At 51.1% G+C, this 274560-nt stretch overlaps 13 protein-coding genes across 38 annotated transcripts in view; 8 read left to right on the top strand and 5 right to left on the bottom strand.

Annotated features, from left to right (window-relative positions):
* Positions 1 to 9891: 9891 nt before the first annotated feature.
* On the bottom strand, positions 9892 to 24996 carry PEX6 (peroxisomal biogenesis factor 6). Of its 2 annotated transcripts, XM_047858885.1 has the most exons (18): positions 24072 to 24996; positions 22431 to 22594; positions 21866 to 21949; positions 18636 to 18738; positions 18418 to 18551; positions 17657 to 17768; positions 17094 to 17302; positions 16468 to 16663; positions 16202 to 16278; positions 15908 to 16040; positions 15621 to 15826; positions 15433 to 15494; positions 15077 to 15185; positions 14675 to 14791; positions 14475 to 14552; positions 14178 to 14317; positions 13818 to 13995; positions 9892 to 12480 (listed from the first exon to the last, which is right to left on the bottom strand). In XM_047858885.1, the coding sequence occupies exons 1-17, from the start codon at positions 24951 to 24953 to the stop codon at positions 13859 to 13861; spliced, it is 2943 nt and encodes a 980-aa protein (XP_047714841.1). In that variant the 5' UTR covers positions 24954 to 24996; the 3' UTR covers positions 9892 to 12480; positions 13818 to 13858. The 2 variants fall into 2 exon arrangements, with proteins under 2 accessions (XP_047714841.1, XP_047714842.1); XM_047858886.1 differs by lacking the exons at positions 9892 to 12480; positions 14475 to 14552 and having other exon boundaries at positions 13540 to 13995.
* Positions 10626 to 13390, top strand: GNMT (glycine N-methyltransferase). The gene is made up of 6 exons (XM_047858887.1): positions 10626 to 10831; positions 11685 to 11812; positions 12235 to 12351; positions 12563 to 12705; positions 12824 to 12945; positions 13028 to 13390. Exons 1-6 carry the CDS (start codon positions 10626 to 10628, stop codon positions 13197 to 13199), a joined length of 888 nt encoding a protein of 295 aa, XP_047714843.1. The 3' UTR covers positions 13200 to 13390.
* Positions 24997 to 29355: 4359 nt separating the features above from the next.
* On the top strand, positions 29356 to 50764 carry PPP2R5D (protein phosphatase 2 regulatory subunit B'delta). The gene is made up of 16 exons (XM_047858683.1): positions 29356 to 29533; positions 34159 to 34236; positions 45228 to 45444; positions 45694 to 45893; positions 45981 to 46091; positions 46213 to 46305; positions 46742 to 46872; positions 47006 to 47065; positions 47170 to 47278; positions 47493 to 47546; positions 47835 to 48005; positions 48111 to 48238; positions 48893 to 48994; positions 49090 to 49162; positions 49292 to 49408; positions 49560 to 50764. Exons 1-16 carry the CDS (start codon positions 29507 to 29509, stop codon positions 49695 to 49697), a joined length of 1809 nt encoding a protein of 602 aa, XP_047714639.1. The 5' UTR covers positions 29356 to 29506; the 3' UTR covers positions 49698 to 50764.
* MEA1 (male-enhanced antigen 1) lies at positions 50648 to 52466 on the bottom strand. 3 transcript variants are annotated; one of them, XM_047858694.1, is made up of 4 exons: positions 52336 to 52466; positions 51542 to 51822; positions 51352 to 51454; positions 50648 to 51046 (listed from the first exon to the last, which is right to left on the bottom strand). In XM_047858694.1, the coding sequence occupies exons 1-4, from the start codon at positions 52397 to 52399 to the stop codon at positions 50892 to 50894; spliced, it is 603 nt and encodes a 200-aa protein (XP_047714650.1). In that variant the 5' UTR covers positions 52400 to 52466; the 3' UTR covers positions 50648 to 50891. The 3 variants fall into 3 exon arrangements, with proteins under 3 accessions (XP_047714650.1, XP_047714652.1, XP_047714651.1); XM_047858696.1 differs by having other exon boundaries at positions 52307 to 52438; XM_047858695.1 differs by lacking the exon at positions 52336 to 52466 and adding an exon at positions 52196 to 52325.
* Positions 52467 to 52558: 92 nt separating this feature from the next.
* On the top strand, positions 52559 to 64440 carry KLHDC3 (kelch domain containing 3). 9 transcript variants are annotated; one of them, XM_047858693.1, is made up of 16 exons: positions 52559 to 52786; positions 53616 to 53689; positions 54540 to 55132; positions 55310 to 55486; positions 55634 to 55749; positions 55928 to 55999; positions 56129 to 56342; positions 56423 to 56509; positions 56910 to 57018; positions 57141 to 57214; positions 61105 to 61252; positions 61971 to 62037; positions 62117 to 62221; positions 62582 to 62656; positions 62767 to 62884; positions 63331 to 64440. In XM_047858693.1, exons 3-16 carry the CDS (start codon positions 54979 to 54981, stop codon positions 63465 to 63467), a joined length of 1653 nt encoding a protein of 550 aa, XP_047714649.1. In that variant the 5' UTR covers positions 52559 to 52786; positions 53616 to 53689; positions 54540 to 54978; the 3' UTR covers positions 63468 to 64440. The 9 variants fall into 9 exon arrangements, with proteins under 9 accessions (XP_047714649.1, XP_047714643.1, XP_047714641.1 ...); XM_047858687.1 differs by lacking the exons at positions 56423 to 56509; positions 56910 to 57018; positions 57141 to 57214 and adding an exon at positions 60613 to 60617 and having other exon boundaries at positions 54540 to 54722; positions 54920 to 55132; positions 56129 to 56352; XM_047858685.1 differs by lacking the exons at positions 56423 to 56509; positions 56910 to 57018; positions 57141 to 57214 and adding an exon at positions 60613 to 60617 and having other exon boundaries at positions 54920 to 55132; positions 56129 to 56352.
* A 3674-nt stretch (positions 64441 to 68114) lies between these two features.
* Positions 68115 to 82789, bottom strand: CUL7 (cullin 7). 2 transcript variants are annotated; one of them, XM_047860850.1, is made up of 26 exons: positions 82356 to 82782; positions 80963 to 81550; positions 80269 to 80420; positions 79629 to 80129; positions 78963 to 79101; positions 78668 to 78870; positions 78156 to 78375; positions 77236 to 77473; positions 77047 to 77152; positions 75845 to 76072; positions 75460 to 75550; positions 75190 to 75361; positions 74901 to 75006; positions 74514 to 74609; positions 74150 to 74325; positions 73693 to 73826; positions 73212 to 73394; positions 72888 to 72994; positions 72616 to 72798; positions 70960 to 71120; positions 70589 to 70805; positions 70200 to 70482; positions 69302 to 69447; positions 69028 to 69154; positions 68745 to 68950; positions 68115 to 68492 (listed from the first exon to the last, which is right to left on the bottom strand). In XM_047860850.1, exons 2-26 carry the CDS (start codon positions 81540 to 81542, stop codon positions 68169 to 68171), a joined length of 5079 nt encoding a protein of 1692 aa, XP_047716806.1. In that variant the 5' UTR covers positions 81543 to 81550; positions 82356 to 82782; the 3' UTR covers positions 68115 to 68168. The 2 variants fall into 2 exon arrangements, 1 of the variants encoding a protein (XP_047716806.1); XR_007152543.1 differs by lacking the exons at positions 68115 to 68492; positions 68745 to 68950; positions 69028 to 69154 and having other exon boundaries at positions 69309 to 69447; positions 70200 to 70343; positions 82356 to 82789.
* Positions 82790 to 83095: 306 nt separating this feature from the next.
* On the bottom strand, positions 83096 to 87130 carry MRPL2 (mitochondrial ribosomal protein L2). Its single transcript, XM_047860856.1, has 7 exons — positions 86893 to 87130; positions 85456 to 85624; positions 84490 to 84631; positions 84262 to 84377; positions 84075 to 84185; positions 83699 to 83772; positions 83096 to 83345 (listed from the first exon to the last, which is right to left on the bottom strand). Exons 1-7 carry the CDS (start codon positions 86986 to 86988, stop codon positions 83133 to 83135), a joined length of 921 nt encoding a protein of 306 aa, XP_047716812.1. The 5' UTR covers positions 86989 to 87130; the 3' UTR covers positions 83096 to 83132.
* Positions 87131 to 87229: 99 nt separating this feature from the next.
* Positions 87230 to 101093, top strand: KLC4 (kinesin light chain 4). 3 transcript variants are annotated; one of them, XM_047860853.1, is made up of 16 exons: positions 87230 to 87314; positions 87408 to 89209; positions 90605 to 90835; positions 92715 to 92796; positions 93399 to 93609; positions 94087 to 94174; positions 95777 to 95878; positions 96103 to 96276; positions 96583 to 96682; positions 96894 to 96946; positions 97153 to 97223; positions 97420 to 97528; positions 98734 to 98874; positions 99162 to 99277; positions 99643 to 99706; positions 100623 to 101093. In XM_047860853.1, the coding sequence occupies exons 2-16, from the start codon at positions 88952 to 88954 to the stop codon at positions 100671 to 100673; spliced, it is 1851 nt and encodes a 616-aa protein (XP_047716809.1). In that variant the 5' UTR covers positions 87230 to 87314; positions 87408 to 88951; the 3' UTR covers positions 100674 to 101093. The 3 variants fall into 3 exon arrangements, with proteins under 3 accessions (XP_047716809.1, XP_047716810.1, XP_047716811.1); XM_047860854.1 differs by having other exon boundaries at positions 87244 to 88226; positions 88927 to 89209; XM_047860855.1 differs by having other exon boundaries at positions 87272 to 87314; positions 88927 to 89209.
* Positions 101094 to 102257: 1164 nt separating this feature from the next.
* PTK7 (protein tyrosine kinase 7 (inactive)) lies at positions 102258 to 165670 on the top strand. The gene is made up of 20 exons (XM_047860851.1): positions 102258 to 102570; positions 139673 to 139960; positions 140433 to 140535; positions 140907 to 141097; positions 141191 to 141341; positions 142369 to 142517; positions 142766 to 143032; positions 145216 to 145349; positions 145484 to 145619; positions 145780 to 145899; positions 147425 to 147574; positions 147690 to 147840; positions 147939 to 148066; positions 149287 to 149490; positions 150241 to 150396; positions 151019 to 151251; positions 152207 to 152287; positions 162817 to 162968; positions 164018 to 164196; positions 164692 to 165670. Exons 1-20 carry the CDS (start codon positions 102492 to 102494, stop codon positions 164850 to 164852), a joined length of 3213 nt encoding a protein of 1070 aa, XP_047716807.1. The 5' UTR covers positions 102258 to 102491; the 3' UTR covers positions 164853 to 165670.
* A 5978-nt stretch (positions 165671 to 171648) lies between these two features.
* On the top strand, positions 171649 to 179958 carry SRF (serum response factor). Of its 2 annotated transcripts, XM_047858217.1 has the most exons (7): positions 171656 to 172547; positions 174193 to 174459; positions 176264 to 176525; positions 177088 to 177207; positions 178225 to 178416; positions 178807 to 178883; positions 179094 to 179958. In XM_047858217.1, exons 1-7 carry the CDS (start codon positions 172017 to 172019, stop codon positions 179187 to 179189), a joined length of 1545 nt encoding a protein of 514 aa, XP_047714173.1. In that variant the 5' UTR covers positions 171656 to 172016; the 3' UTR covers positions 179190 to 179958. The 2 variants fall into 2 exon arrangements, with proteins under 2 accessions (XP_047714174.1, XP_047714173.1); XM_047858218.1 differs by lacking the exon at positions 177088 to 177207 and having other exon boundaries at positions 171649 to 172547.
* Positions 179959 to 182186: 2228 nt separating this feature from the next.
* Positions 182187 to 219417, top strand: CUL9 (cullin 9). Of its 11 annotated transcripts, XM_047858207.1 has the most exons (42): positions 182187 to 182248; positions 183917 to 184520; positions 185081 to 185235; positions 185552 to 186061; positions 186545 to 186680; positions 186829 to 187022; positions 187290 to 187695; positions 188107 to 188299; positions 191180 to 191387; positions 193221 to 193417; positions 193798 to 194015; positions 195175 to 195424; positions 195511 to 195616; positions 196169 to 196396; positions 196688 to 196778; positions 196870 to 197041; positions 198506 to 198611; positions 198850 to 198945; positions 199204 to 199379; positions 199665 to 199798; positions 200156 to 200335; positions 200522 to 200631; positions 200727 to 200909; positions 201041 to 201201; positions 201406 to 201634; positions 201729 to 201918; positions 208657 to 208802; positions 208934 to 209063; positions 209205 to 209404; positions 209889 to 210139; positions 211171 to 211516; positions 214917 to 215057; positions 215219 to 215383; positions 215615 to 215778; positions 216551 to 216644; positions 217062 to 217136; positions 217291 to 217401; positions 217559 to 217676; positions 218084 to 218217; positions 218596 to 218736; positions 218912 to 218985; positions 219071 to 219417. In XM_047858207.1, the coding sequence occupies exons 2-42, from the start codon at positions 183926 to 183928 to the stop codon at positions 219273 to 219275; spliced, it is 7719 nt and encodes a 2572-aa protein (XP_047714163.1). In that variant the 5' UTR covers positions 182187 to 182248; positions 183917 to 183925; the 3' UTR covers positions 219276 to 219417. The 11 variants fall into 11 exon arrangements, 10 of the variants coding, with proteins under 10 accessions (XP_047714163.1, XP_047714166.1, XP_047714164.1 ...); XM_047858210.1 differs by lacking the exon at positions 182187 to 182248 and having other exon boundaries at positions 218596 to 218610; XM_047858208.1 differs by lacking the exon at positions 182187 to 182248 and having other exon boundaries at positions 195178 to 195424.
* Positions 219418 to 219875: 458 nt separating this feature from the next.
* Positions 219876 to 222372, bottom strand: DNPH1 (2'-deoxynucleoside 5'-phosphate N-hydrolase 1). The gene is made up of 4 exons (XM_047858219.1): positions 222155 to 222372; positions 220576 to 220644; positions 220293 to 220403; positions 219876 to 220112 (listed from the first exon to the last, which is right to left on the bottom strand). The coding sequence occupies exons 1-4, from the start codon at positions 222345 to 222347 to the stop codon at positions 219976 to 219978; spliced, it is 510 nt and encodes a 169-aa protein (XP_047714175.1). The 5' UTR covers positions 222348 to 222372; the 3' UTR covers positions 219876 to 219975.
* A 19667-nt stretch (positions 222373 to 242039) lies between these two features.
* Positions 242040 to 274560, top strand: part of TTBK1 (tau tubulin kinase 1) — a 34637-nt gene continuing 2116 nt past the window's right edge. The window contains exons 1-13 of the mRNA XM_047857903.1: positions 242040 to 242147; positions 246726 to 246873; positions 247112 to 247185; positions 247355 to 247495; positions 248713 to 248817; positions 249239 to 249304; positions 249726 to 249818; positions 249904 to 250029; positions 251629 to 251783; positions 252713 to 252944; positions 253197 to 253375; positions 256079 to 256640; positions 273886 to 274560. The exon at positions 273886 to 274560 is cut by the window's right edge and continues 908 nt beyond it. Of these exons, the coding sequence (XP_047713859.1) occupies positions 242040 to 242147; positions 246726 to 246873; positions 247112 to 247185; positions 247355 to 247495; positions 248713 to 248817; positions 249239 to 249304; positions 249726 to 249818; positions 249904 to 250029; positions 251629 to 251783; positions 252713 to 252944; positions 253197 to 253375; positions 256079 to 256640; positions 273886 to 274560 (2664 nt within the window). The remainder of the gene's footprint in view (positions 242148 to 246725; positions 246874 to 247111; positions 247186 to 247354; positions 247496 to 248712; positions 248818 to 249238; positions 249305 to 249725; positions 249819 to 249903; positions 250030 to 251628; positions 251784 to 252712; positions 252945 to 253196; positions 253376 to 256078; positions 256641 to 273885) is intronic.

Below are 274560 nucleotides of genomic sequence, written 5' to 3' on the forward strand. Positions count from 1 at the left end.
GTGAGGACAGCGGCACGCACTCCCAGGGCTTTAACTTGAACCCTAACAACTCTTGGGGGTGGGTGCCATTAGCCTCATTTTGTAGAAGGTAAAACTGAGGCTCAAATTAAGTGACGTGCCCAAGGTCCTGCCGTTAGTAAGTGTGCAGCTGGCACGACTCTGGGTCCATTGTATTTCCCCTACCCTGAAGCTGCCAGCTCCTTCACCCAACACCCGGCACTGGCAGTGTGATCCACACTGAACTGGTTTGGTTTCTTAGCCAGAACTCCACCCTTACCAGCATGCCTCTTTTCAAGGAAAGGAGGAGGCTTCTTAGGAGGAGATGATGGCAGAATGTCCTGCCAGCGTGGCACCCCCACCAGGTGCCCTGTGGGTACCCGCACAGACTCTGTGCTTCTGGCCTGGGCCTGCTGGGCCGGGGGAGATGCACTGCCGAAGTGCCGCAGACTCTGGCTCTGGTGAAATGTTCCAGGGCCTGAACTGGGGGTGTGGGGCCCCTCGTAGCCTGGGCTCAGGCCCACTTCTCCCCTGAGTTGGGGCAGCCAAGGTCATAGAGGGTGGAGGAAACGGAAAAATTTTCTTCCGGCTGGTGAGGCTTCCAACAGGTCCTTGGAGGATGATGCTTTTTTGGGTCAGCCCCTCTGCCCCCACCCATCTCCAGGACCGGTACTGCCCCCTGTTGAAGGGGCTGTGGGCAGTGAGAGTCCAGTCGAGACTCAGGTCCCACCCGGGACTTTGTTCAAGGGCTGGAGCCCAGGGCTGGGGAACCGTTTGCAGCCCCCCTGGACTGTCCAGGATTTCATGGCTAGTCTCTGGTTCCCCCATTATGTCACTGACCCACAGCACCTCCGTGCCTGCCTTACATCAGTCCCTAGAGCTTCATTGGTCCTTAAAGTAGGATGAGACAAGACCTGTCCCCTTACTGGGGTGTTGACCCAGTGGCCCAATCCAGACCCAGTCCCAGACCAGAGGGCAGACAGTGCTGTGACTGCTTTGCTCTTTGACCTGTGGCTGCTGCATGAATAGCACCTTGTTCCTCCCCCACCACCACCCACAAGGCCAAGCAGGTTGCACACACTAGCTCTCCACCCACCCACCCCAGTAAGCAGCCTCTTCCTCCACCCCGCCCCCAGCCTGGAAGAGCCAGAGGCAAGATCCAGCTTTCCAGGTTTTTCTTTTTCTCTCCCCACCATGCCTTCCACTCTCCCACACCCCTTCTCTCCATAAGATGAAGGGACTGGCTGAGCTGGAGTTAATCTGATTTTAGTCCCTTAATTAGAAATCCTGTTAAAACAGGGTTTCCTAAACTCACCTGAACATGAAAAGTCACATGGAATGGTGGTTAAACATACAGATGTCTGGGCCCACCTGATTTGCTGGGTTGGAGACCTAGAAGTCTGCATCATGGTTCTCAAGATGAGGCCAGCTGGACCCCACTATACCAGGAGAAACAGGGTGTCTTGCTAAGAGGGGAGAGGGCCTCAATGAAATCACAAGGTCAGTGTCTTGCCCTCAGAAACACAACTTGTCGGAACCCCAGAAAGGATCTGTCTCTCAGCCATCATCCAGAACCACAAAGGCCGATGGGCAAACCAGAAAGCATTTCTTTCACTTCCATGATTAAAAGAACCACAGGCCCTGGTAGTGGAGTCTCAGGGGTTGGGGCTCTGTAGTCTCAGGGGCGGCTGCACAAGGACTCTATTTATTCTAGAGGACAATCGCTAGGAAGTTTCTTCAACTTCTCAGTTCCTGGGTGGTATTTCCATGCAGCATCTTTTTGCAGGTTAGAAAATGGTGCTCTTCACACCTTTGACTTCCGTCTGTCAGAAAGTTGTCTTAATGTCAGTTTTGTTAGAGTAAGAGACTGACTACCAGGATCCCGCCAGAAAATAATAAATTTACAAACCCATGAATGGCAGTCCCTTAAGTATGGAACCTTTGTGTGGTATCCAACTGCCCCGCATCATTTCTGTTCACAAGTGTGAGCAAATGCCTCTTCTTTTTTTTTTTAATCTCAATTTTTTAATCATATTATTTTAGAGAGAGAGAATCTTAAGCAGTCTCCACACTCAGCACCGGAGCCCAATGCAGGGCCCGATCCCCCGACCCTGGGATCATGAGTTAAGCTGAAACCGAGTCTGATGCTCAACCAACTGAGCCACCCAGGAGCCCGATTATTATTATTATTTTTTAATCTTAAGGCATGCTTTTTGCTACAGATGCATGGTCCAAACCTAAGTGGTTTATAGGAGGGCTCTGTGTACTAATCCTAGCAGCAGAGCCAGTTGAATCTCTCTTAAACATCCTCTGATGGCTTAGTTTGCTCTAGTAAGGAGTTTCACTGGAATAATAGTAACCACTATTTTTTGAGTGCTTACTATGTGACAAACACAGTTGTACATGCTTTAAATAATTATTTAACACTACTATGATCTCAAGGCCATGGATTTCTAAAAACTCAAAGTACAGAAAAGTGTTTACAGCTCAATGAGTTTTTACAAACTGAAAACCCAAGTCATCTGCACCCAGCTCATGAAACGTTATTACCATTGCCCCCTACACACACACACACACACACACACACACACAGGGAATGTCATCTATTTTGTTTACTGTTGTATCCCCAGCACTTAGTATAGTGGATGGCACAGAATAGCTGCTTAATAAATACCCATTGAATGAAAGGTTAAATAACTTGCCCAAGGTCACACACGAGTGGCCCTAGCAGGTTATGAGCACAGGCGGAATGGCTTCAGTGTCCTGAGGCAGAGCCATGAGGCCACAGTACCCTGGAACTATGGGTTGGCTTAGGGCACCATCCGCCTCTTACATGGCTCTCTTCTAGAAGGCAGCCCAGCTATGCAGTCTGCTAGTCTATGTCTTCCAAGTTCAACATGGGGAATGCAATTAGGAGCAAGACAACTTTCAAGTCTCTCCCTTTTCAGAGTTTACTGTTGCATATAGGTGAAAGCCAGCTTGACCCTTATGCTGCCCTCAAGGGCTGGATTTTTTTTTTTTTTTTCAGTAATCTCTACACCTAACATGGAGTTCAAACTCACAACCCCAAAATCGAGAATCACATGTTCCACCCATTGAGCCAGCCATGCACCCCTCAAGGGCTGGCTCCTGTTTATAATTTCTTTCTTTTTTTTTTTTCAAAAATTTTAATGTTTTTTTAAATTTTTTTTTTTTTTTTTTACGTTTATTTATTTTTGAAACAGAGAGAGACAGAGCATGAACAGGGGAGGGTCAGAGAGAGGGAGACACAGAATCTGAAGCAGGCCCCGGGCTCTGAGCTGTCAGCACAGAGCCCGACACGGGGCTCGAACTCACGGACTGTGAGATCATGACCCGAGCTAAAGTTGGACGCTCAACCGACTGAGCCACCCAGGCGCCCCCAAAAAATTTTTAATGTTTTATTTATTTTTGAGAGAGAGAGAGACAGAGTATGAACGGGGAGGGGCAGAGAGAGAGGGAGACACAGAATCCGAAGCAGGCTCCAGGCTCTGAGCCGTCAGCACAGAGCCAGACGCGGGGTTTCGACTTGTGAACCACAAGATCATGACCTGAGTTGAAGTCAGACACTTAACCGACTGAGCAGCCCAGGGGCCCCCGCTGTTTACAATTTCTTGAAGAGGAATCCAACGTTACTCATTCTTCCTTTAAAATTGTGCTCTCCATCTACTAAGGTCGTACAGGCCAAGAGAACTTAAGCTTCCTTTAACACGATCGTGACTGTTTGTAAGGAAGTGTTGCCCATTGAGAGGAGAGAGAAGCAGGCTGACTCCGTCACCAGTTCCAAGGGCAGCAACACCTCCTCCCACCACCAATCACCCCAAAAGATAAAAGGTTCTCAGCCCAAAAGGGGGAAGAAAACAAAAAGACACTCAAAAAGCTAGATTTTTATCTTGTTCAGAATTACGCACCAAAGTGTCTTGGTGTTTTACCGTTGTCTCATCCAGACATGATGGCATGTGTAAATCGCCTGTCTGAGCAGTGCTTAGTTAGCATGTTGCCAGGGCTCAAATAGTATATCATTTTCCTGTGGAAGAGTACAGCTCAGTGAGCAGATTGGTATACACAGAAGAGATCTTATTGGGCATGAGCACACCTTACAACGGCTTTTTTTTTTTTTAATTTTTTTTTCAACGTTTATTTTTGGGACAGAGAGAGACAGAGCATGAACGGGGGAGGGGCAGAGAGAGAGGGAGACACAGAATCGGAAACAGGCTCCAGGCTCTGAGCCATCAGCCCAGAGCCCGACGTGGGGCTCGAACTCACAGACCTCGAGATCGTGACCTGGCTGAAGTCGGACGCTTAACCGACTGCGCCACCCAGGCGCCCCTACAACGGCTTTTAATAGTGTGAAATGATCAAAGGAAGCCTCTCTTCTTACACATTGGTGGAATTCTTACACCATTAGTTAGTGCTGCAATCCACTGACGTAGGGACCAATTCTACACTCACTTAACAGGACTTTTTTTTTTTTATGTACTTAAAGCATTTTTTTAATTTTTAAAAAGACTGTGGTAAACTACCCATAAATATAAAATTTACCGTATTAATCTGTCTTAGTGTAGAATCCAGTAGCATGAAGCACAGTCACATTGCTGTGCAACCATTCTCCAGACTCTTCATATCTTACAAAACAGATACTCTGTACCCACTGAAAACTCCTCCTTCTCCCCTCCTCCAGGCTCTCCTCACCACTGTCCCACTTTCTGTCTCCATGACTTTGACTACCCCAGATATCTCATACAAGTGGAATCATACAGTACTTACCTTTTTTATTAATGGCTTATTTCACGCGGCACAATGTCTTCAAGGTTTATTCATGTTGTTTTTGTTTTGTTCTGTTTTGTTTAATTTACATTCAAGTTAACATATAATGCAATAATGATTTCAGGAATAGAATCCAATGATTCAGCACCTATGTTTAACACCCAGTGCTTATCCCAACAAGTGCCCTCCTCAATGCCTCTTGCCCATTTAGCCCATCCCCCCACCCACCCCAAACCCTCTGCAGTAACCCTCAGCTTGTTCTCTGTATTTAAGTCTCTTATGTTTTGTCCCCCTCCCTGTTTTTATATTATATTTGCTTCCCTTCCCTTATGTTCCCCTGTTTTGTATCTTAAATGCCACATGAGTGAAGTCATATATGTCTTTCTCTAATTTCGCTTGGCATACATAATACCCTCTGGTTCCATCCACATTGTTGCAAATAGCAAGATTTCGTTCTTTTTGATTGCCGAGTAATATTCCATTGTGTATATATACCACATCCTCTTTATCTTTTCACCAGCTGATGGGCATTTAGGCTCTTTCCATATGTTGGTTATTGTTGATAGTGCGGCTATAAATATTGGGGTGCATGTGCCCCTTCGAAACAGCACTCCTATATCCTTTGGATAAATACCTAGTAGTACAATTGCTGGGTCATAGGATAGTTCTATTTTAAATTTTTTGAGGAACTTCCATACTGTTTTCCAGAGTGGCTGCACTAGTTTGCGTTCCCACTGGCAGTGCAAAAGGGTTCCTCTTTCTCTGCATCCTCGCCAACATCTGTCATTGCCTGAGTTTTAACAGGACTTTATTAAACCAGATTAAGTCTTGGGGCGCCTGGGTGGCTCAGTCGGTTAAGCAGCTGACTTCGGCTCGGGTCATGATCTCGTGGTCTGTGAGTTCAAGCCCCGTGTCGGGCTCTGTGCTGACAGCTCAGAGCCTGGAGCCTGTTTCAGATTCTGTGTCTCCCTCTCTCTGACCCTCCCCTGTTCATGCTCTATCTCTCTCTGTCTCAAAAATAAATAAACGTTAAAAAAAATTTTAAAAAAGCAGATTAAGTCTTATATGGTATATTAAAGAGTCCAAAAAGGGATCCATTGTGATATATCTGCTAACAGAGTCCATGTGGGTGGGTGGCTTCCCTCCTCTCCCCCCAACATTCCAGTGTTCCATCTGGGTAGACGTGGTCAGCAGACGAGAGAGAGAGAGAGAGAGAGAGAGCGAGTGCACTGGCACATGTGCGTATGTGCACACACGTGCAAGCAGGGGAGGGGCAGAGAGAGAAAGGGAGAGAGAGAATCGCAAGCAGGCTCTGCACTGTCTGCACTGAGTCTGACAAGAGGCTCAAATTCATGCACCATGAGTTTGTGACCTGAGCTGAGATCAAGAGTCAGACTGAGCCACGCAGGTGCCCCATAGACAAGAGTTTTTTTCAGCACCTTGGACTGGAGTTTGGAAATTAGCGTCCATCATCTGAAAAATTAATTTTACCTGTTCTGAATCAAAACAAAAACAGGATGTCCTCTATTTGTAGTTACTGTACATGCATAGTTCACCATTCTAGAATTTTAATGTGTCCTCAAATTGGAATAGCTTGGGAGTTTGTCTGGTTGCAGCCATATTCCCAAGCTAAAGTCTTTTTGCAAACATCACACATTTGGGGATGAAGAATTTACTCTTTTCAGCTAATGTCAAATAAGCACCACATATTAAAAATATCACAGGCACCTGGGTGGCTCAGTCAGTTGAGCGTCCAAATTTGGCTCAGGTTATGATCTCACAGTTTGTGAGTTCGAGCCCCACATTGGGCTTGCTGCTGTCAGCACAGAGCCCACTTCAGATCCCTGTCCCCCTTTCTCTGCCCCTCCCCCACTTGCACGCGCACGCGCTCTCTCTCTCTCTCTCTCTCTCAAAAATAAACATTTAAAAATAAAAATATCCTCTATTCTTGTTTTCAGTTAAGTCAAACTGTAAATTGATTCATATTCTGGGATCTTCTCTTGCATGGCCCAGGGCCTCACATCTGTTTCTCTAAAACTCACCAGAACTAACAAGTAAAACAAAAGGCAGTTTCAATATATTTCGGTGGGTAGAGGACGTGGACAGTTTAGAGATGAAGGAGTGAAACTACTTGGTACATTTTGGTGGCAAATAAAGAAGACTACAACAATTAGATAGAATTTTCTAACTAGTAAAATATCAAGGAATAACATCTTCGCGTAGAGAAGAATTGAAACAAGTATTTGTTTTGGGTGACAATATCAATTAATAGAAAAAGTCCATTTGGGATATGATTTGATCATAATTATCCAACTGTTCACTCTGTTGAAAAATTGTGAGAGCATTTTAAACACTCAGAACTTGGGGAATGATTAAACAAGTCATAACACATCTATTCAATGTAGCCATTGAAAGCATGCTTAATGCCAAGTAATTTAAGGTCAAGAGAAGAAAACAAGATTGTGATAGTTAAAAGTTTAAAAAAAAATAAAAGAAAGAGAAGAAGTAAAAAGGTCCATGAAATTTCATGTGCTTTATGATGTTGACATTTTTTTAAATGCCTCTGGATGAGAAAGAAATCAAATCATTATTAACTTCACACCAAAAATCTTGTTTTCAAATGGAAAGTACATCTATAAGTGACTCACAACCTATACTTTTTTAATCCAAAGTTACTACCAGTATTCATATTATTTTTAAAAAATCGTATTATAGGTCTTTGGGTAAAAGGCTATGTTTCTCAAAAATCGTAAGTATCAGTATGTAAATAAAAACCAAATATTTAAATAAAATTCCTTATCAGTATGGAGAGTGCAGCTTTTAGCCTCCAAAGGCTGCAAACCCATCACAAAAATGTTATACAAACAAGAATGCTGTACAAGAAAAAGTTCCTGGGGAAGAGGGAGTGGGGGATCATGTAACACTAAAACAAAAGGAAAGATTCTTTTTATTATTATTAAAAAATTTTAAGTTTATTTTCAGAGAGAGAGAGAGAGTGCGTGCACTAGTGGGGGAGGGGCAGAGAGAGAGAGAGAGAGAATACCAAGCAGGCTCTAGGCTGCCAGTGCTGAGCCCGATGCCAGGCTCAAACCCACAAAACTGTGAGATCATAACCTGAGCTGAAACCAAGAGTTGGGCACTTAACTGACTGAGCCACCCAGGTGCCCCAAAAAGCAAGATTCTTAAATAGTTGTTCTAGGTAATTTTTTTTTTCCCTTTTTTTCCTCCTAGGTAAGAACAAAATCAAAATGCTGTTTTTGGGGACTAGTTTTATGGAATGACTCTGGAATCAGTGTCTTTATGGCAGTTTCTAAATGAAAGGGTGTGCAAAGATGTCTAAATTTACAAATCAATGCCCTTCATTCAGGATGTACTATTATTTATGTAAATATCAGGAGAAGAAAGTATTCCAAATCACAAGAATACTTGTCTTTAAATATTGAGACCCAAAGAGTTGGGTAAACCTTGTGATCTATTGAAATGATTATCCTGGTCTTTCTAAAGTCCAATGTGGGGCTTGAATTCACTACCCTGAGATCAAGACCTGAGCCGAGATCAAACCTGAGCTGGGAACAAGAGTCAAAAGCTTAACCTCTGAGCCACCCAGTCGTCCCTAAAGGGGACATTTCCCAGCAGCATTTTGAGCCCTGAGAAAATCCCAGGCTTACCTCAGATGTATTCAGAGAGGGTTAAGAGGCAAAAAGTAAATGGAAAAGAGGACATCTGGGTGGCTCAGTGGGTTAAGCGTCCAACTTCGGTTCAGGTCATGATCTCACAGTTCATGGGTTCGAGCCCTGCATCCAACTCTGTGCTGACAGCTCACGGCCTGGAGGCTGCTTCAGATTCTGTGTCTCCCTCTCTCTCTGCTCCTCCCAGGCACACGCTCTGTGTCTCTCAATTAAAAATAAACGTTAAAAAAAATAACTAAAAAAAAAGTAAATGGAAAAGAAATCAATAGTAAGGGAAAAAATAATAAACTGCCTTAGGCCACTTATCTAAGTATTTATAACTCCCAGTTCTGTGCCCTTCTAAGCCTGTTGCCAAAAACCTGTCTGTAGGGTCAACATGAGCACAAGACTCTATTACTTGGGCAGGACAGGCTCATTTGAGGCAATCTGTGTGCTACAAATAGGAAGCTGAGAATGATTATATGGGGGCATCTACCTGGCTCAGTCGGAGGAGCATGTGACTGTTGATCTCAGGGTAATGAGTTTGAGCCCCATGTCAGGTGTAGCAATTACTTAAATAAATAAAACTTTAAAAAAATGGGGGCACTTGGGTGGCTCAGTCAAGCATCCAACTCTTGATTTCGGCTCAGCTCACAGTCCTGAGGTTTGTTCATAAGATTCAGGATGGAGTCGGGCTCTGCACTGACACCATGGAGGCTGCTTGGGATTCTCTTTCTCCTTCACTCTGTGCTCCTGCCCCTGCCTCTCTCAAAAATATATATATAAACTTTTGAAAAAAGATCATATGGTCTTTGGGGTTCCTCCAGCTCCCAGATTCTACAGCTAATAAAAGGGGGAGGGGGAGGAGAGCCTCCTTCATTCTAAACTCTATACATAGCTCTTTCTGAAGCCAGACAAACCAAGATAGATAGGGAAGGCTGTTCTCCCTGTCTTGACCTTCACTGGGTGGTATCATCTTGCTGAATCCATCTCAGTCCAGGGTGGTGTCCTAGGAAAAGACCTTCTGCTTTGGGGAGGAAGGGTGGATGTATAACCAAACCAAAGGGCAAATTTATGAAGTGACAGTGAACAATATAACAGCAAGGGCACCAAGCACTTCCACCCTTAACCCTTGACTTCCTACCCTGTGGGCACCTCCATGGAAAGCACATAGTGTTTAAAAAAGTAAAAATTTTAGGGGCACCTAGGTGGCTCAGTTGAGAAAGCACGTGACTTTTTTTTTTTTTTTTAAGATTTATTTTTCTTTCTTTCTTTTTTCTTTTTTCTTTTTTTTTTCTCTCCACCCAACTGGGGCTCGAACTCACAACCGGGAGGTCAAGAGTAGCATACTCCAGGGACTGAGCCAGCCGGGCGCCTCTAGAGTATGTGACTCTTGATCACGGGTTGTGACTTAGAACCCACTGTTGGGTGTAGAGATTACTTAAAAACAAAATCTTAATTTGTGTGTGTGTGTGTGTGTGTGTGTGTGTGTGTGGAGACGCTGGAGATCGAACAGGGCCTCAAACAGCAGATAGCGCTTTAGAAGCGTGTCAGTCGGTGAAGAATTGGGAGGAAAGGCCGGACTCCGCCTCACGCGGCTCAGGGAAAAGCTTGATGTGTCACCTCCAGGACAGAGGAGCACCTGCCCCCGGGTAGGCAGACGATCCCCTGAGCCAGAACTGCTCCTGGACTTGGGTGGCCAGACTTGCATTATCCCCAGATATTCGCTATTCATCCCTTTCCTGGCCGACCAGGCCCTCTTTCAGCTAGACGATCCTCCTTTAGATATGCTAATACTTTCCTCCTCTAGGGACGGTCCAGTCCTAGGCGCTGATCTCTGTGTGGACTGGGGAGTTTCCTTTTTTCCCAGCTTGGGTAGGGGTGGAGTGGGCGATCTCACAGTTGCCACCTCTTCTGACCCCTCCCCAGTCCTCCTGATACCTGGCTTAAGAGGGTAGGGGGCTGGGAGGGCCCTTTCCCGCCACGGGGTCGCCCAGAGGGCTGGATCTTCCCGCCGGCGAGAAGGGCTGGTGCAAAACGCCGGGCAGCGCCCTCCCTGAGGCTGGGAGCCCAGCAGGGGCGTGTCCCCGCGCTCACCTGCCATTGGACAGGTGGGGCGGCCGGGCCGTACTATAAATACGGAGCGGCCCGCCGCGGAGCCAGGCGCGCTGCACGATGGTGGACAGTGTGTACCGCACCCGCTCCCTAGGGGTGGCGGCCGAAGGGCTCCCGGACCAGTACGCGGACGGAGAGGCGGCACGCGTGTGGCAGCTCTACATCGGGGACACCCGCAGCCGCACGGCCGAGTACAAGGCCTGGCTGCTCGGGCTGCTGCGCCAGCACGGCTGCCAGCGGGTGCTCGACGTGGCCTGCGGCACCGGGTGAGCCGGGGCGGGGGCCAGGGAGCTGCTGGCTCGGCGTGGGGGGGGGGGGGGTGTGGGGGACCTTGGCCTGGTTGGTCCGGCAGCCTCCACCTGCGAGCCGCAGCCGGCCCGGGGCGGGACGAGGGGGGGCAGAGCGGTTGGGAGGAGGGGCTGAAGACACCCGGGGGCAGAGGGGGCGTGTAAGCACCGCAGGGTGGGGCCTGCCGGTTCGCCGGGGAGGGCGGCGGCCGTGCTTTGGCGCCAGACCGACGTAAGCTCCGGTCCTGGCTGCAGCACTGGTCCCGAAGTGATGGCCTTGGGCAGTGTTAACAGTTAACATTTGTTCAATATTTGACCGTGCCGCCACGCGCGGTGCCAGGAGCTTTTGGCACATCCGTTTTTAAGATCCTCACATAACCTCATGAGGTAAGGAGTGATACCCCACTTACAGTTGTGGAAATCCCGCCTCAGAGGAGCGAAAGCCCTCTACCTAGTGGAGAGGACATTCAGACAAAACACCATGCTGCACTACCTCCCCTGCACAGGTTCCTAAATTCCAGGAGCCTCAGTTTGCCCCGTCCCTCAAGTGGGGGTAACACTGTCTACCTCACAGGGTTGCCATGAGGATGAATGCACATTTATAGAGCGCCCGGCTCTGAAGAGGTGCTAAAAAACCAAACCCAGAATTTGCTACCTGGTGATAAACCGATTTGCCAGGTCATTTGAGGTCAGTGGAGAAGGTCTAAGGAGAGGAAGCAGAGGAATGGTCTCAAGAGTGGAGGAGACAGAAGTGCCCAGCACAGGGCCTCCTCCTTGCCTTCCCAGGCCCCCTGACTGCCCCTCTTGGCCTCTCATCTCTGACCCTGCGCAGGGTGGACTCCATCATGCTGGTGGAAGAGGGCTTCACCGTGACCAGTGTGGATGCCAGTGACAAGATGCTGAAATACGCGCTTAAAGAGCGCTGGAACCGGCGGCACGAACCGGCCTTTGACAAGTGGGGTATGCGGGTCCAGTCAGGCCCTCCCCACCCAGCCGCCAGGGACTCGGTACTCTCTGCCCTGGGCTCCTTCAGCTCCTGTGCTGGTGTGCTTTGTTTTCCTTAAGGGGGACAGCAAAATTACTTTCATTTCCCTGGAAAGGGAAGCTTACGCACCAGAATGAGGTATCTGGTGAGGAGTCTTCTCCCTCCTCCCAAATAAAAACACAGAAGCACGGAGCCATGCTTCCCATCCCTGGTTTCCTCCTCCCTTGACCCCTTCTCCCCTTCCCCCTCCATGTCCATGGTGAGCTCCTCCTTCTAACCGGATGGGGAATCCCTGTGTGTCTCGAAGGGGAAACTGAGGCAGGGTTGCACTTGGTGGAGGTGAGTGCTGCTGGTGCCATGGTGCCACCCTGATCCCTCTTCCCCTTCCTGGTCCCAGTCATTGAAGAAGCCAACTGGATGACTCTGGACAAAGATGTGCCCCAGCCACCAGGGGGCGGCTTCGATGCGGTCATCTGCCTTGGCAATAGTTTTGCCCACTTGCCAGACTGCAGAGGTGAGAGACGGCGTGGCCTTGAGCATGGCCCCTGCTTTGAGCTGTACCTCTTTCCACAGACCCCTGGGTGCCTGCTCTCCTGACAGAGCAGACTGTTTTCTGCTCCTCTGTGCCTTGGCATCTGTATCCCTGGGGAGGACAAAGATGGGAGGGAGATTGGTGCTCGGAGCCCTGAGCAGATGGAGCCTCTCTGCCCCTGCCCGGAGCTCAGGAGACCAGAGTGAGCACCGGCTGGCACTGAGGAACATCGCGAGCATGGTGCGGTCTGGGGGCCTTTTGGTCATCGATCATCGCAACTACGACCACATCCTCAGCACAGGCTGTGCACCCCCAGGAAAGAACATCTACTATAAGGTGGGGCCCCTGGTGGTGGTGGGGGGGAGGCCCAGAGTAGGGGATGGGGGACGCGATCCTGCGGTCCAGGCCCTACAATGGTTGCAGAGGCTAATGCAGCCTGCACCACCACCTACAGAGTGACTTGACCAAGGATATCACGACATCAGTGCTGACAGTGAACAACAAGGCCCACATGGTGACCCTGGACTACACAGTGCAGGTGCCGGGCGCTGGCCAGGATGGTTCTCCTGGTTTGAGGTACCCACTCGGCTAGGTAGGGGTGAGGAGGGGTGGTGCTGAGGCCACCAGCCCTCATGGTTGGTTGGGGGCTCTGTTTCAGTAAGTTCCGGCTCTCCTACTACCCGCACCGTTTGGCTTCCTTCACGGAGTTGCTCCGAGCAGCCTTCGGGGGCAAGTGCCAGCACAGCGTCCTGGGGGACTTCAAGCCTTACAAGCCTGGCCAGGCCTACATCCCTTGCTATTTCATCCATGTGCTCAAGAGGACGGACTGAGTGCTGAGCGTGGCCTCAGCTCCTACGACCCTCGGCCCAGGCACTGCCAGATCCGTCTGGGGAGGTGGGGACTGGCAGCCCCATACCAAGCCTAACCCCTGGTGCAGACCCTTGGGGTGTGGAGAGGGGCAGACTGCTGCTGGGGGTACGGGGATTTGGGTTCAGGCAAATGGAAGTGTGAGCAATATAGTCTGTGCCTTTTTCAGTTCCTGCACGCTTGGTGTTTATATCAGAAGGATCAGGCTCCTGTGGTGCCCGCCTTGCCCTCCCCTGTGGCTCACTCCTTCCACAATCTTGCTCTTTCCCCCTGCACCCTTTCAGACCACAACCAGCAGGGGGCAGCATACATTTTATTTTCAGCCAAGACTGGACTCCCTCAGCACCCCACCCCAGAACTCCAGGCCCAAGCCCCTCCTTCTGAGCAGAGGGTCTTTAGTGTTGGAGCTGGAGCTGGCCTGGGAGGATGAACAGGTAGGCAGGGGATGATGCCTCTGAGCTCTTGTGGGGCTACTCGGCACCTCGGGGTTCTCGGGAAGGTAGGCCGACTTTGGGTGCAATAGCAGCACGCTGAGAAAGGGCCCCTTGCTCTCTCAGGTCTCTGTGGGGACACCTGAGTACCTTTAGCCACTGTGGGCAGGGTCCCGGCTTGCAGGAGGCTCCTAGCAGGCGGCAAACTTGCGCTGGATGCGCTTGTACCGGAGAAGCTCCTGCTCACTGACCGAGGGCTGCAGCCGGGCAGCGGCCTGCAGCAGGTCCTCCATGGTGAGCAGCAGTGCTGAGCTTCCGGGCTCTAGCCCTGGGAGGGGGTGACAGGGGGCAACAGAGGCTGTGGTCTATGTCCGAGGAGGGCAGAGCCCTGGGTAGGCATTTTCTTGCCCAGAGTCCCCCAAAGGTCAACAGTCCCTCCTCTGAAATCTAGGACCAGGCCTGGTTCCCATTAGCTTTTTGGTTGACCTCTGGGGCTGGCAAGTGACTCACCTTCCTCCAGGTCCTGAACCCTGCGTTTGAGGGCAGCTGTCATGGCATCAGAGCAGAGGGAGTAGAGGTCTGCCCCCGTCAGCTGGGGAGGGCAGCGGTCCAGCACGTTCACCAAGCTCACGGAGGGCTCTAGCTTGAATCTGTTGTGCAGATACAGGAAAGGAGAGAAACAGTTTTACCTGGCATCCCCTACTTTGTCAAGAGGCATCCCTGACCAGCTTATTCTGCATGTTGCATTTATCCCCGGACCATCCCAAGGCCCAAGCCCTTTGGGAGTCTCCCCCTAACAGGGCATACTTGCGCGTGATGGCGCTCAGAACGCGTAGCTGGGAGGCGCGGTCCTCGCTCACCCCCACAAACACCAGCTTGTCAAATCTTTAGGGAAATAGGCGGGCATAAGGGTCAGGGAGCCCAGCATGAGTGGAGGAGGCATAGGATGGGGGTCAGGGGAGAGGCCCCAGTGGGCCTGGTAGAGGTGAGAGGTACGGGGTGCACACCTGCCAGGCCGCAGAAGGGCAGGGTCCAGGAGGTCTGGTCTGTTGGTGGCCCCAATCACAAACACATCTCGAGTGCTGTGAAGCCCATCCAGCTCGGCCAGGAGCTGAGACACCACCCTACAAATCAGGACATGAAGGCAAGAGAGTCCTTGGCCCTTCCTCGGCCCCTGCCCTACCAGCAGTGCCTGTCCTTACAGGTCTTCTCCACAGGGCCACCTGCTCTGCTGTGCCCTGTACACCCCTCCAGGCAGGCCCCCCATTCCCTTCAACGTCCCCCACCCAACTCCAAGGCCCCTATTTCAGAACTGGAATGACAGGTACTCTGGGTGCTGAACACTGTTGCAACCTGTCTCCCATCCCTCCGTCTTGGACCCCAGACTCCATTCTGGCTCAGACCCCCACCTGTCCATCACACCTCCAGAGTCTCCACTTCGCCCCCGGCTTGGAGCCAGGGAGTCCAGTTCATCAAAGAAGATAATGCATGGAGCCGCAGCCCTGGCCCTGGCAAACACTAAGGAGAGAAAGGGACACACAGGAGGGGGAAGCTCAGGGGGGGTCTAAAGTCAGGAGATAGGGAAGGAAGAGCCAGGTGTGACAACTCATCCCTCCAGGTACTAGGCCACCCTGGGCAGGTCCTTTGTGGAAAGGACTGTGAGACCTTAGAAAGACCAGGAGCAGCCTGGGGGTGTTGGTAGGCAGCACAAGGGCCATCGGGGTTTGGGAAGGGCTAGAACCTGGGCCCCTCCTCACCCACTCACCTTCCCGCACATTCTCCTCACTTTGGCCCACATACATGTTGATAAGCTCGGGCCCCTTCACGCTGAAGGAGAGGATGAGATTTGTCAGATGCATAAACACACAAGTGACCTCTCAGCCAGCCCCTCCTGCTCCCCAGCCTGTTGCGGCCCCCAATTTGCCCACCATCCCTTCCACACCCCCTCGCCACCTGAGGAAGGTAAGGCTGCATTCAGTGGCTACTGCCTTGGCCAGGAGGGTCTTGCCAGTGCCAGGGGGACCATGGAGCAGAAGGCCCGAGCGCCTCAGGCCCAGGCTCAGAAGCTCTGGGTGCTCTAGAGGGAGCTGAATGGTCTCCAGAATCTCCTTCTTCACCTCCTGCAGCCCGCCCACATCATGCCAGGACACCGAGGGGATCTAGGAGATGGAAAGTGCATGGTTGGGGATATGGTGGTGAAGAGAGCTGCAGTCCTACCTCCAAGGACCTGGAGTCTCTACCTTGGGGGCTCCAATGGCCCGAGAGTGAGCTGTCTGCAGCTGCTCCAGTGCCTGCCCGAAATCCTCAGCCAGGAGGGGAAAGCCAGCAGCACACAGCTCCCCCTCATCCTCCTCACTCAAGCCGCCTGCCAAACTGCAAAGAGAAACCCAGGAAGGCCTCTGGAGGACCTGACGTACATACCCTGACGTACATCAGGGTCCTGGTTTCTCCTCCCCGCCCCCCCCAGCCCTCACCCATCCACCCACCCACAATTCCTCTTGCCTCCTTTTCCCTCCTGTGCCCAGTTTCCTTACCCCAAGTTCTTGATCCTGGCACAGGCTGCCCGGCTGCTGTGGGTCAAAAGGGCATAGAGATCCCCTACCACAAAGCCCTGGGAACCACAGGAAAGGACACATGAGCAGGGCACAGTTGGCAAGAGCCCTCAGGAGGCTAGTCCCCCAGCTGGCGCAGAGGCCCCAGTGTTGAAGCCTCGGGGTTTTCTACCCTCACTCGCAGGGCAGCTGGATCGTACCACCGCGGCTCAGAATGCGGGGAGGCCTGTGCCCGCCTCAGTACTCACTGCGCACCGCCGTGCCAGCTGTGGCAGCTTCACCTCTTGGCCCAGCGGGAGATGGGCAGTGAGGGCCCGCAGGACACTGAGCCGCTGCCCCTCTGACAGCACGGGCACCTCCAGCTGGTGAGGAAATGCTGTCTGGACGTCGGCAGGCAGGTCCTGGGCCTTGCTTGTGGTGGCCACAGCGATCAGCGGCGGGCAGCTGCAGACACGGAGTGGGCACTGAGGGCGAGAATGTGGCTGGCAGCCCCTGAGCCCTGTCCTGTCAGGAGGCTGGTGCCGTAGGGCAGGGAGGTGGGTGGGTGCTGGGATGGGAGAGGAGGTGAGCACCCCACAGCTTCCTGGATGGGGCTCCATGGGCATACCTTGAGAGGGGGACCTATGCTTTCCCCCTCACACAGAGAGCTCCCTGAGGGTAGAGCCTGTGGTTTTTCTCTAGTGCTCCCCACAAAACACGAGGGAGCACATCCTCCTCCCTCTGAATACCCCAAGCTCCTCTGCTCAGGGCCGTCTGGAGAACGGCCAAATGGGCAGGATGTCTGAGAAGCCATTGAGGAAGAGAGGGCAAAAGGCTGAAGAGAGATGAGGGTGGCTTGGCCCTGCCCCTTTACAGACCCAGCTCTGTATAATACCTGGTGAGGGGGTCCTCATCGAGGAGGAGGTGACGCAGCGTGGCCACCACACGGGCGTCCTCACCGAGCCCATCACGGTCCCGACCCAGAAGGTCCACGGCTGTCAGCAATAGAACCACAGGCCGGCAGCGCCGGGCCCGGGAGAAGATGGCCTGCAGTTTTGTCTCCACAGCTCCGCTACTGTCTGCACAGAGGTTGGAGCAGGGCACCTGGGGAGGAGACCCCGATGGTCTGTGAGCAAGGGGCAGGTGTGACTGAGGCAGGAATGGCGGGGAGAGGAGCCAGAAGATGCCAGCCATCTTCTTTTTAGAGAGCAGGGATAGGGGAGAAGGTAACACTGGCCAAGTCCTACCTCTTCTTTAACTTCATTCCCTGGACTGTCCAACAAAATCTTTAAACCCCTTCCTTTTTTAAAGTTTCTCTTAGTAGCTGAGAATCATGGGAATCTGCCTGACCAACTGGCCCACTGGGCCGAGGCATTAGGGCCAGGCCAGGGAGGAGGGGAGAAGGAGAATCTGGGCTGGGGAAATGTGGTTGGGGTTCTACTCTTCAGGTACCCTCACCTTCAGTAGGTGGAGGCCAAGGCGGCCGCAGGCTGCAGTGACAGCTGTGGTCTTCCCACTGCCTGGGGGACCATGGAGAAGGACACTGCTGGTTCCTGTCAAGAGGGCACCTCTGCAACCAGAAAACAGACACTTGTCTCCTCCATTCTCTCAAAGTTAAGAGCCCTCAGTAACAGGGGTCCTTGGATCTAGAAAGCAGACAGCCTGTTTCTCTTTTCTTGAGGCATCCCCCTTCCTCCAGGGCTGTTTCCATATGGTGAGGCTGTATTTCCCATACCACCCGTGGTGCTCTGGCGGGGGCATGGAGTATATCCATCAGCCAGGACAACTCCCTTGTCGTCACTGCCTTCAGTAAAGCCTTGACTGTTATGTCTGGTCTGGAATCACGAGGAATTAGGGAAGGGTCTGTGTCTACACTTAGGCCCGTGGTATGAGGAACTGCATCTTTTGGGGCCAGGGTGGTGAAGGACAGAATGGCTAGTGGGCTCCCCAAGGGGAAGGACAGTCTCAGGGACAGCTGTCTCTGGTAGAGATTCTTCCTCCCCAGCTGACCCTGGAGGATGGAGATTATCCCCAGAAAGGAGCCTAGGAATTTGCTTACAGAAAGGACATGGGCGAGTGGCCTGGGCATACTAGTTTGAGGGAGGTCCACCCAATCCCACTCCGGCCAGCGCATTAGGAACTACTTGTCCAGCCCCCTGCCCCTCCAGAGATGTTCTGAGCAGGCTTTCCTCACACCCTGAGGCCACGGCCTCACTCACCCTGGCTGGAGGCGAGGCTTCAGGGCAGCACAGAGCTCGGTCACTAAGGCCTCCAGGCCCGGAGGAGACAAGCTGTTCCAGGGAGTGGATTCTCCTGAAGTGAGACTTGGAACAGGGCTCAGGGTAGAACCCACCTGTGAAAGGTGGCAGGAAGCTTTAGTGTCTGGGAGTTGTTTCTGCTTCTTTCTCCAGGTCTACTCCCATTCCCAGGGCCTCACCAAGTACAAGGAGGTATGGGCGGTGTCTGCCAAGAAGGCGCTCGTTGGCTCATCCGGAGCTTCCCCAAGGGTTTTCTTCACTTTAAAAAACATCTCCCGCCACCTGAAGGAAAGAAGCCCCATGAATCCCAGACCCAGAGCCCACATACACCCCTCCCTGAGGACAAGGCGGCTGTCTCAATCACAGAGGTCCCCAGCAGGGACAAACTCAAGAGCAGCATGAGTAACGGACATGAGAGTTATGGCATGGTGGGGGGTGGGGAAGGGGAGAGGAGTAGGTGTAGAAGACAGCGAATGGTCTTCCTCATCTCCCAGGCTGGCCCATGTACATTTTTGAGGGCAGGAGCTCTAACTGTCCTCCACATCCCTCATGACAACCATCAGGGAGCCATGGGGGCGTGATTCTCCGGGTGAATGGCCTACCCACCCACTCCGATGGCAGAAGACACAGCTGCACTAAGCAATGATCACCTGGCCATTTTCACTGGCTTCAGACTACTGTCTTCCCCTCAAATTCATACCTCCCAAGGCCTTCCAAAGCCTCAGCAGGAAGGGCTCCTTGGTTCTTATTAAACAATCCACAAAATCAAATTGCAGATACCTTACTAAAGACAATTAATGATTAATGATTCTCTATTTTGGCTGCACATTAGAATGATCTGTAAAACTTCTGAAAATCAGTATCTGCCACATGTTGTATGATTCCATTCAGCAGACGGTAATTGCTGGGGGCTGAGGGATGGAGGGAGTACAGCGTGACTGTTAATGCATAGGGTTTTGGGGTGATGAAAATATTCTGCAATTAGATAGTGGTGTTGGTTGCATAGCCTTGTGAATCTACTAAAAGCCACTGAATTGTACACCTCAAACGTGGATTTCATGGCATATGAATTATATCTCAATTTTTTTTTAAGTGATCTCTAAACCCATGTGGGGCTTGAACTCATGACTCCGAGATTAAGAATTGCATGTTCTACAGACTGAGCCAGGCAGGTGCCCCATCTCAGCCTTTTAAGTTAGCATTTTTCTCTCCTTTGGAAAAAGTTAAAAGATTTCACAGGCCCCAGCTTCACCTTGATTCTGCTCCAATAGGTCTGAGGGGGCTCAGGCATCTGTATTTTTCAAAAGCTCCCCCAGCCATAACCAAGGCTGTGCAAGTCACTGCTAGTGTCAGAGTGAATTAGGGCTCTTCAGCGTCCTAAGGGTGCAGAGTGGGGGAGCGGGTAGTAGTTACTAGCCCAATTTTCCAGATAAAAATGATGAACCACTCTCCTCTTTAATCCTCAGGTAGAAAGGCAATGACTTGGCCCAGACTTGGGCCTCTCGAAGTTCCAATCGGTGCAAACTGCTGTTCAGCGTGTCTCGCAGTCATAAAACTGTTTACTCCGACAACAAAGTGGATTGGTGGGAATAACTCAAGGCACAGGGGAGAGGCATACCAGACTGGTATTGTGAACTCTTGCAACTATTAGGGTGGGCAGTTATTGTGGTTAAAAACTAGAACATAAGGAAGACTGTGTCTTACTACTATTCAGTATACATGAACAGTGGGTGGGTCTATAACCTGGAATCTCAATCCTGAGTCACAGTGCACATGGTAAGCAGTGGAATCCAAGGAGGAACAGCACTGTGGAGGGTTAGGGGGAAACTCCCCTTCCATGACACCGGTAGGACCATCTCAGTGAGTGCAAGGAGCAGACTTCTAGAACACATCTGGGTATTTCTGGGGAATGCTGTGTGTTATTAAAAGCCAGACGGGAGACAGTGCAGCTGGATCCTGCTGGCCTGCTTTGGGGAGGTGGAACCGTGGAAGAGCCTGAAGAAGCTACACTACCAACACTGGAATTCTGTTCCAGGGATCTCAGGAGCCTCCTAGCAGGGTTTTCCTTACCAGGTCTGGGGAGGAGGGCTAAAGCACTCATCTCTATCTGTCCTTAGGCCAACCTGCTGACCCCAACCCTGCTTTCCAGGACCTACTCAGGGGAAGAACTGTGTGCTCAGCAGCCAGAGAGAGGCAGGCCACTAAAGGGCCAGAACAGCAGACATCCAGGAACAGAACAGGCTTGCTGGTCTATCTCAGAAGGGTCCAGTGCCTACTTTCCTCTGAAGGTACAAAGGGTGGGCATTCTGTAGGTTTCCTACAGAAAGCTAGCTCATAGATGTTTTCTATATTTAAGATGGGAGACAGAAGTGACTAATACAGGCCTGGCACTTTCTACGAGGCCCCAGTTGTAGATTTGATTTGGGAAAGCTCAAAGAGGCGCCGTGAGCATCAAGTGGGGTTACAACATGCACTACCAGGAGCTTCATCTGAGTACCACAACTCTGAGTGAACCAAGCTCTGAATGTTGACCAAGGATGAATCAGGCGCTCCAGACAAGGCATCTGCCTTGGCAGAGGACCCAAGCTGACTAGGCCAGAGACCTTGGGCATGCCAACTCTTAAACCTCAGTTCCTTCAGGCTGGTCCCATCACCTCACTGAAATCCCCTGAACATTGGCTTAGCGTGTCAATCAGCTGTGTTCTCCTTCTAGGACATCACTATAGGAAATCAGTCCTGGGGTATCAGGCTACACATTCTCCCCTTTCACAAAGCAGTCTCTGAATTCTCTGCCTCACCATTTTACACGGAACCCCTGTGATCAGAGTCGACAGGGTGGCAAAAGGATGGACTCCCTGTCTTGGGTGCTTGGCTCAGTCATGCTTATATTTCTCTTTATTGAGGATAAAGACAAAGAGAAGGCCCCTTAATAACAGCAGCAATCTCTCTTTCCCCCATTTTGGGAGATAGGATCGAAAAGCTCCATGTGCACACACTATCGATTAGGGCAGAAATCGAAGCTTGGGTCTCTTTATGTTGAGTATATGGGAAGTGTGGCCCGAAACCTGGTGCAAACAACACTGTGGTTGAGAATGAAAAGCAAGGAGTCTCATGTTGGTCTAGGCTCTTAAACTTCTTAATGCTTTACATTACCTATGACCACCCAACAAGGTGAGGATAAAACACCTCCCACAGGCAGTAGGCAGTGGTTCTTCATCTTTTTTCAGTCCTGCACCCATGTGAGAACCCGAAGAAAGCATGTACCTTTTCTCTAGAAAAATGTACATGACAAAAACAGCAGTATTTCCTTATATACAAAATTATTCCACACAACTTGCAGGGAGGGGATCGTAGAACTCTTGCACCCAGGTTAAGAATCCCAACTGTAGGACAGGAGGCAGCTGCATACCTGGGCAGTTTCTCTGGGCTTCCTTCCAGGACCTCTACTTGCCCAACTGTTGGCACACACAGAATATCCCCTTCCTGGACTGCCCTGCAACACAGCAGTGGCCCTGGTCAGCTCACAATGAGAGTCAAGAACATGGGCCTGACATATCCCCACATGTCCACTCCCAACCTGCAGACCATAGGGACCTACTGCCCACCCAGAGATCCCAAGCAGTTGTTCAGAGAACAAGTCTGACCTAGAATGAAGCGGGGGGGGGGGGGGGGGGGGAGATGGCAGAGAGGCTAGAAAGGAGGATCAGAGAGCAGTGAGGGGGTGAAGCTGAGTCCTGGCTCTTTGGGGGCCCTCTCAATTCATAGGTTCCTCAGTTTAGAATGTCCAGATTCACCTCACGGTGAATTTCTCTTCTATGGACCACCTGCTACACCAAGAGGCATCTAGCCGCAATACTGCTTAAAACGTGGCTTTGTAAAGTCAAAGGCTCTGTGGGACCTGAATCTAAGGCATGGGATAGGAGGAGAGCAACAAGGGTGAGATGCTATCTTCTTGAAAGGGGGAAGCAGCTAACCTGGGTGTCTGAAAGTGCCGGTAAAGAACATGGTCATAATTTCCATTCGTGCTGTAGTGGGGAGAGGACACAATTTCGATGTGTAACTCTTTGGCAAACAGAGGCCCAGGCAGCACTGAGCAGCTTCCTTTGTCTTCAGGGATGCTGGAGCCTTCCAAGTACCTCTATTAGAGAAATAACCACCACCTTATAACCTTCTTCCAAGGAGTCAGGCTCTGCCCTACCTTAACTTTAGCAGCCCATATTTCTATTTGCATCCTCTATCCACAAGGCCCGTGGGAGGGGAGGCCTAAGGCAGCAGAACTGAATACCTGTATCTCTTCCCTGGAAACAGAAACCTCTCCTCCTAATGGGCACCAGGAAGAGATTTCTGACTCTGGCTCCAAACAGTTCCCCAGTAAAAATAATCTTTCTGTGATACCTTTAAGTTGGCCCTGAGTCAGTAAAGTGGTAAAGACACTTCATTCCCACAAGCCCTTTGAGTAGCCACCAGGCAAAAACTGGGATTGATATTAATTGGACATCAGTGGGGACACTCTGAATTCAGGCTGTGAGAAATGGATATGATCTCAGGAAAGCTGACAGGATTGGTTCAGCTGAATGAGCTCCAGTCTGAGGACTCCAGAGTTTCTCCTCCATTCAAAAGGAAACCCACACCAGACTCCTATTCATGCATATCTTATATCCTTCTTGACATCTCATAGCTCTAATTGGCTATGCCAGCATGATCTAACAGAACTTTCTACAGTGCTAGAGATGTTATCTACATGTGCTATCGAGCACTTGAGATGAGACTAAAGCAACCAAAGAACTGAGTTTTAAATTTTATTTAGTCTTATTAATTGAAAAAGCCACAATGTGGCTAGTGGCTTCCATATGGGACAGTGCAGGCCTAAACCACACATCTAGGTGCCTCATTAAATATTAGACTATATTTGCTCCCCCAAATACAACAATCTTCTTGAAGTAATCTAAACCAAAAACTTCTCTTAGGTACATTTTTAAAAAATATTAAAATCCAACCCCAGGCACTAAAGATAATAAAGAGCCCTCCCCTTCAAGGAATTTACAATATACAACTGAGAATTAGAGTACATAATCATAACAGGGCAGAAAATAAATACCCTAAGGAAGATACAAAATGCTACAGGAGGAAGAATTCATGTTAAATATGTGGTAAGATTATCTAAGGCTTTGAGAAGGTGGCATCTTTAGATGGGCTTTAAAAGGAAAGGATGGTAGGATTTTAACAGACGAGGCTACAAGAACAGGAAGGAACTTGAAGTCAAGGATAAGCATGAGCAAAAACAATGAGGTATCATCCTTCGTATTATTCAGTACAATTCTGGATACACTGCAGCAATTCAACAAATAATTGAGTAGATTAACATACTGTAAACACGTAGTAATTTGACTATGCCTCTCTTCTTTCCCCTGAATAGAGGAAATCCCTTCCCATGCACCACCACACCATGGAGAGTTATATTTTGATTACAGAGAACAGATAAATGAGACTAAGAGACATTAGGATCTAAGGAGTAAGGGACCTAAATTCCACAGCTCTTTTCTTCCAATTCAGTTGAGGTAAGGAAGAGGGAATAAGGGGGTGGAAACATTCCTGACCTCAGTCCTGTATCCTACCTGAATTCTGAGCTCTCCCACTTCCAGGGGATCACAGCCGAGATTAAAAGCCAGAGTGGCAGGCACCAGGGCCAGTCCGTCAGCGAGGGGCTCTCCTGGCTGCCCAGAGCCAGGTCCCAGCCTTTCAGAGAGATCCCAGCGAGGCTCTAGGACCTGCACCTTGGCCAAGTGTGGCTGGGAAGTGTTCGACGACTCCCCGGCCCGGGTCACCCAAACCCATTCGCCCTGGAAGAGGCCCAGGCTACGGAGGCAGCTCCGGCTTACACCCAGTGAATCCCCAGTCCCTCCCAGAACTCCCCGGAGTTGCCGGACTGTGCGGTTAACCGCGAAGGAGGACACCACGGGCGGAGGTGGGGGCGGGCTGCTGTCTCCAGTCTCCGGACCCAGTTTGGCCCGCCCACGGAGCTCAGTGACAGCTAGCCGCGTCCCTGGGCCCAGCAGTCCTTGCAACGCCGGCCGAGTCTCCAGCACCCGAGGTCCGGGGACTGGAAGGACCTCTCCGCGCCGCACCAGCAGCGGCCCGACTCGCGGTCCGAGCCCGGGCCCCGGCGAGGTGCCAAGCAGCGCCCAGCCCAGGGCCGGAGGCCGCCGCACGGGCCGTGCCCGCACCCACGCCCCAGGGCCCAGAGCAAGGAGCCGCAGCAGCGAGAGGCTAACCAGCAGCTCCGGGGGCCCGGGACCCTGCTCCTCGGTCCCTGCGCCCGGCCCCTCCAGGGCCGCCACTAGCAGCGCCGGCCCTGCAGGGCTCTCCCCTGCAGGCCGCAGGGCCAGCACCAGTCCCAGTCCCGCTGCTGGCCACGGGCCCCCGGGGGGCAGCAGCACCGCCAACGGGGGTGTCTCGGTCGGGAAGGGCTCCAGGACCCGCAAGACTGCCAGCGCCATGGTGACAGACCAACGAGGAAGCCGTTGGAGCGCGGCTTCCGGGCCAGCGCCGCACGCGGTTTCCGCTTCCGTCCGGGGAGGCGCGAGAAGAGTAGGAGGGGCGGCGGGTTCCTGGAGCGTCCTCCTGGAGGGTGAGCCCCGGCTGGGATTGACGGGTTGGTGCCTCTGTGGCAGTAACACATTCACTGCCGTTGCGTAGTCCTTTGAGACCGTGTTTGCAGGGATCTGCCTGCCGCGCCTGCTAGTGATTAACGTGCTCTTCTGCCACGCACTTAGCAGTTAATTGAATGATCAGCGAACTTCCTGCGTGCCCAGGACCAACTTGGCCCAGTGCTAGGGGCTATGGGTGGAGTGTTTAGGAAGGATTCCACTACCCTGTGGAACTCCTACACTTTCCAGTGTGGAACTGTAGGCACTGGGATTTGGGTATTGTGGGGAAGGTTACAGGAGGGAGTGGTAGGATAAAACGGTCTCACAGTGCTTATGGGTATGTAGTGGCTGCTGGCTGGATTACTACATGTGATTCATGTAGCCCTGGAGTACTTGGTGCTGCCACATCTGTTTCAACACATCCTACACAAAACCCACGTTCCGGTGTTTCTTGTCCTGTTCCTTCTACTCCCAACAAACTTGAAGTGAAGACAAAGCAACTTTGCTTTTTCATTCCTCCAAAACCGGTTGCTCTCCCTTCTGCTCCTCACCCCCACTCCCAATCAGTCCTTGCAGACTGGAGGCCCATGTCCTGTTTCTACCCTGGAGGGATGGGAAGCAGAGCAGGAGGAAGAGAGGTGTTTAAGGCTTCAGTCATGAACACCCAACCAACAGCTTGCTTCCCAACAAGATTCCATCCTTGTCTCCACCTCCACTGCTCTGTGCAAGTCACTTGGACACTAGTAGGCCACACTTCAAGTTATCAACAATCTATTTGCACTTAGAATCAATGGATTGGTTGGTGGTAATCTGCTTTTTAAAAATTATTATTGTTATTTTTTAATGTTTATTTTTGAGAGAAAGAGAGTGTGAGCAAGGGAGGTATGGAGAGAAGGGGTGGGGTGGGGACAGGATCCGAAGCAGGATCCTTGCTGACAGCATAGAGCCCGAGCCCCAGATCAGGGCAGAGAGAGAGGAAGAGAGAGAATACCAAGCAAGCTCCTCACCACCAGTGCAGAGCCCAATGTGGGGCTCAAACTCACCAACCGTGAGATTATGACCTGAGCCAAAGTCGGATGCTCAACCAACTGAGCCACCCAGAGCCTAGGTGGTAATTTACTCTTTCTGGACCTTGTATTCTCCTCCAACCACTGCACAACTTACTTCTTTCCTTCACAGATGAAGAGCTTGAGGCAGCCCTCTACTTTGTACATTAGGCATTCCTGAAAATCTGAGAGTTGAATATTAGGTTTATATGTTATAAGGTATTTCTATTCCTAGCGAGACAAAATATTATTTATTTATTTTTTAATGTTTTTATTTATTTTTGAGACAGAGACAGAGCATGCGCAGGGGAGGGGCAGAGAGAGAGGGAGACACAGAATCTGAAACAGGCTCCAGGCTCTGAGCTGTCAGCACAGAGCCCGACGCGGGGCTCGAATTCACAGACTGTGAGATCATGACCTGAGCCGAAGTCGGATGCTCAACCAACTGAGCCACCCAGGCACCCCAACAAAATATTTTTTAAATGATTATAGTTCCTGGAGGTACTTCTAGTCTTAAACTTGAAATTGCCCAGTTCCACAATTTTTTTTTTTTTAAGTAATCTGCCCAACATGAGTCTTGAACTCATGATCTCAAGATCAAGAGTCATTGGGGCATCTGGGTGGCTCAGTTGGTTAAGTGTCTGACTTCGCCTCAGGTCATGATCGCACGGTTCATGAGTTCAAGCCCCACATTGGGCTCTGCACTGGTGGTGCAGGGAGCCTGCTTGGTATTCTCTCTCTCCCTTTGTCTCCGCCTCTTCCCCACTTGTGCTCGCTTGCTCTCTCTCTCTCTCTCTCTCTCTCAATAAATAAATAAATAAGCTTTATTATTTTTTTATTAAAAATTTGTTTAGTGTTCATTTAAACATCCCTCTGGGCGGGGCAGGGGCAGAGAGAGAGGGAGAGAGAGAATTCCAAGCAAGCTCTGTGGTGTCAGTGAAGAGCCAGATGTGGCACTCAATCTCATGAACTGTGAGATCATGACTTGAGCCGCAATCAAGAGTCAGATGCTTAACTGACTGAACCACTCGTTGCCCCACATTTTTTTTTTTGGAGGTGCTCCTCCAATTCCACATTTTTTAAAGTTTTTTTTTAAGTTATTTATTTTTGAGAGAGAGAAAGAGAGAGCAAGCAGGGGAGGGGCAGAGAGAGGGAGAGAGAGAATCCCAAGCAGTCTCTGCACCATCAGCACAGAGTCCGATGTGGGGCTCAAACTCACAAACAGTGAGCTCATGACCTCAGCCGAAATCAAGAGTCAGATGCTTAGAATCAGATGAGCCATGCAGGTGCCCCCAATTCCACATCTTAAAGGAACATGCAAGAATATACTAGGGACCTGGGGTGCCATGCTGGCTCAGTTAGTTAAGAGTCCGACTTCAGCTTAGGTCATGATCTCGCGGTTGGTGAGTTTGAGCCCCGTGTTGGGCTCTGTGCTGACAGCTAGGAACCTGGAACCAGCTTCAGATTCCATGTCTCCCATTCTTTCTGCCTCTCCCCAGCTAGTACTCTGTCTCTCTTTCTCTTTCTCAAAAATAAACATTAAAAAAAAAAAAAAAAAAAAAAAAAGAATGTACTAAGGACCTGAATTGAAATGGATGGAAGTTCCCATTTGGTAGTTCTGAATTATATTATGTGGCTCTGTCCCCTCAGTTTCCAGAGGGTCTAAGGACTGGGACGATGGTGGGGTGGGTCCAAAGAATATATGCCTACTTTATATAGGCAAGCCCTAGGCCTCAGGACTACAGTGCTCCTCGAGGCCTTGGGAATGGGTAAATAAGTCTGATATCCTGCCTGCTTCAGCAGCCACACAGACACAAATATCCATCCACAAATAAATATCCTTTCTTCCTGGGCTTTTCCTCTATCAAATAATGGTTGGTGGGCATTGCTTTGTATTACCTTGAAATTGTCATTAATCATTGGGAGCCAAATACTACTTCCATAAGATGGGAGTCTACATTTGTTGCCTTTATTTCCATACCTCTTGCTCACTCGACCCATTATAACCTTCCTTCCACTTCTCTAAAACTTTCCTGCAAAGATCACCCACAGCTAGAGAATCAAGGTGGTGTTGTTTGAGCTTATCTTAATCATTCCCTAGAATCTGACACTATTGACCAATCCTCTTTTACTTCCTTTGCCACTATGACACCAGTTTTCCTTCTACATTTCTGACGGCTCCAGAACTCATCTTCAACTCCTCCCTTTCCCTTACCATCTTCCCCACATTCCAATGAATCATCAAGTCCTGTTGATTGTACACATTTCCCAATTCTGTCCTTTCTTCTCCATGCCCATGGTCTTTGTCTTGTAAGGTTGCTCTCCTGGTCAAGGGTCACAGGCTTTTGTTCTCAAGAGCCTTCTCCAATTTCTTCACAAAGTAAATCGTCTACTGGAGTCAACTTTCTGAAACATACTCTTCCAGCCACCTCTAGGTTTGTGTAATTTATTACATTGTATCTTAAGCATCTGTTTATACAAGTCTGTGAACTTCACCAGTGAACTCCTTGAGGGCAGGAAATGATCTTATCCATTAGGACATTGGCTTGGGCAGGGTGGGAGTAAGATGCATTTCCTGAGACACTCAACAAACAACGAGGTAGCTTTTCCTCTGTATTCCCAAGGGTTCCTATCTAGCTGGTTCCCCAATCCCAGAGCACTTGCAGTAGCAACGGGGACCCTCTTTCCAAAACTGTAACAAACTCAGGATTCTCATCTCATCTCACCAAGGTCCCAGTCACCCAGCCTTCCCCTTTGATTCTCTGCATGCCTCGTTTAGGAAACGGATGCCCTGGAGGACTCTTGGGAGCTCTCTCCGCTAATTTTGCATATGCAATTAGTGGTAATTGCCCAGATGAAGAAAGGTGCCCTTCATTTTAGGGCTTCTTTCCTTCCATTCGTACTGGGCGAAGGAGCAGAGCGGGGAAAGTGAGAACCACTTTAGAAGGGAACCAAAAGGGAATGGCAGAGGCCGACGCACACCAGACGCCCGAGTGCGGTACTCGGTGCTAGGCTAGGGCTTCCCCTTTTCCCCACCTCCTTCGTTAAGCTCGACCCACTTTAGGGCGGGACCTCCCACTCAGCCAATTCTGGGAGACGAACCCTGGCGGTTTGTACTCTTCCTTTCCAATGAGAAAAAAAGGAAGCAGCTTGGCCCCAATAACCAATCCAAGGAGGCGGCGCCTGGTTGTCAGGCAGGTTTGTAAGAGTTTGGGCCAATTGGAGGCGCAGACACCGCTCGACCCGGGCGCAGCGCGCAGGCGGTGGCGAAGAGACGCCGAGCGGGCCGAGTGCGGCCGAGCAAAGCCGGAGCCGGAGCGGGGCCGCAGGAGCCGGGCTGGGTCCGGACGGGCCGAGATGCCCTATAAACTGAAGAAGGAGAAGGTGAGCGTGGCCCTTTTCTTCGCGCCTCCGCCTTGGGGCCTGCGCGGAGCACTGGGAGAGGCCGAGCCAGGCCCGGGACAGCCCCAGACTGACCCTCCCGTCCGGCCCCCGCAGGACTCCCGAGGCCAGCCCTCCGCCCCCGCCGCTAGCCGCACCCCCAGCCTGTGCCGCAGCTGGAAAAGCTCCCTCACCTTGCCTGGGATAGAGTCCCCCGCGTACACCTCCCTCCTTTCCTCCCCTCACCTACCCCCGGCCCAGGGTAACCACCTCCCTCCAGATCTGCTCCACTCCCAGGTCACTCCCCTGCTTTTTCTTCCCGCCCCCACCCCACTCTCCCCACTCCCCACCCGGTTACCCGTTTGGGACAGCCCCTCATCTGAGACCGCACCTCCTTCCAGCCCACCTCCCCCCGCCCCCCATTGCGCGTAGCCCCTTCCCTTTTCTTACGCGCCGGGCCTGGGCCTGGGCCGTCCTTCTCTACCGTCCCCTACAGCCCCTTCTCCCTCCCCGCCAAGCACCTTGACCTAGAACTGCTCTGCTTTCTCTCTCCTCCACCAAATCTGGCCTAGGCCCCTCCCTCTAGTTCTTCCTTCACACACAAACTTGTAAGCCAGGACTGAGCCCTTCCTTCTGTTGATGGAACCTCAGAACGTCAGTGTTGGAAGGGACCACTGAGCGCATTCAGCGTAATCCTTAGTGATACAGATGAGGAGACTGAGGCCCCGACAGGGGAAGGGACTTGGCCAAGGTCACACAGCCTGTTTGGAGGCCCAGCTGCAATATCAGGTCTCTTGACTTAAAGGCCTCCTTCGTACCAAAGCCCCCCTAACAGGCATCAACCGACTTGCAGGTTCATCCTAAATCAGTTACCTTTCCTAATCTGAGCAAGGTCCTCTCCTTTTCCTAATCTTAGGGTAACCTTTGCATTTTTCCAGTTTTGCAGTGCTGGATTCCTGCCTTTCCTGGGCTACACTATCCTCAAATTGGGAATCTGCCCTTACTATCAGATTAATTTTCCTTCTTACCCCAAAGGCCAGCCAACCCCTGGGCACCCTTGACTTTGTCATGGTGTCCTGATACAGGCTTGTTTCTTGATGTTGCCTTCTTTCACCTTCCTCTTCTATTTCCATATTGCCTTCTTGCCCCTGTTCTTCATCCCTGCCTTTCTCTACCTTCTATTTCCTGCTGTTGCTGAGGTCTGACTCAGAGGTGTGGTTCCTTTGAGGTACAGATTCACACAGAGGATGCTAGGATACCAGTTCCAGCCTCCCCCAGCTTCTCCTTTCCTGGGGCTGGCCCCTCGTGGTGGGGCTGGCTCTGGCCTGGTGCTCTGCTCAGCCACTTTATGACCCCAGAGGTGTCTTACTTTCATTTGCCCTCTGATTGGCTGGTTGCTGGGCTGCCATCTCTGACCTTATCAATTCAACTCTTTATCCTGGGGCTTTTGGAGATTTCCCAGGCAGCTCTGATTCTGGGTTGTCTCCATAACTTCACAGGGCCAGAGGTTCTGAGTGTAGGGTTGGTGATGGTGTACTAGGCACTGAACCTCCTGGGGTCCTGGGTTGGCAGGTTCGTGTTCCCCACCCAGGCCCTGTGTCCTTGGGGAGTGGGTCTGCTGAAGTGGTTTGGGCAGCTTAGCTGTGAATGATGCACACACAATTCAGCCACACCAGAGGCTAAGGGTGTTCCTTCAAGGAGCGTGGAGGGGCATGAAATTCAGGGGAAGCTGGTGAAGTCCCCACCCATCTGTAGCTTTTAGTCTGATACTAAAATGGGACAGACACTGTCCCATCTACAGTAAGCCTTCCTCTTCTAGGTGATTGAGAAGAAAAATTCTTAGACTTGCTGGAACCATAGATATTTGACCATAGTATTTGGCTGGGAAACAACATTGGAAGAATTGGGTTGCACAGAACCAGGCATCTCTGATTCCTTTCAAGGTTTAACTTTCTGCTTTTGATTTCCAGTTGCATTTGGCCTCCTTCAATGGTTAACAAGCCCTGAGGGAGAGGGAGGTGACAGTGTGACTGAGCTTTGCCCAGATGGGGTGGGGACAGAGAGGAGGATCTTTATTGCACATCCATCACCTCTCTCCTTTCTCCTTCATCTCTGCTGGTCCCAGTCTTGGCCATCCTTCACAACCTTCTCCCTGAAGCATTTCCTGAACCCTCACTTCCCAGTGAGCTCTCCCCTCCTCGGGATTTGTGGAACACTTGATAGGTCACGCATGGTCCTTTTTGCTCCCTTGGACTGGAATTAATTGTGGATAAATCTTTTCTTCCCCCTTGAGATAATAACTCCATTTTGGTTTGGCCTCTTCCTTGCACACAGTAGGCCCTCAATAGATGGGTGCTGAGTCAGTTCCTTGGGGGATTTGCTTCCCTCCTCTTCCCTCATGTTCTGATCTAGGACTGAATCTCTTTTAGGTTCCCAGGTGGCATGCCCCTGCTCCTTTCCACTTTCTTCTTGTTTTTAATAATAGTAATAACGGGCTAACATTGGGATTTTCATGTGCTGGACACTGTGCTAAAGGGAATTAGGTAGTGTGATTGTTGTCACTTAAAAGAGGAGGACTGAGGCTCAGAGAGGCTAGTTAACCTGCCTACAATTCCAGAGCTAGTAAGAGTTGGGCCCCAAACACAGTGTGGGCTCCCAACCCTGGTTCCAGGCCGCAAGTGACGGTTGGGCTGCACCGTGTTGTGTGCACTTGACCTGTTCTGCAGGAGCCGGGGAGCAAGGGTGGTGGGCGTGGTTTCCCCATGCCCCCACACACGCCCACGTAACCAGGCAGCTGGGATTCTCACGGCACACTCCCTGTTAGGTATGCTTAAGTGCTGTAGGGCTGGCGGAGAAGGAGCTTGTGGTCAAGTAGAGAGATGTGACATGTATAAAGGTGGGTCAGCTTTGTCCATGAGGCCCACGTCCGAGGTATGTGCGGTCACCTCAGTGACTCCTGCCTGCGCCCTCATCCTTTGCCTCTACACGCCATGCTCTGAGCCACACTCCCTGGCCCTTTGGCAAGGGGTCGGTATGCTTGCCAGCCTGGTCAGTGGACAGCTGGGAGAGTGCTCAGCCCAAAGGAGCGCCTTCCTGCTGGCTGACACCTGGAGCTGCTCCCCACCTGGGAAAGGCTCTCATCCTCCCTGCCCCCTCCTCCAGCCCACGCAGAGCTCTGTTCTCCCAGAAATCCTTGTGCCCCCATAGTCAGTGTGACTTAACACTTGTCACTGAAGGGGCGCAGTTGCCATCAAGTGTCAGAATCTCAGAGCCGAAAGTGACTTCCAAGGTCCTCTGACAGTCTTCATTTAGGGCTCAAACCCCTCCTGCCCGTGCATTAGAAGAGTCACGAATGCTCCTTTGCTTGAATGCTCTCAGGACTGGGGAGCTTGCACACAGCCGGTTTCTGTGCAGCTGCTTCAGGAGAAGATCCTTCCTATTCGGAGCCTCAGCCTGTCTTCCTGCCACTTCAGCCCATGCCTCTTGGGCTCCTGGATCCACACAGAGCAAGTTGCATCTTTAGTCCACATGGCAGCCCTTCATTTATTCGTAAAACCCCCTCGTGCTCGCCTACCGCTGGGACTCCTCCCCTCCATCATTAGCCATCCAGCCTTGCAGCTGTTGCTCTCAGGACAGGCTTTTGAATCTACTCCCAGTATGGGTTGTATTTCGCCAGAAGAAAACCTAGGATTTGTCTTTGTCCCTCCCAAAGTCGGATGCTCACGACGGAACCAGATCCTCCTGAACAGCTCCATCAAGTGCCAAGGACAGGGGCACTTCCATGTCCCCTCCCCATGCCAAGAGCTCTGCACTCCGTTTGCTAACTGGACAGAAGGTCATGGGGTGCTGGGGCAACCCTGGCACATGAAGGATTTGTGTGGAGCTTGCAATCAGACCTAAATGCCCAAGTCTTTTTCACATTTTCCCCATCCTGTCCCTGTGCAGTTGCTTTTTTTGGCCCGAGGCAGAGGAAGAGACGCCAGGCAGGCCAGGGCTCTGAGCCAGCGGCCCGGTTCCCGAGGGAGACTTCGGACTAGCGCTCCTCCTTGTAGCAGTTCAGGGTCTTACCCCCAACCCTGTCCCCGTGCTTGTCCACCAAGGCACTCTTAGGGATAATTCCTATACCTGATCATGCCAATAGCACCCTCTAGTCTGGATGTTATTTGTAATTTCCAAAAAAAGGCCTCCAGGTCTTTGCAGATGGCCTTGGGGGAGAGTGGTGACTCTCTCTCCTCCAGCATGAGAACCTTAGGCACCCCCCCTGCCCGCACTAGCCAGAAGCCAGACAGAATAACTTGTTCCTTAAAGCTCCACACCCTGGTTCTTCCTTGACAGAGGCTCTCCGGGGCCCTTACTCATACAGCAGCCATGTGAGGGGACAGATCATTAGTATCATGCTTCATTACCATGTCTTAGCAATGTTTTCCTCACCACATTCCAAACTCTTTGGAGGGACTCCCTTTGTGTACCCCAAGTCCTTCTCCCCTGGGCTAGGTACAGGGTAGATGCTCAGTGGTTCTGATTACTTCCGTTGGACAGAGGATAATTACAACACAGACCTAAGCAGTCCAGATGAGGCCTCTCCCTTCTCCTGGCATCTGCTGACTACCTCCATCTTCCCCCTTCAGGAGACCCCCAAGCTTGCCAAAGGCACGACCAAGCCCAGCAGCTCGGGCAAGGATGGTGGAGGCGAGAGCGCCGAGGAGGTAATGAACGTGGGCACGGCTCTGGTTACGGTGCAGGCACCAGCTCGAACTGCTCGACGGCTAGTGGGGTGAGGGATCCCAGGGGGCCAGATGTGATCCAGGCAGAAGGGAAGGGGCCTTCCACAGCCTGGGAGGAGCTTGGACAGCCCGGCCAGGTAGCTGCCTTCAGTCAGGCAGCCTGCCCCTTCGGCTGGTATAGAGCAACTACGCTCTGCAGTTCTTCAGACTCCCCAGCAATTCTTGTGAAAGTTATTTCTCTGTCTGCCAACCTTGCGTGGTAAGAATTCCTTTTTCCTTAGAATGAAAAGCTAGGGGTAGCAGGTGCTGGGGGGGAAGGGAAAAAGTACAAGGGTGCTCAGTGGGGAATGAGTGGCTTTGGCATGGCTTGGGGTGGGGAAGGGGTGGGAGTGGCTGGTGTCCTTGAGCCGGCCAGGGCTGGGCCCACTGCCCTTGGTTCTGATCCAATGGGAACCTGCTAAAGGACAGTGATGAGCAGAGGTCAGCACAGCTTGGAAGTCTAGGGCTGTAAAGCAATAAATGGCAAGCAGAGAGAGCACTGGAGGGTGGAGAGACTTAAGTCCAGAGTATGTCCAGGAGAGTTTGGGAGTGTGCTCAGTGCGATGCTCAAGATGGTGGCCGGTCCTGTGAACATGTTGAGCAAGTAAGTACCCATCTTACTCAGAAACTGGTGATCCTTGGTTTCTCTGCTTTTTTGTTTGTTTGTTTGTTTGTTTATTTTGAGAGGGAGAGAGCGTGAGCGTGTGAGTGAGCGGGGGAGGGGCAGAGAGAGAGAGAGAGATGGGGAGAGAGAATCCCAAGCAGGCTCCATGCGGTCAATGTGGAGGGGCTCAGTCTCATGAACCGTGAGATCATGACCTGAGCTGAAATCAAGAGTCAGACACTTAACTGGCTGAGCCACCTAGGCGCCCCTCTGCTTCTTCTCTCCTGTTCTCAACTGTTTAGAGCCATAGAGGACAACAGGAAACATCTCTGTGATTATGGGCAGGGCTTGTGGATTTGGGGGGGAGAAGAAATCGATTAGCAAGTATTGGAGTTAATCCTGGATTTAGACTTTTCTATGTACTTCTGGTCCCTGTCACCTCTAAAGAGATCTAAGCACTTCCCACACCCCTGACCTTCATTTTAGGCCTCATTTGAGTAATCAGAAGAAGCAGGGCACGTGTTCCCCATTTTACAGACATGGGAGTTGAGGACCACAGAAGATGAATTCCTCCTTCCTTTGCCCTTAAACAGTAATTTGAACATGTCTCCAGGATAGACCTTATCACTTTTTGTTGTAACTATTTTTCCAACGTGGGTTTCTCTCCACCAGACTGTGGACTCTGAGGGAGGGGAGCTGGGTATGCTGCTTGAAAGCAGCTGGCACCTTGTTTCTTCCCCACGTCTGTATGCTCATGTGTTTTGTTCTTTGGGTGGGGGGGGGGGAGGGCAGGGCGGGCATTTTTATTTTATTTTTTATTTTTTTAAGTAATCTCTATGCCCAGCGTGGGGCTTGAACTCACAACCCTCAGGTCAAGAGTCACCTGCTTCACCAACTGAGCCAGCCAGGTGCCCCTTATGCACTTGGTTCTTAATAACTCATCAGTCAGCGCTCCTGGGAAACACTCCCTCTGGGCCCAGTCTCCCCTTTAGGAATGGTGACATCTGTGGGACCCACAGGGAAGGTGGCTGGGAGCTGGCAACTGACATTCAAAGCAGCAAGAGAGACATAGAAACGGGATTTAAAGGGACAGAAAAGAATAGTTAGGGGACTGTTCTCATCTTTTGCCTAACTCCTACTTGTTCAGTTACTAGATAGAGTGGATGTCTTGTCCTAAAAGCAGCCTTCCTTGACTGCCTCCCCCTCCCTCCCCACCAGGACATGGTCAGGGCTCCGGCTATTTGCTCTACTAGCTCCAGTACCGCCCCACAGCAGCATTTACACGGCTGTAATTAAACAATTTGGTGCGAATTCATTGTTTATCCATTTTAACTTTTGTGTTATTAGCACGTGAGTGAGCTCCTTGAGGTTTCCCTTTGCTTCCCTTTGAGCCGCCCAAGGGCTTGGCACATTACAGGTGCCAGGATTTGAATGCATTAGTGGCTAAATAAGTAAACCTAAGTGTTGGAAGTAACCTTGGAGTCTAACCCTCTCCTTTCCCACATAGGAAAATGAAAGCTCAAACAAGTTAGGAAATAGGCTGAGACCAACTGCTAGGATTTCTCCACTGTCTTTCTGGACACATCTATTTGAAAAAGGAGAGTGTTGAGTTCACCTGGGGCTCTGTTTTGTGAAATGGTGCTCAGGGCTTACCTGTACAAGGCAGATGCAGAAATGCTGCATGATTTTCCAGACATGTACCCATGTGGCCCCAGGCAGAGGGACGGTGGAAAAGTTGGGGGCCAGGCTGTGAGGCTCAGGTCATCCAAAGCTGTTTGGCACAGTCCTTCCCTTGCTGTTTTTCTAGTCCAGAATTTGGGGCTCTTCTAGCCAAATTTACCCTGTGTCATGCATTTGCCAGAGCCTTTCCAATTGATGTAATAATTCCGGCAGCCACCATTTAGTTTATTGAGCAGTTACTTGTGTGTTAGGTTCCTAGGGCAGCCATAACAAATGACCACAAACTAGGTGGCTTAAAATAACAGAGATTTATTCTCTTACAGTCCTGGAGGCCAGAAATCTGAAATCGAGGCATCAGTAGGCCATGTCCCTCTGAGGTTCTAGGGAAGAATCTCTTCTGTACCTCTCCCTAGATTCTGGTGGTTTTTAACAGTCCTCAGTGTTCCTTGGCTTATGGATGCATCACTCCAGTCTCCTCCTCCACCTTCACCTTCACATGGGGTTCTGCCCTGAGTGTCTCTGTGTTCACATTTTCTTCCTTCCTCTTTTTTTGCTTTTGTTTAATTTATTTTTGAGAGAGAGAGACAGAGGATGAGCGGGGGAGGGGCAGAGAGAAAGGGAGACAGAATCCGAAACAGGCTCCAGGTTCCGAGCTGTGAGCTGTCAGCTCAGAGCCGGACATGGGGCTTGAACTCGTGAACCCTGAGATCATGACCTGAGCCGAAGTCAGATGCTTAACTCACTGAGCCGCCCAGGCGCCCCGTGTCCACATTTTCTTCTTATGAAGACACTAGTCACAATGGATTTAGGGCCCACCCCAACTTGTTTATGTCTACAAAGACCCTATTTCCAAGTTACGTCACGTTCACAGATGTTGGGTTGACACTGTTCAACTTCCCAGGTGCTGTCTTAAGACCTTTGCTTGCATTTAACCTTTTAATCTCATTTAATCTTCACAACACTCCCCTGAGGTCATTCTGTTATCAGTCATCATCCCCATTTTACAGATGAAACTGAGGCTTAGTGACGTTAAATAGCTCTTACTCAGCTGGTAAACAGCAGAGCTGGAATTCAACCCAGTGTGCTGTGGCTCACGAGCCGATTCTGTGTGTTTTTGTTTTTGTTTTTTGTTTAGACTTCATTATTTATTTTTAAAGTAGACTTCACACCCAGCGTGGAGCCCAGTGTGGCCTTGAACTCACAACCCTGACTGACATCAAGACCTGAGCTGAGATCAAGAGTTGGGAGCTTAACAGACTGAACCACCCAGGCACCCCTCCTGTGTTCTTAATGACGTGATACCCTGTGTCTAAGATTCTGGAAGAGTCTTAGAACGGAAAGGAGCCTTGAGAGATTGGATAAGACTCACTGTTGACCTATCGCTGCAGGCAAGGGTCTTTCCTGCTCTGTCTCTGGAGACAGCAGTTCACTGCCCTGGACTCCACTCGGTGGTGTGCCCTGTCCTGAGTTCTGGGAGCAGGGACAGAGGGAGGAAGAAATTATCTCAGTCCCTCCATGTCAGCCTGTCCTCCCAGTAGCCAAAATTGTTGCCCTAAAAACATTCTTCTGTCTTATCAGTCCTCTACTTAAAAAGCTCTGTTGGTTTGGGGCGCCTGGGTGGCTCAGTCCATTAAGTGTCCGACTCCGGCTTAGGTCATGATCTCATGTTTCGTGAGTTTGAGCCCTGCATCCGGCTCTGTGCTGACAGCTGAGAGCCTGAAGCCTGCTTCGGGTTCTGTGTCTCCCTCTCTCTGCCCCTCCCCCACTCATGCTCTGTCTCTCTCAAAAATAAGTAAAACGTTAAAAAAAATAAAAAGAAAAAGCTCTGTTGGCATCTCATTGCCTTTTTTTTTTTTTAATTTTTTTAATGTTTATTTATTTTTGAGAGAGAGACAGAGCATGAACGGGGGAGGGTCAGAGAGAGGGAGACACAGAATCCGAAACAGGCTCCAGGCTCTGAGCCGTCAGCACAGAGCCTGACGCGGGGCTCGAACTCACGGACCTCGAGATCGTGACCTGAGCCAAAGTCGGCCGCTTAACCGACTGAGCCACCCAGGCGCCCCAGCATCTCATTGCTTTTAAGTTAAAATTCAAATTCACACTCTGGACCCCTCTGAGGGGGCCCTGCCTTATTTTTCTAGCACCCATCCTGGTTTCTCGCTCTGCTGGACTTCCCATTTCCTGATACAAGCCCTTTTATAACTCTGGGTCCTTATTGATGAGATTCCATTGGCATGGACTACTTTATTTTTCTGCTTTGTTCCTTTTTTTTTTTTTTTTAAATGTTTATTTTTGAGAGAGAGACAGAGCGTGAGCGGGGGAAAGGCAGAGAGAGAGGGAGACACAGAATCCGAAGCAGGCTGCAGGCTCTGAGCTGTCAGCACAGAGCCCGATGCGGGGCTCAAATCCACGAACTGTAAGATCATGACCTGAGCCGAAGTAGGAGGCTCAACCCACTGAGCCACCCTGGAGCCCCCCCCGCCCCCCGCTGCTTTGTTCTTTTGCCCGCTGAGCTCATGTTTGTCCTTTGAGAGCAAATCAAAAGTCACCTCTTCAGGAACAGCTTCACTCATTCTTCTGGCAGAGTTTGTGTTCCCGTATCCTTGGTGGCACTCTGTTTTTTCATTTCCCTGGTACCAAGAGCTGCCCGTGTGTTGGTCTCACCCACTGGACTGTGAGCTCTTTGAGGGCAGGGGCTACCCTTTAATCTCTAAGGCTTAGCATGATGGTCATTGAATAAATGAAGGAAGGAAATAATTTAGTTCAGCTAGATAGAGCTCTAGGTGTCAGGATAGGAGAGAATGCCTCTGCGATTTTTTGGGGTTTTAAACTAAAATGATCTTTATTTGACTAGGTGATTGATTATGCAAAAGCTGTGACATTGTGAGTTTTTCACTGTTTTACCTTTCATCTTTTTCTGACAACACTTTTTAAAAATTAAAAAAAAAATGTTTATTTATTTAGAGAGGGAAATAGAAAGTGCATGTGCGAGCAGGGGAGGGGCAGAGAGATAAGGGAGAGAGAGGATCCCAAGCAGGCTGCACGCTGCCAGCGCAGAGCCCGACATGGGGCTTGAACCCATGAATGTGAGATCATGACCTGAGCTGAAAACAAGAGTTGGACGCTTAACTGACCCAGGTGCCCCAATACGTCTCTCTGTCTTTCTTTTCCTTTCTTTCCTTTCCTTTTCTTTTCTTTTCTTTTCTTTTCTTTTCTTTTCTTTTCTTTTCTTTTCTTTTCTTTCTCTCTTTCTCTTTCTCACTCGCTCTCTTTCTTTCTTTCAAGTTAGCTCTACACCCAATGTGGGACTTCAACTCAGGACCCTGAGATCAAGAGTCTCATGCTCTACCAACCGAACTAGCCAGGTGCCCCTTTACAATACTTTCTATAGTACTTAATTTATATTTCTTTTTTTTTCTTTAATTTAATTTTTAAAAACATGTCTTGAGAGAGAGCTGGTGTGAGCGGGAGGAAGGGTGGAGAGGGAGAATTCCAAGTAACAATAACAGTGCAGGGCTCAATCCCATGAACCGTGAGATCATGACCTGAGCCCAAATCAAGAGTTGGATGCCCATCTGAGCCTCTCAGTCGCCCCCTTAATTTATATTTCTATCTCTTATTTTAGGTTTAAATATTTGGGTTTGATTATTAATGGTGATTGTGTTAGGATCAAATTGGACTAGGGTTGGTTCAGAGTGGGCAAGTTTAGTTGCAGTCTCTTGAGTGCGAGTGTGGTGCATAAATTCCAAGTACCACTTGACTGCTGGAGGCCCAAATCTAGGAAGGCTTCTTGGAGGTGGGAGGAGAAGGCCCTTCAGGCAGAGGAAATGGCCAGGTTGGCTGGGTTGCCTTCGGTCAGCGTTCACCAGTGATGGTGATAGTTTCGGGAGGTTCCCCAGGGGACTCACCTGCCTCCCACCTGCAGCCCAGGTCAGTAGAAAAGTTAAAAGCTGAAGCTTTTACTGGGTGCCTGGCTGGCTCAGTCGGGGGAGCATGTGACTCTCGATCTCGAGATTATAAATTCGAGCCCAAAGTTGGGTGTAGAGATTACTAAAAGATAAAATCTTTTAAAAAAATGATTAAAAAAAAAAAGGCTGAAGTTTTTAGAGGAAAGAGTTGGACATGAAGTGAGTCACTGGCATAGCCCCATGCCTCATGCTGACAAGCATGTTTCCTATTGAAGAGTGAATAGACCAGGGGATGCCTCATTGAGGCTTGGCAGCCAGGCGCTTTGCTGACTGGACCAGCTGTCTCTCAGATGCTTCTTGTGTGTGGGGCCTGGGAGCCAATGGTCCTTATAAAACCAGGTGGCCCAGTGGGGTGAGGTGGGACAAGCTAAGCTCAGCAGCTCTCCAGCCACCCCTGCCTTCAATGATGCATTCCTAGTGGAGAAGGGACCTCAGGCATCAACCTATTGGTTTTTATTTTTATTTTATTTTTTAATTTTTTTTAGAGAGAGCATGAGCAGGGGAGGAGCAGAAGGAGAGGGGGAGAGGGAATCCCAAGCAGGCTCCACGCCCAATACGGACTTGACATGGGGCTCGATCTCAGGACCGAGAGATCATGACCTGAGTCGAAATCCAGCCCAGCCACCCAGGTGCCCCTCTACTGGTTTTTAAACTTTGCTTTTTAGCCATGTGACCCTCTGTTCTCTTAACCTTACTTGGAGAATAGATGGGAAACCACAGATTTGCCCATTTCTCTGTTAGCAGAGAAAATCGAGGCCTGGCTTCTCTCCTTCTGGGGCGAATGCCTCTTTCCCTAGACATCCCCTCGGCGTGCGGTTTGTGGAGGTGCAAAGTGTCTTTCTTATCTGGGACGATGGAGAAGGAGATGCTCTTCCTCAGAGTTTTGTTCGTTAGCTGCCACTGAGCCCCTTGCCCTGGTATAACTAATGTTTCTCCCTCCTACTCTGCTCCTGACACCATACAGTGCTCTGTTCTGATGGTTCCGGGCTTGGGACAGGAAAGGTCTGGCCCCCTGTCAATCAACCAATCAAACCTTCATTGAATGCCTGTTAGGTGCCAGTGCTTGAGGGGACCCAGAACAGTACAAACCAGGGTCCTGGCTTTCAGGGGACTTGCTATCTAGTTGGACATGTGAACACACCGAGCCAAGAGGCATCACTGGGGATGATCACAGAGCCAGTGAAACAGACAAAGAAGAGGGTGGGGCTTAAACTGGATCTTGAAAGATGAAATGCTTTCTTGGGTTCCCCCATTTTAGACCAAGGAAGATAATGGACCCATGGGAACATTTGAGGCATGCTAATTTCAGGAATTTCCAGGTTGCATTTTTAAAGTCTAGGGATGGGAAATAACCGTGATAACAGTAGAAGACACTTCTTACAAAGCACTTCTGTCAGCTATATAACGTTCACTTAAATCGTTATTACAACCTTATGAGCTAGGTACTATTGTCATCCCCACTTTACAGATGAGGAAATGGAGGTAGACAGACTAGTTGACTTTCTGGAGGTTACTTGGCTAATAAATGGCAGAGCAGGAGTCAAACCCAGGCAGTCTAGTGGGAGTCTGTGCTCGTGACCACCAAGCTCCACAGATAAGGATTTGGTTTTTCCTGCAACCGGGAAATGAAGGCACAGGGCAGGGGTGGGTCTGGTTCCCCACGCTTCTGCCTCTCTCTCCTATCCCTCACCAAGGTATGAGCCATCTGCCATGTGCAGGAAGAGAGACCCCAGGACACCTTGTACAGTCTAACCAGAATCACACCGGCTGAGTGCTGGTCATGGCAGGAGAGGTGTATGGCGGCTAATCTTGCCCCATTTCCTTGTGCTCCCTTAGGTTAGTGTCTGGGGTGATCATTTCAGGTGGGGGAGAGGGCCAGATGGCCAAGAAGGTAATGAGCTACACTGGACCCACAGGCCAGCCCCAGGCTGGATGCAGCGTGTCTCTCCTCTCCTCTGATCCCCAGATAGGTCACAAGCTTGACATAGTTGTTTCTATAAAAAATTCAGAGCCTACAAAGCATAACATTTCTGTCTTCCTCCCTTCCCCCATCCCAGATGATTTCATATTCTCCCATTCTTTTTTTCTTTTTTTAATTTAATTATTTTGAGAGAGAGAGAGCACAAGCCGGGGAGGAGCAGAGAGAAAGGGAGAGAGAGAATCCCAAACAGACTCTGTGCCATCAGCACAGAGCCCGATGTGGGGCTTAAACTCACGAACTGTGAGATCATGACCTGAGCTGAAGTTAGCCACTTAACCCACTGAGCCACCCAGTCTCCTGTGGTGTGGGTACCCAGCTGGACATGGCCTCCGTCCTCTGATCCTGCTGCAGTCTCTGGGGGCAAGGGTTGTCCTGTGGCCCAGCTTCTCCCCTCTACCAGCAGGTGGTTACCTGACAGTACCTGTGTGTGGACAGCATTGCAAACACCTGTGTGTATACTTCTGACAGTGACCTTCGTGGGGCCCCAACACCCGTGTCTGGGATGGAGTAAAGAGATAGCTTTAAAAAAATTAGCTGTGTTTCTCCCATTATATAAATGTGTCAGCTTGTAGAAAATCGAGAAAAGTAGAGAAAAGTCATCTGTCATTCTGCTACAATGGGAGACAGTCATAAAAACAGTGGTGGCTTGCTGTTGTTTTTTCCTTCTCTTCACTGGGCTTTGGGTTCTGTGCACGTGTTGTAATGTGGGTGAGCTCATTTTGCATGTACAGTTTTGTGTTATCCTTATTTAACTTTGCATAGGAAGCAATTTTCTGTCATTACATAGTTTTAGGCTTTGTTTTATTTTGAAATTTATCAACATGACAACATGTACATTGTTCAGAAAGTCAGACAGTAAGTACCCTTGGCCTTGTAATGAAAGGAGCAGCTCCCGCCTAGCCCCCTATTCTGTTGCTTTGTGGTGACCGCTTTCAACCCACCTTTCCTTGGAAATTGACTTCTGTGCTTCCAAATAAGAGTCTTTTTTTTTTTTTTTAAATTTTTAATGTTTATTTATTTTTGAGAGAGACAGAGACAGAGTGTGAGTGGGTTAGGGGCAGAGGGAGAGGGAGACACAGAACCCGAAGCAGGCTTCAGGCTCCCGAGCTGTCAGCACCAGAGCCCGACGCGGGGCTCGAACTCTGAGATCATGACCTGAGCTGAAGTCAGACACTCAACCGACTGAGCCACCCAGGCGCCCCAAGTCTTTTTTCTTTTTAATGTTAATTTATTTACTTTAGAGAGAGAGCACAAACAGGGAAAAGGCAGAGAGAGAGGGAGACAGAATCCGAGGCAGGCTTTAGGTTCTGAGCTGTCCGCATAGAGGCTGATGCGGGGCTGGAACCCATGAACACGAGATCATGACCTGAGCCGAAGTCAGACACTTAACCAACTGAGCCACCCAGGCGCCCCAATTAAGAGTCTTTTGCTGCTTTTTAAAAAATTCTTTTGTCAAAAAAATTTTTTTTAATGTTTATTTATTTTTGAGAGAGGGAGAGAGAGAGTGCAAACTAGGAAGGGGCAGAGAGAGAGAGGGAGACACAGAATCCGAAGCACGCTCCAGGCTCCGAGCTGTCAGCACAGAGCCCGACGTGGGGCTCAAACTCGTGAACCATGAGATCATGACCTGAGCCCGAGTTGGACACTCAACCGACTGAGCCACCCAGGCGCCTCTAAAATTCTTTCATTTTTGAGCATTAGATATAATCTATTGACTTCCTACTATGGAAAAGTAAGGTCTTAGCATCTTATATCCAATATAGACCTTTCCCATCCTCCCAAAGTACTTATCACCAATTTTGGGTAAATTACTATGGCTGTGTAAATATTTTCTACAGTCGAACCATGTATGATTGCATGTAGTACATAGTTTTCATGAACATAATTTTAACTCCATGATTGATTGATTATTTATTTATTTGCTGTTATAAATAGGGCACAAAGCCCTATATATATATTTATACATATATGTATATATGTATAAATATATATAAAGTGTGCACAAAGCCTTTTGTATGTAGTATGGAGAATCCCAAGCAGGCTCCACGTTCAGAGCAGATCCTGGTTGAGGGACTCCATCTCATGACTGTGAGATCATGACCTGATTGGAAATCAAGAGTTGCATGCTTAACGTACTGAGCCACCCAGGCGCCCCTCTTTTAACTTTTGACCAAGAATGTGATGCATTCAGTGAAGTGGGAAAGTACGATAATCTCAAGTATGCTACCTAATGAATTTTTTTTTCTGCTTAATGAATTTTTACATATGTTTATGCTTCGAACCACCTGCCAGATCCAGTCAAGATATAGAACATATCCATTACTCAGAAGATTCCTCAGATCCCTTCTCAATCAATCCCACACCCCTGCCAGCCCTGGCAAGATAGCCACTTATTCTGACATCCATCACCATCAATCCATCAATTAGATTTGCCTGTTCGTGAACTAGAACAAACATTTTGAACGCTCTCGATGCACAGGCAGTGGGCACCATTTTGGGAGACACGGCTTCTTGACCACCCCCTTCTGGGGATAATAAACCTTAGTCATCTCTGACCCTGACTGGAGGTGCTCCAGGGTAGGAGATGGCTGCTTGGCTGCCCAGGCCTGTGCAGGCATGGATGGACTGCAGGATGGGCCGCGGCCCAGGGTGGGAGCTGTACCTTGGGGAGCAGACTTCAACAAATCACTTATTTGACTAGGCCCAGCCCCAGCCTCAGCCCCAGCCCCAGCCGCAGCCGCAGCCCCAGCCCCCATCGTCCAACAAGCGTCCCAGCAACAGCACACCGCCCCCAACGCAGCTCAGCAAAATCAAGTACTCTGGAGGGCCCCAGATTGTCAAGAAGGAGCGACGGCAAAGCTCCTCCCGCTTCAATCTCAGCAAGAACCGGGAGTTGCAGAAGCTTCCTGCCCTGAAAGGTACTTGGAAAAGGTCATGGGGGCTGGTGCACCAGGCCTAGGGGGTCACTGGGCATTGGCTGTATGGAGGTTTGGGAGTATTTGAGGGGGATGGAAGTTCCAGACAATGTGAGAGGGAGGTCCACCAGGGCTGGGGTGCCAGGGGAGCAGGATGGCAGCAGGATGGGGTAGGGGAAGGCCCTGTGAGGCAAGTAGCGCATGGCAGTGAAGGGCTAGGGAGGAGAGACTGACTGTTGCCTCCCCCTACAGATTCGCCAACCCAGGAGCGGGAGGAGCTTTTTATCCAGAAGCTGCGCCAGTGCTGTGTCCTCTTTGACTTTGTATCAGATCCACTCAGTGACCTCAAATTCAAGGAGGTGAAGCGGGCAGGACTCAACGAAATGGTGGAGTACATCACCCATAGCCGTGATGTTGTCACTGAGGCCATTTACCCCGAGGCTGTCACCATGGTGGGCACAGGGAAAAGGGGAAAGCAGGCAGGGACGGGGGCTGTGGAGAAGCCTGCATGGAGCTCTCACCTGGGTCCTCCCCCTCAGTTTTCAGTGAACCTCTTCCGGACGCTGCCACCTTCATCGAACCCCACCGGGGCCGAGTTTGACCCAGAAGAGGATGAGCCCACCCTGGAAGCTGCCTGGCCACATCTCCAGGTACCACAGTGAGGGGGCATGCTGGCCCTGGCTTCAGGGAATGGGGCACTCTGAGACAGCAAGGGGTATGTCTCAGTCCTTGGGGAATACCCCCTAAGTGGATGCTCATTGCTCCCGACAGCTCGTGTATGAGTTTTTCTTACGTTTCCTCGAGTCTCCTGATTTCCAGCCAAACATAGCCAAGAAGTATATCGACCAGAAGTTTGTCCTTGCTGTGAGTCCCTGAAGTTCCTGTCCTTTCCTCCTTCCAGCCCATGAACTCTAGCCCCACAGCTCCTCAGTGAGGTCCCCACCCTTTCTCCATCTGTTGAATATATGGGCTTTCAACTGTGTCTGGTGCAAAGGACTGGTGGTGGGGGAGGGATAAGCAAATCCCTCTGCTCTTAACAAGCTCCTAGCATAATTGAAGGAAATTAGCAGGAGTTACCTCTTCCCCATCAGTGGGGCATGCAGACACGCATACCCAGACATCACACTGGGGAAAGCTATGTAAAGGAATCACTCTGCTCTCCGGAGACTTGCCCCCATACCCCCCCCCCCCAATCCAGAGAACCTCTGGGTGTCCCCTGGCTAGGAATCCATGTCACCCCAGCCCTGACCTTCCCAAGCTCCTGCCTCATTCACCACCTTTTCCTCCCACCTGCTCCCAGCTCCTGGACCTGTTTGACAGTGAGGATCCTCGAGAGCGGGACTTCCTCAAGACCATCTTGCATCGCATCTATGGCAAGTTTTTGGGGCTCCGGGCTTATATCCGTAGGCAGATCAACCACATCTTCTACAGGTGAGGCCGGGAGCCAGCTTAGGAGCATAGCAAGCCCTGCTAAGTTGGGATGGGAGAAGGGAGGTAGGGGGACTCTGCAGAGTGCTGGAGGAACATTGGGGATTGTCACGAGAGCCTTTCTTTCCTCCCTCAGGTTCATCTATGAGACAGAACATCACAATGGGATTGCTGAGCTCTTAGAGATCCTCGGCAGGTAAGCGGTGGGGTGGGGGCACACGTGCCTGCAGAAGGTTGGAGGGACGGGAGCACTGAGCTTGGATGGCCCTTTGGTCCTAACAAACCTCCTATAACTCCTAGCATCATCAACGGCTTTGCCTTGCCCCTTAAGGAAGAGCACAAGATGTTCCTCATCCGTGTCCTGCTTCCCCTTCACAAGGTCAAGTCCCTGAGTGTCTACCACCCGCAGGTGAGCTGCCTTCCTCCTGATGATCCCTGACACCGGCAGCAGAGAAAAGAGAGGGAGGGGAAGATATTCCATCTGGGATGGGGGTGGCAGAAGGAGTGGGTGGGATAATTCCTCTTTACACCTCTTCTTCCATTCTGGGTTCTTGCTTCTGTCCCTGATCCCTCTGAGACCCGGACCCTACGCCTCACCTCCTTTCTACCTCAACCTTTTGCAGCTGGCTTACTGTGTGGTACAGTTCCTGGAGAAGGAGAGCAGTCTCACAGAGCCGGTAATTCCCCTTCCCAGCCCCAGGACACCTCTTCCTGTCAATTAAACTTCCCAGTCTGCCTATTGAATAATGCCATAAGCAGGTGCTCAGGAGGGATGTGGCCCAACAGGTGACATGGATTCCTCTCTGAAGGAAAAGTAAAACCTATATATAGGAAACAGAATCAGGCCAGTTAGCGGAGGCCACCCGAGCTGTGCCCATCAGGGTGGGGAGAGAGGCCAGGAAGGCTTCCTGTGGAAGCAGGCAGGTGTTGAGTGAGAATTTTATCCCCGTGTCCTCTTCTCACAGGTGATTGTAGGACTTCTCAAGTTCTGGCCCAAAACCCACAGCCCCAAGGAGGTCATGTTCCTGAATGAGCTAGAGGAGATTCTAGATGTCATTGAACCTTCAGAGTTCAGCAAAGTGATGGAACCACTCTTCCGCCAGCTTGCCAAGTGTGTCTCCAGCCCTCATTTCCAGGTGAGACTCAGACCAGCATATCCCATCCCCAGGCCTCCTAGAAACTGAGGAGGGTTTTCAGCAGAGTGAACCATACCCCTGCTGAGTCCCACCTGTCCCCACCAGGTGGCAGAGCGTGCTCTCTATTACTGGAACAATGAGTACATCATGAGCCTGATCAGTGACAATGCTGCCCGAGTCCTTCCCATCATGTTCCCTGCACTCTACAGGAACTCCAAGAGCCACTGGAACAAGTAGGCAGCTGGGGTAGGGCTGGGTGGTGGGGCTCTGGTTTGGGAACCTGTGAGGGGGTGGAAGAACTGAAGAGCCAGCTGTCTCATCGGGTCACTGAGCACAGGGGCTAGTGCCCACTGCACACTGACAGGCCCTTGAGGAACTGACCAGGGAGAAGACAGCGATGTGAGAGATGTCTGCAATACCTATAGCAGAGTGTGGCTTGTATCCTATCTTCTCCCCGTCAGAGATAGTCTGCAGCTTTGGAGACTTCATTCTGTGCTGTGAGAAGCTGATGTGATCTTTTTTAGCATTTGCTGCATCCCACTGTCGTAAAGAGACTTTCCGGCCAAAAGCAAGTGCACTGTGGTGCAGGTGCTGTCCGTTAAGCTGCTGGGAGGCCATTAGGATAGGCCAGGGCATAGAAGTAGCGTGAAGAAGGTAGGTCTTAGAGCACGGGGTGAGGCAAAGGAGGGACAAACAGACCAAGGCCTATAAAGAACCTGAAATGCCAATCTCAAGTCACGTGATTTGGCTAGAACGATAACCTTACACTGCAGGGGTCTATGAAAGCTCTTAGCAGAGACCCCTCCTGGGAGAGAGCAAATTGGGGTCCTGGCACTGCCCTTATATAAGTAAGGCCTCCTGTACCTGATCCTTCTTCCCGGTGGCAGGACAATCCATGGACTGATCTACAATGCCCTAAAGCTGTTTATGGAGATGAATCAGAAGCTGTTTGATGACTGCACACAACAGTACAAGGCAGAGAAACAGAAGTGAGTATCTCTCGACTTGGGGGCTTCCATCTTCACCCCAGGTTCCCTCTGCTTCTCTTTCAAGCCCACCGCCTATCCCATCTTTGCTCCCTCAGGGGCCGGTTCCGAATGAAGGAAAGAGAAGAGATGTGGCAAAAGATCGAGGAGCTGGCCCGACTCAACCCCCAGGTGAGCTTTTCCTGCCGCTGCCCCGACCTGAGGGGCCCAGTTTGGCCTGGGGGAGGGTTTGTTTCAAGACAGGTCCACAGACTTCTGAAGCGGCTCTCACCACCTGCCCGTGCCTCCTGTCCTTCTCAGTATCCCATGTTCCGAGCTCCTCCACCACTGCCTCCTGTGTACTCGATGGAGACAGAGACCCCCACGGCAGAGGACATCCAACTTCTGAAGAGGACGGTGGAGACAGAGGCTGTGCAGGTGGGAAGGCATAGAGGGAATGGGGAGCAGAAATGAAAGCTCTGAAAGGGAGAGGAGACAGGAGCGGCAGATCCGAGGAATAAGGGGAGGAAGCCATAAAATTTATTGGGAATCGGTTACCATTCCTCGCCTTCTCCATACCTACACGTAGATGCTAAAGGACATCAAGAAGGAGAAGGTACTGCTTCGGCGGAAGTCCGAGCTGCCCCAGGACGTGTATACCATCAAGGCGCTGGAGGCACACAAGCGGGCGGAAGAATTCCTAACTGCCAGCCAGGAGGCTCTCTGACCCCCTCACCGTCCTACCACAGGGCCACAGCCCACTCAGCCCTGGGACGCTGCCCTAGCCCTCCACCCTCTGCTCCCCACTGGCTGACTTGGGGCAAGGCAGTGCCTCTCTAGCTACTCTAGGGAGGGGATGTGACACTTGAAGCAGGGGACCCCCCCCCCCCCAGAGTGGTCCCTCTTCTTCCCAAAATGTGTTCATGCCTCCCTGTGGCTAGTACAGACAGGCTGAGCACTGAGATCCTCAGTGCCCAGACAACTTGGGGATGCCTGTCCCCCTCCTCTCCTAACCCCACAGCTACCTGAGGCTGCTCTGAGAAATACACACAGGAATACATATGCTCCTCTCCCCTTCCCTTAATCCTCATTTCAACTCCAGGTGTCTTTCCTTCTCTCCCTCCCCTGCAGAAGCATATAGGGAGCAGCAGGAGATTATTCTCACCAAAGTTATGTCAAGCCCCATTGGCCCCTGGAGTGAGTAGCTGGAGGGGAGCCAACCCCCAACAGGCACAATTAGGCCCCCAGCCCCAGCAGTGTGCAGGCTGATGGGGTTGAATTATTTTCTCTTATCCCCTGCCTGACCAAGACAACATGGGGAGGTCAAAAGGAGAAAAGCATACGCTATGGACCATAGGTGATGGAATATAGGGCCCAGATGGACCAAGAGAAGGGGGTGAACAAACACCCTACCCTGTGCCCCCTCTTTGGTGAGCAGCAGCCCTGGGATCACAGACATGGAAGGGACCACCCTGGGGCTGACTGCTTTCCTATGTTGTTGGTTCCCAAAGCTAGGAGGAAGCAGGGAGCAGTGCCCTAAGCATGGCTCCCCCGACACCTATTTATTTCCTTTGTGCTGATGCTGGGCAGGCCCCCACTTGTCCCTTTCAGACACCCTGAAGGGGCAAGGGGCTGAAGAGGGCCAGACCCAGGTTCCAGGGGCACAGGCAGTGCAGCTTTTGGCTGTGTACATAGGGTGCTTTATTCTCCACAGTGATACATGCTAAGATGGGTTGGGCTTGGGCCAATGTCCCCATATGTACAGAACTGAATAAAGTGGGTCTCTGAGAAGAAGTCTGATTTGCCTTGATGTGGAAAGGGAGATGGAGAATATGAAGATGGACATTACAACCAGGGATGTGTTCAGTCCTATGCTGGTTCTGGCCTGGAATGCAGGGAGATAAGGCAGCTCTCAGGGTAGTCACTTCCAGGATGGGGTCGTCCCCTGCCGGGCTTGGAGGGCCTTCTGTACCACATCTTCCCACTGGGCATCTGATATCTCCCGAGCCCAGGCAGGAACCCCTGGCGCAGGCAGGCTTACTCCAGCCATTGTCCTTTTCACCAACTCCACATGTTCTGAAATCACAAAAAACAGGATAACAGAAACGATGGGACCAGCTCCACTCCCCATTCTTTGAATTAACCCATAACCCTTGGGCTACCAGGGAGGCCAAATCCATCTTGTTATTTCCAGGCAAGCCCACCTACAACCCAAGTCTAACACAATAGACTTTCACCTGGATTCTGAAATCTGTAAAATCTTAGATGACAAACTGTTGTTTTAGGAACGGGGTGTTCCTCTATGACTTCCCTTTCTTTACTGGTTCTGACCAGTCCCTTTCCTCCAACATTATTCCAAAATGAAAGCATGCTCCCTTTACCCGGGTCCATGGGAATAGAGCTGTGGTTGCTCAATCCTGTGGCTCCTTCCTCCTCTTCATCCTCGCTCTCTAATGGCGGGTCTGGCAAATGAAGCCCCAGGGCCTAAAGAGCCAGAGAGAAGACAGTTCAGGTCCAGCACTTCAGGAATCCCAGCTTCACCTGGCCAGAACAGTGCCGCCTCCACCATACCTGGATCCGATCCTGAATATCAGCAACTACATCTTCTCCATCCCCCACCGGTGCCAGCTCCACCTCCTCTGGTTCAGGATCTTGGTTCAGGGGTTGGTAGGAGTAGCCAGCTGGGCCTGCCCCCGTTTCCTCCTGCTCTTCCTCAGGCTCCTCGCTGCTCCAATCCCCAGTGCCTTCCGTAGGGCCCTGGTGCGGCCCTAATTCCTCAGTCTGATTGGGGAAGATACGCTCGGGGCCCATGGTGTCTCTCCCTAGAACTACTGCTGCCATCCGGGCAGGGGCTGCAAGAACAGGGAGGGCGGGAGGGTAGGGATCGGATGAAATCAGGTCCACCTATAGCCACTCATCCAGTTCCTTGTGGTCTCCTGCGTCCGCAAACCATTTAACCGCTTCCAAGCTTCCTGCATCCCACCCTCTCCTGGGCACTCCACCATTTAAACCGACTCGTATCTTGAACCGAGGCCCACCGAACTTGCTCTGCCAATTCTTAAATAACAGCCCAACCCGAGACCATACCACCTCCCAAAAGACACTCCGTCCAGAACCCCGCCCGCCCCTACTCCCCTACTTGGGAACTCCGGATCGCCAAACGAGCTCCCCTAGACAGGGCGTACCCGCCCCCTTCTTCCCTCTCCAAAGGGTTCCCCTCTGTACCGCCTGACAAATGCCCTTCAGGCCCCAGGGGCTCCCCTCAAATGGCCCCAGCAGCGGCGTCTGCCACCCGCCCCCGCCGATTCTCGGCGCCGGTGTTTCCGCGCGCCTCACCCGCTCAGAGCCCGCGGCTGAACCCGCACCTCCACTTCCGGCGGAGCAGGACGTACCGGGGCGCCTGGTCCTCCAGCCCCTCCCCGTGCTCATGATTGACGCGAACGAGAGACAAGCCGTACGCCTCTTGCCCCGCCTCCGCCATCTCCTGCTCCGACAACAAAGGACTACATTACCCAGTGATGCCCAGGGTTTTTTTGGGGGGGGGGGGTTGACACATATATGCACAGGCGCACAACCTCCCTCGCCTCCTGGCCACTCCTCAGCCCCTCACGTCCCTCTGGAAACCCGTGGACTACAAGTCCCGGTAGGCTTCGGGCACTTAGCTCTGACTGCACGTGCGCACACGGCTGCCCGCCGGAAGGACCGAGTCTGGCTGTGTTTATCTCGTTGGGGAGCTAGCCGTCGGTTGGCGCGCAACGGGTTCTAGACTGCAGGCAGCGCGAGGATCCGCGGCCCCGCCCCGGCCCGGCCTGGCAGGTAGCCCGGGATGGGTTGAAGAACAAGGAAAATTGGAGGGGCTGGGGTCGCCCATACCTGGAGCTGGCGTCGTGGGGGAGGGGCCTGAGAGTGATGAGGTGGGGGTGGGGAGGGAACTAGGGGGATGATGGGAAAGGAGAGTGTTAATGGGGAAAGGAGGACTGGGGGAGGATGGTGAGGAAATGAGTGGGGGGGACCTGGTGGCTGGCAGAGGCACTGAAGGGAATTGGAAGGAAGACCGGGCTATGAGGAGAACGGGGAAGCTGAGGATAATGTAAAAAAAGGAGGGGAGGGTCTGGCATTGTGGGGGAGGGGAGTGTTGGGATGACTGGAAGAAGACAGGGATAGCGTCATAGGCAGGGAGGAATATCCCTGGCCGAAAGGGGTCAGTGAATATTCGCCTTTTTCCCCTTAGTGGAAGAGGGAAAATGGAGGGCTGTCGGGGTGGAGCTTGGTGCGGTGGGAGAAGGAAAAAGGAGAAAACTGCAAAGCTCACAGATCAAGAAGGGCCAGAAATGGGGAGTGGACATTGCAAGAGACCAGGGAGGGGGATAGGTACATGAAGGGTATGCAGGAAGCTTGAGAATGCAGCAATGATCCAGGAGACCCAGAGACAAATGGGGCCCCTGAGACAGTAGGGGCTTATCTCCATGAGTTTGAGTTATCATTGTGAAGCAGCTAAGAATCTGTCCACTTTTGGATGGAATTGCTTCTGTCTTCCCCTGTGAATTTTTTACCTTGACATAGCTGAAGGGGGGAGTAGAAGTTATGAGGGAAGACAAAAGACTCACATTCTTAAACTGTTCAACCTCCTATCTGTCCCCACAAGTCCAGATCCAAGATCTTTTGGATTGAGAACAGGAGTAATGAAGTGAGAGTGGTTTCCTGCCGGGGCTATTTCAGGTTTGGCAGGCTGGCTATTTAAAGCATGGGATGGGGGGTTGAGGGAGGTTGAAGGGGGAGGGGGGCTGGCAAGCCAGCTGAAAACCGTGTCTCTTTCTTATGAGGGGCCTCCCTTACTTGCTTTCTCTATGCCTGAGGTTCTGCCAGGTTCTTCGCTCTGCCAGGGCTTCTTGAGCAGGGAGCAGATGATCCACTCAAACCCAGCAGGTGCCTGCCAACGAAGGCAATACCCATTGGAGGAACATTTGTCTGACAGAGCCTTCAAATGTACCCATTATCACTAGGTTGGCAGGTCATGCTTGAGTCTATTTCTTGTCCTGCCCAAGGGCTCCCCCACACCCTGCCCCTTCCTCTCTCTTTTCTAACACACACCCCTACCCCATTCCCCTTTCAGGGATCTAAGTGGGAGAAGAGCTGCTGAAACAGCTTGTTCTTTATTACAATAGCAGGGTTGGAGAAGTAGCAGGAGGGGAAAATTCCTCCTCTCCACCCCCACCCCCTCAGTCCCCAGCAGACACATACCTTTCTGGCTTAAGTTCCTAGTCTTGGCAGTATACCAGGCACAGCTGTTAAAGGAACTCCTCGTGCCTGTGAGGGGCCCTGGATGACCCTGATGACAACAGCTTAGTTTGACGAGAGCTCCCTTTGAGGGGCTTACCATCCGTGGAGCCCCCTGTCCTGGATCATTCCTACCCTATCCACCCTGCCCTGGATGGGGGGACTGTTTCACTCCAAGAGCCAAAAGCTTTTCTCCTTTGAAGCACCCATGCCAGCTTTCAATGGACCGATTGGGGTTGGCTGCACTATTAATAGCCCTGAGTATTTTGAGATCCCTTTCCCCACCTTAAAGAGCACAGATTCTTAGAGAGGTGGCAGTAAGCGGAGCAGAGCCAGAGAGACAAGAGAATGCACTGCCCTGGGAAGGGCAGGCGGTGCTTGCAGCTTGTGCCAGGCCAGCGACACGGTGAAGCCTCCATGAGTAAGGGATGACCATGCTGAACCTTTGATCAGCAAATTCTGAGCTGTCAATCAGGTCAGAGCCGCCCCGCCCTTCACTGTGGGAGAACACAGGACCAGGGCTAGCTCCCTGACCTCTACCTGAGCTTTGGAAAGGTGGTGTGGGAGGGCCACCAGGGTGACACTTGGAGGCAAGGGCTGGTCCTGGGCAGAGTCCTGGTGAGCCAGATAAAGACCTTGCCTGAGGAGCCCATGGCCATAACTTGTGTGCAGGTAGCAGAGGCAGCAGGCCGTGCCGGGGGGGCATGTTGCTGTAACCAGTGACCCAGGGGATGTTACGGTGGACAGTGCACCTGGAGGGCGGGCCCCGCAGGGTGAACCATGCTGCAGTGGCTGTTGGGCACCGGGTATACTCCTTCGGGGGTTACTGCTCTGGTGAAGACTATGAAACACTGCGGCAGATTGATGTACACATTTTCAATGCAGGTAAGCTAATGCTGGGACCATCCCTGGGTACCCATGTCAGGGAGGGGAACGGGCAGCTGAATGAGGTTTGGTGGCAGTCCCCATGGCCAAAGGGGATGGGGGAATGAATGTCTGGTTTGGGAAAAGGTGAACAGCCTGGAAGGAGGTTTCCAGGGCTGAGCAGAACTGTGCCCACAGTGTCCTTGCGTTGGACAAAGCTGCCCCCAGTGAGGCCTGCCATCCGTGGGCAGGCTCCTGTGGTACCCTACATGCGGTATGGACACTCGACCGTCCTCATCGATGACATGGTCTTCCTTTGGGGCGGGCGGAATGACACCGAAGGAGCCTGCAATGTACTTTATGCCTTTGACGTCAGTGAGTATGGATCTCAGAGAGGCTCTGTTCTGCCAAATGATGCCTCCGGGGAATGGGCTGGGAAAGGTGTGGGCTGAGGGCATTCTAGAGTCTAGGAGGGAGTGGTGTCAGAGGTTGCTTACCGACCCAGCTTCTCCTCTCTTTCAGATACTCACAAGTGGTCCACACCGCGAGTGTCAGGAACAGTTCCTGGGGCCCGGGATGGACATTCAGCTTGTGTCCTGGGCAAAACCATGTACATTTTCGGGGGCTACGAGCAGCTGGTATGTCTGGGAGCAAACTAGAGCTTTAGGGTGAGAATAAGAAAAAGGGAAATTAAGGGTGGTGGAATGGGAGGCTTTGGCTTGTTTGCGGGTTTTGATGGGAGAGGCCAAGAGTCAGAGGGTCACCACGGATCCCCTCTTTGATTCCTTTCTTCACTTCCTTTCTCTTCCCACTCAGGCGGACTGCTTTTCCAATGACATTCACAAGCTGGATACCAGTACCATGACATGGACCCTTATTTGTACAAAGGTCTGCCTTTTCTTCTTCCTCCCAGATCCTTACTTTCAATTGAAGAAATCATAGGAAGCTCAGTGAGAGCAGATCCCCTCCTAGCCTCCGTGCTGACTCCCACTCTTTTATCTCTCTGCTCCTGCCCAGGGCAACCCTGCACGCTGGAGGGACTTTCACTCAGCTACAATGCTGGGCAGTCACATGTATGTCTTTGGGGGCCGTGCCGACCGCTTTGGGCCGTTCCATTCCAACAATGAGATTTACTGCAACCGCATCCGTGTCTTTGACACCAGGACTGAGGCCTGGCTGGACTGTCCACCCACTCCAGTGCTGCCTGAGGGCCGCCGGAGCCACTCAGCCTGTGAGTGTCTGTGGGTCTCTGTGGGGGTCCCCTTTCCCACCTGTTGCCCTCACACTCTTCACGTTTCTCTTTCCTTCCAGTTGGTTATAATGGGGAGCTGTATATCTTTGGTGGCTATAATGCAAGGCTGAACCGGCATTTCCATGACCTCTGGAAGTTTAACCCTGGTACAGAGCGCTGCCTTTAAATTTTTTTTTTTAATGTTTACTTATTTTTGAGAGAGAGAGAGAGAGAGAGAGAGACAGACAGACAGACAGAGTGTGAACTAGGGAGGGGCAGAGAGAGAGGGAGACCCAGAATCCGAAGCAGGCTCCAGGCTCTGAGCTGTCAGCACAGACCCCGACGTGGGGCTAGAACTCACAAACCAAGAGATCGTGACCTGAGCTGAAGTCAGATGCTTAACCGACTGAGCCACCCAGGCGCCCCCAGAGCACTGCCTTTAAGGGGAGAACAAGGAGCAATTGGGGGAGGGGAAAAAATAATCCTAAATAGGTGAGGGTGAGCATGGGGGTAGGGAGGATGTCTGGACTGGGCAGGTATTAAACCTCCATATAAACTTCTCTTCAGTGTCCTTTACCTGGAAAAAGATTGAACCGAAGGGGAAGGGGCCATGTCCCCGCCGGCGCCAGTGCTGCTGTATTGTTGGTGACAAGATTGTTCTCTTTGGGGGTACCAGGTTAGGAGGAAAGTGGGAGGGCTTGGGGAAGGGCCCAATCTGACTGCATGGGAGGCATTTGAGGAGGAGGGTCTCATGGGTAGTCTTTCCTCCTTCCTTAATCTCTTTTTTGATCCCTATAGTCCATCTCCTGAGGAAGGCCTGGGAGATGAATTTGACCTCATAGATCATTCTGATTTACACATTTTGGACTTTAGTAAGTACACATATTTCCAGATATGTGTCCCTGTCTTTGGGTGGTGACATTGAGGAGTGGACCCTTTCCTTGGTTCTGAGCGTATTCCTCTCTCTGACTTCTCCTTCAAAGGCCCTAGTCTGAAGACTCTGTGTAAACTGGCCGTGATTCAGTATAACCTGGACCAGTCGTGTTTGCCCCATGACATCAGGTACAGTGAGTGGTTGGAGAGGAGGGATTGGTTGAGAGTGTGTGATCAGATGAACTTGTTTCTCAGTATAGAGGGGACAGAAGTTTTTGTTCTGCTGGAGATGTAATGTACTTGAGAGTGAGAGCAAAGGAGATACAGGATTATCAGCTGGGTAAATCATATGAAGAAAAAAAAATCCGGTGTTTCAAACCAAGCTCAGAAGCATCACTTCCTGAGACCCGAGCCTGTATGGTTGTTTTTAACATGCTGAGAAAGTTCAATTAAATCTTTGAAGTTAGCTGCAAAGTAAAGACAAGTATAGGAATCTTTGGATCATATTAGTTCCAGAGTTAAGGGAGGTCCTTCCTAGCTACTTCCCTTTGAATTCCATTCTTAGGTCCAAATCAAGCACCAAAAGTTATTTGGTGTATACTTGTGTCCTTCAGGGTCATTATGGACACTTCCCTCTCCTGTATCAGTTCAGTTTAACTCTTACTTGCCTGGGGGAGAGGGGTGGTGGTGTTCAGTATTTGGTGACACGAAGTATACAAGGCTGAACTGATGGCTCATGGGCTTGCTCAGGATTGACACATGTGCAAGTATTTCATACCAAGTAGACTGTAGTGAGGGTCTTGGCATAAAGGGGGTACTTGGTAAATCTTTGTAGGATGACAGAATTGTCAAAAAGAAAGGGAGAAAAAAGGGATTTAATTTTAATGTGGTGGGAGGGCTGGGGAAGTCTGTACAAGCCTAGGAGAGGGGAGTCAGGGCCTTTAAAGGGTTGGGAGTTGAGAGTAAAAACAGGCATTCCTGGTTGGATCTGAGCAGAGGGGGAAAGGTAGGGTGGGAAGTTTACTGAGGTGTGTATACAGATGGTTTTTTCCAGGAGTTGGGCATAAGCACACATATATAAACATAGATAGGAAGTCTACATGAGCTGGCAGGTGGATTAGTGGGTGATAACCAGATTTGGTGGTGGGTGGGGCCATGATTGTTAACAATCATGTCAAACAGTAAGGCTATAAGAAAGAGGTGGCTGTGGGTGGTTGAGCTTTAGGATGTTGAAGGGACTGGTGTGTTCATAGCTTTGTTTGAGCAATTCTGGGCTTGAGGGTGGAGGCTCCACTCTTGTGCCCTTTCTGCCTGTCATTGTTGGCCTTCCAGGTGGGAGCTGAATGCCATGACCACCAACAGCAATATCAGTCGCCCCATCGTCTCCTCCCATGGGTAGGAGAAAGTTGCTGCCGCCTCCCTTCCTGAGCCTGCTATTATCTTCACTGCCCTTCCCCATCCCTCACCTGCCTGCCCCTTTGGTCCCTGGACTCGGTATACCTCTGCGTGGAGTTGTTGGACTAGAGGTGTTTCCTGTGCTGTGAACTCGGTGGGGAGCTGTAGGGGGGAGGGCTAGTTCCCTACCCCCTTGGGCCGAGGGCCCCTTCCCCTTGGTGCTCTGTCCCATACACCTCCTTCCAACTGCTCCTGGGCCTCTGCTCTGCCCCAGGCCAGCCAAGCTCTGTTGGGAAGTGAAGGGAATGGGGATTAGGGAGAAGCAAGCAGTGCCTGAGCCTCAGGAGCTTCCCCCACCCTTGTTTCCACCCCCTCCCCCTGCTTGAGTCAAGAGCATTGATTGGGAGCTGAGAGGAATTGCAACTGTTGCCATGAAACCCTCATTCTCCCTGACCTGGGGAGGCGAGGACCAGCAGATAATCCCACCCTTCCCTGAGCTGTTGCTGTTCCCTGACGCTCCCAGCCAGCTCAGATTTTATAAAAATGGATTAAAAATCTCCAAACGTGTGATCTGTTTTTGTGGAATACGATGGGGGTGGATGGCAGAAGCTTGCGAAAGGACAGGGTGCTTCTCTGCCAGGTTCTGGCTTTTCTGCCAAGAGCAAAAGGAAACCAAATACCACCAAGGCCTGGCCCTGGCTTTTCTAGAGCGCGGGGTCCAGCGCCATGTGACCAAAAGGTGGCGACGGCATACCGAGTGCGTGCATCCCGCCGGAGTGTCCTGGCCACCACCGACTTGCGCAGACGCGTCTCCCGGAGAAGCCGGAAGAGGCGGGGCGGGAGGCACAAGGGCGGAAGTGGCGCCATTCGCTCCCGGCGCGTCCCACAAGCCAATGCCGAGAGAGAGTTCTCGTGTCGCGGCGGCCCTCGGGTCTCCCCGCAGGGCCAGTAGAGTCGAGGAGGATGGCGAGGGCATGGGGCCCGGGGTCCTGCGGAAGGGTGAGGGCCTCGTGCCGGGCCGAGGGGCAGCGCGGGGCGGGGGGAAGGGTAGGTGGCGGCGCAGTGACCGTGAAACTGCCTAGTTCTCTGTAAGAGGCCACCGCGGGGAGCGCCGCCGACGAAATGGGACAGTGGGGTGTGAGGAGGCGCTTCCTGGGTTAGGACAGCCTGCAGTTTCTGAAAGGGAGGATGAGAGTTTTGCGCAGAGAGAAAACGCGTGTGTAAAAGTACAGTCTGGGGAGGCATTGGTTGCTGGGGGTTAGTAGGTCAGGATTGAACACATTTCGCAAATCTTCGTTGAGCATCTATCGTGTGCGGGCTGTTCTAGATGCCATTCTAGATGCTGTAGATACAGTAGTGAATAGAAGCCGTCAAAAACTCCTGTTCTGGGGTGACTGGCTGGCTCAGTCAGTAGAGCATGTGACTCTTGATCTGGGAGGTGTGGGTTCAAGCTCACATTGGGTGTATAGATAAGTTAGACATAAAATCTTAAAAATCGTGTTCTCATGGAACTTATCTTTCAGAAAGGATGACTAAAAAAAAGTAAATTAATACAGTAAAAGGTAAAGCAGAGGAATGTGTATTTTTAAGGGTGAATTTTGACATGTGAATTATACCTCAGTTTTTCAAAAAGATTATAAGGGCTATGGAGAGAAAGCAAGGGAGGGGTTGCAATTTTAGGTAGTTACAGAAGGCCTCACTGAGTAGGTGACATTTGAGCAACCGTTTGAAGGAGGTGAGGAAACAGTAAATACATCTGGATAAAGATTCCAAGCAGAGGCAACATCGAATGCAAAGGAACTGAGGCAGGATCATAGATCTTCTTGCTCAGTAAGTGCTAGACTAGTTGAGAGGAGTGGGAAAGAGATTATAGGACTCAAGATTAGAGACCAGGGGTGAGGTCACATGGGGGGTTTCAAACCACTATAAGGCCTGTAGCTTTTACTCTGATCAAGATGAAGCTATTAGGGAGTTTTGAGTTCTGAAGTGATGTGATCTGAAGCATATGTGTATGGAAAAGGGGTAGGAATGATGAGATCAGCTTTGCATTTTAGATGCCCCTGTCCAGCCTGTCCAGCATCACTTTGGGAGGAGATGGCGGTTGGAAGACCAGTTAGGAGGCTAGAGCACTGGCTGAGGTGAGAGGTGCTGAGAGTATGAAGGAGAGCACTGGCAGTGGTAACTGAGCAAGGAAGACATGCCCTGTGGGGAAGACCGTGAAGGCAGGATTCAAAAGAAAATGAAAAAGAATGGACTGTGGCTTGGCCTACCCCCAACCGTACATTTGTATACCTTCCTTAGCAGGTGGTGGGAATGGTTGGGAAGTTAGGTGTCAGTGTAGCACTCTTGCAACCTGCGCTGCCTAAAGCCTGTCGTGATTGGCCTGATGGGGATCTTGGAAAGGGTCAGTTACTTAAGGAATGAGGGTGGGATGATGTCTCTGTAACGCTGGGAGATGCTGTGCTGAGTTGTGTCCCCATCCCTCCTTCCACAGACACATCTGACATGTCATTTGAAGAGCTGTTGGAATTGCAGAACAAAGTGGGGACTAAGACATACAAACAGTTGGTAGCTGGAAACAATACTAAGAAGCCAAGTTCTAGACCACCTGTCCAAAATGCATGTGTTGCAGATAAGCACAGGTGAGGAGCAAGGCCTGCCCCAGGAATTTGAGAATACCTGGGACTTTGGGTGGGTGTCTGCATTCCTAGATGGGAGGCCTTTGATCAAGACTGGAGAGCCAGGGAGGGCGCCTGGGTGGCCCTTTCAGTTAAGGGGCCGACTTTGGCTCAGGTCATGATCTTGCAGTTTGTGAGTTCAAGCCCCACGTCAGGCTCTGTGCTGACAGGTTGGAACCTGGAGCCTGCTTCAGATTCTGTGTCTCCCTCTCTCTCTGCCCAACTCCCACTGGCACTCTGTCTCTCTCAAAAATAAACGTTAAAAACCAAACAACAACAAAAAACAACACTGGAGAGCCAGGGCATCTGACTGGCTCAGCCAGTGGAGTGTGCACCTCTTTTTTTTTTTTTTTTTTTAATGTGTTTATTTTTGAGAGAGAGAGACTGAGCACTCACAATTGGGGGAAGGGCAGAGAGAGAGAGAGAGAGGGATGGAGGATCCCAGGCAGGCTCCAGGCTGACAGCAGAGAGCCCAATGTGGGGCTGAGACTCCTGAACCGTGAGATCATGACCTGAGCTGAAGTCAGACATTCAACTGACTGAGCCACCCAGGTGCCCCTCTTGATCTTGGGGTTGTGAGTTTCAGCCCCACGTTGGGTATAAAGATTACTTAAAAATAAAATCTTTAAAAAAAACAAAAAAGGACTGGAGACCCTGGACATGTCTTTTAATTTCTCCGTAGGCCTCTGGAAATGTCAGCCAAGGTTCGGGTGCCATTTTTGCGTCAAGTTGTTCCAGTCAGTAAGAAGGTGAGGAGGAAGCAGGAAGGGCTGTCTCAGTGAAGGGAGATTGAACAGTTCATTTATAGTCTCTCTGTTCTTTCCAAAGGTAGCCCGGGACCCCCGCTTTGACGATCTGTCAGGGGAATATAATCCTGAGGTGTTTGACAAAACGTATCAATTCCTGAATGACATCCGAGCCAAAGAGAAAGAGGTTTGGAACATTAGACTAGCTCATGGGGATTCCAGGGGTGGGAAACTCGGGTACAGGTTATTGAGTTGGGCAGAGGGGAACAGGGAACATAGTGGTGGGCAGATTTATTTCTGCTTAATTGATTTAACTCTTCCCAAATGTGCTTCTGTTCAAATCCTGGCTCATTAGTTTACCAGCCATGTGACCATTGGCAGGTTCCTTAACTTCTCACTTTTCTAATCATAAAGAGATAATAAAATAATTCATATCTCTTAGTGTTACTGCATTAACAAACGTGAACCTCTTAGTATAATGCTTGGCACAACATTTTGGTTGACGTTTGCAGACTGCTAACCGTCATATTCATTTTATAATGTGGAGCTTGTGAAAAAGCAGTTGAAGAAGCACCGTTCAGGGCAGGAGCACGAGAAACTGCAGCAGCTGCTCCAGAGAATGGTGAGTGGGTCAGAATCGCAGGTGGGCGGGGAGAACAGTTCAGGGCACGCGGGAGGTGGTTCACAGTCCCTCCTACTCACCCATCCACCCACCTCATCTTTGCTTCTCAGGAGCAGCAAGAACTGGCACAGCAGGAACGCAAGCGGCAGCAGGAGCTGCGCCTGGCCCTGAAGCAGGAGAGGCGGGCTCGGGCCCAGCAGGGCCATCGGCCATACTTCCTGAAGAAATGTAAGTGGGGCACAGCTGTCACAGGCTGGTTACAGGGACAGGCTTGGGCGGCCATAGAGGCAGCATGCTGTGTTGGGGGTCCGTGAGCTCCCTAACGAAGTCATGAAGGCTGGATCCCATGGGAAGTTGGAGGAAAATAGAAATGGTAGGGAGGAGTTAATTTGTAACTATTCTTGTATCCCTAATTATAGATTATGGGCAAGGAGTGTTGCTTTTATCTCTCCCGCCTCCCCTACATATGCTGGGCCAGGCACATAGAAGGAGCTCATAGTTGGTTTAATGGAGAAAGCAGGGAATGGTAGAAAAAATCTGCTTGCTGCACACACCAGTGAACTCCAACCAAGTCATGTATCCCAGCATCGAGGTTGAGAAGTACAGACCTGGGGAAAGGAAAAGAGGAGTGCCTCCTCCCTTGCTTACCTGCTTTCTTTCTCTTTGTTCTCTAGCTGAGCAGCGCCAGTTGGTCCTAGCTGAGAAGTTCAAGGAGTTGAAACGTAGTAAGAAGTTAGAGAGCTTCTTGAGTCGAAAGAGGCGCCGAAATGCAGGCAAGGACCGGAGACATCTCCCTTTGAACAAAGAGTAATGAGGAACGGTTCTCAGCTCTGCCACTGCCCCAGTGAGAAACGGATCTATGGGGACAGACTTGGGCTTGGCCTCTTCTAGTTGTTTTTCATGAAAGGGCAAGGATCATAGCTGCCCTTGAGCTAGATTGGCTCAAAGATGACCAGAGGGCTCTTGGACAAGAAGATCAGCCCAGCCTTCTGTCCTGGCACACTTTGTCTGCTTGGATCTGGTTCATCATGTCCTCATGTTCTCCCATCCTTGCTTTAAACCAGTGATCGTGGTGTAGAAGAAAAAGGGCCAGTGAGTGAGTGAGTGATCTTGAGGCTAGTGAAGGCTGTAAAGCTCCTAGTGCTGGGACTTTATGTAAGAGCCAAATTGTAAACATTCCTGTTATTCTTCTTTTTATTATTTTTTGGTGGGTTTTTCGAGCGGCCTAGAACTACTGTTTCAGTGGGCCATCTGTGGGGGCTGGCAGCAAACTTAAGGCTCCCATAAAGTGGGAAATCAGACCAGAGACCCCTCCTACTTAAACCTCAAAGAAGACACGATCATTGAAAGGGTAAACCACTCTCACAGCTCACCTATGTAGTTTTGGTTTTGGATACAGAGGGAGAGAGGAGGTGAGGACAGAAAGTTTCCCCAGTAATGTAGAATCACGGCTGGTTGTCGGTACTGTTTGGGTCTACAGTTCCTACTCCCGTGTGGACTAGAGAATCCTCAAGCTAATTAATGATTCAGTTTGAAGTGGTCTCGGGTTGGTAGTGCTTCCAGGCACCTGGCAGAAGCAAATGTAATCTTCACTTGGAGGGTTGTACTTGAAACTCAAGCCTCAAGGAGTTCCTTTAGATAAAATTTGAAGGAATGTGAGCTTTCAGTGAAAATATGAAGCACACAAGGGAAGAAATCACCATGAGCAAGAGTCATCAGGGACAATAGAAAACAGACTCAGACCAGCAAAGACAGATGTTAGAAATATAAAATACAAAACAAAATATCTTGCTTATATTTAAAGAGAAACTATGACTAAAGAAAAGAATATCTAAAAGGACCAAACTGGTTTGATAAAAAGTAGAGCTTTTAAAAATGAACAATATACTATTTGAAGTTAGAAACTTTAAGGTTGGGGTGCCTGGCTTGCTCAGTTGGTGGAGTGTGCGACCCTTGGTCTTGGGGTTGTGAATTTGAGCCCCACGTTGGGTGTAGAGATTACTTAAAAATCTTTAAAAAAAAAGAAAGAAAGAAAGAAAGAAAGAAAGAAAGAAAGAAAGAAAAACTTTATGGGGCACCTGGGTGACTCGGTTAAGCCTCTGACTCTTGACTTCGGCTCAGGTCATGATCTCATGGTTCGTGGAATGGAGCCCCATGTTGGACTCTATGCTGACAGTGCGGAGCCTACTTGGGATTCTCTCTCTCTCTCTCTCTCTCTCTCTCTCTCTCTCTCATGGTTCGTGGGATTGAGCCCCACTTTGGGCTTTATGCTGACAGTGCGGAGCCTGCTTAGGATTCTCTCTCTCTCTCTCTCTCTCTCTCTCTCTCTCTCTCTCTCATGAGCGTGCACTCTCCCTATCTTGCTGTCTCTCAAAATAAATAAACATTTAAAAAAGAAAGAAACTTTATGGTTAAGCAACAGATTAGACACATCTAAAAGGAGAATGAACCAGAAGTAGATTTGAAGTTACAAAGATGGAACACAGGGATACAGAGAAATGGAAACTGAGGAAAGGATTAAAATACATAGGAAGAACAAAACATGGAAGATAGATTAAGAAGGTATAATACATATAATCTGAAATCCAGAGAAGAGAATATTTTAAAGAGGCTGAGAATTTTCTAGAATTGAAATTTATAAGCAGTAAGATTCAGAAAGCCCTATTAATTCCAAGCAGGAAACAAATTGATGGCTGGCTCAGTCAGTAGAGCATGCAACTCTTGATCTTGCCCCACCTTGGGCATAGTTTTTTGTTTTTTAATGTGATAAATCATGAAATTACTACGTTTTAAAGACTAACATCTAAAAAACAGTCATAAGGAAAAGGAAGAGAGGTAGAATTAGAAGCTAGGATATCTAATGCTTTATGCTTCTGGAATGGAGGAGTAGATGTAATTCTGATGACTGAACTATGAAATGAGCATAAAGTGTTTGTCCCCCAAGTGATTGTAAGCTGAGGGCTAAAGCTACCAGGATATTTTATCTTGCCCAGAGGGATCCAGTGCTCCAGGGTCCCTGATGCCACATAGATCAATCCTAAGAACAGATTCTGACAGGTAAAAGAAAAAGACTATTGAACTATTGGGCTCAAAAAACACTAAGAAGGTAATAGAAAAGCTCAAAAAAAAAAAAAAATCTGGTTGGCAGCTAAGTCTGAGCAGTTAAAAAAGCACTCTAAATGCTATCTTGGAATGAGAGTGTTGTGAAGATGCCCCTGTTGCCACCAGTGGTATTCCACTTTCCTTCTTGTTTTGCTCTAGATTCAGAAATTCCTGGCAGAGGCATTTGATTAGCTAAACCTTGGTTATATGGCTGCAAGGGGAATGCTGGGAAAGCAAGTATCTGGTCTTTTATATGGTGAGGGGTGGGCTTTATCTTCAACTTCAATTTGTGTGAGGTTTCCAAGCATAAGAAGGGGGTTTAGGGGTGCCTGGGGGGCTCACTTGGTTAAGTGTCTGACTTTGGCTCAAGTTACAATCTCGTGGTTCATGAGTTCCAGCCCCGCAGCATTGGGCTCTCTGCTGTCCTTGCAGAGCCTGCTTCAGATCTTCTGTCTCCCCACTCTCTCTGTGCCCCTCCCCTGCTCACTCTCTCTCAAAAATAAATATTAAAAAAAAAAAGGGGGGGGGTTCAGATGAAGGGTAGTCAAGAACATACCTGCATGTCCATCACAAGGCTGTATTGGCCCCACCACGCCTTCAGCCTGCTACTCTTCCCCTTTATCAAGGGCCCACAGGAGACATTGGAGAGCTCTGAGCTTCAGCGATGGGTTAGTCGGTCTACTTGCTTTTTGATTTTTATTGGGAATATATTGAGTTGAGATATAATTGATATTACACACTTGACTTCCTCCACCCATTTAACTTGTACAATGTGATGGTTTTTAGTATTTTCGGAGTTGTGTAACCATCCCAATTTTGTAACATTTTTGACACCCCAAAAAGAAACCCCATATCCTCTAGCAGACACTCCCCCATTTCTTCCCAGTCTCCCCAGCTCTAGGCAGCCACTAAACCACTTTCTGGCTCTAGATTTGCCTGTTTTGGAGCATTTCACATAAGTGGAATTAATATGTGATCCTTTATGTGCAAACCAGATCTGGGATAAAGAAATAGAGGCTATGAGAATGGTCTCACAAAAGGGTCAGGGTAGCAAACTTCTGTCCCAAGTCACGCAGGAAGTGTGTGCCTTGTAGGGATTGAAAGTCCTGAGGGCAGGGGAAGAGGCTTAGGTCTTTACTGGCCCAGTGCCTGTTGCCTGTCTTCTGCCTCATAGAAGAACATGGACCAACCAGGTGGTTCTGCTCTGAGAACCACCAACAGCATCATGGGGCCACCATACTGCAAAGTAAAGCAATCATGGGCCTTCTGTGGCTACCCTGTTTGCCCTCTGTTTTGCTGTCTTGTCCTGGGCATCCTGACTCTCCTGAGCCCTGGCCTGTTTCCCTTACAGATTCTATTCCAAATCTCAGTCCTGGGTGGCACACAGTTCCCTGTCTGGCCTCTGTGCCCTCTCTTACCACCTGACTCTTCCTCACTCCTCCCCACCTCCTTTCTTCTGTAGCCTTCTCCCTTATCTCTTGGCTACAATAACCTTGGACTCAGGATGCCTGGGTCACTCCTTCCTCACTCCCTTAATCACCCCTGCCAGGATGCAGAACTTCACCCCTGGCACTGGGTTCCCTGGCCTGACCTGCCCTCCTCGTGTGGGTGGGGCTAGGGGAGTCCATTCTAGCAGCACAGAGCAAACCTCCATGACAGTGGCCTGTGGCCTGTTGCTGCTACTAGTGGGAGTCTGGCTTTGGCGACCGTATGGCTCTGCATGACCAGAAGCTTGTGGGAGCTGCAGTTCCTCCTAGTTCTGCTTCCAGCCCAGATCCTGAAGCTTAGAGACAGAATACACTCTCAGGCTCCTGGGTACCTACAGTAGCCACAAGCGTCCTTTATGTCACTTTCACCCTGTCAGCCTTACCTAGGGAAGATGCCCTGCATTATCCTAACTGCTGGGTGTGGGAGCCAAGAGAGGGCCTCATTAGCATGTCAAATGCTCCCATACCTGGTGCTCATCAGAACCCAGAGTGACTCTGGTCCAATTCTACAAATGAAAGAATATGGAGCCATGCTTAACAGTCTGCCCAAGTTACAAGCCATCCAGTGCATGGCAAGGGGAACTCGGGTCTCCAACCTGCCAGGTGAAAACACTTCTGGCCACATACTGAGAAGGGGTTGGGGGTGGGGGGGTGTCTATCCCTGTTCACTTAATTCCCCTCCTGAGAGGGACTGCTAAGTCACACCTGACTCCCTCCACCTTTCTCCCCAGGCTGCCATCCTCACCCTAATAGTGACTCCTGGCATGGGATGACAGTGTCAGAGCCAGAGGGCTGGCTCCTTTCCCCTTTTAGCCAGGAAAGTCCCTGCTGCCCCTGTCAGATCCTTGGCAGTCACCACGCCGGCCATGTAACCAAACTCCTGCATTTTATTTCTGTAGAAAGCCCTGATCCCATCTCCAGGACTACCGGAAGGTAGAGAAGCTCTGGGTGCCTGTGCAGGAGGCATAGGGCACGCCCCGGGAGCGAATCTGCAGGGTATGGAAGGTGAGGGGTGGGTTGGGGCCCGAGGAGCCTGGGTTCAGGGACTCGGTGTGAGGCTCCATCACAGTCACAGGGACTGCATAGGACAGCGTCTGGGGCCGGTCATCATGGCGTCTCACTGTGCCCTTGCTCAGGAGGTGCAGGATGCAGGAGAGGACATCGGTACTGTTGCAGGCAGATCCCCTACCGAGGCTGCTGACCAAATCCCTGGGAGGACATGGGCCCTTCTGCCAAGCGTCCAGGACCTGGGAAGGAGAGGGAAGGGCGAACAGCAGGTTGGAGAGACCCAGCTCACTCCACCTCTAGCTTCCACTCCAGGCACAAGCCTCAGCCAGCGAGCTCTAAGGACATCAGGCACGCCCCAACCCCACCCCTTACACACGTACAGGCTCCCAGGCTCCGTAGTGAACCAGAGGCTTCAAACGTGGACCCACCTCCCCCTGCTCCCGCCCACCCCCACCCGAAAGTTCCTTCCCCCACTGCCCAGCCCCACCTACCCGGCAGACAAGCTGGTCAATATGCAGCCCCTCATCCCCATGGGCCTTGAGGATCCGGACAATGAGGCAATTCAAAAGGTTCCGCCTCTTCTCCAAGTTCCGGCCCTCTTCATCCTCTGCTTTCAGGTATGTCTGAGGTGGGATGAGCCACACATTGCCCCTCCTTGGCCTGGGCTCCTCGCTGCCATCTCGAATCTTGAGCACCCCTGAAATAAGCACTGGTCTTCAGTGGGGGGCCCACAAGGAGGCTGAGAGCAGAGGCCCCTCTGCCCCAGGTACACACCTCCTGGGACATCCTTTTGCTCTTGAAGGTCCAGGGGGCCTCTTGAAGAGGTAAGAGGCCCAATCGCCTGATTGAGCATGTCTGGAGAGAGCCCGGAGAGTGCCAGCAGACTCTCCACAGAGACAGCCTTAAAGAAGAGGAGGGAAACATTCTAGTCTTCCCTAAGGGGTGGAGCAGAGAAGGTACAGGGAGGGAGGATAGGGAGTCAAGGTTTAGGGAGGAAGGGTGAGGGACAAGGTACAGAGAGCACAGATGCATAGAGGAGCAGGGCCACCTTCAGGTCATTGAGATACAGCAGCAGCCACATCTGCACGGTGGACACATGCAGGGTCTGGTCCCCAAACTGCAGCTCAGCCCGACCCAGCCATGTCCACTGCAGTCGCCTCTGAGGGCCCTGCTCCAGGGCAGGGTAACTCTGGCCTGAGAAGGATCAGGGAAAAAAGGAGTCAGGGCTGGTGAGGGGGTACTGTGGGTTGAGCTCTGCCCCTGCTAATGTCTGCAGAGCGTGTGTCCCAGTGTTTATGGATACCATGGTTCCTGGTCTGAACTTCTAGAGCTTAGCCTTCCCCGTATCTGCCTCCTGGGTAAGCCTCAGGAATCCGGGAGCCCACTCTGTGCCTAGCCTTGTGCAAGGGGACTCTGATCAGTGACTTCCAGGAGTTCCCCATTTTTTTAAGGGAGACCAAAACCACAAAATGAGGAAGGACTGGGGCTCTCATCAAACTGGAATATCCACGAGAAATGAGTTCTCCCTGGTTAGTCTGGGAGCCGCCTGAGGGCAGTGTCTGAGTCTCTTCCCCCTCCTGTGTTGCTGCCCAGGCCAGGATCAGCCCCCAATGGGAAGCTTAGGTTATGGTGACTGACCAGGAGCCAGAGCCCTGCCACTGAGGGAGGTCCCTTCTGGTGACCTCAGGTGCGCTTGACTCCATCCTCCCCACCTCCCACTCTCTAAAGAGAGTCCTATGTCTGTTTTAAGCATGGAAAAGGCAACAGTCTGGGGATCTGGTGCTTGACAACCCCACCCCCTCACCCCAAACCTAAGCTCCTCACTTTCTTCACTGAGGCTCCTACCCCGGGGCCCAGCCCCACCCACAGGCCCTTTCCCTGAATCCCATCCTCTTCCAGCCATTCCCCCCCACCGGCCCCCGCCCGCCCTCTGCCCAGCTCCTCACTCTTGTTGTAGAAGTTGGAATATCGGTTCAAAGTGCCCCTGAGATAGGCCGGCAGGCAGGTTCTGGGGGTCAGCGTGTGGCAGATGGAGGCAGTGGGCCAGCAGCGTGGTGACAGGACCAGCACGGACACTTCTGGCATCGCCCCTTCATAGTAGAGATCCTCATCTTCCTCCTCGTCCTCCTCCTCTTCCCCTGCCACATCTGTGGCCACTGCTGCCCCCGCTCCTTCTGCCTCCTCTGCCTTCTCTCTCTTGTGCTCCCTGTCACTGGCCTCGTGGCCCCCCTGCAGAAGAGACGGGGTTCCCGACAGCCGGTGGGCCTCCTCTGGTCTACTCCTCTCCTCTCTTCCTCCTACCTCCCCACGTGCTAATCCCTTTACCGCCACCCACCTGTATCTTCTTCTCAGTGTCCTCCAGCTTCAGGAGCTCCTGATCCAGCCGTTGGAGCTGGTAGACGTGGAACTGGCGCTGCAGCTCCTCGGACATGCTCAGGCTCCGCAGCATCTGCTGGGGGAGGCGGTTGGGGAAGCAGGGACCGATCTGCTCCAGCACGGCCCCCTCCAGCCAGCTCGAGCCCACGCCCAGGAGACGGTCTGCCATGTAGTGCCTGCGGTGTCACACACAGGCCAGGCCGAGCCTCAGTGTGGGCACTCGGCCTGGCCCAGCTGCCTGCACCAGGACTCCAGCCTGCCCCAACCCCAGACTCCCAGGTGCTCGCCCGGCACCTGCCCCTGTCATCCGCTCCCCAGGTCCATACTCACTGGTAGTAATGCTCGAAGGTGGTGGCTATCTCCAGGCCAGAGAAAATTAGGACTGTCTCCAGGCATCGCTGCAGCTGCACTAGCATCTCCATCCCCCGGGCTCCGCCAATCCGACTGCCCTGGATCCGCTGGTCAATGTGCCGGGCAAACTGCTCACTCACCTGGGCAATGGGGAGGGCACAGGAAAACCCTGAACGCGTGACTGGAGGAGGTGAGTGGGAGCAGAGAGGAAGGTCTGAGGAAGTAGATATGAACAGCTAAGCTGCCTCATAAGTTGGTCAACACTTTTGCTAAACTTAAAAAAAAAATTTTTTTTTAATGTTTTATTTATATTTGAGAGAGAGAGAGACAGAGCATGAGCAGGGGAGGGGCAGAGAGAGAGTGAGACACAGAATCCGAAGCAGGCTCCAGGCTCTGAGCTGTCAGCACAGATCTCAACGTGGGGCTCGAACTCATGAACTGCAAGATCATGACCTGAGCTGAAGTCGGACGCTTAATCGACCAAGCCACCCAGACGCCCCACTTACCAAACTTTTATAAAATGGTTAACAGTTGTGCAAATTAATTAGGAAGTGTTTTTGCACACCGAACATGTCTAAAAATTAAACTAATGACAGTAATTTAATGGGAGTTAATAATTTATGTGGACAAAGATGGTCACACTGCAGTGTTACTGATACAACAGAATGACCAGGAGCACCTCAAGGAGCCACTGCTTCAGCTCCCCCTGCACTACTGTCGGCTTGCCAGGGTGCTTAGCCTGTCTTAGTGTGTCATCTGCTTAAGTGTGCACCTTCCCGAGAAGACAATAAACTTTGAGGACAGGAAACTTGCTCTTCTCACAGTGCCTGACACATTTTAAGCACTTACTAAATATTTAAGGAATGCTGGAGTAAATTATAGTACATCCATTAGATGGAATTTATACAAAAATAAAAAATCATGATCTCATGGCTCGTAAGTTTGAGCCCCGTGTCGGGCTCTGTGCTGGCAGCCTGGAGCCTGCTTTCAGATTCTGTCTCTGTCTCTGTCTCTGTCTCTCTGCCCCTCCCCCGCTCACACTCTGTCTCTCTCTCAAAAATGAATAAATGTCAAAAAAAAATTTTTTTAATAAAAAATAAGGACAAATAGCAACTCTGAAATAAGGCTTTTAAGGTAACGGTCAAAAAACAACAGGCTAAATAAAGCATTTTAGCTACTCGTGAGTAAACTGTTAAATCATGCACGCAGACTGAAGAAAGTACATCAAGATATATTAGCACAGCATGCTTCAGGTCACTATGTGTTTCTTTCACTTTTTATTTAAATTTTTTAAATGTTTATTTTTGAGAGAGAGCGAGCAAGCAGGCGTGAGTGGGGGAGGGGCAGAGAGAAAGGGAGACATGGAATCTAAAGCAGGCTCCAGGCTCTGAGCTTTCAGCACAGAGCTGGACGCAGGGCTCGAACTCACAAACCCAAAGATCATGACCTGAGCCGAAGTCGGACACTCAACCGACTGAGCCACCCAGGCGCCCCTCTCTGAATCTTTAAAACATGGTTATATACCCATACATGTTCCTTGCTGAATGGGAACGGAAGGGTGGTCGTTTTGAGAAGGTGGGGAAGGGGGGGTTTTCAGGGAGAGGTCCAGGGCAGAGGCAAGGGCGGGAGGCTTACGTGGGCAGCTTTGAGAAATGAGAGCTTCAGCAAGGCACCAGCACAGCCGTTCTGCAGCGCCAGCAGGAAGGCTGCCCGTGGCCCAAACAGCTCCGAGCTCGACTTCTGCAGATTATGGAAGTGTTCACAGTAACGCGGCACAAAGTCACCATCCCGCCAGCGTGAGGTCAGAAAGTTGTTCACCTGGAGGAGAGCGGCTGCAGCGTGAAGGGACAGCCCAGCATGCCACCAGACAGTTGTACCCTCCCTCCCCGGCACCCGCCCCTGCCCACCTGCTCCTCCACCACGGCCCGCCAGCAGCGGGTCAGGTTTCTCACGATGCTGCTGGGAAGCCCCCGGGTAGCCAGGGAGCTCCAGTCATGGCTTCTGTTTCTGCCCTCTGTGGAGACAGGGGAGGGGGCAGAGGCAAGGTGGGAGCAGCCCCTCAGCTCAGCGTGAGCCCCAGGGCTGTTCCTGACCTCCTGCCACCCCAGAACAATGCTCCTGAGCGGGGGTGAAACAAACAGGTGAACAGGCTTAGTGGGTAGGGAGGGAAAGCGGGAGGAGGGACAGAAGGCCATCCTAACCGAGCTCCCACCTGAATCTCAGGTACTCACTGGGCCGGGGAGCGGCCACCGCTGGAGGGGGCGCCTCACAGGGCTCCACGTGCACCAGCAGGTGGGTGAGGCGGCGCACCCGTGAGGAGAAAGCAGCTGCGCGGCTCTGGGGATTGTGGGCAGCCTCCCGACACTCCAGGTACTGGTCCAGCAGCCAGCCCAGGGGGCTGATGCCATCCTCATCTGGAGATTGGGAAAAACAAGCTGTGGTGGGCCATGTCTCTAGGGCAGGGGAAGAGGACGAAAGCACCAAGAAAGGGATTGGACAGAACATATGGGGTTGGCGCAGGTAGCAAGGCCCACCTGTCCTTATGGTGTCAGCTGACACCTGGGAAATGTAGGAAAGGAGGTAGTTAGGAGAAGGGGGGCACTGGGCTACCAAACAAACATAGGTACCAAAATGGCCAAGGGCATAATATAGGTGGCTCTGGGGCAGAACAAGAAGGGGCCGGTTAGTGGGGCCAGGGGTCGCAATGGTTACCAGGGGAGGTGATGTTCTGCACCAGGGGGCTGACCAGGGCCTCCCAGCAGGTCTTGCCCAGCGCTTGGGCGGCCTCATCGTCAGGGAGGAAGCGATCAGCAAAATTCTGCTCCTGACGCAGAGCCCCATTGAGCCTGGGGGTGAGGATGGGGGAGGCAGGTGTCAGAGGCTCAAGATGTAAGTTATCCTAGCATCTTCCCAGCCTAATGGTGGGGTAGCCCCTACCAACCAGACCAAATCCCCACCCGGTACTTTGAAGCTGTCCCATGTTAACAGACACATCCCACTCCCAACCCACCAAAGAAATCTTTCTTTCCTTCCCCAAACTGTAGAGCACGCCAGCCCCTTTCCCAAACATGTTAGCTCTCCATCTATACCCTCCACAGAAGGGCCAGGGCCACCCATAATAGTCTTACCTGCCACCCACACACAGCCACACACACATGCTCGCACACACCTAGAACTCAGGTGCAGGAGGCTCCTGCGGTCCTCTGCTATGTCCTGGCTCCAAGCCTGTGCCCGAACCATGTAGAAGAGGCGTGTGTGACGACACAGCTGCTCCCGAAACACTGGCCAGAATGTGGGCTTAGGGCCTAGGACCTCCAACCCCCGAATGCGTGTGTCGATGCCGCCCTGCAATGTGCACATGCCTATTTTCACCTGCTCTGATCCTCCTCAGAGCGGGCTGGGGTCAGCCACACCTTTGGGCCTTATTCCTGGAGCTGCCCAGGGCCTAGCCTGGAGCTCTGGCTCACGATCTGCAATAGTTACACAACCCAGAGCTCTGTGTCCCCGGACCACACCCCATACTCCTGCCAAACCTGCTGGCAGCGCTTTATGCGGATCTGGATGATGGGCCAGAAGTGGGTCAGGTTCTCCAGGAGGATCACCCGGCTGGCTGAGGGCATCACGTTCACCTGGTTGGGGGCAGAGAGTGCTGTCACCTCCATGTGTGTGGATGGGAATGCTGAGGGCACTCAAGTCTGCTCCTGTTCTGTCCTTCCCTTAGCCCGGGGGGGGGTAAGGGGTCCTGACAAAGGGGTCCCGATGCCATCCTCACTGCTCAGGGCCTGATGCCATCACATAGGCACAGGGAGAAAGGACTCTACATTCTAGGGGGCGCAAGACAGGGAAGAATTTAGGAGTTTAGGAGTCTGGGCAGGAGGGCGGACCCTGTGAAGGTGGTCTCATGGTATAGGGGTCCCTACCGAGTTGAGCTCTGTGTTAAGAGAGTTGGTGCTGTCGCCCCCAAACACCACCACCCTGGCCGGCATATAGCTCGAGTCTTCACTAGCCACCAGGAGAGTCAGCTGCCTGGGAGCAGGGAAAAGGAAACAGTCAGAACTGGAACCAGTAGGGTCCTTGTAGACAGAGGCAAGGGGACTCTTTGGTCATGTTTGTGTTGGGCGGGGGGAGCAGTGCTTCCCCCAAACAAACAAAGGGAAGTCACAAAAAAAGTATATGTGTGTCGCTGAGCACATACATGGGGCCTGTTACCTGACGAGGATGCCCTGGTGCATGTGCAAGGTGATGTAGTGGGAGCCGGCGCTGCCATTGGACTCCCAGTAGGTCTTGGGGTTTCGATCCGTCAGCTTGCTGGCCCGGTGCGGGTTGGAAGACACCTCCACCTTCTCCCAGCACTTGTCCTCCTTCATTTCCACGCTGGAGCCTGGGGGCAAGTGGGAAGGGGTGGCCGTCACAGCCTGGTAGGTGTGGAGGGAAAACAGGGGCGGAGGGGTGTGGAGTAACGTGGGGACAGGCACAGACCCTGGCACAGATATCTGAGGAACACGTCAAAGAAGGGGATGTTGATGGGTCGGTGGGTTCGTCTGTGGTCTTCGATCTGGCCCAACACCATCTGCAGCCGGAACATCGGAGAGAAGGGGCGCGGGGAGGAGGGAGGGCACACATGGAGGACACATGGGAACACATATGAAGGAAAGACCCAGCAGCAATGGGACTTCCTCCAGAACCCTGGCAGAGGCAGAGTGGGAGATGTGGAAGGTGGTGCAGAGAACAAATGCCCACAGGCTCATCAGACTCTCCTGTCTTTCCCAAATTCAGGAACACGGCCCCTTCCTCCGGTCCCACTCAGGTTTCATATTCTTACCCAGCTGCGAACCCACAGCCTCCCTCTGCCCTCTTTCCTGACCTGGATGCAGCCTCCCAGGATGTTGGTGGTGAGTTTCCGGTAGAGGTGGGCATGCTTCTCACACTTGAACACCATGTCCCGCAGCTCCTGAGCCAGATCCAGTTTTCCCAGGTGCTTTTCCAGTGCCTTGGAGATGGCATCTCGGGCTCCCAGCTGATTCAGCACCACAGCGTAGTCCCTGCTCACAGAGGCCAGGCGGTGCAGGAAGAAGATGAGTTCCTGGAGCACCTGACATGGGGACAGGGTGGGTGCATAAAGGGCACAAGGCACAGGCCACAGGGCATCTTCAGTAGTATTTACTCTACACCCGCTGGGTGCCGGGACAACTGCAATGAAAAGACAGAGTGAGGAAGTAAAGGCAGGAAGCGGGGAGACACGAGGGCTGAGTGGAGTTAGAGAACCTAAGGCAAACAGATAAGGAAAAGCTAAGAGATGCTCTGCCATCCTGGGGTTCTCAACCACTGATTTTGTTGGCAATGGGTGCAGAGAGCTTCCCAGGTTCCCTTTTAGGCTGTGTCCCAAGAACCAGTTGTGGGGCTGCATTTTGAGATGCTCAGGCCCTAAGCACAGGCAGGGAGGGGGCGCAGAGGGACACTCAATGAGTCTACCTCTGAAATGAAAACCTGGGTAACAGCCCAAAGGTGTGCACTGCAGACACCCACTACCAAGCCTTGCAAGCCCAGGACCTCCCTGTGGCAGGAGACTCTGAGATGTGATGTCCTCTCTACCTCCTTCATCCACCTTATCCCCACAGGCCCAGCCAAACAGGAGGTACCGAGGCTTTTACTGTAATACAGACATAACCTTTTGTGTAAGAAAGGAGATGGCATGTAAGATCACACACTTGGATTTGCTTATATTTGCATTTGCATAAGGATACACCAGAAGGACACATAAATTAATACAAACGGTAAACCAATAAGGTACATGCGGAGAAGCACTGGGAAAATTGGGTGGAAGTGAGAAGAGGTATAAGTGGGAATTCTCAGTGTATACCTTGTTGTACTGTTTTGATTTGTGACCTGTATGAATGTATTACCTATTTGAAAAAATAAAATTCAGTTTTAAAAACAAATTCCAAACCAAGAGCGCAAAGGCTCCATTGTGCCCTCCCAAGCCTCGCCCAGGGAGGGGGTCTGCCTCATCAGAGGCTGCCCTACGCCCTCTCCCTCTAGCGTCTCCCCGGAGCAGGGCAGGGGTACCTCTCGGTCAGTGTCTGGTGACCGCAGGCAGGCCATGCAGGCATCCATGGCCTCGTGCCAGGGGAGCAGCAGCGCCTCGGGGAAGTCCACCAGCTGCATCAGGATCCTGGGGAGCGGGCGGCAGTAGCAGAGAGATGTGTAGCCAGCCTCAAAGACCCCTTTGCCAAATGCCCCTCCCCACCCCCTCACCTCAGAACGGTCAGGTGCAGGGCCTTGTTGGCCGCTGGGGTGTCGAGGCCCCGCATCAGGGTGAGGAAGGGCTGGGGCTGCCTCTGCAGCTGCAGCAGGAGCGGCTTGATCTCCATCTCCCGAGGCCCCACTGAGCTGAGGGCTCGCTCCAGGTCCAGGAAGATTCTGCCAGGCAGACCGCAGCCCTCCATCAGTCGCCTCAGAGGAGTGTCGGGACACTGAGTTGGGGGTTCTTTTCCTACGGGAAGATGGAAGTTACAAAGGTTGGCCATTGTCGGTGATGTTAGGATGAGAAAAGGACAGACAGATTCATAATTCCTAGTGCCTCCTAAAAACGTTTTTTTTTTTTTTGGCCCCCCTAAAAGTTAGGTTTGGGGATCTTAGGGCATCTCTGAATGCATTTATAAGACAATTTTGTGACAAACGTTATGTTTTATATTCTTAAAATAGCAAAGGAGCTTCCTGTCTGCAAACAGCAGAGCATTTCCCTGTATCTAAAAGCATGCAATAATTTGGCTTTCTCTACACTAGAAAAAGTCCAATGTGGGGACTTTTTTTTTTGGGGGGGGAGAGAGAGAGAGGACAGGGGAAGGGCAGAGAGAGAATCTTAAGTAGGCTCCGCACTGGGCGTGGGGCTCGATCTCATGACCTGAGTGGAAATCAAGAGTTGAACAACGAACCAACTGAGCCGCCCACAGGCGCCCCCAAACGTGGGGGCTTTTAAAGGCTCAAATCTCTTGCAATTTTCTGACTTTCCATCCTCCCTCACTCATTGGAGGGAGCGACTCTAAGCTTCAGATTCTTCCTAAGATGCCACCTGTTCCAGATGGGATTGCACAAAAACTGCACAGATGCCTCTCCTGGGCTAGCACTCTCCTAGAGTCAGTCTGCAGAGCTGCAGGGTCTTTTTGGCATCCCACCTTCCACTCTGGATGCATCTGCTGATTCCTGAGGCTGGGCCTGGGCTTCCGGCAGGGTTGGGTGCCCTGCCAGGGCCTCAGGCCCATATTTCCTGTAGACACGGCAGTTGAGCAGGTCCCTGAGAGCGCTGTCATCGAGTCGCTGTGGCAGAGCCAGCAGTAGGTGCTGGGCCAACTCCATGGGCACAGCCAGTTCAGCCAGGATCTCGTCATCCAGAATCTGTCATCGGGGAGAAGCTCTCACTGTAGGTAGCCCTGCTGGCACAGAGGCTCCAGGGGCAGTTGGTAGGGGTGGGGATCTCTACACACATCCTCTCCTTGAGGAACCTCTCATGGCTGGCAGCTGCCTTTTCTCACACAGCTTGCCAATGCCTCTGAACATTCTAGATCTCTTCCCTGCAGCTCCTTACAACTGTGGACCTCCACTCCCCATCCTCAGCCTTCAAACGCTCTGTCACAGTCCAGCCCTTGCAGTGAGCCCTCCAACTTCTGGGTGTCCGGACTGGCTCTACCTCGCCATCCAGGCTCTCCTGAAGGATCTGGAGAACCTCCTGATGGTCGGGTCCATCCAGCTTCTTGATGAAGAAGAGGAGCTCCCACCATTCTGCCTGGGTCAAGTGTTCACTTTCTTCAGCATCCTCATCCTCAGGCAGCACGTAGGGCACCGCATAGAGCTCTGTCATGGGCTTCCACCGCCAGGAGGGCAAGGCTGTGGCTACAGGTCACAGGGCACGGGGATGTCACTGCCCACCCAGCCAGACCACTGTTCTTTGCTCAGCGCTGACCCTGTTTTCTCCCAGGGCTCACCTACACCCAGGGCTCCACTGACCACAGCCCCATGGTTCTCATCAGCCTCAACCACATCTTCAATGTCTTCCTCAAAGCCCAGAATTTCCAGCATGTGCCAGTGTACCCAGTAGGTGCGGCCTGTCGACTCCCACAACACCTGGAGGATATGGGAAAAAAGAGAAGGGGAAGAGAAGGCTCACTCAATGACTGGCTGTGGCCCAATGATGAGGACATACAGCCCTCAGGCTGACCACCTGACCAGGTCTGGAACAACCTCCAAATAACACAACGCTGGCATATGGAGAACATGAACACACACACAAAGGATGCCTTCTCCTCTGGGGATGGGCTCTGCTTCTCCTCCCACCCTATCCTTTGATGGCTCATGCTCCCCGCACTTCCTCCTGGCCTCACCTACTCTCTCCCTGACCCTGACGTTTAGGAAAGTCTTGCTATATCAATATGTTTCTTCCTGGGAGTGAGTCTTCCTGACCTGATAGCTCCCTCAACTCCAACTTTCTCAGCTCTCCAATGGCTCCCTTCTCAACTGTTGATCCCCTTTAACCATTCCAGTCCCCATGGGGGCTTTCTCAGTGGGTGGCCTGCCAGAGCCCCCTGCACAGAACCCCAGTTATACTTCCCCAGCTAAATCCCCAACAGCGTCCCACACGCACCCTCACTCACCTGCACGGGGGGCACGCCGTTGTTGCTCTGCCGGAACTCACCCTCGTCCCCAGCGCTGACCTCCTCGTAGTCATCCAGCATGCGAACTCGCATCCCGGCCTGCAGCGTCTCTCGCACGTACAAGGCATAAGTATTGCCACTTGCAAACTCAGAGCGAGGGCGGAACCTCCTTGACCTCCTAATGGAGGGCCGGACCCGGGCGGGTGGCAGCCCTGGGCCGGCCTCTGCCAGCTGGGGCTGGAAGATGGAGCACGAAGACCGTGCCGAGGGCCCCTGTTTGCTCGAGGCCCAGTCCCAGCGCATGGCCTGCACAAGCTCTGAGATGAGGGTGCCCATGGCCATGCTGAACTCCAGCTCCAGTCGACCCCTCTCCCCACTCAACTCCTCGGGAGCAGAGTTGTTCTGGGCTCCTGGTTCTGCAGCACTGTCATTCAGCTGGTCCAGAAGAGAAGTGACATGCAAATAGCGCTTCACCAGGGAGAAGAGAATCCTTCCTGGGACCTGTAGGATGCAACCTTTGGCCTATGTCCACCTTGTCCCAGCTCTAGCTCCCCTTTCCACACCACCCTTCAAGGGTGGGTGCAAAGGTCTGGTCCCTAGATCTTGGCCACAGCCCCCCCCCCACCTCCCCACAGAATACCTGTGGCAGCTGGATACCCTCAAAAGACATGGGGTGTTCAGAGAGTGTGGCCTGTGCAAACAGAGCTAGCAGAGCACAGCGGCTGTCAAAATCTAGGTGTTTCTCAATGGCTTCTTGCTGGCTCAGCGACAGAAGAATCTGGGTCCGGGTCCCTGAAACCCACACCCCAGTCAGTAACTGCTCCCTAACATTGCCCTTCCCAGGCATCCCTCCTAGATCCTCTACTGTCTTAGTCCGATCCCTTGTTGCCACACACAGGATCGATACCTCTACCTACTTACCTACCTACCTACCTACCTACCTATATCTGCAATATCTATATCTGTAATTGTCTAATAACTCTTTCTTGGCATAGAGATCCAATTAATAGGAGGTTCTTGAAGACTCAGTCCTCTTTCTTTTATTATTTTTTAGAGTAATCTCTACACCTAACATGGGGCTTGAACTCATGACCCCGAGATCAAGAGTACCGTGCTCCACTGACTGACCCAGCCAGGCATCCCCCCCAGCTAGGCATCCTTCCTCTTCCTGCAGAGATGCCCCCACCACCTTCCTACCCCCTTTTCTCCCAACTCAAAGAGAAAGGCAACAGAATCATTCAGGCACTGATGAGGCAGAGGCTCTTGCCACAGTGTCCTGTGAGGCCCTGAGCTGACCTACCTTCCCCTTCCTTTCTCCCCACACTGCTTCTCACCAGCATCATGAGAGGCCAGGGCTTGTATCATCCGGCCTGCGCTCCAGCGAATCTGGTAATCAGGACTACTCAACATGTGCATGAGCAAGTCCAGGACCCTTGGGTCTTTGAATACACCAGTGAGGGGCTCGATGCTGGCGTAGGCGCTGAGTACGTGGACAGTGTGAAGCAAAGGAGCAGGAGGGATGGTGCCCACACACTCCTCCAGCTGCCGGAGGGCCCTCTGAATCAAAGACTTCACATCGGTTTCCATTTCCCCCAGCACAGATTTGTCCAGGGCCCCAGCTTCCCCTGCAATCTCCTGAGAAGGTCCGATGACCTGGCCGTCCTCGCCCAGCATCTTGTGGCAGTTGGCATAGATCTCGTCGTTGGACATCCACAGCAGGATGTGTTCGGCCTTGCAGTCCACTTGGCTAGAGCCCCCTTCCCCATCATCCCCACGCCTGAGGATGAGCCAGCGGATCTGGTACTCAGGATGCCCATCATGGCCCACCCGCTGGCGGATCAGCTCATCTGGATAGGCATGCAAGCCCGGCCCCAGGGGCACTCTGAATTCCCTGTAGCGGAGTTCCCCCACCATCCTGGCACCTGAGACACAGAAGGAAAAGAGAACAGTCAAGCTAAAATCAGAGGGGGAGTTCCAAAAATCAAGGACATCCAGGAGTTGGGGAAGCAAGTATGGCAACAGTTGTCAGGTTGGCTGGGGTAAAGAAGGGCCCAGGAGTTGCCTGCTGCAGGCTGGGTGGGGCCAGGCCTAAGCAGGGGAACACTAGGGTGTTTGTTCTAAGAACACAAAATTTGGTTGAAAGGAGGGTCGAAGGCCCTGCAGCCTGGAGTGGGTTGGTTTGGAGCAGTGGGAAGGGGACAGTGGGGGCAGGGGAGCCGGGCCATAATTAATCCCAAAGCACTGCCATAGGCAGCAGCCCTGAGAAGGGGATCCATGAAGCCCCGAGGGGTGTGTGTTGGGGAATGGGGGTGGGGAGTGAGATCCCGAGTGTGTCTGGGAAGGGATGCTGGCTCCAATGGTTGAAGCGCAGGAGTGTGTCACAGAGGCAAGAGATTTGGTGGGGGAGAATTGGTGGGATGGGGGGGCAAGGCGCGAGGGGCTGGGAGTAAAGCCTGGTGGGCTGCAGGCGCGCAGGACTGGAGACACTGGAGCAGCAAGGCCGGTGGGGGCGACAGGAGACCCAGTGGGTTGAACGGCGGGAGGCTAGGTGGACCCTAGAAGCCGGGGGCGCGCGGCAAGGTGCGGGGGAGGGGGCTAGGCCAGATAAACGAGAATCCCAAGGCACTGTGGAACTGGGGTGGGGGACGCGAAATCGGGTGCGCGCGCGACTCGGTGGGCGAGAGTGCGGAGGAAAATCCAGGGTAGGGGCGGGGGGGCTCTGGCCACCTCAGAAGGCGATGGGGGTCCAGCGCGAGGCCTCTCCTTCGCTGAGCTAGGGACGCGGCGCAGACGATGGCGATGGCGGCGATGCTGGCGGAGATTTGGGCCCCGCCTGGGCCCCCGAGGGGGGTCGAGGCGGAGAGGCGGGAGGGGGCGTGCCTCCGAAGGACAAGCGGGCAGGCAGGGGGCGTGGCGTGCAGGCACAGAGCACCTCGGGCGGCCACTGTCACCGCCCAGCGTGCAGGTCAGCGGCAGCCTGGGTAGGGCGGGGCAGGGCGGAGACGGGGCCCAGCCTGCGGTGCCGCCCGCCCAGCTCTGGGGGCTCCGCCGCCTGCCCGCCTGCCCGGAGTCGTGGCTCATTTCCGCCAGACCCAGCGGAAAGCTAGGGGCCCTGGGAGAGCTCCGGGGCGGAGTCGTCAGTGCCACCTCGGCGACGCGCGGCACCTCCTCCTCCGTGCCGCCCTTTCCTCTTCCTTTTCATTCCCCTTCCTTCCACCGGAAGTGCTCTCCCCGACTCCCGAAGTCAGAACAGGAGACCTTGGAGGTCATTTATTCTCCCCTCTACCATTACATAGAAAAAAACTGGCACAGGGTGGGGGTTGGGGGGGGGGGGGCGCGGCTGGAAATGAGCAGCTCCAGTCTTTGCCCCATATCGTCTTTTCTCCTCTCCCGTCCTTGTTTGCTCTGGTGCTTTTTTCCGGGTCTAGTATGTGCAATCCTCCCTCCCCCAAAAAAACAGTAACTGCTAAAAATGAGGGGTGATTTTATTAGAATCCAGGGATGTCAGCTTTGGGCAGCAGCCGAGGGCAGCTTCACGTAACTCTTCATAGGGGGCAGTGGCCGAATCTTGCGGCCAGCCCAGCCCCCCTTGCGGTGCCATAGCCCGCTGGAAGGCCTCTTGCCTAGCCAGCGGTTCCTCCCAGCCTTGCCGATGACCCTTTTGTTATGATCAACGTTGGATACCCGGCCTACTGTTGCCATGCACGTTTCCAGAACCTGACAGAGAAAACAGATGGAGGAGAATGCATCATGGGGAAAGAGCCTGACATTGTTGACTGCATGACTCTGAGGCTTCTTACACTCACTGAGAGAAGGGAGAGGACAGGAGAAAACCACAGCATAATTGAACCTGACGGCAGGTCCTATGGTAGTTGAAAACAAGAGGCATTGTTCCCTGTCTATTACAGTGTCAAACTGACAGGACATGCCTAGTCACATGGCAGAAAAGGACACACCTAGCTCATGGTAGTTCCCAACATAAAACACCTGGGAACTATCCTGGACAAGAAGGGTACATTCCAAAACTTCCTCCTTTGCTGGTCCTCCCACCTGTACCCACACACACACACCTGCATCTGTCTCTTGGAAGGCAGCTGGATGATGGCCGTCCCATTCACCTTCCGTAGCAGCACACCACATGTCCCTGGGTAAGGGAGAAGGAGCTTTGCCACCCTCCAAAAAGGAAAAGGTAGGAGCAGATTTACAGGGGGACATAACCCATACTCTGCCCTTGCTTTGCCCTTTAGGAGCAGATACAATGAAGCAGGATGCATGCAATGTTTTAAGTCAAGACACATGCACCTCTCCATTCTCATTTTCCTTGTTTTTCCTTCTTTTTCTCTGCCAGTGGACCACATAAGAGTCCAAGGGTTCAGAGAATTGTGACCTCAGGTACTCTTTGGCCTTCCAAATTGTAAGACCCCCAAGCAGCTCATTTCCTCATACCTGCAGCTCGGATATACTGGGCCCCCCGGCCTGGCTCACTCTCCACGTTGTTGATGAGAGTCCCCACAGGCAAGGCCCCAAGAGGATGTGCATCCCCTTCCCGAGCAGCAACTAAAAGACATAATTTCATCAGCACCAGACCCCTTGCATCCTTTGAGCCCATACACGTCTGGTGGCCGTCTCTTACCTGCCATTCGGCCTATGTGATCAGAGTTCAGGATTATATCTCCAGCCTGCATGTTTTCTGTGGCAATGATCCAGCGTTTCCGGCTGCCCCCAGCAACCAGAGCTATGTCTGCTGATCTGTTCAGGGTGAGGGACATATGAGCAGATTATCTAGGCAGCCCTATATCTTCTGAAAAGCCACAGAACAGTCAATCAGCTACACTATCATCATCTCACATCCCAAACTTGCCTACAGGGATCATAGCGGACCACGATGACCTTCTCCTCAAAGGGTCCTGGCTTTGCTTCCAGCTCAGGCCGGAACCGCAGAAAATCAATCATGCGATAACGTTGCTTGTGGCCCCCGCCAATACCATGCACTTGGATTCGGCCTGTGGTCAGGAAAGTGCAGAGACATGACCCAGGTCAGATGATCAGTTCCTAGCAGTGGGAACAGGCCCATTCTGGGCAGAGAGCAATGCTTCCCAACATTATGAGATGAGCAGAAAATGACAAAAAATTTGCATAGCAAATGGTAAACGGGGGTGGGGAAACACCTACATGGAACTTGATAAGAACATAATTATAAGATATTGAAATTACATAAAACTTCCAGACAAAATCTCTACAAATTATTGAATGCTAAAAGTTTATTGAGTGGTGTAAATAGTGCTCAGCTATTGTAAATTTTTTTCATTTTTTTTAATTTTTAAAAATAAAATATTTATTTATTTTTGAGGTGGGGGGGGGGTGATATGAGTGGGGGAGGGGCAGAGAGAGCTGGAGACACAGAATCCGAAGCAGGCTCCAGGCTCTGTGCTGTCAGCACAGGGCCCAATGCAGGGCTCGAACTCACAAGCCATGAGATCATGACCTGAGCCAAAGTTGGACACTTAACTGACTGAACCACCCAGGCACCCCATAAATTTTTGAAAGGCATGAAGAAAAATATAATTAACTTCATGTATATGTCTGGTTTTCTTTAATTACCTAGATAGTCTTTAGGAGCACAGACTACCTTCATGTTGCTTTGTGTTATACTCTTTGTTTCTTACACACCTACTACATGCAAAAGGAGTCCAATAAATTTTTGAATAAATAGGCCTAGGATCCTAACATGTTTTTCAATAAATTCCTCTGCTTTTCAATAAATAGACCTGGGATCCTAACATGTTTTTCCCCTTTAATGCTTAAATCCTTTCTCCCTTGGTCTCACCTGTGTGGTTTCGGCCCCCAGACTTCCTCATCTTCACTGGTGTGATGGTGTACTTGGTACGACTCTTCCAGGACACAAAATTGGCACTAAGGGCCACAGATGTAAGCACTGGGCGGCAGAGGAGCAACAATGAGGAAGAGGGCAGCTGGAGGAGGGTACTGCTTGTCACCTAGAGATAAACAAATCTCTTTACCTTAAAAGGTAACTGAAGAAGCATCGGAGAACCAAGGGTAAAGGAATAGACCAAGTAGCCTACTTCCTTCTAAGAATGTCCCAGACCAGCTGTCCAAAAGCTCCACCCTTTACCCTTGCACAAATACCAGGGTGGAATGTTTATACAGGTGTATGTGTATTGATTATCTCTCCTCATTTGAGGTACTTCTTCAATGGAATATTCTCCCCCTTGGTGCATCTCCTTCCAAATTTGGCTCAAACCTCTCCTTCTGTGGGAAACTCTTCCTTCCCTAAACAACTCCCTTCTCCAAAGCTGGTAACTTTCCCATATCCATGTGCCACCATCAGCACCAATGCCTTTTGCCCCTCTGAATTTATGTTTCTGGGAGTATTTCAGATGTGAATGGAGGGGAAGGGTCATTTCTGTCTTGTTCCCTGCTGTATCCCCAGCATTTCACAGAGTAGGTTGGTTTGGTTTTGATTTTTAGTATGCATCTGCCAAACTCTACCATCACCCAGAAAGGTCCAGAGGAACAAGACTTACAACTTCTCTTTTCTGTGACTCACCAATTGCCCACCAGGAACTTTGAGGATACCTTTACCTTAGCCTCCTAATATTGCTATCTTGCCCTGAATTCTCTGATCTCAGCAATAACTCCTCTTTAATGGTTTAAGAGACCAGGCTTTGAAGCCAGACTGTGTAGCTCCAACAGTTGATGTATGACTTTGGACTGCTGATCAATTTTCTCATACGTAAAATGGTAATGGTAATTACCTTATACAGTGGTTGCAAGGAGTTATTTTTGAGACAGAGGGAGAGTGCGCACAAGCAGGGGAGGGGCAGAGAGACAGAGAGGATCCCAAACGGGCTCCACGCTGTCAGCAGCGAGCCCCATGAGATCACGACCGGAGCCGAATTCGGATGTTTAACAGACTGAGCCACTCAGGCGCCCTAGGAGTTCATTTATTTAAAACATCTATTACTTATGCTTGGCTTATGACTGACACTCAACGTCAGTTATTATTGAAATCTGTACAGTTATCTGTAAGATACTTTCACCTCCAAAATCTCGTCTGAGGAATTCCGTGACCCTGTGGAACAGCCACAATTAGAGAAGAGAAAGCTGAGGCTGATCGTGACTTATCCAACGTCCCAGGCTGGCATGACTCCTGACCAGACTCGCATTCTCCGTCTCCCATCCCAGGGTGCCCACTCCGGCGGCCCAAATAGGAACAGCCTCATTCCGAGATAGGGTGGATTACCTGGGCGGCCGGGAGCAGGCTCGAGCTGAGGGTGGCGACGGCCGGGGGCGTCAGGCTCAGGGAGCCCATAGCGCGAGTCAGTACCCTCAGGGCCATGACGATAGCCAAGCTCCGCGGGGTTCAGCACACCACCGTTTCTTTTAGCCAGGCCGCCTGGCGCCTTTAGATGACGCTAACAAATCCCTGTGCCGTCGCTCTCATGACGTAATGAGGTGGGCAGACAACCCGAGACCAAGGTGAATACACACCTCCTTTCCTCCATGCGCGTGGTCGAAGCCAATCCACGGGCGACCCTTAGGTCGCGTGACTGAGAAGCCCGCTCCGCCCCCGGGAGCCGTCAAAACAATTACCTCGAGCGGCAGCCATGATGAATTTAAAGGGGCAGTACCGGCAAGGGCGGCAGCCAGACCGACAGACTGCGGGTGAGTCCGTGACGGTACCCCCGGGACTGAGGGTTGAGGTCCCGCTACTTCTTTTCCGCACTCCACGACAGATGAACAACCCCCCACCAGCAGATCTCACACAAGTCCAGACAGACTGAAAAACTCCGCCCCCCCCGCGATTCTTCCCGCCCCTCGGCGTCCAGACAGACAGACAGACGGCCTGCCCCGCCCCCTGCTCTACCGACGGACTCATCGACCTCGGGATTCTCAGGTCCCTGGGTCCTCGCTCGTGACGCGGACCTCTGCCGCCCACCCGCACCTCTCCCCCGCGCCCCCGCCCATCTCATTCTGTCCCCACCCTGGGCCCCAGGGCAGGTCGACAGGCTGGGTCACTTCTCCGACAGCTTTCCCAGGCGGGGAGATCAACGCCCAGCGCAGTGTTTCCCTGTAACCCTGCAGCCGCTCTGTAGACCTGCCATTCTTCCCTGCATCATCAGGCATCTGAGAGGCACCCTAAGGTGACTTCTCTCAGAGCCTGTTAGTAGGTGGTCATCACAGAGACAAAGCCATGAAAGTGAATGGGTCAGGAGTGACCAGGTCTTTCTCCTCACCCTTTTCCAGACACGCCCCTTGCCGCAGATCTCAGATCAAGTCTCACTCCCTTCTTGGGAGAAAATAGCTCCCCAGGCCTAGGGTGGGACGTTGGCTCCGGGAAGGAAGAGGGACACACTGGTCGCCTTTGAAGGCCTGTAGGTAGAGAGAGGGAGGGTGCTTGCCCTGAGTAGGGCTCTGTGCCAGGTCCTCTGGGTGGCTGTGAGGTGGTGAGAGAAGGGGTGGGAACGCTGGACTTCTGGACTTTGGGCAGGGCAGATCCTTGTGAGTCCCTGGCTACTGAAAGAGTTTCTTCCGGGCTCTGGCCTGAGCGCCACAGCCGAGGGCTCTGACCTACGGGTAAGAGGACTTCAAAGATGAGAAACAAGGCTCTTTTGAGGAAGTAGGAAAAGAGCCCGACACCTGGAGGGTGGGAAGTATGGGCTGAAGGCCTAGTGGGGAAAGAGGCAGAGTTTACCGGGTTTGGAGATGCTGGCCTTAGCTCTGTGGGTGGCGCAGTCCGAAGACCTGGAGCTTTCTGGGCCCCTCTCATCTGGGTCGTGCAATGAAGGTGCCTTTTTTCCTTCTTCTCTCTCTTCCCTGTAACTTTGAAACCTGTATAGTTTCTATTTTTTGAAACCTCTGCACCATTTTCTTTATATCTCCTGTTTGCTTTAACCTTGTTTCCTTTGCAGCTTTCTCCAGACACCCTCTGTGTTTCCTATAATGCTGTCTCTCATCTGATTCCTTTTCCTATTCCTGACCCAAGCTCTCTTTCCAACAACACTTCCTATTCTCTTCCTAATTTCTAAATCTGTCTGCTAGTTGTCAGTACTTTTGTTCCTTCCATTGTCTTTCTTCATTCAAATCGATTCCTCTCCCTCTCTCTTTCCCACCTTAGCTTTGTGTTTAGTGTTGTAGGCTCCTTTCCCACTGATCACTCTCTCTCCAATTAAACCAGAAGGTCACCCATACTCTCTCTTGTCTCTTCCCTCTAACCAAGGTACTCAGCCTCTCTTTCTCATCTTTACCCCCAATGAGCTCTGTTGTTTCTCCTCAGCCCAGGCAAGGTCCCCGTGGCCAAGATGTCAGGCCTGGTGTTGGGGCAGCGGGATGAGCCTGCAGGGCACAGGCTCAGCCAGGAGGAGATCCTGGGAAGTACCCGGCTGGTGAGTCAAGGGCTAGAGGCCCTACACAGTGAACATCAGGCTGTCCTGCAGAGTCTGTCCCATACCATCGAGTGTCTGCAGCAAGGAGGCCATGAAGAAGGGCTGGTGCATGAGAAGGCTCGGCAGCTGCGACGTTCCATGGAGAACATCGAGCTGGGGCTGAGTGAGGCCCAGGTGAGAGGGAGGAGGTGGTGCAAGTGGCTTTGGGGTCTGATTGGAGTTTTGGGGTCATTTAGGATCTCCTTGTCCTAGATGTTTGCCTTCATTCATTCAGTAAACATGTATTAAGTCCCTTCTTTGTGCCGGGCACAAGTCTTCTGGGCACTGGAGACACATCACTGAACTCAACAGTCAAAAATCTTTGCCATCTCAGAGCTTACATTCTAGCTGGGGGAGGCAGACAATACACAAATAAGTAAATTGTTCTGTATGTCAGAGTGATAATTGCTAAGAAAGAGGGGTAAGAATAAAACAGAGAAGAGGGTTGGGGGATACGGAGAGAAGATACGCCTTTAGATAGCATGGTCAAAGAAAGCCTTCCTGAAAAGGTGGCATTTGAGCAAAGATTTGAAGATGAGGGAATGAGTCATACAATAAATGGGGGAAAATCATGTTAAGCAGAGTGGACAGTACATACAAAGGTCCTGAACTGGAGCCTTCTCGACAAGTTCAATGAGGGACCAGCGTGGCTGCAGGAGAGTGGATGAGGTGAAGCAAAATAGAAATTGAAGTACAAGAGGTAGAATGGTTGGGAGAGAAAGGGACAGATCATGTGAAACTTGAAAGTCATCATAAGGACTTTGTTTTTACTTTGAATGAGATGAAAGCTATTGGAATATATTGAGCAGAGGAGTGATGTGGTCTAGCTTAACATTTTTTTTATAACTTTATTTTTTATTTATTTTTTTTATTTATTTTGAGAGAGAGAGAGAGCATGCAAGTAGGGAAGGGGCAGAGAGAGTAAGAGAGAGCAGGCTCTGCACCACTAGGGCAGAGCCTGATATGGGACTTGAACTCACGAACTGTGAGATCATGACCCGAGTTGAAGTTGGACGCTTAACCAACTGAGCCACCCAAGTGTCCCAAGTCTAGCTTAACATTTAAAAGGTTCGGCTTGGGGCACCTGGGTGGTTCAGTCGGTTAAGCATTGACTCTTGATTTCAGGTCATGATCTCATGGTTTGTGAGATCTCCACTATCAGCACAGAGACTGTTTGGGAAATTCTCTCTCTGTCTCTCTCCCTCTCTCAAAATAAATAAAGCAATATTAAAAAAAAATAAAAGGATCATCTGGCTGCTGGGTTGAGAACAGAGCCTAAGTGAAAAGGGCAGAAACAGAGGCTTGTGAGGAGGCTATCGTAGTCATCCAGATGGGAACTGATGGTGGCCTGGCCCAGGGTGGTGGCTATGGAGCTGGTGAGAGATTGGATTCAGGGTATATTTTGAGGGTAGAGCTACTCAATCCCGCCTCCTGGCTCCTGCCAGTTTTGCTGCCGCCCAGTAGGCTCCCCTTCCACTTATCCCCGACATTCCGATCCAGAGTCGGCACTTACAGGATGTGCCCATCTAGGTGATGCTGGCTTTGGCCAGCCACCTGAGCACAGTGGAGTCGGAGAAACAGAAACTGCGGGCTCAGGTACGGCGGCTGTGTCAGGAGAACCAGTGGCTCCGGGACGAGCTGGCGGGCACCCAGCAGCGGCTGCAGCGTAGTGAACAGGCTGTGGCTCAGCTGGAGGAGGAAAAGAAGCACCTGGAGTTCCTGGGGCAGCTGCGACAGTATGACGAGGACGGGCACACCGCGGTAAGCATGCACAGGCAAGGCTGGCTTCGGGGCAGACAGCTGGGAGTCACTATGGACCTGGGGGCGGTTGCTCCATCTGGTGTAGGGGCCAGCAGTGCTGCACAGCCTGCCCCCACCTGGCAGGATGCAGGTCCTGACACCAACTCCAGACAACAGCAAGGTGGAAACAGTATTCACTCATTCAGTCGACATTTAATTACATGACAGCTATGTATGCCAGGCACTGTGTGCTCTCCTGGGGGTGCAGCAGTGAACAAGGCAGACAGAGTTCTTGCTCTCACAGTTACAGGTTTGGGATGGGGGAAAGGCAGATAAGCACCTGGACAATTCCAATCCAGAATCCTAAGTGCTACAATGAGGGAAAGCATAGCAGAGCCAAGGAAGACCCTCCTAAAATTTGCTCTCAAAATGTGTGAAATTTAACCCTCACTCAACAGTCATTTATTTATCCTTCTGCCTTAGGCAGTGTGAGAGGATGTGTGTAAGGGAGATGTAAAGAACTATAAAAGAGGGCCGCCTGGGTGGCTTAGTGGTGGTTAAGTGTCTGGCTTCAGCTCAGGTCATGATCTCAAGGTCCATGAGTTCAAGCCCCACATTGAGCTCTCTGAGGTTAGTGCAGAGCCTGCTTCAGATCCTCTGTTTCGCTCTCTCTCTGTGCCACCCCTCCACCCCACCACACTCTCTCTTTCTCAAAAATAGACAAACATTAATAATTTTTTAAAAATTTATGTTTATTTATTTTTGAAGGAGAGAGAGAGACAGCACGAATGGGGGAGGGGCAGAGAGAGAGGGAGACACAGAATCCGAAGTTTGAAGCAGGCTCCAGGCTCTGAGCCATCAGTACAGACCCTGATGCAGGGCTTGAACTCACGAGCTGTAAGATGATGACCTGAGCCGAAGTTGCACGCTTAACCAACTGAGCCACCCAGGCGCCCCTAAATAAACACTTTTTTAAAAAAAGATTGGAAAAAAAAGAACTATAAGAGAGAGTTTCTGCCTTCTCAAGCCTATAATATAGCTGTAGGGTCAAGGCTTACACATGAGAACACGTATGTGACAACATAAAGGAGCAAATGCTCAGTGCTGGGTGAATGGTTGTCAGTATGGGAAGAATTCCAAGATTGGTTTGTGGGGGCTGGAATGGCCTGAGAAGGATTCACAGATGGGGTACAGGGATGGATAGGTAAGATTAAGGTTGGATTTTTTTAGCTGAACAGGTTAGGAGTTGGGCTGGATTTTGATGGATGATGATGAGGGGGAGGGAGGAGCTTTCTAGACTAAGGTTGGGTATGTGTCATATATAAGACTCCAGGGCTAGAAAGCTGGCCTGTCCCAGGGAAGTAGGATGATTTGCAAGGGACAGACACATTGGTGAGTCTGGGTGGGAGGGTTGGAGGTGTTTGTACAAGGCTAACATGCCTGGTGGGGCAAAGCAAATTTGCCCATGTGGAAGTAGGTGAGACACTGAGGGTTGAGCACTAAGTCCAGAGTGAGTGGTAGCAGTTGAAGGGCACAAGGCTGAGCTCGACCCTTTGAGTACGTGTCAATAAGATCAGACACACTCCTTGCCCTCAGGAAAGACAGGACAGACATATAATCAGTGTAAACACACAGGGATCAGCACTGGGCTATAATTACAAGAGTTGAGGAGGAGAGGGGTGGAGGCTAAAGAATGAGGATACTTAGAAAGCTCTTAATGTGAAGGAAGGAGATTTACAGACAAGAGCAGTATGAGATTGGCGGACAGATGCTGGCCTTCCCAGAGGCAGAGACATGAACAAGGGTCTTCTCACCTGTCAGTGATTTCATGGGTTAGAGAGGCCCTGAAGAGGCTGCTTGGGGATATCTTGGCCTAGACATGTTGCTTCTTCCCTTCCAGGAAGAGAAGGAGGGTGATGCCACCAAGGATTCCCTGGATGATCTCTTCCCCAATGAGGAGGAAGAAGACCCCAGCAATGGCTGTGAGTCTGCCTCTGGAGCTAGAGGGTGAAGGGGGGCAGCAGAGGGCTGGTCCCAGCTGTGGCCTGCCTTGCATACAGGATACTCACCTTCCAGAAATAGGTTCTGCACTTTCCCTGGATATAGGGCAGGGACTGGGCTAGTGCTTTGATTTCCTCAGCCTCCCCATTATTCATCAACACTTAAACACTTCATGTGTACTGGGCACTATGGTAGGCACTAGGGATACCAAGTTGAGAGTGATGGAGTTCTCGCCAGTAAGGAGCTCATAGTTGAATGGGATAATGACCCTGGAGTCATGGAAGAGCATGAACTCCTCAAGGGAAAGAACCAGGTCTTATTATTGTATCCCTGACACAGCCCCTGGCTTATCCTGGTTGAGTAAGTTTTTTCGAATGAATGAATTAGTGGGTGAACAAGTTGGTTTGTGAGGGGCCCAGGTAGAAGGGAGTGGGCAAAGGAATAGCAGGTTGAGGTGGGTCTTAGGAGAAGGCCTGGTGAGGGGTGGGCACAGGCACGCAACAAGACATGGAGAGGACAGACGGCAAAGGGGAGAAGAAGAGTGCCCTGAGGAAATCTCCTGTTCAATGTCTGCGATGGTTAGTGTCCCGTGGCCAAGGTGCCCAGCACAGCGGATATGAGATCCCAGCGAGGTTACGGACACTGCACAACTTGGTGATCCAGTATGCTGCCCAGGGTCGCTATGAGGTGGCTGTGCCTCTCTGCAAGCAGGCACTGGAGGACTTGGAACGCACATCTGGCCGCGGCCACCCTGATGTTGCGACCATGCTCAACATCCTTGCTTTGGTGTATCGGTGAGTCCTGGCCTCTTCCTCTCCCAAGTCAGCCTCCAGATTCACATGTTGAGCCACCTTTGGCTCCCCATTCCTCCTCTCCACAGGGTACCTCTTCTCACTGCTGGGTCTCCTAAGTGACCCACTAGGGGCCTTCTCTTGCACCAGCACTCTTGTTCTTTCTGTACCTGAGCCCTTGACCTCAGAGACACTCATCTCTCAGGCTCTTTGCTTCTCTATTCTCTCCTTTGGGGAGGGTCTCTTTCCCTCTCTTTTTCCATCTCTTGCATCCTATAGCTTGTCTCCACTTGGTGTGGCAGTGTTCTGCATCCAAGGATAGGTGTGTTGGTGAGCTCTCGCTGCTTACCCCAGGCTTCCTGTCTCCTTGTGGGGGCCCCAATCCCTAAACATACCTCCATATTCCTAAAGGGAAGGAAGGAAGAAGATGGCTTGGGTCAGAGTTTGGGGTAACCCCTTGTTACTTCTCTCCTCTTCCAGGGACCAGAATAAGTATAAGGAAGCTGCCCACCTGCTGAATGATGCCCTCAGCATCCGGGAGAGCACCCTGGGCCGGGACCACCCTGCAGTCAGTATTCCTTGTCCTCCTTGCTCCATGCTATTTTGGCTTCCCTTAGTTTGTTTATCTGCTGCCCTCAGCCCACTCACTAGGGGTGCTCAGGGAAGAGGCATGAGGGCTCCATTCTTCCAGGACTCTCTGCTAAGGCCAGTGGTTCTCAACTCTCTGAGACCCAATGACTTGATCTTTTTATTTTTTTATTTTTTTTAATGTTTATTTATTTTTGAGAGAGTGAGACAGAGCATGAGCAGGGGAGGGGCAGAGAGAGGGGGAGATACAGAATCGGAAGCAGACTCCAGGCTCTGAGCCATCAGCACAGAGCCTGACGTGGGGCTCGAACCACAAACTGTGAGATCATGACCTGAGCCAAAGTCAGATGCTCAACAGACTGAGCCACCCAGGCGCCCCCCAATGACTCCATCTTATAACAAGTATTTTCCTGAAGCATAATTCATAGATGGTATAAATGACCTACACATACAATTCCAAAAAGTATTCAGTGAGATTGGGCCACATAGGGCTCTATGCAGAGCCTGCTTGGGATTCTCCCTTTCTCTCTCTCTGTCCCTCTCCCACATGTGCACACGTGCTCTTTCTCTCTCTCTCTCAAAAGAAAGAAATAAACTTAAAAAAAAAATAGAATGAGGAAAGTAACTTACAATAAAATAATATATAGTATACATCACAATGAAATGAAAATGTAACATGGTAACAGTTTTACTGAGTACAACCATGCAAGAAAATATACTATATGATTTACCTATAATTTAATATAATGTATAACTTTAGATTTAGAAAATGTATAAGACCAGTAAGACATTTTATATAAGAAGTACTAAAAAAATGACAGAGCAGGGGTGCCTGGCTGGCTCAGTCAGAAAAGCATGCAACTCTTGATCTTGAGGCCTATGCCCCATATTGGGTGTAGAGATTACTAAAAACATAGATAAATAAAATTTTTAAAAAATAACAGAGCAGAAGTATTGGTGGGTACGAGACTAAGATCCAGTGTTAGACTAACAACAGGCCAGATTTATTCGTACCTGATAAGAAAAAGAGAGAAATAACCTTAAGTAGGGATAACATGCCAAGACAAATGATCAATTGTAACAGTGGAGAAAATGAGAAGGTATTTTTGCAAATGCGCTGTGTGAAAATAATTGCCTATGTTACAACATGTGATAGGCACAGATGATGTCACTCGGAAAACATAGCTCCTATCTTGATATCTCGCTAAGTGTCAACAGCTTACAGCGTTTGACTGTCTGGGAGGACATTCCAAAGTTAACAGAGCTGTCCCACACGCGCTGAACATCCTTGGCTTCCCACAGATAATAGTGCCCCCAATCTTTATGGCAACCAAAAACCCTACAAAACCTCACCTACAGAAATATCTAAAAATCCCCCTAGAGGGCGATACCACTCCCAGAGAGGACCTCAGAACCTCCAGTTCAGTTGCTTCTCCCCGCTGTCGCCTCTGGCTAGGACAGCAGAGTCCAATTCTTTTGGGAGTTGTGCAGTGTGGGGCCCTGTTGTGTGGGAGGAGGAGGAACTCCAATGTTCCAGGTCCCTGAAAGCACCGATGCTGAGAGGACGGGCCTGTCTTCCTAGGTGGCTGCCACACTCAACAATCTGGCTGTGCTCTATGGCAAGAGGGGCAAATACAAGGAGGCGGAGCCACTGTGCCAACGTGCACTGGAGATTCGAGAAAAGGTGCCTGTGCTCGCTCACTGTTCCCTGCTGCGGTGACCCTTCCTCCGTCATCTCTCTTCCAGATTACCCTCCTCAGTCACTCCTTTTCTCAACCCCCCATCTCTGCCTCTTCCCTCCTGTCATTTCCTCCCCCTTGCTCCCCAGGTAGGCATGTGCACACACGGTTATACACCCCCCCCCCCCCCCAGTCATTAGCCATCTTTCACTCCTTTACTCCCCTCCAGGTCCTAGGCACTGACCACCCAGATGTGGCAAAGCAGCTGAACAACCTGGCCCTGTTGTGCCAAAACCAGGGCAAGTACGAGGCCGTGGAGCGCTATTACCGGCGGGCACTGGCCATCTATGAGGGGCAGCTGGGGCCGGACAACCCTAACGTAGCCCGGACCAAGAACAACCTGGTGAGGGAGGAAGGGATGAAGTCCTTGGAGAGAGGGGAAGGGAGAGCACCATACTGTGGTACACGAACCTTGTCATCTTTGTGTGTCTGGGGCTGACTTTGGGCTGAGGGATCTGCCTCATTCCAGTGGGAAGGCGAAGTCCCCTAACCTCCTGGGAGTGGAATGAGAACACCCTTGACCCTGCGGCTAGAAAAGGAAGTGTGAAGAGGATCTCTGGGGAAGGTCATAAAGAGACCAAGAAGTGGAAATCCCTGAGCCTTGCTGAGACTTTGTCTCTGTCCTGTGTTTTTGCCTTTCTGCCTGCAGGCTTCCTGTTACTTGAAACAGGGCAAATATGCTGAGGCTGAGACGCTCTACAAAGAGATCCTGACCCGGGCCCACCTGCAGGAGTTTGGGTCTGTGGACGGTGAGTGGGTTGGCCCCGGGGAGAGGGGGAGCTGAAGGGTGGAAAAGAAATGCAGACCACAGGTGGGGGGTTAGGCCCTAGTGGTTCCCAGGCAGAGCCAAACCCCTTTAGTCCAGCTTTAGTCCAGCTGCTGGGTGTCTGGGTCCTGGCTCCCCCCCATACTGTCTAGCTCTGTTCTCTAACCTTACCACTCCATCCTGTGTACCCCTAGATGACCACAAGCCCATCTGGATGCATGCAGAGGAGCGGGAGGAAATGAGCAAAGTGAGTGCGGGGCCCATCCTGGGGAGCCCGAGGCTGCCAGGGCCTCTGGCTTACTCCTTGCACTAGCCCAGCGCCTGACTTACTTCCCACCTGAGCACCGGCCGCAGATGCAGGGTGCCTCCCCCAGCCCAGCCTGCACCCGAGCTGCTTGCACCCCAGCATCCCTGTGCTTTCATCTCTGGCTTCCCCTCCCCTCTGTTCTGCAGAGCCGGCACCGAGAGGGCGGCACACCCTATACTGAGTACGGAGGCTGGTACAAGGCCTGCAAAGTGAGCAGGTGAGCTGCCACGGAGAAGCTGTCTTGGCCTCTGACACTCTCCATCCGAGACCTGATCCTGGCCTCTGGGGCCTTTTCCCTTCTTCCCTTTGACCTTCCCTTGGCCTTAGCTCCGCCCCTTCTCTCTCTCTCTCTCTCTCTCTCTCTCTCTCTCTCTCGTTCCTTTTCTGAATCCATCTTTACTTCCTTCCCACAGCCCCACAGTAAACACCACTCTGAGAAACCTGGGAGCTCTGTACAGGCGCCAGGGAAAGCTGGAGGCAGCCGAGACCCTAGAAGAATGTGCCCTGCGCTCCCAGAAACAGGTCGGTGACCAGGAGGGGATAGGGGAAGGAGGTCCGGAAGGTAGGCCCTGGGGATGGGGGACCACTGACACTTCTTGTGAATCTCAGAAGATTAAGAGGAGAGGCTGAGGAGGAAGCCGAGAAAAGGAAGGTGAGACACTCTGTGGTTGTGGTTGTTTTTTAAGTGTGTTCTCACCTTTCACCTGCCCTTTATAGTCAGGACTCCAAGTTCGAGGTTCATATCACTAAATGGGACTATTGTGAGGGAAGCTGTGTGGGGCGCCTGGGTGGCTCAGTTGGTTTAGTGTCTAACTCTTGGTTTTGGCTCAGGTCATGATCTCACAGTTCGTATGATTGAGCCCTGCATTGGGCTCTGTGTTGACAGCACAGAGTCTGTTTGGGAAAAAAAGCAGACTTAGGAAAAAAAAAAAAAGGAAACCACGTCCTTTCACAATTTGAAGAATCTACTGAGGAGGGGCATAGGTGGTGTGAGTGAGGGAGTTGATGTTGAGGGGAGCCCAAAGTCAGAGTTTCTCAAATTGTGGGTTGTGACTCATTAGTGTGTTTTTTTAAAAATTTTTTTAGTGTTTATTTTTGAGAATGAGAGAGACAGAGTGCAAGCAGGGGAGGGGCAGAGAGAGAGGGAGACACAGAATCTGAAGCAGGCTCCGGCCTCTAAGCTGTCAGCACAGAGCCCCAGGTGGGGCTTGAGCTCACAGAGCGCGAGATCATGACCTGAGCTGATGTCGACCTGAGATCATGACCGACTGAGCCACCCAGGCACCCCTCATTAGTGTTTTTTTTCTTTTAAAGTTTATTTATTTATTTTGAGAGAGTGTGTGGGGGGGAGGGGCAGAGAGAGAAAGAGAATCCCAAGCAGGCTCTGCACTGTCAGCATGGAAACAAATGTGGGGTTTGAACCCATGAACCATGAGATCACGACCCAAGCCAAAATCAAGAGTCACTCAGTCAACTGAGCTACCCAGGTGCCCCTCATTAGTGGGTTTTGAAATCAATTCAGTGTGGGCCATAGTTAAAATACGTACGTATCTCTATGTAGGAATGCATTGCAAAGAGAAAAGGTGAGTATCTTTCCAGTATGTGTATACTAGGACATCACAAGGGAATATGTTTTCTTTATTGGGGCCAATGGTGAAAAAAATTTGAAAGCCCCATCCTGAGTAGTTAAGGAGTTCAGAGTCCCAGCTCCTTCCTTTTCCTTCCAGGGTACTGACCCTATCAGTCAGACCAAGGTGGCTGAGCTACTTGGGGAAGGTGACAGTGGAAGGACCTCCCAGGAGGGCTCTGGGGGCAGCGTGAAATATGAAGGAGGTGAAGATGCTTCTGTGGCTGTGGAGTGGTCAGGGGTGAGTCTCATTATTGCCCTTTGATTTCTCCTGCTCCCTCCTGCTGGTGGTGGTGAGAGGCTCTGGGCCTGCCCATGTAGGACATGAGCACACGTTGTCCACATTCAAGTTCAGTTAACCAATCCCTTTCATGGGTATCTGCAAGCCATCTATGATGAGGCTCTTGTTTTCAATCACTAGGCTTTTGGGGGAGGCGGGATGCGTGCTGAATAAATGGCGGCAGTAGACTCAGAAGCCAGTCTGCATAGGATCTCCTTAGCTTCTGTTCCCCACCCCCTCTCTGCCAGGATGGCAGTGGGACCCTGCAGAGGAGTGGTTCTCTGGGCAAGATCCGGGATGTGCTTCGTAGAAGCAGTGAACTCCTGGTGAGGAAGCTCCAGGGGACTGAGCCTCGGCCCTCCAGGTACACAGAGAGACTGAGAAACGGTAAAGCAGACCAGTAAGCCCTTGCCTCCAGCTCCTCTTGGCCCCTTGTCTCTGGAGAAGTGTCTTGAAGAGAAACATGGAGGAGGTCAATGGGATGGCCATGGAGAAAGAGTTTGGGAAAAATGGGTGCCCCAGTATTCAGGAAAAGTGTCTGAGGAGATGCTGGTTATGGATAAAGATAAGAGAGTGTGTATGTGTGTGTGTGTGTGGGGGGGGGGGTCAAATGGTGGGGAGGCAGTGATTTGACATGTGTGGCAGTACCCAAGAGGCCCACAGTGTTAGGGCCACTAATGGGGAAGAGAAGAGGCCAAGAGGCCTCAGTTCTTTCTTTTTGCATTGTAGCAGCAACATGAAGCGGGCAGCCTCCTTAAATTATCTGAATCAACCCAGTGCAGCACCCCTCCAGGTGAGAGCAGCACTCGTGAGCATATTGGTGGATAAGCGCGAAAGGGTAGCCGTGGATCAAGGGAGCAGCAGTTAGAGAAGAGTAGAGAATCCTTTGGGGTGAAGACTCCAGCCAGGGAATTGGAGTTGGGCAGATGAAAATCAAGCAGACAGCTTGTAGAGGGTGGTGACCACCAAGGGACAGTTTGGGGCCAGAAATGGCAGCAAATAAATTAATCAGGAAAGGAACAGGAAGTGATGTTCTCTAAACTGGTACTTTGGAATTATTAATAATTCAAGAATGATTTGGGGATACTAATTGCTTTTCCTCCTGCAGCCACCATATTCTTCACCTTGGGGACTCAGTAGCAGATGATAAGGGAAAAAGAAAAAAAGTATTAAATTATCTACATTTAAGACAGCAATAATGACTTTTTTTTTTTTTTTTTTTTTTTTTTTTTTGAGAGAGAGAGACAGAGACAGAGCACAGGTTGGGGAGGAACAGAGGGAGAGGGAGACACAGAATCTGAAGCAGGCTCCAGGCTCCGAGCCGTCAGCACAGAGTCCGATGCGGGGCTCGAACTCACAAGCAGTGAGATCATGACCTGAGCCGAAGTCGGACAGACGCCTAACTGACTGAGCCACTCAGGCGCCCCAATAATGACATTTTAATGGGAAGAGACTATTTGTATCAACACATTCAAAGTATATGCTGATGTTCATGTGGCTCTTCCCAGTGTTTTCTCCACCAGATTGTGGCCTTCTTGAAAATCCTAGAAAAGGCTAAATCTGAACTGAGTCACAGAGCTTGGGACTGAGGTTACAGGCTCCGTCCTAGGTCTACAGATACACTGCAGCCATAAAATGGATAGACTCCAGGGGACAGTCTTTGTGAGGCTGAGGTCCCTGGGCTGATGGCATGATGTTGTCTGTTTCAGGTCTCCCGGGGCCTCAGTGCCAGCACCACCGACCTCTCTTCAAGCAGCTGACATTCAACCCAGCCACCAGGTCTGCTGGGTCTCCCCCCAGACAGCCCTCTCAGCATTCCCTATTGCTCCTGGCTCTTCCAGCCCCAAGGTGGGACAGTGAAGGGAGAGCAGTTAACCAGAAGATTGCTGCTGCCCTAGGGTCTTGGCTCCCTCCTCAGGAATCTGCCTCAGGAAGGACCCTCAGGACATCCTCTCCCCGTAGCCCTCTAGAGTAGCTAGCTCTGAGGCCCCCAAGATGCATAAGGAGCAGGTATGCATCTCAGAGATGGAGCCTGCTGCTGGCTTTTCTGTCAGAGGGATGGGGCTGGCCAGCCAGGCTGCCTTGATCTGGCCTCTCTTGTTCCCTCTGCTGCCTCACTTCAGGTCCGTGTATTTCACTTTTCTTAAATAAAAGAATCAGGTAACCATTTTGCCACTTGAGTCCTGACCGAAGAGAGTATGGAGCAAGGGTTGTGTGGGGGCCCTTCACAGAAGGGCAACGGGCAGTGATGGATGGGGCAACACAAGAAGTGTTGATTCTTGGATCTCTCCTCTCTTCTCTTCCCTTGTTTGTATCCTCTCCAGCAGGGCCTGCAGGAAGGCATCTGGGGGATGGGGGAGGAGGCCCACAACCCAAGAAGAAGGTGCTATGGACTGGGTTGTCAGGGACATGTGGTGGCCATGTGGCAGGACCCTGGAGTCCTGGCGCCACTGCTCCGGGCCTGTGAGGCCCTCTGTGGCTGCCCCTCCTCCTCCCAGCTGCTTGGGGGAAGGGAGGTCTAAGCAGGCCTGGGGGGCCCTCCCGAGCCAGAGGGGGATGAAGCACTCACTATCCATCCCCTCTCAGCATATCCTGGAGGCCTGAGCAGCAGCTGGGGCCCATCTTCTAAAGCTTGACTCTTCCTGACCCGCCTCCTACACCCCTTGCTGCTTTCACAACAAAGAAAGAATGTGGGGGTGGTGGCGCTGGGGGTGGGGGGGTGCCTGGAACAAGGGCTGCACTGGGCCTCCCCACAGCTGGAGACTTGGCCATGCCCTGCAGCCCAGACTGCCCGGAGATGGACTTGGGATAAATTTGTCAGTTTAACGGCCTTCAGCCAGGCTGAAGCCGAGCCTGTTTGTACCTTTGGGCTCAGATTGGTCCAGAGCCAAACCAGAACCCAGCCATGCACTGGTCCCTCACTTCTTCAGGGGTTCTACAGTATCTCCGGGCTACCTTGCTTGGGGACATCAAAGACACCCTTCTGTTCTAGGTCTTCCTCAGGATTTCTGGTTGCTGAGAAGTGAGTCAGAGCCCACATTTCCCCACTCCTACCCAGAGAATTTGGGGGAACCGTTGGTCAGAGCCCCCAGGAAGGCCCAGAACTGACAATCCTCCCCAGGGGCCACAAAAGTCACTTTGGTTCTCTGAGTCCCTGCAGATTGAGCGGGCGGTAGGCACAGCCGACGCCCCCCTACCTCGTCAGGTCCCCCGCACTCCCCGGGGCCTCCCTTCTTCAGTCCCCAGTCCATCTCCAGACCCCTCCCCCAACTGCGAGCTCCTCCCCCGCCACGGCGGGGTGGGGGCGTCGAAGGGGCGGGGCGCCGCGCGGCGGCCGGCGGGGAGGGGGCGTCGCGGGGCGGGGCTTGGAGGCGGTGGCTGCGGCGGCGGCGCGCGAGGGTTCGGAGGTACCAGCAGCGCGCGGCTCCGGCTCGGGACGCCTCGGGCTCGGGCTCCGGCTGCGGCTACTGCAGCGGCGCCCGCGCTCCGGTGCGCTCCGCCTCCCGGGCCCGCCGCGGAGCGCAGTTCGCGCGCCCGCCGTGCGCCGGCCGGCTCCTCTCCCCGAGCCCGCCGCCGCGATGGGAGCTGCGCCGGGAACCCCGAGCAGCCTCCGCCGGCTGCCTCTGCTCAGCGTCCTGCTGCTGCCGCTGCTGGGCGGTGAGTCGCGGCGAGCTGCGGGAGCGGGGCGCGAGAAGCGCGGGAGCCCCGCGGGCAAAAGGGGACACCGGGGAGGTGGCTTTGGGTGGCTGGGCCAGGCAAGACACTCTGGAGTGGTGGCGAGGTCTCGGCGGGCGCGAGGTCTCGGCGGCCGGTTTGGCTAACCCCCCACGGACTCGCTCGGGCCCCTCTCCCTTCGCGCCCGTGAGGACACGTTTCCAGCCGCCACAGAGTTTTCCCGGTCTGAGCGGAGAGTTTGCTCGGGAACTACCGGCTCCCGGGCCCCGGTGGCGAGTTTCTTTTCGGGAGGGAAACGACTCCCTTCTACTTGGGGGGGCGCGGTGAGGTGGCTGGCGGCGGGGGAGACGGAGTTCCCCCAGCAGTCTCAGCCTAGGTGAGGGGGGCCGGCCTGGGGCCGGATGCGGGACCGACCTGCGACGCGCAGAGCGCGGAGCTTTGTTACCTACGCCGGCCAGACGCTCCCGGCTTCCCTCCTCCAAGTTCCCGGGCCAGGCTGGGACTCCTGATGGCCCTGCTGGTGCTGGCGGAAGAAGGGGAGAATTAGGGGCCGCCTCGTCTCCTCCAGTTCCTGGGCCCGAGCCCTGAGCCCACTCCCAGCCGGGTCGAATCTGGGGAGCGGAGAGTCCGAGGCTGTCGCGGTGACTAATGTGTGAAGGCCGCTGCCAAAATCGGGCATGGCCGGCCTGCAAAGGTGCGGACGGGGTTTGTTCTGCTCCTTCCTGGATTTCCATCCTGTCTCTCCGCACCGAGGAAAGAAAATCTCTCATTCTACGGACAGAAAGGCAAAAAGAGTTCATTCTGCCCTTTCTGGGAGGGCCTCAGCGTTTTGATGAGGGTGTGGCCGGTATCTACAGGGCAGACCGGACCCGACACCCCCGCTCCCCGCCCCCCCCCCCCAGCCTTTATTTCCTGACTTGGTCACACCTGAGAGTCACCAATGAGGTGTTGAAGTGATTTACGGGAAAGCACCAAGCTACCTGCACACCCCCAACGGCCTGGACTGGAAATATGTCCCCCACAACACGCATGCACACACACACACACACACACACACACACACACACACACATATTCTCCTCTCTCTCTCTCTCTCTCTCTCTCTCTCTCTCTCTTTCTTTGGTAATGATCCTGGCAGCAGCCCTTTCTGGAGGAACTCTGCCCAGGACACCTGGTCCTAGCTTATCACTTTCCTCTTTCTTGGAAGAGTGGCCATAGAGAGGGTGGGGGTAGAGAATAGCCTTTTCTGACATCTCCCTTGGCTTGCCAGCTGTTGAGAGGTTCTGGTGCTTATGGAATCAACATCTCCGCCACCCCTAGTTAAATGGAGAGGTAATTGTAACTCAAGACGGAGAGGTAGGAACAGGCTCCAGGGATTCGTAGGAGGTGTTTCTGGAGCTGCCCTGTGTTCCTTGTGATGTGTAGGGTGGTTATTGCTCATGGCAGAACCCACATCTGCTCCCAGAGGAAGTATGGAAGTTTTTTTGCGCAGCCAGGATCGGGGGCCCAGCCATATGGGTGAGCAGCTCCAGCTCCCAGGCTTCCTAGGTCGGTGGCTGGGTTTGGGTGTGTGCGTCGCCTGATTTGGCTGTCTTCCCTGCTGATGTTTAGAGTTCTGGAGTCAAGGGGAGATTCTGGTGGGGACTGGGCCCTTGTTCGTTCAACAAATGCTAAATTCCTAAATTCCTTGTGTGAGAAGATGACTCTGATGTTAATCGATGTTAATCCGGTGACGGGTGTTTAGCATAGAGGGGGGTCTTGGGGGAAGTTAGGGCAGGCAGGCTGAGGGCTTGGGACTGGAGGTCTGGAATCTCCTCGGGGGGTGGGGAGATGTCTTGTGCTCAACAAAGGAACATTTTAATGAGAGCCTTAAATCAGTTCCACCAAATGTGCCTTGGTGTGGAACCTGTCCATGTGCTGTAAACAATTTCAGCCGAGGCTAAGGCGCCTGCTGTCTTCTGGTGAAATCCGGGGACTCAACCCACCCCCAGACGGCATGACTTCAGGGGGCAACGATTTTTTAATAGATTATAGTAGATTTTTCCATCTTACTGTTTAACTGTGTAATTAACTGGAGTTTTAGTGAGACCCTGCTGTTAATAAGGCCGGAGTGAGGGACCTACTCTGGCTAGGTTTGTGGATTAGACCATTTTGAAGTTTGGGCAATTATGCTGTAAATGGCTGAGTAGCTTTCCAAACTTTGAGATCCCTGTTGTGATAAATACGGCAGAGGGGGGAAGAGAGGGCTTGGTGTTGAAAATCTGGGAGTCTTATCACCAGCTGTTTGAATGGTCAGTTGTGGTCACTACCTATCACCATTCCCATCTCCTCTCTCTGGGTTCTTCCTTCCAGGCTCTTGTGTCTTTTGGGCAGATTGAGTTGTCACATTCAGAGATAGGCTGTCCTGCGGATTCCTTGAGGCTCTGCAGCCTGTAATTCAGGCCTGGGAGTTGCTTTTATCAGTGATGGGTTTCCTCAGTTGTTGGGAAGTACCTGCTGTGGGAGGGCAAGGGTAGTCTGTGCACATCACTTGCTGAGGGATCTGATCACACTCCTGGCGTTCAGAGCGGGGCTGAATGGTGGAGAGAGCTGTGCAGGCTGTGTATTTGGCAAAACAGCAACTTGAAGTCTTTGACAGGCCCGGTGGCCCTGGGCAAATTTCTTGACCTCACAGTTTGCCTCCTCTGTAAAGGGACTTAACTTTCTGGACTTGTGCAGAGGATTAAATGTCATGAAGTCTATACAGGGCCCCTTTCTTGTTCTTCCCTCTCCTGGGGTATGCTTCCCACATACCTTCCCAGCCTCACAAGTCACCCCCAACCAGAAACATTTTCCACCTACTGGACCTTCCATTCCAGCCCAGCTAGTCCATTTACCATCCCCTAAGACATGTGTGGTTTCTCAGACCTTTCTTTCCTCTCAGGCCAGTCCTTGGTATGTGTTGCCTCCCCCATCTCTCTCTTGCCCGGCCCACTTCCACTTTTCTCCCCAAAGCTGTCCCATTCTCCTGCCAGAAAGACGCCTGTAGAACTTTTGGACTCTGTCATTCTTAGGACATGTCCATGCTTTTGTCCCATTTAAGTTTTAACTTTCTTTCTTTTGTTTGTTTATTTACTTTGAGAAAGAAAGGGAGAAAGCCATTAGGGAAAGGGCAGAGAGAGAGGGAGAGTGAGAGAATCCCAAGCAGGCTCTGCGCTGACAGCAGTGAGCCCATCGCGGGGCTCGAACTCATGACCCGTGAGATCGTGAACTGAGTTGAGGTGGGACACTCAACTGACTGAGCCACCCAGGTGCCCCTCAAGTTTTAACTTTCTAAAGTGCCCCCCCCTTGTCGAATTCTTTACAGTATCATTTAAAATGAGTCCTTTTCTAGGCTTATTAAAAATGAACCTTTTGAGTACAAGGCAGAGCAATCAAGGGCAGAAGTAAACATCCCCTTTACCTCCGAGGTGTTGGGGGTCCTATACCCTTTCCACCTTCTCTGGGTTGGGGCTGCCTGTTGTTCCTCCTTGTACCTGCTCTGCCAGGACTGAATCAAGGGGTCAGACCATTGTTCCCTGTTTCTGGGCTGTCCATTCTTTGTTGATGTGCTAGGGCTTCTGGCTTTCCCCAGACATTCTGGGCAGGGGCAACCACTTCTACATGTGAAGCTGGCCTGCCTCAGAGTCAAAAACTGGGAGCTGTCTAGGGGCCACTCAAAATAAGGCCCGCAGAAAAGTGGCACCAACACTCCCTGGGAGCACAAGTCAGAATTCCAGTCTGCATTTAATAAGCTCCCCAAGGTGGGGCACCTGGGTGGCTCAGTCAGTTAAACATCCAACTTCAGCTCAGGTCATGATCTCCTAATTCGCGGGTTTGAGCCCCTCTTCGGGCCCTGTGCTGACAGCTCAGAGCCTGGAGCCTGCTTTGGATTCTTTGTCTCCCTCTCTCTCTGCCTCTCCCCTCCTCTCTCTCTCTCTCTCTCTCTCTCTCTCTCTCTCTCTCTCTCTCTAATAAACATTAAAAAAAATTAAAAATAAGCTCCCCAAGGTGACTGTACCCCAAAGTTCCAGAAGCCCAGAAGGTTTCAAATTAGGGACCCTGAATCTTGAACAGTATTTGAACATTTACCTTAAATAACTTTTAATTCATGTGAACTCTGGTGTGACATGTGCACTTAAAAATTACCTCACCAAAAAAAAGAAAAAAAAATTACCTCACTTCAGGTTGAATTTGAGTTAGATTTTGTCAGGAAACCTGTCCATTAAATGTGTGACTCCAGAAGGTGTGCGGCGGTAAGTGTGATATTCAATTCCTCCTGGAGCCTCAGCTTTTCCTCGAGGAGCGTATGTCTCATTTTATAATGAAAGTCAGCGGAGAAGTTGGATTTGTTAGGCAGAAATTTTGTCGGTGGATGACTTTTCAGGAATACATTTGATTCATAAAGGGAGGCGGCGTCTCTGTTGGGCTTTGGCGACGGTTGTTGAATCTTTGGAAGACTTCATGTTTTGGAGTGAAGGGGTTTGTGTGTTTGTGTCTAAGCCAGTGGGACTTCTGTGAGACTCATCTGGGATGGACGTTGGCCGGTTCCGACTCTAATATTTGAGCCAAGAGCAGTTTGGGGCCAGGGATTCAGTCTTCGGTGTTTTCCTGATGGAAGAAAGGGTCATGAAACAGGGCTGGGTGTCCTCGGCCTGTATCCCTCAGCCTCCTCTGCCCTTCCTAGCCTCAGTAGCATGCTTTTCTGCTCTGTGCCCCTGGCACTACCCCTGGCAGAGCCACATGGAGGGGTTACAGGTTCAGGGCCACGGTTACAGGTTCAGGGCCACGCTTGCTGGGGGGCGGGGAGGGCGGGCTCTAGCCTTGCCTTCGAGCTGGCTGCCTGCCTCTCTTTTGGATTCCTGCTCTGCCCCCCCCCCCCCATCGCCTGGTCCTTTTGTCCCCAAAGCTGCCATGGTGACTGGGTTAGAGTCCTGTCTTGGGGTTCTCTGAGTTCACCGCTGAGTGCACATGTGGCCCTGCTGAGCCCCTTGGCGCTTTGGTGGAGCTGGCACAGAAGCTGCTACAGCTAGTCAGTGGTTTGAGGAAGCCCTCTGCAGTGTGTCACTTTTTCCATCCTCTTCTCTGCGTTCAGGCCTTTTCCCTCCCAGTAATGCTACACAGGCGGCAGTGGGGCAGGGAGGAAGCTTTGCTGGAAGGGCTGACACGCGCAGGCGCCTTTCCCCTCTTGCAGCTTGGATTGGGGTCACCAAGCTCCGGTGTCCCTTTGTGTGATGACACTGACTGAATACACAGGTGAGTGGAACGCAGTCTACTGGGTGTCCTGTGGATCCCAAGTTCCTGCCAGAAGCTTAGACCCCGATGAGCAAGGCTATGCAGTTGCTGGGTTAGGTGGGTATTCAATGGCTGGAAACTAGGTCCAGAGTTATGGGGGTAGGGACTGTGAATCACACGTTAGGAAGATGTAGATTTGTGGTCCAGAGACCACCAGGTAATACAGAAGGAGGGCAGGTAACCAGAGGACCTATTTAAACTTTGAGCTGTCTGAGCCTTATGGTTGACCCGGTCCTGGCTCAATTGCTGCCCATCCAAATCATCGGGGAAGGAGTCAGAAAAGGCATTTTCCTTCCTTATTTGTTAGGTTCTGTTGTAATTTTTGAATAGCCAATCCAGGCATGGCTCACATCTCAAAATGAAATGGCATCTTAAAATTGCTTCCCAGGAAAAGTAAAATAAAATTGTTTCCCAGGAGATTCTTACCTACATTCAGGTTTGAGGACCACTGGGTTGCCATAAGGAGTTTGTCCTTCTAAAGTGGAGGTGTGGTGATGAGAAAGGTTGGTATTGATATTGAGGGGCTTAGGATGGGGTCTGTTCCAAATGTATTTGAGTGTTTTCTGTGGGTGAAGCTGTCTCAGGTGGGGTGGGAGGCAGGAAGGAGACACGATAGAGAGATGTGAATCACGTCAACTGCAGTAAAAGACAACACTTGGTAAAATGCTGAATAGAAGACCATTCTAGAATGTGTAGGAGAGTAAGTCCATGATGCAGGTGCAAAAGGGTAGTAGAAGGGCTTCAGAGAAGAGAGAGCATTGAATTGCTAGTAGGTAGGCTGTGGTGACCGATCAGAATGACAAAAAGGCATCGTACCAGGAGTCTGAAAACTTAGGTGGTTCTTGTCTAACATCACACACATCAGTGTATGATAAAGGAAGAGAAGCGACATCTGTGGTCCTGTGACACCTGCTTTTCTATATTCTAGTCCAGGCTCAATTGCCGCCTAGCCACATGACCTCGAGCTGGTGAATTAACCTTTCCGAGACTCAGTTTCCTCATCTGCAAAGTACAAGTGCTGAGGAAGTTATGATGTAGTACTCCCACTGGAGGTGGTTGACCCAGGGGTGCAGTCCCTCTGGTCAGCTCTGATGTCTGTTCCCAGAGACTGTCCTGACCCTTTGTCTCCTCTTAATGTGTCAGCCTTTGTTTCCAGTCCTCGATCCCTAGCATGGTTTGCAAGGCTCGACAAAGTTGCTCTTGACGGGCAGCTTTAGAAATGGTTTCCTCATTTGAGAGCACAGATTGTCTAAATGGGTCTCAGTATTCCAGCAGCAGCTCAGAAATGTGAGCACGGCCACTTTGCATTTTCTGGTGGGAACTCTTCCCCCTCCGTCCTAGTACTAGATTCTCCCCAGGGTGCTCAGTGCTGGTGTGGGGTCACCATCTCCCTCGGCATGCTAATGTTCTTCTGGGGAGAGGGTAGTAAGCTGTGCTTCTTGCAGCTTAGGCAGACTTTTATAATACCCAAGGGAGGGGCTTTGGTCATCACAGAATGGCTGTGGGTGGGGTTTCCCCAGTCAGTTGCTCTGGGTCGCTTGGGTGAACTTCTACCAAATACCATGGGGAGGTTCCCAAGGTACGATGTGGTCAGGGATGGAGGGCTCTCCCCTGTGGGTGGTTAAGGAGGTCAGAGTAGGCACTAGCATGCACTGCACTGCTTTCCCCCCAGGAGACACACTGGCTCCTTTTTGCCCCTTCTGGGGTGCCGTTGGTGAGGCGGTGAGGAGAATGATTGTTTCTGTGGGGCATGGATGGCTGAGATGTCCCAGCAGCTAGCTCATAGAGTGCCCTTGTGCAAATTAGAAACAGGCACCCTTTCTCCAAGTGAATGCAGCCCTGCATCAGGACGCAGGGCAACCAAGTCAGGCTGTGTGCTGACAGCTCAGAGCCTGGAACCTGCTTTGGATTCTGTGTCTCCCTGTCTCTTGGCCCCTCCTCTGCTCACTGTCTGTGTCTTTCTGTCTCTCAAAAATGAATAAACATTAAAAAAAAAAAAAAAAGGACACAGGGCAGTATTTCGGTATTAACACCTTGGCTGGGCATCTTGAGCAGTGCACAACATGAATAGTCATATGTGGCTGTCCCATTGGAATGAGTGGCTCTTTGCTTCTCAGCTGATGGTCCAAGATGATTTTGGTGACCTCTAGTCTAATACTATGTTTTAGTTGAGCCATTTTCACTACTATTCGCCTCCCTCCTGTGGTGGTGGGGTGGGACACTGCTGCTCTCATCCCACACTGTAGGAGAAGCCTGGGAGGTGGGGGCCCCAGTGCTGTACCCACTCCATATTATATGTCTATAGCTGCTGGGGTCTTGGTCTGTTTCTAGGCTCCTCCCCTAACCCAAAGATTTTACTGCCTTGCACATGCAGGCTTCTAAAGCCTTATGTAATAATAAAGAAGGCTGGCTGAATCTTCAGGGAAGAGGGCCTGCTCAGGCCACATCTCATTAAGAAGTATCAGGCTTGCCTCTCTCCTGTGTCCTCTTTCCCTGGGCACACTGGGGGCCTCCAGTGGCCCCAGGTAAAGTGTGTAGGCTTGCCTATTTTAGAGGAAATCCTGTAAGAGTGGTGGTATCACTTTAGTAGCAAAGATGGGTGTTGGTGGGCTCGAGTTCTGGGTACCTGGAGGTGTGAGGTGTACATTCCTCCTGAGGAGGGACTGGGAGGGAGACATGGGCCCTGCTCCCACATTTGCCACAGACCTCTTATGTGATGTTGGGCAAGTCCCACCTTCCGCTCTGGCCTCAACTTGAGGACACAAGACCTTGGAAGACCCTTAAGGTGGTTGTCTTTGGGGCTCACCCAGCGTTGCCATATACAACGTCCAGCTGTGTTTATTATTTTTTTTAATTTTTCGATTTTTTATTTATTTTCGAGAGAGAGAGAGAGCGCGCGAGAACATGTAGGGGAGGGGCAGAAAGAGAGATAGGGAGACGCAGAATCAAAGCAGGCTCCATGCTCTGAGCTGTCAGCACAGAGCCTGATGTGGGGCTCGAACTCATGAACCATGAGATCATGACCTGAGTCGAAGTTGTACTTAAGTGACTGAGCCATCCAGGTGCCCCCAACTGTGTTTCTGTTACACGTTACACGCCCTCCTCCTCACCCTTGGTTTGAGAGAGAGGACTTTAAGGGCTGCATTTTGTTCTGGAGTCTCTAGTGTGTGGGCACAGATGTGTTTAGACTCAATCAACTGGTGATGTGGGTATTAGGGTTTAATTCTTGGATGTGAAGGGGAATGGAGAAGTTTGAGTAACTTTTGGAAAGGTTTGGGAAAGAATTCTTACGAAGGAAAAAAAAAAGGAAGAGTTTTTATCTGAGTAAAAGAAGGCAGAAACTTACCTGGTTGGTCCTCAAAGTACTGGAGGGACTAGTGCCTTGGTGAGGAACACCTTTTCGTTTGTACAGAAGGGGGAACAACTGAAGGGAGGCTTTAAGCTGGAAGGAGGGGCTGGGTGTGCTTTGGGAGAGCCTCCTCTGTAATCCCAACAAGCAGACCTACCTTTGCAGTTGACAGAATGCTTTTGCTCACACTGACATTGGATCCTATTCCCAAGGCTCACAGGTATGCAGAATGAGGGTGGTTGTTTTTTTTTTGTTTTTGTTTTTGTTTTTTTTGGCAGGGGGAGGCGGGGTAAAAGGATGGGAGGCATTTGACAGGGAAACTGAGGTACAAAGTATGATCCACTAAGGACTGCAGAGCTGGTAAACGGGAGAGCTGATTCTGTGGTCTCATATAGCCTAGAGGCTATGAAGTGTTACACACACACATGCCTTGGAGTGGGGTGAACTCAGAGTGGGCTGAATGTGGGGGAGTGGATTTGGCAGGTGACATAACTGTCTGGGTGGGGTTTAGGAGCAGTCCTGTTAGAGGATCGGGAGCCTTTGCTCTTTCTGCGTAAGGAGTTGTATCAGTAACTTATGCATGCAGAGATCTTTTGGGCCACAGCATTCAAGATTGCCAATTTTTCTTGCTCTTATAAATTTTTGTTGTTGTTGTTCTTACAAAACAACAAGGTTGAGGTTTTCAATGGCCCATTCAGAGGCTTGTGTACATGTTAAAGTTTTTAGTTATGGTCAGGCTGTGTAATCTAGAAGTCCAGAACACCGTGCCCGAATCCCCACGATTTGAGCTTTTCTCGTGAACCTCTGAGCCCTCATGAACCATCTCTTCCGCCTGGTGCTTCTGGAAGGTCACGGGCAGTTACAGGCCCTGGCTTGCAGGTGTATTGCCACATTCCAGACCAGTGTGCCTGCTGGGAGTTGCACACTAAGGTTACGCTGTGGTGGAGACCACGTAGGTGGTAACAGAGTCATCACTGCTGTGGATAATAGAGTTGCTGCCTCTAACTGCTTTTGTACAGATGGATGAGCCCACACTTGGTGGTACAGGCCCTGGCACATAGTAGGGACATGATGGATGTAGGTTTCCCTTTCATGTTTGACTTTGGAGGCAGGTCTTTTAATTTTCAAGAGATTTCAGAATTGCTTGGACAATGACCAATGACAGTCGAGGAAATGTACGTTTTTTAGTGCCAGGTACATCTCCCTTGAGCTGAGCTGTGAACCGCTCTTGGCAGTCCTGCTAAGTTTGTTCTTCTGCTTCTGAAATTCTAGGATTCCAACATGGGAACCTGTATCCTATCATTGAAGGGGACAAAGTGGTATTTGGCGTTCTGATTCTGTTGTAGCTCGTCTGTTCAAAAACAAGAGAAGGTTCCTTTAGGTCAGCAGGTCCTTAAAGAGGGGATGTGCTAGGATAGCATGTGAGATCCCAAGGTCATTTCCAGCTACCTGAAAAACAAAATTCACAAACAAAGAAAATGGTTGTCTTGTAGCCTTAGAGGGGGAAAAAACCAAACCAAAACAAAAAACCATTAAGAAGTGCTGTTGGTCTCACAGCGCCAGCTACAAAGAGCAAGCCATCCTATCTGTTTGGTTAATTTAGCAGATTAACCCGTTGTTAAACTGACCAATTTAGAAAATGCCCAACTTGCAAGCAGCTTTGTGCCTGTGATCCAGCCTGTGATCCGGCCTGTGATCCGAGCTCCTCCTCCACCGCAGGGGTCCGGGCCTCCTGCGGGAGGAGCTTCCAGGGGGAGGAGGGGCTGCTGGGCCCAGGAACAGCCCCGGGGGGCCTGGAGGAGGATCTCTGTCTGCTCCTTACCACTCCCCTCTTTCTGAAAACTCCTTAAAACAAAAGACTTTTTATTTAGTAAACACACACCCTGCCTCGTTGAAGTGTTTTGAGTTTGTTGGTGCAGTACAGGCCGAGGGGTGGCGAGTTTTCCCTTCATTGTAAGGGGCTGGGGTGCTTCTCTGGCCTCGCATGCCTTTTTTTTCCCCTCTCTTTACCTTTGTTTCCGGGGCCATTTGAACAGGGTCTGAGAGGTCCCGCAGAGCTGGCCTGCTGTGTCTCTCTACTTGAGCCTCCCTGTGAGACTCACTTTCCCGGGCCCCCCTGGAGCTGTTGCCGGCAACCCAGAAAGGAGGCAGGGGAGCTTGGGCCAGCCGGGGCCGGGCTTGGGTGGCACCCCTCTCTGTCCCCTTCCCACCCAGCCCAGATCAAAGGAGCCCTCCTCAGGGAGCGGGGAAATACCTCTCCCAATAGCCCCACCAGTGAGTAAACAGCCAGGGCCTCTTGTAGCTTTTGAAGCGGGGTGCTGCAGGCCTGGAGGAATGCAGAACATTTCATTTTAGGAGTGGACTTAGGTTTCCACTGCTTTCGGTATTTGCAAATTTGAAACAAATGCCCTCATTTAGCAGCAGGCAGGCTGGGCAGTAAACGGGGGCTGTTTAAGGGCGTTTATGGCGGTCACAGGTATTTGTGGGTAGAGGGACCCCAGCAGGTTTGGAAAAGGACAGAAGGTTTATGGTTAGGTGGGTTGTACAAAGACCTCAGCCAGGTCTCTGGTGGAGGGTTGTTGTTAGGTGGGCTTTGTCATAAAAAGCATTGCTGCCTCCTGCCCCCCCAGGAAGTATCTCTTTCTGGCAAACAAAGGGGGTTGGGATGGTGTTTATCCCCCTGAGGCTGATGCTAAGGGCCTTGTCCCTCTCCCCTCTAGTTTGGCTGCCAAAGTATCAGATTTCCAGTGAACCCTTCCTTCTTCCACCCCCGCAGCTTGAAAGGCTCATTAAATGTGCTTTATATATAACAAGTTGGCTGAGAGGTTCCCCCTCACTTCCAGCCAGTTTTGTGAGGAAGGAGCTAGGAAAACCTGTTTTCCTTTTGTTGTTGTTTCTGGAAGTAGATCTGTGAAGGAGCAATTGCAAAAAGACCCGGATTTTAGCAATCAGCCAAGCAAGTGTTACTTGCCTTTGATGGGACTGCTTAGCTGGGGATGGTCTGCCTGAGGCCTGCTGGGTGCCACCGCCCCCCCTCCCCGGGAAATTCAGAAATTATTTAAGAACTGAATTCTGGCTTCACAACTTGCTCCTGAGAGACCCTAGGTCTGTTCACCTCTTTGAGCCGCAATTTCCCCTTTTGTAGGAGGATAAAGGTAATAATACCAATCCCATGAGGGTGCTTGTAAAAATTAGGTGAGATAGTACTGTCTTTCATCAAAACTCTAAGGTGCTTATTTTTCAGTTTCACGTCTTTGAAACCGGATGGTAACACGATTGTATGGTATTGTGTCCTAGTTTAACTGGGACCATTTCCTTTTCGTGTAACACAAAAAACCGTGCATCTTCATGTCGGTGGCATCTTTGAAATTCATGTGTATGTGAAGGACTTAGTCTGTCTTAGAGTGAATGCTCAATCAAAGATAGTTATAACGTGATGACAGTGATTTATTTACAGGGCTGCTTTTGTTTGCCACCCACCAGTAACTTTCAGTAGAAACTATTTTCCTTTTAGTCTGGCACATAAATAACAAATGATGCTTAAGGCATAAGGCATCATGCTAGGTTGTGTATGTCTGTGAGGGTGTGTGTGTGTGTGTGTGTGTGTGTGTGTGTGTGTGGTGGGTACTTTAAGTCCTTAGAAGGCAAGAGATGTCTAGAAAAGGAGGTGGATGTCCCTAGGAGGGCAAACAGTCTATTATGGAAAGAAAATGCCTCTCTGATGGTCGAGTCTCCATTTAAAAAGGCTGAGCTATTCCTGGGGGAGACTAGAGACTCACTCCAGGAACGGATTGTCTGGTAGGCAAGTTGAAACTGAACCAGAAGAGAGTAATTGACAAGGCAAGGGTGCAGAGAAGCACCAAAGAGGGGGACACAGTAAATGCCAGGCACTCAGAGGATGGAGACGTGAGTGGGGCAGGCAGGAGACAGACAGTGCTGGTAGCATTTTCTTCGCCTCCCAGGCTGCACAGTTGTGTGGGGTTGATCCGAGGTTTGTGGAGACAGCGCTGCTGTTCCTTCTGCTTCGTGCTACCCAGGCACTTACTCAGTGGCACCTTTTCCCTTCAGGATGGAAGTGGCCCAGAGGCTGAGGAGCTCATCCCTTGGTTGAGTTCTGGTTAATTTGATGGTAGCATGGATTAGGTGTGGGGTTGGGGTTTAGACTGTAGACAAAAAGAGAAAGATATGTCTGCTTTATATGTATTTGTGAATGTCAAGAGCAAACCCCCCACCCCCTTTTTAATAGATTGCTGTGTAGATTTGTGTTCCAAGCCTTCCAGATGTTCACTTCTCTAGGCTTAGCTATTCTACCTTATAGGGGTTTCAGAATGCATTCTTTTGGTGTTTTCTAGAAGTTTAACTCTTGGTAGCTGTGCCCAACTAGGAAAGGGGCTGGTTAATGGATCACTTTTGGAAGGCAAGAACTCAGAAGTCGCAGGGTCTAGGAGACCCAGCCCTTCTATGCGCTTTTTTTTTTTTTTTTCCACTTCTGTTGGCTTCCTTTGGGAGTGTTTTGAAGAAGAATAAGCTATTGTAGCTGATGTGTCTTGAACAATCAGGAGGAATGGTGTTGAGGTTAAGAAAATTCCAGTGCTCTTTTCCTAAAAGCCTTTGATGTGCCCGTAAAGGCATTTTTGATGATAAAAACTTATTTGAGAGGCCCTTTGAAACTCAGTGTGAATTTTCTTCTGGGGAAGCCAGTCTTCCCATCTTCTCTGTCCTGTGAGGATTGAGAGAGGCAGTGGTTCTTTTCAAACCAGGTCAACAAATACTTTGAAGCCTTTTTATATCCAAGGCACTCAGAGAGATACCTATGGGCCCTCCGTTGACCTGAGTTTAGCCAGTTGCCCAGTTTGGGTCTAACACTGCCGGTTCCTTATTTACATCCATGAGCAGAAGAGCCGAGGAGGACTTGGATGGACCTATGTGGGTCTCTTGCCAGCTGCTGGCCTTGGGGGTGATGGCTCTGGCAGCTGAATTAACAGCTGCTTGTTCTGGTCCAGGCGGCTGCCTCAGCCCTGGGGAGAGGTGTTGATCAGGCTGATGATCAGGCTGACCGGGCAGCAAATCCCCCTGAGCCCTAGGTTGGAAGTAAATGAGTTAAAAGTTGCTCTTAGACTCCTGACAACTAGCTTTCAGTTTTTGCAGCCAACAGAGAACTCTGAAAACAGGGTGTAAATTGGGTTATTTACACTGCCTCAGTTTTTGTTGCTTCCATGAAGTTGGTGAAGGAGGGCATGAATCCAAGTGAGCTTTTCAGGTTCTTGGTCGCCCAGTTCAGCAGGTACCTGGCATCAGGAGAAGAGGAGGTGTGGGGGTGGGCGTGTCAGGGTGTAATGCCCTTGAATGCAGGATGTGTGGTGACCGGACAAGCCTTTGAGGTGCCTGGGACCAGCCCCTTTCATTAGATCAAAGAAATACCTTTTGTTTTCCCCGCTCACACTTTCCTCTGCCCCGGAGCCAGAGTTGTAAAGAGGTGGAGTTGTGAGGGTCTGCATCTGGTGGCGGGGTGGTGAGTGGAGTAGGGGGCAAAGGGGACGGGTCTTCCCTCATGCTGAGCACTTCCTGCCCTCTGCTCCCGATGCCCTGGGTGTGCAGGGGTCTGCCTGGGCTAGCCTGGGCACCTCAGGCTCTGCTGGGCCACTGCCCGGTAGGGCCCTGCCTGAGCTGGGCTGTAAGCTGGTGAAACCAGCCACACAAAGACGGATTTCACTCCAGGCTAAGTGTTTTGTTGCTGAATCATTTGCATTCATTAAAAGTAGTGAAGGGCGAGTGATATTTAAGGCAACACGACGGGTTTGCTGGAGGCCTATGCCTTAGAACCTCATTAAGAATTCTTGGGGCGGGGGAGAGGATGGGTGCAGCTCATTCAAAGCTTACTTAACTTCTGGCTGCTTTGGGCATAGGCCAGCTACTAAAATATGAAAAATGTTTGCCCAGCAGCCCCCAGAGCTTGGCCAGACTGCCCTGGCCAAAGAAAACACACACTTACAATTCATTATTTAGCCTCCTCCTGCGAGCTTGCTCGTGTCTCTTCCTCCCATGGGACCTTGCTGAGTAGGGGGTACAGGGGGGCGGGGAGTGCAGGAAGACTCCTACCTATTTTTAAGGGGAAGTTTGGCCAAAAGCAAGCGCTGTGTATCCGCTCCCCCCCCAGCCTGCCCTCCCTCCCCCCTCCCTTCCCTAGGTTATTTCTCTCATTCCCTACAGACAGATTTTAGGGTGTTTCTGAGGATTTGCTATTTGAAACAGCACCGTCACAAATGTCCTTGTACCCACCTTTACCCTTATGTTGTGTGTCTGTAGGATAAATTCCCAGAAGTGGAGCTGCTCTGTCAAAAGATATGGACATATCAAAGTGGCATGCAACATTTCGCATTTCTGTAATTTTTCTCAGGAGGGAGTTCATAGTTTTCATCAAGTTTCTGAATCACCACTGTGCAGTAGGCCTGTGAAAATCACACAGGGTAATGTGTGAAAACTGGTAAGCGTGGCTCAGGTGTGGAGCATTGCCAGGGGGAACCAGAGAATTTACTGGCTAGGCTGGGACATTATTAATAGCTATGCCAAGAGAGCCACGTAAGTCAAGGTTGTTCTAGGTAACTTGGGAGTGTGGTAGCCCATTGCCCACCCAGCTTCCCATTCCCTCATTTCTGAGGCCACATACGGCCTTTCTTCTACACCATGCTGCTCTAAATTACCCGCTCCTCTCTATTTTCCATTCTGTCAGATGTGTTCTGTGGCCCCCCCAGCTTGACAATGAGCTTAGTAGGGTGGCTTGAGTTTCTGTCGTCTGTTTTTCCCCAAGCGCAGTGACCCTATCCCAGATGGTTGCTCAAGAAGTTGGATTCTGCAGATCATAATCCTAGTCTTGGAAGCAGTTTCACTTTTCTGGACTCCATCTCTTCATCTGTAGGATGAGAATGATAATGTCCACCTCATATGGCTATGATGAGAAGGTCTTTGCAGTAAAGTCTGTGTGGGGGCGGGGGTGGGAGGGGTGTTGTGCTGTTGCCATTGTTTTGTGGCGGTGAGCTTCAGGGACACTTACAACTTCTCACTGACATATATTTGGGAGCCTTTAGGCTCTGCAAGCTGTCTGGTTTTTTTTTTCCCCGCCTCTCCCTTTGTTACTCTCCCCTTAATTGCTCTCCTATCTGTTCCCTTCCCTTCTATCCCATGCCCGTGGCGTAGTTCAGCCCTTGTCATTCCTCCCTTGGAAGACTGCCGGAGAAAAAGAAGTAATTTTTTTTGAAGGCAACTTCTCTCCCCCCGCTCAAAAACATCACGAAGATACGTACTTTATGCAATCTGAGATTAAAAAAAAAAAAAATCAGATGAGAAGCAACAAAAAAAGTCAGATGAGAAGCAACAGACCAAGATGAAAAGGAAGCCGACCAAGAAGGGTGAGGAAATAGGGGACTGGCTGAGATAACGAATAAGTACAAGGAAACAAAAATGCAATAGCAGAATTAAGTTCCCAGCGTAATCTTTAAAGGGCCTCATGGGCACTATGATTAACCTAATCAATGCCATGTTGTTGGTAGCTCTCAGAATTCAGAGGAAAAAGTATAGGGAGATGAAAATGATGACAAAAATAAAAAATGTGATAATTACAGAAATAGATTCAAGATGCTAAAAAACAATGAACAAGGGCACCTGGGTGACTGTTGGTTATGTATCTGACTCTTGATTTCGGCTCAGGTCATGATCTTATGGTTTGTGGGTTCGAGCCCCATGTTGGGCTCTGTGCTGACAGCTCAGAGCCTGCTTGGGATTCTCTGTCTCTCTGCCCCTCCCCCTTCTCTTTCTCAAAATAAATTTAAAAGTTTTAAAAAAGTTTCATGCTTTTTTTCCTGAGACAGACCTAAAATAGTGACAAAGTTTGTTTTCTTGTTCTTTTTCTAACTTGAGATGAATAGCCTAATTTATTTCATTATTTAGGAAATGATTTAAGATTATTAATTTTCTTCCCAACACAGCTTTGAAATTAATTTGAAATGAAAACGTGTAGAATTGATAAGTTAAGGTCCTTGCCTGGGAAAAAAAAAAAAAAAAACCAGTAAAAAAAGCTTCGGCAAGTTCAATCAAGAAAAAGAAAAGGTCAGTATTAGGTAAACTAAGAAAGGAAAAAGAGGCTTTAGCCTCATTCTTGGCTTTACAGCAATTTCTTGAGCACCTACTAGGCACCTGGTAGACACTGGGGACAGGCAGCAGGGAATGAGCTGGATCTCACTGTTCAGTGAAGAGGACGTACGGAAATGTGTAGTGATAATCACACCTGTGATCATCGCGATGGAAAGATTAAAAAAATTTATCATGGGTTACCATGCCATGCTAAGAAGTCTACGCAAGGAAAACAAAAATTACGGAATTTTATTCAGAAACCAATAGAATGACTAAATAGGCCAGTATCTATTGAAAACAATTGAAACATAATAAAAACAGCTAAACAAAACCCAAAACTGTTATATCTGAAGGCGCTGACAGGAAATTTCAAAAATTGTGGAGGATGGGGCACCTGGCTGGCTCAGTTGCTATAGCATGTGACTCTTGATCTCGGGATCATGAGTTCGAGTCCCACATTGGGTGTAGCAATTACTTTAAAATCTTTTTTTTTTTTTTTTTAATGCTGAGGATATAGAGCCTTATGATGCAAAGATTGTCATCCAGCCAAGGAACAGATGGATGGTCACCCCCCACTTGTCACAACATTGATACAACCTTGCTTCTAAATGCTGACTGACAGTGCAGAAAAGAAAAGCAGACTACTCAGAGAAATATCGATGTAAAAGTAATATAAAATACTGTCAAATTGAACCTTATAACATGTTACAGGATAACATGCTATAAACAACTAACCGATTTATTCCAAAAATGCATGGGTAATTTAATCAAACACAATTCATTAAAATAAGTCACACAGTGATGCAGTTCTGTCAATAGATTCAAAAGTGACATTAGATACAAATTAACAAGGGGTCTTGATTTTTTTAAAATTTATTTTATTTTAAAAGTTTATTGAGAGTGCTCGCTTCGGCAGCACATGTACTAAAAGTTTATTGAGAGAGAAAAGCAGGGGAGGAGCAGAGAGAGAGAGAGACAGACAGACAGACGCAGTCACTGCAGAGCCCCAAGTGGGGCATGATCTCACAGTTTGTGGGTTTGAGATCTGTATTGGGCTCTGCACTGACAGCTCAGAACTTGCTTGGGATTCTCTCTTTCCTGCTCTCTGTCTCTCTCATTCTCTCAAAATAAATAAATAAATAAATAAATAAATAAAATTCAAACCACAGTAAGTAAGTAAGTAAGTAAGTAAATAAATAAATAAATAAATAAAATTCAAACCACAGTCAACATTATACTTAAAAATGAAACTGTAGGTGGGTGATGGGTATTGAAGAGGGCGTCTTTTGGGATGAGCACTGGGTGTTATATGGAAACCATTTTGACAATAAATCTCATATATTAAAAAAAATGAGGGGCGCCTGGGTGGCGCAGTCGGTTAAGCGTCCGACTTCAGCCAGGTCACGATCTCGCGGTCCGTGAGTTCGAGCCCCACGTTGGGCTCTGTGCTGACAGCTCAGAGCCTGGAGCCTGCTTCCGATTCTGTGTCTCCCTCTCTCTCTGCCCCTCCCCCGTTCATGCTCTGTCTCTCTCTGTCCCCCCCCCCCAAAAAAAAGAAACTGTAATGCTGTTCTCATTAAAATAAGAAGGCAGGGGTGCCTGGGTGGCTCAGTCGGTTAAGTGTCCAACTTCAGCTCAGGTCATGATCTTGTGGTTTGTGGGTTCAAGCCCCATGTAGGGCTCTGTGCTGACAGCTTGGAGCCTGGAGCCTGCTTTGGATTCTGTGTCTCCCTCTCTCTCTGCCCCTCCCCTGCTCACGCTCTGTCTCACTCTCTCAAAAATAAACATACATTAAAAAAATTAAAAATAAAGAAGGCATTATACCAAAAAATAAAATCACTATTTTAACATTATTCTGGAAATTCTAGTTGAATTAATACTGTAAGAAATATGAAAGTCAAAATAAAGTTAATGTCTTTTGCAGATGGCATCATTTTTTTTAAGTAGGCTCCATACCCAACATGGGGCTCAAACTCATGACCCTGAGACCAAGAGTCACATGCTCTACCAACTGAGCCAGCCAACTGCCTTGATTTTTACATGTAAAGCTCAAGTATCAACTGAGAACCATTAGAATCAACAAGAGAGTTGGCTCATTTGGCCAAATACAAAACTACACAAGACCCAGAAATTTTGCTACTTATCAGCAAGTAACCTTTTAGAAAATACAAAGAAAACACTTAATCACACTCACAAAAATCAACAAAAATATAATGCTCCAGGCATAAAGCAATATCATGGAAACTATACGTTGATGGGGTCAGTAAATTTCATCTGTCTCCCCTCTGAATTTGGAACCAGTGGAGGCAGGGATGGGCAAGACAAGACAGACACAGGAATTGGACAGATGGAAATCAATGTATCATCTTTATTATTGATAAAGGCTAGTTGAGGAACAAGATTTAAATCTGAAGAGGATAAGCTTGTCTGATTCATCCCTGAATGTGTGTGTGTGTGTGTGCCCGCGCGCGCGTGTGTGTGCGTGTGTGTATGTGTGTATGGTGTAGGCCTATACAAAATGTGTCTTCCCTGCAGGGGGCGGGTCCCCTAAGTGGGTGGGGGAGGAAGGGTTAGAGCCAACATGGAACAGGGCAGGGTTGGAGCCTAGAGCCTAAGTGGGTGGGGGAAGAAAGGAGCCTACATGCCCAATCAAACTCCCTGAGGTTTATAGGAGTGGCGTACCACTGGCACCCTCTGTAATGCAATAGAGAGGAGTTATTCCTTCTTAAGTCTTCCTCCTTTTGCTCTCTGAAGTCACTGGAGCTTAAAGGCCCTGTCCCTATTTGCCTGGGGGTGTGAGCACCTGGGAGTGTGGCTCTTCCCTCCAGGGAATGGGCAAAGCTCTAGATCAGTGATTCTTGCTTCCACTTCACTGACCACCCTACTCCTTTGTGTCTTTCTAGGACACCTGGAGAGCGGGGTAGATTTCTCCCTAGAAGGCTCTCAAATGGATCAAAACAGGATAGTATTTAAATGAATTCTGAGGAACTCTGTACCCAGGGGTGAAAATTCATTTCCTATCTATTTCCTAACCCAAATCATATGCAAACACCTTTTCTTCTGAGAATTTACCAGCTGAGAACAGGAACTTTTTTTTATTTTTAATGTTTATTCATTTTTGAGAGAGAGAGCATGAGCAGGAGAGGGGCTGAGAGAGGGAGACACAGAATCCGAAGCAGGCTCCAGTCTCTGAGCTGTAGCACAGAGCCTGACAAGGGGCTCAAACCCACAGACCGTGAGATCATGACCTGAGCCGAAGTTGGGTGCTTAACCGAAGGAGCCACCCAGGTGCCCTGAGAATAGGAACTTTCATTGCTTTGTTCACTGCTGTATTCCCAGCACTTAGAACAATGCCTGGCACATGGTAGGCATTAAGTAACTTAATGCCCATTCTTAGGAGGGAAAAGTATAACATGTAATGCAGAAAAGGCCTTATAGTCTTGATCTTATTGTTTATAAGTAAATAAGGAAAAAGGTAGACAACCAAGTTGAATAGGAAATGGACAATCAAAAATTCAGCCAACCAATAAATACATGAAAGATTGCCTTATCTTGTTAAGGATGAACTAAATGTCTCCAGTGAATTGCAGATTGCAACAAAGCATTATTTCATGTCTCTCAAATTGGCAAAGATTAATAAGTATCAGGGTGATAAGGCTGCATAAATTGGCACAACCTTTAGAGTCATTTGTCATTTATCAAAAACTTGAAATTGTATTCTCTTTGGTCCAAGCTGGGGGGGGGGGGGTGCTCTGTTTCTAGGAAGTATCCTGCAAGCACTCGCATTATCAGTGTGCTTAGGTGACTGTACAGAGAAGTTTAGTTGGAGCATTGTTTGTAATGGCAAAATATTAAGCCATCTGAATGTTCATGATGAGGATGCTGGACAAATAGATCATGGGTCGTTGACACAGTGAAATAATACACAGTAGTTGAAATGAGTGAACTAGAACCCTTTAAACAGACATGGGAAGATATCTGTAATTAACTGTAAGGCAAAAAAAAGCAAGTTATAGAATAGCCGGTGTTAGGCATTGCATTATGTCCCCCCAAAGGTTATGTTCAAGTCCCAAGTCCCAGTATCTGTGAATTTGACCTTATTTGGAAATAGGAACTTTGCAGATGTAATCAAGCTAAGGTGAAGTCATTAAGGTAAATTCTAATCTTCTCTGACTGGAGATACCCTTATGAGAAGAGAAGAGACACAGAGACACACGCAGAGAGGAAAGACGGCCGTATGAAGGAGGCAGAGACTGGAGTGAAGCGTCTCTAAGCCGAGGAGCACCAAGGGTTGCCAGCAACAGCAGAAGCTAGGAGAGAGGCATGGAGTAGACTCTCCAGAGCCTTCAAGGAACCAATCTTGCCAACACCTTGTTTTCACCCCTCGGCCTCCAAAACCATGAGAGAATAAACTGCTGTTTTAAGCCACCCAGTTGTGGTTATTTGGCACAGCAGCCCTAGGAAACAAACGAGACAGGTATGACCATTATCCCATAATCATGCATTCTGTGGGTGCACCTGTTGCCCTGTCCATGACAAAGCGCTGCTTTAGTCTGTCTTGTACACTAACAACCACTTTCTCAGAAGCAGGAACCCACTAGCGTGGTGATTTTTTTTTTTTTTTTTTTTGGTCAGGGGATGGCATGAGCAGGGTAAATTTGTATCTCATCTCCTTTGCCGCCTCCTCCAGTACTTGCCTGCTGTGTTCCCCCTCATTCGTCTCTGGTAATTCTGCATCCTGAATTACCCAGAGTTCTCTGACCACGCTTTGTCTTTGTGTTTTAGTCTTGTTCTATTTGCCAAGCCCCATTCTTTGTTAAAAGTTTGATGAGCCTTCTTCCAGGATTCTTCTCACTCCCCTGTCCCCCCACTTTGAGTTAGAAAGCTTATGCATCCACCCCACCATGCTGTGGTGATAATGTGGTAAAGCCTGAATTATGGTAGGGTGTCCTTTGCAGCCAGATGACCTGAGATTTGAATCCTGCATTTGGCACTCACCTTGCTGCGTGACCTTGAGCAAGTTGTTTTACCACTCTGTGCCTCAGTTTCCCCATCTGTGCAACGGGGATCAAAGTATCTACTTTTACAACGGGCGGTTGTAAGCATTAACAAGCTAATATGGTTAAAGTGCCCGGCACATAGTAAGCGGTCAGTAGGTGTTAGCTATTACTGTAATTATATGTTTACTTGTCTGACTCCCCCACTAAACTGAGATACTTAAAGGCAGTAATTGTGTGTTTTTCTCTCTCATCCCCAGTGTCTTGCAGAGTACTTGGCACATGGTAGGCTCTTGATAAGTGTTTGTTGAATTAATAATGATAATTAACATAATTGCCTACGAGGATCCCATATTGGGCCTTGACCCTCTACTTATTCCACAACATGCCGGGATAATGGCGCTAAATATGGCTCAGTAAAACCAGCACAGATCAGTTGGTGTTTCCTGAGCACCTCCAACGGGGAAGGCACCTGCAGTGGAGGGGACAGATGAGTGTGAGGCCAGCCCTGTGCTCAGGGAGCTTAGAATCTAATGGGGAAGACAGGTGGTAAGCACAGGAGATGTTAAGTGACAATATGAGGTTGTAATAAGCATTTGTGAGAGCAATAGAAGACACAGGATGTACATTCACAGTTATTGTTTCACTTGGTGGCACGTTGTTATCTAACTTCCTCCTTGTTTTCCAAGTTCATCCTAGAAAGGTTCTTAAATGTTTTAATAATGAAACTTAGGTCTAGAGGTTGCATCAGGTTCAGATTCAATTTTTTTTTCATGTGTACTTCCCTTAAATTTTTTTTTAATGTTTATTTATTTTTGAGAGAGACAGAGACAGAATGTGAGTGGGTTAGGGGCAGAGAGAGAGGGAGACACAGAATCTGAAGCAGGCTCCAGGCTCTGAGCTGTCAGCACAGAGCCCAACGCGGGGCTCGAACTCACAAGCCAAGAGATCATGACCTGAGCCGAAGTCGGGCACTCAGCCAACTGAGCCACCCAGGCACCCGTCATGTGTACTTCCCTTAGTAGACGCATAACATCTGGTTGTCTCTGTGGAATTAGCAGCCATCAATACTCATTGCTAGATCCATTATTTCATTAGGGGTTGTAAAATGGTGATATTATATTTATCATCTGGAGACTGCTGTAAAAACAAACCTCCCCTCATTGACTGTTATCCTGAAGTATAGCTGTTCAGAAAGGGAAAATAAAGCTTGATGCTTAACCAGTTTTTAAAATAATGACTTGGCTTTCTAGCATCTTTCAGAGGTGATCAAGGGAAGGCTTTAGGCTTTAGGCTTTTTTTTTTTTTTTTTTTTTTTTTAAGATTTTATTTCTGAGTAATCTCTATACCCAATGTGGGACTTGAACTTACAACCCTGAGATCGAGAGTTATATGCTGTACTGACTGAGCCAGCCAGCTGCCCAATTTGGGGCTTAAAAAAATTTTTTTTTAATGTTTATTTATTTTTGAGAGAGAGAGAGCAAGCTGGGGAAGAGCAGAGAGAGAGAGAGGGAGACACAGAATCCGAAGCAGGATCTAGGCTCTGAGCTGTCAGCACAGAGCCTGATGTGGGGCTCCATCCCACGAACTGTGAGATCCTGACCTGAGCCGAAGTCAGATGCTTAACTGACTGAGCCACCCAGGTGCCCCTGGGCTTTTTAAAAAACGTCATTGTGAAACATCATTATGAATTTTAAGTTATTCGGTGTGTGTAAGTCCATGTGGTTCTTACCCTTATGGTTGTTTAGACCCATCTTTGGCTGGTGGTGGGAGCCTCTTCAGGCGGGCCTTGAACTTTTTGATGTGACCTTACTAGTCTTTGCTCATTCCCTTGTATGTGATGATGTTCCAGGCTTGTCTTGTGCATTTCCTGCCCTGGACCTGGAGTCAGGCTTTTCTCCAAAGAGGAAGGGCATGAATTTTTTAAGATATTGGTCCAATTTCCGTAGAAGGGAATTATTATAATTTACACTCCCATCAGCAAAGCATGAAGCCATTTTATCCATATACTTACTAGTGTTGAGTGCTATTTAAAAAATCTTAGTGTTCGTTTGATGGGCAGTATAACTCGTTCTAATTGCATTTCTTAGATTCTTAGTGCATTGCAATGTTTTCTTATATTAATATTTGCTTTGAGAACTCTTTATGATTTTACCATGTTAGAATTTTAGTAGTTATTATAGTTGATTTGTAACTCTATATTTCAAGACCTCTTCTGTCAATTGCTGGAAATATTCCTAATTTGTTGTTTGCCGTTGAGAGTCGTTTACAACTTCTATTTTATGTAGTCGAGTATTTTCATTTATAAAGCATAGAATTGTCCAGGCTTCTCTTGTTGGGGCCTTACGGGATCAGAAAGCTGAAGTCTAATAGTTATCGCCGGGCATTAGCTGGCGCATAAACATTGACTCTGCCCTCCTCACCTGACTGCAGTTGTGTTCCTTGAGGCCAGAGACCTGCCTCCTACCAAGATGGTCTGGATCGTTTCTCACCCTGACAGACTCGCTCCAATTCTTGTTCGTATTGAAGGTGCCTCTGATTTGAGCAGCTTTGGGAGGGGAGGCCATGAAACTCTAAGCCACTGCTGATTTGGGCACTGCCTGGATGCCCCTAGGGCAGTGGGCAAAACAATGCAAAGCCCCCAACAATTGGCAGCCACCTTGTGGTGCTTCACCCACTCAGGGCGACACCCCTTGAACCACAGAGCCCCACATGTTTGTATCCCGTGCCAAGGTGGCTCTGAGGCTCTGTCAGGCGGCAGTGGGACGAAGTTTCAGACCTCAGGGTCTGTTCAGAGAGAACCACTGCTCTCAAGATGGCAGAGATGGGGTGAGTGGCACTTGGCAAGTCCACGTGGCCTGTGTGAGGGATGCCAGCAAAGACCCTGCACCAGGTAGGAGATATCTGGGATGGCCCGTAGATCCTAAAAGAGAAAAAAATAGCTCGAACATAATAATGACAATAAATGACTGCTAAGAGTCCAAACTCACATAGTGCTTAACTTAATACGTGCTAGGCACTCTTCCAAACAAGCCAAATTTATTAACATGTGACTTTACTTTTCACAAGCCTGTGAGGTAGATACTGTTATTAGCACCATTTTACACAAAAGCGGAGGCACCAAGGGGGTCGACAACTTGGACAACTTGCCTGAGGTCATACGCTCGGTGAGTGGGAGAGTAGAAATTGAATGCAGGCAGCCTGGCTCCAGATCCTGAGCTCTGGCCCCATCTTCAGCCTGCCTGTACGTGGTAGGCCAGGGCCTTAACATTGTGTAGCTCTTCAGACATCCTGGAGGGCGCTGCATCTTTGTAAAGCCTTGCACGGCAAAGAGCAGCCAGCTCATTTTGCATATGGGGAAATGAAGGCCTGAAGAACACAGTGACTTTTTCAGAGCCAAGTCTAGGATGCAGGACCTTGAGCATTTGGTAGTTGACACTCGTTTGGCACCAAAGTCAAACTCTTTGAACCTTCTGTGAACAGAATGGCCCTTAGACAGATACAAGCAAAGTGGTTGCCTTTTCCCTTTGAAAGAGGCCAAAATCTTTGCGGTCTGGTGAACATGGGAATTTTATGACTTTTCGGGGTATACCTCAGACCTTGCAGTGGGCTCTTGAGGGCTGCGTGGAGGCCTGCTCTTGGGATGTCATGGTCCGAACCCAGGCCTGGCCCCTTGTGGAGGTCAAATGCTTTGCCCTTGTGTGAGGAGCAGCACACAGAGTTCCAGGACCACCGGGACTGCTGGGTCAGGGGTTCTGGAAAGGTTGGGTAAAAATTGCCCCGCTGTCTTATTGCTCCTGGCCTAATGGCTCAGACCATTTTTAGATGTCAGGAAGTATAACAATACGGTACATTTATCTTGGTGAATAATGGATGAGCCCTGGGAAGGTACTGTGCTTTTCCTGGTGAATTATTTACCAGGAGCCTCTAATTTGAGGGCTCTCCATTATAAATGTCCTGAATATGGTATATAGACAGCCCCTCCTCCTACTCTCCCTCCCCCAGGTCTCCCACGTACAGGAGAGCTGTAACCTTTCGTGTCTAGTGATATATTGGGTAGCCCTGTGGCCGAGCTGGGGACTTGCTGAGTTTGGAGCCCCTGAGGCTGCTGGGAGGGGTGGGGAGGACCTCCCTACTAGAGACACAGGGACAGACCTGCCAAGGGAAGCTGGGGTAAATGTGGGGCTGGGCGCTGCTCTACAGGTGTGAGGAACCCTAGGTATGCCTACATGTGGGTATATTCGTGTGCTGTATGTCTTTGTTTTTCTTGTCCCTTTCTCTGGACCTCTGTGACTCTGTTATTCTGTCTCTCAGTTCGTTTGTGTCCATGTCTCTCTACCTGTTGACTCTCCTCTTCTCCTCTCTCAGGGCCTGGGTCTCTCTCTCTCTCTCTCTTCTCTCTATGTCTCTTCCTCTCTAAGTCTGCCCATCGCCCTCTGTCTCTCTGTTAGTTGTTAGTCTCCCTCTGTCCATCTGTTTGTCTCTCTCTGTTTCCTTCCCTTTTTCTCTCTCTGTCAGTCTCCCTCCAGCCCCCTTCATCTCATCTCCCTGTCTCTCTCCATCAGTGTCTTCGTGCCTCCCCCTTTCCCTCTCTCCTGCTTCCCCTCCTCCCTCCCTCCGTCCCTCCCTCCCTCTCTCTCCTCCCTTTTCCCATTCTTCCTCTCTTCCTCCCCCATTTTCCCCTCCCCCTCTGTCCCTCTCTCTTTTCCTCCGTCTCACTCACTCACTCTCTCACTGTCTCTCTCTGTCTCGCTGTCTTGCTCTGTGACTTTAGAGGTCTGTAAGAGGCACCTCCTGGAATGGAGGGACAGCTAATTCCAGACTTAAGTGAAGCCAGATCTTGGTGCCTTCCAGACCCTGACTCAAAGATTGACAGAGTAGGCATGAAATAAACTTTAGGTCTTTGTCATTTTTTTGGCTATTCAATTCGGTTATTGCATCAGCCACCCTTAGGGGCTTTTTTTTTCTTCAGCTATTTGTGAGTGCTTTGTGTTTTATAATGTTTTCTCCCCAACAATCCCTAGGCTTTAAGCATCTGGTGATGAGTTGCAAGTTTTTGCTGCTTTTAAAAATAACTTACAAGGGATTGTTTCTATTATTCATCAGTTTGTGTTTTTTCATCTGTTGTTACTGATTTGGAGATCGAAATACTCATTTTGCCATCTTTTGCCAGAATGCCTTCTCTAAACAGCTGATTTTTTTAAATGACTCTTTTTTGGGTTGTTTTCCTTAAAAATAAGGGAGCAAATCACCAGCAGAGACTTGCAGTTAAGAGATTAAATGAAAGAGTAAAATTGTCTGTTAGAAAGTTTATATTTTAAGCAGTAAAATAAGGCTTATAAGGAGTCTAGGAAGTATGCTATGGTTTGATTCTAACTCAGCAGCTGGCCGGCCTTCCGCTTCGTGCCCTGTCCATGGCTCCGCCTCACCTTGCGACACCAGGCCAGACCCCGTCACATCTGAGTAATATTTAAGCAATATGTTCATGGCTGCAGGATTTGGTCCTCACTACAAGATAGCCTTCCTGCCCAAGGTTTTCTCCAGCCATACATGCTACCAGAGGTGGGTAAGAGGAGAACTGTTGATGGCAGGGGCTGATCTGTCTTCACAAGGAGAGCAGTGGGCACTGTGGACAGACCTGCCCCCACACCTGTCACCAGCAGCCTGGACTCCAGGAGGGCACCCTTGCCTCCTCAAGCCAGTGGTTCTTTCAAGCGTCCTCCCTCAATCTGGATCCTTTGTGTCTCAGGTTGAAGCCTGAAGCCTAAAGCCTGCAGCATCCCTTTAGAGGACTCTCCCTCCCTGGAGAGAAGGGTTGGTTTCCAGAAACAGCTGTTGGCCGGACAGGTGGAGGAGGAAAAAAGAAAAGGCTGGGGGAGGGGCACTTCGAGGATGGTGTCTGCTTCTGACTCCTGAGCCCTGCCTTGTGCCCTGGCCCTGAGGTGACAGCCAGGCTGCCGTGGGTGTTGTCCAACGGGGTCTCCTGCAGGCTGCCTAGGGGCACATTCGTTTCCTGCACATGTGTTAGGCATCGCTGCGTGTCAACGGGTGTGTGGCAAATGCAGCCCATTGCCGCAGGCCCTGAGTGGCTCGTGCTTTCCACATCACACATAGCAAAGCGATTTCCTCACATTCCCCACTCTTGTCTGCTCCGGGAAGTGGTTTGCAGAGTGCTTCTAAATATAAAAAGTATGAGACCGACTCTTTTTCTTATCCCTTTGAAACCAGCTGAAAGTCCAGCCTCTTTAGTGATTTTTTGGGTTTATAGGGAGAAGAAAGGGAAGCAGGGGTATGTGTGTGTGTCACCAGGCCCTGAGGGCACCCAGCAGACAGTGGGACTAGGTGCAGTGATAGAGGCCAGGGTGCTGGAGGCACACAGGGAGGAGGAGGGTAGAGGTTTGAAGACCGATCTTCAAACTATGGACAGCTATATTCAGCCACTTACTTGTTCAGAAAAAAAAATCTTCACTTCATCCCTCCCTGAACCCAACTGTATGTTTACCTATTGGGAGAACGGTAGGAAGGACGTAGGAGATGACTACAGGGAAGGATCTTCAAAACACAGTGCTAAATGGAAAAAAAGTAAGAAGCAGAGTGAGAGATAATGCAAGACCACTTACGTAAGTTAAAAATACCCGCCCTTGAAACAGCAATCACATTTTCCCGGAGCACATGGAGAGAAAAGGATTTACATTAAACACGATAGAATGGGTGGGGGAGGGTGTGGATCAAAAGGAATAAGTGAAAGAAGAGAAGCAGCCAGCGTGGCATCGTGGAAAAGAACGCAGGCAGACAGACGTAGGGGCAGGACAGATCTGGGGGTAATTTAGACTCTGCCATTTACTGGGATAGGTTTGACTTCAGTTTCCTCCTCGGTACAACGAGGCTGACTCGTGTTAAGGATTCCCCCCCCCTTTTTTTTTTTTTTTTTTGAGCTCATTTATTTTGAGAGAGAGTGTGTACAAGTGGGGAAGGAGCAGAGAGAGAGAAAGAGAGAGGGAGAGACAGAATCCCAGTGCAGAGCCCAATGCAGGTCTCGAACTCCTGAACCTCGAGATCATGACCTGAGCTGAAGTCAGATGCTTAACTGACTGAGCCACTGAGGCACCCCAAGGGCTCTTTAGATTAGAAATGAGCCTGTGCATGGGGCCAGCAAGAAGCACACAAAGGAGCTAAGGCAGTGATGTCTAATGGAGCTTTTTGTGGGGACAGAATGGTTTTATATCTGCACTGTTCAATACAGTGACCTCTAGCTACACGCAGCACCTGAGCACTGGAAATGTGCCTGTTGCTGCAAAGGAAATTAATTTTCAATTTTGTTTCATTATAATTAAGTGACATTTAAATAGCCCCATGTGGCCAGTGGCTACCATATTGGACAGAGCAGGTCTAAGGGATATTTCAACTTCTTTTTAGGGGCAAGGAAGGATTTTCTTCGTTGAATGGAGTTGAGACCACTCTACCCAAAGGGCAGGGAATTGTGTCCTCCCTTCCACAGGGAATTTGGGGTGAACTGCTGTGGTCACTCTGGTTAGGTCTAAGATTTGTGCTCACTGCTTCATCAGCCTCCCAGGGCTGAGGCAGAGATGGGTAAAAAGAGCTCAAAAAACACTCACAGGGGCGCCCGGGTGGCTCAGTTGGTTAAGCCTCTGACTTCAGGTCAGGTCATGATCTCACAGTTCTTGGGTTCAAGCCCCGCGCTGGGCTCTGTGCTGACAGCTCAGAGCCTGGAACCTGCTTTGGATTCTGTGTCCCCCTCTCTGCCCCTCCCCTGCTCGTGCTCTGTCTCCCTCTGTCTCTCAAAGCTAAATAAATGTTTAAAACAAAAACAAAAAAGAAAACCGACTCACAGAGTTTTCTGAGCCTGCCTTGAAAATTAATATAAACTAAGGCTAGGTCTCACCAGTTGCAAGGCTGTAGTCCCCGGACTGTCACTTAGTTCACTCCCTGCCTCCACAAGAAAGATCACAGGATGCTCACCAGGCTTACCTGGGGCCATTCTTGCTGTGGTCCCCGAGTGCCCTCACCACCACACCCGGGAGTCTAATGAATGGTTGTGGAGCCTGCCGCCAGAGGCTGGGCTCTCTGTCCCCTCTGGAGCCCTGAGTGCACTGGCTGAGCATCCCTGAAGTCTTCCTGGGACTGAGCCCTGGCTCATTTCCCAGTGCCCTGGTCCAGCAGCTCTGTCCCCTTGCCTGCAATGTATATTATTTCTGCAGGCCTCTGACTGGTGTCTTCAGGAGACACCTGGCTGCTGTCTCTCCTCTTTCCTTGGGGCTGAGAATGCATCTGTCCCCAGGCACAGGGGGTGGAGAGAGCTCCTGATGCTCTCTGGTAGTTCTCCTTCTCCCTTTCCCTCTGCCATCCTGGCTCTCCCTCCCAGACCCCCCCATTTAGCAGGCCTTTGGACTCCCCAGGGATCACCTTATCTCCAAGGACATTTTAATCTGGGGTCCATGGTTCCCTAGAGCTTCTGGGGTTTTTTACTTCCCTGAAACATACGCAGACTTTTGTGTGTCTGTACCTAATATGTATTTCATTTGAATATCATTGACTATCCCAGGAATCCAAAAGAATCACTAAAATTGGTTTCAAGGCTGCCATTTTCCAGGAGAGGAAACTGAGACTTGGGGAAGAAAATTAAGTTGGCCACGATTGGATAAAGGTAGATGTAGGACAAGATTTCAGGTTAGACAGACTCTTCAGTGACTTCATTCCCCTCTAAATGCTTGTGCGGTATTTACGGTGCCCAGGCACTGTGAGGGGGCACAGCCATATCCCGTTGGGCACGAATGTCTGCCCTCCCCTCAAGTGTACAGTCTAGCTTGGGGGTACAGCTCTCAGTCACAGCACTGATGGCAATATCAGGGGTGTCCCAGGCAGTGAGCTATCAGTGAGAGTGTGTGGCCAAGGCAGAGGCGGCATCTCTTGGGGAGCCCAGCCTTAGGAATGGGAGCTGCTTGTCAGAAGTGGCGCTGGGCCCCCGTTCTCAAGCCCCAGCTGCCTCCGACCTTCCATACACAGCATCTCTCATAATCCTCCTGGGCCCTGCCCTGCCCTTATCTCCCTGGGCTTTGGGAGCTTGTGCTGGGGGCGGGGGGTGGGGGGTGGGGAGGGGACTCTGAGGAGTGAACCCTTTGTTTCTGTAGCTGCCTTTGAGGCTCTCCGCAGCGAATCCAGTGTGATGTCTTGGGGGCTGTCCAGGGCATCCTCTTGTATTTTTAATTTTACAGATAATAAATCTGCCTGGGAGGGAATACTGATTGGCTCGGGCTACTCTGCTTGTTAGTGGTTGTATGGAGACCAGAACCCAGGTCTCCCCACCCAATGTTCCTTCAGCCTGAGCACATCACCTCATGTGGCTGGGTGTTTAATTTGTTGCTGCTTCCTTGAAGACATCACAGCCATTTAAGGGTTACCAAGGGTGAGAGAGGTGTCCCAGATATGGCCCTCCCAGCCCCAGCAGAAAACAGGCTAGTTCCAGGGACCAACAGTGTGGCCGCTGGCTGGGGAGCATTTTAAGCCTCATTTGTTGGTGTATTTGTCCCTCTGGCTCAGATGCCACATGATGCTAGACACAAGGACCTGCTTCTGCCATCAGAGGTTGATCTTCCCCCTCCAGGGCCTCCCAGAAGCTGGCAGGACAGGTCTGAGTTGTATTTTTCATCTAAGGTAGGCAAGTTGGCCTGTTAGGTTGTTTCTGCCCTAATCCCTGGTGATTGTTCTGTTCCTCTAATCCGGATGTGGGAGCCTCTCCAGACATTTACAGTTAAATCCCAGGATGGGAAAACTCAGCTGGGTCCCTGGCTCTCCTCCCTCCTACACTGTTCAGAACAGGGACTGTGATGGCTTGCAGAGGGCTGCAAGGCTCCTGTCCATGAACCTAGGGTCTTTTGTAGACCCTGGAAAGACAGAAGGGGGTAGAAACTCTGTGCTCTGCCCCTGGGTCTCGGAATGCACTATGATCGATATTCAGTGACCCTCTAAATCCTTATTTTCCATCACAGAGTCTGGGTTGCTGGTGCTGCAACCACATACAGTATCTTGGTGGTACACTGGTGGTAGAGAAGGACATTCCAGATACCCAGATTCACAAATACCACTGTAGCATTCATGTTTCTGCTGGCCTGGGTGAGTGGGATTGGGGATAGGGTAACTGAGCTCGCTGTTCATCCAAGTGACTTACTCCTACAGCAGTTGACATTTGTTCTTCAAAAAAAAATTACAAATGTGTATGCGCTGTGGACTTCTGGAGTGGTTCCAGAGCAGGGGAGAGTATGCTAGTTAAATGCCAGAAGGTCAAGTGTCTCCGGTACAGTGCATTGACCCCTTGGGGAGGAGGTGTGGTGCAGGGACTCTTGCTTGGTGCCCTTAGAGTTTCTGGATGGAAGGGATTTGTGAGGAGGGCTGTCCTTGTAGATGAGGGGACCTGGAGCTGCTCTGGTTCCTGGAGCATTTGTGGCTCTTGGATTGAGGGTTTCCTCTGCTGGCCTGTGTCCTGATGCTGTTTTCCAGAGAGGGCACAGAGTGTTGTCAGCCTCTGCCTCACGGGTTTATGTGCCCTGACAGGAGCCACTTCAGCCTGGGCACTGGGAGCTACCTGGGAGTCCGGATGTCCCCCAGCAGGGACCTAGGCTCTGAAGCCAGAGACTCGGTCTTAGGTGTGGAGGAGTGGGCCACTTCTGTATGGCTGATTGGATTTGGGGGTGATCACTCATATGGTCACACACTGCTGTGCAAAATGCCCATGCCAGGGCCAACCAGGGTCTTGGTGTCACAGCCCGGTCCTGAGGCATCTGCCTGAAAGATGGAATTTTCTTTAGTAAGAGAGGACAGAGGTAGAATCAGCTGGTCAGGTTTGGCAGGTTCTGAGGCCTGTACAGGTCCTGGGGTGTATTTCCTAGGTCAGGAGGACCAGCCCCTGTGAGGTGGATAGTTGAGTGGCCCAGATGGATGCTTGGACCAAAGTAGCTGAAATTACTTCAGAGCAGAAAAACTTCCTGCTGCTCTCTGCTCTCCAGAAAATCATGTTTACACATATGTGTGTGCACCCATGCACACTTGGACACACATGGATTTACTGGGCCCGGAGCCCAGAGAGCAGCAAGGAGGGCAGGCAGCAGACCAGACGCTTGCTGGGGGGTGGGGAGCAGAGTTGGTCTGCTGCCCACACAGCCTTTCTCTGGGGGCTGAGGCCAAGGCGCAGGCAGAGCGAGTGTCTGCATAGAGATGGCTGTTGGGGAGCCAAGGAAATGGCTTGGAAAATGTCCTTATTGGGTATTTGCAGCTCCAGCTTTGTTGGGGTCGGCACCTGGTGTGGGGCAGATGGTTCTGCCTGCTTGTTGTTGTTGGGGGGTGGTGGCTTTTGAGCCCTCTGTGCCCAGCGGGGCAGCCTCATACCCTCGTGTGCTTTGTGCTGTGCTACGGTCTTTGTATAATGTGAACCCACTTAACTTCATGCAGCCTGAGTGGTAGGGGCGGGGTCTCCATTTCACAGCTCGGGGAAGCGGGCAGAGAGGCCAGGCTGAGGTGGCATGGCTGGGAGGGCAGGAGCGGGGCTGTTGGGCAGCGCTGAAGTGGGTAGCCTCAGGGGCTACGCTGGCCGTGTGTTCTGTGAGGGCCTGACTAGGAGGCGTGATGCGTGGTGTGGCTGGACGGTGAAAGAGGGGGTGGCTTGGGGAAGCCCAGGGCCAGTATGAGAAGGCCATTCTCGGACCACAGCCCTGGGGGCATCCTCAAGTCAGAGGTGGTACAGGGACAGGAATGTGCTGGTGACTGTGCCACCTTGGGGGCAGGTACCATCCCAGTCCCCAAAAGCCTTCCACTCTCTGTCACTGCTGTCCTCCCTTTCATGTTGTCGGTGCCAGCCGAAGCTTCTGAAGAGTTCCTCACTTCCCAGCCTCTCCTTTCTCCTGGAGTCTGACATTTCTGCCAGGGACTCCTCAATCTGCCCCGGAGCCTCCTGCCCATTCCCCGACAGCCCTCCCCTCCGCCCGCGCCCCGCTCCCCAGCAACACAACAGACCAAGCTCTCATGCAAACTGTGCAGAATGGGCACACCTCCGACTGCCTTCTCAGCAAATGCGGGTGCCACGGCGCTGGGCCAGCCTCCCGATGGCGGCTCAGAGCAGGGGCTGGGGGCTTGGAGTGGCTTGGTGGCTGTTCTCCCTGCCTTTTATAACATCTAAAGTCTGCCCCAGCCAAGCACTAACCAGGACCTGCTGTGAGCTGACGTCAGGACAGAGGGCCCCGAGGGGCCAGCTTTGATGTTTCCCAGGCCCTGTCGTGGGGGCGTGGGGGCGCAGGAGGCTCTGAGTGGCAGTCTGGGAATGCAACATCTCTCACCACAGCTACAGAGCAGCCCTAGCCCCAGGAGGGGATGCCAGAGGCTGAGCTGGGGTCCCTCTGAGTCATGCCATCTTTTCTTCCAGCTCAGGTTTCTGTGGCCAGTGCTCTGTGGTTCCTGCAAGCCTGCAGCCCCTTTCCCTCCATCCCACCCCCACCTGGTTATTCCCCTCAAACTTGTCTGTTGTGGAGGTTCCTCCCCCATCCAGGGGCTGGGAGTGGTCCTGGGCCTCTCGAGGGGGAGCTTTCTAATGTTCTTAAAATGGGAGTCCTTGGGCAGGAAGGGTGATAATGGAAATAGTAACAGTAGCTACCATTCACGGAGTAGCTCTGTCCGAGGCTTTTCACACGAATTATAGCATTTGTGACTCATGACAACCTCATGAGAGAGGCCGAGGGAGCTGAGGCATAGACCATCTGCGGTCAAACACTAAGCATGATGGGCAGGATTTGAGCCAGACCTGTCTGATTCCACACCCTTAACTAATACTCCTCTGCATGGGTGAGGCTCCTCGATCCCCACGTCTGGAGAAGCTGAGCGGGGAAGTGAGGACTCGCCTGCACTTGGATGACAGGTGGTCTCTCTTTGGCCTTTAACAAGCATCCTGGAGTTCTGGGTCAAGAGTCCCAAGAATTTGGTGAGTTGCATTTGCAGAGGTCCACTAGGGCATCAGTCTGAGTCTGCCCATCTGTATCATGAGAGGTGGTCCGGAAATGTTCCAGATGCCTCCATGTTCACCAGCTCTTGCCCCCCACTTCCTTTAAGGTGACCTCAGTCAGCCAGTTAGCCGAGTGCCTTTGTGTGTCTGGCATGGTGTGCAAGAGGGGTGTCTACCTCTCTACCTGGCCTCAGGAATGGAGGCCCACTGTGGGATCAGCTGTTTCCAGGGTTTGTTTTGAGTTCGTGGGTGGGGCTGGGAAGAATTTGGGGCTAGAAGCTGGCTTTCTTGGATCGTGGTCAAATTAGCTGTTTGATTTTGAGCAAACAGCTTAATTTTTCTGGGCCTCAGTTTACCTATCTGTTCTACAAAGGCATTGTACGAACCAAGTTGCCGGTGGTGGTGGGGGGAGGAGGGGTAGATGGTGCACAGGGCCACGTTCCTGTGTGGTGATTAGAAGTGAATGGGGTGTTTGGGGTGTCAGGGTAGCTGGGGGTACTTAGCAGTGCCCAGAGGACAGATTAGTTAACTTGCACAGTGGGTGGGACAACCCAGCATTGAGGGCAGTTATCACACCTAGAGAGCCAGCAGTGCCCGACTGAGCAGTAATGGGGTGCTCTGAGCACCTTCTAGCTCCCTGACTGTCCTGTGGGCTGGCACCTCTGGGAACATTGGAAGGTGGACCTCCTCATCTGGACCTCACTCTGAGAGATCCTGGACTTGTCTTAATGCTGACTTTAGGAGGACACTGGTTCTCATGCCCTAAAGAGCCAAACTCCACCTTCAGGGACTTGAAACAGCAGTCTTTGGGCCACAGTCTCCATCGCTTTGGGAGGGGATGGCAGGACCCCCTCAGCCTCTTCTTGCCCTTACCAGGCTCAGTTTGATCAGAGGCAGAGGCTGCTTCTTCATATAGCCGCCCCAGGTGGCCTATTTCTTCTTCCCGGAGGGGCTGCACGTCCTCTTCCGTGTCGTCACCCACCCCTGGCAGGCAGGCTGGTGTTCCAGACCCAGTAGCTCAGGGCCTCTGCAGGGCACCCACGTGGGCCAGGAACAAAGCCCAGTGTGTTACTCCTGCTGTAGCCCTGCCACCTGCCCAGCCCTGCCCTCCGCCTCCTCGACCCATCTGCTCCTCAGCACAGGTTTCTCACTTTCCTTTGTTCCCACTGGCTATGGCTCCCCCTTAGTTTCTGGGGCCCCCCTTCCCTGTGGGTGCTCCTTCGGCCCCAGCCAGAGCTGAAATGTTGTGGTGCAGGAGGGGGTTCAGATGAAAACCTGGAACCACTTGGCTTACCTCTCAACTTGGCGTAGAGAAGTCAGCCCTGCCACACAGATTCTTAGAGATAGAGGGTAGGACGTGGGGGTGGCCCTGGCATGTCTTTGGCAATAGCTGCAGATCTAGGGGATATTGGCTTCTCTTGTGATGGGGCGAATTTTCCCAAGGAAGTCCATGGTGGGGGTGCAGGGGCATCTGGGTGGCTTAGTTAAGCGACCAACTCTTGATTTCAGCTTAGGTCAGTATCTTATGGTTTATGGGTTCGAGCCCTGAGTCGGGCTCAGCGCTGACAGTGCAGAGACTGCTTGGGATTTTCTCTCTCACACTGGTACTTTGTCCCTCTCCTACTCACATGCACACTCACTCTCTCAAAATAAATAAACTTAAAAAAAACAGTATAAAAAAAATCCAAAGAAGCCCCGGGGGGCGGGGGGGTGGGGCTAAGGGCTACAGAGCACCTGTGGGTGGGATTCAAAGCCACCTCTGATGCGGAACACTCAGTGGGACTGTGAGTGGGAGTAATCCATCCAAGATGCTCTTTGGGTCATGACTTAACTCTGCTCAACATCCTGGATTCTGAAGATTGATGGGGAGGGTTGCCTGCTAATGTCCCTTGCTCCTCTGCCCAGCATCAGGACCTGCAGGTCTGAACCTTCCTTTAGGGAGCCTCCCTGGTGTCCCCAGCCCTTGGAACTCCCTCTTCTTTCTGTGCTCTAGAGGCACTGACTACTCACACTGTTCATTGGGCATGAGCCTTGCCTTGTTGTGTATGATTGCGCTGTGCCCCCTACTGACTGGTGTGTCATGTCTTTGTATCCTGCAGAGCACACGGCACAATTGAAGAGTTTTTCAATGGACACTTGGCACTTCCAGTCTCATGATCCTTCTCTCCTGCACTTACTGGCCACCTCCTGTGTGCATAGCCCCTTTCATCCTGTGCACAGAGTGATGGGTGATCTGTGTTAGGACAGTGACTGTAGCTCCTCCTGACTATACCTCTCTCATGTCCCCATCCGCAGATGCCCAGGCAGCCATCGTCTTCATCAAGGAGCCTTCCTCCCAGGATGCACTGCAGGGGCGCCGGGCACTGCTCCGCTGTGAAGTCGAGACCCCAGGCCCAGTACACGTGTACTGGCTGCTGGATGGGGCCCCTGTCCAAGACACTGAGAGGCGTTTTGCCCAAGGCAGCAGCTTGAGCTTTGCAGCTGTGGACCGGCTGCAGGACTCTGGAGCCTTCCAGTGTGTGGCTCGGGATAATGCCACTGGAGAGGAGGCCCGCAGTGCCAATGCCTCCTTCAACATCAAATGTGAGAGCCAGGGCGCTGTGCTCATTCCCTATAGACCTTCAACTACTGAGCCCTGCAGGACCCCTCCTTACCCTCAGCTTCTCCCGTTTCCAGTTAAATGGGGGCAGGCAGAGAGCAGTTGTGGTCAGTTCTTTGAGTGGATAAGAAAAGTTTTATTTTTTCCAGAAGATTTTTTTTCCTTCAAGTCTAGAACCCTTTATGTGTTGGATGCTTTTGCAAATGGCAAGGGCAGTGAGGCCCAGTGTGGCCAGGCATCAGAGTTGTCTGCCACAGACTGGATGGGCCCTCTGTTTCTGGCCCCTCACCCCACCCCGTCTGTAGCTGCAGCCTCGTCTTTGCAGGGCTTCCTTGCACTGTCTCTCATCTCCAGAGCCTGCAGGTTGTGTCCTTTTCTGCTTGTCTTCCTTCCCCTCTGCCTTCCCACACTTGCTCTGCTCTGCCCCTCACTCTGCAACCATGGCCTCTGCTACAGGGATTGAGACTGGTCCCGTGGTCCTGAAACATCCAGCCTCAGAAGCTGAGATCCAGCCACAGACCCAGGTCACACTGCGTTGTCACATTGATGGGCATCCTCGGTAAGGAGATGACTTTGAGGGTGGGGATGGAGAGGGTTATTCTAGACAAGTAGGGATATCTTCCCAAATCCTGGACTCTATTCATTCTATAACCACCCCTGCCCATATGTTGCCCCACACAAGCCCCTAGTGACCTGAGGAGAGGCGGCATTGTCCTGCGGAATGATCCTGGATTCTGGGAGCTGAGGGCTGTAGAATCTCAACCTGATTATGCCCCTGAATTGTTGTGTGCCCTTGTGCAAGTCACTTCTCCTCCCAGGCCTCAGTTTCCCCATTTGCAAACTGAGGGGTCTAGCCTCTAGTCCTGTATTTTGTCCACTGGTCACCTGAGTACCCTCTGCCTCCCTGCTGCTGATCCCCTTGGCCTGTAGGCCTACCTACCAGTGGTTCCGAGATGGGAGCCCCCTCTCTGATGGTCAGAGCAATCACACGGTCAGCAGCAAGGAGCGAAACCTGACCCTCCGGCCGGCCAGCCCTGAGCATAGTGGCGTCTACTCCTGCTGTGCCCAAAATGCCTTTGGCCAGACCTGTAGCAGCCAGAACTTCACCTTGAGCATTGCTGGTGAGCCTGGGGTGGGGACGGAGAGGGCGCAGCAGGGATGCGAGGGGCTTCCCCACTCTGTCTGCTCATGCACCTGTGCTTCTCCCACCCCAGACGAGAGCTTTGCCAGGGTAGTGCTGGTGCCTCGGGACATGGTAGTGGCGAGGAATGAAGAGGCCATGTTCCACTGTCAGTTCTCAGCCCAGCCACCCCCTAGCCTGCAGTGGGTCTTTGAAGATGAGACTCCTATCACTAACCGCAGTCGGTAAGGCAATTGGGAAGGGGCCTTCAGGTAAGGTGTTACAGGTTGTGTACTGTCCCAGTGCATTCTCTAAAAGAAAGTCATTAGTATTGCAGACATCCTAGATCTATATGTGTGTTACTTCGAATTTCCAGCAGATGGCAGTAGAATATTTTGCTATTACAAAATGAGTCCAACAAAGGGAAGAGTCTCCGGGAAGGGCATCTTCTTCCCGTTTGCACCACGGCGCTGTATGAGCTAGTGGTGGCTCCGTTCTCTTCTCTCCCCTCCTGCCTATATGGGTCTTCTGGGATGGGGAGTAGAGACCCAGGGTTGGAGGGACACAGGGGACCTAGGTAACCATAGTCTGGATGGGAAGGTCCTGAATGGTAAGGATACCTTACCCACCCACCCCCCCCCATACACACACATGCACTTTTTGGAGGAAGCAGTCACTTCCAGAATATGCTGGAAGGTCCAGCTCCTTTATGTGGACTTTTGTCCTTACCCAGGCACTATGAGAGCGGAGAGCACCTTTGCAGTGCCGAGTATGGCTGTGGTCCTAGGTGAGGGGCTTGGATCCCACCTAGCTTCAGCCCTGAGGAAATCATCAGTAGTTTTGATCTGGTGTGGCCCAGGGGCTTCTGACTACTGGGGCTGGGTGCCCTAGTGGTAGGCTTGTCTTAACCCTGCGGGGAGGTGGGCCTCTGTCTCTCCAGGTGCATGCTGTTGATGACTCACTGTCTCTCACTGACACTGTTGCTCACCTTGCCACCCGGAGAGCTGAGTCTCCTGTAGGTGGAGCACACCCACACACACACGTGAGTGAGTGCACGCATACACATGTACACACACGTACCCACCCACACACACACACACACACACACACACGCAGAGCGGTGTAACGTGTTGGCTTCCTTATCCCTGTCCTCTTCCTGGCTGATTCCTTCCTACATCTCTGACCATTGCAGCATGGGGTTCCATCTCATTCCCTTCCAGAAGGATGCCCGTGGGGCCACTTCTTCCAAATAGCATTCTCTCCTCTTTGTAGTCCCCCACACCTCCGCAGAGCCACGGTGTTTGCCAACGGGTCCCTGCTGCTGACCCAGGTCCGGCCCCGCAACGCAGGGGTCTACCGCTGCATTGGCCAGGGGCAGAGGGGCCCTCCTGTCGTCCTTGAGGCCACGCTTCACCTGGCAGGTAGGTCCCCGGGTCTAGGGTGCTGAGGTGGGGGCCGCCTTCAGCCTCGTTGGCACGTAGAGATTTAGGCTCCTGATTCCACCCAGAGTGCAGAGAGAGAAAGAGGATGCTGGGGGCAGGAAGAGGAGACGCAGTGTTTTAGGGGAGGGTTTGAGCTGGAAAGGGCCAGAAGCTTGCCCTGGGACCACATGAGGTACCCTGAGACCCACAGTAATCGGGTTGTTTGCCTCCTGCTCCCATCCCTGCAGAGATTGAAGACATGCCACCATTTGAGCCACGGGTGTTCACAGCTGGCAGCGAGGAGCGTGTGGCCTGCTTGCCCCCCCAGGGTCTGCCAGAGCCCAGTGTGTGGTGGGAGCATGCAGGAGTCCGGCTACCCACCCATGGCAGGGTCTTCCAGGAGGGCCATGAGCTGGTGTTTGCCAGTACCACGGAGAGTGATGCTGGTGTCTACACCTGCCACGCAGCCAACCTGGCCGGGCAGCGGCGACAGGATGTCAACATCACTGTGGCCAGTGAGCATTTTGCCCTGAGGGGTGAGGCGAGGTGGAGGGGAGCCCAGGTCCCCTGAGGCCTTGCTCTCTGGGTGCGATGTACAGAGGCTTCCCTGGTGCTCACCTGCGGCCCTCTCAACTCTGGACCTTGCTTGCTTGGGATTCCGTTGGCTGCTGGGAGGTGACAGTGGAGAGCCAGGCACAGAAGTCGGGGTGACAGCCCACACAAAAAAACAACCCTTGGGCTGGAAAGGAGGAGCAAAGGATTGGGAGTCTAGAGACCCAGGTCCCACTCTTTCCCCGGTGCACAGAGCAGCAATGGGTAGCAAGCCACCTGCTTTGCCAGGGCTCAGGCTCCTCATCCATAAAATGGGATTGATAACCCACTACTTACCCTACAAGGTGGTCAGAAAGATCAGATGTACTTGCAGTCAGCTGATAGGTTCGCTGGTGGCTGGCTGGTCCCCGGTGGCTTCATTCGCATGTTTCGAAGTTGATGGAGGATATATCTACCAGAGTGCCTTGGTTGTGTCCCCTGTGGCAGCTCTAGCAGGCCAACTCCAGCCTCTTCACATGGTGGCTGGGGTTCGAGAGGCAAGTAGTGGAACCTGGAAGACTTCTCAAGGCATCAGCTTAGCAGTTGCTCAGTGTTTCTTCCACCGTGTTCTGTGTTGGGCCAGGCAAGTCACCGGCCACATAGACTCTAGGCAGTAAAGAAATAGACTGTCTCTCTCTCTCTCTTTTTTTTAAGTTTACTTATTTATTTTGAGAGAGACAGTGCAATCAAGGGGGGCAGAGAGAGAGAGTCTCTGTCAGTGCAGAGCCCATGCGGGGCTTGAACCCACAAAACCGTGAGATCATGACCTGAGCTGAAATAAAAAGTTGGATGCTCAACCAGCTGAGCTACCCAGGCGCCCCTAGACTGGCTCTTGGTGGGGAAAGTGGCAGCAACACATTACAAAGAAGCAAGGGATGGAAGAACTGTTTACAGTCATCTTTGCAAACAGTCTGCCACAAGTCAGACAGGAAGTCCTTATAGGGTTTTGAGTCGGAGCGTGACATTCTCAAAAAATCACTCTAGCCGTTCTGAGAATACCAGAATGTTAGGGGCAGGAGTCAAAACAGGGAGCCCAGTTAGTGGATGAGTGTAATCATCCAGGGGCAGTGTTGAAGGGCCTGGAACAGAAGTGGTAGCAGTGGAGGTGAGAGAGATGGTCAAATTCAGGAGTTTCTGGAGCCAAAGTCGATAGGGTTTGTGTAGAATGGATGTGATGGGAGGCTGTGGAGAGGGAAGTCAAGGCTAGGTTTTGGCTTCTACTGTTGGCTGCATAGTGGCAATGTTGACCAAGATAGGGGAAACTGGGATGAGCAGGTTCTGGGGGAAATGATTTGTTCACTTTTGTACATAGAAAACCCAAGAGGCTTGTTGGATATGCAGTCAGAGATGGCAGTAGGCAGTTGGATTTGCAAGTCTGAAGCTTGTATGGGGGGAGGTCAGGAGTCAAGGTACAGGTTTGGGAATCATCTGCTCATATGGCATTGAAGGCCACAGATTGGCTGAGATCATTCAGGGGACAAGTATGGCTAAAACAGACCAGGGGGGCACCTGGGTAGCTCAGAGAGTTAAGGGTCCCACTTTGGCTCAGGTCATGATCTCGCGGTTTGTGGGTTCAAGCCCCGCATCCGGCTCTGTGCTGACAGCTCAGAGCCTGGAGCCTGCTTCGGATTCTGTGTCTCCCTCTCTCTCTTCCCCTCCCCTGCTTGGTCTCTGTCTCTGTCTCTCTCTGAAAAATAAACAAACATTAAAAAAATTTTAGAACACACCAGGGATCCGAGGACCAGGCCTTGGAGTGTTCCAGTGTAATAAAAAGAGCAAGGGTGTTGGAGTCCTGTAGACCAGGGATTTGAATCCTATCTCTATCAGGTATTAGCACATCACTGTTACTTCTTTAAACCTCTGTCTTTTCAGCTGTAAAATGGGTATAGGAATACATACTGAGGGGGTTTATTGTGACTGTTAACTAAGACGATGTTCAAAAGGTGCTGCCCATAGACCTTCCCTAAGGAGTAGTTGATGCAGTTTTCACCAGAGCAGGTGGGCTTCTGAGCTCAGGGTTGAGTGTGCTATTAGAGTTTTCAAGGATTGGATCCTTTGGTTGTGCAAACATGTTAACTGGTCTTCTGTTTTTTCCTTGTACCTCTAGCTGTGCCCACATGGCTGAAGAAGCCCCAAGACAGCCAGCTGGAGGAGGGCAAGCCAGGGTATTTGCATTGCCTGACCCAGGCCACACCAAAACCCACAGTCGTCTGGTATAGAAACCAGATGCTCATCTCAGAGGTGAGAACGCGGTTTGCTGCTGGTGGGAGAGGGCACTGTGGTCACCTGGCTAGCACTCCTTTCCCTGAAACTGCCCTTGGGGAGACGCTTGTGGGGCCGTGGGCAGAGTCATAGTCACATAATGCGTGCCGCAGGACTCGCGGTTCGAAGTCTCCAAGAACGGGACCCTGCGTATCAACAGCGTGGAGGTGTATGATGGAACGTGGTACCGCTGTGTGAGCAGCACCCCAGCGGGCAGCGTCGAGGCCCAAGCCCGTGTGCAAGTGCTGGGTGAGTGCACGTGAGTGAAGAGAGCTCCCGGCCCAGTGGGCAGGAGAGCAAAGGGGAAGGAAGGAGCAGCAGGGGCTCGGATCTTCAGGCCTGCCCTGGCCTCTCCAGCTGCCTCAGTTCCAACTCTTTCCACTCACCCACCCTCCCTCTACTGACACAGAAAAACTCAAGTTCACACCGCCACCCCGGCCGCAGCAGTGCATGGAGTTTGACAAGGAGGCCACGGTGCCCTGCTCAGCCACAGGCCGAGAAAAGCCCACTATTAAATGGATACGGGCAGGTGGGTACCAGGTGGGCATGGGGTGGGGGCAGGTAGGACAGCCTACTGTCAGATGTGTGCATGTCTGAGGACCAGCCGAGAATCCAGTACCGTGCCAGGCATTGTGGGAAAAACCAGAAAAGTGGGACCAATTTTAGGCCAGTTAGGAAGAAAGGAGCCAGACACACCGAGGTCGGGTTATGGCCTTAGACAAGTCCTCCTTCTCACTTTCAAAAGTGAGACTTTGTGTTACTTTGGGACACAAGTGTTACTTTGGGACATAAAAGTAACAAGACAAGGGTCCCTTTAGAAAATTTCGGAGTGGGGGGTGCCTGGGTGGTTCAGTCATTTAAGCATCTGACTCTTGATTTTAGCTCAGGTCATGATCTCAAAGTTGTAGGATCAAGCCCCATGTTGGGCTCTGTGCCTAACGTGGAGCCCACTTAAGATTTTCTCTCTTCCTCTCCTTCTGCCCCTCCCCCACATGCATTCTCTCTAAAAAACAAAAAACAAAAAAAAAAAAAAGAAAAGAAAAGAAAAGAAAAAAATTTGGGAGGAAAAATGCAGGATCCCATCATCCATAATCTTTGGGTGTGTTCCCCTTTCTTTTTCTATGTGTATCTTTCTGTTTGTACATAGCAATTTTATTAAACATATAATTTTCACTTATTAAACTTACATGAGTAAGTTTTGCTCACTATAGAAAAAGAAGACCCACTTAATTATGTAATTTTATACCCTTTTTTACTTAATGTTATCAAGCATTTCCACATACTTATATACATAAACATTGGTTTTGATGATTGTAATAATATTCTGATGATTGGAATCACTGTAATTTACTTAAATATTCCCTAAACACTGGAGATTTGGGTTGTTAACCATCCTCCCTCTTCCCCTCTCTCCTTCTCTGTCTGCTTTCGCTCTCTCTCTTTTTATTGCTGCAATAAACATCTTTAAGCCAAAGTTTTTTCTGGATTTGGGCTTATTTCCTTTGGGAGAGATTCCCAGAAATGGAATAATTACGTATAAAAGGGTATGCACATTTTTGCAGCCCTTACCATGGATTGCTAAACTGTCAAAGGGCTGGACCAGCTTTTACATCTCCATGAGTAGTGTGAATGAGAGAGTAAGACTGTAGCTTTCGAGGAGGAAGTGGGCTCTCCCTGCTCAGGTGGTCTGGTGGAAGCTTTCTGTGGGAAGTGGGGCTCTAAGTGGATCTGAAGCCTGGATGGTGGCAAAGAGCAGGAAAGGGTTCTAGGAGTGAGAAGTGGCAGGCAGTGAGGATGAGAACAGGGCAGAGTTGGGGCCCAATCAGAAGTCAATTTTGCAAAAGTGAAATGTTGTATAGGGCAGTGGAAGGAGGTAGGACTGAAAAATTGGGGAAGGAGTAAGTAACAGGGGCTTCCCAATGCCTGGTTCAGGAGTTTGGGCTTTGTGGGTAGTCAGGAGCAATGGCATGATTTTGAGTGGAGGTGAGTGACAGAGCGCATTGCCAGTCACCCACGTGACTCTGGCCAAGCCTGTGATTTTCCCTTTGTTGCAGATGGAAGCAGCCTCCCGGAGTGGGTGACAGACAATGCAGGCACCTTGCACTTCTCCAGGGTGACCCGTGATGACGCCGGCAACTACACTTGCATCGCCTCCAATGGGCTGCAGGGCCAGATCCGTGCCCATGTCCAGCTTACTGTGGCAGGTGCGACCGTGGCAGGGCCCTGGGGCTGGGACTGGCAGGCCCCATGGAGCAGCCCACACCCCACCAGCCCCATTGCTCACTGCTCCCTACACCTTTCTGGGCTCTTCCCATCTAGTTTTCATCACCTTCAAGGTGGAACCAGAGCGCACGACTGTGTACCAGGGCCACACAGCCCTGCTACGGTGTGAGGCCCAAGGAGACCCCAAGCCACTCATCCAGTGGAAGGGCAAAGACCGCATCCTGGATCCCACCAAGCTGGGACCTAGGTAGGGCCGTCTCCCTCCCCTACCTACTGCACCTCTCCTGCGGCCGGTCTGCCCAGGAGCTGGCGAGGTGTGCAGTGCTGTGGCTTCTCTCCTGGCAGAATGCACATCTTCCAGAATGGCTCCCTGGTGATCCATGACGTGGCCCCTGAGGACTCAGGCCGCTACACCTGCATCGCAGGCAACAGCTGCAACATCAAACACACGGAGGCTCCCCTCTATGTTGTGGGTATGTGCTGGGGAGGGATGTCCTGCACAGGAAGTTGTGGGGCCAGACTTCTTTCTCTTTATTTTCATTGTCATCCCCTGTATATGGAAGACACTTAAACCATTTTTGTGTTGGGGGCTGGGATTCAGTGGTGTCCCCTCCACCATGCCATGGCATAGTGTCAGCTTCCTTGCTTAGAGCTGGGCTGTTGTTGATTTCACATGCCGCAGCTGGTGTTTGCGTGTTTGTGTATGTGTGTGTGTGCGTGCACATGCACGCAACTTGGGGAGAGGCATGGGGGTGGTACTCTTGTCCTAAAATGCTTCTTCCCAGGTCTCCTGCAGCAGCCGCACGTATATCTGGGAGGGCAGGGAGGGGAACAGGCCAGGGGACAGCAGGAAAGGGTTCCTTTGCTCTGGAGGCCCAGAGAGGATGATGTGTCAGGTAAAAGGTTCTGCCTAGAGTCAGGAACTCTTGGGGTTCAGATCTGGCCTCTCCTGCTAACCAGCTCTATGCCCTTAGAGGTGTTACTTCCTCTCTAGGGGCTTGTTTCTGTATCTGTAAGATGAGAGTGGTTTCAACAAGAAGTTCTTAAACTTTTGTGGTTTAGCAACAGAACTGTTTTTCTAGACAAAATATTCTGTGGAACTTACATGGGAAATAGTGAAGTGATAAGGCCCGTTTGTAGAAACATTAGGTGTGAGGCAGGAGTCAGGGGATCTTGCATCGTCTCCCCGACAGCCCTCTCTCCCTCAGTTTCCCTAACGATTCCTGGCTTCTCTTTCACTGGAATAGAAGATCCTTTCCACAAACACATTTCTTTAAGAATTTGCTCTGTGTCAGGCAGTGTCTCAAACTAGAAATTCCCAAATGCTGCTCTTCAGGGCCTGGCTCAAGATGTCAAGTCACGTAGGAAGCTTATTAGCAATAGTGCAGGTTTGTGTTGACATCTTGACAGATGTGGTTTTTTTAATGTGTGTTCCTAGCCTCATGTTCAGATGCACACCAGCTTGGGAATCACTGGCCTCATGTCCTTCAGAACTCTTTATGACCTTGGTAGGGCCCAAGGACCCAGCCCTGGTTAAAGCCAGTGACAGTGGTGACCCCTCCTGGTTTTCTGGTTTGGCCAGACCATCGAGGTCGTCAGGTTGTCTCTGCGTAGGGTGGGGAAGGGCTAGTCGAGAAGTAGGGCCGGGTTTGCTTCACAGGCCCCTGCCCAGACCCTTCTTTGTGTCTCTCAGACAAGCCGGTGCTGGAGGAGTCAGAGGGCCTGGGCAGCCCTCCCCCGTACAAGATGATCCAGACCATTGGGCTGTCCGTGGGCGCTGCTGTGGCCTACATCATTGCCGTGCTGGGTCTCATGTTCTACTGCAAGAAGCGTTGTAAGGCCAAGCGCCTTCAGAAGCAGCCCGAGGGCGAGGAGCCCGAGATGGAGTGCCTCAATGGTGAGGGGCGGTGGTGTGGAGGTGGTGCCAGTGTGCAGGTGCTGAGCGCCCTCCTGCGGCCACAGAGAGAGCTGCAGCGCTGGGCAGCCTGGGTCCTAGCCAAGCTGCCCCACCCCTAGCTGGAAGCCTGGAGTTGGCCCATTCCCAGGGCCGCGGTGTCTGAGCAACCTGGCTCAAGACTTCCTCACTGGAGCTTCCGGGCCAGCTTCTGTGTTTCCCTGCCTTCTCCGTGCACTACTAAACCGCAGATGCAATTAGTATACGCATTCACGTTTCTGTTGCACATCCTGTCTCCCAGTCTGTCTGTTTCCCTTCTCCTGGGTTTCCCCCATCAGTTTAGGTGTTCAGGAGCAGGGCCTGGGGCTCCCTCACTCTGATTTCCCCTTTGTGCCTGTTTAGGGCTTTGCACGGAGGAGGCCCTACGAAAGCAAAAACGCTTCTGTCAACATAGTGTCCAGGGACCAGTGGTTCAAATGAGACTTGTACCCTTTGTTCTGTTTCCGAGGTTGTGATCAGCTGCCTCAACACGTGGTTATGATTTAAGGGATGCCTGCTCGCCCCTTCCCCATCAGTTAGTTCATCAGTTGGACTGGCCTTTTTGTGTGGGACACCATGATTGGACCCACTCTGACGGAAGTGGAGGTTTGGGGGAGAGGAGTGAGGTCCCCATGGTGGCCAGAGTGGTCTCATCCTGATACCCCCTCCCCCTGCCCCCCCTCCCCCCCGCCCCACCATGCTCCTTCTCCTCAGGTGGGCCTTTGCAGAATGGGCAGCCCTCAGCGGAGATCCAAGAGGAAGTGGCCTTGACTAGCTTGGGCTCTGGCCCTGCGGCCACCAACAAACGCCATAGCACCAGTGATAAGATGCACTTCCCGAGGACGAGCCTACAGCCCATCACCACACTGGGTGCGTTGCCTTGGTCACAACTATCCCTGCTTCTCTCTTGAGGTTAGGTTAGGGCTGGCGGCTCTAAAGTCCCTAAAACTTAGGACATTGGAGCAGGGGGCGAGAGGCACAGGGGAGATAAGTGCAGTGTGTCCCCAGTGCCTGTACATGCCTCACCTCCACAGTTGTCATTCCTGTACATTAATTACTTGACGTTTCCTTTAGATTAACTGATTTAAAACAAAACTTAACAGGAATTAGTTTTGTTCTAGGAGAAAATGTGAGAAATTACAGATCTGTGGGAGTTAAATTTTTTCTGAGTGTACATTAAAACATGTACCTGTTGACCTGTTTATCAAGAGCCACCTAAAATTCTCAGATGAGCCTTCCTTTGGAAAATGCTGGTTATGAATTCCACCCTTCATTTTACACATTTTACACAGTCTCATTGGAGACTGTGAAGCCCAGCATGAGGTAGGGAGGGGTTTGCTCAGGGTCACGCGGCACAAGTAGGGCCAGCGCCCCATCCAGCCGGGTGGGGCACAGCAAAGGCTTCCCTCTGTGCGAGGCAAGGCACCTCCCCGAGTCAGAGGCTCCTCTGCTTGAGCGAAAGCAGCTGATGGATTCGGACCTGCACCCACAGGGAAAAGTGAGTTTGGAGAGGTGTTCCTGGCCAAGGCCCAGGGCTTGGAGGAGGGGGTGGCAGAGACCCTGGTGCTTGTGAAGAGCCTGCAGAGCCGGGATGAGCAGCAGCAGCTGGACTTCCGGAGGGAGTTCGAGATGTTTGGGAAGCTGAACCACGCCAACGTGGTGCGGCTCCTGGGGCTGTGCCGGGAGGCCGAACCCCACTACATGGTGCTGGAGTACGTGGACCTGGTACGCTGGGCTGCGGGGGGAGGGGACCTGGGAGTCTAGGGCTCTGGCTGGGGGTGGGGCACCACGGGAGCCTCCTCTCACCTGGTCTCCATCTGCCTGCCCTTGCCTCCTTGAGACACTCAGCCTCCGGTCCCTGCCAGCTCTCTGACACCTGCCTGTCCATCTTTCCTGTCCTCCAGCCCCATGCCTGGGGGTCTGGTCCCCGGTTCTTCCCAGCTTCTCCCTCTGTGCACCACATGGATGCATTCCAGGCCTTCTTCCTTGACTTGGGTTTTCTTTGGTTTGTCTTTTTTCCTTCTCTCCAGGGCTTATGACCCTTTAGGAATAAACTTAGCAGGACTGGTTTTCCTTCCTGGCATCCCGTACCATCTGGGGCACCGGTGTGAGCCCAGTTGCCAGCTTTCTCTTCCCACCTTAGTTGCCATGTCCCATTATGCCTCTTACTGTGCATCCCTCCCCCCCCGACCGATCTAAGCCTTATTCCCTTGGTCCTCAAGCTGCTGCTTGTCACACCCTCTGCCCAGCTCACAGGAAGGGGAGGAGCAATTCTCTTTCCATTGGCAGCTGCTTATGAGTACTTTATGGATGTTTCTGCTGCTGCTGTTCCTTCCCTCCTCCCTATGTTTATCAGACAATAACCCCCTGCGGGACAGGGGTTCCCTCTCAGGTCTGTGAGGCTCCCTGAGGGCAGGGGCTTTGTCACCCACCTGTTTGCAGCTCCCCTGAGGGTAGGAATGGCAGTCCCCCAGTCTTTCTGACTGAGAGAGCTTCTAAGAGCCATTTTCTGTATATTTTTAAATTCCCACTAGACTTCCTGCAAGGGAGTGGGGGTGGAGGTTCAGGTCAGGGCTTCTCACCTGCACAGGTAGGCACTCTGTGAGCACCTGCTTGGTTTGATGCTTTGGAGATAATAGTTGGCCTCTGACCTGACAGCGATGCTTGGCTTTTCCCTCAGGGAGACCTCAAACAATTCCTGAGGATTTCCCAGAGCAAGGATGAAAAACTGAAGTCACAGCCCCTCAGCACTAAGCAGAAGGTGAGGACAGGACGGGAGAGGTCCCCAAGGGTGGGCCAGCATCATGGGCAGTCATCATAACAGAGGTGCCACTGACGGAATGCTCCCTGTGGACCAGGCGGGACTTTACATGTGTTATCTCTGTGATCACAACTGTCCTCTGAAACAGATGTCATTTTGTAGATAAAGAACCTGGGGCTTGGAGAGGTTAAGTGACTTGTCCCAGATCACATGGCCACCAAATGCCTGTGTGTTGCTGTGGTGCCTTCATCTCGAAGGGCTGCTCTTGGCCCTTGCTGCTGGAGCAGTATGTCTGTCTGCCCCCTGCAGTGAACACTGAGCTGGAGGAGCCGCAAAGGGGACAGGCAGGGCAGGGTGTGGCCCCGAGAGTGTTTCATCAGCCTCTGAGTGTGGAAGTCTCTTCTGTGAAAGGGCTGCCCGTGTTTCACTCCCTGTGGTTTCACACTCTCGCTCTCACTTGGGTTGTGGGCTCCCAGCCTTTCCTTCCGGTTCTCTTCCTGCCTTCCAGGCACAGATCCCTGGCTGGGGCCCCATGGTGGAGCAGACCTGGCTTGAAACAGTGAAGCAGGGAAAGCTTGCCTACTGCCCCCTGCCCTCCTCAGACGATACCTCGATACCTTCTGTGGCCCAGCTCTTCCTGCCCACAGCCTCCTTCCTTCCCCTCTGAAATGGATCCGCCTCCTTCCCTGGGACTGGGCATTCTGCTACTAAGCTGATGGCAGAGTCACCTCATAAACCAGTCACAGTGCAGGGCAGGTAGGCAGTGACTGCTAGGGCCCTCCCTCCCAGGTGACCATTCCTTGCCTTGTAGGTTGACCCAGGTCACAGATTCAGGGGCAAGAAAGAAAGGTATGGCTGGTTGATCTGTAAGGGGAATGGGACCCTGGCCACCCCTGGGGAAGTGGCTCTGCACCCTTCAGGCTGGCTTCCTCATAATTTACCGAGGCCCACATAGGACAAGTGACCTGGCCCCAGGTCACCCAGAGCTGACCTCCTGATACCAGGCCCCTGTCTCCACCTCTCAAGCTGCAGGAACTGTCTGCAGTGGCTGTAGATGGAAAGCCACAGGACAGGATGTGCTATTCTGCCTAAGTAGGATGTCAGGGCCCGAGAGTTCACAAATCAGGACATGCAAGGAGCCAATGAGTCTTTACTGAGCCAGTCATGGCCCTAAGGGCCCTTGGGGCTGCAAAATTGAAACTGCCAGGCGTCCTTGGGGCATTTAGGATCTAGTAAGGGAGCTTGGGAAAATGAATATGGCATGTGCCTTGTAGACTTCAGGTACTACACGGGAAGTGAATGACAGACATAAATTAAGAGACATCGAAGACATGCATCCTTTAGGTGAACAGACGGTGTGGTTAACAAAGAAGGTTTCCTGGTAGAAAAGTAATTTGAGTTCAGTTCTCAAGGAGAGGAAGTAGTTGAATGGCAGGAAGGGAATGGCTTCAGGAAAGAGGGGAGTCAGGTAGGTTTGTTTGGGATAGGGATGTAGGCAAGCGGACAGGAAGTCAATTACCTCTGTCACATGACCTGAGGGACTCTCTTTGGTTGAAAGTCCTCACAGCCTGTGCTAAAGATCTGTCCCCCACTTTTCCTCCCTAGCATCTTAAATGTGATGGAGAGCTTTAATAAGTTGGGTTCCACACTCTTCAAGGACAATATTCTGCATCGTATGGGAGATGGGTTTTGCGTAAAATAAAAATTGTAGGTTTCTTGACCATACCTCAGACGGAGAGAATAGGAATATCTGAGGATGGGGTCTGAGGACCTGCGTTTTTCAAACAGGCTCTCCAGCAAATTCTTAAGCTCATTAAAGTTCAAGGAGTCCTGGTATATAGGATGCTGGCTTTGAAATGTTTGTCAGGATTCCCTATAAGAAATGCATTTTAGGGGCGCCTGGGCGGTTCAGTCAGTTGTGCTTCTGACTCTTGATTGTGGCTCAGGTCATGATCCCAGGGTCATGGAATCGAGCCCTGGGTTGGGCATTGGGCTCCGTGCTGAGTGTGGAACCTGCTTAAGATTCTCTCCCTCTTCCCTCTCTCCTGCTCGTGCACACGTGCATGTGCTCGGTCTCTAGCTCTCTCTCTTTCTCTCAAAAGAAAGAAATGCATTTTACATCATGCCCCAAATAGCATGCACACACATAGGGGCGCCTGGGTGGCTCAGCTGGTTAAGTGTCTGACTCTTGGTTTCAACTCAGATCATGATCTCATGGTTCATGGGTTCGAGCCCTGCATCGGGCTCTGCACTGGCAGCTGGTATGGAGCCTGCTTGGGATTCTCTCTCTCTTTGCCCATCTCCCTTTCCCCACCTCAAAATAGATAAATTTTTTTAAAAAAGAACACACACACACAACTCAAGTTAAACTTTCCAAACATTGTATTTGATGCACTTGATATTTTCTATCCTATTTTTTTTAACCCACTAAATTGATTTTGAGACCCATGTGGGGCTTGATCAGTAGTTTGAAAAATACTGCTTTTTGGGGATTCCAGGAAAATGAAAATTCTTAGGAAAGGTATACTAAAACTTGTAGACACTTTCTTGTGCTAATAATAATCTATTGAACTGCTGCATCACTTTATATTCCTAGGGTTCTAGGGGAATGGAAGGAGGAAGAGTTAAGTTTTTAAAGAGAGGTGGATGGTAGGCAGGGTGCTCCCACGGCCAGGTAGAATTGGAACGGGAGTGTCTAGTTGGTGTGGGGGGGGGGGCTGGGGAGAACCCCAGGAGAATTTCAGGATATCAGTGAAGCACTGACAGAAATCAGACACGGGCCCTGGGTGTTGGCATAATTATAGGTAATGCTTGTTCGAGTAGCTGATGAGATGATGGAGATTTTGAAGTCAGGGAACTGTAACCTGTGACTTCTCTTTGGGTCCCTGCAGACTAATGACAGGATGAGGAACAGGGTCGGCTTAGCACACCTCGAGGACAACAGTATAGGCAATCAGATGCTGTAGCATGAGAATGGCACAATGCTGTCACGAAGCGTTAGCCAAAACCTGCGCAAGCCCTGAGACTGTCCTGTTGGAAAGGAAGGAGTGGGTCTGGTCTTTACCAAAGAGCAGGCCTTTATAACAGTATTTGGAAATCAATCCTGTGGCCATCTGATGGCATCTTGCCCAGCAGTAAGGAAACACTTAATTGGCTTGGGCCTAACAGAATTCCCTTTTACTGTCCTCACTTAGCCAGCATTTCCAGAAGCACTGCCGCTCTGGAAAGATAGCAAGTTAGTCACCATGCCAAGTCCACTGTCTTGTGTTTCCCTTGACTAGTAGCAGATTGTTTAGCTATTGAGCCAGATCAGAGAGAGCAGGCTGGGGGGAATGCTTAGTCTGATGAAGTCACATTACAGAAGGCTTTGTCCCTGGGCGCCTGGGTGGCTCAGTCAGTTAAGTGTCTGACTTCGGCTCAGGTCATGATCTCACAGTTCTTTTTTTAATTTATTTTTTTTTTAATGTTTATTTATTTTTGAGAGAGAGAGAGAGACAGTGCAAGTCAGGGAGGGGCAGAGAGAGAGGGAGACACAGAATCTGAAGCAGACTCCAGGCTCCAAGCTGACTCTCAGCACAGAGCCTGACGCAGGGCTCGAACCCACGAACTGTGAGATCATGACCTGAGCCAAAGTCAGACGTTCAACCGACTGAGCCACCCAGGTGCCTCTTTGATCTCACAGTTCTGCACTGACAGTGCGAAGCCTGCTTGAGATTCTCTCTCCCTCTCTCTGCCCCTCCCCCACTGTGCTTGCTCTCTCTCTAAGTAAGAAAGTAGAAACAAAAGCCTTTGTCTCGTACAGATAACCTGGCAAGGCTGGACAATGCCCTGCAGTTTTGAAGCCTGAGATAGAGTCTGGTTGTTAATGACACGACCACTTCTCATCTCGCCCTTTTACCACCAGTGGCACTTGGGGCATTCTGAGGATGGCAGTCTGGGGGCAACTTTGGGAGTGTGTGGTGGCCTCTACTTTTCCTTGAAGACACGGGGGCTGTGCACCCAGGGGGGACTCCATCATCCTGGGGACCTGTTCACATGACTTCTTCAACTCTCCTCAGTGGTTATACGTGTTTGGTTGACGCTATCTGGGGATTTGTGTCTTTATTTTGTTAAGGGAAATACACCAAAAAGATGAGATTTTTCCCAATTCTTTTTTTTTTAATTTTTATTTTTTTTAGTGTTTATTTTTGAGAGAGAGGGAGCACGAGCAGGGGAGGTGGGGGGAGAGAGAGAGAGACAGACAGAGAGGCAGAGAGAGACACACACAGACAGAATCCGAAGCAGGCTCCAGGCTCTGAGCTGTCAGCATAGAGCCCGACACGAGGCTCGAACTCATGAAACACGTGATCATGACTTGAGCCGAAGTCAGATGCTTAACTGATTGAGCCACCCAGGTACCCTGAGATTTTTCCCAGCTCTTGATGGTATCCCTGATTCAGCACCTCTGCATATGCAGTGTCAGCCAATATATTGGATATATAGATCAGTCCAGTCTGGTGCTGCTTTGAATCAGTGCTGTCTACCAAACTTCCTGCAGTGATGGAAATATTTTCTGTCTAGTGCTGTCCGACTCTAGTGAGTCGCTAACCTCACGTGGCCACTGAGCATTTATAATGTGGTGAGAGCTCCTGAGGAACTGAATTTTTAATTTTGTTAGGTTTTAAATTTTTTTTTCAACGTTTTTATTTATTTTTGGGACAGAGAGAGACAGAGCATGAACGGGGGAGGGGCAGAGAGAGAGGGAGACACAGAATTGGAAACAGGCTCCAGGCTCTGAGCCATCAGCCCAGAGCCTGATGCGGGGCTCGAACTCACGGACTGCGAGATCGTGACCTGGCTAAAGTCGGATGCTTAACCGACTGCGCCACCCAGGCGCCCCAAATTTTGTTAGGTTTTAACTAACTTACATAATCGCACAGGGCTAGGGGCTACTGTTTGGGACAGCACAGGTTTAAACCATTTTTTCATTGTGTTTTTTCCTGATGTTAACGAAGTATAGTTTTATTTAACTTTTTAACAGGTTCTATATTCCGTTTGCTTTTCCCCAAACCATTTCTTATGTGTGACTTTTAAATTTTTTTAGTTTTCTAAAATTAATTTAAGTAATCTTTATACCCAGCGTGGGGCTTGAACTCATGACCCCAAGATCAAGAGTCACACGCTCTTCCCACGAAGCCAGCCAGGTGCCCCTAAATTAAAAAATTTTAATTGAAGTATAGTTGACATACTATGTTCGTTTTAGGTGTACAACCTAGTGTTGTTGTTATATACATTGTATTTTATGTATTCTATTTTGTATTTGTGTTTATGTATTCTATATTTATGTATTCTGTTTTGCCATCCCCCCACCCCCCTCCCCTCTGGCAACGTCCAGTTTGTTCTCTGTATTTATGAGTCTGTTTTTCCTTCATTGTTGTTATTGTTGTTTGTTTGTTTTGTTTTTTAGACTCCACACATAAGTGAAGTCATATGGTATTTGTCTTTCTCTGTCTGACTTTTTCCACTGAACGTATCGCCCTCTAGGTCCATCCATGTTGTCACAAATGGCGAGATCCCATTCTTATGGCTGAATAATATTCAACTGTACATATATGCCACCTCTTCTTTATTCGTTCATCTATCAGTGGACACTTAGGCTGCTTTCATTTTTGGCTGCTGCAAATAGTGCTGCAGTAAACATAGGGGTGCATGTATTTCTTCAAATTAATGTTTTTGTTTCTTTAGGTAAATACCCACAAGTGGAATTACTGGATTGTATGGTACTTCTACTTTTAGTTGTTGTTTTTTTTTATTAGGATGTTTTAGGTTTTATTTATTTGTTTGTTTTAAGTAATCTTTATGCCCAATATGGGGCTTGAATTTACAACCCAAAGATCAAGAGTTGCACGCTCTGAGGCATCTCAGTGGCTCAGTTGTTTGGGCCTCTGGCTAAGGCCTGGGTTAGGCTGGGACTTCGGCTGAGGTCATGATCTCATGGTTCGTGGGTTCGACTCCCACGTCAGCCCCTGCGCTGGCAGTGTGGGGCCTGCTTGGGATTCTCTCTTTTCCCCTCCCCCGCTCCCCTCCCCCCCTGCCCCTCCCCCACTGCCCCGCTCCCCGCTCTCTCTCTGCCCCTCCCCCACTCGTGTGCTTGCTTCCTCTCTCTCTCTCTCTCTCTCTCTCTCTCTCAAATAAACTTAAAAAAAAAAAAAAAATGAGGGGCACCTGGGTGGCTCAGTCGGTTGAGCGTCCGACTTCGGCTCAGGCCATGATCTCACGGTCTGTGAGTTCGAGCCCCGCATCGGGCTCTGTGCTGTCAGCTCAGAGCCTGGAGCCTGCTTTTGATTCTGTGTCTCCCTCTCTCTCTGCCCCTCCCCTGCTCATGCTCCGTCTCTCTCTCTGTCAAAAATAAATAAACATTAAAAAAAAAAATGAGTCGCCTGCTCTATCAACCAACAGAGCCAACCAGGCGTCCCTATTTTTAGTGTTTTGAGGAACCTCTATACTATATTCCAGAATGGCTGCACTAATTTACATTCCTACCAACAGTGCATGAGGGTTCCTTTTTTCCCACACTCTTGCCAACACTTGTTATTTCTTGTCTTTTTGATACTAGCCGTTCTGATTGGTGTGAGGTAATATCTTGTGTGTTTTGTAGGATTTATTTATTTAGAGAGAGAGAATGAGAAAAGCACAAGTCGGGTAGAGGGGGAGAGAGAGAGAGAGAGAGAGAGAGAGATTGGGAGGGAGAATCCCAAGCAGGCTTCACATTTGGTGTAGAGCCCGACACCGGGCTCAATCCCACGACCCTGGGATCACAACCCCAGCTGAAATCAAGAGTCAGAGGCTCAACTGACTGAGCCACCCAAGCGCTCCTCATTGTGGTTTTGATTTGCATTTCTCTGATGATGAGTGATGTGGAGCATCTTTTTATGTGTCTATTGGCCATCTGTATATAGACCATTGTTTTTAAAACTTTTGACTGAGACTTACAGTAGCAAATAGCACATTTGTATCACAAGCCAACACACGCATGTGTATGTACTTTTTTAATGAGAAAAGTTTTATGAATGACACTTACCTTTACTAAGTGTTATATATACTCTGATATTTTTCATTCCATTTAAAAATTTTTATTGCCCATTATGATTCACTCGATTGGTTTCATGACCTACTAATAGGTTGTCACTACAGTTAGCAAACCACCAGAGGAGGCAGTGGGGCCCACAGGGATGTCACTCACCAGTGCACACAGATTGAGATCTGTCTTTGGAGTGACCCCCTCTTGGTGCTTAGGCTTCATCCTCTGCCAGCCTTTCTGTGACCTGGGAGTCAGGCCAGTGAGACCGCTTGGAGCCACAGGGATGCTAAAGGGTCAGTTTGTAGCCAGCACCCCACCCCCGGGCTTGCTTATGGGTAGACAGCCCTTCCTGTTCCCGCATTACCAGTGATATGAGCCAGGAGAGGCAGCTGTATTGTTGGGGAGAGAGCTGGGCTCTGGCATTAGACTGGGTACAGAGCCTTGCAGAGGACCACGGGTAAAGCTGAGGATGAGCCCCACACTACAGGGTGTACACGGGAGAGGCGGCCAGCCTAACTCAGGGCTTGGCATACAGCAGGTGCTCAGCATGTTCCCGGGCCCTTCTCTCTGGCTCGGTGGTTTCCTTCTTGCACCAGCAGCCCCTCTACCGCTCCCATTCGCTTGTTTTCATTTCCGAACTTCAGGAACATAGACGCTGATTGACCATGGTCTTTGGTTAAGACATACTGTCATCATTGGTCCACACACGGGCTGCTTTTACTTAGTGTTATTTTTCATTTGTGTGCATGTGTATGTGTGTATATGTTTGGTAACTTTTGATATTTCAGACTTAAAAGAGGATAAGAATAGTTCAAGGAACCCCTATAAACCATTTGCCCAGGTTCAATTATTTGCATTTTGCCCTATTTGCTTTATCAATCTCTTGCTATAGGTACGTGGATTATTTTTTTAAGTTTTTCTTCATGTTTATTTTTGAGAGAGATGGAGTGTGAATGGGAGAGGGGCAGAGAGAGAGGGAGACACAGAATCCGAAGCAGGCTCCAGGCTCAGAGCTGTCAGCACAGAGCCTGACACGTGGCTCGAACCCACGAACTGTGAGATCATGACCTGAGCCGAAGTCGGACGTTTAACCGGCTGAGCCACCCAGGCGCCCCATACACGGATATTATTTTTATGTATTTTTTTTCCTGAACAATTTGAAATAAGTGGCAGACTTTTGACCTTTTGCAGTCAGATACATGTACAACGGTATCACCAGGCCGTGATTTTTATTTCCTTGATAAGATTGGTTACTGGCAGCATTCTTATCTTCATTTCTTCTGATTGTATTACATGGTAGGTGACTTCTCCCTTATGAATCCTGAGAGTGAGCCTGTATGCCAGGAGAAACACACAGCTGACCAGTAACTTGTTAAATAAGTTCCCCCAGGGACCTCTTTTCATTTGTTTGCTTTGTTTTTATATACAAGGAAATGCTACAGGTCATACGCATCCCCAGTGGGTTCTCCCAGGGTTTGAATATAAGGTGACAGAGTGAAGGGGCCTTGGGTCTTTACAAGCACTCCCCTGATACTCTGCTTTTTCCTGCTTGGCATGGACCACCCTCTCCCTGGTGGTGGCAGCCTCCTGCAGGTACACTTCTCATCTCCTTTCTAGACTGCTCTCTCACCGGGACCCCTGCCCTGCTGTGCCTGTTCTGTTCTACCAACACCCAGCTGTGTGTGGTGTCCAGTGCTCCACGTGCTCCATACTTGTCCAGTCCATCGATACATACTTTTTAAATGTTAATATAATTTAATTGTGATTCCATTTAATACGTTAAGTAATGTATTATATACAATAATGATAGTAATAGCAATAATAATAATACACATGACTGGACATTTTATTTATTTTAAATTTCTTTTTAATGTTTCTTTTTGAGAGAGAGAGAGAGAGAGAGAGAGAGCGAGCATGAGTGGGGAGGGGCAGAGAGAGAGGCAGACACAGAATCCGAAGCAGGCTCCAGGCTCCAGGCTCCAAGCTGTCAGCACAGAGCTGACACAGGGCTCGAACCCGTGAGCTGTGAGATCATGACCTGAGCCGAAGTCGGAAGTTCAACTGACTGAGCCACCCAGGCGCCCCCATGACTCGACATTTTAAAAAGGAGATCAGCGAAAAATATCCCCAACTCTCTTACACTTTGGCATTATTTTGTAGAGCTAGAGATACTCCTAATCCGTGACCAGTGTCTCAGTATTTTAAAGAAACTCAAGCATGTATACCCATCAGGACAATTATAGCAGCACTGTTGTTTTTAGAGAGAGACAGAGAAAGAGCACACACCTGAGTGGGGAAGGGGCAGAGGGAGAGGGAGAGGGAGAGCAAATCTTAAGCAGGCATCATGCTCAGCGCAGAGCCCGACGCGGGGCTCAATCTCAGGACCGTGAGATCATGAGCTGAGCCGAAATCGAGAGTTAGATGCTTAACCCACCGAGCCACCCAGGTGTCCTGCAGCAGTTTTTAATAGCCAAAAACTGGAGAAAAACAAATATCCATTGGCAGTAGAATGAATGAATTGTGGTGTATTTATGGTGAAAAAGGACTAAGTACAGTGATCCCCGCAAACAAACACACACAAAAACGGATGGATCTCACAATATTGAGTGAAAGAATCAAGACCCAAAAGTACTTCCAACTTTATCTGGTTCAGCGGGACTGAATTCTGTGGTTTAGGAATGAATGTATGTGTAAGTGGGAAAACTATAAAGAACAGCCAAGAGATTATTATTGTAAAAGGCAGGATAGGGGTTACCTCTTGAGAGGGAGAATATATGATTAAAAAGGAGCCCTTGGGGTTTCTGGGATGCTAGCATTGTCGGGTTTTGTTTTTGTTTTTACTTAGTGACAGTTACCTGAGTGTGAGCTTTTTAATTTGTGGGAGTATATGTATATTTTATGAAGTTTTCTTATGCAATTCACAATTTAAAAATATTTAGATTGCCCGGCTTTTCTACTCTCTAGTCCCCAGCTCCTCTGCTTGGAGGCAGCCAGTCCCATGTGTATGTACATTCACACACATGCACAGAAAACACACACACACGCATATTTCTTGTTTTGTTTGTTTTAAGCACAACTAGCAGAAATCATGTAATTTTGAAGTAAAAAAGGAACAACCCACAAACATGTAAGCTGTGCTTACTGTCCAGTTATGTGTCACTCAACAGGTGGTTAATATGGATGTGTTCTCCCTGCCCCATGTGCCACTTAACCTAATCTAACAGCTGCTCTGTGTCAGAGTGGTTCCAAGAGCTTAATTTCATTTAACGCAGTTCTTCTAACAGACCAGTGAGACAGGCGCTGTTATTATCCCCATTTTATAGAGAGGGAAATCGAGGCTGTTGTGTCTTTGCTTCAGGGCCCTACATGTCTCAGCGATGGCGTTGAGACCTCACCAAGGGTTGTGTCGGGGATGGTCGCCTTGATCTCTAGTCCTGGGCTGTTCTGACAGGCCCCTTTCTCGCTGCAGGTGTCACTGTGCACCCAGGTGGCCCTGGGCATGGAGCACCTGTCCAACAATCGCTTTGTGCACAAGGACCTGGCCGCTCGGAACTGCCTGGTCAGCGCCCAGAGACAGGTGAAGGTGTCGGCCCTGGGACTCAGCAAGGATGTGTACAACAGGTAGAAGGACACCGGTCGGGGTGGTGAGGGCCAGAGGGCAGGTGAGGCTTGGGGGTATGTGGGAAAGCGCTTAGTGTCTGCTTGATCCAAAGCTGGAGGGCTTGGGAGGGGACAGAGTTTCCCCATCCTTTCTCCAAAGGTGTAACAGGCTTCTTAGCCAGTGGGCCACAGGTCCCTGATGCTTGTAAGTTTTCTCTCTATAAAACATTATGAACCTTTTTTATAGCTTTATAACAGTTTATATGTAATTTCACTGTCCGTATGGTTCCCTCTGTAACTTCCTAAGTTCAGTAATTGCTATCTTGAAGCCTAAGACTTGGAGCTCAGCAGCCACAGCCAGAGATTGCTCTGGAATGTGCACTCACTCTATAGCCTCTCCAGGGAACTTCCCCCTGGCTCTGAGTCACCACAGTTCCGTCTGGCTGTTCCTTTAGTCGTGATTGGTTTATCACTAGTAAAGCTCTTCAACTTTTCTTTCCATGTAATATGTTGTTTTTCACATTTTCTTTTAAACAGAAAATGCATATGATTGTTAGCTTTTATTATTTATTTTTTAATTTTTAAAATAATGTTTATTTTTGAGAGAGAGAGAGAGAGAGAGCATGAGTGGGGGGAGGGGCAGAGAGAGAGGGAGACACAGAATCCGAAGCAGGCTCCAGGCTGTCGGCACAGAGCCCGATGCAGGGCTTGAGCCCACAAACCTTGAGATCACGGTCTGAGCCAAAGTCAGACACTTAACCGACTGAGCCACCCAGGCACCCCCGATGTTAGCTTTTAGAAACATTAACATTTAGGCAAATTTTGATTCTTAACCAAATTTTTACCCTCAGACCCCACGTGGATGCCTCCAAGTTTCATCCAGCACACACCCATGCTTTGCATAAATGTTAACCAATTTCTCTGAGGGCCTTGATGTAGAAAAATAGGGTTCTAGCCTGGGTATGAGACCCAGACGTGGGCTGAGGTTGGGATCCCAGGCCGTGTTCCCCATTCTACCCAGTGAGCCGGGGAGGCCCCACCCCACCTCTGTGTATGCTTCTTTCCCACAGTGAGTACTACCACTTCCGCCAGGCCTGGGTGCCGCTGCGTTGGATGTCCCCCGAGGCCATCCTGGAGGGCGATTTCTCCACGAAGTCCGACGTTTGGGCCTTTGGCGTGCTGATGTGGGAAGTGTTCACCCATGGAGAGATGCCCCATGGTGGACAGGCAGATGATGAAGTGCTGGCAGGTAGGCAGTTGTGTTTCCAGAGGTTGATTGCAGATGTTCTCCAGGTAGAGAGTTTGCTCAGGGTCCTGGGGCTGACTAAGCCTGCCTCACCTCTCAGGGCTGGTGTTAGCAGGTATACAGGCATGGCCACTCCAGCTGAAAGACTAATTAATATTTATATACTGGTTGGTAAATAGTCTTTGACCCCAGTGCCCAGTCCAGCTACTCTGATGCCTGCCCATTGACCCCACTTCAGTCCTCGTGCATTGCCTGCCTCCCGTGTGGCATGGACCTCTCCCCACCAGTCAGAGAGACCCGGGGCCAGCGCCAGGGGAATCATCACCTTTGATTGCAAGATACTTCCTGCACACTCCTTGAGTCAGTGCCCACCCACTGGCAAGCGCCCCTGACCCTGAGTTGCCCTCATGTGGCTGCTTATGGGAACTGCAGGCCTCGCAGAGTCAGACAGGTGGTTAAACGTTTCGACTAATGCTCCACCGGCCATCTTCCCTACAGACTTGCAGGCTGGGAAGGCGAGACTCCCTCAGCCTGAGGGCTGCCCTTCCAAGCTCTATCGGCTGATGCAGCGCTGCTGGGCCCTCAGCCCCAAGGACCGGCCCTCCTTCAGTGAGATCGCCAACACCTTGGGAGACAACCCGGCAGACAGCAAGCCTTGAGGAAGGAGCCCAGGCAGGCCGTGCCTCAGGATGGTGTGGGCAGGGGAGGACCTCTTGAGGGGCACCCACAGCATGATGGGCAAGATCCCTGTCTTCCTTGTCCCTAGGGGCCCTGCCCTGGGACCACAGGCACTATTAAGGTCTGGGCAGGGCCTGGGCTTTCCTCCTCTTCCTCATCCTCAGCCCTTGGGGAGGCTGATTCAGACCCAGACTGAGTGACCAGGGCCTTGAGCTGGGCAGCATTCTCTGCCCCCCCTTCTCCCACCAGGGACAGTGTGGGTGCCTCAGGTAACCCCAGTTTCTGGCCTGGGTCTCCTTCCCTTAACCAGGTTCAGTTCTGCCAGTCACGTGCCAACTTGGCCCAGGGAGGGCTAAGCTGGATCTGAGGGGAGTTCTTTAATATACTCAAGTTTCCTGGCTTGTTCTAGTCCACGGGGCCTACCTTGGGGTCTGTGCCAGGATTGTGGAAGATGCACCAGTGAGTCCTCAGCCCGTGGACTTGTGCACGCTGACCCAGACCCATGCCTCCCCCGCACCCTTCTCTCCTTTCCTCATCCTAAGTGCCTGGCAGATGAAGGAGTTTCAGGAGCTTTTGACACTATATAACCCGCCCTTTTTGTATGCACCATGGGCGGCTTTTGTATGTACTTGCAGCGTGGGGTGGGGGGCATGGGAGGGAGGGGTGGGCCCTGGAGGAAGTGGGGAGGATGGGCCACCCCTGCCTCACACCTTTGTTGTTGTTGTTGTTGTTGTTTGTTTATTTGTTGTTGTTTTTTTTTTAACACTCGCTGCTCTCAATAAAGAAGCCTTTTTTACAACCTGCTTCCGATGCTCATTCCATGCCGTTGTCCATGGATGGTGTCCCTTCTTCCGTCACTTATCAGAAGGGGCCACATGCCTTCATGAAGTCTAGTGGGGTTTGGACAGGAATAACCAGTAAACACAGGTCTTTGTCTCTGTTTCGCAGAGCAGTTTAGAATACGGGTTGAGGACGCAAGGCCACCTCTTGTCTGTGTGACCCTCTGACTGCCAACTACTTATTCTTTGCTGGCTGGCTTAATCCTCATGCTCAGGTGGGGAGGGTAGGAGGCAGGGTGGGGGACAAGTCAGAACAGGATTGGAGAAGGAATTAATAACAGATTCAGGTCTCTGAGTCCCTTTAAGATTCTAGGAGGGAGATAGAGCAGGTAGAACAGAGCAAAGAACTGGTGCTCGGTGTCTCATTGATGCCCTTGTTGAGGGCCCTCAACTGGTTTCTTGCTCCTTTGTTATTTAGACCTGGTGTCATCAATTTTATTATTATTATTATTATTATTATTATTATTATTCCAATAGCTTCAGCCTGGTTCCCCATCCCAAAGAAATGAGTCCGTAACTCATTCTTTTTTATTTTTATAATTTGTTTTTTAAGTTTATTTATTTTGAGCGTGAGAGAGAGCAAAGAGGGGAGGGGCAGAGAGAGAGAGAGAGAGAGAGAGAGAGAGAATGCCAAGCAGGCTCCATGCTGTCCACACAGAGCCCCATGCGGGCCTCGAACTCACAAACTGTGAGATGATGACCTGAGCCGAAACCAAGAGTCAGATGTTGAACCGACTGAGCCACTCAGGTGCCCTGTAACTCATTCTTAACTCTGAAATGGTCTGGTTCCTTCTGTTTCTCACCAAACTTCTCAGTAATGGAAATAATAGCTAATATTTATTGAATACCTGCTTTATACCAATGACTTTGCTAAACACTTAACATGTGTCATTCTCATTTAATCTCTGCAACTACTCTATAGTTGTTGTACTCTATTATCATTCCCCTTTCTCAGATTAGGAAACTGAAGCTCGGGGTGGTCAAGTAGTTTCCCAGAGGTTGCACAGCTAGTGAGTGAGCCACTTATTTGTTGTTATACAGTGTGTCATATCCCTGAGATGTGTTGGAGTAAAAAAAATCTGAGAACAACTTTTCTAGAAGAGTGTTTTTTTTAATGTGGGTTGTAGCCAGCGTTAAAAAAAAAAAGTAACAATAGAAATTATTAGAGTACATTGTATATACCTTAAGGGTAAGTATTCTTTTACAAAATTTTGTTGGTAATATTTGATACATGTTTCTACATATTGGATTATGTCAGCCTTTGGGGTGGTGGTGCTGTACAATAAGCCCCAAATCTCAGTTGCTTACAATTTATTTTTCTCGCTCATGGATCTGCAGGTTGGTGAGGTTTGGCTGATCTTGGCTGGACCTAGCCCAGTTGGGCTGGGCTTGGCTCTAGGCTGAAGGTCTGGTGTGGGTCTCCTCTGCTGGCCCTAGAGCAGGCTATCGTGCAGTGACCAGAGCACAAGGGGTCAAGCCAGATCATGCATGCACCTATATCCATGAGTCTGTTAGTGTTTCATCATCCAAAGCAAGTCACGTGTCAAAACCCAACGTCAATCCCAGTAAGAGGTACTGCAAAGTCACGTGGCAAAGGATGTTGGATATCTAATTCCACCACAGGGTGTGAAGAATTGGGAGCAACGATCTAACTCACCACAGGTTATGATGTAAAAATGATTTCTTACTGTGGGTTGCACTCCAAAGAACTAGGAAGGTACTACTCTAGAAGGTCAATCACAAACTCCTGGTATCCCTTGACCACTCGGCTGTGGCTACACTGCTGGCTACGTCTGCCTCTTCAAACTCTCCTCTCTTGACTTTGATGATGGTACTTTAGCTCCACCTTCTCTGACCAGCCTTCTCCAGCTCTGGCTGAGGCTTCCTTCTCCTGTCTGCCCCAGAGCTAGCTGTTCTGGATTCTGTCCTTGGCTTTGCTCTCTTCATGTGCTTACCCTCATGTGCTTACCCTTAGGAATCTCCTCTCACTTCACATGGCTTTAATCAGCCCTTCAGGGTGGACAGTTCTCAGAGCATTAGCTCCAATTCTAGCTTCTGCCTCAAGCTGTAGACACATGCTGTCCATTTCCTACAGGACGTTTCCCACTGCCTGCTTCCCTGGGCCCTAACTGAACTTCTCTCTCTCACAAACCTGCTTCTTCAGCCAAGTTCTCTTTTTCCATCAATGGTACCAATGTTTGGAGAATAGTCACCCTTACTCAGTCCATTGTGAGCCCTCCTCTATATGGACCCCCTTCCCTGTCCAAGATCCATTTATTCTACCTCTACCCGGTTTTCTTTCTTCACTTAATTGTAAGAGAAAAAAATTATTAAAAAATAATACTGGTCATGGAAGAAGGCAAATGGCACAGACTTGTATAAAGCAAAAACACTCCTCTCTCTCCAACCCTGCTCTCCAGTGGTAAGTACCAGTAGTCTCTGGAGTGTGGCTTTTCAGACTTTTCCTGGGCACACTGAGTCACAACCTCTTTTCCATTCAATTCTCTCTAATGCTGCAATCACAACTGAGACTTGTTCTCCATGAAGAGCCCTTGCATAAAGGTTAATTCCAAATGCAAACACTTTCAGAGTGGTAATTTTTTTTTTTCTTCTGGTGATAGTAATTTTTTTTTAAATTTTTTTTTCAACATTTATTTATTTTTGGGACAGAGAGAGACAGAGCATGAACAGGGGAGGGGCAGAGAGAGAGGGAGACACAGAATCGGAAACAGGTTCCAGGCTCTGAGCCATCAGCCCAGAGCCCGACGCGGGGCTCGAACTCACGGGCTGCGAGATCGTGACCTGGCTGAAGTCGGACGCTTAACCGACTGCGCCACCCAGGTGCCCCTAATTTTTTAAAATACTTATTTAGAGAGAAAGAGCATGAGCAGGGGAGGGGCAGAGAGAGAGAATCCCAAGCAGGCTCTGCACTGACAGCAGTGATGTGGGGCTCAATCTCATGATTTGTGAGATCATGACCTGAGCCGAAATCAAGAGTTGGACACATGAGGTGCCTGGGTGGGTCAGTCGGTTGAGTGTTCAACTTTGGCTCAGGTCATGATCTCATGGTCTGTGGGTTCCAGCCCCACATTGGGCTCTGTGCTGACAGCTCAGAGCCTGGAGCCTGCTTCAGATTCTGTGTCTCCCTCTCTGCCCCTCCACCACTCACACTCTGTCTCTCTCTCTCTCTCTCTCTCTCTCTCTCTCTCTCTCAAAAATAAACATTTAAAAAAAATTAAGAGTCAGGCACTTAATCAACTGAGACATGTGGGCACCTCTGGTGATAATAATTTTTAAAAGATATCCTTAATTTTTGTTCTGGTATTTGGGTGATAAAAATCAGGAGAACGAAATAAAGGTCAATGTGGGAATGGTGTGGTATGTGGGGCATCTGGCTGGAATTCTGATGCCCCTCTGGAGGTCCTTCATGGTCAGGGGTAGACATGAGCACCCATATTCCAAGGGGTTACTGTGATACAGGCCTTATCAGAGAAGCACCAAACTCACATTCCAGAGAGGCCAGGCGGGGCACTTATCTGAGCTCAGTGAGCTGTGTGGAGTCTATAGTGAGCCTGACAGCAGAAGCCTCTGCTGTGGCCACCACTCAATTCAGCTCCGGACTATAGTGCTCTTGCGGGTGCATAGACTAGGAGTTGCTAAAAATTCTAATTGAGAGAATCCAGATTTTTATGTAAAATGAAGCCATCCCAATCAGGCAAAGGAGCTGGGGCACTAATGCTGGTGTGCAATGGCCCAGGGATTGGGTGAAGTGGGAGAGGTCAATCTATTTGAAGGGAAGCTAAGAACTGTGCTCATTCCACACCACACTCTGTGGATGTGGCAGACAGTAGTTGTCCTCTGGAGTGCCACTGCTAAGGGTTATCAACCATGCGTGTGTCTAAACTAGGGGTCTCAAACACAAAAGTCTTTAGAAGTCAGGCAAGAATGAAAGCCCAGGGCTGTGGTTCTATGACTGTACTGCTCAGGCAAATCACAGGCGCAAGCACCGTTAGTGGCCCCTAAAGCTCTTCTGGAACCTATTTATGTATTTGACCTGTTCTTCCTCTTGAGCTAACACATTCCATATGTTAAAACTACCTGTTATGTAGAGTAAATTAGGGGGGAAAAAAACCTCTTTGAAACTATTGGGAAATGGGGTAGAGTAGGAGCTCTTAATTCCTTCCTGTAGTTAGGGTTTTGATGAGTGTGTGTATACGCACACACAATTAGGTCTCACAAATCACTTGAACATACTTTCAGTATTCTCAGTCTTTGGACTGTGACTCACAGTAAGAAATGCAATTGACATCGTCACCAAGTACACACACATATTGAGCCATATGAAATCGACAATATGCTACCCTCTTGATCTATAAAATGGCGATTTTACATGGTTCAACCTAACAATAATGCAAACAAAAGTTTCATGCAAAAATATTTGCCCTTGCTTTTTGTGGTACTCATTTATTATTTTAAATGCTGGTTGCAGTACACTAAATTCATTTCATTACCACTACCACTAATGGGTCAAACAAAACCAACCACTTTATTTAGTCTTCACAAAAATTTTTAAGGAAAGGAAATATCACTCTCCCATCCCCTTCAAAACAACCCGATGTTTATTCCACGGAGGAATCGATTACCCCAGGAGCTCCTATTAACTGACCACTTACTCTATGCTTTAGCCTTTATCTCATGTAATTTGCATTAAGAACCTCAGCGGATGGGTACCAACAATGAGGAATATGATGGAGTTTGGAGAGGTCGAACCCTTATTTCCAGGCGCAGGCTAGAAAGGGGCTGATTCCAGATTTGAGTAATTTGTGTAACTGCAAAGTCCAAGCAACATATTTTCACGGCCTTGGAGCTGAGATCCAGACCCAAACCCTGAACCTGGGCTTTGCAGCGCTCCAGTTCTAACCGCCCACCCCTTCATGGGCTTTCCATAGAAGGGTAAGTGCGTGTGTGTGTGTGTGTGTGTGTGTGTGTGTGTGCGCGCGCGCGCGCGCGCGCGTGTATGCGTTTGTGTGCGCGAGCGCATGCTGGCTGGCTGGCTTATTTGCTGAAACTTTCTGTCTGGCTCTACTTTTTCCCAGGCCTTTGCACTGGCGGTAGGGTGGGCTTTATCCCCGGGACAACCCCCTCCCCCAGCCCAGCCCGCAGCTGGAAGTCTTCACTGATCTTCATCTCGTCTCCCTGCCCCCTTCGGGGACTGGGAGGCCGACTGTCTCCCCCCGGTCTTTTCCAGATGTATGTCTGCCAAAGATCCCTCCAGTATATAGGATGATGAATGAGGACCGGGGAGCCGGCCTGGTGGGAAAGTGTCGTTGCCTGGAAAAGAGAGGGAAAGGGAAAGGAAGTCGGGGGGAGGGGAAGGGTTGGAGCGGCGGGGAAGCGACAAGTCTGGACGCCAGGGACCCAAGCCTCCTCGGCTCAGCCAGTAAATTTTGCCTCCCTTAGGAAGGCGTGGGGAAGTGCTCCAATCCCTGCACTCCCTTGGAATTTGGGCTGCATTATATCATTTACTGCAACACGCACAATCCACTCAGGAACTACCCCAGTGTTTCCTTCCAGCCTTTCTAATGCCGGGTTCCTAGTGCTGCTCGCATTTCTCCGCGGGACTGAACTCCGGTCCACTCCCAGGCTTCCCCTCAGCAGGTTCCTCCCAATTCTCTCCACCATTCTCCGGTCAGGGGGGCGGAGTCGTACCTCCTCTCCTGTTCCTTTAAGAGGCGTCGGCTCCTCCCCTTTCGGAGTCGCCGTCTGACGCGGGATGACAGCAGCGAGTTCGGTATGTCTATGCAAATAAGCGCTCCCTGTGGGCCAATGGGGAGCGGAGGTGCCGGAACCACGGACCAATGCGGCGGGGGCGCAGGGGCTCACCATATAAGGAGCGGCCTCGCCATAAAAGGAAACATTGTATCTCTTTATATGGGGGGAAGGGTCGGGGGATCCCTCCGCCGCCAGCGCGTGGTCCCGGCCCCCTCCACCCGCCGTCTCGGCCGCGGCCAGCAGCCCCTGCCCCCCGGGGGACGCTGACGGCCGCCGGGCGCGCCGCCCTAGCATACGGACAGGGGGCGCTCCGAGCGGCCTGGGGCAACCCGGGCCACAGGGGCAGGAAAGTGAGGGCCCAGGTCGGCCCGGGCGTGCAGGGGCCCCGGGTTCGCAGCGGCGGCGGCGGCGGCGGCAGCGATAGAGGCTCTAGCAGCAGCGGGAGTGCCGGGTTGAGCCGGGAAGCCGATGGCGGCGGCGGCGGCGGCTCCGATTCCTCGCTGACTGCCCGTCCGCCCTCCTGCATTGAGCGCCATGTTACCGAGCCAAGCTGGGGCCGCGGCGGCGCTGGGCCGGGGCTCGGCCCTGGGGGGCAGCCTGAACCGGACCCCGACGGGGCGGCCGGGAGGTGGCGGCGGCGGCGGCGGCGGCGGCGGGACTCGCGGGGCTAACGGGGGCCGGGTTCCCGGGAACGGCGCGGGGCTCGGGCCGGGCCGCCTCGAGAGGGAGGCTGCAGCAGCAGCGACAACCACCCCGGCGCCCACCGCGGGGGCCCTCTACAGCGGCAGCGAGGGCGACTCGGAGTCGGGTGAGGAGGAGGAGCTGGGCGCGGAGCGGCGCGGCCTGAAGCGGAGCCTGAGCGAGATGGAGCTCGGCGTGGTGGTCGGTGGGCCCGAGGCGGCGGCGGCGGCCACCGGGGGCTATGGGCCGGTGAGCGGCGCGGTGAGCGGGGCCAAGCCGGGTAAGAAGACTCGGGGCCGCGTGAAGATCAAGATGGAGTTCATCGACAACAAACTGCGGCGCTACACGACCTTCAGCAAGAGGAAGACGGGCATCATGAAGAAGGTACCGGGCCGGGAGGCTGGCCGGCCACAGGGGACACGGAGGGTGGGGACGCGCAGGGGGAGCCCGGGAGGAAGGCAGAGCCGAGGCGGAGGTGAGAGGCGGCGAGTCTGCAGGAGCTGTGTGGGAGGGTATAGCTGTTACCCCAGGAGGGCGAGAGGGGAGGGGCGCTAAGGAAATGTGGGGAGAGGGGAGATGCCGCGAACGTCCAGAGAAGAGGGGAAAGGCGCCGAGGTGGGAGTGACGGGCGCGAGAGAGGAACGGGGCCCTTGAGGAGTGAAGGGGTGAAGAGTGGTTGTGGGAAGCTTGGAGGCTGCTTGGAAGGTGGTTAATGAGACGCGGGGGTCACTAGATCCAATGCCTTCTGGTGTTCGGGGGAGGGTGCTGGAAAAGCAGGGGGCCAAGGGAAGGTATGGAGGTGAAGAGGCTGAAGCTCTGTAACAACAATGAGCCAGCATGTGTGGGAAGAAGGTGGGCACCACAAGAGTAGTGCTGGCTGGAAGGACTGACAGGTATGATGACCCAATGGGGCTTAAGAGCCCCAGGTAAGGGAGCAAAGCAGGAGAACTGATGCTGCCCTGAGCAGCAGGGACTGAGTCGAGCGATGGCCATGTGTCTTCCTTTGCATCCACTGGAAACCTGCACACTCCCTGCAGGACAGACTTCAGAACCATCTGCCTTTGGGACAAGTGGTGTTTCCAGCCCTAGGGAGAATCTGTGCATGGAGTTTGGGGGAAGGCAGGGAGGTTTGCAGAGGTACCTAGAAATTCTTCCTCTTCCAGCCAGCAATCCAGTCAATAGGGATGAGGAAAGGAGCCGTCTTGAGGTGTAGAAGATATGGGAAGGGATGGAAGCAGGTGAACTGGGAAACAAGCTAGAACCCTGGGGACATTGGATAGTGTTTATTTCTGTCCCCTATAGAAACCAGAGCTGCTTCCAAGGTGGGTTGTGGAACTTTTGGGAGAGTAAGGATACCATCCATGGGGCCACCCTTGGTGTCCTTCCTGGGCTCATGGAAGGGTGGTAGCTGCTAATCTAGCCCCCGTCTCCTCTCCCATCATTCCAGATGCTACTGCATCAAGACAAAGAAAGAAAAAAGGGGGTAGCACAGTATTATAGGGCAGAAGGACAAATGGCAACAGGTTAGGGCTCGTGTGGTTTCTGGGAAGAAACGTGGGACAGCTTAGAACTTACTTGGCGTGGCCCCTTATCCCTAATGCGACTTACAGTGTGATAGCAACTTCAGTTTGGTTCCTGTGACAGTGAAGAGTGGGTGAGAGCCCTCTCTCCATGAGGCTCTTGGCACTAAGCTGTAGTCAGGAGCAGCTATCTGCCCCCTGCCACCCCAAGTCCCCTGAGGTTATATATTCTGTCACTAGGGGGCTGTGACTGTGCCTGAGGTATCTGCAGGTCAGTGGCTGCTCCTCAAAGGAGGAGCATGGTAGTTCTTCTGCTCTCCAGCTCACTTCCAGATATCTTGATAGACCCTTTCCCTGCCCCAGTCACTGGAGAGGAAGGTCCCTGGGGGGCGGAGGGGGGCGGACAGGGGGTTGAGATCACTGTGTATTTCTTTTCTTCCCTACTTCCCAAGGAAGGTAGAGAGAAATAGTTTGGCTGACCTACCCATCTCCTCCCCCCCTACCCCCAGGCCTATGAGCTGTCCACGCTGACAGGGACACAGGTGCTGTTGCTGGTGGCCAGTGAAACAGGCCATGTGTATACCTTTGCCACCCGCAAACTGCAGCCAATGATCACCAGTGAGACTGGCAAGGCACTGATTCAGACCTGCCTCAACTCGCCAGACTCTCCACCCCGTTCAGACCCCACCACAGACCAGAGAATGAGTGCCACGGGCTTTGAAGAGACAGACCTGACCTACCAGGTGTCGGAGTCCGACAGCAGTGGGGAGACCAAGGTGTGTTTGGGTCGCCTATCTGAGGGGAAGGAAGGGGAGGGACTTCACCGGCAGAGAGGGGAGGGGGTCCCCGTCTCTCCCTCACTCAGGATAGGTGCCCACCGAGGTGGGATGGAGCCGGGTTAGTGCCCCTCATCCTAGGGGACAGGTGTCCATCCTCGCCATCCTGACAGGAGGCCGGCCCCCTAGATAAGCGGGCGGCCTCCGTGCCCTTATAAGGCCGGCTCCGGCTCCAGGCCGGCCTCCCGCCTGCAGCCCGCCCGCCTGGCAGGGCCCTTGCATTCCTCCCGCCAGCTGTCTCCCTGCTGGGGGCGGGGGCGTAGCTTAGCCCTGCCCTCGCAGCAGGCTGAGTTGCCAGGGAGTAGGAAGGAAGCACTCGTGGGCTCCAGGGTCCTGGGAACCCAGCACTGTCGACAGGCGGGCTCGTTGACTGGGCTGGAGACTACCTTACTAGCCAGCCGCCTACCTCTTCAGGATGTCCGGGCCTGGGCACGTTTAGGGAGTGTATTCGCTGCTGCTAGGGATGCTAGCCCTAGTTACGCCCCCCCCTTCCTCTTCCCGGTAAGGAGGGGGGGCGGGGCTTCCTCCATTGCTCCTCTGGGGAGCCCCACCTTCCGGGTGGCCCTTCACTAACTGGCCAATCGGAGGAAGCGGCACTGTTTGCCTTAGCAACGCCTTCGCCAATCAGAGGCTTCGAGCTCAGCTGCCTAGCAAACATCCCGCACTGACCCACCCCCAGTGTTTGAACCCCCTCAGTTCTCTGGGCTTGGTTCTCAGTTTGTGGCTTCCTCCTTCCCCTTCTAAGAACAAAGGCTCGCTGAGGGGAGGGTCAGTGCTCCGGGATACCCCCTCTTACTGGCATATCATCTGTAATTGCAAACTCTTGAAGCAGTAGGGCTCATTTATTCCCAGGGAACTTTGTTGGAGGAATGAATTCCTTTGGTAGTTTAATAGGAGCGCCTATTTAATAGGGGCTCAGTCGGTTGAGCATCGGACTCTTAATTTCAGCCCAGGTCACGATCTCCTGGTTAGTGAGATAAAGCTCTGCTTCAGGCTTCGGGCTGACAACCTGCTTGGGATTCTCTCTCTCTGCCCTTCCCCCATGTGCACACGTGCTCTCTCAAAATAAATAAACAAACATAAAAATAATAATAAATTATGTATTTAAAAAATCCCATTGATAGTTTAAATCGTTAAGTATTTGGCATGAGTGCTTAATTGCCAAACACCCAAGATCTCTCTGAAACCCTAAATTACTTGAAAAACTCTTGTCCCTATCTCAGAAGCCTGGCAAATCAGAGCTGGAAAGATTTTTTAAAGGACATAGTAGCCCAGCCCCCTCATGTTTACAGAAGAGGAGAACTGAGGCTCGGAAAGAGGAAGTGATTTCCCCAGGGTCACATAGATGATCACTGCCAGAGCCGGGAATAGACCCCTGTGTCCTGGTCCCCCAGCCGATGTGATTTACCACAGTCCACTGGGGCAGAGAATTCAGGGAATTGGGATGGTATCATCAGCAGAGCAGCAAATACTTACTGCTCTTTTTAGGTGTCAGGAACTTTATGTGTGTTAACCTATTAATCTTCACAACACCTATGGGGGTAGGTCTTCTCCTTTTACAGACAGGAAACTGAGGTTCAGCAGCTCAGTAACTTGTCCAGGGGTCAGACGGCAGGTAAATGGCAGAGCTGGGGTTTGAACCCAAGCTCACTGGTTCCAGTCTGGGTTGTGTCACGCCACACAAAGCCTCTGCAGGGGCAGGGTCCGGTAGAGGCTCACTGCTGCATCTTTCCTCTGGGTGTAGGACACACCGAAACCCGCGTTCACAGTCACCAACCTGCCGGGTACCACCTCTACCATCCAAACAGCACCCAGCACCTCTACCACCATGCAAGTCAGCAGCGGCCCCTCCTTCCCCATCACGAACTACCTGGCACCAGTGTCTGCTAGCGTCAGCCCCAGCGCTGTCAGCAGTGCCAACGGGACTGTGCTGAAGAGTACAGGCAGTGGCCCTGTCTCCTCCGGAGGCCTCATGCAGCTGCCTACCAGCTTCACCCTCATGCCCGGTGAGTCAAGTCACAGGGGGCAAACTGAGCGTGCCAAGAGTGGGTTTAGGGCTGGCACAAGGAGAACCTCTTTCCCTGCTAGAAGGAGGGTGGGCAGGGGCCAGAGCCTGAGAGAAGCCTCTTGTGTCCCACTGGTAGGCACACCCTTCCCCGCTGGGACCCCTATTATCCTTGTCAATAAGTTTCAACCATACTCTCTGCCCTTGTCTAGCTAGCCCAGCCCTGTGCCCCCCACTGCCACAGGGACCATAGACATTCCACCACTTCCCTACCTTGAGTGGAGGATAGGTCATGTCCTTGATGGTTCAGTGCTAGCTCCTATGTCAACCAAGGAGGCAGAGGCAAGGCCTGGGGTGGGAGGAGGAGGGAAGGGCACGAGCAGAGGGCAGAAACCCATGGAGACAAGATTCAGGACACAAAGGGCCTCTTTAGCTCCCAGGAAAGATAGCTATGGGAGTTGGGGAGCAGTGTGCCAGACCCTGGGCCTAGGGTTGTTTGTGGGTGCTTGGTGCAGGTGGTAGATGGGTAGGACAGAACATGAGTAAGTCTCTGTGTCTCATAGGTGGGGCAGTGGCCCAGCAGGTCCCAGTGCAGGCCATTCAGGTGCACCAGGCCCCACAGCAAGCGTCTCCCTCTCGCGACAGCAGCACAGACCTCACGCAGACCTCCTCCAGCGGGACAGGTATAGCTCAAAACTCTCACCTCCCTGCCCTGCCTCATTCATGAGGCCTAGCAGCAAAGTGCCCAGCAATCTCCCTCCTATAACTAAGGTCTGAGAATTTCTTAATGTGGAGATGGAGGCATTTGGCTTAACCCTTATTCTAATCCTTATGGGAAAGTCAGGTGAGGATGGCTGGGTTTGGAATCCTGCCCTGTGGTAGGGCTATGGATTCCAGGAAGAAATTAGGGAGCATTGAGGCCACGCTTCTCTTCATTCAGATGAGAAGCTGGAGGCCCAGAAAGAAGTTACTTGCCCAAAGACACATGTTTGCTTAATTATCAGGAAAGATTTATAAAGCAGTTTCCTTGTGGGAGGGTATCCTAGGTTCTGAGTAGCTGTAATTCCTCTTGGTGTCTCTAGTCATTTCAGAAATGATGAGACACTTTCAAAATAAAATTAATTTTAGGTTCTTGTTAGTGACAGTCTTGTTACACAAGGTGTGGTCTATGGACAGAAGCCTAGCATCATCTGGGAGCTTGATAGAAATGCAGACTCCTAAGTCTTACCCCAAACCTACTGAATTAGAATCTGCTTTTTAACAAGATCCCAGGTGACCTTATGCACGTTAACGTTTGATGTTTAAAAGATGAGTTTGTTAGCCACACGTTTAGAAAGAGGGAGAAGTGAGAACAAATAAAAATGGGATAATGGAACCCCCTGAAAAGGGAGTATGTGAGTTTCCTTAGAGTGGGTCAGTCATTGTAATCTTTGTTTTTCCCAGGGCCTTAGGGTCTTGGAACAAAGAATTCAGCAGATAGACAACTGAATGGTACAATGTGATAGGATACAATTAAAGGTTGGTGCTCTTGTGTTCAAGAAAAAAATAAGGCTTTGCTTAGTTGATGAAAGGGAGCAGAGGAATGAGTCTTCTCCCACTTCTGACCTGGGAAGTGGCATGAGGGCTCTGGAGTCCTGGAATTCCTGGGAGTGGGATGGGGGCCAGTGCCAACCTCACAGATGTGTGTCTGTGTTTGCCAGTGACATTGCCCGCCACCATCATGACGTCATCCGTGCCCACAACTGTGGGCGGCCACATGATGTACCCTAGTCCCCATGCGGTGATGTATGCACCCACCTCGGGCTTGGCTGATGGCAGCCTCACCGTGCTCAATGCCTTCTCCCAGGCGCCATCCACCATGCAGGTGTCCCACAGCCAGGTCCAGGAACAAGGTGAGTTGTGGGGTGGGGCTGAGAAAAGGAGGACCATTTCCTCCTTTATATACCCACATACTCAAATGGTCCCCCACATATACACCTAGATGTACACATTCACATACACAAACTAGAATGTCCACACATATACCTACACACACACACACACACACACAGATGCTTGCACATATATTTTGACACCCATAGCTGTTCACTAGGCTACATATGCATACTTGAAAACGCATACCTACATGCACACATGGACACGGACACATTTGGACACTCACCTTTGGGCACGTACGTCTGAGGCTTACAGGGTCACTTGTGCATTTATCATCACTTCTCCGATAATCTGGAAGTTTCACTTGAGCAGGCGATTTGAGTATCTTTTGTGGTTTCCCACTGCAGGTGGTGTCCCCCAGGTGTTCCTGACGGCACCATCTGGGACAGTGCAGATCCCTGTTTCTGCAGTTCAGCTTCACCAGGTAGGTGGGGGGCACCCTTCACCCCATGCCAGCCAGCCAGCCAGCCATTTCTTTATCTTGACCTTGGGGATTCAATTTACCTATTGGTCAAAGCCAAGATCCCTAGTCAGGAGGCCTGTTTTCCTGGTCAGGCCTGTGGTGGACAGGCAGGCAAGCAGTGGGAGCTTCCCCTGGCTGGTCCCTCTTCCTTACACATCCTTTTCCCTCCAGATGGCTGTGATAGGGCAGCAGGCTGGGAGCAGCAGCAACCTCACCGAGTTACAGGTGGTGAACCTGGACGCCGCCCACAGCACCAAGAGTGACTGATCCGCCCTGCCGCCCTGGACAGATGGCCCAAGGGATGGCACCACTTATTTATTGTTGCCTTTTCACGTTTTCTTTACACACACGTTGACGGGCCGCAGGAGGGAGGCAGGGAGGAGGAGTGGGCAGCCACGGGACTGAGCCCTCTCACTCCAGCCAAAGAAATGGGCCAGCCTGCCCTCCACCCCGTCCTCCCTCACCCTCCCCTCCTAGCTCCACCTCCCATTTTCTGTTGATGGTGGGGCTGTCCTCCCTCCTCAGACTCCCCTTGCCAGCTTGGCTCCATGTTTGCCATGAGTATTAGCTTATCCAATGGGACCGTGCCCCACCTTCCCACACATAGGCCTCTGTGGGACTAGGCACCGTGTTCCCCCTGAGGAAGCAGTTGGGGTCCTCTCCCAGCCTTGCTGACTCTGTGTCAGCCCTGTGTCTGTCACAGGCTGGACAAAAAGAGCCCTACCCCTGCCCCTCAGGGAGCCACCTGGGGAGATGGGGCTTCTTCCCTCACGCTGCCGCCCCGTTGTCTCTGCAGCTCCTGAGAACTGGGCCTGTGCACAGAGCAGGGTTCTGGGGCCATCTGCCCTGCCCTGCCTTGCCAATCCCCTTGGGACTCCAGGGACTCCCAGGTTGGAGGGAACCACCAGTGTTCCCTCTCACCCTGTCTTCCCCCCCTCTCCTCCCAGCTGCTTTACTTAAAGTTGATTTTGAACTTTTTATTTGAGGAGACGAAGTGAAAACAAATCTATAAATATATATTTTTAAAATATTTAAACTTTTTTTTATGGCGTTTTTCTCGTCCCCCTCCCTCCCCAAGCTCCCCTTCCCTGGGGAGCCCTGGGGCTCCCCAGAACTGGCTGGGCCTCTGGGGACAGAGCCACCCCATGAGCTCGGGGCCCACCAGTGTGTAGGGGAGATTCTGGGATTGCCCGGTCCTGGGTTGTTTCCAGGAGAAAACCGGGGGAGGGGCCCTCAGGCCATGCCCCAACGGGGTGGGGAGGGTGACCCACAGCCCTGGGTCTCTTTTTGCCCTTTAGGGCTGTTGCAAGGGAGAGGGAAGAGGGAGACCAAATGTGGGGGCGGGGGTGGGAGGGTGTCAGGTAGAGGCAACTGACTTCATTTGTGCCACACACATGGGCATTGCAGCCTTGCGCTCCCCCAGGCCTGCAGCTGCCTGGGGCCCAAGTTGCAGTGAGCAGGGTGGGGTCTGGGAGGGGGTGAGAGGCAGGAATGGGGGGCAGAAGAAACGGGAGCAGCTCTTGGGCTGAGTATAGAGATAGGGGAGCCAGAAATGGGCAGCTCTCCCAGGGAGTGAGCAGCTACTGTAACTTTTTTAAATTAAGACAAAAAGCCTTGAAGAAAATGACTTTATTTTTCTAAGTGTAACCTCAGTATTTATGTAATTTGTACAGGGGCCGTGCCCTACCCCACTCTGCCCGCTACGGGGTAGACCTTGAGGATGGGCCAGCATAGGGGGAGGGTCTTTTACCCTGTGTCAGAGCCTACCTTCAACCCCTATATCCAGAAAGGGAGCTTTTTTTCAGAACAGGGCAGCAGTTGGGGTGGAGTTTTATTAACCCCTGTGACTGCCTTCAGGAAGAACAATCCTGCTTCTGTGATTAGGTGAAGGGGTGGGGGAAGTTTTTGTGCACAGCCTAGTTATCAAGGGGATGATTTGCCGACATGTTTGAGAACCCCTGTAACCTCTAACCCCCATTGCTGTCTTGCCCCAGTTTGGGGTACCAAGATGGAAGTCACCATTCTGGGCTTTCTCCTGGAGATAGCTGGGGTTTATGGGTGGCTTACAAGGCTGGGGCATGGCAAATCAGGGGCCAGAGAGTGGGGGAGCTTGGGACTCAGGTCTGTAACTGCCCAGCCCCCTTTCTCTGCTCTTGTTTCACTCCACGATCATTCACTGACTCCCCACTCCCCCACCCAGGGAAGGAGACTGATGAATTCCTCCTCTCCTTCTCACGAAAGACAGACCCAGTGAGTGAATCAGGCAAAGTGCTTATAATGTGTGTTGTGTGAGCGTGGCCTTGGGAGAACATGTGTGCGTCAGGGATGAGGTGGCATTTATATGTGCAGCAACCCTTGGTGTTTCCCTTCCTTGGTGGCTCTGGAGTGCGTGTGTGTATGTGCGTGCGCGTGTGCATGTGTGTGCAAGTGTGTGTGCCTGAGTGTGTGTGTGTGTGTGTGCGTGTGTGTGTGTGTGTGTATGAATGTGGAGTGTGTATGTAAGTGGTTTCTACTTCCCCTGGGATGCTGACCCAGGAATAGTGGACATGGTCACAGTCCTATGTACAGAGCTTTCTTTTGTATTAAAAAAATACTCTTTCAATAAATGTATCATTTTTGTGCACAGACAGTGGGGTCTTTGCCTCCGTTTCTCCGTGTAGGGAGGGAGGGAAGAATGAAAAGGAATCAAACTCTAAACGTTGCTCTGAGATGCAAGCCTGGCTGCTTGATGAGAACAAGGGCAAAGCTAAGGGGAGCTTTGGGCTGTATAACCCTGCGGCTTAATCTAAGGAACATTTCGGGGAGCTGGAGCCTTTATCTTTGTGCATGGTTTTGTTAGGTGTTTAGGCCAACACACAGATGAGCCATATTAATTTATAGGTAAAGTGACTCAACCAAGTCAAACCACTGCTTAAGGAGTTTGGGTTTGGGAAACTCATGGCCACGTGACCTCGTGAAAACTCAAAGGACAGCTCCGGGGTGAAGGTGTAGGTTTCTGGTGGATGGGGAAGCCGACCCACTGTATGCCAATGCTGCTTCCGAGGTGATGGAGGGAAAGCGCTGCGTACTTCTGCAACGAGGAGCAACGCGACAGCGAGCGCCGCCTCTGACTGCAGCGCGCCCCCAACGCAGCGGCGCGGCCACTACGCATGCTCCACTCGCGCGCCCTTCCGCCACGCTCGACTGTGGGCCGCTGGGGGACCCGTAGAAGCCGGGGCCGGGCCCTCCCTCGCGGTGTGACCCGGAAGGGAGCTGCTGAAGAGGCGGGGCCAGGACGGCGGGACCGGCCGCTGGCTCCCAGCGAGGGCCAAGCCGGGCGGTGGGAGGTGAGAGGAGGGTCCTGAGGCGACCCAGTCCCTGCCGCGTTCCCTTCCCGCTCCCAGACGCGGTCTCCGTGGGGTTGACGACGGGAGCCAGGTCTTGCTCTCTGAGATTCTCTCGGTCCTGTCAGCCTCCTCGGACCGCGCCCCCCCATCCTCACCCCGCCTCCTAAAGCCGTTCCGCTGCCCTAGTGGCCTCCGCCACCCCATGGTCTGCAAGCTTGGGTCTGACCTTCCTACACGCGTCTACCTGCTGTCTCATCCCCAGGTCCAGACCTCACCCCCACACCTCAGTTTACAGCTTCTGTTCTAGGCCCATGATAGTTCTGCTTCTACCCCCCACTTTAGCCCATCGGTTGTTTTACTTCACCCTGCTCATCGGTTGTCCGTCGCTAAGTCACTTCCCTGCCTTGTCCCCCCAACCCCACCCCGACCCCCGCCACACTACTAGGACCCCTGCCCCCATTGAGGTCCACATCCCATGTTTCCCCTCTTCTTCACGCTTTTCTTCTGTCGTCTTCTATCCCCGCCCCCCCATTCCTACTCTTACCACTCCCCACTGTCCCCATTCTGCTTTATATCACACATACCTTTTCCTGATCACCAGCTTAGTCGTCTTCCCACTCCCATTTATCATCTTTTGGCTTAATGACTAAATTTATCTGAGGACTGCCCCTCCCTTCTCCAGCTAAGAATATTAGATTGTGTTTACTGAGCTCTCACGATGTGCTAGCGGCTGCTCTAGGTGCTTTACATACATGATCTTACTTAGTTTTTACCACAGCTTCATGGGGTGGGTATGAATACTGTTACCATGTTGAAGAGAAGGGAACTGAGGTTCAGGGATGAAGCAACTTGTCCAAAAAATAATCACAGAATAAGTGAAAGAGCCAGAATTCGAAGTCACTCTTAATCTGACTCTCCTCTGTGCCATATTGCGTCTCTAATATCTTCATCATCTCCTGACCTTATTTCCTACCCTTCAACTCCATGATCACCATCTCCATATTTATGAACCTCACCCTACATACAGCTTAAGTGCCAGGTGGGTCCTGGTCTTTTTTCCTATAATATAATCTGGCCCCTTCAGCCCCTCTCCTGCTCACAATACTCTGATACACTTTCCCATCCAGTTATCTGGATGTGGGTGCCCACTGCCCAGCCTCCGTTGTCTGTTTTCTCTATCTGCTATGGCCCACTCGTTTATATCCACATTCCAGCTTTATGCTGTCATTTTTACTCCCTCTCCTACCCCTCCTGCATCCTGACTATCCACATTTGTTCTGCCCCACTGTCTCCCATGCTGCTGTCCTGTCTGCCCACCCATGTTATCCTTCTAAGTCTTGATCTGTAGCCCTCAGCCATACTGCTCTTCTGCTCAGACTGTCCTGCTTAACTGTCATTCTTTTTGTTACCCTTTTCTTCTTATCCTCTCTTGTAACCTCTTCCATCTCTTAAACCCCTTCGTTTCATCCTGTTGTTGTTTCCACTGCATTCTCCTTCCTTATAAATCCCAAAGTATGTTCACGTTATATATTGCATCCTATGCTTGGCTTTTTCTATTTGGCCTGTAACTTCCACCCTGCACCCAATCTATGTCTCAAGGTTCCACCCCGTCGGTGTAGTCTTTTCCTTTGCCCTCATTACCTTTATCTTTCTCCTTCTGTGTCCCAGGAGGTCAGGATGGTGGGGGAACGGCGCGCTGGGGACGTCATGGTGCCCTTGGGGCCCCAGCTGCAGGCATATCCTGAAGAGCTTATTCGACAGCGGCCTGGGCATGATGGGCATCCTGAATACCTCATCCGATGGAGTGTTCTGAAGTGTGGGGAAGTGGGCAGAGTGGGTGTGGAAGAGGGTAGGACAGAGCACATCCTCATGTGGCTGTCAACCCCCGAAGTCTACGCCAACTGCCCCATGCTGTTAGGTGAGCGGGCTCTATCTAAGGGACCTCAGCATGAACAAGCTGGGGGTTCAGGAAGCTTTTCCTGCGATCCCGGAGGTCTGGATGACACAGCAATGGGAGAGATGGAGGCTGATGTGCGGGCACTGGTGCGCAGGGCTGCCAGGCAGCTGGCAGAAGGTGGGACCTCGAGCCTCACAGCTGCTGTGCTCCACACCATCCATGTGCTCAGTGCCTATGCCAGCATTGGGCCCCTCACTGGGGTCTTCAGGGAGACAGGAGCCCTGGACCTGCTTATGCACATGTTATGCAACCCTGAGCCTCAGATCCGTCGGAGTGCTGGCAAGATGCTGCAGGCTCTGGCAGCCCACGATGCTGGTAAGAGACAGGGGAAGAAGGAAAGTACTGGAGAAATTGGGGCCAGGAGGAGTAAAAACGGAAAGAGGAGGGATTGCCCAACTCTGTAAGAACTAGTTCTTGAATTGCTGAATACCAATTCAATGCAAAAAAAAAAAAAAAAAGGAGTATAAATTAATAAACTATTACAGGTATATAAATAGGAAAAAATAATAGTACCTGGCTTATCTGTCCATTCTCAGTGCAGTGGCAGAGAAGAGACTAGGGTAGGTTTATATTTTTAAGTGGTGGGTTGAAATTTGTTGATTGTGAAATCAGTTTGGTGGGTTACAACCAACACTTTTTAATGTAGAATAACTAGTAGGTAGCACTTGGCAAGATAAGTTATGTAGCATTAAATATATGTTTCAGTTGTACGTATGTGTATTTATATCAGGTTACCAAGTAAAATGTATATACCTTCCTGAGAGAGTCTCAGTTGCAAAGAAGTTTGAAAGCCCCTGGGGTAGGAGATAGATAGTTTAGGAAAGGCAGGGGAAGTACTGGGGATTGAGAAGATACAGACTGGGTATGGATTACAGGGAGTCGGGCTCACGTCCTTCTGTCACTGAGCCAGCAAGATGGCATCGAGCAGCACATGGATTTTGACAGCCGCTATACTTTGCTGGAGCTGTTTGCAGAGACCACATCCTCTGAGGAACACTGCATGGCCTTTGAGGGCATTCATCTGCCTCAGGTACTCTGGCAGCTATGGGGGAAATGCTGTGTACAAGGCCTAGGACGTCACTTCTGAAAATGTGGTTCGGGATTATGCGTCCGCACCAGAGCCACTTGGGGAGCTTGTTAAAATGAAGGTTCGAGCTTGCCTCCCCACTCAGAATTTCTGAGATTAGACCCCAGGAACTCCTTGTGTGTTATATAAATCACAGTTTTAGACCTACAAGTGTGGGGATAAGGCATTTACATTTTTCTGTAGAACATGATATTGTGGGGAAAGGAGAGGGGCTGAAACTGGGAAAAGATGCACCTACACCACGGACTGTGTCCTACAGATCCCAGGAAAGCTGCTCTTCTCCCTGGTGAAACGTTACCTATGTGTCACCTCCCTGCTGGATCAGCTGAATAACAGTCCAGAGCCAGGGGCTGGAGACCGAGGCTCCCTGTCCCCAAGGGAGGTCAGCCAGGAGAAAAGCCGGGGGCAGCGGGAGCTGGAGTTCAGTATGGCTGTGGGCAGCCTCATCTCAGAGCTGGTGCGGAGCATGGGCTGGGCCCGGAACCTCAGCGAACAGAGCACGTCATCACCGCGGCCAACGCGGTCCATCTTTCAGCCCTGCGTTTCAGGCCCTAGTCTTTTGCTCCCTGCCATGGTTGCCACCCCTAGAAAGCAAGAACGGGCCTTCCGTCAGCGCTCTGAATTCTCGAGTCGCTGTGGCTATGGTGAGTACGTGCGAGAGACGCTGCAGGCTGGGATGCGAGTTCGCATGCTGGATGACTACGAGGAGGTCAGCACTGGGGACGAGGGCGAGTTCCGGCAAAGCAACAATGGCGTGCCCCCTGTGCAGGTGAGCAAGGGCAGAGGTCATGTGTGGGACACTGTTGGGGATCTAGGTGGAAAGGTATAGGTGGGGCTTCCAAGTAGGGGGCTCTCTGGCAGGCCACCCATGGAGAAAACCCCCAAGGGGATTAGAATGGTTAAAGGGGGTTGGGAAAATTTGGAAGGCTGAGAAAATCTAGTGGGAGTGGGTGGGCTATGAGGCCAAGCAGACTCACACCCGGGAAACACAGCTGATATATAGAGACACCCTCTAGCCCCCACCCATGGAGTTGGCTGGGAGGGAGTGTCAGAGCAGAGGCCATCAAGGTCAGGAGGAGATGAGAGGCAGGGCCCACCCTTTGGAGAGTGGAGTCTTTTGCCATACAGAGGCTTTCTGAAGCTTAGTCAGGTGTGCATCTGAGGACTGTGTGCCCAGCCTTATCCTCTCAAGCCTGCACCGCCCAGGGGTCAGAGGCCAATTCGTCCTTCTTTCTTCTTCCCTCCATACCAGGTCTTCTGGCAGTCAACGGGCCGCACCTACTGGGTGCACTGGCACATGCTGGAGATCTTGGGCCCTGAGGAAGCTGCTGAGGGTGCGGCTTCAGGAGCTGTGGAGAAGGGGGCAGGGGCTCCTCTGCTGGGCACAGGTGAGCCTTAGAGGGCACATGGACAGCATGTCTTTGAGCAGAGGAGTAGGACTGGGACAAAGCTACTCCTGACTAGGAGCTGCCCCAGAGATTCAGAAATGCACTCTGTTCCTGTTGGATGACGACACCCCTCTGCCTATATCCTCAGCACTTCCCTCCTGGGACTGGAAACCTGTGGAGGGGCTCTACTCTTTGCCATACCTCCAGCCTGAGCCTCAGAAGAATGAGCGATTGGGATACCTGACTCAGGCTGAGTGGTGGGAGCTGCTCTTCTTCATCAAGAAGCTGGATATATGTGAGCAGCAGCCAATTCTCCAGAATCTTCGGGAGAACCTGGATGAGGTATCTTAGGCCTGAGATACTTGGTTTGTAGTGGATTTGGAGGTGAGATTCTCTAAGGGAGTTCTAGATAAGGGAGTGCTTAGGGGGAGGCTGGAGCTAGAGATGAGAGAGTATGAGGGGGCCTGCTGGGGAAGGAGACAAATCCCATGAGGTCTGGTATGTAGAAGTGTGCAAGTCATGGCGGGAGGCGGCCACCCTGTCTGTTACTGTCCCCTAGGACCTTTGCGTCTGCCCGTGCCTGAAATGCATACCTCCTTCTGTTGACAGACCCTGGGTGAAAAGGCCTTGGGGGAAATCTCCGTGCCCGTAGAGATGGCTGAGGGTCTGCTGCAGGTGCTCAGTAATCGGTTTGAGGGCAGTACCCTCAGTGACCTGCTGAACTCCCAAATCTACACCAAGTATGCACTGCTGCCTGATGAACTGAGCATCTCGTCTTCTTCACGAAGTCACTCATGTTCTCCAAATCCAGAAGAGGAGTCCAAGTTGGAGGTCAACTTCTCAGAAGAAGAGACTGAGTCTCCCAAAGCAAAAGCTGAGCCCCCAAAGGCAGATGCAGACACTGCCAAGGGAAAAACTGAGCCCCCCATGGCACAGAGTGATTCACAGCTGTTTAACCAACTTCTGGTGACTGAGGGGATGGTTCTTCCCCCTGAGATGAAGGAGGCAGCCAGTGGTGAGTCAGGTGCTGGGAAGGGAGGGTGAAGAAGTTGGACCAAGTCCCGGGCAGTCCCCACAGAAGTAGTTAGGGTAGAGGAAAGCTGTGGAGGAAGATTGCTGTTGCATGGGAAAATGCTTTGGAAGCATTCATCCATCTTCCTTCCTTTGACCTTGAGTGTGTGTAACCAATCACTGCTCCCTATCTTCAGTATCCCTGGAAAAGGAGGGTCTGTTTTCTGGAATATCTTCATCTTCTGCATTTGGCTATTAAATCCCTGGTACAGAATTGGAAAAGTTCAGAATGCAAGCTACAGTAATGAATAATGTATTAAAATGTCAGTAGGATAACGGGTTTGACCTTTAAACCCTTCCAACTTGGAGCATCCTCAATTTTTTTAAGCCACTACCTTTCCCTCACCAATTTCAGAAATGGCTAGAGGCTTGCGGGGTCCTGGTCCACGCACCTCCCTGGATCAGCATGTGGCAGCAGTCGTGGCCACCGTGCAGATATCCAGCTTGGACACAGACCTGCAGCTCTCAGGCCTCTATGCCCTCTCTCAGGCTGTGGAGGAGGCCACTGAGCGGGACCACCCTCTGGTCCGTCCTGACAGATCCCTGAGGTTAGAATGGTGGGGAAGGAAGGGGTTTTGGTTTAAGCTGCCATTGGGGGAGGATGGTGGTAGAGAGGGAAGGAGCTATATCAGGAATTTGAAAGGCTGGGACTGAAAGAAGGGTCAGCCTGAGGGAGTAGTCGAGCAGGAGGATGCAATAATATAATGGAATATCATAATATTCTTGGAGCACTTACTCTGTGTCAGGCTCTACATGCATTTTCTCATTAAATCCTTCTCTTTCTTCCTTCCTGAGGAAGAGTTGATACTATGCTTATGGCATTGTATGGGTGAGGAAACTGAACCTTAGAGCATTTAAGAGTTTGCACAGAGCTTGATAGATAGCACAGCCAGGATTCAAATGTAGGTCCTGTTGGCCCTAGAGATTGAGTTCTTTTCTTTTCTTTTTTATCCCTTCCTGTTTTCTTGCTATTTTCAAAGGTATTTTTTAAATCACTACTTAATTATACAAATAATACACAAATACATTCTCATTTTGAAAGACCTGAAGGATGTAATAGAACACAGAAGGAAAAGACTAAGTCCTTCTTCACCACTGTTGCCAGTCTGCTGTGGATTCTTCAGACCTTCCATAGATTTACATTTGTTAGTGTGTTTCGAAATAGAACATCTTCTGAGTTTGTGTGTAAATAATTGTAATCGTACTACACGTTTCTGTGCTTTCCCTGCACACTCCTACACACTCAGTGTGTCTAAGAAAGCTCTACATGCCAGTCCACGTAGAGCTGCCTCATTATTTTCTCTGATACACAGGATTCTGCATGTGATTATATCCAAGTTCAAGTACAGTGTTTTGATGGGTTCATTTTCCTCACAGCCGCCAACACTGGATACTATTATTTTTTAAATCTATCAGATTGACAGAACTTTAAACGATTGGTGTCTTTGTTTTCATTTCTTAGTTCTAGTGAAGTTAAGCACATTTGCCCACATTCATTGTGTTTCTTCTATAAATTTGTTCTTATCCTTGGCCCATTTTCTTATTGGGTCTTCATTTTTTTCTTACTGATTTGTAGGCACTCTGGATATGAATTGGTTATTTATGTTTCACATATTTTGCTGGTTATTTTTCAAAATCATGTTAACTATTTTCTGGGTGTAAAATAATATATGCCCACTGTAAAAAAAGAATTAGACGATTATGAAGATAAAAATCATCTGAAGACCTTTTGCAGAGAGAGTCACTGTTAACATTTTGGTAAACATCCTTACTTATATTCCTGTATCCATTCATATATATTGCCCATGTTGTATTAACTTGTTTATAATAAGTTCTGGCTACACAAGGGGATTTATATTTAAAGCATATTTGATTCATGTTGTAGTCATCAAAAAGTTCATGAGAGAAGACAAATAAAGGCAGAACTTTCCCAGGCCACCTCCTCAACATACATCTCTGTCCCTGTGGGGAAGAAATAAATCCAGTTTTTTTTCTTGTGACACTCAATGTGATCTAGGAACTCTGGAGCACTTCTTCCTTTCCTTCAAATTAGCATTTCCATAGGACTCTCTCTCTAACTCATATTGCTTATCTCTTAACTTTGTGGACAGTGTCTTTCATTGTGCTGAAGTTTTAGAATTTTATGTTAGAATTAATTAATTAACCTTTAACTAGGCTCTACGTCCAACATGGGGCTCGAACTCATGACCCTGAGATCAAGAGTCACCTATTCTACTGACCAAGCCAGTCAGTCACCCCTGCGTTAGAATATTTTAATATTTTAATATTTTAAATGTTTATTTTTTTGAGACACAGAGACAGAGCACAAATGGGGGGAGGGGCAGAGAGAGAGGGAGACACAGAATCCAAAGCAGGCCCCAGGCTCCGAGCTGTCAGCACAGAGCCCAATGCAGGGCCTGAACTCACAAACCGCGAGATCATGACCTGTGCTAAAGTCGGATGTTTAACCGACTGAGCCTCTCAGGTGCCTCTAGAATACTTTTAAACTTCTTAATGGCTTCTAGGTTTTGAGTGAGTCTGTCCTATTTCAAGATTATAAAAAGTATTTGTCTTTATTTTCTAAGGATAGCTATGGTTTTGTTTTTTACATTTACTTTAAAATCTGTTTGCAGTTTATTTATGCTGATGGAGTGAGGCAGAACCCCAGCTGTAATTGTTTCAGGTGTCTCCACCTCATGTGTCACATGGTCCTTGCTCTTCTCATTGGCTGGGATGCCACCCTTACCTAGCGATCTGTATCTATCCTGCGTCATTTCCAGAATTTTAATTTTTATAAATTTATCTTTTGTTAACTAGCAGGCAAGTCTAGCATTATTTCTTTCTAAACATTTCTTGACTATTCTTGCATATTTTCTCATCTTATGCCCAAATCTACCTGCCATATGTTTTGTAAAAAACCTTTCAAACATTGTGATTAGAATTACATTGAATTTATAGTTTTATTTGAAAAGGTAAACCAGGGCTGGCTGGGTGGCTTAGTCTGTTAAGTGTCCAACTCTTGATTTTTATTCCAGTCATGATCTCATGGTTGTGAGGTTGAGCCCCACTTTGGGCTCCATACTGGGCATGGAGCCCGCTTACAATTCTCCCTCCCTCTCCCTCTGTCCTTCTCCTACTTGTGTTTGACACGTGCATGTATGCACAGACGTTTTCTCTCTCTTTCTTTCTCTCCCAACAAAAAAAAAAGAAAAGGTGAGCCAGAGTTGGTAACCATTTTGCTCTACTGCCTCCTTCATGAGGTGAGGAGCCAGAGGCAGTTAGCCTGCAGAGGAGAGGGAGGGAAGAGTGGAACTAAGGCAAGAGCAGCTTGGATAATGGTGGGGGTGATGGATCTTGGTGGAGAGGGTTGGACAGGGAGTCAGGTGTGACTTTTGGGATGGGGAACTCCAATGTCTCTTCTCTCTAAGAGAGAAGCTAGTGAAGATGCTGGTGGAGCTGCTGACCAACCAGGTGGGAGAGAAGATGGTGGTGGTGCTGGCCCTGCGCCTCCTCTACCTGCTCATGACCAAGCATGAGTGGCGCCCACTCTTTGCCAGGGAGGGTGGCATCTACGCTGTGCTGGTTTGCATGCAAGAATATAAGACTTCCGTCCTGGTGCAGCAGGCAGGGCTGGCGGTGAGTGGACTGGGCCTGGTGGGAGAGAGTGATGGGCAGGAGGGGCAGGCCGGGGGACCGCTGATCTTGAGGAGGTACTGTGGTGATTTAGACCAGGGAGGAGACATTAGGATGGAAAGATGCAGGTGGGTTGAAGGTTCTAGCAGAACAGCCCTTGTGATTGAATGTGTGTCGGAAGAAAGGGAGAATGTTTTTAAGAATGACTCCCAGGTTTAAAATGGAGCAGCAGAGGGGATGAGGAGGTCATTCACTAAGTGGGGGAATGTGGAAGGAGGAAGAGGTATGGAAAGAAGGTCTGGAATTGAGTTTTTAGGTTTGTTCAGTTTCCCATATCTTTTTAGTTACAGTTAGATATCTGGTTGGAGACTAATTTTCTGCATGTGACAAAATGATTTTTTACCCTTTGATCTGAGTGGTGCCCTTACACAGAAAATACCCCCTCACCAGATGTAGGTGCCTTGCCACCTGGGCCCAGAGGAAGGGGGGCCCTCATCCAGGGGAGCTTATAGAAGAATTAGCTTCCTGACTACTCCAGACACAAGTGCTGGCTGGTAGGAGATGTGGACAGGGTGTGCTCTGTATAGCTTGGAGTCCCTGAGGGGGGCAGGTAGGCCTCATCCAGATCAGTTCTGAGAATGGATTCTGACAGTATAATGGCAGCAACACGGACAGGAGCCCCAGTCCCCTTAGGTTAGGCTGTCTCAGAGCGAGGTTGGGAGGCTCTTTTCCTGTGCGGGGCCAGCTAGGTGCTGCTCTGAAGAGCAGCCAAGCATTCATCATCTAGGCCGTGTTTGCTCAGAGAATTCCCCAACCCTTTCAGATTGCATGACCAAAATACAGCATTTGCCCCTAAATTCAAACTCTTGCCCTGTAGCCAAATGGCATCATCTTATTTATAACTTCAGGTTTATAGAATTCAGCTAACTGGGGAGATTGGGGTAACCAAAGGGAGAAAGCCTCGTTGTGACATAGCGTAACGGTAGCGTGGAGGATTCAGGCCTTATAAGGGAGAGTGTCCTGAGAATTAGTTCTAACCTTCTCCCCCCGAGAAGGTTTCTTCTCAAGTGTCCTCCCTTTCACCAGGGAAGAGAGGTATAGCTTTCATCTTAATTTCATTTCCTTTGTAGTACCAGTAGACACGTTCATGCATTCCAAGTATTTTTTCCTAGAATTCCAACCGCTCTTCCTGTGAGACAACCCAAGTAGTCTTGTCGAGGAGGGCTGGCTACTGGCTTTGGAGGTCAAGGGACATAGGTTTGAGAGTGCTGGCCTAGTGGTGGTGATTGAAGCGATGGGAGCAGATGAAGTTGTCTAGGGAGGGAGTGCAGAGTGAGAAGGTGGCAGGAACTTCCACATTCAAGGATTTGGCAGAGGAATTCCAGGGAGGCAAGACAACCAGGAGTATATGAGATCCTGGCACTCAAGAGAAGGGAGGTTCTACAAAGGGAGGGGTGGTCCAGTGACGTGGAAGACAATGTCAAGGTAAAGCCTTTGAATACAACTAGATGCTATGAAAGGGCCCCATCTTGAGAGGTAGCTACGGGAGGGGGCAGCCATCCCACTCAGTTAGCCTTGGCGCTGGCAGAGAGAAGTTGCTGGCTGATTTTATCACTGAGCCTCAGTCTTTTCTTTGCTTTCTTCTCTTGTCTTTCTTTTTGTTTTTATCATTGGTATCCCATCACCACCTCTTCCATTTCCATCTCCTACTCGACCTATTTGCCAACAGCTCAGCTGCCCCAAAGTTTGGGGTCAGAGAATGAGGGCCTGGCTCTCCTCTTTCTCTGCATGGCGGCTCTACCCATAACTAATTCTGCTTCCACATCCCCCTTGCAGGCACTGAAGATGCTGGCCATTGCCAGCTCCTCGGAGATCCCCACTTTTATCACTGGCCGAGATTCTATCCATCCTTTGTTTGATGCCCAGATGACCAGAGAGATCTTCGCCAGCATTGACTCAGCCACCCGCCCAGGCTCTGAGAGCCTGCTTCTTACTGTCCCCGCAGCCGTGATCCTGATGCTGAACACAGAGGGGTCAGGGCATCACCCTCCAAATTCCCGCTAAGCCCCAACCCCCGCTGCTGCTCTGTCTATATCTCATGTGCTTCACAGAAATTCCCTTCATGTTGTTACCTCTGGATGAAACATTGGTGGCCCTCTCTGACTGTTACTGGTAGAGAGGCCAAGTGGTTGGGGGTAGGGAGATCCCCAGAGAGAGCAAGGGCACCCTGGCCTTCCTTCCTGGGGTTGGGAGGAGTGGCTTGAGATCAGGGAGCCAGATGTCCTGGCCTCACAGGAGTCCTGGAGCCCTCTCTTCCCCCAGCTGCAGGCCTCTTCCCCTCTGTGCTTGCTTCCTGCTTCCGTTGCATTCACTCTGTTTCAATTTCTTCCCGGGATTACCTCCCTCCTCCCAGGTGTTCCTCCGCAGTGAGAAACGGTCTGCTCCTGCTCAACCTGCTTCTGTGCAACCACCACACTCTGGGGGACCAGATTATAACCCGGGAGCTGAGAGACACCTTGTTCAGGCACTCTGGGATAGCACCGGGGACAGAACCCATGCCCACTACACGTACCATCCTCATGATGCTTCTCAATCGCTACTCAGAGCCGCCAGGCTGTCCTGAGCACACAGGTACCATTGTGGAGGGGGTGGTTCTGCCGAGGAATCGGGCAGTGCTGGCCTGTGGCCAGAAGGGCTAAGGCTTATGTACTAGTACCTTACTGGAAAGACATGATAAACCTTCAGGAAACGAGTAAGGGTTTTGGTACTCAAGTTAGATCTTAAGTAAAACTTCCTGACCAAGAGGAGAAGGATACTCTAGACTAGCGTTACCTAGAGTAAAGCCACCATGCAGGGTGCCTGACTGGCTCAGCCGGTACAGCATGTGACTCTTGATCTCTGGGTTGTAAGTTCCAGCTCCATGTTGGGTGTAGAGATTACTTAAAAATAAAATCTTGGGGCACCTGGGTGGCTGAGTCGATTAGATGTCCAACTTTGGCTCGGGTCATGATGTCGCGGTTTGCGGGTTCGAGCTCCACATCGGGCTCTGTGCTGACAGCTCAGAGCCTGGAGCCTGCTTCAGATTCTGTGTCTCCCTCTCTCTTTGCTCCTCCCCCACTTGCGCTCTGTCCCTCTCTGTCTCCCAAAAAAGAATAAACGGTAAAAAAATAAAAAATAAAATCTTTAGGGGCACCTGGGTGGCTCAGTCGGTTAAGTGTCCGACTCTTGATTTTGGCTCAGGTCATTATCTCATGGTTTGTGAGTTCAAGCCCCATATGGGGCTCTGTCCTGACAGTGCAGAGCCTGCTTGGGGTTCTCTCCTTTTCTCTCTGCCCCTCCCCTGTTGTGCACGTGTGCATGCTCTCTCTCTCTCTCTCTCTCTCTCTTTCTTTTAAAATAAATAAGTAAAAACTTCAAAAAAATTAAAAAAAAATCTTTAAAGCCACCGTGCTAGGTAGTAGAGGGATGTAATTATAATAGCTAATATTTATTGGCTTATGTAACCACAAAGCTCCCATTTAATGATGAAACGTAATTGTATGACTATATGAGATTAAAAATGTATGCGTTTAATATGACAGTGTTTGCCGAACTAAACTTTTTTCCAGATGCAGCTAGCTATATACTGGGGCCAGAGAAGAAAATCCCCACAGTTTGGTACAAACTACAGACAATCCTCCAAATAGGAGGAAAGTTTGGGGGTGGTTTTCTGGACTTGTCCAGTTCGTGGTTTGACCAACTTGCATGACTCCTCTTCATACTCATGTTTTTCCTCCCATGCGTCTGGCAGCAGCACTGGAAACCCCTGGCACCCAGGGCCAGGATGGGTCCCCTGAGCATCTGATCCGGTCCCTAGCAGGGGGCCCGTCTGCGGAACTCCTACTGGGCTTAGAGCGGGTGCTGTGCCGGGAGGGCGGCCCAGGGGGCGCCGTGAGACCCCTCCTAAAGCGCCTCCAGCAGGAGACTCAGCCCTTCCTCCTGTTGCTGCGGACTCTGGATGCCCCCGGACCCAACAAAACTCTGCTGCTGACTGCATTGAGGTGAGGGCCCTGTTGGGGCACCCGTGCATTGGAGGTAAGGGGAGCTGCGGACTGCAGGGACTTTGCTTGTTTCATCCTGTCACTAGGGTCATGACTCGGCTACTGGATCACCCTGAGGCGATGGTCCTCCCCTGGCATGAGGTCTTGGAGCCCTGCCTCAACTGTCTGAATGGCCCTAGCAGTGACTCTGAGGTACCAGGGCCCCGATAAAGGCAGGGGAGGGAGAGGCAGCCTCTGGGGCGCTGGCTACCTTTGTGAGGCAATGGAAGGCAAAGCACAGCCTTTCTGGATGAGTCTGAACACTGAGAGGGGTGGAGAGGAAGGAATTTCCTCTAAGAATGCTCAGAACTGGGGCCTTTGAAGAATAATCTTTTGCCTGCAGCTGGATTTTAGATTCTGGGTTTAGGAGAAGCCCACATTCACCAATCCAAACATTCCTCGCTCTCCACCCTCCCCGGTTTGTGGATTGTGGACCAAGGCTCAGGCACCAAGGTGGGCTCTTGAGAGAGCTTCGCCCTGGCAGCAAGAAGCATTGGAAGCTGTGCCCAGACCCTGCTTCTGGCACCTCTGGAGTCCCAGCACCCCCGCTGTTCTGTCCCAACCTTCTTTGGTACTCTCCTTTCCCTGGACTTTCAAACTTCTCCAAAGTCTCAGCCACCACATTCCCTTTTCGAACCCACCCCTCATCCTTTATGTGGCCTGCCCTTTGCGTCCCATACATTAATCTTGTGGCTCCGGGCTCAGATTGTTCAGGAGCTGCTCTGCTTTCTGCATCGCCTGGCCTCAATGCACAAGGACTATGCAGTGGTTCTCTGCTGCCTGGGAGCCAAAGAGGCCCTCTCCAAAGTCCTGGACAAGCACTCGGCTCAGCTGCTGCTGGCCTGTGAGCTTCGGGACCTGGTGACTGAGTGTGAAAAACACGCCCAGCTCTATAGTAACCTCACCTCCAGCATCCTGGCTGGCTGCATTCAGGTGAGGAGGCTTGTGGGTCCAGAGCTTAGGGAGAACATAAGTGAGAAGCAGGGGAAGGGGATTCGGTGTGTGTCCCTGTTTGGTAACCCTACTTGGCACAAGTGGTAGCAAATATGGGGCACTTGTTTCCCAGCCTTTCTTTACCCCACATGGTCCCGTTCTGCCAAAATTTGTGAAGGGAGAGGTTGAGTGTTTTGTTGCTCCTTGACTTGTTCTCCATACCTGTTTCTGTGTGTTCTTCATGTTCTTCCTTCCTCGCCGCGCCCCTTCTCTCTGATGTTCTGGCTGTAGATGGTGCTGGGCCAGATCGAAGACCACAGACGAACCCACCGACCCATCAACATCCCCTTCTTTGACGTGTTCCTCAGGCATCTCTGCCAGGGTCTGTGTCCCGATCTGCTTTCTCCTGGCTCCCACCCCAGTATTTCTTCTTTACTTTTTTCTCTCTCAACTAACTTCCCACTTGCCCCCAGGCTCCAGCGTGGAAGTGAAGGAGGACAAGTGCTGGGAGAAGGTGGAGGTGTCTTCCAACCCTCACCGGGCCAGCAAGCTGACGGATCGAAACCCCAAGACCTACTGGGAGTCCAATGGCAGCACTGGCTCCCACTACATCACCTTGCACATGCACCGTGGTGTTCTTATTAGGTGTGAGCATGCCCATGTGCACCATAGGTGCACACACACGTGTGTGGGAATATTCTGATACACCCCAGCATATATTCTCCAAAGCACCCACATACACGCAACCCTGTCTGTAACCCCTATGTGCGAGACACAATCAAACCCATTTTGTGCAGTAAACAGATAGACACATTGATCTGCATTCCTTGTGCAGTATAGACATCCTCACTCCCTGAGCCTGGTGATGTGCTCCGCCCACAGGTATAGATGTCACTATCCTGTGCATGGTGTTGAGGGAGATTGACAACTGCCTTATTCACTCTTCCCATGGGTGCTTGTTTAATGTATACTCTGTGCCAGGCACTGGGCCAGGGTCTGGGGCTATAAGGACAATAAGATATGATACCCGTCTTCAGGGAACTTGCAGTCTTCTTGGGGAACTAGGCTGGAGAATCAATAAGAGTAAGAAAAACCACCATGTGCCCTGGACCCTGAGGCCAAGTAAGAGGTGGGAGAAGCCTTCTAGAAGGTGGGGCTAAGTGAGCAGAGCTCCAAAGTAGAAATTAGCTGTGTAAATAGAAGGAAGTGGGAAGTCCAGGCAGAGGGACAGCATATGTGCAAAATGTTAGTAAGAAATGTAATGATGTATTTGGAGGAAACTTAAGTAACTGTGTTTGTCTGGAATGAAGGGTGTTTGTCGTGAAATGGCAGGAGACCGCCATAAAACTAGGCAGAGCCAGACCACAGAGAGTTTTGTGAGCTAAGAAGTTTGAGCTTTATTCTGGAACTTGGGGAGCCATTGAAGGATTTTAAGGAGAGAAGAGACAAAACAAGATTTTTTTTTTTTTAATTTAGAAAAATCACTCTGGCAATCATGGCAGTTTGGGTTGGAGGCCGGAGAAAGATTTGGAAGGTTTATGCAGTGATCTAGTTGAGAAATGAATGTCTTCAGTTAGGCACAGGGAGTGGGAATAGTGAGGGGTGGCAGACTGGGAGATCTCAAGGGGCAGAGTCTATAGGACATGCCATTGACATGAGGGAAGCCATGAGTGGGAGAAGTCATAGTGACAGAGTGCTCTGGTAGATGGCAGTTTTCTTTCCCAAGAAGGATGATGGAAGAGGAGCAGGCTTCTGTGGATGGATCATGGTTCCATTTAGGCATGTTGACTTAGAGGTACCTATGCGTTGTGACATGGAAATGTCTGTTGGGTACATGGTATGAAAGCTAAGAGGAGCCGTCTAGTGTAGACATGTGGATTTGGAGTAGAGTATTCGTTTTTTGCTTGAAACTATGGTTTTTAAATAAAGTCATTTTGAAGAAAAAAATTCCTTCTGGGGAAAGATAAGAGGAGAGCAGGGGATCCGGGAACACTGACACTTAAAGGAGGCAGCAGGGAGACAGGAGTCTGAGGAAGAAGTGGTAGGTTGAAGTCACTTTGAACAAAGACCAGGGTCCCTGTTCTAACTGATTGTTTTCTTTTGTCTCAGGCAGCTGACTTTGCTCGTGGCCAGTGAGGACTCAAGTTACATGCCAGCCAGAGTGGTTGTGTTTGGGGGGGACAGTGCCAGCTGCATCAGCACTGAGCTCAACACGGTGAGGACCCTGGTGCCCTCCCCCACCTTGACCTTACTCCATATTCCTTCCCCCAGGCAGGCATTGCCTGCAATCATAAGCAGTGAGGGCAGAGTTCGGGAAGCAGATTTGTGCGGGTTTGTGGGCTCGGTGCAGAGGTAAAGGGCACACACCATCATAAGACTTGTGGCTGCTATCAATAGTCCGTCCAACCCCACTTCCAGAGGTGACAGTTCTCTCTCCTCCTCTGCCCCATCAGGTGAATGTGATGCCCTCTGCCAGCAGGGTGATCCTCCTGGAGAACCTGAACCGCTTCTGGCCCATCATCCAGATCCGCATAAAGCGCTGCCAGCAGGTAGAGTGAGGGAAGAGGCTGGGCTGGGAATCACGGGGTAGTACAGGGTCTCCATAGTGACTGCATTCCCCAGCACTTGGGGGGCCAGGCTCAGGCCACATACCTGCTCTGGGATGGCCCAGAAGCCTGTTGAGTTCCAGAGATGTGAGAATATCTCAAGTGCCTCCAAGGGAATTCAGGGTGTGAGGCCTGGCTTTTTCTTGGTAGTGCTTGGTGGCTGGGTGGCTTAGGTGACAGACAGGCGTGTGCATGTTACAGGGTGGCATCGACACCCGGGTTCGAGGTGTGGAGGTCTTGGGCCCGAAGCCCACTTTCTGGCCACTATTCCGGGAGCAGCTGTGTCGCCGTACCTGTCTCTTCTACACCATTCGGGCGCAAGCCTGGAGCCGGGACATAGCAGAGGACCGCAGGCGCCTCCTCCAGCTCTGTCCCAGGTGGGTGGGGCAGACAGTGGCTGGAGTTGAAGGGAGCGGGGAGAGGTTAATGGATCAGGAGGACACTGCTAAGAAGTAGGTGGTGGGAGACTTCTGCAGAAGTCTGAAAGGTAAAGCAGCGGCCGGGACAAGAGGGGAGGGTGAACACAGGTGAGAAGTGCGTGCTGATGGCTGCGAGCTGGTTAGGGGACTGAGCATGGTGGGACTGGGAGCTGACTGTGCTTGAGTGGAGGCCTCACAAAAACCTGTGCCTTAAATCCTTGACCACACACCTCTTATTCCCAGACTGAACAGGGTTTTGCGCCACGAGCAGAATTTTGCTGATCGCTTCCTCCCTGACGATGAGGCTGCCCAAGCGCTGGGCAAGACCTGCTGGGAGGCCCTGGTCAGCCCCCTGGTGCAGAACATCACCTCCCCCGGTAACCATCGCGACCCCTGGCCCCACTAACCAGTTCCTCATAATTGTTCCCAGGGATCACCTGAGTTAATGCTCTTGGTTATCTTGGTCCCTGTCTTTATCCCCGAAGGCCTGTCACCTCAGTGCTTCTCTCCTTCCTGCCCCAGGGACTACTGGGTATTTGAATCTTCTCTACCCCACCCCCAACCTGTTAGCGTACCCCTAGACTCCCAGTGAAGTAAGCCTTGGTGATGGGAGGGCTTGACCTGGCTGCCCGCCCCAACCAAGGCTTTTTGTATAATTGGGCCTTTTCTCTCCTCTTCCTGGGCTATCTGTTCCCCTATTTCCCATCAGCTGTTTCTGGTCTGTCTTCTTTTAGATGCGGAAGGTGTGAGTTCCCTGGGATGGCTGCTGGATCAGTACTTAGAGCAAAGGGAGAGCTCTCAGAACCCCCTGAGTCGAGCGGCATCCTTTGCCTCTCGAGTTCGTCGCCTTTGTCACTTGCTGGTGCATGTAGAGCCTCCGCCTGGGCCTTCTCCTGAACCATCCACTCGGCCTAGTAAGTCCCAGCCATGGCCTGTTGAGCTGAGAATCTGGCCAGTGGTGATACCTGGCTCCTTCCCCTCTTGGATCTTACTTTTCCTGACTGCTCTGTGCGCACCTTTCCAGGGGTCAGTACCCAAGATCCCCTAGATTCACTCAGGGGCTGAGATGAAACCCCTTCCTTTGCCCTCTGTCTCCACAGTCAGCAAGAACAGTAAGGGCCGGGATCGGAGCCCCGGGCCTTCACCAGTTCTTCCAAGCAGCAGCCTGAGGAACATAACCCAGTGCTGGCTGAGCGTGGTGCAAGAGCAGGTGAGTGGAAGGAAGTGCAGTGGGAGGTGGGGCAGGGCTGCTAGGCTATTGCATGTGGGACCACACCTTTTATGCTATTTCTCCTCTCTTCTCAGGTCAGCAGGTTCCTGGCTGCAGCCTGGAGGGCCCCCGACTTCGTGCCTCGGTACTGCAAACTCTACGAGCACTTGCAGAGAGCAGGTTCGGAGCTCTTTGGGCCTCGGGCAGCCTTCACGCTGGCTCTGCGCAGTGGCTTCTCCGGTGCGTTGCTACAGCAGTCCTTCCTCACCGCTGCTCACGTGAGTACTACCAGCCTCCTGGTCACCACTGAGAGCTGGCTTCTTTCTCTGCCTTTCGCCTCCTCTCACTGCCCACTCTCCTGCTCCACTCCCTCTTCATGGTTGGCCCGTGCCCTTTCCATTGCCCCCAGATAAGTGAGCAGTTTGCCAGGCACATCGACCAGCAGATCCAGGGCGGCCTGGTTGGTGGAGCCCCTGGAGTGGAAATGCTGGGGAGGCTTCAGCGGCACCTGGAGCCCATCATGGTCCTTTCTGGCCTGGAGCTGGCTACTACTTTTGAGCACTTCTACCAGTGAGTGCAGGTCTGAGAGGTAGGGGAGGGGAGACCTAGAGTCTAGAAAGGGTGAAGATTTGAGTCTTGGAGAGAAGACGGAGGAGGAGGGACTAAGATACAGAGATGGCCATGGCACTGGTGGAAAGGGAGCAGGGAGGAAGAGGGGAAGCAGGGTGGAGTGCCCACATTGAGGCTCGGCCCGGCCTGTGTGTGACACCGCAGGCACTACATGGCAGACCGTCTCCTGAGCTTGGGCTCGAGCTGGCTGGAGGGGGCCGTGCTGGAGCAGATTGGCCTCTGCTTCCCCAACCGCCTCCCCCAGCAGATGCTGCGGAGCCTGAGCATGTCCGAGGAGCTGCAGCACCAGTTCCACCTCTTCCAGCTCCAGCGGCTTGACAAGCTGCTCTTGGAGCAGGAGAATGAGGAAGAACAGGGCCTGGACGAAGAAGAGGTAAGAGCAAGGGAAATGAGAGGGAGAATAGGAGAGCAAAAGACTAGACCAAAGAAGGGAGCCCAAGAGCCCTTGAAATCCTTCTATCTCTCAGGAGGAAGCAGAGGAAGAGGAGGCTGAGAAAGAACTATTTATCGAAGATTCAAGTCCAACAGTTTCCATACTGGTCCTGTCACCACGCTGCTGGCCGGTCTCCCCACTCTGCTACCTGTACCATCCCAGAAAGTGCCTTCCCACTGAATTCTGTGATGCCCTTGACCGCTTCTCCAATTTCTACAGCCAGAGTGAGGAGATAGGGACAGGCAATTGGAGATTGGGGTGAGATTTGGGGTGGCAGGAGAGGAAGTGGAGAGGACCTGTGGACAGAAATGTGTAGATATGAAAAAAATGGTCTCTAGGCAGAGCAGTCTCCTAGGGAAGGGTGAAAAGGTGGGTTAGATCTTTATTAGTATCTTTCATTATTGCTCTCACTTTTGTATGAATTTGTTCTGTTTTTCTAACTTCAAGTTGCATGCCTACTTAACTTTTAGTCTTTTCCGGCTTCTTTCCAAGTAAAAACATTTAAGGGTATTCATTTCCCTCTCAATATTGCTTTAGCTGCATTCTGTAAGTTTTTTTGGTTTTTGGATTTTTTTTAGATTTGTTTTTATTGTGGTATACTTAGTTTTCAGTACAGTATAGAAATCTTAGCTGTGACTTAATGAATTGTATGTACTTATACACTCCCATAACCACCCCCAGAGCATTTCCTGCACCCCAGAATACTTCTTCACGTATGTCCCTTTCTAGTTAGTATCTTCTTCCAAGAGAAACCTTCTGCCTCCTAGTACCATAGATTTTTGCCTGTATGTGAACATCATATAAATGGAATAATAGGGTATGTATTCTGCTGTGTCCAGTTTCTTTCAGCTTAGTATCTGTGAGAGCTATCCAGGTTGTCAGTTATCACTACTTTTTTCTTTGAGTTACTGATTCATTTCCATTGTATGAATATATTTGCCCTTTCTGCTGTTGATGAACATTTGGGATGTTGCCTAAGTTTTTATTATGTAGGATGTTAGTATTTGGTATTTTTAAGTTCTAAGAATTTTCTAATTTCCATTGTTATTTCTACTTTGGTCTATTCATTTTTTAAAAGCATATTTTAAAATTCCCAAACCAGTTTTTCTTTGCTTAGTTGTCTTTTTATTTTAGATTTGACCCTCATTCCATTGTAGCTAAAGAACCTGGTTTCTGTGATTCTGAATCTTTGCAATATGTTGAGACTTCCTTTATGGCCTAGTAGATAGTCACATTTTGTAAATGTTCCATGTGTGATTAAGAAAAATATGTATTCTTCAGCTGCTGGCTATAGGCTTATTCATATTCCATTAAATTGACTTAATTACATTGTTCAAATCTTACAAACCTTACTCATTTTTGTCTGCCTGTTCTATTACTGAGAGAGGTGTATTAAGATCTATTATGATAGTGAATTTTTAAACTTCTCATCATGTCAGTTTTGCTATCTATCTAACTAACTAACTAACTAACTAACTAACTAACTATATTTTTAAGTGGGCTTCATGTTCAGCATGGAACCCCACACAGGGTATGAATAATGACCCTGAGATTGAGAACTGAGGTCAGGCATTAGATGCTTAACCAACTGAGACACCCAGGCACCCCACTTTATATATTTTTTGACTATGTTATTAGATAAAAGTTTTAAATCATTCAACAGTACTGTCCAGAACTTTCTGCAGTGATGGAAAAGTTCTTTTCTGCACTGTTTGGTATGGTGGCCATTTGTGGCTATTGAAGTGTGACTAGTGCAACTGAGGAATTGAATGTTTAACTTTGTTTAGTTAGCCAGTTTAGCCACATGTGGCTACCATAATGGACTATGCAGGTTTAGAATCTTCATAGTTAATTAAACTTTTTAAAAAGTTTACTTGTTAATTTTGAGAGAGAGAGAGAGAGAGAGAGAGCAGGGGAGGGGCAGAGATAGAGGGAGAGAGAATCCCTAGCAGGCTCCTTGCTGTCAGGGAGCCCGATGTGGGGCTCAATCCCATGAACCATGAGATCATGACCTGAGCCAAAATCAGGAGTTGGATGCTTAACCAACTGAGCCACCCAGGTGCCCCTCAACTTTATTATTATGAAATCATCTCCTTTCTTTCTAGTAAAGCTTTTTCTCTCAAAGTCTATTTTTATCTGGTATTATTAAATACCAGCTTTCTTTGGTTAGTGATTTTCCAGAATATCTCTTTCTATCCTTTTACTTTTTAAAGAGGGATTGATAATTTTTTTAGATTTCTTTTACTGTGGTGAATTTGAATAACATAAAATTGCCATTTTAATTTTTTAAGATCTGATTTTTTTTAACTTTTTAATGTTTTTTATTTATTTTTGAGAGAGAGAGAGACAGAGTGCTAGCAGGAGAGGGGCAGAGAGAAAGGGAGACACAGAATCAGAAGCAGGCTGCAGGCTCTGAGCTGTCAGCACAGATCCTGACATGGGGCCTGAACCCACGAACCGTGAGATCATGACCTGAGCTGAAGTCAGATGCTTAACTGACTGAGCCACCCAGGCACCCTGAGATTTTATTTTAAGTAATCCCTACACCCAACCTGGGGCTCAAACTCACAACCCCAAGATCAAGAGTCATATGCTCCACTGACTAAGCCAGCCAGGCACCCCCTCCATTTTTAACCATTTTAGGTGGACAATTCGGTTATCCTTTTACTTAAAATTTTTTACTTGGAAATAACTTCAAATTTACAGAAAATAATACAAAGAACACTTATATACTCTTTATCCATGTTCACCTTTTGTTAACATTTTGCCCTATTTGCTTTTATCATTTGCTCTTTGTGTATATATACATTTATAAAATGTGTATTTATGTGTGTGTGCGCACACACACACACAGACATCCTTTTTTCCCCCAGACCACTGTGAATAAATTGCATATATGCTGGCCTTTTGCCTCTAAGTACTTTAATATATATTTCCTAAGAATCATGCTTTTCTCCTATATAATAATCATTCATTTATCAGTTTCAAAAATTTAACATTGCTATAATACTTTACCTTCCACATTCCAATTTTGTCAATCGACTCTATAATGTCTTTTTTTAGTTGAAGACAACATTCAATTTAGGATCATCTATTATGTTCAGTTGTCATGTCTCTAGTCTCCTTGATTTGGAACAGTTCCTCAGCCTTTTTTTGTCTTTTATGACATTGACGCCTTTGGAGAATATAGTCATTTAAAATTTTCTAGGGGCATCTGGGTAGCTCAGTCGTTTAAGTGTCCATCTCTTGATTTTGGCCCAGGTCATGATCTCATGGTATGTGAGATTGAGCCCCATATGGGGCTCTGTGCTGATAGCACAGAGCCTACTTGGGATTCTCTCTCTCCCTTTCTCTCTGCCCCTCCCCTGCTCACACACACTCTCTCTCACAATAAATAAATACATTTTTAAAAAATAAAAGTAAAGTTTTTTTTCTAAACTTTCTTCATTTTAAGTTTGTATATTTCCTCATAATTAGATTCAGGTTATGCATTCCCAGCCAGAATCCTAAGTAAATGATATTAAGTTCTTCTCCACATTTCATTTGGAAGCATATAGTTTCCGTTTGTTTCTCTTTTTTTTTTTTTTCAACATTTATTTATTTTTGGGACAGAGAGAGACAGAGCATGAATGGGGGAGGGGCAGAGAGAGAGGGAGACACAGAATCGGAAACAGGCTCCAGGCTCTGAGCCATCAGCCCAGAGCCTGACGCGGGGCTCGAACTCACGGACCGCGAGATCATGACCTGGCTGAAGTCGGACACTTAACCGACTGCGCCACCCAGGCGCCCCTGTTTCTCTTTTTTGATGTGAATTTTGACAACCTGGTCAAGAGGTTGTTTGATTTCCCACTGTATAGTTAATATTTTTCCTTTGTGACTATTGATAAGCAGCCTATTGGGGAGATACAAACCATGCCTATATTCTGCTCTCATCAGAATCTCCCCCAGTATCATTTACTTTTAACTTTGCCATACTCTTATTTTAGGCATGTATCTTACAAATACCTAGAATTTGTTTTGTATTCAACCTAACAATCTCTCCTTTTGGGTTATCAATTTTATTAGCCTCTTCATAATGATTATGAGTAATGATATATTTGGCTTTTATTGCTAACCTCTTACATTTTAGTTTACTCTTCTTATAATTTGAAATTTTAGTTATTTAATATATAAAAAAGAATATATAAAACATAGGTACAGTTGAAAGGAGAATAGTAAATTGAACACCTTTACAGATATGTTTCCACCCTGGGTTTTTGTGCATTTTTTCCCCTCTCCTTTTGTATTTTACTTAATTCCTTTTTTGTGTCTACATATTTTGGACATTCTATTTCTGTAGTTGATTACCCTTATGTTTTTAACCTGTATGTTTGACTTGTACCTGAACAATAAGAGGACCAAGAGAAAATCTTAACTCCAGCTCTCACTCCCATCTTATTCATTACTATTGTTTGATATTTTAGGATTATCTTTTTTTTACTTCCCAAAATTTATTATTATTATTATTGTTTTATTCAGTTGGTGTGTAGATTTGTTATCATACTAGTTGTTTCTGTCACTAATCCTTTTGCATCTTGATCCTTCTGAGTTCAATCTCCTTCCTAAAGTACATCCTTTAGAAGTCTCTTCATTGAGGGAGTATTGATGGACAACTCTATCAGTTTACCTTCACCCTAATTAAAAAAAATTTTATTATTATAAATTTCAGACAGACACAAAAGTAGGCAGGATAGACTCCAGTGTACCAACGTGGGTCAATACATGGCCAATCTCATTTCTTCTGTACTCCCACCCACTTTCCCCAGCTCTCAAATTTAAAAGATAAGGATTCACTCTCTCTTTTTTTTTTAAAGTTACCATTAAATTTTTTTTCAAGTTTATTCATTTATTTTGAGGGAGGGAGGGAGGCAGAGAGAGAGAGAGAGAGAGAGAGAGAGAGAGAGAACAAGTGGGAGAGGGGCAGAGAGAGAGGGAGAGAGAAGATCCCAAGCAGGCTCTGCCCAGGGCTCAACAGGGCCCAACACAGGGCTCAAACCTACGAGCCGTGAGATCATGACCTGAGCTGAAATTAAGAGTCAGATGCTCAGTCAACTGAGCCACCCAGGCACCGCAGGGATTCTCTTTTTATTTATTTATTTAAAAAAATTTTTTTAATGTTTTATTTTATTTTTGAGGGACAGAGAGAGACAGCATGAGTGGGGGAGGAGCAGAGAGAGAGGGAGACATAGAATCCAAAGCAGGCTCCAGGCTCCGAGCTGTCAGCATAGAGCCCAATGCGGGGCTCGAACCCACAAACTGCGAGATCATGACCTGAGCCGAAGTCGGATGCCCAACCTACTGAGCCACCCAGGCACCCCAAGGATTGTCTTTTTAAAAGCAAAGGCACTACAGTGATCAAACGTGAAATTAATAACAATTCTTAATATCAAATGGTGAAGTGTTCATATTCCTCCCGTTTCCTCAAGTTTTCAAAATTAGTTTTTTCTTTATGGAGGATCCAAAGAAAGCCCACACCTTAATTTGATTGAATTCGGTTTTCCGTCTCCATTAATGTATAGGTCCTGCTTTTCCTTTTTTGCTCCCTTATAATTGTGCAGGGAACTGGATTATTTGCTACACAGAGTTGTCTACAGGCCAGATTTCCGCTGACCATATCCACGTGGTGTCCTCTAGCATGTTCCTCTGTTTCTTTCATTTCCTAAAAACAGTTACTTAGATGTAGAAGTTTATTCCGATGTGGGTCTGATTTCTTGGGCAAGAACTCTTCGTAGGTGGTATTGTGTTCTCCCACCAGGAGGCGTGTGACATCTACCTGTCTCTGTGATGTGAAAATGGAGCAGTGAATTTTAGCATTGCAAGTGTGATCTGTGCTTTATATGGTTTCCTGTCAGCTTTCCACTAGGCAGTCATTCGTTATCATTGCCTAGCTCTATCATTTCACTAAGGGTTACAAACTAGCACCATTCTAGTCTCACCATTCCTTCATATCTGAGCTGGAATGTTTTCTCTATAAAGAGAAACTTCTGGGGCGCCTGGGTGGCGCAGTCGGTTAAGCGTCCGACTTCAGCCAGGTCACGATCTCGCGGTCTGTGAGTTCGAGCCCCGCGTCGGGCTCTGGGCTGATGGCTCAGAGCCTGGAACCTGTTTCCGATTCTGTGTCTCCCTCTCTCTCTGCCCCTCCCCCGTTCATGCTCTGTCTCTCTCTGTCCCAAAAATAAATAAACGTTGAAAAAAAAAAATTAAAAAAAAAAAAAAAAAAAAAAGAGAAACTTCCTCTCAGTGACTTTTTGGTTATTCTGAAGTACCGTTTATACAGGAAAGGCTTGACTCTCTCTTCCTCCCCCCTTATTTTTAACCAGTTTTCAAAATACTGTTGTCTAGCATCCTCCAAAGATAAACGGTGAAATCTTTTTTTTTTTTTTTAATGTCATTATGAACTCATGGATTTTAAGATATTTCACATGTCTCAGTCCAGCACAGGTGTTATTTTTTTGATGTTCCAATTGTCCCATCTTTGGCCAGAGAGTATGTCTCAGACTGGCTCCTTTCGATATTCTCTTCCTTTGACGGCATTCTTGCTTTCTAGTATGAGCGAATATCCAGGCTCGTCGTGCCTGAGCTGTGACACAGAAGGAGGAAAAGATACAGCCTAGTGGATCTTTGAAACTGTCAGCTCCTTGAGGGCAAAACTCAGGTCTCTTCTCTCCAGTGTTTCTTCCATGGAGCCAGCCTGGCATAGGGCGAGACACAGGGTGGGCTCCCAGATATGTGTAGCTTGCCAGGGGGGGCAGACATGGAGGAGGCTGAGCTCTGGAAGCTTGACAAGTCACTTCTGTGGGGCCCTCCTCCCCACAGAGATTAGCAGGAACAAAGCTTGACTAATGGTACACCCTTGCCTCAGCCTCTAACCCCCTCATTTCCCCTGCTCTTTATCTCTACTCTTCTCCTTGGCACTTTCCCAGGTCAGAATCACCCAGTCCTGGACATGGGACCACATCGGCGACTGCAGTGGACGTGGCTGGGCCGGGCTGAGCTGAAGTTTGGGGACCAGACCCTGCACGTGTCCACCATGCAGATGTGGCTGCTGTTGCATTTCAATCAGACAGAGGTGCCTCGGCTCCTTAGGCTCTCTCTATCTTCTCTTTTCCTGTCTGTCCCTCCTGTTCTCCTAAACTCTGTTCCTTCTTTCCATCCTTCCCCCGCCGATTCTCTGCTCTTGACTCTGTTTCTCCTTACCAGGAGGTGTCTGTAGAGACCTTGCTGAAGAATTCTGACCTCACCCCAGAGCTACTTCTCCAGGCACTTCTGCCCCTCACCTCTGAGAATGGCCCTTTGACCCTGCATGAGGGTCAGGACTTTCCACACAGGGGTAGGTCACTGGGGGCTGGCCTGTGCCTCTGCTCCTGGAGGGTGGGTCTCTCATGGTGGGCGTGGGGTAGGGAGTGAGAATGGGGTTGCCCCCACTCACCTCCCCCTTCCCCTCCTCGGGTGCTGACGGAATGAGTTCCAGGTGTGCTGCGGCTTCGGGCGCCTGAGCCCCAGCGCTGTGGGGAGGCCCTGTGGCTGATACCTCCCCAGACATACCTGAATGTAGAGAAGGATGAGGGCCGAACTCTGGAACAGAAGAGGAACCTCTTGAGCTGTCTTATTGTCCGTATTCTCAAAGTCCACGGGGAAAAGGGCCTCCACATTGATCAGCTGGTTTGTCTGGTAGGCCCAGGGGACCATGAAGTTAGGGGAGGGAGGGAGTCATGCTCAGGGTTGGGGCTTAGAGCCAGGGATCATCACAAGGGAAGGTAAACTCTGTCAGTATGAGACCTTGTAGAGTGACATTTTTGTTGGAGTTTTCTATTCCTGACAGGGCAGTTTGTTAGACAGCAGGCAGAGGCAAGACATGAGTGTCTACTGTATACTAGGCCTTTTTCCAAGAGTTTGCATGATTAGGTCATTTAATCTGCACAGCAGTCTAATGGGGGTGGTGATGGTGGTGGTGGTATTATTATTATTATTATTATTATTATTATTATTATTATTTACTCTTATTCTCATTTGACAGGTAAGAAGAGTGGGGCATGAGAGTTAGTAACTTATCCATAGTCACATAGCCAGTAAGTGAAAGAGCAGAGCATTGAACCCAGGCATGCCGGCCTCTCTGGGTAAATGTGGCCTGCCTGTTTCCTCTCCACCCATCTAGGTGCTGGAGGCCTGGCAGAAGGGTCCAAACCCCCCGGGGAGCCTGGGCCATGCTGTTGCAGGAGGCGTGGCCTGTACCAGTACAGACGTCCTTTCTTGCATCCTGCACCTCCTGGGCCAGGGCTATGTGGAACGGCGTGACGACCGGCCCCAGATCCTGATGTATGCCACCCCAGAGCCTATGGGGCCTTGCCGGGGTCAGGCAGAGGTCCCCTTCTGCGGCAACCAGACCGCCAAGACCTCCAAGCCTAGGTAGCTGTCCCCAGCCCCGTTCCCTGCTGCTAGGGCTCCAAGCCAGGAGGGAGGGCTGGGCTCCCAGGGACAGACGGCACTGCAGTGACACGGGAGTTTTAGTGCCAAGGCCAGGCTCTTTTGTGGAAAAGCACTTCACTTCTGTCTTTGTGTACCCCATTTTCCCTGCCTCTGTCATTTCTCCCACTTTGCCAGTCCTCATTCCCCCTGCCAGCACCGTCACCCCTTCTTTGCCTTCCTAATCAGGGGCCCTGCTGTCCCCATTCTCCTAGAGTCAGCCCATAGGCAAGGGGCCCAGACACATAAGCTTCTGTATAGATAACTCTCATTCTAAGCAAAAATGCAGTATCATACAACTGTGTATTGAGTGCTGATTATGCTCTCTGCTCAATGAAATGTACAAACTCTAGTCTTCAAGAAGCCTGTTCTACAGAGGAATTTGTCATAGGATCCCCCTAATTAGCTGGCACCCCTAAAGCTTGTTATATCACATTCAGCTCACTAGAAGTTGTTATGGCACAACTCTTATGCCTGCTGCCTGCACTGTATATAAAGTAAGTTCTCTAGAGAAATCTTTCTCAAACTTTCACTTGCACACATGTCACCTGGGGATCTTATTAAAATGCAGGTCCTGATTCAGTAGAGCTCCCTGTGATACTAATGGGAATACCCACTGACCATGCTTTGAGTGGTAAGGCCACAGATTCCAGTTTCTCCCCAGATGTGTTGCTGCTGGTTTAGGTGGGGCTTACGGTGGGATTATCCCATCCACTGTGGGTCAGTTTGCTTCCCGATGCCTGCCTACCAGATTCCTGGGGTGTTAGAGATCATTGTGACAACCAGCCCCACTCGCCACTTACAAACGCTTCTGTGGAAAGCAGCTCTGACAGTTGGTTTGGGTGGCTACCCTTAGGTTGGTTAGGCAGGCGCAAGCAGGCGTGCGCAAGTGGGGAGCTGAGGGCCATGGTGGGGTTCATTTAGTAGATAAGCAGAGCAGGGATATTGATTGCTGAATCTCCTCTTCCCTCAAGCCCAGAAGCTGTGGCTGCCCTGGCGTCTCTCCAGCTGCCTGCAGGCCGCACCATGAGCCCCCAGGAGGTAGAAGGGTTGATGGAGCAGACGGTGCGGCAGGTGCAAGAGACGCTGAACCTAGAGGCAGATGTGGCTCAGCACCTTTTGGCTCATTCCCACTGGGGTGCTGAACAGCTGCTGCAGAGCTACAGTGATAACCCTGAGCCGCTGCTGCTGGCAGCTGGGCTGTGTGTACCCCAGGCCCAGGAGGCCCCCGCACGCCCTGACCACTGCCCTGTCTGTGTCAGCCCCCTGGAGCCTGACGACGACTTGCCCTCTCTCTGCTGCATGCACTACTGCTGCAAGGTGAGGCCCCGCCTGCCCCTCTCCTGCCCCTCTCCTGCCCCTCTTCTGCCCCTCTCCTGCCCCACACAATTCCTCGTGAACTCTGGGCTTCTAGCCCAGCATTGCCATTTCCCAACCTGGGCAGTGTCGGACAAGGCTCTTCGTCCCTCTGAAACTGGTTTTGTCATCTAAAAGTGGCGCCCCTAGCCTCAACACTCTGAAGAGTGGTTGTTGTTAGGATCCAGTGAAATGTATAAGTGGCTCTAAAACTTTGCCAGTGGCAAAGTTTTAATAGGTGAATATGCTAATAATATGCTAAAATATGCCGGTGGCATATTGTGATCACTGGGAGCTTTTAAAAAGTCCTCATGCTCAAACTGTTAAATTGGAATCTCTGGAGGTGAAACCCAGGCATCTGGAGTTTTAAAAATTCCTCAGGTGACTCCAGTGTTCAGCCAGGTTTGAGAACTATAGATAGATAGGTAGATAGATAGATAGATAGATAGATAGATAGATAGATAGATAGATGGGTAGCACACGCATACACGTAAAATATACATCAAGGCACTTCATAAATGAGAAGTGTTATTACATTGATGATGACTATAGGTTTATGTTTCCTAATTATCATTCAAGTCCCTTTATCTCAGAACATGAGAATAGCACAGAAGTCAAGGGAATTATGGGAAGCCAGATCTTGCTACTGTACAGCTGAGCAGAGGAGGCTGTAGATGGGGGAGTGAGTTGTCTTCAGTGGCGGGGGAGAGGGGCCGAGGTGCAGGGGACCAGAGTGCTGAGTGTCCCATGTTCCCTGCCTCACAGCTCTTAGAACTGATGCCAAGCCCAAACACATCAGCTTAACAGGATGAGCGCGCTTGTTGCCCTGAATCTAGCTGCCTCTCCCAACAGCGTCTCCCCAGTGGTGGGTGATCTGGGACGCGTGCATTGGCATGTGTGTGTACGTGTACTTTTCCTCCTTCCTTTTTTGCTCTGCTTCAAGTTACTCTTCTCACACGGTTTCCTGTGCCCCCCTTTTCCTGGTTCTTAATTATTTCCTTCCCACTTTCACTTTTTCATTCAACTAATGTTTGTCATGAACTTACTGTGTGCACAGCACCGGGTGCTATATGAGGGGGTGGGAAAATCCAAGCCAGAAGGGCTAATAATATCAGCAGCTAATATTTATGGGGGATGCATTCTGGGCCGTTCTGCTGTTATATATATATTATCTTGCTTAATTCCCATGAAAGTGTGTGAGGTCGGTATTTTTACCATCCCCATTTTGCTGGTGACAGATGGAGGCGCCTGGAGGAGAAGTCACCTGCCCAAGGTCAGGATTTGGACTTTGGCAGTCTTGCTCCAGGGCCCTCCCTCATGCTTTTATGACAAGTGAGGGGAAGGAAATACAACAGGGTCATGTCATAGGAAGTGACTGAGGTGAGGAGTGGGGGGAGAGTCCCTGTCAGGGACTTTAGATTGGGGAGGCCAGGGAAGGCTGTCCTTGAAGAGGTGACTATTTGGTGGAAGAGCGTGGCAGACAGAGGGGACAGCAATTGCAAAGAAGCTGAGACTGGTGGCTAAAGCACAGTGATGTGGTGGGACAGTGGAGGGAGAGATTTGGGAGGGAGATGGACCCAGTGGGGTTGGGATTGGCATACAGTGGGCTTGACTTTATGGAAAGCCACGATGGAGTTAAGCAGGGGAGTAATTGGATCTGATTTTCATTTTCTAAAAGATCACCATGTGTGGAAGAAAGGCTTGGGCAGATCTTGTGTGGAAGCAGGGGCACCTGTTGGGAGACTGTTGTATAAAGAGGCAGGAAGCGGTGGGTGTTTTCCCAGCGTTTGCAGTGAAGAGAGAAGGGGACAGATTGGGGTACATCAGGAGGCAGAGCTGACAGGGCTTGGTGGAGCTGATGGGGGGCTTAGGACAAAGGAATCAAGGGTACTTCCTGGGTTTCTGACCAGAGCATCTGGGTGGATGAGATATGTCATCTTCTACTGAATTTAGCAAGCTGTTGGGGCTGGGGCTGGGTGTGGAGGGCAGGTTTTTGAGGGAAAATTAAGTCTGTTCTGACCATGTGAAGTTTGAGCTTCTTGTTGGACACCTGTGTGGGACTGGACAGCAGAATTTGGAATTAAGTGGAGAGGCCTAGCTGGCATCCTGCAGAGAGAGAGAAGCAGGTCCAGAGTGCTGAGCTGTACAGATCCCCCTGTAGAGATGGAACGACAGGGAAAGTGAGAAAAACAGGCTAATTGGAGATGTCCCAGCCAAGGAGGAGCCTATGTTTAAGTCACAGCTGAGAGGCACAATGAAACATAAGGGAACTCAGAGAAGGGAAGTCCTGGGTTTGGAGCTGTCGATGGGGGCGGTGCGGGGGGGGGGGGGGGTGTTCCCCGTGTGAGCCTTGAGTGACAGGCAGGGTTGGCAGGTGTGGGAGGGGAGTACAGGCTGGACGGAGACTGCATTCCCGGTGGGCTGGGCAGGGGGGACGGCAGAAGCGGCAGAAGCTAGAGCAAGCCAACAGCAGAGGGGCTCCTTAGGGGAGTGGGATGGGCTCCAAACCCAGCTGCCAGCCTTTGTCCTCTGTGGCTGTAAGGGGCCCTGTTGTGCCCGTATGCCTGCAAGCATGAAGTCTGAATTTGGAGTATTTTCCTGTTTTCTCTCAAAAATGCAGGAATTCTGCATTCAATTTCCCACCTTATCTGGCTTTATTTCACCATAAAAAGGGTTTTGTTTTGTTTAGTACCTTTCTTGGAGGGATCTGGGTAGGAAGACCGTTTATGGGGACAAGCAGTTTAGGGGTCAGGGGATAAAGGCCTGGTTTAGGGTGGTGCAGTGACATGGGAGCTAGAAGAGAATCCAAGAGATGTGAGGGTTCCGACACCCGTGACCAGGATGGGTGGGGGGTTCAGTGGGCGAGGCTTTTTTGTGGAGAAGAGGCTGAGTCTGGGAAGATGGGAGCACCAAGGAGCTAGGTGAGCAGATGGAGCTGGGAGGAGAGGCCACAGCGCTGTTTGCAGTGTCCAAGGCCAGCTACCCCACAGGGAAAAGGCACCCTACTGCCCCAGGCCTCCTTCCTCTCTGGCCTTCTTGCTCTCTCCGGATCTTTCTTAGAACTTGAATCATCTCCTTTGTCCTGATTCTCTTACCCATTCCCTCCATGTCCATCTCAACAATAATTAAAATGAGGCCACTACCCTGGCCCACACATCCTCAAAGGCAACTGTGATTTGGGCCAATCCCAGGAAAACCCATAGAAGCCAGAAAGATTAGGGTCAGTTTTGAGGTTGCTCCAGAAGCAGGCTTGTCTCTGGCCTTCCATAGTCAGGAGGGGGGGTGCTAGGTTAATTACCAGTCCAAGATGTCCTCCTGTGCTGCTCCCCTACTGTCCCTAAGCAGCCCCTCCTTTGCCCTCCAGTCTTGCTGGAATGAGTATCTGACAACTCGGATTGAGCAGAACCTTGTGCTGAATTGCACCTGCCCCATTGCCGACTGCCCTGCACAGCCCACTGGAGCCTTCATTCGGGCCATTGTCTCCTCCCCAGACGTCATCTCCAAGGTAGTCCCTCCTCTGCAGGAGGATTCGGTGTACAGCCAGAGGGGCAGGCCCCAGGGGGTGGGCCCACGTTCCGGGTGCCGGCGGTGGGGGGGAGGGGGGGTCTGGAGGTGTGGCATCCTGGAGAGCCATGCCCTCACCTGGTGGCACCTATGCCCCCATAGTACGAGAAGGCCCTCCTGCGTGGCTACGTGGAGAGCTGCTCCAACCTGACGTGGTGCACCAACCCCCAGGGCTGTGACCGCATCCTGTGCCGCCAGGGCTTGGGCTGCGGGACCACCTGCTCTAAATGTGGCTGGGCCTCCTGCTTCAACTGTAGCTTCCCCGAGGTGGGTGCCTGCCCAGCCCTGCCCCTGAGCAAGGCCTGTACCTCTCCTCTGCCAGCACTCCGCTCTGCGACCCGCCCCCACACACACACACCATGTCTTGTCCTCACACGCTGTCACCTGGCTGAGCTCTGTTCCTCCTCCTGTAGTCCTCCACTTGTGACCTCCCTCCCTCACACACTCGCAGTGCCACCCTTGGTTAGAGCTCAGCCATGTCCTCCCCTCTTGCCCTAGGCGCACTACCCTGCCAGCTGTGGCCACATGTCCCAGTGGGTCGATGATGGCGGCTACTATGATGGCATGAGCGTGGAGGCTCAGAGCAAGCACCTGGCCAAGCTCATCTCCAAGCGCTGTCCCAGCTGCCAGGCTCCCATTGAGAAGAATGAGGGGTGTCTGCAGTAAGAGGGGGTACTTTGGTCATTGGTGGGGTCAGAGAGCATGGGAGAGGGTGGGAGGCCTGGTGGTACGGAGGGGCCGTGGGGCTGAACAGAGCTGAACAAAGGAGGCGGCCTCCAGTGATTCCTGCATCTTTTTTTTTTTTTTTTTTTAATTTATTTTGAGAGAGCGAGAGCGTGGACAGGGAAGGGGCAAAGAGAGGGAGAGAGAGAGAATCCCAAGACGGCTCCACGCTGTCAGTGCAGAGCCAGATGCGTGAACCGTGAGATCATGACCTGGGCCGAAATTAAGAGTCGGACGCTTAACCGACGGAGCCACCCGGGCGCCCCCAGTGACTCCTGCATCTTAATGCTCCTTCCCCCGCCTTTATTTTTTTAATTTTTAATTTCTTGAAATGTTTATTCGTTTTTGAGAGAGAGGTGTGTGCACAAGCAGGGGAGGGCAGAGAGAGGGGAACAGAGGATCCAAAGCGGGCTCTGCACTGACAGCAGAGAGCCTGATGCTGAGGGGTTGGAACGCACAAAATGAGAGATCATGACCTGAGCCCAAGTCAGAAACCCAACTGACTGAGCCACCCAGGCACCCCACCCCCGCTTTGAAGTTTGCACTGTAAGGGGCTCAGAAGCAAGGGTGTGCTCAGTAGGCATTGATGAGGTTAAGGAGACTGTAAGGGCATGGAGGGGCCAGGGGCATGTTCCGTGGGGCACCCAAGCCCTTGGTGTTCCCGATGTGGCCCCGGCCAGGAGCCCTCTGACCAGCCAGCTTCCTCCATAGCATGACGTGTGCCAAATGCAACCATGGATTTTGCTGGCGCTGCCTCAAGTCGTGGAAGCCCAGTCACAAAGACTACTACAACTGCTCTGCCATGGTAAGGGCCGGGGCCAGGAGGAGGCCCAAGGGCAGTCAGGATGGGATGCTGCTGCTGGGCCCTGGGTGTCCTGAGCAGCTGAACAGCTGTTGGGACAGAGGCTCAGTGGGAAGACAGAAGCCGCCTGGGCCTACAGGTGCTGGAAGTTCTGTCCTGGGAGGTCTATATTCTCAGGAGGCACCAGGCCAGAGCAGAGCAGGTGCCGTGCGTCAGAGCCTGGCACCACTGCCAGGGCATTTGCCCACACCTCAGCCTCACCTGTACCAGGGGATAATAATGTGACCTGCTTCACAGAGTTAGAATTAAATGATGAGGTCTGGGTGAGGTGTCAGAAGGCCTCCACGCAGGGTACCTAGTGTGTTAACCCCATCCTGCCCAGCAAAGCACCCTAGAGCCCTCTCAACCTGCCCTTACCAGGTAAGCAAAGCAGCTCGCCAGGAGAAGCGGTTTCAGGACTATAACGAGAGGTGTACTTTCCATCACCAGGCCCGGGTGAGCAGGGAGGAAACAGTGGTGTCGGTGAGAAGGTCAGAGGGCTGGGGTGGATGGCCAGGCAGGGGCCAAAGATCCAAATTGGGTGGGTGCTGTTCTGACCGGGTGGGGGAGGGCTGCACGCAGCAGCGCTGATCCGCCTTCGCCTGCACAGGAGTTCGCCGTGAGCTTGCGGAACCGCGTGTCTGCCATCCACGAGGTGCCCCCACCCAAATCCTTCACCTTCCTCAGTGACGCCTGTCGGGGCCTGGAGCAGGCTCGCAAGGTGGTGGTGGTGCGGGCCGGGGAGGGGGTGCGGGGGATGTGCCAAGGGGTTCTGGTGGGCTGGGCCGCTTTCCTCTAACCTGCCTGGATGGAGGGAATGAGGAAGCAGGGAGGCCCCCTGGCCTGAGCAGGGAAAGGACTGACTCGGGCTCCCACAGGTGCTGGCCTATGCCTGCGTGTACAGCTTCTACAACCAGGACACAGAGCACATGGATATGGTGGAGCAGCAGACCGAGAACCTGGAGCTGCACACCAACGCCCTGCAGATCCTCCTAGGTGAGGCCTGGCCCCCTGCCTGCTCACTCCCACCTCCTGCCCACCTCCCCGCTCTGAGCAGTCCATCCCCGCAGACAGTGGGTGAAACAGCACCCCCCTCCCAGCTCCCCACTGTGCTCTGTCCTCTTCCTCCACCTACTTCTTCACAGCCTTACAGATGCAGATATATTGGCCTTTTAAAGTCAGGTATGAAGGTGTGTGGTACATGCCCTCAGGTGCCTAAGGGCTTCACCTGACCGGTTTGATTACCATCTGTCCCCCTCTGCTACGATGTAGCCAGCCCCCCGCCCCCGCCCCCAGAATAGGTATCTAGGGCTATGATAGAACTTGGTAGATGTTCAGTAGGTGTTTGTTGAAGGAAGGAATGGAAGAAGGGAGGGAGCTCCTGTGCCCTGCCCTCTCTGCAGAGGAGACGCTGCTGCGGTGCAGAGACCTGGCCTCGTCCCTGCGCCTCCTGCGGGCAGACTGCCTCAGCACGGGCATGGAGCTGCTCCGGAGGATCCAGGAGAGGCTGCTGGCTATCCTGCAGCATTCAACCCAGGTATGTGGCCCGATCCCGGGCCCCCTGGGCCCAGCACAGCCCCTGCCCTAGGGCCATCCAAAAGCAAAGGCAGGGAGGGTGAAACGTGTTTGGAGACATGGGCTTGCGCCCCAGCTCCTAGGCCAGCCTGTTGGATGTGGTTGGACCCTGCCACTTAACCACCTGGTGAGTGCTGCAAGAGAGTTAGCCCCGATCAAGGGTATTTGCCCAGATGCTTATCAAAATCACTTGGGGAACTTTTTCATACTTCTCAGATGTAGACTCAGTATCCCAGGAGTGGGTGCCGGGGGACTGGGATCCACCGAGTAAGGGATCTCTGAGGTTCTTCCCAGCTCTAATACACTGATGTTGCATCTAAACTATGAGTCCTGCCCTCAGGGAGCTTACAGACGAGTAAGTAACTTGGGCAGACAAGACGTGAACATACACTGCCAGCTCCTGAAGCACGGGGGCGGTGTGCCTCACCATCGCAACCTGTGTCCCTGGAGACTGCCTGAGTTACGTTTCACAAAGGCATCGGTTTGTGGAGTCCTGGGATGAGGGAGGGACGAGGAGGTGGGAGCATTCTTGCCGGGAGCCTGGCACCTAGAGCAGAGGGAGTAGGCCCTCAGAGAATGTTCATTGAAGGAATGATGGGCAGAGGCCCAATGTCCTCTACTCTCCCACTTCCCACATCTCCCTGTCTCCTTGCCAGGACTTCCGGGTGGGTCTGCAGAGCCCATCATTAGAGGCCCGAGAGGCGAAAGGATCCAATGTGCTCGGCAGTCAGTGAGTAGGGTGGGCAGAGCCATGGCGGGGGAGTGGGGGATGCCAGGCTTCTTCTGGGGCTGAGTGTGGCTCTCTCCCTTGCTAGGCCGCAGAGCTCCTCGGGGCTGGAGGTGGATGAAGAGGAGGAGGAGGAGGAGGAAGATGATGAGGATGATGTGCCCGAGTGGCAGCAGGATGAGTTTGATGAGGAGCTGGACAATGATAGCTTCTCCTATGACGAGTCTGAGAACCTGGACCGAGACGCTTTCTTCTTCGGTGACGAGGAGGATGATGATGAGGCCTATGACTGAGGGCCAGGACGCAGGAACACCTGGAGCCACCTCAGAGTCACGGGGGCCAAGGGGGTGAAGTCACCCCTTCCTGCCATTGTTGGGGGAAGCAATTCCCAGTGTCTGCAGTACCTTCTGTTTACCGAATAAACTTTTTCACATACTTCTCTGGAAGCAGGCTGACACAGGTGCATCCCCAAAGGCTAGTGTCAACTCCCTACTCCCTCCACACACCCCCCTCCTCATTGTTCACTTTTTTTTTTTTTTAACCTCCAGACTCTTGTGTTCTCAGAGAAGGTCCAAAGCAGACCCACTGGACCTAAATTGACAAAGGGAAGTGAAAGTCTACGTGGTTCAGGGCAGGCATAGGCCTGCCCGCTTGCCCCAGACCCAGCCTAGCATCAGAGACAGACAAACAGCCACCCCACACCCCGGCCCAACCTTCCCATACTCTTCAGTGTTCCTGGCAGGAGCTTGACGGCATTAGATAGTACCCTCTCTTGCGGATCTACAGAATGTTTAATGTTCTCTACATCTTGAAGTGAAATGCAGCAGGAAAAGGATATTACTGAGGACTGATCCCACGCCACCACTCATAGACATAAAGTTAGAATTTTAAACATACCTTTTAATTTGGAACTGGGGCTAGGAGGCAGGAAGGGCACTAGGGCAGAGTCTGGGATTAGAACGTAACAGAGCAGGGTTAAGTCAAGCGGTTGGGTCAGGGGTGACAGCTGCCTGCTAGAGGAGGGTCAGCCTCAAAGTATCGATCCAGCATGGCCTCCACCTGTCCCTCTTCATAGTCTAACACCTGGAACTTCGAGCCGTCTGCCGCTCCCCGGATCATGGCTGAAAGCACTGAGAAGGGTGGAGGAAAGTAATGGTGGCTCCCATCCACACACACCCCCCTCCGCTCCCCTCCCTGTCCCATTCTGGGGGTAGGCACTGTACCCAGAGCCCCCTCAGGGAAGGAGCTGAGGGCTGGGTCCACAGAAAGCTGGGGTGGAGAAGGGGCCATCCAGGGCTTGAAGTGCTCACCTCGGCCAGATTGTGGACGGAACAGGCACAGAATTCGCTTATTGAGGGCCATGGCCCGGCCCAACTCATAGCCTACCCCCAACGACGGTTGGGTCACTTCTGCCACCACCACTGGGAAGAAAAGAGACTAAGCCTCAATACCCGGGGCTTGTGAGGGAGAAATGACAAGAGTCTGGGTGTGGTGAGAAGAGAACTCTGGGGAGTCCCTTCTAGGTGTGGACGGGATCTAACATCCCAGAGGAGTTTGTGGATAGGAGGTGCGGGGGTGAGGGGAACTGCTCACCATCTGCCTGCTGCAGCCAGGCCAGGTCCCGCTCATGGATGAAACTGTCACCTCCAGCAGCCTCTTCCCCTGTGGATGAGGAAAAGCTGGTCAAGGCCAAGCCCCTGCCTGGTCCTCAGCACTCAGTACCTCTCCTATGCCCTTGCCACCCCCACATTCACCCTGCCACATGCTAGGTGACCAGGGACCCACCTAACACTAAGGTTCCATGAAAAGGAGTGAGGAAATGAAATAACCACAAGAAAGATTCAATCCCATGCTAGGAGGGATGTGTGATTAGGGCCAGATGAGTGACACAGATGAGATTAAGGGAAGGACTATACCTCAGTGTGTGACAGGGATCAGAGATGGAAAGGAGGAGGAATATCCTCCTCCAGTGCGGGATGGAAATGGGCAGTAGCAAGAGACCGCCTGTGCAAAGAAGGATGAACAACTAGGGAGCCTGAGTGGCTCTCGAGGTTTGGTGGGTGCCAGAATCAGCCGAGAGCTCGATATGAGGTCAGGCTGCTTCAGGAGCTCTTCAGAGGAGTGTGAACCGCACCAAACTTTTGAGCACCAGTGCTGTAATACAGCGCATGACCAGTAGGAGGTGGTGGAAAGGAGGGTAGGAGAGGCTCTGACTGGGATCAGTATCTCATTTCCAGCTTGATTAAACGTTACCTCCGGAATCAGAGCAGAATCACTGGAGAGTCCGTTAAAAATGAATTCTAAGCCTTCAACCCAGACTGTGTTATGTGAATCTGCATTTTAAACAAGTTCCCTCAGACTTCCTTTGAGCACACTGAAGTTCCGGAACCAGTAGGTGGGCGTGGACGGGACTAGCGGTGAAACCAAACGAACCTTACACTTCTGGGTCCTGCACTTGCACAAGCCCTTCCCAACGCCCTAGCAATTTTGTGATTTCACCTTTTTAAAGAGGGCTCCCATTATTGCATTAGATATTACGAATCCTGGACCCGCTCCTCGGTCGGGCGAGGGGAAAAAAAAAGGTTTTCTGAGCAGAAGTTACGAGAGTTTTGGCGCGATTTTCAAAGTAGAAAACTCGCCGAGATTCCAGACCAAATCTGATCAAAGCAATATTTTTGAAAGACCCAGCAGCCAGGAAGTAGCCTGATGAGAGTACGTGAGAGAAGGTGGTGGCAAGAATTGGGGTCCTTCGGGCCCAAGACAGGGCGGATATCTTGACCGCAAAGGGGGATAAGCTTGATCTTAGGTAGGGGAGCAGATGCCAGCGGGAAGCTGGGAACTGAAGCAGCCCCATTCACTCCCATTCTGCTCCTCCCTGCTCAGTCCCTGGAAAGAGGTGAAGTTCTCCAGGAAAGAATCGAGGTCAAGATAACAAATGAATGCGGAGACTGAGCTCCCACCCGCAAGTTCACGGGACCCACGCGGTCCGAACTTCGGCTCCCCTTCCCCGCTGGGCAGGAGGGAGGGCTCCGGGCCGTAGGGACGCGCGGCCGGCCGGTGGTCCGATGGCCGCCGCCCAGCGGAGTGCAATCTCGGTAGCGGGGCGGGAGCGGCCCGCTCCTCCGCCGCCCGCGCCCCGGGCCCGGCCGCGCGCTCCCGCCTCTCGCCTCACCGCGCGCGCTCAGCTCCTTGGCCGCCACGTGCTCCGTGAGCACCGCCCCGAAGCGCCGCAGCCGAGACACGATCCGTTCGTACAGCGCCCAGTCCTCGCGTCCGCCGCGGATGCTCCCGCAGAAGTACAGGGCCTGGCGGCCCCCCTGGCCCGGCTCCCCGCATTCCCGCGCTCCGGCCTCCGCCGCCGCCATCCTCGCCGCCGCCGCCGTCTCTCCGTTTCCCGCGCCAGGGGGCGCCCGCTCGCAGCCACGTGACTCGGCCGGCCCTCCCTGGGTCCGGGGAGGCCCCTCCTAAGACTGGCGGCGAGCTGGGAGCGTGGCATTAGCCTCCAGACGCTGAGGACAGCACAGGCCAGGGGCGGAAACCCACCGCCCCGACTTCGTCACTGCAGCTTGCCTCCCACCCCCACCCGGTCCTGTTGGCCTTGGCCTTCCCCATCTCAGCTAGACGCAAGTGCATCATTCCCTGGTGATTCTTACCTAGCGGACCCCATCTCCTACTACTACCACTCACTTTTCTGCAGCCACGCTGGCTTTCCTGGCTGTTCTTCAAGTATGCTGACCATGCCCTTGCCTCAGAGACTTTGCATTTGCTGTTCCCTGGAACTCTTTCTCCCAGGTAGTTCCCTGGAGCGTTCCCTCAGCTCTTCCAAGTCTGTTCACGGGTCACCCTCCCTGACCACCCTATGCAACACGGCAGGCTCCTATTCCCAGAACTCCCCATCGCTCTTCCCTGCCTTACCTTTTCTCCTCAAACTCATGAACTGTGTCATCATGATCTGAGCCGAAATCGAGTTAGAGGCTTAATGACGGAGCCACCCAGGCACCCTTGTTGTATGTCTTTCTATGCCCAGTAGAATATAAGTCCCCAGAAGGGCAGGAACTTTTATAGTTTTATTTACTGCTATATCCCTGGATTCTAGAACTGTACTTGGCACATAGGAACGATTTACCAAATATTTGTTAATGCATGAGTGGATTCAAATGAGAAGTTCTATTTGCAGCACGTTGTAATCTGCTCCGCCCTGTAGTAGACTGACAGAAGCAGGAGCTCCAGGGAGGCTGGCAAACACACCATTATTCCCTGGTGGTAACAATGGTCTCCCCCTCATTTTACTATGAAAATAACACAAATATAGGACCAAAAAATCAAACGGAACAAGAGAGTACCTGGTGGAAAGTGAGTCCTGAGACCCCAATCCCATTCCCTAGAGAAAAGCACTGTTCTGCTTCCTTCTGAATTCTTCCTGAATGATAACTGTAAAATAGCTAAGTATGGGTTACAGAGCTGACATAATTTTTTTTTAATTTTTTTTTCAACGTTTATTTATTTTTGGGACAGAGAGAGACAGAGCATGAATGGGGGAGGGGCAGAGAGAGAGGGAGACACAGAATCGGAAACAGGCTCCAGGCTCTGAGCCATCAGCCCAGAGCCCGACGCGGGGCTCGAATTCACGGACCGCGAGATCGTGACCTGGCTGAAGTTGGACGCTTAACCGACTGCGCCACCCTGGCGCCCCTGACATAATTTTTAAAAATGCAAAAGATGCAAGGGTGCCTGGCTGGCTCAGTTGGAAGAGCGTGTGACTCTTGACCTCGGGGTTGTGAGTTCAAGCCCCACATTGGGTGTAGAGATTACTTAAATAAATAAATAACCAAACAAGAAATGCAGGGGCGCCTGGGTGGCTCAGTCCGTTAAGCATCCAACTCTTGATGTTGGCTCAGGTCACCATCTCAGGGTTGATGAGATCCTCTCTTGGGATGCTCTTCCTCCCTTTCTCTCTGTGTCTCCCCCACTTGCGTGCATGCACATGCACTCTCTGTCTCAAGATAAATGAATAAATACTTTTTTTAAAAAATGCAAAGACACAAAGAGAAGGCAAAGAGATTTTAGTATATCTCTGTCCTCCGTGGGCACGGCCACAGATAGCTGGACCGTGGGGCAAACATGTATGTGGAGCCATGCATTAGGGTCCCAGGCTCTCTCTCATACACATTCACATACACCTTTAGGAAAGAAGCTTCGTGTGCCAGCTCTCTGCTGTCAGCTCAGAGCCAGCTTTGGATCCTGTCACCCTCTCTCTCTGCCCCTCCCCCACTTGCACGCGCACCTGTGTGCACTCTCTCTCTCTCAAAAATAAACATTAAAAAAAAAGGAAGCTTCATGTACCAGATAACTTGATGGGCAATCTCCTTTCCCCTCCTGATTCTTGCCACACTTTCCCATAGGAGAGGGACCCACGTACACACGAACACACAGAGCATCCTGTCTCTGCCTCTATGTCTTAAAGAAAATAAACCAGCCTCTCTCTCCTTAGGGTCACACCTGTGATGTGGCTGCCATTCCCCGTTCGACCTCAGGCTGAAGGCGAAAGAGTAGAAGGAATATTTTGTGTTTCTCCAAATGGTAAAACAAAGCCCTGAAATTTGTTCTATATCCACTGTCAGATGGGTGAGGACGCAGACCCAGCTGTGGCTTGCAGCTCAGACCCTCCAGCTCAGTGCAGGGAGGCCTGAAGTGGAGGGATGGGGCACGAAGTGGTGGATGGGGGCCTGGGGGAGGGGGGCACTCTAGTGAGACAGCCCGATGGAGGACAGTATCTCACCACATGCCAGGAGGCCAGAATCAAGTCCTAATTCAGTTTCTGGCGAGCTCTGTGACCTTGAGCACGTCCCCTAAGCCCTCTGAGCTTCAGTTTCCTCATCTCTAAGTAGGAAACGTTATGCTGCCTTCACTTATGCATTTGGAGTATGATGCAATTCCCCTGAAGTATGTGAGAGCACTTTACAAAACACAAATGCTCTACAAATCTAAGTCATTGTTCAGTTCAACAAAACTGTTTCCATTACAGACAATGTCAAACTTATATCCTAGTAGGGAGAAGAGTGGAAGAGTATATAGTGCATAATTCCATTTAAATGATCTGCGTGCTGTCTCTCTAAATAGGGTTTTTCTGGACATGTCATTTACATGGACTCATTTAATAATTTTCACAAAGGATTACTAAATTGTACACTTATAATCGATAGAATGTATTGATGTGTAAATTATACTTCATAAAGCTGTCTTTTTAAAAAAATTTTTTTTAATGTTTATTTATTTTTAAGACAGAGAAGAGACAGAGCATGATCAGGGGAGGGGCAGAGAGAGAGGGAGACACAGAATCGGAAACAGGCTCCAGGCTCTGAGCTGTCAGCACAGAGCCCGACGCGGGGCTCGAACCCACGGACCGTGAGATCATGACCTGAGCCGAAGTTGGACGCTTAACCGACCAAGCCACCCAGGCGCCCCTAAAGCTGTCTTTTAAAAGCAAAACTAGGGGTGCCTGGGTGGCTTAGTTGGTTAAGCATCCGACTCTTGATTTAGGCTCAGATCATGATCCCCCGTTCATGGGATTGGGCTCCACATTGGGCTCCATGCTGAGCATGGAGCCTGCTCAAGATTCTCTCCCTCCCTACTGCCATCACTCATGCTTTCTTTCTAAAAAAAATAAGTAAAACTAGGGGTACCTAGGTGGCTCAGTGGGTTGAGCGTCCGACTTTGGCTTAGGTCATGATCTGGCAGTCCATGAGTTCAAGCCCTGTGTTAGGCTCTGTGCTGAACGCTCAGAGCCTGAAGCCTGCTTTGGATTCTGTGTCTCCCTCTCTCTCTGCCCCTCCCCCACTCATGCTCTGTCTCTCTGTCTCAAAACAAATAAATGTTAAAAAAAAATTTTTAATAAAAAAAGTAAAACTTAAAAAATGATAAATAGGAGCACTTGGGTGGCTCAGTCGGTTAAATGTGCAACTTCAGCTCAGTTCATGATCTTGTGGTTCGGGGTTCAAGCCCTGCGTTGGGCTCACTGCTGTCAGCACAGAGCCTGCTTGGGATCCTGTCTCCCTCTCTCTCTGCCCCTCCCCAGCTCAAGCTTTCTCTCCGTCTCAAAAATAAATGAAAACATTAAAAAAATTTTTTAATAAATAAATAAAAAGCAAAACTAAAGTATGGGAAATAAGAAATAATATAATGAGACTCAGCAATTATCGATTTGTGGCCAATCTGGTTTTATCTATATATGCCCATGTCCAATTTCCTTGCTCTACTGTTTTGCTGCAAATTCAAGATTACATTATTTTGGTTGTAAATATATTAATATGTGCTTCTAAAAGATACTCTTTTTTAAAAACATATAACCAAAATATCATTATCCCAGCTAAAATATTTGACAAGATTTTTTAAAGTCATCAAATATTCTACCACTGTTCAAATCTCCAGTTGTCTTAAAAATGTTATAAATGTTTTTGTACAGTTTGTTTAAAAGCAGAAGCCACATAAAATCCACATGTTGTGATTGGTTGATATGTCTTTTAAGACAATTTTAACCAATATGTTGCCCCTCCATATCATCACCTCCCAGCCCCTCATTTGTCCTGCAGTTTCCTACAGTCTGGACTTTACTGATTATATCCCTGTGGTGTCATTTAAAGTGTTCCTCTGTCCTATAAGTTGGAGTTGGATGTGGAAGCTTGATCAGATTCATAATTTTGGGCAAGACTATTTCACAGGTGTACTCCCATCGTGGAGCACATAGCGTCTGGATGTCCCTCTTTTGATGTTAGCAGCCAAGGATGCTCAATGCCCTGATTCATCCCTTCATTCATTCATTCATTCATTCATTCCTGGGACATACCAATACAAATTTTTTATTATAAGATAAAATCCACCTGCAGCAAACTACCTTAAAGCAAATTAATTATTATAAAACAAACACTCTCGTAACCACCATTCACATCAAGAAATAGATCTTTAGCCTCCCAGAAGTTTCCATGTGTCCTATCCCAGTGACAGCCTCTTTATTGCCTCCAAAAGTAGCCACTGCCCTTACTTTTTATAGTAAGGACCAAAAAAGGGCGTAAGTAAACTTTCTTATGCTTCTTTATGGTTTTATCACCCAAACGTGCATCCCTAGTCCTATGGTGTAAATGGACTCATTTTTTATATGTTTTTAAAGTCTCTTTTAATCTACAGCTTTGAAGATACTTTTTTTTTTTTTTTTTTTTTTTTTTTTTGAGGTATTTGTTTTGTGTGAGACACTCAGTGGGCACTCAAGGAACTACAAAAAAAGGAGTACAGTCTGAAACTTTAGACTCTGGTCTGGGGAAGGGCCAGCCTTGGCTCAAGAATAGACATCAACTAGGGGCCTCTGGGTGGCTCAGGCGGTTAAGCCTGACTTTGGCTCGGGTTAGGATCTCACAGTTCATGAGTTTGAGCCCCACGTCAGGCTCTATGCTGACAGCTCAGAGCCTGGAGACTGCTTCGGATTCCGTGTCTCTCTCTCTGTCTCTGCCCTTCTCCTGCTCATGATTGACAGAAATAATAAAATATTATTTTCTTATTATATTATATTTCTTTTTTATATTTTTTATATATTATATTTTTTATATATTATATTTTATATATTATATATTTCTTTTTTATATTTTTATTTTTTATTTTATATTTTATATTTTATATTTTATATATTATATATTTCTTTTTAAGGGGCGCCTGGGTGGCGCAGTCGGTTGGGCGACCGACTTCAGCCAGGTCACGATCTCGCGGTCCGTGGGTTCGAGCCCCGCGTCAGGCTCTGGGCTGATGGCTCAGAGCCTGGAGCCTGTTTCTGATTCTGTGTCTCCCTCTCTCTCTGCCCCTCCCCCGTTCATGCTCTGTCTCTCTCCCAAAAATAAATAAACGTTGAAAAAAAAAATTTTTCAAAAAAAAAATTTCTTTTAAAAAAAAAAAAAAAAGAATAGAGGTCGGCTTAATGCCAAGCAGCAATGTGCAAAGGGTTGAACAGTTCCAGGAAAGCAGAGATCAAGCACATGGAATGTACTTTCCAATGTATCCTCCCACTTCTGCTGGTTAACACCCAGATCAAACAAACACCTGCTTCCCACCAAGAAGGAATAGCAGGGACCAGATTTACCCTCCCATTGTTCATTTTGTGCTCATTTTTTTTTAATGTTTATTTCTGAGACAGAGAGAGACAGATCATGTGGGGGGGAGGGGCAGAGAGAGAGGGAGACACAGAATCTGAAGCAGGCTCCAGGCTCCAGGCTCTGAGGCTCCGAGGCTCCGAGGCTCCTAGGCTCCCAGCACAGAGCCCAACGCGGGGCTCAAACTCACAAACCGTGAGATCATGACCTGAGCCAAAGTCGTCGCTTAACCGCTTAACCGACTGAGCCATCCAGGCGCCCACCCCATCATTTGTTTGTTTTTCAAATGTGATGTTCCTTTCTCAGATACGTTGTAGAGAAAGCAGGGTTGAGGATCTCTCTCTCTCTATAGTATATATATATATATTACTATATATATATACTATCCGCTTTTAGCGGAGCTTGAACTCACGAACCATGAGGTCATGACCTGAAACGAAACCAAGAGTCAAACGCTTAATTGACTGAACCACCCAGGCATCCCTCTTTTTTTTTTTTTTTTTTTTTTTTTTAATGCAAAGTCTCCACCCAACATGGGGGTTGAACTCAAGACCCTGAGATTAAGATTTGCGTGCTCTACCCTGTGTCAGGCTCTGTGCTGACAGCTCAGAGCCTGGAGCCTGCTTTAGATTCTGTCTCCCTCTCTCTCTGCCCCTCCCCTGCTTGCAGTCTGTCTCTCTCAAAATTAAATAAACATTAAAAAATAATTAAAAAAAAAAAAAGATTTGCATGCTCTACTGACCGAGCCAACCAGGTGCCCCCTGGAGTCTTCCTCACCATCTCAATTGCTAGGATGTTTTCTTGCTAGTGGCATCACTTATGATGGGAATTTTGTGCAAGGAGGGAATACCTAGACTCATACTCCACTCTTCTGTGTTAGGCATCCGTAGAGGCCAAAACAGGGAGTTCAGCCTTAGTCCTCAATTTTAGATTTTTTTTTTTTGTGAATAATTATTAATTTAAAATTTTATTACAAAATATTTCAAGTATGAGTGAAGTTTGGAGAATGGTATATCAAATATCCTAGTATCCACTACTCAGGTTTTTCAAATCTTAAAATTTTTTTATATCTATTTCAGATCTGTGTATTTTATATATTATAATATCTATTATAAATATTATCTGTTACGTATAGAATAGATATGTATGTATATAAAATCTAGGTACAATAGATATTTACATATATAACAGATAATATATCTAAAATAGATAGATAATGGATAATAGATAATATATTACCTGCATATAATCGTCTATACACATGTACACTAGATCAAACTTGTTGGTTATATTTTTATTTTTCATTATTTTTCTTTTTTTAATTGTTTATTTATTTTTGAGAGAAAGAGAGACAGAGACTGAGAGAGATAGAGTGCCAGCAGAGGAGGAGCAGAGAAACAGGAAGACACAGAATCTGAAGCAGGCTCCAGGCTCTGAGCTGTCAGCACAGAGCCTGATGTGGGCTCAAACTCATGAGCCACAAGATCATGACCTGAGCCAAAGGTGGACGCTTAACTTACTGAGCCACCCAGGTGCCCCTATATTTTTATTTTTCAAATATTCTATAGCTTTACTTTTTTTTTTTTTTGGCCCATTTGATTTATCAATTACTGAGGTAATTTTGTTAAAACATCCCTTTGACAGTCGATTTACATTTTTTTCCATGTAATTTTACCTATTTTTACCTTGTTTTCTGAAACTATTATTAGGTGAGTACAAGTTTAGACTTTTTATATGTTCTTGGTGGTATACTTTTTGTCCTCATGATGTGACCCACTTTTTTCCTGATAAATCCTTTGGACTTGCATATTTTTACATCTTCAGTTTTAACTTTTTAATCCAATGTGTCTCTGTTAAGCAGTTTATATTTGCATTTTTAAGAAACCGGTGCTCTATTAATCAATGAATTTCTTCCATTTATATTTATTGTGATTAATATTTGGATTTTTTCCTCTTATCCTCTTTTGTGCTTTATATTTACCATGCTTTTCCTTGCTCCTTTTGTTGTATGTCATGCTTTCTTTTCTGTGATTAAAAAATTTTTTTGTCACTGCATTAGTTTTAGATGTACAACATAGTGACCTGATATATATATATATATATATATATATATATATACTGTGAAATGTTCACCACAATAGGGTTAGTTAACATTCATTACCACACACAGTTATAAATGCTTTTTCTTGTGATGAGAACTCTTATGATGTACTCTCTTAGCAACCCTCAAATATACAATGCAGTATTATTAACTGTAGTCACCATGCTGTACCTTACCTACCCAGGACTTATTTGTCTTATAACTGGAAGTTTATATCTTTTGATCACTTTCTTCCACTTTACTCAATGTTCCACCTCCCCTGACTCTGGTAACCACCAATTTGTTCTCTGTATCTATGAATTTGTTCTTGTTGTTGGTTCAAGATGGATCATAGCCATTCTAACAAGCATAAGGTGATGTATCATTGTGTTTGGATTTTTTAAAAAAGTAACCTGTACACCCAACATGGGGCTTGAACCTACGACCCTGAGATCAAGAGTTGTACGCTCTACCGACTGAGCCAGCCAGGCATCACAAAGATTTTATTTTTAAGTAATCTCTACACCCAATGTGTATTTTTAAGTAATTTCTACACCCAACTTATAACCCTGATATCAAGAATTGCATGCTTCACCAACTGAGCCAGCCAGGCACCCCTATCGTTGTGGTTTTGATTTGCATTTCCCTAATGATTAGTGATGTTAAGCACATTTTCATGTTCCTGTTGGCCATTTGTATGCCTTCTTTTGAAAAGTATCTATTCAGGCCCTTTGGCCATTTTTAATTAGATCATTTTTTTGTGCTATTGAGTTTTGTGAATTCTTTATATATTTTGGCTATTAACCCTTTATCAGATATATTGTTTGTAAATATTTTGTCCCATTCTGTATGTTGTCTTTTCATTTTTCTGACTTTTTTTGGGGGGGGGGGGAGTGGGTTTTGTTTTTGTTTTTGTTTTCTTGCCATGCCGAAGCTTTTTAGTTTGACGTAGTCCCACTTGTCTATTTATTTTTGTTGTTGCTTATACTTTAGGTGTCATATCAAGAAAAGCCCAGTGCCAATACCCATGCAAAATAGCTTTTTCCCTATGTTTTCTTCTAGGAGTTATATGGTTTCAGGTCTTACATTTAAGTCTTTAATCCAATTCGAGTTAATTTTTTGTGAGTGGTATAAAATAGGTGTTTAGTTTCATTCTTTTTTTAAAGTTTATTTATTTATTTTTGAGAGAGAAAGAGAGAGAGAACATGCACACACACGGGGGAGGGGCAGACAGAGAGAGGGAGACAGAGAATCCCAAGCACGTTCCCAGCTGTCCGCACAGAGCCCGAAGTAGGGCTCAAACCCATGAACCGTGAGATCGTGACCTAAGCTGAAATCAAGAGTCAGATACATAACCGACTGAGCCACCCAGGAGCCCCTCATTTCATTCTTTCACATGTGAATATCAGTTTTCCCAGCACCGTTTATTGGAGAGATTGTCTTGTCCAAAAACATTTTTTTTTAATTGAAGGATAGTTGACACACAATGTTTCAGGTGTACCACATAGTAGCTTGACAAGTCTAGACATATATTCACCCCAAGTGTAGCTCCCATCTGACACCATACAACACTATTACAGTACCATTGACTATGTTCCCCATGACTTATTCCATAACTAGAAGCCTGTATCTCCCACTTCCTGTCACCCATTTTGTCCATTCTCCCACCACCTCCCCCCCGGACACCATGTTTGTTCTCTATATTTAGGAGTCTGTGTCTCTTTTGTTGTTATTGCTTTTTGTTTGTTTTAGATGCCACATGTAAGTGAAATCATAGTGTCTCTCTCTGTCTGACATATTCTACTTAGCGTGATGTCCTCTGTGTCCATCCATGTTGTCACAAATGGCAAGATCTTATTCTTTTTTATGGCTGAGTAATATTCCACCATCTACATATACCACATCTTCTTTATCCATTCATGTATCGATGAGCATTTAGGTCGCTTCCATATAATGGCTATTGTAAATAATGCTGCAGTGAACTAAGGGGTGCACATATCTTTTTAAAGTAGTGTTTGCAGGGGTGCCTGTGTGGCTCAGTTAAATGTCTGACTTAGGCTCAGGTCATGAGCTCACGGTTCATGAGTTCAAGCCCTGCATCAGGCTCTGTGCTGACAGCTCAGAGCCTGGAGCCCGCTTCGGATTCCGTGTCTCCCTCTCTCTTTGCCCCTCCCCTGCTCACGCTCTGTCTCTCCCTCTCAAAAATAAATAAACATTAAATAAATAAATAAAACAGTGTTTTCATTTTTCAGTTTCTTCAGATAAATACCCAGAAATGGAGTTACTGGATCATGTGGTACTTCTATTTTTTTTTTTTTATGATTTTTTCCCCCCAAGTTTTTATTTAATTCCAGTCAGTTAACATACAATGTAATATTAGTTTCAGGTGTAAAATTTAGCGATTCAACACTTGCATACAACACCCGGTGCTCATCACAAGTGCCCTCCTTAATCCTCATCTTCTATTTCACACAACCCTCCACCTCCTTCCCCCCTGGTAACCATCAGTTTGTTCCCTACAGTTAAGAGTCTGTTTCTCGATTTTCCTCTCTTTGTCACCCCACCTATGTTCCTTTGTTTTGTTACTTAAATTATGCATATGAGGGAAATCAGATGGTATTTGTCTTTCTCTGACTGACTTATTTCGCTTAGCATAATACTCTAGCTCCATCCACATTGTTGCAAACGGCGAGATTTCATTCTTTTTAACAATTTTATTTTAAAAGTTTATTTATTTTGAGAGAGAGAGAGTGTGCAAACAGGAGCAGGAGAGGGGCAGAGAGAGAGAGAGAGAAAGAGAGAGAATCCCAAGCAGGCTCCACACAGCACAACATGGGGCTCAAACCTCCTGATCATGAGATCATGACCTGAGCCAAATCAAGAGTCGAATGCTTAACCGACTGAGCCACCCAGGCACCCCTAACATTTTTAAAGTTTATTTATTTTGAAAGAGAGACAGACAGACAGAGAGGGAGAGACAGAGAATCCCAAGTAGGTTCCGCACTGTCAGCGCAGAGCCCGATGTGGGGCTTGAACTCGTGAACCATGAGACCATGACCTGAGATGAAGTCGGAGGCTTAACCAACTGCCACCCAGGTGCCCCTAAAGATTTTATTTTATTTTATTTTATTTTATTTATTTATTTTTTAACATTTATTTATTTTTGAGACAGAGAGAGACAGAGCATGAAGGGGGGAGGGTCAGAGAGAGAGAGGGAGACACAGAATCTGAAACAGGCTCCAGGCTCCGAGCAGTCAGCACAGAGCCCGACGCGGGGCTCGAACTCACATACCGCAAGATCGTGACCTGAGCTGAAGTCAGACGCTTAACCGACTGAGCCACCCAGGCGCCCCTAAAGAATTTATTTTTAAGTAATGTCTCCACCCACATGGGGCTTGAACTCACAACCCTGAGATCCAGAGTCGCATATTCTACCGACTGAGCATCCAGGTGCCCCTGTTTTTAGTTTTTTGAGGAAACTCCGTACTGTTTTCCACCGTGACTGCACCCATTTACACTCCCACTAACAATGCATGAGTGTTCCCTTTTCTCCACATCCTTGCCAACACTTGTTATTTCTTATCTTTTTTTTTTTTTTAATTTTTTTTCAACGTTTATTTATTTTTGGGACAGAGAGACAGAGCATGAACGGGGGAGGGACAGAGAGAGAGGGAGACACAGAATTGGAAGCAGGCTCCAGGCTCTGAGCCATCAGCCCAGAGCCCGACGCGGGGCTCGAACTCCCGGACCGCGAGATCGTGACCTGGCTGAAGTCGGACGCTTAACCGACTGCGCCACCCAGGTGCCCCTTATCTTTTTGATACTAGCCATTCTGAGGTGTAAGGGGATGCCTCACTGTGGTTTTGATTTGCATTTCCCTGATGATTAGTGATGTTAAGTATCTTTTCATGTGTCTGTTGGCCACATGTATGGAAGAGACTGTCTTTTCTTCACTGACTATTCTTGGCTCCCTTGTCAAATATTAGTTGGCCATATATGCGTGGGCTTATTTCTGGGCTCTCAGTTCTGTTCCATTGGTTATGTGTCTGTCTTTATGCTGGTACCTTACTCTTTTGATTTTGTAGCTTTGTAACGTAGCTTGAAATCAGAAGGTGTGATGCCTCCCACTTTATTCTTCTTTCTCAGGACTACCTTAGTTATTCAGGGTCTTTTCTGGTTCTGTATAACTTTTAAGATTGTTTTTTCTACTTCTGTAAAAAATGTCATTGGATTCTTGATAGGGATTGCTTTCAATCTACAGATGGCTTTGGGTAGTATGGTACATTTTCATGTACCTATTGGCTAGTGCATGTCTTTTTTGGAAAATGTCTATTTAGATGCTCTGCCCATTTTTTGAGGGGGGGGCGCAAGTGAGCAAGGAGCAGAGAATCCCAGGGGGGAAAGAGAGAGAGACAGAGAGAGAGAGAGAGAGAAGGAGAAGCAGGGCTCACCCAAAGCGGGGCTCACCCAAAGCAGGGCGTGAGCTCACCTGATGTGGGATTCAAACTCACAAATTGAGAGATCATGACCTGAACCAAAGTCAGATGCTTAATGACTGAGCCATCCAGGTACCCTGCCCATTTTTACAGTGGATTGTCCTTTCTTCCCCCCTATTGAATTGTATGAGTTCTTTATATAGTTCAGATATTAACCCTTTACCAGATATATGATTTAAGAAAAAAATTTTTTTTTACATTTTATTTATTTTTGAGAGAGAGAGAGAGCACAAGTGGGGGAGAGGCAGAGAGAGGGAAACACAGAATCTGAAGCAGGCTCCAGGCTCTGAACTGTCAGCACAGAGCCCGATGTGGGGCTCGAACTCACAAACCATGAGATCAGGACCTGAGCCACCCAGGCACCCCTACCAATATATGATTTGCAATCATTTTCTCCCTTTCCATAAATTGCCTTTTCATTTTATTGATGGTTTCCTTTGCTGTATAACCTCCCATGTTTAACAAGCAAAACAACTGGACAGGATATATGAAACAATGATGTTTGAACATTGGCCATCAGGCAGTGTAGGACGGCAAAGAGGAAAACAGCTCACCTGAAAACAGCCAGGTGAGCTGTGTGTCCCCCCCTCCCCCATGTTGCCTGCAGGGCTTCCGGGCTTCAGAGGGGAGGAACCAAGCTGAGCCCAGCAGTCTCCTTGAGCTGAGGAGGCCACAGAGGCCAAGGCAGCTGGTTTGTAGAACAGAGCATAGGATCCAAGAGAGAGCTCTGGAATGTTCAGAGGGCACTCCGTGACAGATCAGCACATGTGTGTGAGGAAACTCTCTGAGGCAGGAAAAGAACCACCTGAAAGTAGCAAAGTGAATCTCCAGAGCTCACACAGCAGTGGAAAAGGTGCCTGTTCCCTCCAGCCGAGGTGGAAAAACCTCATCATGCATGGGGCATGAGGTAAATTATGCTGAAGGCTTGTGCCTCAGTACTGGGGAAAATTATCCCTGGTCTAGAAGCTGTTTAGGTCCCACCTAATAAAGCTTAAAAAGTAAGCCTTAGTGGATCAAACTTTCTAAGTAAATGAGTTGCATCCTGGAGCAAAACTCAGGAGTATTTACTGAAATACAAAAATATCCAGGGGTGCCTGGGTGGCCCAGTTGGTTAAGCATTCGACTTTGGCTCAGGTCGTGATCTCATGGTTTGTGAATTTGAGCCCCACATCAGGCTCTGTGCTGACAGTTCAGAGCCTGGAGCCTGCTTCAGATTCTGTGTTTCCCTCTCTCTCTGCCTCTCCCCCACTTGTGCTCTCTCTCTCTCTCTCTCTCTCAAAAATAAATAAACACTAAAAATTAAAAAAAAAAAATCCCAAACCCAACAAAGTAAAACTCACACTATTTGGCATCCAATAAAAAATTAGTGTGTGGAAAGAAGCAGAAAAACAAGAGTGAAAAGAAAAAGCAACTGAAACTGGTCCAGAAATCATTCAGATAATAAAATTCATAGGCAAGTACATTAAAATAGTTATTATAACTATTCCATATGCTTAAGAAATTAGAAGGAAAATTGAACATGAAAGATTTTGTAAAGACCCAGATTGAATTTCTAGAGATGTATACTAGAATGAAAAATACATCCAATGGGATTAATACCACCTGCAAAAGGTAAGATTAATGAACTTGAATACACAGCAGCAGAAACTATGCAAAACAGGGGTGCCTGGCTGGCTCAGTTGGTAGAGCATGTGACTCTTGATCTCAGGGTTGTAAGTTCGAGCCCCATGTTGGGTGTAGGATTACTTAAAAATAAAATCTTAAAAACACACACACACACACAAAACACAGTGAGAAAAAAAGACTGGGGGAAAAATGAACAAAGCATCAGTGAGCTATGGAAAACTCAAGTGGCCTCATAAACAGGCTAATTGGAGTCTCTGGGAAAAAAGAGAAGGCAGAAAAAATATTTGAGAAAATAATGGCTGAAATTTTCCCAAACCTGATGAAAACTATAAATTCACAGATACAAACCCCAACCACAAGAAACATGAAAACAAAACAAAAACTATGGCAGGTCACATTATAATCAAATAGCTCTAAAAACAGTGATAAAGAGAAAATCTTAAATGTGGCCAGAAGAGTAACAGACATTACATACAGGGAAACAAAGACAAGGATAAGTGTAGATTTCCCAACAGAAACAATGCAAGCTAGAGGAGAGGAGAGTGACATTTTTATAGGACTGGGGATAAGACTGTCCACCTAGAATCCTAACTCAATACTTGGATCAGACTTGATCTTCAGTGATTTCCTGTATGAAGGTCCAATTCCCCTGGACGTTGACTCTGAGACGGAGAGGATCACGCAGGAGGTTGATAGGGAGGGACTCTGGGGATCAACATCTGTGGAGTAAAGAAAGCAGGGCTGGGCGGAGCTTCAGTGCAGCCTCAATAAAGCTTAGGGTGACCCTCTCAGCAGTTTTGAAAGTGGATGTCCCTTCAGAGCTGTCTTGAGTTGGGGTGAGGGGGCCAGGCCTTTGTCCTCACAGGTTGATCATCAATCAGATATCGGTTGCCCCAGAAAGGGTTCATGATCTTGAGTTGAGGCAGCTCCCTTGGCCAGGGGCAATTTCCAGAAAAAAGAGTCAGCTTAGAGTGCTCAGACTACAGCATCCCAGGCAGGCGGAGGAATGATTCTGAAGGGGGATTTGGATGGCTTGTGACATTATCCACTATATTTTCAAAAACTAAGTGGAGAAAATCCAGTCTTCTTAGCATAGTGCACAGTGCCCTTCATGATCTTGTACAGGCCCACCCCCAGCTCACCTCATGCCCTCTTCTCAGCCTGGGAACCTCTCCCACCCTCTGCCCTGGCCCCACTTACCTGTTGGAAAATAACTAATCCTTCAAATTACAGTTGAACGCACCTCTTCCAAGAAGCCTCCTCTGAATGGCCTTGTTGACTCAATGGTCCTTCCATCGTGGTTAGGAGCATGGACTCTGAAGCCAGGGTTTGAATACCAGCTCTGCTGTATTCAAGGTGACTCTGTAACCTAAGGCAAATTACTCAACCTATCTGTATCTCAGTTTCCTCATCTATAAAATGGGTATAACATTAGTACTGCTATGTCATTGGGTTATTATGAGGATTATATGAGTTAATATGTGTAAGTTAGAACAATGTCTGGCAGGAGTAGACAGTTGCTGCTATTATTATTGTTGTTGTTAGTGAAGGCACTCAGTATGCATTTGTTGAAGGCACAAAGGATGGAAGGAAGGAACTGAGAGAGACAAAGTGCAAAGTATGTTCAGGGAATGCTGAGCAATCAAATTTGTCAGAAGGGTGGTAATAATCTCTATACGGTATTATTACCCATGTTGGGAAGACTGTTTAATGTCATGGTAAAGAGTGTGCATCCAATTTGTAAGCAATAAGAAATTTGCTTGACAGAATTTGTCAACAGATGGGAGAGAGGGCCAAAGACAGAGAGGGACAGGTTGAGCCAGGAGGTAAGGCCTATGTGTGGAGTGGGGAGTTCTAGGCAAGGGACGTGTGAGAAGAAATGGCGGACGGGGACTGTGGGAGGATGGACACAGGTGAGGGGAGCGGCGTTTAGAAGCAGGTAATATGAACACATGGAAGATGCGGTGCGGAAATCAGTTGAGGCTGATAGGGACAGGCAAGGAGTGACTGGGAGGGGAAAAGATAAGGGGTGATGGAGACAGGTGAGTTTTATGGGGACAAGTAAGGAGTGATGGGGCACTGCAGGGGTGGGGGCGGGGTGGCGGTCAAGTAAATGGCAATAACCAGTGAGGAGAACCGAAGAGCTGAAGCGGGACCATCCGAAGGAGAGCTCTAAGGCTGCCGGCGTGGCGAGAAGAGCGGAGTGGAATGTGATGTCAGAGAGAGGGCGGTGATGTAAGAGCCGGGCGGTGGGGTGGTGATGTCAGGGCTGGTGCTGATGCTGGCGGCGCAGTGCATTGTGGGCAGCTCCCCGCTCCGCCGCTGCCTCCGCCGTCGCCCGAGGAGGATCGGGGCCGGGCCGGGCCGGGCGGGGATGATCCCGGGCGGGAGGCCGCCACCGCCGCCGCCGCCGCCGGAGGGAGCGGGCCGCCCCGCGCCGCACTGAGCCGCCCCCGCCCCCGCCCCGCCCCGGCCCCGGGGGATGCGCCGCCCCGAGCCGCTGCCTCCGCCGCCGCAGCCGCAGCCGCAGCGGGCACAGAGCAGGTGAGGCGGGGCGGGGCCGACGGCGGGCCGGCGGGGTCGGGGCGGGGGCTCTCCTGCGGGCTCCGCGGGCCTCGGGCCCGGCTCGCCTCCCAGCGCAGCCTTCCCCAGCTCCCCCTCCCCGCGCGGTGTCCGCCCGAGCCGGGACGCCCGCCGCTGGCCTACACAGCCTGGGCCGCATCCCGAGGCCTGGAACGGCTCCCTGCCCCCCAGCATACGCGCCTGCCTTCGCCAGCCGGCCCCCCAGAGCCTCTGCCCCTCGCTTCTCACCCCTGTCCCCGTCCCCGCGGCTTCACCCGGCTGTCACCCTGACAAGCCCTTCCCAGCTGCCTCCATTACCTCTCCCCCTTGTCCTCAGTCCCTGCGTGCCTCCCTGCCTGCCGCTAGCTGCCTTCCCAACCTCCTTACCCCTTCGGCGGTGCCCAGAAGCCTCTCCCAGGGTCCTGCCGCTTCCTCACCAGTCATTAGGAAGGCTCACCTGCTTCTGTCTTACCCAACCCCCTCCTCCGATCCTGTCATCCCCCCCAACCCTTCCCTTTTTCTCTGCCTTCTTCCACACCTCTTTTCACCTGTATCCACCACCCCTCACTGGGCTCCTTCACCTCTCCTTACCTGCGCTCCCAGATCCCCACATACACCTGGCTCACACCTTGCGTAGTTACACATCAACACCTCTACTCACACACCATGATGAGCTCCCTCTCTCTCCCACCCTCCCTGGATGTCTCTCCTTCCCTGTCTCCCCACCCCACACCCACACCCCCACACACATACCTACACCCACACCCACACCCACACCCACACACACAGTTGGCCTCACACTGTCTGACAGATATCCATAAAAACCTCTTCCACAAGCCCTCTCACACGACACACCCATGCCTCCACACACCCAAAAGGTCCTGAGGCGGCAGTAACGGGGCAGCCAAGTTCCTCGTGGCCTGTTGTCCAACCTAGTCTGACTTGAACGTAGTCCTTTGAGGCAGAGTGAGGATGGTGGACTGGGAGAGGCAGGGAAACCTCATTTATCCTCTGGTCTCCATTCTCCCTTTTCCCATCTCACCTGTTCCTTCTAGGCTGCCCATCTATAAACTGGGAGCTGCACCCAAAATTTTCTCATCAACCTATAGAATCCACCATTACAGGATGGAAGACCCACCGGAGGTCACCAGTTCAATCGCTCCAGGCTCCCTCCCTACTGGTTCAATTGCTTCTTCAGTCGTGTCCTCAACCTCTTTACCTTTATTCCAGAAGCCCCCATCCCCTCCCTCTCCCTTTGCCCTGCCATTGCCCTCACTGCCCTCTGAATTCCTGATGCCCCACATGCCACTTTGGCAAAAGGTGGGCAGAGGCCTATTTGACATCCCCACAGCTCTGATACTCTGAAGTTGGGTGGACTGGAGGAAAGAGTCAGCTGAGTCACTTGAACAAGATAGGAAAAGAGTGACAGTGTCACTCCGCTTTTCTACATGTCCCTCACGGTACACCATGACCTGTTGAAGGTTGTTTCTGTGCCTTTACTATCCCACACTGCCCCCTGTAGCAGGATGGCTAGACACAGGAGCCTTGGGAAGTATCCTGTCCCAAGGAAAGATTGGTTTATGGAGTTTCTGCCCCATCCATAGATACCTTAGGCATTTTCCTCCTCTCCACCTCCCTTCCACCCCACCCTGTCCCCAGCTGGAGTAACTGCCTTCAGTCTGTGACTCTCCAGGATCATTGTGAGGGTAGAGCAATGTGCTTATACAAAGTGTATATAAGTTGGGGGGGGGGGGGGAGAAGAAAAGATCCTGACTCCAATCCTGTACTGGGTTGCCAGAAATCTCAAAAAGTGGCCCCCTGCCTATATACATGCACATCAAAGACAGACACAAAACCACATAAGCACATGCAGACAGAGGTACAGGCACAGACACAAAGACACACACACAGACACATAAACACACAGAAAGACACACAAAGACATATACGTGTTCACAGAGGGACACATGCACAGATTCACGTGCAGACACATATGCGTGCACACACTTACATTTCCCGAGATAACACTGGCTGGCTTTCCCAGCCCTCGCTCACAGTTGGGATGCTCTCCTTGATATTCAACTTCTACCTTTGCCAATGCAACCAGAGCTGTCTTCCTTCTTGTTGTTCCTGAGCAGACACAGAAAGGTGTGGTCAGAGCTCTCTCATCACATGCCCACCCAGACCTGCTGCTCCCTGTCATTCCTCCTGCCTCCTGTTAGACCCATCCCACTCCCTGTGGTCCCCAAACCCCCCCCCCCCTCCCCAATTCAGCCTGTCTCTCTCCCTTGGAGTAGCTGCAGGGCTGCAGTCCCTCTAAAATCCATGTCATGAGTCCATCACCTTATGTTCACCCCACAGCTCACATCCTTGCTTTGGAACCATTAGCTGTCAGTGGGTTGGACTCTCCCCTGAGAAAGGTGTCTTTCTCACAGCTGCATCCTCCTCACTGGCATTAGCATCATCCTCAAGGGGCTTTCGTGTATCTCATTTTCTTGATTATCCCATGCCCTGGTTGATTAGCAGGTCTCCATCACTCTGGTGTGTGTCTCCCATGGGTCACCCCTTGGTCAGCAGTTCTCCCCTTTCAGACGCACAGCTCCATGGGCATTTGGTGGCACAGGGGAAGTGTGGGTGCCGGGGTCTCAGATCAAGTCACTCAGACTGGTCCTTCTCAGCCTAGGTGTCCCCTACACAAGCATGGGTCCTAGACTAGTATGCACCCCCTCCCCCCACGTCCGCCCCCCACCCTCGGGGTCAGCAAGTTTCCTCCACATTAGTTAGCATGTCTCTCTTTGGGAAACGCTTTCCCCATAGCCTGTTCACATGGCATTTTTCTCTCCTTTTTTCAACATGTGTGTTCTGCTGCTGTTTTTCACATCTCCAGTTTGTAGTTTGTATCTCCCTTCCTGTGGATAGTATTTCTGTCTTCTCCTCTGACCTCCACCTGGGTGTTTACACAATGCTTCCCCCAGTAACCCCTAGAGCATCTGCCCACTGGGCCGAGGAAAGATGCCGGCCAGGAGAATGAAGCTGCCCTCCTCCATATCTGCAAGGTGGTCCTGGTCCGTAGCCTGCCCCACTCACAGTCCCTCCCCACTCCCCCAGGTAGATGGCCCCCCCAGGGCAGGCCCTGCGGACACCCCTCCCTCCGGCTGGCGGATGCAGTGCCTAGCGGCCGCTCTTAAGGACGAAACCAACATGAGTGGGGGAGGGGAGCAGGCCGACATACTGCCGGCCAACTACGTGGTCAAGGATCGCTGGAAGGTGGTGAGTGAGTGACCCGACGGGGCCAAGGGAGGGGTAGGGAGAGGAGGGGAGGAGAGGACCTGGAGACGTGTTAAAACAGTTGCCCCCAACTCTTCTACCCTAAGAGGGAGGTGCCCCTGAGCTCATTTGCATACTGCTTGCAGTCACTATTTTGGCGTACACTGGTGGACAATCGCTTTCTCCCAGAGCCCTCTCTCACCCACTTCCCCGCTAGGTCACGTTGCTCCGGCCCAGCCTGGAACAACTCTTGGCTGGACGTCGGAGCAGGAGCTGCAGAGCTTAGTGGGGGAGGCGGGCAGGGTGGGGGAGGGGGCTCTTTCGTTGCCGGACCTTGGAGAAGGGCAGTGAGTGAGCATGTGTCCCTCCGCTTCCGCAGAGGACAGAGAGGCCTGGCATCAGGGAAAGAGGCCCTGCGGGCTGCTCCCACCGCAGCCGCACTCCATCTTCTCCTTCCACCCTCCTCCCCTCACTGGTTCCTGCGGCAGGTGCAACACGCCGAGACTCCATCTCCCAGCGTGCCTTGCTCCTCCAGCCCAGGACTTCAGGCTGTTCGGCCTGCTGGGAGTTGTAGTCCGAGCCTCCTCCGGGTTTGGGCCTGGATGGGAGGGGGACACGTGAGGGGCTTGGGGAAAAGCAGTGCCTGGGGAGCGGGACCTACTGTAAATCAATCCCTGTCCCACCCACCCCCCTCTTTCTTTCCGTCGCTTGAGATTGCGCTGGGGTCCTCTTATTGTGGGGGCAGGATGGTGTAGGGTGGATTGCAGGGCTATGGTGTGTGATCTTGTGGGTCTGCGTGGCAGAGTGGGGAGCCTGGAGGAAGGGAGGGAGAACAGACAGGCCTACACTGAGCCTCTATGTGGGGGTGTGTGGGAGTGGAAGGAGGAGGCTCAGCTCACCTGAGCTGTCAGGCTGAGAGGAGAGTGGGGCCTGGGTGCTGGCCGGTTTCCATGGCAACAACCACGCTTCGGGCAGATCCCCTAGAGTCCCAGGGATAGGAGCAAAGGTGGCAGCCGTTGTCATTGTCTCAGAAGTCTCTGGGACTGGGGAGGGCCAGGAGAGCAGAGGGAAGGACTGCTTGGTCCCAGAGGAGGACTTCCTGAGAGGGAGAGTGACAGGACCGAAATTGGGGGAGGAGGAGCCAGGGCAGAAATCAAGGGAATGAGGGTCTGGCCAACTGAGGAGTATTTCTCCAAGAACCCTCCGGTCCCCTAACATGAGAGCCTAGTTTCTGACAGATTGGAGGCAGAAGGACATTTGCACTGAAGAGGTGAGAAAAAGATGGTGTTCACACCATACTGAGTTTGGATTAGAACTTTGTTGTACTTTTTGAGGGAGGGGATGGGAGATGAGTGGGGAGAGAAATGGCAAGAGGGAGTTGGGGGGGGGGAGGGGCAAGCTCACAATCTTTGCCAGGCTGACTCCCGAAGAACTAGAGAGGGTGGGGTGCCAGATGGCTCCCCTCAGCCATCTCCCTGTGAGGGGTGGGACATGGGCATGAGGTAGAGCTCAGGAACCAAGAACAAGCTCCCTGAAGAGAAAAATGAGCTGGCTAGGGGAAATTGAGGGTCAGTGGCACTAGGTGGAGTATTTGCAAATAATAACGTTTCACTCTTCTTGAGGGGTGCTTCTCAGAATCAGAATAGCAAATAATAATAATAATAAATGATAAAAAAGCAGCATTTGTTTTGAGCCCCCACTGTCGCCAGACACGGTGCATTATCTCAACAAACGATGGAGTAGATATTGTTATTACCCCCTTTTCACAGGTGTGGAAACAGGGGTAGGGATTAGCTAACCTGCCAAGTTCTTAAGACTGGGTGGAACCAGGTCTGTCTGACTGCTGGGTCAGCAGCCACTAAGCCATACTGCTTCGCAAGAATTAGCCCACCCAAGAATCAGGAGCACGGAGATGAAGGAGTCTTTCAGACCCGTTCTAGAACAACTCTTTCATTTTACAGAGGAGGAAAAGCGGAGGCACAGAATTTAAGAAACTCACTCCAGGTGACCCAGAGCTAGGCCAAGAAACCAGGTTTCCTTTTTCCTAAGTAAATGTTGGTCCTACTGTGTCGTATTGGCCCTCCAGTTTAGGGAGTTCCTTTGACAGGGGAGGGGATCGTGAAAACAACTAGGAGAGGAGGAATAGGGTCTGGCAAAGGGAGATTAAGAAAATATTTCTGTTAGCAGGCTTGGGCAGGGCTACATTATGACTTTCATGGGCCCTGGGCCCTTTTGCCTTCATGGACCCCTTTCTCTATAATAAAGTAGTAAAAATCATATTTTATGACTGCACTGGTATACAGAGGAATGAATTAATATTATATGCTACAATTTTCTGACCTTCTGATTTGAAATATTGAAATGTTTTTATGGCTCCCTGTAAGTATTATGGGCCACTGTGCCTGCTGTGCCCGATGGTTAAGTGGGCCCAGACTGTAGGGCCTGGAGAGGAGGGGTGTTAGGTGAATGGGTGGGTGCAGATACCCAGCTTGCCTCCCTGGGAGGTTCTGTAATGGGGTGGGGGGCAAGGAAGGGACCAAGGGAGGAGAAGAAATAGCCTCTTTGGAAATGAAGACGGTAGAGAAATGCTATTGGCCACCCTTGGAAATTGGGGAGCAGGTACCAGAAATGTCTTGGCTGCCCCGAGCCCTCCTTACCACCTCCAGTGAGGATTTTGGAGTCTGGCAGATCTGGGCTTGAATCCCAGCACTCACACTTTTAATCCCTGTGCTGTCAACAGTTTCCTATGATATCGCGGTTAAGAGCGTGGGTTCTGCATCAGATTGCCTGGGTTCAAATGAAACCTGGCTTTGCTACTTACTAGCAGTGTGACCTGGGGCAGAGTACTTAACTCTCTGTGCCTTAGTTTTCCTTCTGTGCAAAATGGTGACTCTTATGACCTTCCCACGTGTTGTCAGGAACCTCAGGGGATGAGCTGAGATGATCTTTGTGGGTCGGGAGCACAAAGCCTGAGATGTGATTATTGTTCCCTCCCCTCCCCGTCTTCCATGTTCACGTACAGCAAACCATAAAGGATTCTATAAGATACTATCATCTCCCCTGATTTTAAAGTTCCCCAGGGGAAGACATGACGCTGCTTTCCTTGAGTCTGTATCTGTCCCCTCCTTATTCTGAAATTCTTCGATGAGTCTGACTTTCATCTCAAGTAGAGAGAGATTCTGGTTTCAGACTGTTCTTCCCCCTTTCCCTTTTCCTGCGTCCTTTCTGAGCACGAGAGCCTTCAAGATGCAGCCAGACTTCCACTTCTTTTCTGAATCTTCCCTTCTTCCTTCTCTCTCTTCCTAGAGTTGTTTCAACTGTAACCTGCTGGGAACTCCCAGTCCTTGGCTCAGCCCTGCACCCATCCCCCACTCCGTCCCCTTGCTTCAGCACCATTAAACATTTAATGGGGTCTGAGTGCTGAATAAATGCTAAGGGGAGGGCTTGGAGATGCTAGAGGCTCAGAGTCCGTTTACAGGCTGGCTGGTCAGAGCAGCCTCTGCCCAATCACTAGCAAGCCCAGCTGTGCTGGTGAGTTAACAAGCCAACCGGAGGCAAGTGAGGGTTCTGGAAGGTGCTCAGCGAGGGCGGGCCACCCATGAGGTGAGCTGTACATCTTTTTTAAACCAAACAGGTCCCGACTTAGAAGTCTGCACCTTCTCCTTGTCCTTTATCATTGCCAGTAGCACACTCCAGGGACCCCGGGGCCTCTGACTTGAAGTGATTTTAATCCCTTCCCATAGCTCAGCTTTGCTCATCCACCCTTGCGAACTCTTCCTCCAACACAATTCTCCCCTCTGCCTTTTCTCACTGCCTGCCCAGGGATGCTGGAGGAGGAGGGCCTAGAGGGTCAGGTCTGTACTGCCCCGTCCCCTGGGGGGATAGACAGACTCTCCAAACCTCCATTCCCACCATGGTCCCACAGTGCCCCCTACCCCCAGGGGAAGCTCACCCGATTTGAGGCATTTGACCAGGGGTCTAGGGAGTGCTGTGAGCTTCAGCAGCAGGATGGGCATTGAATACCCTTTGCTGACTCCTCTCCCCCAAATACTTCTCCCCCGCATTACTCTCTCCCTCTAATGACCCCTGTCAGGACATTGCCAACCCCAGGAAGGGCCAGCTTCCCTGGAGGATCCACCCTGAAGCTGGAAGGTTCTGGAAATTAGTTTTCCTTCTGGATGGTGGTTGTTCAATCTAGTTTGGGGGATGGGGAGAGTGTAATATTTCTTGTCCTTCCAGAAAAAAAAAAAAAGATTTATGGTGGCCCATGATGTCTTCAGAACCCTACACAGGCTCATCTCCATGTCTACATGGGGTCAGAGGTCACATACCCTCTCCCACCTCCCAGCCTGACACCTAGCCCTGTGTGTGCATGCACATGCATGCATGGGCTGAGCTGTCTCTGGCACTAGGAGGGGAAGTGGGGACACAGGTGGGTGGGGCAAGGAAGGCAGACATAGGGTCCCCCCTTCAAAACTAGCCCTACCCCCACCAACGAAGGGTATGACCCAGCAGCGTGTGGGATGAGGAGCTGCTCAGCCTGATCCCTGGGTTTCCTATCCCCCTCTTCCATCTCTGTAGCTGAAAAAGATCGGGGGCGGGGGCTTTGGTGAGATCTACGAGGCCATGGACCTGCTGACCAGGGAGAATGTGGCCCTCAAGGTGGAGTCAGCCCAGCAGCCCAAGCAGGTCCTCAAGATGGAGGTGGCTGTGCTCAAAAAGCTGCAAGGTGCGGGCCCTGGGCAGGAGGATGGGAGGGAGGAGGTGGAGCCAGGGGCTAAGGGAGAGCTGATGGGGATGGTGAGATGGAACCAGAGTCTAAGGGCGGTGATGGGGAGAGGGGCATGGGGAGGTGGTGGCAGAAGTGGTCATGGGACCAGGAATCAAGAGGGCACCAGAGACACCTTGGGATCGGAAGTGAGGAAGAAGGAGTGGGAGTTGGGAGACCCCTGTCTGTGCCCCCACAGGGAAAAGCCACGTGTGCAGGTTCATTGGCTGTGGCCGGAATGAGAAATTTAATTATGTGGTGATGCAGCTCCAGGTGAGTCCCTGTGGGATCCTCCCTCCACTTACCCCCCAAAGCTTGGGTTGTGACCCCTGGGGTTGAGGAGTGGGCACAAGCCTTTGGGGACGAGGCTGGGCAGAGTGTCACGGTGGTGCCGGTTGGCATGACAGCTGAGCCTGGACCTTCCCCCTGCCCCCACCCTCAGGGCCGGAATCTGGCCGACCTGCGCCGCAGCCAGCCTCGAGGCACCTTCACGCTGAGCACCACGCTGCGGCTGGGCAAGCAGATCCTGGAGTCCATTGAGGCCATCCACTCGGTGGGCTTCCTGCACCGTGACATCAAGCCGGTGAGGGCTGCCCCACCTGCCCCCTCTTCCAAAGCACACCCCCTCCCCCACCCTCTCCCTCTGTGGGTCCCATGGTTTCTCCTCCAGAACAGTGGTTTGGGCAGGAGCAGCCTCTCCTACCTGTCCCTTCCTCCTGCTTTCCACCCCAAGCCCCTTCTCCCCGCCTGCCAGGAGAACACACCCCTGCCTGCCCCTTGCCCATGTCTCTCTTCTGTTCTTGTCTTCTCCCTTACCCATGCCCTGATTAGTCCTCGAACCTCAAAAGGTGCAGGGGCTGGGGAAGTACAGAGGAATTGATCAAAAGGGGTGGAGGGATGGGGCTCCCAGGTGGCTCCCTCGGTTTAGTGTCCCACTTCGGCTCAGGTCATGATCTCACGGTCCATGGGTTCAAGCCCTGCGTTGGGCTCTGTGCTGACAGCTCAGAGTCTGGAGCCTGCTTCTGATTCTGTGTCTCCCTCTCTCTTTGCCCCTCCCTTGCTCATGCTCTGTCTCTCCCTGTCTCTCAAGAATGAATAAACATTAAAATTTTTTTTCTTTTTAAAAAAGGAAAGGAGGGGCTGGGCTTGGTAAGAAATTCCAAGCAGCTGATTTTGTGGCATCTTGGATCCCGGTGTTGTAAGAACCTCCAATTTAATAAGGGGTAAAAACTGAGGCCCAGAAAGATTGGTTGAATGACCCAAGGTCAGACAGCAAGAACAATGCAGGTCTCCTGCTGCCTTACAGCAGGACAGTGACCCTAAGCCACACTGCTCTGCTGGGAGTTCTAAGGATTGGAACCCCCAGCTGGGTTGTCACTTTGCTTTGTGATCTTGGAGAAGCCCCATAAGCTCTTTGGCTTTCAGTATCCTCATCTGTAAAATGAGGGTGCTCCCACCTGCCCCTCGGATGGGATGCCATGGCCTATGGCGCATGTTGATGTTTTCTCTTTATGTTTATTTTTGAGAGAGACAGAGAGAGCACGGGGGAGGGGGAGGGGAGGCAGAGAGAGAGAGAAGGGGACAGAGGGTCTGATGCAGGCTCTGTGCTGACAGCAGAGAGCCCAAAGAAGGACTTGAACTCTGTGAACTGTGAGATCATGACCCGAGCTTAAGTCAGACGCTTAACCCACTGAGCTCCCCAGGCTCCCCAAAGCTTACTCTTAAACACGTTTCTTGGCACTCCTTGAGGTGGGCCAAGTGGGGTTGAAGCCCCACGGTCACAGCCACTGTCTTTCCCAGTCAAACTTTGCCATGGGCAGGCTGCCCTCCACCTACAGAAAGTGCTACATGTTGGACTTCGGGCTGGCCCGGCAGTACACCAACACCACGGGGGATGTTCGGCCCGTGAGTATCGCTGTTTGTGGGAAACCCTGGCCCCCTCACCCGGCCCCTGACCTTCACCAATTTTTCCTGCAGCTGCCTAAGCAAGCCCGGCCCGTGTTCAATATGAGTGTCACCCAGCTCAGTCTACGCTTGGCCCGTCTCCTGGCTCCCTGGGCTCTTGGTGGATGCCACATCCACACCTTGTGATCTGGCTGCCTACCTTGGTCAGAGATGGATACAGGGGCAGGGAGCAAGGTCAGGAGGCAGGTGTAGGACTGGGGTTGGTGTGTCAGGCTTGCCTCTGACCAGGCCAGCATGGGGGTTGGTGGAGAGGGAAAGCAGTCAGGGTTAAAGTAGGCAGTTAGGCTCAGTTAGCAGGGCTGAGATGTGGCCCAAATCAGGGGCAGCGGGTGAGTGTCCTGCTGTGTTCTCCCTTCTACAGCCTCGGAATGTGGCCGGGTTTCGAGGGACTGTTCGTTATGCCTCAGTCAATGCCCACAAGAACCGGGTGAGTGGCAGAGCTGTGGGCCTGAGGATGCGGGGGCAGCAGGGCCCAGGTCAGGGGCAGAGGAAGGGGAAGAGGGTCGGGTGGGCAGCTGTTGAGGTGGGGAGAGAAGTATGGGGCAGGGGCCGGAAGCTGTCATGCCAGAGGCCATGAGTGGAACAAGATTTTGCGGCCATTTCTCCATGACTTTACCTTCTTCCTTGTTTTTCGGGATTCCCTCCTCTCTGCTCCCACCATCAATCTGTGTGGACACAAGTTTTGAGACTCATACTCGATGTGTGTTGGAGGATCAGGGATAGAGCCAGGGTTTGGCTGTCAGGGCTCCCTGAAGGGTCCCCTCCTTGTGAAGGATCAGTCCACGCTCCCAGGAAGGACCTGAAAGGTGTGGGTGACCCCTCCTGTCATTCCCCCCCCCCCCCCCCAGGAGATGGGCCGCCACGATGACCTGTGGTCCCTTTTCTACATGCTGGTAGAGTTTGCAGTGGGGCAGCTGCCCTGGAGAAAGATCAAGGACAAGGTGAGCCCTGTGCAGGTGGGGCTGAGGAGGTGGAGGGGGCGTGGGGTCGCTGGGGCTCCATTACCCTGTGCCTTGTTGCCTCCAGGAGCAGGTAGGGATGATCAAGGAGAAGTATGAGCACCGGATGCTGCTGAAGCACATGCCCTCCGAGTTCCACCTCTTTCTGGACCACATTGCCAGCCTCGACTACTTCACCAAGCCTGATTACCAGGTGGGAGCCTGCCACCTGGTCCCTGCACCCCCAGACATCTCTCTAGGGGTGACCATCCCCAGCAGCACCCATACTGCTGAGGCCCCACTCCCCTGTTGGCTTAGCCTCGTGTATCTCCCCCCCGGTCTTCCAACTGCATGAAACTGTTTTGTGCTCCTGTGAACAGTCTTCATGGCTAAGATTTCTTAACAGCTTACTCTGCTCTCAGTGCCTTTCATGCATTAACTCATTTAAGCTTCAAAACGAGCCTTCGGTGATAATGCGTGTTCTTTATGTTACTATTCTAACACTTAACGGTTAATGAAGCCAAGTGCTTTTGAGTACTTTTCACCGAAACTCTGCATTGTCCCCATTTCATAGATGAGGAAACGAAAGCCCGATAGCAAGGCCGTGAGCAGGGCTGGGCTCAGGCACATCTTCTGACTCCAAGTCCAGTGCTTTTTCCAAGGTGCCACCACCACACCCCTAGGGGACCCACTGATCCCGACAGGAGAATGAGGATACATCAGCAGTGTTCTGCCCAGGACCCACTATGTGCCAGGCACAAGTCTGCACACCACAGGGAGCATAGCATCGGGCACACAGTGGGCCCTCAGTGAAGTGGGTCCTGCCAGCAGAGAGAACCTGCCCTGTATTCTGGAGAGAGTTAAGTCAGAAGTGGAATGGTCCGGGGTGCCTGGGTGGCTCAGTCGGTTAAGCATTCAACTTTGGCTCAGGTCATGATTTCACGGTTCATGGGTTCGAGCCCCGCATCAGGCTCTGTACTGACAGCTCAGAGCCTGGAGCCTGCTTCGGATTCTGTGTCTCCGTCTCTTTCTGTCTCTCCCCTGCTTGCGCTCTGTCTCTCCCTCTTGCTCTCAAGAATAAATAAACATTAAAACAATTTTTTTGAAGAAAGTGGAATGGTCTGGGGGCCTCTGATGTTCTACAGGTGCCCACCGCCTCCAGAGCCTAGAGCCTAGAGGTCGTGGACAGAGATGCCTCACTTGCGCAATAGAAGGCCCCCCTGCCCCCCTCCCCTCGCCCAATCCTCAGCCTCCTGGGGTTCCCCAGACCAGACAGCTGCGAGTGAGCGAGCACACGGTGTGCGGGCCCGTGCTGGCTGCTGAGGAATGTCGAGCTGCAGATCAGGAAATGTGTGGGTGGGGGAATCAGGGAAGGCTTGTTGAGCAGAGAGGATTGGTGGTAAAGGCGGTGTGGGCGGAGGAAGCAACCTGTGCAGAGGCATGACCCCAGGTGGTGGTTTTGGGAAATGACCGGTGCTTCCAGGCTGCGGAGGCTTCCCCCCCCCCCGCCCCCCCCCCCCCAGATGGTGGAAATGGCAGAGCAGGCTGGGGATGGTGAGCAAGGGACAGATCTCAGAGGGCTTGTGTCCAGCCAGCGGGGCTCAAACCAAGATAGTAATTTGCGTACTGATTTGCATATCATGTGCATGTTTTCATTTAAAATCAATGTGCCCTTCTCCTTCCAGTGCCCCTTCTCGGCCTATCCCTGTCCTGGAAGGCCCCTCTCTTCCCTCTGCAATCCTGGCAACTGTCCTTTCCTCCTGGCTAGCCCCAGGGTCACCTCTCTGTCCTCCCGCCACCCCCACCCCTGCAGTTGATCATGTCGGTGTTTGAGAACAGCATGAAGGAACGGGGCATCGCTGAGAATGAGGCCTTTGACTGGGAGAAGGCGGGCACCGATGCCCTCCTGTCCACAAGCACCTCCACTCCACCCCAGCAGAACACGCGGCAGACGGCAGCCATGTTCGGGTGAGTCTTGGGAGGGATGACGGCCCAGTGGGGGGCCAGGTGACCTCTGCCTAGTGCTGTCACCCAAAAAGCCAGCCCTCTCCTCCTCTTCTCACCTGGACACATCTGGCTGTCTTTCCCATCCAAGGTGCTCAACAGTGGGGTTCTCAAACCCCAGGCGGTCCTGCCCCATCTCCACCTTCAATCTGGGGACAGGGTGCACATCCTCACTTGGGAGTTTTTGACTTTACGGGGGAGTGGGGAGCCCTGAGTGAAAATACCTGAGCCCCACCGTCTGTTTCTGTTGCTCACATGCATCCATTTAGTGAACGTGTCTCGAGCCCCAGCACTGGGGCCTGTGGGGGCTCAGAGAAGAAAGTTGCAGCCCCCGCCCTCAGAGTGCTCTTGGTTGGGTCTGGGATATTTGTAACGGATGGGTCAGCGATTCCAGAACCCTGTGGCAAGCACAAAGACAGAGGCACCTGGGGAGGGGCCAGAGTGAGGAGGGACACCCCACCCTGCCGCGGGGGCAGCCAGGGAGAGACAAGGGTAGGGGCTCCAGGAGAGAGACCCGTACTGTAAAGATACCGCTCAAGGAGTTCCACATGACTCCTCTTTACACCCATTCCTGGTCTAAATGAGGTCAGCCAGTGAACTGCGATGGAAATCTGGCTGGGCCTGGAAAGCAATGGGCCTCTTAAATTAACAGGATGAGGTGGTGCCGTGCCCATCCCGGGCAGTCACATCTCCTTGCAACCCTTTGCCGGACTAAGGACAGTCTAGTTGCAGGCTTTGTGAGCCAGGGATGGGGATGGGCCTAGGGACATCCCCACCCCTGCCGAGGCCTCTACTGTGCCTACTCCCATGGGTGGCAGTGATCTCCAGGGCCTGTGCTGGGAGGAGAGGGAACCCCTGCCAGCCTTGCCCATGGCCCCTCCTGGCCTCTCCAGGGTGGTCAACGTGACGCCAGTGCCCGGGGACCTGCTCCGGGAGAACACCGAGGACGTGCTGCAGGGCGAGCACCTGAGTGACCAGGAGAACGCACCCCCAATCTTGCCTGGGCGGCCCCCTGAGGGGCTGGGTCCCAGCCCCCACCTTGCCCCCCACCCCGGGGGTCCTGAGGCTGAAGTCTGGGAGGAGACGGATGTCAACCGGAACAAACTCCGGATCAACATCGGCAAAGTAACTGCAGCCAGAGAGAAGGACGTGGGTGGCCTTCCCCCGCTCCCACCCTGGTTCCCAACCCATGGCCCCCCTCCCGCTCCTCCTGTGTGCCCTCTCCCCAGCCATGTGCCCACCTGCCCTGTCTCCGTGGCCTTGCCCCATGTCAGGATCACCAGCGTCGACCTCCCTCAATCTCCTTCACCCTGGGAAAACCACTTGACCCACAGCCGCCCTGTCAGCCCCAGTTCATGGCACTCCCCTCTCCTGCAGACCCCTTGTGTGGTGGAAGAGGAGCAGAGCCGAGGTGTGGGGGTCCCCAGCTCCCCGGTGCGTGCCCCTCCAGACTCACCGACAACCCCAGTCCGTTCTCTTCGCTACCGGAGGGTCAACAGCCCTGAGTCTGAGAGGCTTTCCACAGCGGATGGGCGGGTGGAACTGCATGAGAGGAGGTAGGTCTGGGGCTAGGGGGATGGCCAAGGGCCTTCTGGCCCCCTCAGCCTTCACGTGGCTGGTCTGTAGGAAAGATTAGATGCAAGGTTGGGGGGCCCCAGGAGTGTTGAGAGGGTTATACTAGGGCCTGGGGTCAGACTTGGTTGGTTGGAGGGGGGCAGATACAGAGGCCCCAGCTCATGCCACAAAGGGATGTAGGGTGGAGGCATGCCATACGAGTGGGAAGCTGGGTCCCTTGGCCCAGGAGGAGGCCAAGGGGTGAGGTGGTAGGTGGGTGTGCTTCCAGAACCTCTCCCTAGAGACTAATTACAGGTGCCTCAGAGCAGCTGACTAGGCTCCCTTCAGCTGTGGGGGAGGGCCCTGGGAGGAGAGCCCAGGGAGTGCTCAACTCCAAGAGTGGTGGATCAGGTTTTGGGGGTCAGGGCTCAGGGATCTGAATGTCACAGGGGGGACCTGGTTGGTGGGAGGAGAGTTTAGAGCCAAAACGATCCTTCAGGATGGAGGAGGGGGGGGGGGTGCGAATGTGAGGGTGGTCCATGGCCATCAGGGACCAGAGTCAGAAGCCTGGATGAGCTGTCCAGTGGGTGGGACAGCTCAGGTGGGAGAGGCCTGTGAGAGATGTCCCCACCCTCGCTTGGCTCTGGGCGGGGCTTGACCTCACAGCAGGGCTGAGGTCTTCTCCGCACCAGGAAAGGGGTCTTTTCCCAAGACCCAGCCTAGGAGGGCCCAGTGTGCCTCATCCCCATCTCATTCATGGCCCCTCCTCTGGCTTGTGCTCCAGACTGCACTCTGCCTCTGGGATGGGGCACGGCGCCCCTTTGGAGCATGGCAGTACTCAAGACAGGGGAGCCCTATACCAGTCCCCACGGCACCCCCAGGACAGAGGGATGTGGGCCCTGTGCTCAGGTGGCCAACAGCCCTCACACATACACTCACACTCACACAGGTTGGCCTCCCTGGGACTGAAGACCACATTTTCATCCATGGTAGCCCAGAGGGTTCAGGAAACAAGGAGAACTGAGGAACGGCAGTTTGGAAGGGATATCAGTGGAGAAGAGAGGTGGGAATGCCCCGAACAAAGACAGTCCTGAAGAGCAAACTGGTTTGATTCAGAATGAACACCTTGTTTCAGGGATGATGGGAAGAGGAGACGGCTGAGGAGAGATTTTCTGGAAGGGAAGGTTCAGGATCTCGTAGGCAGGGCAGAGGGTTTGGGTGGGCTCTGGGACACCTGGGAGCAGGAAAAAGTGTGAAGCAGATGGGATTTGGATTTCCCTCCTTCTCCCCTTTCCTCGCCCCCCTTTTCCCCTTCAGCCCCTCTCTCCTTTGTGTCCATCAAAACAAACCATGCTCTCAGGAAAGGAAGCAACACCAGCCATTCGCATGGGAGCATCAGTGTAGGACCCTGGGTGGCCCACCTCAGGGATGTTTGTATTTAAAGCCTTATTAAATCAATACAAATCTTGTGGAGAGGGAGGAGTTGGTAGGTCCCACAGACCAGGGCAGGGGGGCTGTTGAGAAAGCCCCACAGTGGCTCTGAACTGCACCCCTCTGTCTCACAGGCTCAAGGCTGCGGGAGAAAAAAAAGTCAGCCCCCTGCCCACAGCCTGAGCATGAGGGTGTGCACAACCCCAGGGGAGCTAAGCCTCCGTGGTCCTTGGTGGGGGCACCCTGGCCTTTGTGTAGCTTCCTGCAGGCAGCAAAATCTTCACCTTGGCACTGGTACCCTCCCCTCCAGTTGAGAACCTCTGGAAGTAATGTGAGGTTCACAGCACAGTGTAAGGTAACAACGGAAGAGGTGTCCCAAGGTAGGATCACTGCCCCAGAGTGAGATGGGGCCCAGTCCCTGGCTGGCAGGGCTCACGGCCTCGTGGGGAGACAGGTATGTAAACACACGTGCTCCACTCTGTGAGGACAGGGGCGCACAGACAGTGCTGGGAAGGCAAAGTAGCCCCCCAGGCAGGATGGAAAGGCTCCCCCCACAGGAGGTGACATCCAAGCTGCTTGGGACAGCAAAGGGTGGAAGGTCAGGCCATGTGGAGAGAGTGACGTGTGTAATGGCACAGAAATATGAGCACATGCGCAATTTGGGGAAAAGCCAGTGACCCTGACTTGGGTCCGACTGGGAGAATGGTGATACTGGGCCTTAGTCTGGCTGCTTGAGTGCTATGCTAAGCAACATAGACTTTGTCATCGGGGCTGGGAGCCACTGGAGTTTGCTAGGGGTGGTGAAACCAGCCAGCCAGACCTGGAGGTGGTGGAAGAAGTTAGAAAGCTCATCTGCAAACTCAAGGGCCAGATGGGTGTGTTTGCCCTGGAGGCAGCCTCTGACGGAGTGTGAGCACTGGACCAGCAAGCATAAAGTGGGCCTTAGGGAGATTAAGTTTCCTGGCTGGTCCAGAAGAGAGCGTTCCTTGGGCACAGGAACCAGGTTTTATTTTCTTCATGTTTGTATTCCTGGAACACAGTAAGCATTCAAATACATGTGTTGAAGGGAATGAATGCATGAATGGATGAATGAAATCTTTGTGGGGAGTGAGGTTAGGGGGTGGTAATCTAGGAGGTGACCGGGCCTGGCCCAGGGTGGGAGAGATGCTGTAGTCAGTAGGTTCTAGGGGTCACATTGCACCTGGCCACCTACTCGAGTTCCTTGGAGATTTGGAGAGGCTTGGCTCTGAGCCTCCTGTGGGCTGGCTTTGCAGGTCACGAATGGATCTGCCCGGCTCACCCTCGCGCCAAGCCTGCTCTTCGCAGCCGGCCCAGATGCTCTCAGTGGACACAGGCCACGCCGATCGGCAGGCCAGCGGCCGCATGGACGTGTCAGCCTCCGTGGAGCAGGAGGCCCTTAGCAACGCCTTCCGCTCAGTGCCGCTGGCCGAGGAGGAGGACTTTGACAGCAAGGAGTGGGTCATCATTGACAAGGAGACAGAGCTCAAGGACTTCCCCCCGGGGGCCGAGCCCAGCACATCGGGCACCACGGACGAGGAGCCCGAGGAGCTGCGGCCGCTGCCCGAGGAGGGCGAGGAGCGGCGGCGGCCAGGGGCAGAGCCCGCCGTCAGGCCCCGGGGACGAGGCATGCAGACGCTGGCTGAGGAGGACCCTCGGCAGATTCCAACCCAGCCCCTACCACCCCAGCTGAGCCAAGCTGATGGCCGGTCAGAGACGTCGCAGCCCCCCACGCCCGGCAGCCCTTCCCACTCGCCCCTGCACTCGGGACCCCGGCCTCGACGGAGAGAGTCCGATCCCACAGGCCCGCAGAGACAGGTAAGGCGGCTTGCACCCACTCCCCACCCCTGGATGCCTATAGTTTTTGCCTGGAGTGCTCTTGATGTGCTCCTTGTGTGCTCTATGGGGGTTATTGAATAGCACCCAACAGTTGCAGGCTGTGATGAAGGTAGACAAATTTCAGGGTCCAAAACCATGCTTGGGGGACAGTCAAAGCTTCCAGAGAAGGCACCCTCAACGTTCTGAGTTGAGTTTTTCATTATGAGCAGTGTCAGCCAGGTGACAAAGCAGGAGAAAGGCCTCCCAGGCCAAGCAGACAGTGTGTACAAAGGCCCGGAGGTGGCAGTCAGAAAGCACTGCGCTGATTGCATGTTGCAGCAGATGAGGCTGAGGGGTAGGTCCCTGGCTCCATCCTGGAGGGCCTTGGGGCTGAGCTAAAGGGTTAGAGCTTGATTCTGAGGACTCGGTGAGCCACCCGAGGCTTTTAAACAGGGGTGTGACATATGTTTACCTTGGTCCTCTTGAATGATCCCTCTGGCTGCTGTGTGAAAATGGATTAAAAGGCACAGAACTGCCAGTAGGAAGGCCACACAGCAGGTGCCAGCAAGAGAGTGCCCTGGTGGCTTGGACCAGGGTGGGTGTTCTGGACGTGGGGCAAGGTGGACAGAACCAAGAGGTGTTGGGGAAAGAACTGAGCGGGCTGTGAGCAGAGGGTTCCCGGCTGAGTTCTGGATGGACAGCAGTGCTGTCACTGGTGGTTTTGAAAGGAGCATGTCTCCTCTGAGGGGCTGAGGAGGGCCAAAGAGGTGATGCTGGAGGGCTCTGGGGCTGTGCCGCGTTCCACTCAGTCACCCCCAGTTAGGGGTGTGCACCAGGTGGCTCTGGGAAATCCAAGGAGCAGGGCCCAGGGCCGGGGTCAGTTCTGCTGTGTGCTCAGATTGGGAGGCCCAGCCTGGGAGCACGTGGGTGCCCTGGAGAGGGCAGCTCCAGGCAGGGCTATGTTCAGGCCCCATCCCCACGTCTAGAAGAGAGGGTCTCTGAGCTGAGATCCCAAGGGGTGTGCGTCTTAGCTGTGCCCTGGATTCTGGACTATAAAAGTGGGAACTCTGAGAGAGGTCCTAGCCAACCTAAACTGGAGGCTCAGCCAGGGCAGAGTATGGGCTAGCATGACTGTTGTTGACCTAGACATTGTGCCCACCAGGCCAGCACTGGGTAAGCAGAAGAAGCAAGATCGGTTTGCGATTCCACCTCGCTCCCCTCTCATTTTTTCCTGCATTCATTCATTTGTTCAATACCTAGTCATTCCACACTTGCTGAGCATGTAGCCTGTGGCAGGTCCCAGAGGTACCAGAGGTCATTTGTACCCACAGGAAGTGCAGAGTCTAGGAGGGGAGACTGACAGTGGTGGTAGAGGGTAGAGAGAGACCAGAATCCAAGTCAGGAGGCTTAGATTCTGGACCCGGGCTCTCTGCTGGTCCCCTCCTGGTGACTGCAGGCCAGTTGGGTCTCAGAGAGGGAGCTGAGCTATCTGGGAGGTTTTTCTCACCTTCAGATTCCTTCCAGGTCCTGGGAAACACCCTTGCTTTGGGGAATTCCAGCCAAGGGGGTAAGGAGAAAGAGTTGGGGAAGCGGGCGCAGGGGACTTGTTCAGTCTCAGCCTTGGGCTCAGGTCTCGCTTGGGCTGTGGACAGGCAGTGAGTTGTATGTGTCTGGAGGGGGCGTTAAGTGGGGACTTGGTTTCCCCATAGTGCACGGCAGCGAAGTTGGTTAGCATTCTTTGGCTGCGTGTGTGCATTTCTGTATCAGCTCAGCTCAGGAGCGCACATGGGTGTGGGTGTGCACACACAGTGGTGTGTCTGTGGAGCATGCAGCGGGTCTGCAAGAGCGCAGGGAACCCTGGGAGCCGGGATAGCAAAGCTGGAGGGCTGATGATCATCAGAGCAAAAATTCTGGTGACAGTGACCAGAGATGCATTGCTCTTAATGCCTCCATATTTCACGTGTGTCTTCCTCACAACAATTAACGAAAATAAGGAGACCCCCCCCCCCCCCCGCCTTCAAAAGGTAAGGAAACCAAGGCTGGGAGGGGCTAAGCCTTTAGCCCAAGATCACCAGGGGGCAAGAGGTAGAGCTGGGTGAGCGCTGTCTGAGGCCTGTGAGTTTAGGAGAGGAGCAAACACAGGCCAGAGAGAGCAGCATCGTGTAGGGTCAGAGAGAACCGGAGTACTTATGTGTGTGAATGCACGTGTATGTGTTCACCCGCTGGCTGGGCCACATCAGCAGGTGTGCCTTGGGCACAGCAGTGTTCATGGTGGCCTGTGTGTGTGTGTGTGTGCGGCTATGTGTGAGCTATGTGTGTGCGGCTATGTGTGAGGTTTTACCGAGTATTTCAGTACAGCACAGTCCAGGTGAAGGAGGCAGAGACCCTCCTTGTCAAGGGCAGAGGAAGACGGAGAAGTGGACTGGCACATTTGTTCTTTCTTTCTTTGGTCTGAAAGGAGTCCTGAGTCCAGGCTATGGGGGGGCTCCCAAGACTGGCTGCACACTGGAACCACCCTGCCACCTTTCTGCAGGGAATCCCCTCCTAGATCTAGCTTGCTCTGCTCAGCATCTGATGTGTGAACTTCCTCATAACAGTACTCCTTAAAGATACAAACACCTGCAACACTGTGGGGAGCAGGGACGAGGATAATGTGGAACCAGGCACAATTTTAGAACATCTATTGTTCCTTGGTGTGAATGCCATGATATGTTAAACTTTCTCTTTCCACACACACACTGCTTTCTTCTGCAGGGAATTTAAGGTGCAAATTAGTCGTGGCTGGAAAGCTAAGGCCGAGGGGAAGGCAGCAGAGGGTGTGTGATTTGGGGGAGAGATGTTTACCATCCTTTGCCGGTTGTCTCTGGCTGATAACACAGCAGGCCAGCATTCTCTGAGTGCATGGACATTTGCTTGGCCGCCGCTAGAGCATTTCTCTGCCACGTGCCAGGCAGCGTGCTGGGGGCTGGGGACAAAGATGAATAAGGCTTCACAGTTCTGCTCTTTCAGAGCCCGCAGTTCTCAGGCGTGGGTGGGGATGCAAAGGTGTGGACATGGGTGTTTATTGGCAAGGGCCATAAAGCGGAGAGCAAAGAACTCTTCTTTGCTAGAAGGGGGGGCCTGCCTGGGAAGCTGGGTGGTCTCTCAAAGGTGGCACTTCAACCGGGCATGGAAGGCAAGTGAAGGGCAGGAGCACGCTGGGATTAAGTCCTTCCGGAAGCTGCCACACTCTGGCTGGGGTGTTACACTCAGACTGCGCACGTGTGCTGCGAGGGGAGCCGTGGGCTGGTGTCTCTATCGCTTGGATGGAGGGCCTCGGACCCCTAACCCTCAGTGCAGCCAGGACCGCCAGCTCAGAAGGAGCTGGAAGGAAAAGCAGGGTGGGGCCAAAGACAGTCCTATCAGAATCTTCTGTCTCCCCCTCTCTCTGATGGAGGCTCCATGTTGGGTCCCTGTGTCCCCATTTGACATCTATAAGGGGGCACTGGAACTGAGTGTCCTGGGCCCACCCCACCCCACCACTCCTTCAGCTTTCTGGCAGCTGGCCCAGCCCAGTCCTCAGGACCCACCAAAAGCTATTTAAACTGACTTCAGTCACAGGAAGAGCTAGGGGTCAGGATGGGAAAGGTCTGGTGACACCCCAGTCACCATTTCCATCCCCACGGGCCTGGGATGCACAGGCCCACTTTCCCTTTTCCTTCTCAGGGTATGAGGCCAAGAGGGCACAAACAGGATTCTTCCAGATATCTGTGAGGTGGCCAATCCCCTCCCACCGGCTGCCTTGTGGCTCCGCCTTGGAGAGGACTGGGGGAAAAGCCACTTTGGAGAAATGGTTTCTGTTTGCCTCTCCTACCAGTCCTCTATTCCTTTCCTCATTCTCAAGAGTGACTTAAAGGATACTGGAACAGCTCACATGACACAGCATTTACTCCAAGGCAGTCCTAAGTGCTGTGCATATTATAAACACCTAATCCTTATAACACCCCTATGAAGTGGGAACCATTATTACTCCCATTTACAGGTGAGGAAGCTGAGGCAGGAGAAGTGAAGTGGCTTGCTTGAGGTCACCCAGGTAGTGAGTGGTAGAGCTGGGATTCAAACGTGGATAGCGGGACTCCAGAGTCCTACCATTCTGCTACATTTTGTTCACTGAGACCCTGGCATCCCGCTGTGGTACAGGCAGAGGGTGTGCAGGGAATGTTCTCTGGACCGCGTCATGAGGAGTAAGGAGTACAGCTGGGGAGACAGATGGCAGGTAACAGTTGCAGAGGGGCCTTCCTGGGGGGGGAGGGCGGAGGACTCCTCAAGCCCAGAGGGAACTCTGAGCTCCCACCGGCTAAGGCAGGAAGGCTGCCCAGGGGAGGTGAGTGACCAAGGTCTCCGCAAGGAGACCGAGGTGTGAGAAGTGCCAGAGAGGAGGAGGACTGGGAAGGGAGTTGGAGGCCAGAGGCTAGGTTCTGAGGTTGGACGGGGCAGTGTGCACCCCTCCACCTGGCCGACCCTGCCCCCCGCCCTGCCCGGGACGCCAGCGCCGCAGGGGCTGTGAGCGGTGGGTGGCCCCCGAGACGGAGCTGTCGAGTCTGTGCCTGACGCCTCTTTTCCCTCCACTCTCTTGGTCTCTTTCAGTTGGAGGAGGACAGACTCTCGGGGCACTCCCTCCCGCGGTACAGCCCTCTGCGACGACTGGCGTCCTCCGTGTTCTCCTCCTCCACGCTGGAGACCGAGCATTACCCTCACCCTGGCGGCGGCGGCTCCTCCGGTTCCCTCATTCAGCGCAGCCGCTCGGCGGAGAGCAGCCCCGTGCGGGCGCCCCACCGGCGCCACGCGCCCCTCGCCGCCGGCAACCACAGACTCGTGCCCTCGGTGCTCCGCATCTCGCGGTCCCAGCTGCAGCAGGTGTGGGCCCGCTTCACCCACAAGACCTAGGCTGGGCTCCCCCCCCTCCTGGAGGGGGCAGGTGGGGGGGGTGGGGAGCAGGCAGAGACCATGGTTCCTTCCCAGGTCGCAATAATCACACACTCACACACCCCATCCCATCCCCATCATGCAATACAGCCCCATATAACGTTGGCCCAAGGTACTGTAATGCCCACCCCCACCCCCCAACGTCTCCCTTTGCTTGGTGCCAGCCAAATGGTGCAGGGAGGGGTGGGGCTGTCGGTGCGCCTTCAGGGACAGGACAGAAGCACTGGGCTGGAGCCACTAGTGGGTCCAGAGTCCGGTGGAAAGCAAGGTGTCAGGGAGAAAAGGCATGCTGGGTCAGAGTCGGTCTGGCATGGAGTTCATTCTGTTTAATCGGTGACTTCTTGGCATGGCGGGGCGGTTCAGCCCTGGGGGAGGGGCCAGAAGATTGAGACCCTCTCCTGTAATGTGTCTGTTTATCTGTGTGGGGCAAGGCATGTGGCCCTGTGTATGAGCCGGGGGCCTAGTCAGCCAGATTTGGGGCTCGGTAGAGAGTGCCTCCGTACTCAGTGATGTGAGGGAAAGCAGGCTTGTGATGCAGCGAGTCTTTCCCATGCCCTTGTCACAGAGGACAGAGCCCCTACCTCCCACATCTGACCCAGGAGGCCTGAAGCTCAGTCCCCTGTAGGCTGCCCTTGGCCCAGGGCATATGTGCCATCACCCCCTGGTGGGACTGGGTTGCCCAGCTCGTTTGGAGCTGAGGATGGACGAATGGGGGCCTGGCATCTGCCCCTCAGAGGGAGCTGGAGCCTAGGGTGAGGGGGCTCAATCTAGAAGCAGTGGCAGACAGGGTGGTTGTTAAGGATAAGGCGGCACCTGTGAGCTCAGGACAAATCCCAGACAGCAGCAGCCCCACGAGTGTCCCTCTTAGAGGATGACTACTTCCCGTAAGTGCTCAGCCAAGCCAGTTGGCCCCCAGGGACCATGGTGAAGAGGGAGCACAGGGTAGGCAGATCATACGGGGATCTGGAGATGGGTGCCAGATTGCTATGCCCTTTCCGCTCATTTCTCAGCCCCCAACCTGTCACTGCAGGGACCCCCCAAGGTTCCCTTTCCTCATTCCTGCCCCTGTCAGCCAGCACCTCTGTTTCTCTGGGTAATGGAGTAGTGGTGGGGAGGGTGCCAGGAAGGGTAGTGCCTATGCCTATTTAGAAAGGGAAGGAAGGGTTGAGGCCTGAAGGTTTGCAAAATATTTATTGCAGTGAGGCTGTGTTGGTGTATATGCTTGTGTGCACACATGTACACTTGTGAGTGTGAGTGTGCTTACATATGAATATTTGGGCATGTGGCAAGGCTGCCATGGACAGGTGCTGAGGCTGTGCACTGCACAATTCCAGGGAGTACCATTTACATAGATCCTAATGTGAATGACACCCACTGAATTTGCAGTGTTGCAGCCCTATGTGTGTGGGTGTGTGTGAGTGTGCATGTGTGTGTGTTAGGGAGTCAGAAAAATATTTGTGCAGTCCTTGATAGTTTCCTATGTACCTGCTCTCATCCTGGCTCCTCTCTCTACCCCCTTTTCCCCTTGACTCTTCTTCCTTCCCAGGTCAACTCCCTTCAACTCTCCAGCTATCTCTGGTTGGAGTAGAGGCCTCAGCATCCTTGCCCCAACTTGGGGGTGTCATAAGTGGGTGGGCAGTGCTGTTTGGCTGAAATGTCCTCACGGCTGGCTGGCACTGTGTATAGCTCATTCACATGAGCTATACCCACACTCACTACGTTCTTTTCTCCAAAATCTGTTCTCATCTGAGGATTTCTGGGCCAAGAGCACCTTCCTAATCTAGGAATGAAAGCCAGACTCCTGCCCTAGTACTTGTGCCCCACTCCCACCTCATCCCAGCTGCTTACTTTTGAACCTCCCCAAGTTCAAGCCTCTGTTGCCCTCTAGTGTGTTTTGGGTGGCTCTACATCCTGCTGTGGCAGAGGGGAGAGGAGCGGCAGGGTAGACCCTTTGAAGAGAAAGGACAGAGAACACAAAGCACAAAGGTTAGGGGGTGGGATGGACAGTAGCCCCACTCCCGCCTTCCACATTCTGGCACTGCCGCCTTCCCTTCCCCCTACCCGCTGGCCCTCTTCCCATCTTCCCTAGCTAGTGGCAGAGGGTGAAATGAAGGGGAGTCTGTCCACCAGCAGCTCTGAAAGTCAGCAGCGGTGGGGGCAGGGCCCCTGCTATCCGGGGTTAGACGAAACCAAGCACTCTGTTATCCGGCATTCCCTTCCAGAGGGTTCTGCTACCTGACCCTGAGCACAGCTCCCACTCGGTGACCAGAGCCCTGAGGTACTCTAAGATCCCAAAGTGCCTTGTGACTTATCAAAGATGATGGCACTAGCTTCAGCCTCTGTTTTAGCATTAAATATTTCTGTTTCCAAAGCTTATGGAGGTGGGGAATCCTGTTAAGCATTCCAAAGGTGGTTGAATTTTCACAGACACCCCTCCCCTCCCAAACTGATACCTGTGGGAGAGGATGTGTCCTTTAAAGTAAGATCGTGATTCAAACATTCTGTCCTTTAGGGGACCACCTTCTGTGGTGATGGGGAGAGTATTTTGTAAGCCATAACACTCTGAGCCAACAGGAGGTGATCCTGATAACATTATTATCTTTTGAGGGTGGCTCTGATTTCTGGAAAGAGCGAAGGCCATTTGGAACTACGTGTATTGGGTCAAGTTTATGTGCAGCTCGGTAGAGCCATGCATGCTTTGCGTGCATGAGTATAGTTGCTTGTCTGTAAGGGCACAGGCTGGGTAGGGAAGTTGTGAGTCTGCGGTGTTGTTGGGCTCTTTTTCTGCAGGGTTTCCCAAAGAGGAGGTCACACACAGCTTCCCCAGGGCCAGCTTTGAAAAGAGGCAGCATTCTTTGCTGTACTTCCAAAATGGTGTCTTTGTACTTTATAGTCACACCCTGCATATAGTGATGGCTTCCAATTATTATTTTTAAATTTTATTTAATGACCAGTGGCACATAGTACTTTATTATGTGCCAGGCAGTGATCTAAGCAGTTCACAAAATTAACTAATTGAATCCTCATAATAGCCTAGGAGGTAGATCCCAGTATTACCTGCATTTACTAGATTAATCAGAATATTTAAGTTACCAAACATTAAAACACTCACCAATGCCGAATAACTGAGGTCTTGTTTGATAGGCATTTTAGAGCATTTTAGTCTGTGTAGTGGTCTATTTACTGTCCTTCCTGCTTGGCTCCTCCTTGCTCTACCTAAGAGGCAGGGAGTTGTCTAGAAGCCAGACTCTCCTCCCTTCTCCATTCCCACTTCAGTGTGGGATGGTGTCCAGGTGGGGATCACTCCAGAGTACCAGGGTCGGTTGCAGTGGCCGACCCTATCTCTCCAGAGACCCCACCCTCTCCATCCCACAACCCCAGGCATCCCAAAGCAGCTCCGGAGATTCAGAGGGTGGAGTAAGAGCTACAGTGAGAAGGCAGGTACTCAGAACCATGACCTTGGAGTATTTTGGACTGGGGTGGGGCGGGGGGAGGGGTGTTCCTGGGCTTCAGGCCCACAGGGAAGGTACTGGCATTGGTTAGCACTGGCCATGGGGATTTGAGCTGTCACCAACTCACACCTCAACAGGAGCCAAGCAGTGTCAGAGAGAGGGCAGGTTTGGGGACTGTGATAAATGGGAGAGCCACCCCCCCATCCTCAGCTCAGCCAATTGTTGCCACTATCTTCCAGTTTTTTTGTGTGTGAAATCTCCCAACTTTTAATTATTGGCATCTAATTTAAAAAAACAACAACAACAACACAACTTTTTAAAGAAAAAATCACTGTGAGCCAAACAAAACTGGCTTAAGGGCAGAGACTCTGAACACAATTTGCATCCTCTGCGAGCCTGAGGACTCCCTACCCACCTCTTCTGTCCAAGGCTGCAGCACTTCAAGGGGGATGATGTTTCAGGAACTCAAAAATCAAGTGGGCTTCTAAAAGGAGGCAGCTCACGGCCAACCAGTGGGGAATGTGTGGCGTGTGCTATGTGTGCATGTCGGTGACCTCATGGTGTGTGTGCCTGAATGTGTGTGTGGTCCAGTGGGCTTGGGGTAAGTGGGGTTCTCCTGATAGGACCAGTATTTTCTCTGATGGCACAGGACCCTAGGTCAGTGAAAAATACTCTAGTAAATTCTCAGTAATGAGTAAACACCCCCACACACTCAAGGCAGCTTGGGTCACAGCAATAACCACTGATCATTTCATCCCAACCACTAGCATCCTGAATCCATCAATCTCCCTCTGCATTTTCCAGTTTGGGGGGAAATGGGCATAGCCGTGCCCAGCATGTGGGGGAATGATGGGACCTTTGAGCCATGCGTGTACATTAACCCTTGCTTCCCCAGCCAAGGGGGTTGGGCAGACCCCTCCAATCCCAGGAAAAAGTAGGGGTCCTCTCTGTAGAGGGTCCCGGGACCCTCCTTTTCTCTCCTCTGCCCTGCCTAGATCCCTTTTTCTGAGGAGGGGGTGGTGCTGTCTGCCCAGGTAGTGGTGATGGGGAGCCTGGGCCACTGGATGGCAGAGGAACTGTGGCAAATGTGTCTATATTGGATGGCCAGGGAAGACCATGTGTAGGGAGTGTGGGGGGGGGGCCCTGGCTGTGGGAGAATGCAGTATCCTCTGTTCTCTTTGGGTTGATTGGATGCCTGAGAATGGACCCCTAAGGAGAGCCTGAACACCACCCCACCCTACCCCAAACTCCAATAAGATTCTGACCCAAAGGGCAGGAATGTGCCCACTGCCATAGGCAGTCCTTGGTAACAAGGAGTGTGGCAAATCACTCTCCTTTTTCTTTTATGTTTACTTTTGAGAAAGATAAGAGTGTGAGCAGGGACAGGGCAGAGAGAAAGGGGGACAGAGGAGGATCCCAGGTGGACTCTGTGCTCACAGCACAGAGCCCACCATGGGGCTCTATCCCACCAACCTCGAGTTCATGACCTGAGCCAAAGTCGGATGCTTAACCGACTGAGCCACCCAGGCGCCCTGCAAATCACTCTCCTTAAGTTGGAGGGCATGTCCCCAAAGTTTGCATTATTCCTATTAGGTACAGAGGTGCCTCCTGGGACTTGTGGGTCAGCCTCTGAAAATTTTAAAGCATCCTTCTCCCTAAGGGAGAGGCTCCCAGCCTGAGGACCACATCCCTCAAATATCCCCAATGGCTCCCCATACCATCCAGTGGGCTTCCTAGCTCAGGGCGCCCCGGAGCCTGAGTGGACCCCCTTCCCCCCATGTAAAGAGTTGAGAAGCAGTAGGGGAGGAGAGGCAATGAAGCCCAGAGGACTATGGGAACCTTTCTAGACCTCTCCTTTCACTTGGCTCCGCCGTCAGTCCCGTAACATACCGTCCCTTCTACCTGCACAGGCTTTGCGGGTGCGGGGGGTGGGGTTCACCTTGCCACAACTAACTGGCCCGCACACACACGCACACTCCATTGCTGCGCGCACATTTCATCCACTCTCCGGACAGCAAACTAGTAGCCCCCGGCCGGGAGAGCACAAAGATCGCGTTTCCGGGCACCCCTCGCAGGTTTATAACTACTGTAACGGGACCCCAACCGCCACTTCCACTCTGTCCCCGCCCCCGGGACCCGCCCCCACACGCCCGTTCCCGCGGCCAGCGCGCCACGAATGTATGGTCCGTCTTTTTAGCTGCTACGCGCGCGACCAGGGTACCGCCCGACACCCCCCCCCCAAGCCCCGCCTTCCACGTCGCCCCGCCTCCGCGCGCGCCCTCGGGACCTTCGACCCCTAGCCCCCCGCCGAGCTGCCTGCTGCTAAAGTACCCCTTCTCGGGGGTTAGCCCTCCCCGCCGCCCCGCCCTCGCGCCAAGTTTGTGTTTGCTTTCCCCTCCGCCGGCTCGCGGCCACTGGGTCCCCGACCCTGGGGCGGGGGCTCGCCCCTCAGTGCTTCCAGGGCTGGGGTGCAGACGAAGGGCTGGGAGGGGGAGCTGGCCAGTTCTCCCGGCTCGAAGGGCCCCCGTCGCCCCACCCCAGATTCCTGTTACCTCAACTGCCCACAGCCACCCCCACCCCCCCATAATTGGCCTTGCAATTGGATGCCAAAGAGCCCAGAGTTGAGGGGGAGACAAGCTTTGAGCCTAGGTCTCTCAGAGCCACCCAACACCCCCTTTTTACCCACGCCTCCACGTCTGTGTCTCCTGCCCCACCCCACTCCACACTGCGGGCCCTGGGGGTCCCCAAACATGCCCCCACTTCCAGCTCTTCTCCCTCCCCACCCCCGAAAATAAAACTCAGGGACCAACATCTGCTTCCTTTGCACTTGCTCTGTCGACCCCTCCCCTCACCCACACTTGGAGGGGCTTCCGTGGGGGAGCAGGCGGGGTTCGGGGCCCTAATGTTTGCCAGTATTTAACAAGGAGAGGGCTGGCCCCTGCCCCCTGAGAGGTGGGACTGGTGGGATGGGGGAAGTTCAGCCCCGGGCCCAGCTGAGCCCCTTCCTTCCAGGGACCCAAGGATCCCCTCCCAGCGTTGGGAGCTGCTTCCTAATCGTGGTGGGGAGGGGAGCGAGGGATGGGAAGGGGGTTGGGGAGAGGACCCTTCCGGAGGTCCCGAATTCCAGCCAGTTTATTCCTAAGCCTCCCCCCTCCCATCACATCCCCCCTCTTTTGTACTGCAATAATACTGTATTATAAGCTTGCACTGTTCCCCAACCCTAGCCGCGTAAGCATGCACGAGAAACTCAAGACCACACACACACACACACACACACACGAAGATGGGACGCTTTTTTTTTTTCTTCGTCTTTCTCTCCGGGGTGCGTCCTCAGTGTACATAGCGGCGTCGGGGGGGCCCCGGGCCCGGGTGGAAAAGCATGCACTGAGCCCCCGCCCCTAGACTGCGAGTACTGTACAAATCCAACACTTGAAACCGACACGCACACGCGCGGCGCCGCCACGGGGGTGGGACACGGACACGCACCCACGCGCACACGGCCGCGCAAGGGCGGGGGTGGGGGGCACCCCGCCGTCACGCGTCGCTGTGCGAGGGATCTTGTGCCTTTTTAAGTCCCTGTATGTTAATGCAGACAATCCGGAGAGCTTGTGTACTACCAAAACCTGATTAAAGACGCCTTCCAGGAACCTGCGCCTCGCTTGCTTTCTTTGATACTTCTCCTTCCTAACCCACCCCTCGATGCAGACTCCAACTCCGGGGGTGCCTGGCTGAGCAGAGGGCAGGAGCTGATCTTGCTGATTCTGGGATTGGGTGGGGGCAAATTCCAGATCAAGGGATCCAGCCCCACCCCTACCTCAGCAGCCCCTAAGACAAGGACCAATGGAGAGGGGGAGGAGGACCGCAGGAGGTTTCGGGCCTAGTTGGACTCTAGCAACCCGCACCCTGTCTTCTTTCATCTGGAGGACTGGTTTGGGGATGGACCCTGGTCTCTGGGGCCTGAAACCAAATTGCCAACTTACAGGAAGAGGGATGGGAAGTAGGTGGGTGGGCACCTAAATCTGTTCTCTGTGGATCAGATTATTGAGGCCAAGCGCCTGTGCCTGCCTGCAGTGGGAAGGAGGCCAGGAAGCCAGGGAGCTCTGTGAAGGGGCCATAGGAGCCTTTCCCTGCCCCTCTGCTCTGATGGGGGATCTGAGATGGCCCTGGCCTGGGGGAGAATGGTCTGTCCAGGGGGATCAGTGAAAGAGTGGATTGTGCAGAGCCTGGGGCAGGGGTGGGAGGCTGATGGATAGAATGTGGGTTGAGGGAAGACCAGGTCCATGAGAGGAGTGGGACTGGAAGAAGGAGGATTGCTGCAGAGAGAGAGTGCGTGTAAGAGGGGAGGCTCTCCCTCCCTCGTCCTGCACCCGGCTCCTGCAGGTCTGCTGTCACAGTGCCACACTTCACTCCTTGGGGCCTAAAGCAAGTGTGGGGGCAGAAGGGTAAGCTAGAGCTGCATTTCTTGCCCCTGAAGCATTTAGCATGTCCTCATGCTGTGAGCTCCAGGGCAGGCAAGGATGGGTTGGGAGCACTGAGACCTGGGATTCAAGTGTGCGAGGATCTGCTTAGACCCAGGGTAGGCGGCCACCTTCTCAGGTCTTCTTACCCCTCCCTGCCCCCAGATGAGCATCAATGGCCAGTGTGTCCAGGTGGGTGGCCCTGGGGTGGAGGAGTGCAGGGAGGGCTGTGGCTTGGCAGGTGTGGTTTGAGAGTGGAAACTCGGATAGGTAGCTGAAAGGTCTGGGAAAGGCAACGGTGGTCAGAGTGCTACACTGCCCACTTCTCATCTCTGGTTCCAGGTGGGGGAGTTACGGCAATGGGGGCTCCCTGGGAGGAACAGAGATGCGGGGCAATTATGGCAATGGGGGCTCCCCAGGAGGATGAGAGATGGGAGGTGTGCGCCAGCCTTGTGGGGGAGGGGTGGGATGTCCCCGTCCATCCCACAGCTTTGGTCACTCACCAGCCCCCCTTCTTTGACCTTGGGACTGTGGGCTGAAGTGCAGTGTGCAATGTCTGGGCTTGGCCAGGGTCCAGGCAGAGCTGCTCTCTGCACTCCATCTAGGGAATGGAGGTATGTAACCCATCCAGTCCCCGGCGTGGGGGGTCACTAGTGTCAAAGGCTGAGGAGAGCCTCAGCAGCAGGGAAAGATCAGAGGCTGGTCCATCCCTCCACTTTTCCTGTTGACTGGAGTAAACATGGATTAGGGCTGGGCTCTGAAGCTGGGGAGGCCACAGCCTTGGGGTCTGGGCTCAGATCCCAGCAAGGGGAGGGCTGGGACTTTCATTCTCTCTGAGGGTCTTAGCTCCAGTGGCCTGCCTCACCTTCTCCATGATTCACCCTTACAGTAGCAGCCTTTTGCCAAACTCCATCAGAACCACCAGGGAGATTTAAAATAGAGAGATTTCTGGGCCTTGTCTCTGACCTACAGACTAGGGGTGGGGGGTAGGGAATAGGACTCAGGGCTCTTTAGGTTTAAAAAGCACCCCGAGAGACTCCAGTGGCAAGCCAGTCTGGAGAGCCACAATAAGTAAATTGGAATCATAAAGGGTCGCTGACCTAGGAAGGGAGTAGGAAGGTGTGAGTCCTCCCAGATGCTGAGTTCCCCTTGCTGACACCCAGCACACTTGCTGCCCTCTGAGCTGGAATGGGAGAGTGTCACTGCTGTCCCCCTCCCACGGTATCCACAAATCTACACGGCCGAGCACACAGAGGCTGTCTAGTGAACTCTGGCTGAATGAATGAGCACAGGATGGCATGGGCAAGTGGATGAATATTCACTGGGCTCAGGCATTCAGGAGAGGGTGGGGGAGGGTGAAGGGGAACTCCCACTCTCTGAGGAAGGAGGAACTTGAGCCCAGGCCTGTCCTTCCCAACATGGAGCCAGATGGGGAGAGGTGGAGGGACTCTGAAATGGAAAATCCAGTATGCCCAGGCCCTGGGTGGGCTTGTCAGTGATCCTTAGGGCAAGTCTGTCCCCGTTCTGAGGTTAAGGTTCTTCCTGCTAAAGGGCAGAAGGTCCCAGGTTTCCCTGCATGGGAGGGTGGGAGGCCAGTGAGGCGATGGAAAGAGTTTGGGGTTCTGGGCCAAGTTGGTTGATGTGCTTTGTGAAGTGGGCTTGCCAGTGCCTCTCTCCAGGCCTCAGTTTCCCAGTCTGACATTGTCACTGATGCCTGATTTCAGTTCTCGTCCCTCCTCCCTCCCATGTAACAGAAGGGGAGGGCTTTGAGATGGAAGGAGAAGGTTCCACCTGTGATCATCTAACATGGACATTGTGAACAGAGGGTCTGTCCTATGGATGGGTCTTTTCTAAAGGCTAGAGGGAAAGGTAGTTGTGCCACAGACGCTCAAAATGTCAAAGATGGGACAGGGAAAATAGGCAGAGGTTCTGCTGGGTGGGTGAGTTCTGAGATAGACAGTAGGGAGACATGATCAGAGCTCCGTGTCTGTCTATAGGTACCTAGCACTCAGTACGGGCATCTACACCACGGTGGCAACTCACCCAGGGTCTCACAGCATCCCCCTCACCCCTGCCCAGTCTTTAGCCTTACTGTTGGTAACTAAACATGACAAAGGGCCCCCAGCACAAGGCCTGGCACAGAACTAGGGCTTAATATTTGCTGAATGAATGAATGAATGAATCAGAATAGTGTAGAAAAAGAAAACAATTGCTGAGGACTTCCAGCCTGGATGTGAAGGAGAAAAAGCTCTAAGGCCATCTGGTGCCTGGCTCAGACAGGGTGTGCAGGGGTCCTGCCTGGGGTCGGATGCTACCCCATCTTGCATGCCCCCAACCCTCATTACATCCTCATGGATGGTCTGATCATGCGAAAGATTATGGCAGTTGAGGAGAGGAAAAGTCACAGCCTTGGGCAGATCCTCAGACTTGGGGATTTCCACCTTCCCCTCCACCAGCCTTTGGCTATTTGCAGAAACCTCAGCTGGGAGAGGCCCTCCTTTTCTCACCACCCTATCTCCCATAGGTGTGGCATCCAGGCATTTCTGGGCTTACAGAGGGAGGCAGTGATCTCCAAACCAGAGAAGCAGGGCAGGGGGCAGGAGGTGGGGGTGGGAGGGAGCTGATATTTATTGAGCAACTGCTATACGCCAGACCCATTGCTTATCTGATCTCATTTATGATCACAATCTCTGTGGAGTATGCATTATCCCAATTTCATTTCCTAATAGAGAGATTGCACACTCTGTGAAAACAAGGACCATATCTATCTTGTTCAATACCTGATGCACAGATGCATAGGCTCTAACATGGTGGCCAGGACAACAGACATTCTAGGGCTTCTTCTTGAAGGAAGGAAGGGAGGAAGGGAGGAAGGAAAGGAGGAAGGAGGGGGGAGGGAGGAAGGGAAGAAGGGAGGAAGGGAGGAAGAAATGAGGGGGGAGGGAGGGAGGAAGGAAGGAAGGGAGGGAGGAAGAAGAGAAAAACCCTCAGGGAAAACAAGTAGAAGGGAGGGTGATGATGCCTGCTTGGTGGGTGGACAGGAAGGTGTTTTGGAAGGTTGTTTTAAGCTCAGTCCTGGAGGAAGAATAGGTATTTGTCATGTGCCCAGAGGAAGTGACAGGGACTCAGGCAGAGGGAACTGCCAGAGGGAAGGACAACAGTGTGAGAACCATGATACCTTTGGGGAACTTCTGGTGGCATCAGCATGGCTGGAGCACAAGGCGGGGATCAGAGGGCGCTGATGGAAGTGAGGCTAGAACTGAAGGTAGGAGCCGGACCAAGGAGTGAGAAACAGGATTGCATGTGCCAAGCCAAGAACTGGAACTGTTTTCTGAGGACTGTGGGGGCTCCTGTAGGTTTGTGCAGGTTTGAAGTGGAGAGAGAGAGGATCAGATTCAAGTTTCAGGAAGATTACTGTAGCAGCTGTCGGAAGGATGGGTGGGCAGTGCGGGAGGGACAAAACAGGCCACCGGCTGGGGAACCACCAGGCAGATGTGCCCATATGCTCTGCAGCTGCTGAGGTCCTGAGAAGGTGGTCAGGTCTTTCCAGTCCAGAAGGGAGGAGGCTAAGGGGAGATGTGGCAAGAGCCTAGAAAACCAAGAACAGGCCATCACATTGCCAAGCTGGACAAAGCTTCAAAAGGGAAAACTTAATCAACTGGAAAGAAACTGCCCTTCGTAAGCTGGCTGTGAATTCCCGAAGGAAGTATGGACTCAAAACACACCTGTAGAGGGCTGGACAGTTCTTGACTGACAGGAGGGTAGGGGGGCTGGAGCTCCAGGGGCCCAGCCTGCATTTTGGGGTGTGGAAGACTGCCGAACTTTGCCCTTGTCCTCCACAGCTCTGATGGCCCTGGTGGCCAGCTCCCTGGCTGCAGAGAAACTGTGCCCTACAAGGAGCAGTGAGGGCTGACCCAGACACTTGCTGCCCCCCTCCAGACCTGATTTCCTCATCTGTCAAAGGGAGGGTTGATCTACATGGCGGCTACGATGCCTTGCAGCTGTCATTGTCTTCTACTGACTGAACCAGAGCTGGCCCTGGGTTTTGGAGGCAGGGAGAAGAGTGAGGGAGATGGAATATGGGAGACAGAGAAACTGCCAGGATCAGGGCCGGGGTCCTCAGGGGAACTGGAGCATGCACACAATCCTTCATCAGAGATTTACTGAGCACTTACTAGGTGCCAGGGACCATTCTAGGCCTTGGGGGACAGAGCAATGAGCAAAACAGACCCAGTGCCTACCCTCATGGAGCACACACTCTGGTGCACATGGCTGGGCACGTGGGCCTCTTAGCTTGTGGGCACAGCCCAGGTCTCCTTGGGCCCGGCAGGGTGGGTGACCTCAGCCAGTCCCTGTATGTGCCTCTTGCAGGTGTTCTCCGTGGCATCCCCGTTTGAGGTCAATGGTCTCCCACGAGCTGTGCCTCTGAGCCTGCCCTACCAGGACTTCAAGAAAGACCTCTCTGATTACCGAGAACGGGCTCGGTTGCTCAACAGGGTCCGGAGGGTGGGATTCTCCCACATGCTGCTCACCACCTCCCAGGTCCCACTGGCTCCTGTTCAGCCTCAAGCTAATGGGAAGGAGGAGGAGGAGGAGGAGGAGGAGGAAGAGGAGGAAGAGGAGGAGGAAGAGGAGGAGGAGGAAGAGGAGGAGGAGGAGGAAGAAGAGGAGGAGGAGGAGGAAGAAGAGGAGGAAGAGGAGGAGGAGGAGGAAGAGGAGGAGGAGGCAGTGGCTCTAGGGGAGGTGCTGGGGCCTCGCAGTGGCTCCAGCAGTGATGGGAGTGAGAGGAGCACTGATCGGAGCCAAGAGGGTGCCCCTTCCACGCTGCTGGCTGATGACCAGAAGGAGTCCAGGGGCCGGGCCTCCATGGCCGACGGGGACCTGGAGCCTGAGGAGGGCTCCAAAACGCTGGTGCTCGTCTCCCCTGGCGACATGAAGAAGTCGCCCGTCACTGCCGACCTGGCCCCTGACCCTGACCTGGGCACTCTGGCTGCCCTCACTCCTCAGCAAGAGCGGCCCCAGCCCACCGGCAGCCAGCTGGACGTG

Source organism: Prionailurus viverrinus, chromosome B2, assembly GCF_022837055.1.
Source record: "Prionailurus viverrinus isolate Anna chromosome B2, UM_Priviv_1.0, whole genome shotgun sequence".
NCBI lineage: Eukaryota > Metazoa > Chordata > Mammalia > Carnivora > Felidae > Prionailurus > Prionailurus viverrinus.

What these genes read in the sequence shown, in the direction of transcription:
- GNMT (XM_047858887.1), top strand. Translation starts at nt 10,626, where the DNA reads ATGGTGGACAGTGTGTACCGCACCCGCTCCCTAGGGGTGGCGGCCGAA. An exon ending in ACCGGCCTTTGACAAGTGGG is followed by an intron (nt 11,813 to 12,234) that starts GTATGCGGGTCC and finishes TCCTGGTCCCAG; the next exon opens with TCATTGAAGAAGCCAACTGG. An exon ending in GATGGTTCTCCTGGTTTGAG is followed by an intron (nt 12,946 to 13,027) that starts GTACCCACTCGG and finishes GCTCTGTTTCAG; the next exon opens with TAAGTTCCGGCTCTCCTACT.
- PEX6 (XM_047858885.1), bottom strand. Translation starts at nt 24,953, where the DNA reads ATGGCGCTGGCAGTCTTGCGGGTCCTGGAGCCCTTCCCGACCGAGACA. An exon ending in TTGGCCTCCACCTACTGAAG is followed by an intron (nt 17,303 to 17,656) that starts GTGAGGGTACCT and finishes TCTCCTCCCCAG; the next exon opens with GTGCCCTGCTCCAACCTCTG. An exon ending in TCTGGAGGTGTGATGGACAG is followed by an intron (nt 14,792 to 15,076) that starts GTGGGGGTCTGA and finishes CCTGATTTGTAG; the next exon opens with GGTGGTGTCTCAGCTCCTGG.
- PPP2R5D (XM_047858683.1), top strand. Translation starts at nt 29,507, where the DNA reads ATGCCCTATAAACTGAAGAAGGAGAAG. An exon ending in GAGGCGAGAGCGCCGAGGAG is followed by an intron (nt 34,237 to 45,227) that starts GTAATGAACGTG and finishes TTATTTGACTAG; the next exon opens with GCCCAGCCCCAGCCTCAGCC. An exon ending in CTCTTAGAGATCCTCGGCAG is followed by an intron (nt 47,066 to 47,169) that starts GTAAGCGGTGGG and finishes TATAACTCCTAG; the next exon opens with CATCATCAACGGCTTTGCCT.
- MEA1 (XM_047858694.1), bottom strand. Translation starts at nt 52,399, where the DNA reads ATGAGCACGGGGAGGGGCTGGAGGACCAGGCGCCCCGGTACGTCCTGC. An exon ending in CTGCTCCGCCGGAAGTGGAG is followed by an intron (nt 51,823 to 52,335) that starts GTGCGGGTTCAG and finishes CTGTTCTTGCAG; the next exon opens with CCCCTGCCCGGATGGCAGCA. An exon ending in CTCTATTCCCATGGACCCGG is followed by an intron (nt 51,047 to 51,351) that starts GTAAAGGGAGCA and finishes TTGTGATTTCAG; the next exon opens with AACATGTGGAGTTGGTGAAA.
- KLHDC3 (XM_047858693.1), top strand. Translation starts at nt 54,979, where the DNA reads ATGTTACGGTGGACAGTGCACCTGGAGGGCGGGCCCCGCAGGGTGAAC. An exon ending in CCGCCGGAGCCACTCAGCCT is followed by an intron (nt 56,343 to 56,422) that starts GTGAGTGTCTGT and finishes CTTTCCTTCCAG; the next exon opens with TTGGTTATAATGGGGAGCTG. An exon ending in CCTCTGGAAGTTTAACCCTG is followed by an intron (nt 56,510 to 56,909) that starts GTACAGAGCGCT and finishes ACTTCTCTTCAG; the next exon opens with TGTCCTTTACCTGGAAAAAG.
- CUL7 (XM_047860850.1), bottom strand. Translation starts at nt 81,542, where the DNA reads ATGGTGGGGGAACTCCGCTACAGGGAATTCAGAGTGCCCCTGGGGCCG. An exon ending in CCTCAGATATCTGTGCCAGG is followed by an intron (nt 75,362 to 75,459) that starts GTCTGTGCCTGT and finishes ACTTGCCCCCAG; the next exon opens with GCTCCAGCGTGGAAATGAAG. An exon ending in TTAACACAGAGCTCAACTCG is followed by an intron (nt 74,610 to 74,900) that starts GTAGGGACCCCT and finishes GCCCCCAACCAG; the next exon opens with GTGAACGTGATGCCCTCAGC.
- MRPL2 (XM_047860856.1), bottom strand. Translation starts at nt 86,988, where the DNA reads ATGGCCCTGAGGGTACTGACTCGCGCTATGGGCTCCCTGAGCCTGACG. An exon ending in GCCTGCTCCCGGCCGCCCAG is followed by an intron (nt 85,625 to 86,892) that starts GTAATCCACCCT and finishes GTTTATCTCTAG; the next exon opens with GTGACAAGCAGTACCCTCCT. An exon ending in GTCCGCTATGATCCCTGTAG is followed by an intron (nt 84,378 to 84,489) that starts GCAAGTTTGGGA and finishes CACCCTGAACAG; the next exon opens with ATCAGCAGACATAGCTCTGG.
- KLC4 (XM_047860853.1), top strand. Translation starts at nt 88,952, where the DNA reads ATGTCAGGCCTGGTGTTGGGGCAGCGGGATGAGCCTGCAGGGCACAGG. An exon ending in ACGAGGACGGGCACACCGCG is followed by an intron (nt 90,836 to 92,714) that starts GTAAGCATGCAC and finishes CTTCCCTTCCAG; the next exon opens with GAAGAGAAGGAGGGTGATGC. An exon ending in AAGGCCTGCAAAGTGAGCAG is followed by an intron (nt 97,224 to 97,419) that starts GTGAGCTGCCAC and finishes TCCTTCCCACAG; the next exon opens with CCCCACAGTAAACACCACTC.
- PTK7 (XM_047860851.1), top strand. Translation starts at nt 102,492, where the DNA reads ATGGGAGCTGCGCCGGGAACCCCGAGCAGCCTCCGCCGGCTGCCTCTG. An exon ending in TGTCAACATCACTGTGGCCA is followed by an intron (nt 143,033 to 145,215) that starts GTGAGCATTTTG and finishes TTGTACCTCTAG; the next exon opens with CTGTGCCCACATGGCTGAAG. An exon ending in CCCTCAGCACTAAGCAGAAG is followed by an intron (nt 152,288 to 162,816) that starts GTGAGGACAGGA and finishes TTCTCGCTGCAG; the next exon opens with GTGTCACTGTGCACCCAGGT.
- SRF (XM_047858217.1), top strand. Translation starts at nt 172,017, where the DNA reads ATGTTACCGAGCCAAGCTGGGGCCGCGGCGGCGCTGGGCCGGGGCTCG. An exon ending in GACCTCCTCCAGCGGGACAG is followed by an intron (nt 177,208 to 178,224) that starts GTATAGCTCAAA and finishes TGTGTTTGCCAG; the next exon opens with TGACATTGCCCGCCACCATC. An exon ending in CAGCCAGGTCCAGGAACAAG is followed by an intron (nt 178,417 to 178,806) that starts GTGAGTTGTGGG and finishes TTCCCACTGCAG; the next exon opens with GTGGTGTCCCCCAGGTGTTC.
- CUL9 (XM_047858207.1), top strand. Translation starts at nt 183,926, where the DNA reads ATGGTGGGGGAACGGCGCGCTGGGGACGTCATGGTGCCCTTGGGGCCC. An exon ending in CTGATGCTGAACACAGAGGG is followed by an intron (nt 193,418 to 193,797) that starts GTCAGGGCATCA and finishes CCCTCCTCCCAG; the next exon opens with GTGTTCCTCCGCAGTGAGAA. An exon ending in CACCGTGGTGTTCTTATTAG is followed by an intron (nt 197,042 to 198,505) that starts GTGTGAGCATGC and finishes CTTTTGTCTCAG; the next exon opens with GCAGCTGACTTTGCTCGTGG.
- DNPH1 (XM_047858219.1), bottom strand. Translation starts at nt 222,347, where the DNA reads ATGGCGGCGGCGGAGGCCGGAGCGCGGGAATGCGGGGAGCCGGGCCAG. An exon ending in CAAGGAGCTGAGCGCGCGCG is followed by an intron (nt 220,645 to 222,154) that starts GTGAGGCGAGAG and finishes CCTCATCCACAG; the next exon opens with GGGAAGAGGCTGCTGGAGGT. An exon ending in CTGGCTGCAGCAGGCAGATG is followed by an intron (nt 220,404 to 220,575) that starts GTGAGCAGTTCC and finishes TTTTCTTCCCAG; the next exon opens with TGGTGGTGGCAGAAGTGACC.